Source organism: Ictidomys tridecemlineatus, chromosome 2 (assembly GCF_052094955.1).
Source record: "Ictidomys tridecemlineatus isolate mIctTri1 chromosome 2, mIctTri1.hap1, whole genome shotgun sequence".
Classification (NCBI taxonomy): Eukaryota; Metazoa; Chordata; class Mammalia; order Rodentia; family Sciuridae; genus Ictidomys; species Ictidomys tridecemlineatus.
Genome location: NC_135478.1, coordinates 39,255,686 through 39,544,043, shown reverse-complemented (window position 1 = coordinate 39,544,043; position 288,358 = coordinate 39,255,686). Strand labels below are relative to the sequence as shown.

Sequence of the window (288,358 nt, the reverse complement as noted above, 5' to 3'; positions counted from 1 at the left end):
GTGATATAAACATCCTAATATTGTAGTGCAATATATTACTCATGTATTATTTGTAGTAGCAAACAAAGTACTACACTGCCAATGTAAGTATAGCACAAACAATTATGTGTGGTACAAAATACTTGATAATGACAATTAATTTGTATATTACGTTATTATTTCAGAATATAATTCCCTCTACTTATAGAAAAAAAAATAACTATAAAAAGCCCCAGACAGTTTCTTCAGAAGATATTCCAGAAGATATTGTCATCATAGGAGACCACAGCTCCATGTGTTTTATTGCCCCTGAAAAATTTCTGGTGGGACAACAATGGTAGAAAGTAGAGGACAGCAATATTGATGATCTTGACATTGTGTAGGCCTAAGCTAGTGTGTGTGTGTGTGTGTGTGTGTGTGTGTGTGTGTGTGTGTGTGTATGTGTGTGTGTTTTCTAGTTCTGGGAATTAAACCCAGGTGCTATTTACCACTGAACTATATCCCCATTCCTTTTTCTTATTTTTTAGTACATTATCATTATAAATAATAGTGGGATTCATTCTGACATGTTCATAAATGCATACAACATAGTGTTCTCCATTTCAATCCCCAGTTTACCCGCTTCTCTCTCCTCCTCCAGATCCCCTTGCTGCACTTTTACTAGTCTTCCTTTTATTTGTTTTTTTAATTGATACATGATAGTTGTATATAAAATTGGGATGCATCGCAGTATGTTCATAAATGCACTTAGTATTTCATTAGTACTTCACTTTTCCCTCCCCTCCTCCCACCCCCTTGGTATTATTCTACTGATAGCCCTTATATTCTCACCAGATTCATCTTTTTTATTGCCTTTTTCTCTTTAGCTTCTGTACAAACCTTGTTCGTCTAACTCTGGCTTATTTCACTTAGTATGATGTTCTCCAGTTCTATCCATTTATCAGCAAATGACAATGTTATTCGTCATCATGGCTGAATAGAACTCCATTGTGTATATGTACCACATTTCCTTTTATCTATCTGTTTATCGATGGGCACCATGGTTGGTTCCATAACTTGGCTATTGTGTATTGTGCTACTATGAACATGAGTATGCATGTATTACTACAGCATGATGAATTTATTTCTTAAGAATAAATACTGAGAGTGTTATAGTCTTTTGAGGAATGTCCATACTGATTCCAAAGTGGTTGTACAAATTTACAGTCCCACCAACAACATGTAAGTGTCTCTTTTTCCCCACATTCTCAAAAGCAATTATCATTATTTGTATTCTTAATGATAGATGATCTAACTGGAATGAGATAAAATTACAGTGTAGTTTTGATTGCAACTCCCCGATTTTGCAAAGAATGTTGAACATTTTTTCACATTTTGTTGGCCATTTGTATTTCCTTTGAGAAATAACTATACCTTTTACCCATTTATTGAGGGGGTTATTCATTTTTTTGCTGCTAGTTTTTGTTTTTTGTGGTTTTTTTTTAGTTTTTAGTTTTTATATAATCTGGTTATTCTGATGTCAGAAGAGTCACTGGCAAAGATTTTCTCCCATTCTGGAGGCTCCCTCTTAATGCTCTTGTTTCTTTTGTTATGCAGCTTTTAATACCATCCCATTTATTAATTCTTGATTATATTTCCTGAGATTTTGGGGTCTTATTGAGAAATGCAGTATCTGAGCCAATGTATTAGAGTGTGGCCTTTGTTTTCTTCTAGTATTTTCACTGTTTCTTCTAGGTCTTTGATCCACTATGACTTGATTTTTGTGCAGGTTTCGAGGCAGGGATTTAGTTTCATTCATTTACATATAGATATTCAGTTTTCCAGCACCATTTGTTTAAAAGGCTGGCTTTTCTCCAATATATGTCTTTGGCACCTTTGTCAGGGATCAAATGACTGTATTGAATATATTTATATATGTTTGTATCTTCTAGTCTATTACATTGTCTTCATTTCTATTTTTATGCCAATACCATCCCATCTCCCTGCTCCTTGTCTTCCCCCCCCACCCCCTCTTTGAGGCAGAGTCTAAGTTGCCCAGCTTGATCTGCAACTTGTGGTCCTCCGTCTTCCAAGTCACTGGATTATGGGTTTGTGTCACCATGTCCAGCTTCAATGTATGTGGTTTTGTGCCAGAGTTTTAACAAAACAGTTTTAGAAGTTAAAATGTGTGTGTGTGTGTGTGTGTTAAAAATGCAAAAAAAAAAGTTTATAGAATAAGGATATAAAGAAAATATTTCTGGATAGCTGTGCATTGTGTTTATGTTTTAAGCTAAGGGTTATTACAAAAAAAAGTCAAAAAGCTAAAAAAAATTTAAAAGTTTATAAGGTAAAAGTGTTTCAATAAGATGAGGTTAGTTCATTATTGGAGAAAGAAAAATATTTTTATAAATTTAGTGTAATCCAAGTGTGCAGTGTTTAAAACTAAGCAGCAGGGTACAGTGGTGCCTTAGGCCTCCACATTCCCCTGCGGCTAACTCACTGGTTCACCCATGCAAGCTCTGTTCATGGTGCACCATTTTTTTTTTATCTTTTATACCATATTTTTACTGTAACACTTATATCTCCACATAGATTTAAATACATAAGTACTTAACCACTGTGTTACAGTTGCCTACAATATCAGTTTATTAACATGCTGTTCAGGTCTGTGGCCTAGGAGCAAAAGGCTGTGGCATATAGCCTATGTATATGTTTGTGCAGGTCTGTTCTAGAATATTCACACAATGGCAAAAGTACCACGGTGCATTTCTCAAAACATACCCCAGTGATTAAGTGATACATAACTAAACTATACATTGTATAATTCCATTATGGAAAAATCAAAAGTATAAACAATAAAATATCAGTTGTTGCTTGGGGTTGGAAGGAAAAGGATTAAATGGTTGAAACACAGGGGAATTTTAGGATACTAATCCTATTCTAATGATACTATAGAAGTAGATACGTTATACTATACATTTTTCAAAATTCATAGAACTTTGCAACACTAAAAGTAAACTTTGATCTAGGCAAATTTAAAAGAAAAAACATTTTTGCATGTCAGGGTAACTCAGGGAGAAATGCAAACTGTAGTAGAGAATCTGAACAAATTACAAAATCAATAAAACAAGCCCTTTGAAGTGGGTGGTAGGAAAAGTGCTACCTAAGAAATTTAAAGATGATTGGAATATATAAGGCAAAAAAAAACACCTATATATAAGCATTGCACTGTAGTTGATAAATTTATTTTCAACAGAGATTACACTAACAGTTCAATACCAGTATACTTGTATATTGGAATTAAACAATTAAATAAATAGATGGCAGATAGAAGGAGTCAAAATTCACATTATTCAGTAAGAGTCTATAGATAAGCAAAGGGAGAAGGTCGGAATGATCCATGCGGTAATAAATTAAATTCAGGGACATCAATATAAATTCATGCTTTGCTTAATGTAGATATGTATGTTGGCACATAGAAATTTGTAGATATATGTGTTTATACAAGTTAATATACACATATATTTCCTAGCTCTGTCAGCTGAGTGGGCCTAGATCCAATGATATCACAGTGAGCAATTGACACAATTTAATGCCTACAAAATGGTTTTTTATATCATTCTCCAATAAGAGGACTACCTTGGGGAAATGACTAATGGGGAGAGGTAAGCAAAATGAACCTGAAGCTGTATATATTATATATACCAGGGACACTTAACCACTGAGCCACATCCCCAGCCCTTTTGTTGTTGTTGTTGTTGTTGTTTTAAAGTCTTTTTATTTTTATTTTTTTAATTAATTTTTTTATTCATATATGACAGTGGAATGCATTTCAATTCTTATTCACACATAGAGCACAATTCTTCATATCTCTGGTTGTATAAAAAGTATATTCACACCAATTCATGTCTTCATACATGTGCTTCAGATAATAACCCAGCCCTTTTTATATTTTATTTAGAGAGAGGGTCTCTCTTGAGTTGCTATGGCCTTGATAAGTTGCTGAGGCTGGCTTTGAACTCACAATCCTCCTGCCTCAACTTCCCAAGTGTGCACCACCTTGCCCAGGCGTGTACCACCTTTCCCAGTCTGAAGCATCTAATAGAGGCAATAATAAAGGAAGTTGGGGGGGGGGCGCGGGGGGGGACACAGCGATTGAATACATGAAAGGCACACAACAACCAACTTAAAAAGCACCCGATGGCCAAAGCTGGAAAATTTTGAACAACAAAATTAAGTAAGTATGAAATTATAATCCAAAATATAAAATAAATATCTGTCATGGATATATAATTAAAATGGAGAAGTGGGTAGAAAAGTCAAGTCTTCTATGCAAAAGAACTTCAGATAATGTGTGTAGTTATTCTACCCTCAAGGAAAGGGACCATGACTTCCTGCTTCTCCTCCTTAATCCATTCTGGCTGATAACAAAATACAATAAACTGGGTGGCTTAGAAACAACAAAAACATTTCTCATAGTTCTGGAAGCTGAGAAGTTCAAGACCAAGATACCAATGGGTCCAATGTCTAGGGAAGGCCTGTTTCCTGGCCTTCATAGATGCTGCCTTCCTGCTGATTCCTGCACGGTGAAAGGGCAAGGCAGGTCTGGGGTCTTTTTTATAGGAGCACTAATCCCACTCATGAGGGGTCTACCTGAATGACCTAATAACTCCCCAATAGCCCCACCTCCTGATTCTAACCTTGGGGTTAGAATTTCAACATGTGCATATGGGGCAAAACAAATATTTTTAACCACAGCACTACTTCTTAAGTGTAGGCTGAAAAATAGCTGTACAGTGGAGAAAACTGACAAACACTACCTCAGCCAGGTGATCAAGGTCAACACCAACAGCAATAGTTAGGTTATGATACAGATGTTCCTTAACCTACAATGGGATCCATAATATGTTGAAAATGGTCTTAAGTCAAAAATGCAGCTAAGGGTTCTGTGGTTGTGGCTCAGTGGTAGAGCACTTGCCTAGCAGGTGTGAGGCACTGGTTCAATTCTCAGTACTGAATATAAATAAATGAATAAAATAAAGGTCCATCAACAACTAAAAAAAATATATTTTTTTTAAAAAATGCAGTTAAGGGCTGGGGATATAGCTCAGTTGATAGAGTGCTTGCCTTGCATGCACAAAGCCCTGGTTTCAATCCCCAGCACCAAAAAAAAAAAAAAAAAATGCGATTAATACAACCAACCCATAGAACATAATAGCTTAGCAACGCAGCATACTACAGGCTGACTGAGAGTTGCAGCTTGCTACCACTGACCAATGTCTCATGAGATAATATCTTACTACCTATCACTAGCCTGGGAAAGATCAAAATTCAAAAACAAAAGCACAGTTTCTACTGAAAGTGTACCACTTTGGCACCATTGTAAAGTCAATAGATTTAAGCAAACCATGATTAGTCAGGGACCATGTCTCTAATAGAATGTGTTGAAAATGGCAATTTATCTCATAGTCTTCCTGCACACAAAAAAATTTGGTGTCAACATACCTTATATACAAGCAGAGAGATGATAAATGGTGGTATAAGGGTGTATTAAGAATTGTATGCAAAAAAAATAGGAGAGCTCATGTATAATGGCATAATTTGGTATGAACATACTCTATATACAGGGTTACAAAAAATTGGGCTGTGAATGGATAATTATGAATGTAATGCACTCCACTATTGTCATGTAGGTAAGGAATAAATAAAAAATAAACTAAAATAAAATGGGGAAAAAATCCAACCATAAGAAAGACATGAGACAAATCCCAGTTGAGAACGGTTCTACAAAATGCTTAACCAGTATTCTTCAAAACTGTCAAGGTCATCAAAAACAAGGAAAGCCTGAGTGTCTGTCATATCTGAGAGAAGCCCAAGAGGACAAGACAACAAAACTGTTGTTATGGATAGGAAATATGTTATGGATAGGAACTTGGAACAGAAAAAGGACACCAGGTAAAAATGAAGAAAATGTGAATAAAATATGAACTTCGGCTAATAATATATCAACCTTGTTTCACTAATTGTAACCAATGAATCTGACTACCATATAAGCTCAATTTAGGGGAACCTGGGTGTGGAGGATTATCTTCATCATTTTTTTGTAAATCTGAAACCATTTTAGAATAAAAAGGTTTTTGTTGTTGTTGTTGTTGTTTTGTTTGAGGTACACAGGATTAAACCCTAGGTCATGTGCATGCTAGACAAGTACTCTGCCACTAAGATACATCCCTGGCCCTTAAAAAGGTTATTTTTAAACAGAAACACTACCTAAAGAACATGCATGCATAACAATAAAAATGAATAAACCATCTATATATGTTAGAAGCATGAACAACAGTGAGCTGATCTTTATGAAGCACAAAGAAAGCTTTGTGGTTCAAAGTGAGATTGCTAACCTGTAGCATGTCATCTGGAAGCTTTTGAAATGCACAATCAGGCCCCACACTGTACCTACTGGATCAGAATCTGCATGTTAACAAGATCTACAGATAATGTATAGGCACTTGAGTTATGGTTTAGATGTGGTGTCCCCCAAAATCTTACGTGTGAGACAATGCAAGAAGGTTTTGGAGGAGAAACGGCTGAGCCATGACCTTAACCTAATCAGTGAATTGATCCCTGATGGGATTAACTGGGGGTAACTGGAGGCACATGGGGTGTGGCTGGAGGAAGTGATTCATTGGGAGCGTGCCTATTGGGTATATATTTGTAGGTGGAGAATGAAGTCGGTCTCTGCTTTCTGATCACCTTGTGAGATGTTTCCCTTTGCCACACTGTTCCACCATGATGTCCTGCCTCACCTTAAGCCCCAAGGAATGGAGCCTGCTGTCTCTGAATTGAGACTTCTAAAACCGTGAGCCCCTAAATAAACCTTTCCTCCCCCTTATTGTTCTGGTCAGGTCTTTTAGTTGCAGCAGCGAAAAAGCTGATGAAAAAAAAAAACATGAAAATGTAAAAGACACTAGCATGGAGGATATCCAACATCAAATGCCTGTTCATCACTGTCCCCCCCAACACCTACCTCCTCCCAGCAAAATTCTATCTATCCATCTGTTTTTCTGAGAGACATGTTTACTGCAAGAGCTTATGAGCTTACCATCAGCCAAAAATTCTAATCACGAAAATATTTCCAACAGGAAAAACTGTAGGCTAGGTCTCTACACAAAGAGCATTCTTGGTCTTAATCTAAAACATCCTCTAACCTAGAGAATAAGTATAGGGAATGCCTTAAAAAAAAAAAAAAGTATGTTGATGAGTTCAAGGTATTGACACAGTCTTTGAGTTCCACCAAGACAGAATGAAAAGTCTTTTCCTCTGCCCAGGTGGAAGTGCCTTCACCTCTGTCTGTGGAGGGGGAAATCAAGCAGAGTAATTACAGGTGGAATAAGAGCTATAAGCTCCAGATTACTCTCAGGAAACATTTCTTAGTCTAAATGCACTTTTTAATTAGCTCTTCCAATAGCATCATGCTAATTGGCTAATTTGGGAATGATATGAGACCCTGTGTGCTTTAAAGAAAATCTGTTTGTTGATATATTTATTTGCAACTGAGACTGTCTTATTGCTGGCAGGACAGATATTATTAAAACAGAATCACCTGCTTATTTTAACCAGGTTTTTTTTTTTAATGAACACACATGAATTGGATTATCCCTAGGGTTTCAGGAGGAAGTATTAGCATTTTGAATGATGGGAAATTGCCACTTAGCTGGGAAATAAATGAGCTTTAAATAGATCCCATTATTTTTTACAAGGTTATTATTGTAAATGTTTCATCATAGAAGAAATGCCCTTCTAGTCTATCCTCGTTGTTAGTTTATGATTGGGGTGTTAACCTCTAACTAGCCCAGCTCTTCATGTCAAGCCACAGAGAGTCTTCATAAGTGGTTATTACATAAAATAAAATTACCCTTTATTGGCTCACATAACATTTCCAAGAAGTTTCTTGGTTTGTTAGCTATGTTATGAATAAAATGTATTAAATTTATTTGACTGGGCTAGGAAACTGTTTTTTTAAAGTTTTATCGGTTTAATAGGCTCTCCTGAACACTGTAGAAACATAATCTAAGGGAGGATGTTTGGATATTTATTTATCTCTCACTAGACTATTTCATACTGCTTTACTTGCTTTACTAAGAGATGCCACTTCATGATCCAAACTTCCCCTCCATCTTACTATTTGAAATGTTTCCAATTACTGCCACTACGTAAGAAAAGTAGAAACTACCTGGATAGCCCTGGATTTTGCAAAGTACAGGGTAAACAGTCTCCTTCCTCCAGTTTAGTATTCTCTTTATATCAAAAAGTATTACTGAGCTGGCTGCAGCTATTCAGCACAGCCAAGTTCCATCATTAAGTTTGGAAATGCTAGGGTGCCCCCTACCGTTGAAAATTGGGAAACACCTTTCTTTGTCGCTCCATTCACAGAAGATTCTTTCAAAAAGAATATTTAACCAAAGCACAGATTAGTGATGATTAGTCACATTGATGCCTGCAGGGGAGATAAGGATATAGAGCAAAACTTCCTGTAAAAAAATTTTTAAATTTTGTAACTAATGCTACTTTAAGGGTCTAGAGGTCCATCCATGAGGTGATAATAAAGGTTGAATACTACATGATCAAAAGCATATATGTATATACATTTTCTAAAATGATAGTGTGTGTTGCTTTCATCATATTTCAAAGTAATAATTAACGGGGGTCTATACCTTTCTTCTGTGTGTGTGTGTGTGTGTGTGTTTGTGTAGGTGATCCATCTACTTAACAACAGATGTTTCACTTCTTGAATTCCTCTTTTTCAATAACCCTGTTCTCTACCTCACCTTCTTTAGTCACTTAGGCCCAATTTCTTATTTTATTTTAGGACAAAGTCTCACTAGGGTGCTGAGGCTGACTTCAAACTTGTGATCTTTCTGCCTCGGCCTCCTGAGTAGCTGGAATTACGGGCATGTGCCATCACACCTGGCCCCCAGATTATTTTCGACTAGAAAATAATTCTGGAAACGGTGTGGTAGAATTAGATCTTGAACTACTCCTGAAGGGATATATAGCATCTATAAATGTAGACAGTGGTGTAGGGAGGATGGAGGATTTCCAGTAAAAAAAAAAAAAATCAAAGTTAAGAGCACGGTGTGTAGCAGTCATGGGAACACCATGTAGTTCATGTAGTTCAGTTGTTTTCAGAAGCAAAGAATAAAATAAAAGGAGTGTTATGAAATGTGGTAAAAAAGGAACAGTAGTTGAAGAATATACAGGGCCTCAAATGCTAAGCTAATAATGTACACTTCACTAGCTACCAAATGAGCAAACTAATGAAAGTTTTTAGGTATACTAATAGAAAGTTGTATAGAATAGAATAAAAGGAGAAAAGACTAGAAGCTGGAATAATAATCAAAAGAACAGTTGAAACCCTATAAGGAGAATGCCAGTGAATGAAGAGGTATTCTTAGATTACAGATATTCCAGAAATTGAACATATACCATAAAGGAAGGAACATAGAATTGGTGGTTTGAAGCTGGGGTTAGAGCAAAGCTTATTATAGAATGTCAGTATCCCGACTGATAAATTTGATATGATCCCAACCAAAATCCAAGCAGAATTTCCAAGTAGAAATTGATAAACCGATTCTAAAATGGAGGGGAGAAAGCAAAATAACTAGAAATGTCCAATGAATTCTGAATTAAGAACAAAGTTGTAGGATGCACACTGATTCTAAGACTTAGTATAAAGCTATATTAATTTAAAAAGTCTGGTACAGGTGAAAGGATATACACCCAAGTCAATAGAATAGAATAGAGAGTCTATAGATAGACCCAATACAAAAATATTCAAATAAAGCCATGAGTGTGGCTGAGGTGCCAAGATAATTAATTCACTTTCAACATAGGCTTTTTTTAAATATAATGCTGAAACAATTCAATATCCATAGAAAAATCTTTGAAACTGTGAATTAGGCTAATCTTTCACAAAAAAGACATCAAAATCACAATCCATAAATGAAAATATTGATGTTAGACTTCATCAAAATTTAAGACTTCTGTTTTTAGAAAGACATTGTTGAATAAAAAGATGAGTTAAAGACAGGAGAAAAATATTTGCAAAATACATGTCTGATAAAAGAATTGTATCTGGAATGTATTTTGTATTTTTAAGTTTTAAGAAATGTATCTGTATTTTTAAGTTTTAAGTTTTGTTTAAAACTTAAAACTTAAAAATAGGAAAACCAATAAGCCAAAAATAAAAGAAGGCAAAATATTGGAACTGAAATTTACCCAAAAGAAGACCCATGCATGCATGGCACATTCCATGTAAAAATGCTCAACAAAATTAGTCATTACAGAAGTGCAGATCATAACCACACTGTGCTGTTACTGCACACTAGTTAGAATGGCTAAAAACAAAATTTTTTTTAATTGATGACACAGTATGCCAGCAAAGATTCCTGAATTGCTGGTGACAATGTAAAATGATGCAGCCATTTTGGAAAACAGACTTTTGGTTTCTTACAAAGTGAACTTTACATTTACGTATACATATACATAAACATATACAGCCAGAAATCCTACCCATAGATATTTTCTCAACAGAAATGAAAGTATATGTTCATACAAAACCCATACATGAACATTTATAGCAGCTTTATTCAGAATTTTTTTTAAAACTAGAAACAACTCAAGTGTCTTTACCCAGTAAATAGATAAACATAGTACTGAGCAATAAAAAGAAGGTAGTACTCATCCATGCAATAACATGGATGGATCTCAAAAACATTGTACTAAGGGAAAGAAGCCAGTCTCAAAAAGCTACCTATTCCATGATTCCAGTTATATGATATTTTGAAAATGGGAAAAGTGTAGGGACAGAAAAGAGATGAGTGGCTACGAAGGGTAGGAATGGCACAGGAAAGACGTTTACTATAAAGAGACACAAGATAATTTTGAGGAGGGCCAGAATAGTTTAGTATTGTGTTTGTAAGGGTAGTTACACAATGTATGTGTTTGTCAATATGCAGAGAGACACACTGACAAGGCTGCATTTTACTGTACATAGATGTTACTTCAAGAATCCTTTTGATGCCATTTTCCACAACACTAAAAACAATACCTAGAAATATTTGAAAAAAAAATTAATGGAAGATGTATAATATCTCAACGTGGAAAACAAAATCCATTACTAAGATAAATAAAAGCTAAATAAATACATGGCTATGCCATACTTATTGTTCAAAAGTCAAAAAATTTCAGCTCCCCCAAATGTATCTTTAGATTTAAAGCAATCACAGTAAAATTCCAAGCTGATTGTGTGTGTGTGCATGTTTTTTTAAAAAAATGGAATGAGGATCTGTGCTTAAAGCATAGAACAAGTAATAGATAATAAGTATTTCTGAATTACCAAGAGCAGTAAACCAGTAGGAACTGGTCAAATTTATTCAAGTCAACAGCAGACATCCAGTTAATAAAATAAGAATCACAGAGATGAAGAACCTAGAAGATACAAATATACTGGTTATATTAATAAACAGAGAACACAATGTTTCTTACAAATGAGATGAGCTAAGATCTGAATTAGGCCTTTTGATTAATATTTATTGAGCTAAAACTGTGCTAGGTGCTTACATAGGCTTTCTCTCTATAACCAACACAATTAGCTTACAAATTGAGAAGGCAGCCATTGTTATCTCCATCTTATAAATTAAGAAGCCACAGCTTTATAAGTTTAGATGTTTCACAAGGTCATCAATCCAGTGAATGACAGATTTGTTATTCACACCTATCACTACCAGTTTGCTGCTCAGGAGGAGTCTGATTGGTAAACCAAGATTGCTAAGTATAATAACACTTTGTGGTTCAGATGCATAGAGCAGTAGGCTGGGAGACGGTGTCATGCTGGGGACTATGATTTGCAACAAATGAAAATCAAGAAATCAGCAATTTGGTTTCTGATGCGATACAATTTGGGAAAGGGGTGGTCTTGTAACAAATAGTAGAGAAAAAACTAAATGATGAGTTAGAAAACATGGAAGGCATGAAGCTTGATTGAAATTACAGTTCATCATGCTTTATTAATATAGCCAAAGAAAAGTGTCACAAGATGTTCATATTCTGTGTGAAAAGAAAATTCCTAGCTTAGGTACCTTACATCCTCCAGAACATCATGTATAGCTACGTATGGCTGCTTTATTCCAGTAGTCCATGAGATAGAATTGGGCTGGTTTCATAGTAGGGCCATTGGTTTTTTGCTAAAACCTGGTCAAAGATGCCTGCAGTTCATACTAGTTGGGTTTACAAGTTAAAAACTGCTTCAGTGAAAAGACTGAATAGAAAAGACATCAAGCAAACAACAGAGATGCTGGTCTTAACTAAAGGTAAACTAGAGCTGGGCACAGGCGGTGCATAGCTGTAATTCCAGCTGCTCTGAAAGCTGAGGCAGGAGGATCGCAAGTTTGAGGCCAGCATGGGCAATTTAGGAGAACTTCCTTCAAAATAAGAAATAAAAAGGGTTGAAGGTGTAGCTCAGTGGTGTAGCACCTCTGGGTTCAATCCTCAGTACTGAAAAACATTTTTAATTAAAAAAATTAACTATAGATAGGGCTAGGGTTGTAGTTTAGTAGTGGAGCACTTGCCTCACATGTGTGAAGCACTGGGTTCAATCCTCACCACCACATATAAGTAAATAAATAAAGGTATTGTGTCTATCTACAACTAAAAATATTTTTTTTAATAAATAAACTATAAAGGCTCCAGCTGACTAGACAGTAAGCAAAACCTTTGTGTCCTAAGAAAGCCCTTGTGAAATTCTGGGCCAGACATTTGGCAGCTAACACTAGCTACTAGCCTACCACAGGAAGAGAAGGCCTCTGGATTCTGCCTGCTGCAAATAAACTGTAAATTTTTTGTTAAAACACTAGGTGTGCCCTATGATGGCAGTGACTGCATGTTGCAGAGATCTAAAAAGAAGCATCAGAGGCAAAAATCCAGTTCTTGAAAAAAGAGTATTTCCATGTACATAAACCTAGATATTAGAAGGTGAAACTTTGAAATGACAATTCAACTACCTGATGCTACAGAGCACACAGCGAGGCTGAAACTTTTAAACAGGGCTTGCCCATGAAGTCTATCACCCCAAAGTCATCCTGCATTCTGATCATGGAACAAACTGTCATTTGGCTTAATTTATGTGATTCAAGGATTGTCCCCCATCACTCATGCCACTTTAGAAATTCACAGGAGAAAGCAAGCTTCAGAAGAAGTAGGTTTCTGAATCCTAGGCAATTTCAAAGCAAGAAGCAATGAAAATAGCCCCTGGACACAGGATTGAAGGTGCCAACTCACAAGAGAATATTGACAGCAGGCTTCTAGATAGATAGGCACTCAACAGAAATTTAAAGGAAAATAAAAATTTAGAGACATTGAATAGGCTGAGTGGGAAAGACAGGCATTTCAGAATAGACAGCTATGACCACATTGCTATTGCAAATTTCTAAACACTGTAAGAAGGAAATAATGCCTCAAAGGCCATTCTCCAAAAAAACAAAAAGGAATCAGTCTACATAAACTTATTTTTAGCCCAGATATATAGTAAATGCATAATACCAAGATTAACCTCATTTTTTCCACATTCATTTAAATCCATATGTCATGGACTCTGACTAACTCAAACATGCTGATGGGCATCCTGAGGAGGCTGAGTGATTTTCTCTATCTCCCTCCTTCAGATAAAGGATCTGTCCTATGACTTTGGTGACATATGCACTGGGTTCTGGAAACAGTTTTCACTGGGTAACTGCTCTCAGAGTTGAGGATTGACTTATCTCCTAAATATGGTGGGTGGTGAGAAATCTTTTATGTCATATTACACCTTGGCCTTCTAAAATGGAAGTTCACCAGAGACCTAGAGTTAAGGGAATATGACTTTGGAAGTTGGATGGAACAAAGGTCATCCCAGTAAGAAGTCAGCCAGGATGCAGCTGCGACAGAGACCACACCTCTCCCAGGTCCTCAAAGCTCCTGGATAGAGACTTGAGATGCAGAAAGGGGAAGATTATTTCTTTGAATGTCCTAGCTCACTGGGCATTGAATTTTATTTTATTTTCAAATTCCTTTGAGTTCAACCTTCAGATCTAAATGGGCGAGAAGATTTAATATGTGGGCATTAATATCTCCCTGTGAATTTGATATCAAGAAGTTTATTCAAATTTTGAGCATCTCTATATTGACGTTTTATTACTAGAATATTCTTAATGCTATCACTTATTCTCACTGCAGAGTCCTTAATACACTGTTGAACAATGTGACTAGGCATAATTGAGGATGAGAAATAGAATAGAAAGTTAATTATTTTTTCATTTATTTGGGTTTTGCTTTTATTCTGCCTCTGGGGATTGAACTTGAGGCCTCACACATGCTGGCAAGCAGGCTAACACCAAACTACACCCTCCAGTCCTAATTTTCGGGCTTGTAAGCAGTTACCTTCAAGTTGAAAATGTAGAGTTCTGACCCATCTTACATCCAACCAGGGACAAAATCTAGATGGCCTACCAGTGATACAAGGAGGAAACACAAAGGAACAGAGATTGAGACTGGAGGGAGTTGATGTTTTTTTAAGTGGGTTAGGACCATCATGAAAGATGGCTTATCCCTTTCCTATAAAGGCCAAGACCACATGGTTGCTTGGCTATAGGCTGACTGTGTAAGCCTAGTTGGGTCAAGAGAACACAAATTTGGAAAACATTTGTGAGAGAATGATTACTCTCCAATCCTAATGTTTTCTTACATATAAAAAGAACTCCATTAAGAGGAAAAGAAAGATGGGAGGGATGCTCATGAAAATTGAAGGGAGGTCAGTAGAAGAGAGAAAGGGACCAGGGGGAGGAAGAAGGGAAGGGAAAGGGGAATTACCGCAGAGTGACATCGGCCAAATTACATTGTTCTATTGTGTGCATGTACAAATATGTAACAATAAATCCCACCATTAGGTACAACTATAATGGATAATTTTCTAAAATGAGGGGGAAAAAGAGTTCCATTAGCTATAATTCTCATTTATTCCTTCATATCAATAAATTTTAATGATAAATAACTTTTTAATGAAAAAGAAGAAATGTTAAAAAGTCAAGATCCTGTTTTTCTAGAAAAAAAAAATACTGATAGAACACACATTACTGACCAGTTGATCAATTAAGTTATTACTGAAAAAGCTTCAATTGTGGATTCAACCCACACTGGTACCTATTTGACATGATATCACAACATCACCATCTCTACTCCATCTTGGCTTGGGCATCAAATTTGTATGACCAAAAGCCTAGACATGAGGGAATGGTTCAGCACAGTTTGCTACTAAAACCCTTTAAAGCTATATCTAATGGTTGGTGAGCTATACCCTCTTTAGATACATCAAGGACAACATGTTTCTCTCCTCACAGAAAGATATCAAGAACAAATAGCCATTATGTAATTGTTTGGAACCTGAGTTTGTGCTATCTAAATTCTGCTCCTTACAAGTTTGTTTTCCTCAGATGCTAATAAAGGCTAAAAGTCTGCTCAGATTCTTTTCATAATAAATCTTAATGAGAATAATAAAATAAATAATTTATTTATTTAATAATAAATTAACATTTATTATTAAATGTTCTCATTAAGATTTATTATGGGCTGGGGATGTGGCTCAAGCGGTAGCGCGCTCGCCTGGCATGCGTGCGGGCCCGGGTTCGATCCTCAGCATCACATACCAACAAAGATGTTGTGTCCGCCGAGAGCTGGGGAATAAATATTAAAAATTCTCTCTCTCTCTCTCTCTCTCTCTCTCTCTCTCTCTCTCTCTCTCTCTCTCTCTCCTCTCTCACTCTCTCTTAAAAAAAAAAAGAATAATGAAATGTTGGAGGCAAAATTTTATGAACATAGTATCAAAAACCAGACCAAATTTCAACCTTTACTTAATGTATGGAATATTTAGGCCTCCTAAATATTATGTAATGTCTAATATCATTCTGAACTATGCCTTTGGTGAAGCTGAAGGTTAACTCTTTAAGCACTTGTCAAGTTGTAAAGTTCTTGGATGCTTTATAGAAAGCAACAAATTTTAAATTCCCAAATCTCATTTATTAGTAAGACACATGAAGGCATATGAGTCCTATTAGAGTGATTGCTGAATTCTCTCAAAAATCAGCATGAGTCAAATATTTTAGATGAACTCAGATTTAACTATTCTTTTGTTTAAATTCATAAACTCCAAAATTATCATGAGGTTGTTTTACACTTGCTTCGGTCTGCATGCTGTAGCTCATCCAGAACATTTCTGATGTTCTCCACGCACACTTCACCTCTGTGATGTTTTTTTGATGCAAGAGTCCATACATTTTCAAATTCTTCTTCAGAAAGATTCACACCAATGTTACATAATATCTCTGCAATCTAGAAAAAAAAGTATTTTAAGACCACACCAAGATTTATGTGTTTTAAATTTCGTATTTAAAATCTTTTATAATATCTTAGACTATGGATATTTGTACCGAAAAAAAGTGTGTGTGTATGTGTGTAGGTATGTGTGTGTGTGCGTGTGTGTGTGTGTGTATGTTTGTAAATTTTTAAGAGGTCAACACTTCATCTGAAATCTCAAAAAGACATCCTCTGTCTCTTCCTATCAATTCTAGCTCTGAACATAATGAAAAGAGGCAGTTACTCCCTGGATTCCACCCTGTCCATGCCTGGCATTGGTGCCTAAGTGGCTATTGTGATCCAGCTGGTGGATCTCACTTTATAACTCCTCTAGGCAAAGGATCACTTGTGCTACAGGGGCCACATTTTCTGAGGCGGGGGGAAAAAGATACATGGTCTGATATATGGTGTGGCAATAGTATATAATATTTTAAATCAGTGATTACCTCAGATCATCTGGGACATATGATAGCAGTAGACAGGAAGGGTGGAAGAGTGGCCCTTCTTGTGCCTACATTTTGGTGTTAGAAGCCCAAGGTCATAAGGATACTTCCACAAGAAGAGACAGATCTTTCCTTTTCCCAACTAAGAACAGTATTTAACTACTGAACGGTATTCTGAATTGTACTAGAATGTCAAAACCAAATTGGACATTATTCATCAAAAATCCTATAATCAGGGATACTCTAGACTTTTATGATATAAGAGCTATACTTTTGAAAATAATAGTCACTGATAAGCAAACATTTCCATATTTGTTATCTATGAAATCGTCATTTCTTTCAAAGGGATGGCTGTACCTCTTCTTTTGATCTGGTCTTGAAGAAGTCTCTCTCAAACACTCCTTTCTGGGAAAAGATGGTAGGATAGAGTAACGAATAAGCATTTCCCTCTTCTCCATAATTAGTTCTATCACTGACACGACGAATTCGAGGGGCAGGAATATCACATCGAACAGTTGGAACACCAAAGATGGGGTAACCTAGGTAATCCATGAGGGAGGAAAACGGACATTAGGCACAGCCGTATGTGGCTACTGAGCACTTGAAATGTGACTATTCTGAATTGCAGGGTGTTATAAAAGTAAAATTCAAACACTCTAGTACAAAAAGAAAAAAGGCAGCCAGGTGTGGTGTGCACACCTGTAGTCCCAGAACCGAGGAAGCTGAGGTGGAAGGGGACTTTGAATCCAGGAATTCAAGACCAGCCTGGGCAACATAGTAAGACTCTGCCTCAAAAAAGAAAAGAAAAAATGCAAAATATTTAATAGTTTGGTGAATTTAATAATTTAGGGAGTTGGTTTTCATTTGGGAGGAGTACTGGAGATTGAACCCAAAAACCTAATGCATACCAGGAAAGCACTCTATGATGGAACTACATTCCCCAGTCCTTTATTTTATTTTATTCTGCGACAGGGTCTCACTCTACTGCCTAAGCTTGACTTGAACTTTTTGACCTCCTACTCATCCTCCTGAGTAGCTAGGATTACCAGTGTCTACCACCACACCCCTGTCTATTATCTTTCTTAATGTGGCTTTTTTTTAATGTACTAGAAAATTTTAAACGCATACATGACTCCAATTACTTTTTTTTTTGTACCAGTGGTTGAACCCAGGGGTGCTCAACCACTGAGCCACATCCCCAGCCATTTTTTTTTTAATTTTATTTTGAGACAGGGGTCTCACCAAGTTGCTGAAGCTAACTTTGAACTTGCAATCCTCCTGCCTCAGCCTCCAGAGCCACTAGGATTACAGGTATCACTTATATTTCTATTGGAAAGCACCATTCTAAAGGATGTGGCATGATTTTGTACACGAAAATATACAGCACATCTACAAAAACAAATGAGAAAAATATATAAATCCTTCATCTTGTCCTTCATTCAAGAAAGTGATCTGGACCAATAGACTTTCTAAAAAATCAATATTCATGCTCAATTGAAATATGGGTGTCATGGTTTGAATCTTTCTCTCCCAAAATCCATGTGTCAAAGTTCCAACACCCAGAACCTTAGAATATAATAACCATATTTGGAAATAAAATCATTTCAGATGCAGCTAAGTTGAGTTAGTACTGGAGTGTGACAGGTCCCTAATTCAATAGGAAAAGCTTGGACAGAGACATACATACAGGAAGAACACCATGTGAAGAGGAAGGCAGAAATCAGGGTGATGTAGCAAAAGCCAAGACATGCCTAAGACTGCCAGCAAACCACCAGAAGCTAGAGGAGAGGCATGGGACAGATTCTCCTGCAGAAGGAGCCAAACTTGCCAATATCTTGATCTCAGACTTCTAGCGTCTGAAACTGTGAGAAAATAAAAATCTGCTGCTGAAGCCACCCAGTTTGTGGTGTTTTGTTACAGCAGCCCTAGCAAACTAATACATAGGGTTTTAATATGTAGAGAAATGTCTTGAAAAAACTTTTAACTATTTTAAGGCAAAGAATCACATGGTTTGAAAGTGTTAAAATACATGGTTAAGCCTGAATTACTACAATGTATAACATTCAATGTTCTGATCTAAGAGGGTTTCAATTTCATTAATATATAAAGAATCTTTTCACTTGAGTTATCATTAGCAATTCAGCCAACATCTATACGTGAGAGTTCCTAAGGGTTTAGAATATGGAGTCAAATGTAAGGTCCAAGGCTTCAAGAAATTTATTATCTAATACAGAGGGAGTCTGGGGACAACGAAAAGACACAAAAGAATACTTCTGATCCTCATGAAACTTGCCAAATAATGTAACATACTTACAGATAGATGGGACAGCTCCTACAACTGCATTGATCTCAGAAGAAGTTGTCTTATAGTAGCTAGAAACTTTATCACTTGGTCTCAGAAGTGTCCGGACAATCTTTTTTGAGCTCCCTGGTTCTTTTAAGACAATATCCTCAGGTTTTATCAGGAGAGTTGGTTCAGATTCTTTCAAGTTAGTCTCAGCAGGATTTGCACAATCTGGTTTTTTACCTTTAAGAAAAACAAGGGGGGGAAAGTACAGGAATACAGGAATATGTTACTACTTGGTTCTTGCTGCTCTGCAACAAGATGAGTTTCTTGTTCAGTTTCTTCCTGGTAATGGAAAGTAAGCAGATATGAACCCAGTACTGATGCCAACACCCAATGTCCTACACCAGATAATCTGAACATGGCTCAGTGTTTCCTCTCACAATTCCATTTACTTTATTTTAGAATAAAGCTTTCAAATTTGATAGATCAAAAGTAATTTTTCTCTTATTTATTTATTATTAGAGCTTAGGAGTGGGGCATAGCTCAGTGTCGGAGCATTTGCCTAGATGGGAGAGGCCCTAAGTTTGATCCCCACCACTGAAAAAAAAAAATAGAGAAAGAGAGGGTGGGAAAGAAAATGAGAGAGAGAGAGAAAACACACAAGTAAGCACTTGTTCTCATATTAACTTGGGTTGTTCTAGTCTACTGGAGTTGTTTCTAGAACTGTGTCATAGGGAGAGGTAGAAGATATATTTGGAGTTAAATATTCAATGCATACTTGATTGAAGGATCAGGAAATACGTATTACAACATCCAGAGAGGTGGTGAGAACCCACTATGAGCTCAGGAACTGATTATATAACTAGCCTCTATAAATCAGTGTATAAAAGAAAAGCCGAGATGAGTGTGTAATTTAGTGGTAGCCTGTATACTTAGCATGTGCAATGCCATGAGTTAAATCCCCAGCACCGAAGGAAAAAACAAATCTGATGTAGAACTGAAGTTGTAAGACAATATACTCTTTTACAGATTTGCTTTGGTAAGTCAATTCTCAAATTTAAGGAGTAAATTTATGAGATATCCTTTCCAAAGATCCGGTTACTCCACACATACCACTAGAGGGTACTGTGGTGTTTCAATCACCAAAGGACTCAACAGGTTCAGAGACACACAAGAGTAGCAGAGGTGAGTGGTGCATCATTATCAAAGTCAGGTGGAAACGGGAAAAACAGAAAGAACACATCCCCTTAAAGTGCGCCTAATCCATGCCACCAAAGCATTCCGGTCCAGAGTTCCAGATTCTCTAAGCCATTCCTATACCTAACAAAAAGCAGAAATCTGGACAGTGCAAAATTTGTTCCTCAGAACACTGCCTTTGGGTACCCACCCCTTTCCTTGAAAAGTCAGCAGTAAGACAGAATTTAACATACGAAAATTTCTGGCAAAACATTTCTGGGATCCTTCTGGGCCTACTGGCCCCTAACTTGCAGGTTCCCCCCTAAAATTTTAGAAGATAAAATCCTCAAGAACATCATTGACATTAGCTAATGAAGTTGGAATCCAAAAACAGGAACAACTTGGAGAACCATCTAGTTTGAAAATAGGCTCTTGCTCTCCACCACTACTTCCTGAGTTGTGCCAAGAAGGAAAAAAAATGTCATCCGCCTCTTTATTTCTGAGAGGATTGGGGTAGAGTTGTTTTCTACAAAATAAAAACTTAATTGGGTAAAGAAGATTCTACTGCTTTCTGAATAGATAGAAACAAAGGCTGCACCAGACACACTGTGTAAGGGCTCACTCATGTCCTCAGTAGAAACCAAAATTTGGTTTTGGCCTTGCAGAAAGGTATGGTCCAGGAATAAAGGTAGAGCAGGGTGTGGCTCAGAACCTTAGTTCTTTTTGTTTCTTTTCCCCAAATGCTGGTATAGTCACTTTTTAGAGAATAGACAGACATTCCAAGGGGAAATAAAATTGTAAACAACCTTTTTAAAAAGTTAATCCTCTCTACTAATAATCAAGTTACAAAAATTAAAGCAAATGAGGTATCATTATATATACCAACTAAATTATAATAATGTTTGAAGGTTGGAGTAAAACCTTCTCACAGCCTTGGCTGATAAAATTGCAAATTGGTAGAATCATTTAGAAAAGCAGAATGAAAATAAAGATAAGTTACTTCTGGGACAGACAATAATAACATTCATAAGAAATTAGATATAATTAGAAACAGAAAGCTTTTCCAGAGATGATAATCACAGCATTACCCATATTGCTTTTAAAATATCTGGAAACAACTTAGAGTAAAAAAATGGTTTAGTAAATCATAACACATAAGCATGAGGGAACTGAAAATGGAGCTTGCAGAAACCATAAAAGTATCTCTTCATTCCACAGAAATTTAAAAGCTAAATTTTAAAAGTCAAATAAAAATGGTATGTTCATTGTTATTACAGAAATGTTTAAAATATACATGCATATCTATGTATATGGTTAGTGATATAAAAAGATAACATGTAAACTTGAAAACATTTGAATCAAAAAGTAATAATTATGTTTTTTTTTCCTTTTTGTGTAGAATTTTAAAAATTAATCTTCTTTCATGAAATTCTATATCACTACTGAGTTTTCCTGGGTAAGGAGAGCTAATTACTCTTAAGACAATGGTTTTCAAACAGCTTTGTGAGGAACTATCAAATTTTGAGTTCCTACAAAGCTTTTTTTTTTTTTTTTTGCTTTTAATTTTTCTTGATGAATAATACCTGGTTCCAAACTCAAAAAAACAAACATTTTAAAAAAGTTTTTCTCAGATGATAGCACAATTTCAGCAACTGGAGCTGCTGAGGCAGGAGAATTGTAACTCAGAGGCTGGCCTCAGCAATTATCGAGACCCTGTCTCAAAATAAAAGTCATATATAGTATGTAGTTCAATAGTAAAATACCTGGGGTTCAAGTCCTCATACAAAAAAAAAAAAGTATGGGGGGTGGAGTCTCAAGTTGGATATATGGCTCAGCAGTAGAACACTGCTATAATATGCATCAGCCACCCAGTTCCTTCTTACTGGAAATAATACACATTTTCAAATTCTTTCCTATCCTTCCACAGACATTCTATGTGTAAACAAGCAAATAAATTAAAATGTGTGTATTTTTTCCCTTTTATATAATATTCAAGTCGGTAAGGTCTGAGCACCTAAAAAATGAAAATGTAAAATTCCAGTTAAAAATTCAGCGAATCTTCACAACTTAAATACCTTTAATGATGACCCTCTCTTCATAATCTTTGAGAACCATTGTGTCTTTCCAGTTAAGAAAATTTGCAAATTCTAGGAAGTTAATCAGGCCATCATTATCCACATCACAGTAGTCAAACAATTGGTCCAGGAGATTCTCATCTAAATGCAAGTTGGCCTGGTTACAAGCTTCCTGAAGCTCTGCTTTATCTATCATCCCATCTCTCTTCTGTTAGACAAAAAGAAAAAAAATAATAATAACAAGATGAGCACTGTCTTCAAGAGCAGAATGACCTGATAAGAACAATTAGGGGAGGAAAAGTTTATTTGGGGGCTCAAAAGTTTATTTGGCTCTCAGAAATCTCAATCCATAGATGGCTAACTCTGTTGCTCTGGGTCTAAAGTGAAGCAGAACATTATGGTGGAGGAGTGAGGGCGGGGGAGTGGCTCAGGGCATGGCCACCAGAAAGTAGAAAGACAGAAGTCCCCTCAACACAGACAAAATCTACCCTAAAGGCACACCCCCATCAACCCACGTCCTCCAGCCATACCCTACAAGCCTACGGTTACCCCACTTAATCCATATCAGAGAATTAATGAGCTGATTACATTAAGGTTCTCATAACCCCATCATTTCACCTCCAAACTTTCTCTCATTGTCTCACACATGAGCTTTGGGGGGATACTTGTATCTAAACAATAGCAATTATTTAGCTTAATAAAAAATAAATAGCTCTATCCCATAAATTCAAGAGTCTTAATTTTAACATAAGAGGTGGTATATACTAAGCAAGATTGATCCTCATTGAGACAATGTCATATACACATACAGTAACTTCAAACCTTGGTTGGAACAAGCAGGGTATGGCTCAGAACCTTAGTTTTGTTGTTGTTGTTGTTTGTTTGTTTTGTTGTTGTTATTGTTGTTGTTTTGTTTTTTGGGGTTTTTTCCCATTTGTTTAATTTTTAGGTGCTGGTGATTGAAGCCAGAGCCTCCCAAGTGCTCAGAGTATGCTCTTTCACTAAGCTATATACACTCCCAGTCCCCATTCTATTTTAATCATGTTCTTTAAATCATGCTGTTTACACTAGGACTGAGCTGGAATAACCATGATATATGCTTGACATTTCATTTGACCAATGTTGTGTACAACATCTAGACAATTTTCCTTGCTTCAAGGTTTTTAATACCTTCCAAGTTTCAATTGGGCAATAAATAGTCCTTCATTGCATTGCTTATTAATGAGAAATTGAAAAGGTAGTTGCAAGACAAAGAACAGGGAGATCGATTCAAAGACCAGGTTTTCTTGGCTAAAACTCTGATGGGCAAGAGGAGATGCTACCCATCCATCAAGCCCCTATTGTAACAATGACCATTAAATTTCATTCTGGCAGGGAAAAGGGAGGAATGTTTCCTTTCAGATAAGAGTTAAAGACAAAAGTACTTGCATAAGTATGAAGGGAGGGGGCTTTATGAGGGCTCTGAGCAAAAATTTTGGACGATTTCTGGGGAGAAGAAGCAGAGAATATAATGCCTGTTAAGGAAGAATGACAACAGCCAGGGCATCTTACCACTTGGCCCCTCCTGCAGTCTATCAAGCCGATCTTAAAGCCATTCAGAGATGATGGTAAAGATCTGAGCTCTTCATTTTTGTGGTGTGTGTGTGTGTGTGTGTGTGTGTGTGTGTGTGTGTGTGTGTTTGGCAGTGGATTCTGGCTGCTATAAGAGATTTTTGGCTCCTTCAGAGAGATTTCCCTGAAAGGGAAAAACTCCCAAGGGAAATCATGAATGAATCACTGAGTAGTAGTATTCAGGTTCAAACTACCCAGGCTTGGATTTACCATGCTGATGGAGGTGATCCCCTGAAGAAAAAGAAATGACTCAATGAGACAGACCCAATAAATTCCAGATAATTATTGCAGTCAGACCTGCAGCCCTGGGAAAGATCCCTAAGTCTTATGTTGAAACAAAATGTGAACTTAAAACACATTATCTTGACAATGGAGTTATAAATGTCCTAGATTAATGTAGACTACTTTATAAAAATTTCTACTGCAAGCCCAAGTTAACCAAAAATATAAACCCCATATCTGTGGCTGAAAAGTAATGGGGGAAGGAGTGCTGTTGAATCAAGAAGTCCACAAAAATAAAATAGATGCGCTAATAATAATAGCTTTGCTGACTAATACAGGAATTTGTCTAGACTGAAAAAAAAAATGTTGGTTTGTTTCATTGAGCTGTGTACAACCGCAATACCACTCAAAACTCAAGATAAATACTTCTTATTTCCTAGTTCAGAGACAGTCTATCTCTGTGCAGCCTTGATCCTCTCTTTTCCTGTACCCTAATTACAGCTCCTTTATGGAGAAAAGTGACCAGGGGAATGGGACCAAGGTCTTCTGGTCACCAAGAGGTCAAAGGCCACATTTGTCCAAGTATGCTGTAGAACTTCAAAGTTGGGAAGGGGTAGTGAGGACTCAAATTTTTATGCCTTTGAATACATACAGGCACCAAAGTCTGTATTCAATTCAATACTTTGTTCCAGGGTGGGGAGAAAGTGATACTGGATTTAGCTAGTAGAATTGGATAGGGTTCACAGAGAAGAACAAAAGCCAACTACAGGGCTGAGGGTGTAGTTCAGTGATAGAGTGCTCGCCCTGATTTCAATCCCCAGCGCGCACACTCACAAATTAAGCCAACAGTGAATGATTATTGATGAATATGTAATTGGTATTGATGTTCTCCATGCCTGGATTGTGATGTCTCATAAGTGCCAGAGATTGCCCTGATTAAGAAAAGTTGCATGTAGAAAACTGCAGTACATTTAGAGCCCCATAACTCTACTGACCCTTTAAGCTATAAGTCTCTGTTACAGGTCATTTTGCCAATTAGAAGCTCTGGAAAGTAAAGACAATCTTCACTTAGAGGTGCACCTTAAGGTTTAAGACACATTGTCTCCTGCTACTTTTTGAAAAGCAGCTAAGCCTATTACTGGGCTCTTGTTGGAACTGACACTAGACCCCTGGCAGCCTTGTGAGTCTCCAGCCTGGTAATCATTTTGAAGTGGGTCAACTTGGACTCAATGACGTACAAAGTGGAAAGGACCCAACAAGCCTCATTTGTCAGGTGGAAGTGGCATGTTCAAGAATGATATAGGAGCTGGGGATGGAACTCAGTGGTACAACATTTGCCTGAAGCATGTTGAGACCCTTGATTCAATCCCCTGCCCAGCTAAAAAAAGAAAGAAAAAGGAAAAAAAATGCAGACATCCTTGCCCCAATAACACATGAGCTTTATATGAAAAAGGATAGTAATCTTTAGGAAATCTTTTATTTGCCATTCTGCCACTAAAGAAAAGCCACTGGTTCAAAAGGGCCTTGAGCTGGACATAGTGGCACATGTCTATAATCCCACAGCTCGGGAGACTGAGGCAGGAGGATCACAAATTCAAAGCCAGCCTCAGCAAAGGCAAGGTGCTAAGCAACTTAGTGAGACCCTGTCTCTAAATAAAATACAAAATAGGTCTGGGGATATGGCTCAGTAATTGAGTGTCCCTGAGTTCAATCCCTGGTCTCCCCTCAAAAAAAAAATGGGGGGGGAGGACTTGAATTCACAGAGGCTCCTCTGAATGCCTGAGCTTCTCTGATTATTTGCTTAAGCTGAAACTTGGTGGCCTTCACTGGGCTTCTGTGGCTTTCAAAACCAAAGTTAGCATACAAAGGACCAAAACTGGATGTAGGCACAACTCAGCAATAAGATCTAAAAGCCATTCTCATAGCTTGGGCCATAATAAAATATGTTACATCATTACTGAGTTGGGCCATTGCCAGAGGTCCAACTGTTTGGTTTGCTACTTGAAAGCTACGTACTCCCAGATTCGAGACACACTTCTTTTAGTTGCTAACTAACTGAACCATCTGAATGATTCAATTTGATATTCACAATAAGAATTTATTCTCTGAGGAAATGATTAGAATTAAATTGTTAATCAAGCCTGAACCATTCAGATTGCTACCCTTGCTGCCTGGACCCATAGTTGTGCCAGTCCTGACATCACACATGTTATTACAATAGAACACAAGATAAAGGACTGTATATTGTGAATGCAGAAACTTCCACTACAAGCAACAACAACAACAAAAAAAAAACTCCTGCCCAAAAAATGCCCCATCTATCTCATGGTCAGAGAGAACACACTGCACACAGATGTGGCCCCCATGCTCACAACCGACAATATTGAGCTTTGACCTCCTCTCAGAATATCAGTGGTGTGTCTACCAAAGTTGACACGTTTTCAAGTTATAGTAATGCTGTTCCAATATAATCAGCTGGCTCCAGTCACAATAGTGAGGCCATTGAAATTAATCTGAGGCTTTTTTTTTTTTTTTTTTTGCTTTCTGGACCATTTTTAATACAACAATGGTCCATCTCATAGCACAAAAGCTGTTAATCAAGGTATTCAATAAACCTTTCTTCCTCTTTACCATCCACTGCCATCTAGTATTATTGAGCATTAGAATGGCATTCTCAAAAATTATTTACCTTTTTTATCAGCTCTTGGTAACTTTTACCTTAGTGAAAAGTAGTTTAGCTGTTCCCAGAAAGGAATTATCTTATCTCAACTGCTTCCACAATAAAAGGGGTGTGGGTTATAAAGGCCTATTTTGAAAGTGCAGGGTTCTGTCATAACCATTACTGATCATTGTACATCTTTTTTCCCCCATTAGCAACCTCAGGCCAATCTTGTGGATCCCCCTCCTTGTAGCAACCAGGCATAAAAAGGATTCTAATGGTTGGAGACACAGTTCAGTGGTAGAGTATGCTTAGCAAGCACAAGGGTCTGGGTTAAATCCTCAGCACCACACACACACACACACACACATACTCACAAAAAAAATATTCTGGAGATACAAACTTAATTTCATCTCAGCATTTCAGCCACCTGATACTTTGTTGGGTTAACATAGTCCTAGTCAAAAAGAGTAACAATGCCTTGACTGAGCACATTGCTCACCCAGTCTTTCTATAGAGGCCAAAACAGGGAATGAAATGGGTGTCTGGAACTTTTCCAAAATCTCCTCATCCTTCTTATAACTGACCTTTCCAGACCAAAGGTCTAGGTGGAAATAGGGAATGAATGGAGAAATGTGAAGTTTACAGTTGCTGCAATGAGACGCATGGACCTTATGGTGATGGAAGGAAAATAGCAATCGGGCCCTTAGAGAAAGAACGCCTTAGACCTGGAATGTTCAGGGGAGTGAAAGACATTATTTAATCTTTCAGACCACCCCAGGGAGGCTTCATGTGAAGAAAAATGCTGTGGAGTAGCTCTCTCAAACTGTTAGAAGCACCATAAGTTTAAATGACAGCCAAGAATTTCTATCCATAATTTGAATGCCATTCTCCTCCATCTTACTGAGAATTCTATTGGAAACAACAGAGAATAACCTTAGTGACTGTTCCCCCCTCATGGAACACCTTTGGAGATCTCTCTCAACCCCATATTCTTTCATTGCATGAAGTGACTGAATACCATCATTCCACAGGGTGAACCAATGTCATCAACTAGCAAATACCATTGGCTGGTGGCACAGACAAGTAGGAAGTTGAATGGATGGTCTACAAGCAGCGCCCCCCCACCCCCACCCCAGAAACAAGAACTGGATGCAATTATTGAATTTAGCTGAGAACCCTAAGGCCTACTAGTGAAATTTATTTTAGGAGATTATTTTAGTTTTAAGTTAATGATGTTTACATATTGGCAAAGAATGTATTCCTTAAGTAAGCACAAATTACTGAGTTCTACACATGCTTAATTAGACAATTAATTGAAAGAGAAAAATCGTCAACTGATTTCCATCATGAATTACATTGTCTGTGATATCCAAGAGCCAATATCCCTACTTGTAATTTTGAATTTATCATAGTGCTTGGCGCCGATTCTACCCTAGTGGTGTGCTCTATTTGTTTAACAACTGGCTGTTTGGAGGCTGTGGTGAAAAGAAGCCTTGATTTGTAGCAGTTGCTGCTGTCCGTGGTATAAATACTTTCATCAGGGCTAATTTCTAACTACCGCTGGGATGTCACATGGCTTGCAAACTTCCTGAAAATTTAACAATATGCTCTCTCAAAGCCAGCTCTAGCATTCCACTGGTACTCTAATTTATGATTAACTCCTTGAGATGTGAAGTTCCCTAAGTGGAAAGTCTATACATTATCCAGAATAAAGCTTGATGTATTATGGGTGTTCAATAAATAATAGAATTAATTTTATATGCCAAGAAGATTCACTTAGGAAATCATAGTTTATTTGCACTGTTCTACTTTTTTTTCCTACTAAATTAAATCTGGGCATCCAACAATATCAGATTCAAATAATCAAAAATTATCCTACAGCTGTACCAGAACTACAGCTTATTACCCTCTCAGTAAAAAGCTCCTTAAGGACACTGAGCACTACATTGTGCATATTAAAAGTTAACTGTTTAAAAGGTATACCAGCATTAAATAATTCTCAGTAATTTCCTCCCTGCTTAATTTAATTTTATCACAAGGAATATGCCTGGTGGTTTACTCAAATAATCAACAGCTATTAAGAAGATCGTATTTCCTATAATTGCATTGAAAATGAAGAATTTTTAAAAGCAACGTACTAGGTGTGAATGCAGGTTCTCTTATTCATGTCACTACTAGGTAAATTTCCTCTACCATGATATTTATGAGATATCTACATTTGAGTGAAAAGGAGCTGAGCCACAACTCAGTATTGGAATACATGTGGGAACCCTAGGCTTAATCTCCAGCACCATAGAAAGGGGGAAAAGTTATAACAGATTAGAAGTTGAAAGGTGCTGATTTTAGCTTACTTTTTAAAATTTTTTTTGAAATTATCTACTAATAGTAATTGGTTTCTATCAAAAGCCAACCAGTTGTATACTTGTGTTTTCTTTGAACACAGTTTTGTAGTAGTATTTTGGAAATAGGTGAGTACTTGTTTGTAAGTGTTTATTCCTACATGATTAGTACAATTTGGGGGGGTGGGGGAGGGACAGTACTGGGAATCAAAAACAAGGCCTCTGCTGAGCACAACAACACACACCTGTAATCCCAGCTACTAGGGAGGCTGAGGCAGAAGGATCACATGTTCAAGTCCAGCATGGGCAACTTAGTGAGACCCTGTCTCACAATAAAAAATAAAAGGAGTGAGGGTGTAGCTCAGTTGTAGAGCACTCCTGGATCCAAAATAAATAAATTAAATTAATTAAATAAAACGGAAAGCACACCCTGCTCCTCTAGGGAAAGACATTCTAAGCATGAGTTGGACCTAGATGAAGGCTCAATGTGAACGTGTTCAGATTAAGGTGTAGACTGTCAGATCTTCCCCAGGAATCTGGAGCTGTACCCTCCTCCTTGATCCTAACACACTACAGTTTAGTTATCTACAAAAAAAAAAAAAAAAATGGTTCTCAAACATGAATGTGCAACAGAATCACCTGGAATGCTTGTTAACATTGCTGAGCTCCATCCCAGAGTTCCTAATTCAGTTGATCTGGGGTAGGCCTTGGAATGTGCATTTCCAACAAGTTCCCAAGAATGCTGATAGTGAACCTCATTTTAACCACCAAATAATTACACCAGGGATCAGCAACATTTTTTGTAAAAGCCAAGTAATAAATATTAATCTCTGTTGTTAAAAGCCAAGTAATAAATATTAATCTCTGTTGTTAGTATTCAATTCTGCATATGTAAGACAAAATAAGCCACTGATGATACTTACAATAACACAGACACAGCTGTGTTTCAAATAAACTTTCTTTACAAAAACAAGGGGTGGAATTGGCGAAGTGTGCTGACCCCCATCTACACAAACCCTCTGGGATTTGTCCGCCCATGCGTGTACCAAAAGCTCTGCTCTACTACTAGCCTTGTCATAGTGCCTGAAGGCTTCCAGCAAACTGTCAAAGTTTTGGTAATTAAATTTCTTCAAGCGATGTCGAACTGCAGCAATCAGGGCTCGCACTCTGTCCTTCCCTCGAAGATATTCGCCTGGAGATCTATTATGGATCAGATCACCAACTCCTGTTGAAGAAGAAAAAAAAACCTTTTATGTGAATTTAAAGTCTGTGGATATTATTTTCATATTTAAACAGAGAGAGATCTAGCAACCTCTGTGAATGAAAAACTCATATTCAACACTGATGCTATTAAATGCAGCATGCCAGAAAATCCTTGTGTGTGAAAAAAAGCATATAAAGTAATTGATAAATATTTCTGTTGTATGTCACTTCTCTCTTCAAGAAAAAAAAAATCAAAAAAAAAAAACATGAAGTTTGTGGGGGCATCATCAGCCCCATTCAGCTATCAAGTCCTTCACTAAGATATTGAAGCCCTTGCTTGACTACCTCTTGGGCAACATTTGTCTACAATGTTGAAGATCTGAAAACTTGGATAGATTTTAAGTAGGAGCCACTTAGTGTACCTGGGTTTGGACCCTTATGAAAATTAAACTCAAATTCCCTATTGCCAACCAAATGCAGTGGTGCATGCCTATGATCCCAGCTACTAAAGAGGCTGAGGCAGAAGAATCACAAGTTCAAGGCCAGCCTGGGCAGCTTAGTGAGTCCTTGCCTCAAAAAAAAAAAAAAAAAACCTTAAATGACTAGAGATATACTTAATCAGTATAGCATTTGCCTACTATGCACAAGGGCCTGGGTTAAGTCTTCAATGGGAGAGGGAGAGAGAGAGAGAGAGAGAGAGAGAGAGAGAGAGAGAGAGAATATCACTATTCCCTCCTAGTTTCCAGGTGATGTATGGTCTGCATACCATGTTCCCATTTCTCAGTTCTGCTTCCCCCTGTACCCCTAGTGTCACTAGAGGCCTGTCCCCACCCATTGTTTGAGAGAGATGTAGAAAGACTTTGACAGTCAGGGCAAGATGGCAAGTGAGGAGGTTGGGGGCAGTGCCAAAACAAAGGATCATGAGGCAGTCTTCTGGAGAGGTCAACTTCCTGCTTGAGGAAAGTCCTCATGGACACCAGCAGGGGACCCAATCAGACAGAAACTTCTGTACTCATGTTCCTAAGCAGGGGACCCAATAGAAAAACTAAAAGAGACGCTTAGACAGAGGGGGCACCAATCAATAATAGTGGGGAGAGTGTGGACAGAAGAGAAGGAGGAAATTCCAGAGGCCATAAAAAGAACAGGCCAAAAGTCCTCCACTGGATACCCAGATTTGGAGCCCCTTCTCTCTGGAGAAGTCTTTCTCTGTTGCTTTTGCAATAAACCTCCTTCTTGGTTACTATCTCTGTCCAGTTCTTCAATTCTTTGCTGAAAAAGACAGTGAACCTAGCACCCCTAGATGGTAACAGCTCCATTAACTAAAAATCCTGACCCACAACATCAACTAGAGTTGACCTTGGTAAGTGTCACCAGAAAAGAAATTTCTGCCTGGCCTACACCTTTCTCCGATTCCTGCCAAGACAGTTTTTTTGAAACAAGGTCTTGCTGGCAGTTGACTGTGATGCCCTGAGTGAATTAATTAAAATTACAACATTCGTTGCAGTTACGAGTGATTAATATCTACACCTACTCCATGTAAGTCATAATGCTAGGCTCTGTCAGGGTCACTTTTAATAGGTACTCATAGCACCTGTAAATTACTTATTTATTATCAAATTGGGAATTAATTATGCACATTCTGGTAAAAGTCTTCTCTAAAAGACTTTTTCCCCCCCTCTGGAAAGGCCCTGAGTGTAGGTAAAAAGAAATCCCACAACTAATGCCGGATCCAGGAAGGGCAAGTGCCTCAGACCAAGGACATCTGACACAGGTCAGCTACCATCAGATCATCCTAAAGTGGGGGAAAAAAACACACACAAGAAATGCTCTTGGAATGAAATTCAAGACTTCTAGGAAAGCCAGGTGCAGTGGCATGCACTTATAGCCCCAGCTACTCAAGCGACTGAGGCAGGAGAATCCCTTGAGCTCAAAAGTTTGAGATCAGCATCTCAAAAAACAAACAAACAAACAAACAATAAATAAATAAATAAGTGGGAGGAAGAAGAGAAGGGATAGAAGAAGCAGAAAGAAAAGAGAACAAACTAACTTTTGTAACTTATTGATTTTTCAGATAGTCTGACCTTTCCTTCACACCCCTTCCTCAGATATAAACCCTTTCAGTGGCTATTTGTGTGATGAAGGTTCTTTCTATAAAATGGCTCCAAGTTGAGTATTTTTTATCTTCAGAAGCCTTTGCTTCCATTACCACCCAAGGATAATAATTTAAATAGTTATTTTTCAATTCTAGTTGTTTCCCCACCACACTCACTAGATTTAACTGCCTGGTGGGTAAGACCTATACAATTACCTTCTTTTGTTCTGATCCTGAAATAACATTTATGAAGCTGACATCAAATCATTTTCAAAGAACTGAAACCAGAAGTACAAGACCTGACCCTAAGAGAGAGACCCATGACCTATCTACCACACCATGTGGTCAGAAAAGCTAAACCAGCTCCTTTACTACTTGGCCCACAACCAACTCCCATGATGCACCACTGCCACCTGCCTTGATTCTCCTTCAGCTTGTCTCTGCCCTAGTACATTCTGGGAGCCAGGGAGACCTTGCACATTTCCCAAAGTCATCGTTTTTTGTTATTGTTGCTTTGTTTCTTTTCTTTTTCCAATGCAAGGCAAGCACTCTACCACTGAACTACATCCCCCAGCCCTTTTTATTTATTTGTTTTATTTTATGACAGGGTCTTGCTAAATTGCCCAAGCTGGCCTCAAACTTCAATCCTCCTGCCTCAACCTCCCAAGTACCAGACATTACAGGAGTACACCACCATGCTGGGTACCTAGAGTCATCTTAATATAAACAGTAACTCCAATAACATGAAGAATAACTTCACCCTAGGGACTGAAGCATTCTTTGTTAAAATAAGATTGACTTTATTTTCCTCAGTAAAGATAAAGGGTAAAGCCAGTCCCAATATGTCCCTGGTAGCAGGCAAACCCTGGAGCTTGCCACAGAAGAGATGTTACTAGTTAACACCAATAATAGTTACAAAAGGCCAGAGCTAGAGTAGAGTTATCTGTATCCATTTGTGAGTTAAAAAAAAAAAAATTCAGAAGGATTTTTTGCACTCTTTCAAAGTAATACAATATAACACCATGGCTGGTATTTATACTTACAAATTTTAAAATTATTAATTTTTCATTTTAAAAGATTTTATCATTAAATGTGTAATAATAGCATTAATCAATGAAGAAATTTGTTGGACTCTGAGTGTAGCTCAGTGGTAGAGTATTTGTCTCGCATTATGTGAGACAAATAAGTGAGGTCTGGGTTCAATACCCCCCACCACCAAAATTTAAAAAAAAAAAAATATTGATGTAAAATGGTAAACTGTGTACTGAATACATCAATTCATGCTATAAATATTGGTCAAAGATGTACCCATGTCTGGATCCTATGGTTCTAACAGATAGTAAGACCAACCACCCAGCAACATGAAACTTGCTCTCAAATAGGCAGAATTTACCATGATTAAATTTACTGGTTTTTAGGCTAATTGATGGATTTCTCAATTTTCCCTTACGCACTCCAAAAGACATTAAGAATCTCTGAGATGGACAGTCTTATGGTTTAGATCTGAAATGTCCCCCAAATGTCAAGTGAAGTCTGCCTTGACAGCCTATGGCACTGTTGTAAGTGGTAGAACCCTTAGGAGGTAGAGCCTAATGGAAAGTTAGCCCATTGGGGACATACCTTTGAAGGGAATATTGGGACCCTTACTCCTTATTCTCTTTTTTTCATTCCTGGTCACCATGAGCTGAATAGATCTCCTTCTGTCATGTGCTCCCCTCTCTTATGTTCTGCCCCACATTAGGCCCAGAGTGACAGGAAAAAGTAACTATAGACTGAAATCTCTGAAACAATGAGCCAAAATTAAACCTTTCATCCTGTTAAGTTGATTTATCCCAGGTATTCTACCACAGCAACAGAAAGCTAACACAGATAGGCATCCATTAAACATTTAAGAGTTCATCTAAAAAAAGAACCAAAATACAATTTCTTAATGTGATGATTAATGATGCTCCAAAATACTGTTTTAAATAAACTCAATAATTACTTGTTTTAATTCTCAGTGAGCAAACCTTCGCTAAAATATTTTCAATAGCAGTTTTTAAATTTAAGCATATAACTGGTTGTGGTGAGGCACACCTGTAATCCCAGCGACACTGGAGACTGAGGCAGCAGGATCACATGTTCAAGGTCAGCCTAGGAAACTTAGCAAGACCCTATCTCAAAACAAAATTTTCAAAAGGCCTGGGAATGCCAGGCATAGTGGCACAAACCAGTAATCCCAGCAACGGGGGAGGCTGAGGCAGGAGAATCACAAGTTCAAGGCCAGCGTCAGCAACATAATGAGGTCCTAAGCAACTTAGTGAGAACCTGCCTCAAAATTTGAAATATAAAAAGGCTGGGGACATGGCTCATGTGTAAAGTGTCCCCAGGTTCAATTCCTGATACTAAAAACAAAACCAAAAGAAATAAAAAACTACAGGGGGCTAGGGTTGTGGCTCAGTGCAGAGCACTCGCCCAGCATGTGTGAGGCACTGGGTTCGGGCCTTAGCACCGCATACAAAAATAAATAAAATAAAGGCAAGATGTTCATCTACAACTACCAAAAAAAAAAAAAGTTTTTTTTCAAAGCCTTAACTACACCTATGGTATTTGTTTCAAAGGCTTTAAACTGTTCCTATTTCAAAGAGTATGAACATTTTTTTTCTTATATTACATATTTTTTTCTCTAATTTTAATGCAAAATTTTAAGCCTTTACAAGTAGAAGCTTTTTTTGTTTGTTTTATTTTTTTGAGATGGGGTCTTGGTATGTTCCCAGGGCTGGACTTGAACTCTTCATCCTTCCTCTTTAGCTTCCCAAATAACTGGGATTACTGGTGTGCAACACCTCACCTGTAGAAGCTTTTAGAAGACATTAAGCTTTGCTGAATAACTTTATGGGGATTTTGAGATATTTGTTTCATTTTTTTGTTAAAGAGAAAGTTTGTATATTTACCATATTCCTCAGGATGGAGACAAGCTCCAAATGTGTAGCCTGGGGGAACGTTCATTGTTTCTGCAATGCTACCAAAGAAAACACATCCTTTAGTTCAAGTACCCACCATACAGCACGCCCAGAATTTTAAATATGTTTATCATATGTTCATAGTAGCCTATAATTTCTCTTCTAGGTAAACTGTGAAGATAAAACAAAAGTTCTCCAAAAGATCTTTTTTTAACATCTATTTGCATTAACAATGACTGAAGGCTTTCACTGTCTTTGACTAGCACAAACTTAAAACACACACACATTCAAAGCAAAATTATTCATATATACATATATATAGATAGATATGTATGTGTGTGTGTGTGTATATATATATATATATATATATATATATATATATATATACATATAGAGAGAGAGAGAGAGAGAGAGAGAGAGAGAGAAGACGGACAAGAATACAAACACAATGTTGAATTCCTGACATCACATATCACAGAAATTAAGCTTTATGAAAAATTATCCTTCCTTCCACCTTGGAGAAACACTAACATTTCCCTTGATAAACAACAAGGTAATGATTTTCTTATTTAATAGACAGAATCTAATGGAACACAAGCCAACATTTTCCAAAAAGTTCTTTTCAAATTCGAGGCAGAGACACTAATGATATAAAGTTAACTGTTAACTTACGGATCTAACACTTTTCCAAGTTTATGTTGAAACTTTTCTTTGAAATCATCCACTCTCTTGGATACAACCTTAGCTCCTCTTTTCCTACAAAATTGGAAAACTGTCAGATATTTTGTCAAATATTGTCAGATATTTCAGGTAATAGAAATTACCTAAGGATTCTAGGCTGCCAAATACATATGTAGTAAGGAATTCCATGTACCAATGAACAGATTTAGTTTCAAAAGAAATTCTATCCTAAAAAGAAGCTTTAAGTATTCACTTTTCTATCACTAAGTTACACTGTATTTTAAAAATACATTTTGATTAAAAATGAACATCTTTTTTTCTTTTTTTTTTTTTTTTTTGTGGTGCTGGGGATTGAACCAGGGTCTTGTGCATGTAAAGCAAGCACTCTACCAACTGAGCTATATCCCCAACCCTTGATTAAAAATGAAACAAGCAAAATTAAAAATACTTTCAACAAATTACAACAAAGTATTAATTATTTCTAAGTGTAACTTTTAAATTTCCAAAAGAAAATTAATTATCAAATAAATATAAGCAGCAGATAACTCATCCAGTAAGTAAACAGAGCAAAATTGTAATCCTCTTGTAATAAAATAAATGTGAAATAAAAAAACAACAAATGACCTTTTTTAAAAAAGGAGGGAGAGAATATTGAAACAATATACAGTCTGGGGCTGGGGCTGGGGTTAGAGCTTTCACCTAGCATATTTGAGCGCTAGGTTTGATCCTCAGCACCACATAAAAATAAATAAATAAATAAAAGGTATTGTGTCCACCTATGACCAAAAAAATTTTTTAAAAAGAATACACTCTGCATGAATTTTAAGCTCTGATTATGAACCATACACAGCAATATAAAATTGTTTTATGTTAAATGAAAAATCAGAATATAAAACAACATTACATTCTGGTGAAAACTATGCAAAAATCTATGTAAAAAGCCACGCTAGAAAGAAATACACACATTAAAATAATAATAGTTGAATTAAAGTGACAGGATTATGGGTGATTTTATTTTGCCATTCTCTGTAATATAATTTTGTTACTTTCACTGTTGTGATTAAATGAATAAAATTTCTTTTGAAAACTAGAATTACAATGCTACTATTTAATGACATTAAAATTAATAAACTCTCTATTGTTGTACTAAGACTAAAAACAATGAATGTTAAGTTCTTAAACTCCATTTGCTTTTAAAAATATTTTCTATACTATTGAAATTCCGAGCTGAATAAATTTCTGGAGAAGAGTGACACTCTGTGGAGAAACAAAAGAAGAAATGGAAAGTAATTCATCTCATTTCTTCATTTCCTTCCCATTTGTTGGGGGGGAAAAGCACATGAGTAAAGTCTGAATAAATCAATGATAGTTTAAGGGCCATAATTTGAACAAATAGATTGGACAATCTAAAAATCAGTTCCAAGGGGCTTAATTAGGAACATGCAGGGAAATAAGAATAAGAATTGTGAGGCGCAAAGCCTACTCTTTCTAGGCTAAAGGTGACTGGATTATGCTCCTGGGAGAATCAGGAAGTGTCTGTGAGTAGCCAGGCATGTCAGAATATCAAGAACTACAAAATCACTACCCAACCTCACAGTATTCACTAATGAATTCAGAAAAAGTTTTTGTGCACTGCTGGTGAACTTACACACACACACACACACACACACACTCCTACCATCTGATGATCAAACAGAGGTCATAAAAAGAATATAGAGATCATTTTACAGTGTAAATATACCCCTTAGAAGTTGAGAGTAAACCAATTTCACACTAAAATAGTGTATTTAAAATTAGATGCCTTAAAATGTAAACAAGTATGTTTGACTTCAAGTTTATAACCTAAATAACTGAAGAATGAAGTAGTGAGCTTTTCTTGAAATCTGACAAGCCAAAGGAATTAGGAATTCCTCTACAGCTTTAGCAATAATATTCCAATTCAGTTTCAAAATACAAAAAGTATGATCTAATAAAACGATGTTTTGCAAAACATGTTCCCTTGGGAATGAAGATAAGTTGGAAGGATGGATGTCCTGCATATTGTTATTGCTGCTCTATCTCTCTCTCTCACACACACACACACACATACACACAAAATATATATATATATATATATATATATATGTATATGATAAACCATGTTTGTCATCTTCCTTCAAGTACCAATTTCTACATTATATTTTATTATAACTCCTTATGTCCTTCTTCTGCAACTTGGTACCTGGGATTAAAAATAGGGGCACTATAACACTGAGCTACACACAGCTCCACTACTTTTTATTTTTTTATACTGAGATAGGGTCTTGCTAAACTTCCCAGGCTGGCCTCAAATTTGTGATCCTCCTGCCTCACCCTTCAGTGCAGCTAGGATTGTGGAATGCACCACGACACCCGATCAAGTTCTTAAATACCGAAATCATATCTTCATGCTTTCCTTTATTGCATGGTTTAATCATTTTAATAATGATAAAGTAATAGGTATGTTACATGAGTGCTTTTTCTATATCCTAAAGAAAAAATATCTAATACAAGTTTAATATTAGAAGAATTTATATTTTATTATTTATATTTTATTTATATTATATTTATATTTTATGTCTGGTATATTCCTTGTTTTTCATAATTCAAGTATCAGAAACTCACATAAGAAAGGAGTAAAAAAAGGAATATAAATCATAAACATGTGATAACAGTATCAAGTGCCTATAAACCTTGTGTAGTGATAAGGGCAGTCACTGGACCCACACTTCCTAGGTATGGATCCTACTGCCAGTACTCCTTAACTGCATGATCTTAGGCAAATTATTTGACCCCTATGTTCCTTGGGTTCTTCATCTATAAAATGGGAAGGATAAATCTAAAGTATACCTTCAACATAGAGTTCTTGGTAGGATGAAAATAAAAATATATGAAGTGTTTAGAATTTTGACTCTATAGTTGAGAGCTGTTGTTATCAGAGCAGGCAAAGATTTTAAAAAGTGAGGAAGTTGAGATCTATGGAAACGTAAACTTTGCAGGTAGGACCCATGAAAACCTAGAGGGCCAATGTTTCCTTTAAAGAGGGCAGAAGTGGAATGGATTCCTGACAAAACTAGACCCTTTATATTAGTTTTTTTTTATAAAGCTGATATATTTCATTTTATTATGCGGTTGCTATAACAAATTACCACAACCGGGCTTAAAACAACAGTAATGTCCTCTCACAGTTCTGGAGGCCCAAAGTCTGAAATCAAGGTGTCAGCAAGGTCACATTTCCTCCAAAGGGGAGAATACATTTTTTACTTCTCTCAAAATCTGATAGCTGTCAGCATTGATGGTGTTCTTGGTTTATAGCCACATCACTCCAATTTCTGCCTCTTTCTTCTATCACCTTCTCTATGTTTTCCTCTTCTGCCTCAATTCTCTCTCTGACCTTCTAAGAATACTTATCATTAGAGGTAGGGCCCACTTAGATAATCCAGAATAATCTCTTTCATATCCAGATTTTTAAGTTAATTACATCTACAAAGATCCTTTTTCTACATAAGGTAACATTCATAGTTCTAGGAATTAGGACACACCATGTCTTATTTGGGAAGAGGGGTACCTGTATTTACAATCTTCAACGCACTATATCAATATTATTTTTTAATCATAACAGGAAATCTATATTTTTAAGAACATAAAACATTTATGTGTTGGTCACATATAAAATATACAACAGGAAATGAAAAACTAAGTACCATATTTTAGCATTCCGGGAAAGTTGTCATATATAAATGAAGACATAAAAAGGTCAAAATTTGCAAAAGTTAATAGATAGATAGATGTTCAGGTAACCAAATAACTTAAAGTTGAATAATAAATATGAGATCAACTCTATGTGACATAATTAGCCTGGAAGAGATGTAAAAGTCCATTATCTTTAAGAATCATAAATATAGTTGACCCTTTAAGTTTATAACATGCATACATGTATTTGTATTTGCTTGTGAAGTCATGAAATAATTTTAGAATGATGCAAACAAGGCACACCTTTAGTCCCAGCTACTCCAGAGGCTGAAGCAGAAGATTATAAGTTCAAGGCCAGCAATTTAGCAAGACCCTGTCTCACAATAAAAACTAAAAAAAAAAAAAAAAAAGCTGGAGATGTAACTCAAAGTGATAAAGTATCTCTGGGTTCAACCCCTAATACCCAAAGGCCGGGGGGAAAAAATTAATGGTATGAACAACAAACAATATCATATTTGCCTCTGGATGAACTGAGCAGAATGGGTACCAAAATTATTTCACTGCATAATTTTTTCTAATTTTATGTTTGAATTTTGTCAATGTATTCTCTCTTTTAAAAAATATTAAAAATAAAAATTAAGTCTAAATGTCAAATATCTAACATTTGTTCCTGAACACAACACAATCAAACTTACATTTGTAGTTCATGGAGCCAATATAAACTTTTTGCCATGTTTCGTCCATCAGTAAAATGTGGTGTTGGAACTCCATACAAATTAAACCTATGGAAATTCGGGTTATACTTTCGGTTCTTTACTTCTCCTGTTGGAGGGGAGGAGGACAAGGGTGAGTGGGTGGGAGGAAGACTTCTGACTTAAACAACAAAAATAATAACCTTATCTTGCAAGAAGCACATTATGTTCTTATTAACATTGAAAATGAGAGTGGGACAAAGATTGAAACTGTTAACAGGGAATTATGCAGATTTGATACAGACAATAGAAGCATTCCCCCACATGACTTGGGAGACTGGTGAAATGCTATATACAAGAGTTCTTGTGTTTGGAAAGCTGTATGTAGAAAACTCCAAAGATTTCACCAAAAAACTGTTAGAACTAATTAACAAATTCAGAAATGTTGCAGGATACAAAAATCAACATAAAAAATCCATGGAATTTCTATATAAAATTATCTAAGGCTGGGGATGCAGCTCAGTGGCAAATCACTTGCCTAAAATAAACAAAGCCCCAAGTTTAATACCCAGCACTGCAAAAATAAAAATAAACTACCTGTTTAAACACACACCTGTAATCTTTGGAGGCTAAGGCTAGAGGATGGCAAGATGGAGACCATCAAGACCCTATCTCAAAATAAAACTTTTTGTTTTAAAAAAAAGGACTGGGGTCAGCTGGGGTTGTGGCTCAGTGGTAGAGTGCTTGCACGGCATGGGTGAGGCACTGGGTTTGATTCTTGGCACCATATATAAATATATAAAAGTCCATGGACAACTAAAAAAAAAATTTTTTTAAAAAAGGGCTGAGAATATAGCTCCATAGTAAAGCACCCCTGGGTTCAATTCCTAACAGAAAGAAACTACTTATCTAAAAGCCAAATCAAGAAAGCAGTCTTATAACAACTGCATCAGTCAATCAAATACTTAGGAATAAATTTTAGTGGTTTCTTTTGTTGTTATTGTTTTGTTTTTGACACAGGGTCTCACTATGTTTCCCAGGCTGGTCTCAAACAGCTAGACTCAAGCAATCCTCCTACCTCAGTCTTCTGAGTTGCTGGGTGCACACCACCATGCCTGGCACTAAGGAATAAATTTATTATAGACAGTAAAAATCTGTATAGTGAAAACTATAAAACACTGATGAAAGAGGGCACAGCTAAATGAAAAGGTATTTCATATTCATGGATTGGAAGAATTTATATGGCTAACATGTCCATAATGTTTCTTCTCTGGGAAACCAAATGGTGGATGATATAGGTATACAGCAGGAAGCCCTGAAGGCCCCCAAAAGGGAAGGCAGTGATGGCTTCCACAGAGGCCTGGACAGCAGCCTCTGAGGCCACAGTTAGGACCAGGACTGTGGCCATGTGGCTCCCAGAGGCAAAGCTCAGGACAAAGCATGGATCCCCAATACCAAGCTGGGCTGTCTGGACAAGGACTTGAGAACCAAGACTCTGGAATATATCTCTTTCCTCGCCCTGCCCACCAAGGAGTCTGAGAACACTGATTTTCACCTGGGGGCATCATAAAAGGATGAAATTTTGAAGAGCATGCCTGCCCAGAAACAGCTCAGACCAAGTTGGTCCTGGCCAGCAGACTGGTTCAAGGCATTTGTTACTATCAGGGACTACAATGCTTAAGTGGGTCCAAAGAGGCTCCAAAGAGGTAGCCACTGCTATTAGAGGAGCCATCATTCTGGCCAAGCTCTCCAATGTGTCTGTGCAGAAAGGCTACAATGGGAATAAGATTGGCAAGCCCCACGCTATCCCTTGCAAGGCAATAGGACACTGTGATTCTGTGCTGGTGTGCCTCATCCTTGCCCTCAGAGGCACTGCCATGGTCTTGTTCCCCACCACATCAGTGCCCACGAAGCTTCACATGAAGGCTGGTATTGATGACTGTTATACTCTGCTAGGGGCTGCATCTTGGGCAATTTCATCAAGGCCACCTTTGATGCCATCTCCAAGACATACAGCTACCTGACCCTCAATTTCTGGAAAAACATTGTGTTCACCAAGGTTCACTGTCAGGAATTCACCAACCCTCTTGTGAAAATCCACAACACAGTCTCTGTGCAGAGGACCCAGGCTTCAGCTGCGGCTACAATGCAGTGTTTTTATATAAGAAAAATAAAGTGAATGAAATCTAAGAAATAAATAAATAGATAGATAGATAAATATATAAATAAATAAATGATAAAATGTCCATACTACTCAAGGTAATATACAGATTCAACTCAATTCCTTTCAAAATTCCAAGAGCAAGTTTCACAGAAATAGAAAATTCACAAAAGAACCCAAACAGCCAAAGCAATCTTCAAAAAAAAAAATTTAGGGGAATCACACTTTCTTATCTAAAATTATATCACAAGAGCTGGAGAGAGAGATTAATGGTAGAGCATATGCTTAGCACTCACAAACTTCTGGGCTCAATCCTCAGCCCCCCAAAAATAATAAAAATAAAACAAAATAAAATTATATTACAAAGCTATAGTGATAGAAAAAAAGAATGGCATGGGGCTTGGAATGTGGCTCAAGTGGTAGTGCGCTCGCCTGGCATGCGGGGGGCACTGGGTTCAATCCTCAGCACCACATAAAAATAAAATAAAGATATTGTGTCCACCTAAAACTAAAAAATAAACCAAAAAAAAAAAAAAAAGATGGCACCAGGATAAAAACAGACATGTAAACTAGTGGCACAGAATAGAGAATCTAGAAATAAATCCAAACATATATATTCAACTAATTTTTAACAACGCCACCCAGAAAAAGATAAAATGGGGTAAAGGTAGTCTCAACAATAAATGGTGCTGGAAAACCAAATTTCCAACTGCAAAAAAAAAAAAAAAATTAAATTGAACCCTTATCCTATACCATACCCAAAAATTAACTCAATTCAATATTGAAAAAAAGACTTAAACTTAAGACCTGAAACCATAAAACTCCTAATAGAAAACAAACAGGGAAAGCTCCTTTACATTGGCCTTGGTATTTGATTTTTTAGATATCACATCAAAAATTCAGGCTACAAAAACATAAATAAATAAATAAATGGAACAACATCAAATTAAAAACTTAAACACATGCCTGTAATCCCAGCATTTGGGGAGGCTGAGGCAGGAGGATAGTGAGTTCAAAGCCAGTCTCAGCAACTTAGGGAGGTCTTAAGCAACTCAGTGAGACCCTGTCTCCAAACAAATTATAAAAAGAGTTGGGTGCTGAGAGCCAGAGCTAAGTAAGAATGACGCATGGCATGACCCAGGTCATTTGCAGTGACATTGCATGAAAGGTGACCTTGCTCAAGGACCAGGGCGGATCTGGGTTTAGGGCAGATCAGGGTTTAGGGTTTAGGTTCCAGGTTTAAGGTGGACCCTGCTGGGAATAGGGCGTATCCTGCTGCCTCAGACGCCCCCGCCCACTCCTTGAGTTCCTGTTGAGTTCTCCCAGGATTCAGAGAGTATTTTGGGATGCAGAGCCCAGTGGAAGTGTGAATTTTCCCAGAACATGTTTGTAGGGTGCCGGTGACAGTTCGAGAATAAAGAATTGCTGTTTGAATCTACAAGGTGTGTGGTGGCTCGTGATTTTGTGCCCAGCCAGACTGCGGCATTTGGTGGCCGGGACGGGGAACGTCTGAAACTTGGAGGTAAGTGAAATTGCTCGCCCCTGAGGGAAGGCGAGAGAATGGGTGACCAATTCAAAAAACAATGTGTTCTTGTTTTGATTTATTTTGTTTTTATTTCAAGTTGCCTGTTCCTAGAACTTTCTCAGGCAAACTGGGGAAAATGGTTGACTCAAGGTTTGAAGTTGTTTGCCCCCAAGAAAGAGAAATTGTTAGAGGAAGGAGGCACCCCAGTAAGACCAAGAACAGCTAGGGCATATGTTGATACAATACAAAAATGTAGCCCATGGCTTTTTAAAGAAGAGTTATTAAGTATATCAATGGGACCATCATGGTATCCTGTAGAAGGATTTTTCTTCAACAAGAAAGAGATGGTTAGTTCTGTTTACTACATTTGTCTAAGATCTTGGTTTTTACAGACATCTGATTAATTTACAAAGCTAAAGTGTTAAAATATCAACCACTAAATATAAAATCAAGTACTCTTTACTTATTAAGTTCCATAAGGTAATATATTTAAACATTATGTGTGTTTTCATAAATTGGTAAATGGAAAAAGAAGTTTAATATTGCTTTGGTCTGTGTCTTTTTTTTTTTTTTTTTTTTTTTTTTAGTTCTCGGTGGACACAACATCTTTGTTGGTATGTGGTGCTGAGGATCGAACCCGGGTTGCACGCATGTGAGGCGAGCGCGCTACCGCTTGAGCCACATCCCCAGCCCTTGGTCTGTGTCTTTGCTGAAACAAGGTTACTAAGTGTTAAGATTCTATCATGTGTAATTTATATACAAAGAGTATAAGAAGTTTCAGTTGGGTTTCAATTACAGTATTATAGTACCATAAAAAACATGAAAGTATTTCATCTTATTAAAGTGGAGTAATTTGTCTAAATCAGAAATTTTATAAGAGTTGTTTCAGAATGTGAATTTATAAAAAGGGTTAATGGTTAAAAAAAGAGATATAAAGAGATTCAAGATGTGGAAATATATTTTAATATAAAAGGTTAAAGGAAAAAGAAATGTTTCTAGATGAGATAATCTCTGTGTGGTAAAGTAAAAAGTTGTAAAATGCCATTTAAAAAGATTTTGAGGAAACTAGACTTACTTTAAAAGCTTGAGAAAGAAAAAAAGAAAAAGAAGGTATTTGTACATGGCAGATTGAGACAAAGCTTCTTAATGGAGTAAAAACAAAAAAGGCCTTTAGTTGAAGGGCAGCCATGTAAACTAACATTAAGCGATTTAAACAGAATCTAAGCCTCGTTTAAAAGAGTGAAGCTGTAGGTGGTGAAAAAGTACATTTAAAAGTACAGTATAGATGATAATTGAAAGGCTTTAAAAGGTTAAATTGAAGGTGGTTGATACCTTCATGGAGGAAAAAAGAAAAGAGATATAAAAAGATTCAAGATGTGGAAATATATTTTAATATGGAAGGTTAAAAGAAAAAGAAATGTTTCTAGATGAGATAATCTTTGTGTGGTAAAGTAAAAAGTTGTAAAATGTCTAAGTAAGTTGCAAAAGGTTTCAAAAGGTTAAATTGAAGATGGTTAAGATGCCTTCATGATGGAGGAAAGATTGCATCATTCAAAGCCTAGTTAATCTTAAAAGCATTACTTAAAAAAAAAACATGAAAATGGGAAGATAATAGGATAAAAGATACTTAGATAAAAAAGATTAAAAATTTGGAGTGAAAAACTTTAAAGACAGAAGTACAGAAAGGTAAAAAAAAGAGAAAGAGAAGATGTAGAAAGATAAAAAAGATATAGGAAGATAGAGAAGATGTAGGAAGACAAGAATTTTAAACCCACAAAATAGGAAACAAAAGAAATATAGGAGGACAAAAAAGCAACTAAAGGTGTATGTACAAACCTTAAAAGAAAACTAGAAGATAGAAACAAGATAAAAATGGTTAAAAATGTCAGATAAAGGTATTTCAGATAAAAAATACAAAAAGCTAAGACAACTATTAGATACAGACATTCAAGATAGAAAAAGGTACAAGAGAGAAGTTTAAAGTCAAATATTGGATAAAATAGAAGAACAAGGAGATTGTTAGTAATTTTTCCAAAAGCCCATCAACTTTAATTTCTGGTGGTGCAGATATTAGAAGTCTCAGATGAAGGTGTTAAAATTTACAGATAAGAGCCAATTTAGAAAACATTAAACTAGAAGGAAATTGGTTTAAAACCACATCAAAAAATTAAAAGGACTAAAGTAATTCTAAAAACTAAGGCAAAATGCTTTTGAAAGACTTAAATTTAAAAGGATCGTTAAGGGGTATATATCCCCCAAAGATAAACTTAATATAACTTAATTTTACTCTAAACTTTTTAAATTTGGATTCATCAGGACTTAGTGCTGCGGAAAGACATATGTATCCAAAAAATGTACATAAGCCTAAGGTACTTTGGAAAGATATTCTGACAGGACAATGGAAAGGTCCTGACCCAGTGATTGTCTGGAGTTGGGGTTCTGTTTGTGTGTTTCCACAGGGAGAACAGCAACCGATTTGGATTCCAGAGACACTAACCAAAGCAATTTCTACAGACCAAAAAGATGATTTGACTCAAATCCATAACAGCTGATATCCAGAGCTCCAGCTTGGCTATTCCTACATCTGTGATAGTGATTAACCAGGATGCTTTTTTCAATATCTATTTTATTATTGCCTTTTCCCACATCATAAAGTTCTGTTTTATTTTTTGAGCACATACAAACCTAGGTTAATGTTTTTCTGATCAGTTTTATTTTTTGACTGTGGAGTGTTTAAACATTGCAATGGAGATTTCACCTAGGTAAAGCTACAAGGCCTTTAGTATTATCTTATGTGTTGTACGTTTGTGTGCACTCTTGTGTTTTGTGTTGTATGTCTGTATGTGCGTATGTCCATATTTCATATATGAGGAGGGCTCATGAAAAAATGGATCCGAATTTTTTTTTATTCACGTGATTTAAATGGTTTAATTTAAATTAGGTAAACAGCTGTTAAGGATTGTTTTTAAAGGAGGTTAACAGATCTGTTTGTTTACTTTCACCTTTCCTTTTCATTATATTTAATAATTCTGTTCAGGATAATGTCTCTTTAGCATCATTGCCAGAATTCCTATCTTCATCCCAGTGCCAGTGAAGACAAAGATAAAACCAAACTACAGCTTCTATGATAGCTATCACAGTAAACTGTAAAAACTGATGCATCAATGAATATAACTCAACAAGTAATGCTCAATCAAGGAGTCGACTTACTTTGGGAGGAAATGGACATATTGATAAACTCCTCCGCTTTGAACTGCTTGCAGAACTTGCCTGGACTATGTGTCACTTGTATACATTGTGAACTATCGTTTGGTGCAGCGAATTGTGGTAGTGCTGGCATATCTTTGCTGATGGTGTCACCAGTGATGCAATTTTTCCAAAGGAGCCGTCAATTGGCTTGGTGTCGTGGCATTTCTGTATCCTCCTCCCTTCTGCTAGTGATGGTCTAAAATTTGGGGGCAACAGAGGTGAGGCAAAGAACCTCACCCCCCCACACTGGCACCAAGGCCAAATTTGGGGGCCAACAGAGGTGAGGCAAGAACCTCACCCCCCCACTGGTGCATAGGCCTATCCACAAGTACGGCTGTATGCTGGACCGGTAGTCAGTGACGGGTATTATCCAATTGCAGTGGTATCAACCTAAAACAGGAGGCTGACGCCTAGAGGTCAGTTTTTCCCATGACGGGTAAGAACCATATGTTGAATTTGACAACCTACCAGGCACGGTCCTTAAGCCACATTGCTTGCTGTTTAATTAATCAGAAGGGGGGAGATGCTGAGAGCCATAGCTAAGTAAGAATGACGCATGGCATGACCCAGGTCATTTGCAGTGACATTGCATGAAAGGTGACCTTGCTGAAGGACCAGGGCGGATCCAGGTTTAGGGCAGATCAGGGTTTAGGGTTTAGGTTCCAGGTTTAAGGTGGACCCTGCTGGGAATAGGGCATATCCTAATGCCTCAGGTGCCCCGCCCACTCCTTGAGTTCCTGTTGAGTTCTCGCGGGATTCAGTATTTTGGGATGCAGAGCCCAGTGGAAGTATGAATTTTCCCAGAACGTGCTTGTAGGGTGCCGGTGACAGTTCAAGAATAAAGAATTGCTGTTTGAATCTACAAGGTGTGTGGTGGCTCATGATTTTGTGCCCAGCCAGACTGTGGCAGTTGGGGATGTGGTTCAGGGTTCAGTCCCCAGTACTAAAGGGGGGGAAAAATAATATAAGCACAGCAAAGGAAACAATCAACAAAAATAAAAAGCTAACCTACATGTTGGGAAAAATATTTACAGACTTCCAGACCCGGGGGCTTAAACATGGATGTGCACCTGAGGAACCTCCGAATCCGTGGGCCTAAACATGGACACCTGAGGAACTTCTGGATGCTATGGCCTAAACATGGATGTGCACCCGAGGAATTTCTGGATCCGGGAGCCTAAACATGGACATGCACCTTTGAAACTTCTGGATCCAGATCCAGGGGTCTAAACACGGATGTCTGAGGAACTTCCGGATCTGGGGGCCTAAATATGGACGCTTGAGGCACTTCCAAATCCGAGGGCCTAACCATGGACCTGTTCTTGGAACTTCTGGGTCCTTGTGCCTATAAAGGGCAGGGCGTGACTCTCAGAAGGGTCATGGCCCATGAAGGGGAGCTGAGTATGGGGCCTGTTGGTGGGCAGACTGAGCTGTCGCACCCTGAACTTGAATGTGACAGTGGCCTCACTTCCCGGCCTTCCCCTGGGTGTCACTTCCTCCCCTTCCAGGCAGTGCCAGGAAGGAAGTGAGACCAGGCACAGGGGCCAGGCCCTGAAGAGGGACACTGTTATCTCCTTACTTAGCCAAGCGCCCAGCCTGGCTGGGGATGGGGACATCTTAAGACACTAGCTGCCTCCTGCATCCCTGCCCCAGGACCTCAGGGCCCATAGGCAGGGAGTCGTTGACATGATTCTCCCCTGGCCGTTTACCCTCAGCCCCGGGGTCTGCCCAGGGAGAGCTCTGTCTCCCAGAGGGTCTTGGGGCCCCTGTGACCTGCTGCTCCTTACCCACCGTCATTCTGGGCAAGCACAGGTCAGGACACCAGATGCTATTGAGAGTGACATCTCCTGGATGGGCAGCTGGGGACTTTACCTCTATCCCCAGGCCTCAGACACCAGATGATCCCCCCCCAGAGACAGAAAATAACCCCACACTGCCCAAGACTTATTTTTAAGCTTTGGATTCTGTAATTTTCCTGCTTCCACCTTCTTTGTGAAGCCAGTTTTTCAACAGAGACAATATTGGGGGAGGGGGGGGGACACAACATGGAGTCAATCAAACCAAGCTGACACATCTGGTCCTCCAAGAGAAATCTGGATTAGAGGGAGAACAGCCATTCTCAACTAGAAATAGTGAAGTTCCCTTGTCCTTATTTTGTGTAAGCAAAATAAATAATCTGATGTTAACTCATCAAATTTTTTTTGAGGAGTGCTTGGCTCATAGGAAAACTGATTCTGTTTTATGGAATGAAGTGTTACCTGATTTTAAAATCAAAAATGAAGCCAGTTAGGATTGTTAAATTACACTGTCATAATTCTGTTCTTTGATATCAGAAATAAATAAACATTTTTTAAAAAAAGAAAAATATTTACAAATAACATATATAAGAAGTTACTATCCAAAATTTATAAAGAACTCATACAAATCAATAGCAAGAAAACATAACCTAATTTTAAAATAGGCAATGGGGCTGGTCATGAGGGGGCTTATTTTATAATCCCAGTTACTTGAGACGCTAAAGCAGGAGATAGAAAGTTGGAGGCCAGCCTGAGCAACTTAGCTCCCCCCATTTCAAAATGTAATTTTAAAAAAAGACTAAAATAAATTAGGCACCAGATCTTAATATTTGGGAAGTGAGTAGAGAAATGATGTGAGACAGACAGGTTTTAATGATTAAAACACACAGGCCCCACCACTGTTACACAAATCCTGAACTGGGGAGGTACTACAATGTTTTGGGGATCAGCAAGACTTTCCCCATGCTGATTTGAGAGGTTGGTGTTTTGTATTTGTTCTCACTGAGATTTGGTGAGATTATCAGAACACTGCAACCCTCATATTTCATTGTAATCATTTATCTTACATTAGAAACATTCATAAGTTGAACCTAAGAACACAATAGGAAGATTTTTTTTAAAAGATTTATCACCCCGAATGTTTTCTCTGATATAAGGGAGATGACTCAAAGTGGGGTAGGGAGGGAGGACATGGGTGGAAAATTACCTCTAGAGAGAGAATAGGGGTGAAAGGGAAAGGGAGGAAGAAGGGGAAGAGCAAGGATAGTGGAAGGAGACGGTCATCATTATACAAAATACATGTATGAAGATGTGAATTTGGTGTCAACATGACTTATATACAGAGATATGATAAATTGTGGTATAAAGGTGTATTAAGAATTGTAATGCAAAAAAAATAAGAAAGCTCATGTATAATGGCATGAACATACTCTATATTCAGAGTTATGAAAAATTGTGCTGTGAATGGATAATTATGAATGTAATGCACTCCACTATTATCATGTATATAAGAAATAAATTTTTTTAAAAAAGATTTATCACTGTACTTTTTTCCTTTTCAAGTCTTGATAGTTTTCTATTTGTAAATAAGAAAGTAGAACTGGAACTAGAGAACAACAAAAAGGGTAAGAAATGTTAGAGAAAATATATTCCACCTTTTTAGTGAACCAAATAATGTAAATAAAAATAGTAACAAGAAATCATAATTGTCTCTAGTTAAACAAGAATAAACTTTGGGGCAATGAAAAATTTTCTTTGGTGGGGGGGCTGAGGGATACTCAGGATTGAACCTGGGGCCCTTAACCACAGAGCCATATCCCCAGTCCTTTTTATTTTTTATTTAGAGAAGGAGTCTTTCTGAGTTGCTTAGGGCTTTGCTAATTTGCTCGGGCTAGTTTTAAACTTGCAATCCTCCTGCCTCAGCTTCCCAAACAGCTGAGATTACAGGAATGCACCACCACACCCAGCTTGGAAATTCTCATGTATGTAAGGGCAAACATGAGCGGTTACTCAAGATTTGGCTCTGAAGAGTGAAACTTCAAAAGCCCAGATATCAAGGAACATGATCTGAGGAAACAGCATATCATATTCACTAAGGTATATGAACAATATATTTATATAATAGTAAAGGAAACAACATGAAAAGAAATTCCAAAGTATTTCATAGATAAGAAAAACAAAGGAGCCAGATAGGGTTACACACATCTGTTACACCAGCTAATCATGAGGATGAGGCAGGAGAATTGCAAGTTTGAGGACAGTCTTGGCAACATAGTAAGACTATCTCAAAATAAAAAATAAAAAAAAGATCTGAGGATGTAGCTCAGTGGAAGAGCACCCCTAGGTTTAATCACCCATTCTAGAAAAAAAAAGAAAGCAGCAAATTGTAAAGTGGGTGTGGGAGAAAAACGCATATGTATTGTAGATTAAAATATAGACATATACATATATACAAATATACAAAAAAATTTACAAAAGAATCATGTGGAAGATTGGAAATTGAGGGAGATGTTCTTTATATATTATGTATTTCTATATAGCTTGCATTTTATAAAAGAAATATCTATCACTTCCGTAATCATTAAAATTAAATGTTATTTTAAAGATGTTACCAATATATATATATTGCTATTTGATGCTGTCCCTGACTTAATTTAAGTTAAAAAAATTAAAATGCAAATAGCAGATTCCCCAAAAGCAGAGAGTATTATCCCATATATCTAAAAATAGATTATTCAATGAATGGGGTTACAAAATATTCAATTATCAATTGTATTTATCTCTGGCTAATGGGAATTCAAGATTACATTTGTTTTTTCTTCACTTTTAAATATTTAAATTCTCTACAATTATTGTGTATTTGTATAATAAAAATAAGTGCACTTTCTATATGAGAAAAAGTAAGGACAGTGTTTAAAAAAATCAAACTCTAACTTTTAAGAGGCTAATAGAACTTTCATAAAAAATCAGCAACTGAGCCAGGTGTGGTAGCATATTTCTGTAGTACCAGCAACTCGGGAGGCTGAGGAAGGAGAATCACAAGTTCAGGGCCAGTCTGGACAAATTAGCAAGTGAGACCATCTCAAAATAAAAAAGGGTTGAAAATATAGCTCAGTGGCAAAGTGCTCCTGTGTACATTCTATCCCATTTCAGTTCTGTTATGGTCCATTAGAACTATTCTAAATATAAAAATCCTACTGTAATTTTCCTCAGACTGTTAAATGCTAATAAGATGTCTCATTATAGGAGTATGAAGCAGAAGGAATACAAGTTCAAGGACAGCCTCAACCATTGATTGAGACCCTGCCTCATAATACAAAATAAGAACTGGGAATGTAGCTCAGTGGTAGAGCACTCTTTGGTTTAATCCCAATACTGCAAGAAGAAAAAAAAATAGATTTTTCATTATAGATTGTGTATGTATGTATGTGTGTGTGTACTAATGTCACTTATTCACTGACACAGTTCTTTTTGAAACAAGACATTGTATTAGACTGTACAATAGATGCTATGATTTTTCAAAACAGGAATCAAGCATTTTCACAAGAGATGGAGGGAGGGAAAGAAGGAGGAAAGAAGGGTGTAAAGAGGGACAAGTGTGGGAGGCCAACCTTACGGGTCACTGAGTTACACTCCCCAGCTGGGAGCTGAGGCGCTCAGTCACAGAAATGGGTGTGTCTTGCTACAGCCCCATGGGTGAAGCTACCCTCACCTGTTCCTTTGTGATATAACCCCTTGCCCTGTTTAGGATAGAATCTTCCATGGAAGTGCCTTGTGTGTGTCCCCTCCTCTTACTGTGCCCTTGGATGTGGCCTACCCAGGTGTCAGTCAACCTGCTGACAGTGGACATCATGAAGATAGACTCAGCCCCCTGAAACCTGACCCCTTGCCTCATTTGAATACCTTCTCCTCAATAAAACGGGTCAGCACGTGCTCTCGCTCCCTCTCTTTCTGCAGACCCTTAAGGTCAGAGGAGCCATCACAGCAACCCCAAAGAAAAAGGTATTTGTATATCTTATGAGGTTATTTCATGCAGCCCAGTTAGCCCAGTTTAACTAGAGCGACCCCTGAGCCTTTTAGTCACGAGAACAGAAACCCAGCAGACAAGGAAGCAGAAGAGGTAGAGATATAGAGAGGAGTTAGGGCATGAGAAGGAATATGGTGTCCAAGTGGGTAGGAACAATGGCCATTTGAATGGGAGGTGGAGACTATCTTGGGACTAAGAACACATTAAGGAGTGCAGGGAATGCAGGGAAACAACAGAGATTAGCTATGAAAGAAGAGACTGGCAGCTATGAAGAAAACTTTTGAGAGAAAACACAGAAAAGCAGTATAGTGTTAGGGAGCAGTGGAGGAAAGAAAGTAAAATAAATAAGAAATAAGGGGCGAGGGTTGATGCTCAGTGGTAAAGCACTCACCTAGCATGTGTGAGCCACTGAGTTCAATCCTCAGCACCACATAAAATTAAGGTATTGTGTCCATCTTTAACTACTTAAATTTAAAAAAAAAAAAATAAGATATAAGAAAGCAGGAGCAAGGCAGAAAACAATTTTTTAAAAGTATTATTCATTGAATATCTGTTATATGCCATACATTTAACTTTATAAACATTATCTCCTTTATGCCTCTTCACAAACTTGAGTGTCCCATATCCTCAGGCGATTTTGCACTGGAGGAGACTTACCTGGATAGTAATCATTGTGAGACACAACGTACAAATCATGTCCTTTTTCTCCTTCTTTAAATACTTCTTCAAATGATTTTGGTGGATTCACTACATCTCTACCACAGAATTCTGAAAGAAGAATCAATGAAATCAGTTTAAAGGTATTTTTTCATCTATTTATAATATAATAAGTGACAATTGAGGTACATGCTGTTTGCATAAGCTACTTAGACAACCCAGGAGATTACAAAGCCAAAATAAAACGAAGACTGATCAATCAAGATACAACATTGTCTAGGTGTCACTTTGCTAGAGAACCTACTTGACTTGGCTCATTCCCTAGAATTCTGAAGAATATTAGAACCCTGTATCAGTTAACCATTGAGGTTGTCCTGAGCCATATTCCAAGCTCAGTTAAATTCCTGATTCTAAGATGCTCTAGACAACTTTGATTTCAGTTTGTTCCTGGCTTCTTAAAATGATCTCAGCAAATCTGAATTCCAAGTTAGAAATCCTCATGACCTGTTGTGACAGCTGTAGACTGAAGCATACACCCTGCCTGAGTCTGCTCTAGTCTGAATCTATCCACAATGTATCCAGAGATGTTAGGAAAATCACTAACATCAGATAGAAATTCCTTTCCTACTGGTCTCAAATCTAGACAAGATGTTTAATAGCTGCTTTCTTATGACTGGTCATTCCCAGTTTTGTGTGACATGAATTATTCTGTTTTCATTATTTTGTGTGATGATTTTTAAATGTAACTTCATTTTTATTATTTCATTGTTCCCTTTCAACCTAACAACATAAATCAAGATGTTTCCTTTCTTTTGGCTTTTCTGCCAAAAATTAAGCTCTGATATCTAATAAAGTTAAGGATACTGTAAGGTGATCCCACTCAAAATAATTCTATAAAATAGCAAATTTTTTGATATGTGAATCATTACACCAGTTAATACACACACAGTGTTTTTGAAACATTGCTTGTTTTATATAGTTAAATGAGGTATATCAAGGGAGAACTTTTCACATTAAATGAACTACTCTTAGATAGCAATTGTTATATAATTACTGCAATGCCATGTCTACTAACTGTTCATATAAGTAGGATTTTTAAATCCTATTAAAAAGAAAAAGAGAAGATATTTTATCTGTTCTAAAATACATTTTTTTCATGTTTCAAACTTTAATAGATTTTTAACTTTAGATCTGAAGCAATAAATTTCAACTTCAAATATTGCATTCAAAAGCATAATTTATTTGTAATGTGGATTTCACTGCCTTAATAAGAAAAATACTCTAATTGGCTTTTTGGTGAACAAAGATAAGTCTGCTGAAGCAGAGCCAAAATGGGTACAGAAAGACAATGAGAAACTGAATTTCTCTGTAGTATAAAGATAGAATTAGAGGTTTTCTGGTCAGACCTGTTGGTTGTAAAATATATAAATAAAAAAGAGTCTATATATTTTAGCAACCAATGAGCAACATTAGGAAGGAGAGGGCAAGAGATCAGAGAAGGATTGTAGGAAAGAAATGTGAGAAAGGTATTTAAGAAAAAAGATACCCAATAAAAATGGCACGAAGCAGGGCTCTTTAGAAAGAAGTGCCTGTGACCAATTCCAATAGAAATTGTTATTTGTGAAAGATATGCTTTACTTCCTCTCAAAATTATTGTGAAAGTTGACTACACACTCTGCCCTAGGTTTGCTTAACATGCTGGTATAAGTTATGAATCTGCACTAATGGAGTACAGTATGCAGCACTCACCAAACTTATTTGTTTCATGAAACTGCTTCATAGATTGTTAAAATTCATAAACACATTAAGGCATTAGTGGAAATAAAGTACACAAATGGATGTCCAGGGAAAAGATTGCAGTCCCAGAGCTAAGCTTTCTTTCTTTCTTTCTTCCTTTCTTTCTTTCCTTCTTTCTTTCTTTCTTTCTTTCTTTCTTTCTTTCTTTCTTTCATTTTTTTTCTTACATGATACAGATTCATTAAGGAAAGCAGGTACACATTCAAGGGGAGGTGGGGGGACTGTGTGGGCAATCTCAAGGGAAAAACTTCTTTGGGGGTAAAATAATAAATATGCATTCAAAGGAGACTATGGGCCATCCTGATAGTGAAAAGCTCTTGGGATAAAGCAAGAAAATACACATTCGAGAGAGAACATGGGGCTTCTCTACTGAGAGAGACAGCAACCTGTTAATCTGGCACATTAACATTTGTAGAGGGATGGTACCTAGAGGTAGACTAGTGGAGGAGTCAGGATAGAGATATACAATTTCCTGGTGCCATAGAATGCCAACTTTTCTGAGCCTTTTTCCTATTATTGTATCATATACACCATGCTCACTACATCTCCACTCCAAAACCTGAATTCTTAACACCTTGGCACACACATATAAACTATAAGGATTTGAGTTTAGAGAATAACTTCCTCAGTACGATATCATCTTCCATTCTTGAGTAATCATTTATATTACTTCCAACACAATACCAGTTTTATAGCTAATCCAATTTCCAAGATTTTTTTATCACCCCCTTTCACCCCTTATTTTCTACTACCTCTGATGACTGCTGTCCCAAATGTTCTATTCCTCAAATCCAGTCCTTCAGGCAATCCTGGTGTTTGATCATGGGATTTTCCTAATGGTGCTCGTTGGTTGCTAAAATATATAGACTCTTTTTTATCTTTCATTTTCTGCTGAAATGTGGTCATAGGCTGTGGGTTTATCAATGATTTTGCCTAAAGAAATAATACAACATAGAGATGTGTCAATGAATCTGATTCAAAGGAGTTAAAAGATTTTAATGGTACTAAAAGGCTCACGAAAGTTACTTGACTCATATATTGAAGAAAAATAGGGAAGACAAGCACAAGAATCATGTGATTTCCGCAAGTTCTCTCAAGGTGTATGTAGAGGAGGTCTTTGAAATTAGACTACCCATTCAATCAATAGCAGATAACATTCTGACCATCTCCCCTCAATATCTGTATAAACCCTCTGTAAACATCTGTAAACATCTCTAGGCAAGAGTCAACAAGGCTGTCCTCTCCATTCTCTAACAAAGCCTGGTGGCATTTTTCTTTCCCGGGAGAAAATGGAGTACAATCTGCCTTTTATCCTCTCAGGGGAAAATAAATAGCTTGTGGCCTGAACCATTAATTTTTTCACATTCTTGGCTCCTGCTTGGATGTTTTTCATTGCCTGAGATTAATGCATCTAGAAGACAGAATAAGAGCTCGTAAAAACGCAGGTAGAAAGAAGACTGAAATCCTCATTTGTGCATTTTCATCTTGGCTAATTAATAATGTACAAGCTTAGCAGGGTCTTTCTTGAAATTGTCCTTCACCTCCCTGTCCCTTTGGCCCTTCCACCCCTCCTTAATCCTTTGGCTGAAGTGAAGCCCAAACTTGATGTTAACTGCTATACGTTTCTGAAAACAGAAGGCCTTCCTTAGTAACTGGCCTCAGGAGGTGCCAAACAATTTTGACTCTTTGGAGAAGACACACACCAATGAAGAAGAACCCACCAAGTGTACAACCCACTACCTCCTCCCCTTCCCATAAACACCCTTTGCCCCTGAGCCCAGGAAAATAGGGTTTTGAGGAGTTATCCCCCTCTATTTTCTTCAGGTTCACCCTTGAATGAACCTGATTTCTTCCTATCAACTCTTGTGTCCTGAATACAGGGACTTCAAGCAGTGGGTAGCCCAGATGTTTGATTCTGTTAGTAAAAGGCAAAAAAAAAATAAAAAATAAAAAAAAGTTACCGATCCTGAAGTTTTAGTTCTTATTCCATGTGTCAAATAAGGTGCAATTGCGGGATCATTTGCTCTGCCATAAAAGATTCTTTCTGCTCCAGGGGATGGATATCTGTAGTTGAAAAACTTTTTTGTCTCAGGTGGAGTAATTGGCTGAAAAACACAAGAAAATAGAATTATTAAGCACAATTTTAAAAATATTAACAGAATTCATCTATACCAATCAATAAACACTCTAAATTTCATGAATAAGTACATGGGAAACTACAGTCCAAATAATAAAATTTTCCCTAAAATTTATTACTTTTGTATGGAAATAGCATATTTTAAAAGTTATGTTTAGAAAACCATCAGAAATTGTCCAGATTAGAAATTATACCATTATTCCTATGAAATAAATTGAATCTCTTTTGGTTTTTATAAAGCTAAAAAATATAAACTTGCAATTTTTACTTTATTGGGCAAAATCAAGAGGAAAGCCTCAAAAATATAGTAAAACTTTCAAATTGACCACATTAAATTTATACAACTTTCATAAGCAATGTTGAGAATTGTCTAATTTTTAATGTTACCAGAGTCCTAGGCCAGAGGCCCAACTCTGGGGATCCCAACACGTCAGTCCTAGCCATGTATTCAAAAAAGAAAAGTAATATTAAAAGCAGGAAAGGAACTTTAATCAGTATAGCTATACTGGGAAGACAAGCAGGACCAGTGTTTGCAGCACTATCCTCGGTGTACTGACCAAAGCTCCCAGATGATATAGATAAGGGAGGTCAGATGTGTATGCACAGGCAAGCAGTCTTGGTCAAACTGTGGTCTGATTGGTCATTATCTCAGATAGTCAGGCAGGGTCATGCTGCCATGATAAGAAAGTTGCTGTTACCTGGGAGTTGACTTTGACTTATCACAGATATTTTTCAATCAGATCTGCTGTTCCTGGAATCCAGAATGAATGACTCAGAACAAAGGAGACAGATGTAAGATGGAGGCAGAAATGCCAAGATTTTATACATATGCAGGCCCAAGTGAAAAGTTCTAAGTATAAACCACCTCTAAATCCTTGTTACATTAATACTCATTTGCAAGGTAAAAATAGACACAAAAAGACATATTCAAAGTACTCACCCTAGGAAGTTTCTCAGTCAAGGAGGTTGCAACTCTGTATCCAATTGGAATAACTTTCCCTGCCTAAGTGGGGTGATGTGGAGACAAAAATTGATCATTTGTCAGCATGGAAGAGAATATTTTGAAGAAAGGAAATTATTTTGAAGTTGGTCTTTGCTACAGAGTTACATAAAACCTAGGAAAAGCAACTTTTATCACTCACCTGGGAAGGATAGTCAACCAAGATGATTCTGCATAAACAGATCTTACTAAAATAGCTCTTAGCTTTTCTATTAGTTACCCTAGTGTTTCCTAATCATTTCTCCACAATTTATCACCCCAGGAAGCCCAAGTTCTCTTTCTTTTGTAAAAGGAGTATGTAAGACACCCTAAGCCTAACCACTTCACTCAAATTCACTTATTTTCTGTGAACCTAGGTGCATGCAAATACGAATAAAAATAGTGTGCCTTTTTTCCTGATGATCTGTCTTTTGCTAGTTTAATTCAAAAGCCCCAAGTTAATCAACTATAGAGGGTAAAGGGAAAACTTTTCCTCTCCAACAGTTCAATAAAAACATAATATCATAAAGCTAAAGAACATGAAGATACCCAGACAACTATAATCTGATAAGAGAGAGAAAAAGCCTGGATTGATGAGTGGATAGACAAATCCTTGGCCTGATAGATCATTTTATTCACCCCTGGTCTGCTTCCTATGAAGCGTTTGACTACACTTACTATTATTATTATTCTACATATCCACCATTGCAAGCATTATATCTACACTTTATTATTATTTTTATTCTACATTTCCACCATTGCAAGCATTCTATCAGCCAATATAGAGTTGTCCACCTGAAAAGTGGTTTGATTGCAAATCAGAAATTGTGATTAGGTTTCTATGCTTTTGTGCCTTTTGATTGGTGACACAAAAAAGTCATTTGTGTCTATTTTCACTTGTCAGTGTCTTAATATGCTTAACAAGTCTCCCCACCCCTACCTAAATCATGGATTTCTCTTTGATTTTTATATTTCTATCTTCTGGGTTTTTGCTTGTTTGTTTGTTTGTTTTTTGTTTTTTATTTTTTGTTTTTGTTTTTGTTTTGTACTGAGGATTGAACTCAGAGGCACTTTCCCATGGAGCCACACCCCCAGCCCTTTTTATTTTTTGCTTTGGGACAGGGAGATCTGAGCTAGGCACCTCCACCGTCACCTCATACACAGCATTTTTTCCTGTGTTGCTTTTTTTTTTCCTTTAATCTAAAAGTTTTAAATTTTTCCTTGTCTTTTGTGACCTTGACATTGTTGGAAGAGTAGAGGCCAGTTATTTTGTAAATTAACTGTCCCTCAACTTGGGTTTGACTGATATATCCTCATGATTAGATTCAAGTTATATGTTCTTGGAAGAGATATCACAGAAAGTTTATGTTCTATCAGGGAGCATATACTCTCAATTTGTACCATTAATGTTATTGTTCATTTTAATCTCTAAATTAAGGCAATGACTGCTAGATTTCTCCATCACAAAGTTATTTTTTTCCCTTATAATTAACAATTATTCTGGGTAAATATCCAGTTCCTCAACAAACTTTCACCTACTGGTTTAATATCTACTGATGATTCTTTGGGTAGGTGGGGTTGGGGGGGACTTACTAGGGGCTGAACCCAGCAAGTTATGCTTGCTGAGTGTGTCTTCTACCACTGAGCTACACCCAGGACCCTCTACTGAAGATTAATTTTTTTCCCATATGTTTTATTGTTGTACACTATGTGGGATTCATTGTTATGCATTTGTACATGCACATAACATAATAATATAATTTGGCCAATATTTCCCCAGTATTTTCCTTTTCCTTTCCCTTCTCCCTGCCCTTGATCCCTGTCCTCTGGTCTAATGATTTCTCATGAATTTTCATGAGATCCCTGCTGCCCCACACCCACACCTTTCTTTTTTTTTTTCCTCTCTAGCTTCCACAAATGAGAGAAAATATATGAGCCTTGACCTTCTGAGTCTGGCTGATTTCACTTAACATAATGTTCTCAAGTTCCATCCATTTTCCTGCAAATTACATAATTTCATTTTTCATTATGGCCGAATAAAACTACATTATGTAGTTTTATCCATTCATCCCTTGATGGACACCTAGGCTGGCTCCATAGTTTGGCTACTGTGAATTGTGCTACTATGAACATGTGTATGCATGGATCACTATACTATGACGGCTTTAATTTTTCAGGATAAATACTGAGGAGTGGTGTAGCTGGGTCACATAGTGTTCCATTCCTAGTACTTTGAGGAACCTCCATGCCTATTTTCATTGTGGTTGTACTAATTTACAATCCCACCAATACTGTAAAAGAGTTCCTTTTTCTTCACATCCTCTCCAGTATTTATTATGATTTGTATTCTTAATGATTGCTATTCTGATTGTTATGAGGTAAAATCTCAGAGTAGTTTTGATTTGTGTTTCCTTTGCTAATGATGTTGAACATTTTTTTTCACATATTTGTTGATAATTTGTATTTCTTCTTTTGAGAAATGTCTGTTTGATTCATTTGTCCATTTAGTAGGGACTGCTGTAGCTCAGTGGCAGAGTACTTGTGTGAGGCACTGGGTTTGGTCCTCAGCACCACATGAAAATAAATAAAATAAAGGCATGCTCTCCATCTACACCACATGAAAATAAATAAAATAAAGGCATGCTGTCCATCTACAACTCCAAAAATTTTTTTAAACAAGATAAGACTAAGTGTGATAGCACACACCTGTAATCCCAACTACTTGGGAGGCTGAGGTAGGTTGTGCTAGTGTACAAGTTCTAAGCAAGTATGGGAAGCACAGGGAGAGCCCTCGTGGGGGAAAAATAATTTTTTTTTATACACTCATTGCCACTACAGAAACATTGCTTCTAGGTCTTCTAAGAGGATAGAATCAGGAAATGTGTGTATGTACCCATACTCCCACATGATTGAATCTATATTAATTCTGAAATATTCTATCTAGTTAAACGATCGTAGATGGAGTCCATAAACACATATCTGATTTGGATACAGATATAGATATATCATGAGTTTCTACCTATATAGACAATTACAATCCAGCAAAATAAGATACCTTCTCCTCTTCTCCTCTCCATGCTTATAATGCTTTTCTCCATCAGTGAGAAACATTGCACCTACTATCCTATATTACTTATCATCTCATGTTTTCTGTAACAAAACTCCCAACCATACCAACCACCTGCTTTCTCAGTCTCTAACCACATCCCGTGTTACCTGGCTTGGTAAGTTTCTCGCTCAGGCCCCAGTGTTATTACAGTTATTAATGTCCAAATATCTTTTTATTTCTCAAACAATTGGTTCCCAAGATGCAGGTCAACCCAGAAAGGTTGACTCGAGCTTACCTTCAGCTACTGAAGACCATAGACCCACAATCATTATGCTACTCTCCACTATACAAACTCAGTAGGAATAACTGTCCAATCTCTGGGGCTTTGTTTGTTTGTTGTTGTTGTTGTTGTTGTTACTCTTTTTATTTTTTTTATTTTGATATTTATGGTTATACCTAAGAGTTTGGGTTATCCTAACAAACTCATACATGCATGAAAATTGATCTCAGTTCATGTTACTCCCTTTTCCCTCCCATCCTCCTCCTCATCCGTCCCCTTCTCCTTCCTTTATTCCTATCTCTTTTTTAATCAGGGATTCCCAATTCTGAATATTTCTGAGAGAGTTAGGAGTGATAGTCTCAATTCCTTTCAGCTCAGAATACAGCATACATTATGCAAATGAAACCACTTACTTCCCAAAATCCTGCAGAAAATGGATTTGCAAATTCAGACACAAAGAATCTTTGCACCTTTTTCTTCAGTCTCAGGGCTTGCATGACCAAAAAGTTCCCACTGATTTATTAGATTTACTTATTTCTACCCATTCTTAAAACAGCTACCAAGTTCTCTTAGTATAGAACAGGAAAAAAAATAAGGCACCCCTTTGCATGACATTTATCATATTATAAGATAATTTGTCACATAGTGGAGAGATTTTTGGAGTATCCTTCAAGAAGAAGAAAGGTTCTGGTAAGAAAGAAAGAAAGAAAGAAAGAAAGAAAGAAAGAAAGAAAGAAAGAAAGAAAGAAAGAAAGAAAGAAAGAAAGAAAGAAAGAAAGAAAGAAAGAAAGAAAGAAAGAAAGAAAGAAAGAAAGAAAGAAAGAAAGAAAGAAAGAAAGAAAGAAAGAAAGAAAGAAAGAAAGAAAGAAAGAAAGAAAGAAAGAAAGAAAGAAAGAAAGAAAGAAAGAAAGAAAGAAAGAAAGAAAGAAAGAAAGAAAGAAAGAAAGAAAGAAAGAAAGAAAGAAAGAAAGAAAGAAAGAAAGAAAGAAAGAAAGAAAGAAAGAAAGAAAGAAAGAAAGAAAGAAAGAAAGAAGAAGAAAAAGAAGCCTTTTCAACCAGGTACAGCAGCCCACACCTGTAACCCCAGCTACTCAGTAGACTAAGGCAGGAAAATTGCAAATTTGAGGCCAGCCTAGACAATGTTAGTGAGACCCTGTCTCAAAATAAAATAAAAAGGACTGGGGGTATAGCTCAGCATTAGAGCACTTTTCCGGCATGTGCAAGGCCCTGGGTTCAATATCTAGAACCACACACACGCAAAAAAAATTAGGTTTCAAAAATTAAATAATTTGTGGCTCAAGCGGTAGCGTGCTCGCCTGGCATGCGTGCCACCCGGGTTCTATCCTCAGCACCACTTACAAACAAAGATGCTGTGTCCACCGAAAAACTAAAAATAAATAAATAAATATTAAAATATTTTCTCTCTCTCTCTCTCTCTCTCTCTCTCTCTCTCTCTTTAGAAAAAAAAATTAAATAATTTGCCTACTGGTCTCAAATCTCTAAATTCTAAGTTACTTGAAAGCAGGTACTGTACAATTTTCCATCTATGTAGCCCCATTGGATAAAAGTCTGTCCAATTATTATAGATATTACAATGATTTTTTTTATTTTTTTGCAGTGCTGGGGATTGAACCCAGGGCACTTTACCACTGAGCTACATCCCCAGCCCTTTTTTATTTTTTATTTTGAGACAGGGTCTCACTAAGTTACTTATTCAGATACTGTCTCAATAAGATTGCCCAGTCTGACTTTGAAGTTGTGATCTTCCTGCCATGGCCTCCTGAGTAGCTGGGATTACAGGTGTGAGCTACACCCCACCTAGCTAAAGAAGACTTCTTTTTCACCAGAAACTTTCTGGTTCTTGGTTGTGTTTTTGTTTTTGTTTTTGTTTTTCATTTGAAAATTTTATAATTTTTTTTAATTTAAATGATTTTATTTTTTAAAATACATGCAGTGAAATGCATTACAATTCTTATTACACATATAGAGCACATTTTTTCATGTCTTTGTATACAATATGCTCTCAAACTTGAGATCCTTCTTCCTCAGTCACTAATATTACAGGTGTTTGCCACCACACTCACAAAATACTATCATTTAAAAAAAAAAAAAAAAACATAAAAACTTCCTTTGGACATTTCCTTCTTCCTCTTTCTACTCCAGGGCAAGTATGATTGTCAATGCACTTCATACAGTTTACTTGCTTTGTTTTAATAACCCAGGGTGTTTGCAATAATCAGTGCACTATTGGATATTAAGGGACCGTCATAGGGAAATTATCATCATGGAGATTTTGATATCTGCTAGAGTACATTCCAACATCCAAGTGTCCTTTCAAGGGCTACTGAGCTCCAAACAGAAAATGCTTCCTCTTTTTTTTTTTTTCTTTTTCTTTCCTTTTTCAGAACTGGTGAAAGAAGAATCCCTTTTATATAATAGAGGTTCACTGCATGCTTTAAATATAAACCTTGCTGTTTAACAACTGGTGGCTCATTTTAAAACTGTCATGTTTCTCTCTCACTCTCCTCCTCCTCCTCGTCCTCGTCCTCCTCCTTCTTCTTTCCCTCCCCCCCCCCCTCTCTCTCTCTCTCTCTCTCTCTCTCTCTTCCCCTCCATAAACACAGGGGAAGCAAGATTAACCTTCTTCTTGCCCTAGGCTGGGTTTATTGTGTCCTTTGGATCATTGAACACAGAAATGAAGAAATCCAAACTTTGGAGCTGGTACCAGCATATCTAAGAAATGGCTCCCAGGGCTACCATCTGGATGTGAATTATGTCTCCTCATAGCACACCCAGAGCCTATCCCTTATATTCCCCTTTTAAAAGCCCTCTATTCCCACTAGTAGTTAGAATTGCAGCCTTTGAGACCTTAGTCCACTAATTTTCTCATTTACTAGCAAATCAATACAACTTTTTTTTTTCCTTTTCTCAAAACTTTTTCCTCTTTATTAGATTGGCACCAGGGACAAGAACTGAGTTTTCATTATCATTGGACATTGAACCCAGGACCTTGTACATGCTAGGAAAGCACTTCATCAATACGTCCTTAGTTCCTTTTAAATTATAATTTTAAAATTAGTAATTTTAAATTATTTTTGAGATACTGTCTCAATAAAATTGCCCAGTCTGACTTTGAACTTGTGATCCTCCTGCCATGGCCTCCTGAGTAGCTGGGATAACAGGTGTGAGCTACACCCCACCTAGCTGAGAAGACTTCTTTTCACCAGAAGCTTTCCAGTTCTTGAAAATTCAAAAACCTTTCCTCAGGTTACTATTTCTTGGAAACTTTTCTCTGCTGAACTGGTTTGATACCAACAGTTATCTTCCTAGAGGGACCTCACACATTTAAAGCATTTACTTTTCCACTGAACTATATCTATATCCCCAGATCCTGTTTTTGTTTTATATTGAAAATAAATATTTTAACATTTAAAAAATCATTTAGGGTCTGAGAGTGTGACTTAGTGGTAGAATGCATGGTTAGCATGTGCAAAGCCCTGGGCTCAATCCCTAGGACCCCCAAAAAATATTATTAAAAGAAGTTTTTTTCCTAATTGAGGGTAATGCATCCTCTTGACTATGATTCTAATTTCATTCCCTCTACTTATCTAGAATCTGGTTCCATCCATTTTCTCCTTTATCTCAAAACTCCTTTACTGATTCACTAAATAAATAAAAAGGGATTTCTAAACTGCATTCTTTACACCCTTCTCTTTACTATAACACTTTTTAAGGAAAAAAAAAACTCACAATAGCTTTCTTTTTCCAATTCTAAGATCTGAATTTGCTGTCCTGTATATTGCAGTTGGAATTTTCCCTCTATTACACCATTCTATTAATGCTGCTGATTTCCTTAATGTCCAAAACTAATCTTAATTCTATTTGCTGTATGGGAGATGTTTTAACACTGCTAGTCACTTTCTCTTTGACACTCTCTTTCCTGTCCTGCCACATTTAGAAAGGAAGGTGTGACAAGTGGGAAGAAGCAGAGGTTTTTAGAATTGCCCGTGTTGGAAACCAGAAGCAGGAGTCTGTATGTCCATAAAATCAGAGCAGAAGCCACCAACTACAAAATCTGTCCAGAAACAGGAAGCGGGCATGGTTGAGTAAAAAGGCAGTGTGGCTAGGGAAATTCAGTGAGAAAACCAGAAAGCAAAGTGGGTCAAAGACAAAAGAACACCCTGAGTCCCAAGGGAAACAAAAGTCCCAAGACCCAGACAAAATTCTGCAGAAGCCACGTGACCTCCTTAGCGAGTTGTAGTCTTTAAATTTCAGTGTGGGAATCTTTCATTCCCAGAGTGCCTCAAAGATGCTTCCTTAATGGCACTTCAATACCTTCGATTCCTTTATGTTCCTCAATACTATACTTTCAGACCTGCCTCTGCTCTTTTACCTCTCCCATTTAATCATCCAGCCCCCCTTTTACTTACCAAAAAATAAATTTCCTGCCAGGTGGGATGCTGCATACCTGTAATCCTAGTAACTCAAGAGACTGAGGCAAGGGGATCATAAGTTTGAAGCCAAACTCAGAAACTTAGGCCCTAAGTAACTTTGTGAGACCCTGTCTCAAAATTAAAAAAATAAAAAGGACTGGAGATGTAGTTCAGTGGTTAAGCACCCCTGGTGACCTGGGTGTGGTGGTGCATGCCTATAATCCCAGCCACCTGAGAGGCTGAGTTAGGAGGATCCCTAGTCCCAGGCCAGTCTCAGCAACTTGATGAGACCATGTGTCACAAAATAAAAAGGACTGGGGATGTAGCTCAGTGGTGTAGCACCCCTGAGTTCAGTCTCTGGTACCAATAAATAAATAAATAAATAAATAAATAAATAAATAAATAAGTAAATCTAAGTAACCAAAACTCCTTTACTGATTTTACTAAAGAAAATTTCTAAACTGCATTCTTTACTCCCTTCTCTGTACTACCACACTTAAGAAAAAAAAAATCACAGTAACTTTCTTCAATTCTAAGATCGCCTCCAAACAGAATTTTAAAATTTTCTTATTGAGTTCCATGCTTAAGAATACATTTCTATGAAGGAAGAATCATAATTGTTGTCTATTTATTTAGACACGAATATATTCATTTAGTTATCTGTCTCCATTACTGGAGTGAGCATAAACCTAGAGGACAGAGAGCCCATACTTTTTATATTGCCTTGTATCCAGCACAATGACCATTACAACTCTTTGCTGAAAGAATAAATAACTCAGAAAATAAATAATGAGTGGAAAAAGAAAAGCATTCTTTTTTCATTCATAATACGAATATTAGGACACAACAGGAGTCTCAAAATGTGAGAGGGTCGAGAAAATAAAGAGTGGGGAATGAAATGAAGGTCAAATTAGGAAAGAGGAAGGATCAACAGTGTGTACAGAAAAAGCTGACATCTAGGAAGGGAGGCAGAGAATCAGAGGAAATTAGACAAAGTAACATGTGAAAGGAGTCCAGTGGGATAGGGGACATTAGAAATCTTTGTGATTTGTCTTCAAAACCCCCAACAAGTCTCACCACTTTAGCATCTCAATAAAGGCATGGTTATACACAGTTCCTAGGGAAAGTATTAGTAAAGAAAAAAAAAAACTTACACTTGGCCAGCAAGGCATCCGATCAAAAAATTTCCCAGCATATATAGGTCTGATGTGATCTGGAGGTTCCACTCCTGGTTCGAGGTTTCTAGTCTCCTTCTTCTCTTCAGGTTGTTGGATAAACTGGTCCTGGTGAGGTTCTATCACCAAGCCCATCTGGGGCACTATATTCTTAGTTTCATCTGGCTCCTTTGTTAGTGGTAACCCAATGTCCACCTCCACAGGCGGCTGCATCTCCGTGCTGGGTTTCATCACAACACAGGTAGACTCTTCATCCTGTTCCTGTGTGGCTTGGATACCTAAAGTGGGCTGTTTTCCCACTAGAGCCTCTCTTCCTTCAGAGCCTCTAGCCGCAGGACCTCTCTGGCTCCCTACAGGCTGTGAATTTGGACACACCATGCCCAAGGGAGGCTTCATTGTCCTTCCATGAGAACATCTTGCTGGAAAACACTCTTTTTCTAATCCCACTCTTACTGGTAACATACACGGACCAGGTTTTCCCATTGAAGCAGAGACTCTGTTGACTCCTAAAGAACCTCTCTCCATGGGGGTCCTAGAGATGATTTGACTTCCTAATCCCTTCTCAAGCCCCTTGCCCACTGGGAATGCCAGCATTTCCTTATATTTATTATCCAAGGGGCTCTTCTTCCACAGGGACTCTTCTTTTCCTAATCCTACTCGAAGCCCCAACTCCATGGAAGGTGTTGTTCCGGTAAACATCCTCCTGTCTCCTAAATCATCCTTTCTTTCTTGGGTGAATCTGACTTCTGGGTTCGGGGGAAATTTCTTCTCAGACACCTTCATTCCACTAGGAGCACTCAGCTCAGAAGGGAAAGCTGTACCTGGATCGAGGGAAGTTTCCAATACCTTGGGGGACCCCACTCTCACGAAAGAGCACATCCTCACTCGTACTCCCTGCCCACAGCTTCCTGCCTGCCTCTTAACACTTAACACTTCTGCTAAGTGTTCTAAACACTTAGCAGAGTTCACAGGGAGGGGGGAAAGAGAAGGAGTCTGTTTACTCGGTTACCTGGGAAACAGACGGCACCAGGCGGGGCTTAGCGCGCAATTCTCCTCTGCAGGTCTCCCTCCCACCTCTTTCTCGCCCTGTTTCTTTCCTTATTCGATTTGGAAGGCAAGAAAACTTGAGTGTTGTGGCTTTAGGCACAAAGCAAATGTTCACTAACTTCCCTTTGGTTTTCAAAGCAACATGGTCCTAATAAGATGGTTTCAGCCATTGCCTTTTTCCTGGGCACTGACCCTTTAATTTTCCTACTGATCTGGAAATAAATAACATTCTAATGATGGCCACTTTTTTGAGATCTTTCCTTGCCCAAGTACCTCCACACCGGGACCTCACTGCATGCTAGGCAAGAGCCCTGCCACTGAGCTACATCCCCAGACAAGGAACTATTTCAAACTCTGGAATGTTATTATATTTGACAATTGTGGTCTTTAAGTACACTTAAACTTTAATAACTAAGCTTTAAGTCATATTTAAACTGAATATATTAAAATTTGAGATAGGGGGCTGGGAGTGTAATTCAGTAGTAACATGTTCAAGTCCCTGGGTGTGATCCCCAGAACCAAAAAATAAATAAATGAGTTTGAGATATTATATAACAAAGCAGATTGTATTTTTAAAATACTATGTCAAGGGGCTGGGGATGTGGCTCAAGCGGTAGCGCGCTCGCCTGGCATGCACGCAGCCCGGTTCGATCCTCAGCACCACATACCAACAAAGATGTTGTGTCCTCCGAGAACTAAAAAATAAATATTAAAAATTCTCTCTCTCTCTCTCTCTCTCTCTCTCTCTCTCTCTCTCTCTCTCTCTCTCCTCTCTCACTCTCTCTTTAGAAAATAAAATACTATGTCAAGCTCAAATTTCATTGTTTTTAAGTATATATAGAATTTTCTTTAAATTGGGGGTTATATTTTTGACATTTTTTTGTTTGTTTTTGTGGTGCTGGGGATTGAACCCAGAGTCTTGTGCATTCGAGGTAAGCACTCTACCAACAGAGCTATAACCCCAGCCTTTTTGTCAGGTTTTAATGCAAGTGTATTTGGTGAATATTTGTCATTTTCTACATATGTGGGGCCAAAGAACACCTAACATATAATTTGAGCAGAATTTGTAGGATTCCAGTCTGCATAAAAAACTTGTAAAATCCAAAATTTTTTTAAAAAGTGAATAGGGAATACTATTTCATATTTTTTAACTGCTATCATTTTCTAGATCATTAATATGAATGTTCATCTGCCCCTGAGATCTTTAAATGATTTGATAGTGTGTAAATCAAGGTATATTTGTACAAGGGCTTATCTAATTCATTCATTCTACAAATAAGTATTGAGTCCCAATTTTGTCAGTACCGGAAATAAAGTTGAATATTAACCAATCCCTGTCTCATAGAATTTATATTCCCGTAGAAATAGATAACCATCAAGTGAATGCATAAATAAAATCATTTTATTTCAGATAATGATAGGGGTTATGAAGAAAACAGGATGCTTTGACATGGAGGAAAACACTTCAGAATTTGAGCTGGGGCCTGAACAATGTCCTCCAAAGACATGGACTTTTTTTCCCCCAGTAGTTGGAAATAAACCAAGATCCTCAAGAATACCTGGCAAGTACTACTTAGATCCTCATCCCCTTTTTAATTTTGAGACAGGGTCTTCCTAAGTTGTCCAGGCAAACTTTGAACCTAGGATTTTCCTGCATCAGTCTCCCAAGTTGAGTTTATAAATGTTTGAAACCATGCCCATATCAGACTCTTTGGTGTGTGCGTTTGGGGGAATGTGGAGGATTAAACTGAGGGGCAGTTGATCACTAAGCCATATCCCCAGCCCTATTTTGTATTTTTTTAGAGACAGGCTCTCACAGAGTTACTCGGTGCCTCGCTATTTTGCTGAGGCTGGCTTTGAACTCGAAATCCTCCTGCCTCAGCCTCTGAGCTATTGGGATTACAGGCATGACCCACTGCTCCTGGCCAGACTTTTTACTTATTTTTTTGATATTGGTGATTGATCCCAGAGCCACACGCTAAGTAAGCACATGCTGTACCACTAAACTACACCTCAAGCCTCATACACAAGCATTTTAAACATGACCAGTTCAGGTTTCCATGGCCTTTTTCTCCATGTCTTAACATCATGACTTATATTAGAACTACCATTTGGTTTTTCCCAAGAAAAAAAAAAATTAAATAGTCTCAATTAATGTAAATGTAAAGGACCAGTGCAGTGGTGCACGTATGTAATTCCAGTGACTAGGGAAGCTGAGGCAGGAAGACTGAAAGTTTGAGGCCAGTCTCAGCAACTTAGAAAAGCCATAAGCCTAATGAGACTATGTCAAAATTTTATAAAGCGTGTGTGGGGAGTGGGAACCCTGAGCTCAATCCCCAGTAGCAAAAAAAAAAAAAAAAAAAAAGTAAATGTAAAGGGTAAATGTAATTCAGTGGTAAAGGAACTGCCTAGCATGCCTGAAGCCCTGGGTTCAGTCCCCAGCCCTGCAAAAAAAAAAAAAAAAAAAGAGTAAATATAAAGCCAGGCTCAGTGGCACACCTGTAATCCCAGCTACTCTGGAGGCTGAGGCAGGAGGATTGCAAATTTGAGGCCAACCTGACCTCAAACTCAACTTGACCCTGTCTTAAAAAATAAAAAGAGCTGGGGATGTAGCTCAGTGGTAGATCATCTGCCTAGCATGCAGGAAGCCATGAGTTCCATCCCTAGTACTACAAATAAAAAAAAAAAAAGAAAAAAAAAGGAATATGAATATAAGTATTTACTTATACAAAAATTTGTTCTTCAGGTACACAAGGGAAGAAAGATTTCCTGAAGAGAAGGTAGAAGCTATGTGGTGCTACGCAGTGTGAGAAAAGCCAGGTACTGGGAATTTGTGATTTAGTGTTTGGAGATTTGAGGGTGAGAAGAGGCAGTGTTCAAATTTATATGACTTGATTTAGGTCCATCCATTTTGTAGCTTGCTTAACAAATTCTATCATCTATAAGAGCTCACATTTGACATTAAATGTATACAATTATCAGTCCTCTTCAATCTTTTCAGGTTAGGAAAAAGAAATACACAGGCATATTGTGAGTGGCCATAATAACCAAGCCTCTTACTATGTGGCATTTTAATTTCTTCAAAATTACCAGTAAATACAGCACATGGTAAGTAGGCTTGGGAATAAACAACCAATCAATAAAACAAAACTATTGCTAGATCTTTAGAGGTGCTAGCCACCAGGTCAGCACCACCCAAACATAATTAAACTGTAAAATAATGTAGAATGTATTTTATTTATTTATTTATTTTGGTACCAGGGATTGAACCCAGGGGCCTAACCACTAAGCCACTTCCCTAGCCCTTTTTATTTTTTATTTTGAAAAATGGTCTCACTAAGTTGCTTAGGGCCTTGCTGAGTTGTTGAGGCTGGCTTCTATTGAGATCCTCTTGCCTTAGCCTCCTGAGTCACTGGAATTACAGGTGTGTGCCACTATATCTGGTTTGGAATCTATTTATGAAGAAGTGAATTAAAAGACAAAATCTGTAGACAGAAATGAATGCAAAAACAATATTCTAGCATGTTCAGATAGGGAGTTTCTAGCAATTCATAAATTTCAGTATCTGACATTGTGAGGTTTTCTGAAGTTTAATATTTATCATTCTAAATGTAATTAAGTTCACAAATACTTTAGAGGACCCTAATAAATCAACCAGAGTTCTGTGAGGAAATGATGAATAGCTGATGGTCCTGATCCTTAAAAATTTATAATCCTAAAGAAATAAAAAGCTAAATATAAAATAAGGCCAATTTTGGAAGCATTAAAACTCTTTAGAAGCAGTAAAACTCTTCCATAGTGTGAAACTACAGAAATAAGGTAATTAAATCCAATACAAGAAGACTTAAATGCTATCTAGAGTTTAGAGGAACTGGTATTCTGGCCAAAGTAAGTCTAGCCATTATGGACAGTAATGGCGTTTCAGGTAGAGAAAAAAGTGACCAAAGATGCCAAGATGGGAACACATAAGCAATATTCAGGGGACACAGGATACATACTAGTGGTCAGAAGACAATGCCACAATTTGGGGAGAGTAAAGCTAAAGAAATAGAAGAGTTATCAAATAAGGAAATGACATTGAACATTTCTGAGTAGGAAAATGACAGGCTTAAGTGTAAAGAAAGGATTGACGAAGCAGGAGTATGCATTAATTTCAGTTCATATGAATCCTTCTCATGGCCCACACATTGGGATTAGACCTCAAATTCGGGGATTAGAGAATTTTTAGTGATAAGAATGAATGATGATGTATGAGTGTAACAAGGAGGAGTTGAAAATGATGCTGTAATTCCAAGTCTGAGTGACTGGGAAGCAGTTAATGTTAGTCACTAAGCAGAAGCAGGTGTGAATCAGAATAGGTTTGGTTTGGGACATGTTGTTGACATGACAAAACTGATGTGACATAACCTATTTCCTGATTCTTCCTGGGACTGAGCATAAGCTATTACCATGACTAGTATATCACATTGGAATAACCCCTTGGGGATAGAGTGCCACAGATACCATTTCCATATGACGCATTCTGTTCTTCTGGTGATTGGAGAGTTGATTTTTGAGACTGTTGAAAGGTTCAAATCATCTTGATTGCGCAATGCTGAATGAGCACCCACAGAATACCATAGCCGAGGTGTACTTCAATAATATTTATGTCCTCACAAGAGGGCTACAAATTATAAACTGCAAACTGAAAAGTAGCCTTTATTCTGAGGAAAAATCAATTTAACATTCTTCTATCAAATTGCTTTTGTTTGTTTGTGTTTCAAATACCCCACTAGAGACTGACTATGGTGCAAAAATTAACCCAAAAAGCCTGTTTTAAGTAGGTCTGCTGTTGAAGGTAATGAACACCTTGGGCTGTCTTTCACTAGAATCCTGTTTAAGAACTCACATTCTGGAGCTAGCCCCCAGGTTGGAATCCAGCTTCATCACAAATAGGCAGGTATCTTGGTCAAGTTACTCAATCTCTTCTACTTCAAATTCTTTTACCTGTAAAGCAGGCACGCCTCATTCATTAATTCCACAACCATGATCCAGGTTTCCTGCTGCCAGGTACTGTGTTAAAAACATGGGTTTACAGCGGTGAGGATGACTTTTGAGGTTAAATGCAGGGAGATGGGCGAGGAGCTGGTTTCCGAATGAAAGAATCGCAGTGTTAAGAATCAAATGGGATAATTTTTGTAGAGCTTTTGGTACAGTAACTCTCTAAGGGAAACTTAATAAAAGCGAGCTATTGGTTTAGGATTTGCCCCTTCCTACTCTCTACCAAAATAAATACCCCCTCCAAAAAAAAGCTCGTTATTATTCTCATATTTCACCATCTCTACATATAGTTTTGGGGATGGGAAGGTCCTATTCTCCCCAGAATGGTTAACACAATTCACTGCTCTTTCCAGATCCACTGATCCCTTGGGACGTATTGAGGGGAGGTACCTCTCCTACTAGATAAGATCTCAAAAAAGCCCCTTTGCTGAGTTGCCAGGACAGAGATGTTATGAGGTGGGGTGAGGTGGGGAGGGGGGGTCTGTGAGCAAATATTCAGGGATCATCTCGCCGTCCCACAGAGGCTGAGCGCAACAAACACAAAGGCTTTGGGTCTTCTCCAAAAGCAGAACAACGTGGGAGATACTCCGTCCTGCCGCCGGGACCCAAACCCAGCGATCCCCGCCCAGATAACAATGGCGCTGGCAAGGGCGGGGACGCGCGCCGGGGTGTCGGAGGCGGAGGCGGAGACAGACAGCCGATCCCTCCCGGGCGGCTCGGTGGCTTCACGTGACAGTCGCCCCGCCCTGCCCCGCCCCCAGGCCCTGGCGGAGAGGGATCGGAAAGGGCGGCTGTGCGGGCAACTAAGCGACGGCGGAAGTGACGAAGTGGCGTAGCTCGCTGCGTGCAGCGACGTGGCGGCGGGGTCGGTGCTGGGCGGCGGAAGTGGCTCCAGCGCCGGGACCTGAGTGTTTGTGTTTTGGTTTGTGAAGGAGCCGGCGGCCGGCCTGAGGGGAGGAGGCGGAGGAGGGAGGAGGAGGAAGAATCAGTCGGAACTCGAGCGCCGGCAGCGGTGGCGGAGGAGGAGGAGAAAGGAAGGAGGAAGGCGGAGCGGAGAGAGGCGGAGACGGAGCCCGACAGGGGCGGCACCACGGCTCCAGCTCCTCACCGTCCAGTGTGAGGGGAGCGGCGCGAGGAGGAGACGCCGCCGCAGCCACAGCCTCATTCGTCCTTCGGGCCACGCCTGGGCCTTAACACCAGGAAGCTGCGGCCCCGCGGCTTCGCGTGGCGCGGTCTCAGGTAACCAAGCCGCCCCTCCCCCTGCGCAGAGCGGCCCGGGACCCCAGGTTATCCGCGGTCTCCAGCCTGTCCGCGGCCCTGCGCGCTCTGAGCCTCCAGCCCCTCCTCCCTCTCGCGCATCATCCCTCTGGACCAGAGAGCTATTGAACCCGGCGCCTTGTCCTGCCAGTTCTGGTGACTCATCCCTCAAGGAGCTCCAAAGACAGAGATTTGGGGACTAGCTCAGGGAGCGACGGGTGTCACCCTCTTCCCTTCTCAAGATGGCGCCGTGGAAAGAGTCCTGGAGGCCGCGGTTCCGCCGGGCCCCTGCCTTGGCAGTCCGAAGGGTCGCAGTGAAAGCTAGGTCAGGGGAGGATAGAAAGGCCACCGAAGGGGCTGGTGCGTGTCGTTCGCGCCAGCCAGCCGGGCTTGGCTCTCAGCTACTCAGGTGGTCTCCAGACGGGAGCCGGGGCCTACAGCAGGTGTGGATTTGGGGAGCTCCGCCTACCTGCGACTTCCAAAGACGGGTAATGGAAGCGATGGGAGGCTGGTCAAAATAAACTGGTCCGAGACTTTTTTCGTATCTTAGGGGAGTTGGTGAACCGCGGCTTTAAGGAAATTCAAGACAATTGGGCCTCTGAACTCCCTCAGCGGGCAGAAACCATGAAACTTGCTCTAATATTCTCTTCTCTGGAAGCAGGTTACCTCCCTGAGACTTCCAGGCCTTTTAAACTCTGAACGTCATAGTTCACATACTTAGTTTTTGTCTCGCTGAAATGGAATCAGCTTGCCTTTTACCTAATACGAAAAAGCTACCCAAGTGTATTTGGGAATACTCAGGACCTTCCAGAATCTCTATTCTTAACGTAAAATAGAGATAATTTGAACTGGCAGGATTGTTGCAAGAGAAGTACATAGAACAGTCTCTGCACAAATTAAATGCCCACAAAGTATTGGATTGAAGAACACCTAAAAGGACTTTTAAGTACAGAATACACGTTGGTTTTTAAAAAATTGAAATACATATTATGCAGAATCCTCCTTTTGAAGAACAAAAGTTTCAGTAGTGAGTACAAGTGATTTGATTGATTGCACATAATTTTGTGTGTGTGGTGCTGGGGATTGAAGCCAGGGCCTCCTGTGTGCTAAGCAGGCACTCCATGGAGTTAACAACTCCAGCCCTTGAATGTAATTTTTAACCTTAATGTTACAGTAACTATATAATTAAATATAGTTTGTTTTCTGCTTCAGATCCTTAGGAGTACTCGTTATTCCATAGCATTTTATTTTAAAAAGCAAAGCTAAATGAGAATTTTTTTTTATTTTTCTCTGGGAATCTCCTATTTTCCCTGAATTTTGGAAGTGTCATAGAAATTTGGAGCATGTTGTCCTTGATAAGTTTTTTACTGTTTTGTAGATTAAATTTGCAAGTGTTTAAATTGATAATATGTGTGTCTTGAGAGTTGGGTATATTTTTGCTCTGCATGACAATATTGATGTATGGGCATTGTTTTATCAAAGGGCTACTTTTAATTGCCAATTTCATAAACTGCTATATAGTAGGCAGTGTATTAGAGGTTATTTACATATATTGTCTCCTTCCGTTCTCATAACAGCTTTGCAAGTTGGGTATTATGGAAATAGAGCCTTGGAAATTTAAAAAAGTAAAAATTGGTATAGCCAAGATTTGACTCCCAAATCTGTTATATTTTTGAGGGTGAAGTGAATTGGTAGTTTTATTAATATCCTATTGGTTGGGAGCAACTTAAGCATCATATCATTTCAACTGTAAATATGTCAGCATGTATGGTAAAAGATAAGGATTCTTCAGCGCTAGCATTTGAGTATAGGTGATTTTGCTGTCTTAAGAACCAAAATCTCATGGATATTTTAATGATGAATTCATATTAAGGGTGTTTCTTATATAAAATATTTTGTGAGGAACGCAAATTTATTAGGTGGCTAAATGAAATATAGCAAGGATTTTAGGAGGGAATCATTAACTTAATGTATTTTATTAGTAAGAATATAATTAGATATGTTTATGTACACACACACACACACACACACTGGGGATTGAACCCAGGGGTGCTTATCCCTGAGCCACAATCCCCAGTCCTTTTTTTATTTTTTGAGACAGGGTCTTGCTAAGGTGCTGAGACTGGCTGTGAGCTTGGGATCCTCCTATATTAGCCTCCCAAATAACTTGAGAGTTGCTGGGCTTGTGCCACACGCCCGGCTATATTTAGATTTTCGTTAAAGGTGGGAGTGAACTATTGATTTGTGGGTAAACTGAAAGAGAATACTTCAAATATTCACTGATTTCTTTGAGATTGAAAATTAGCATTATTAGATAGAATCTGTTATTCAGGCTAGTTTTATCAACTAGGCACATAAACTTGGGAGCTTTAAAATATTTGTTGCCCTAAAATTATCATCAACTTAAGATATTTAACAGAGACCTTCCAATACTGAATTCTAAGTTGTATTGCAGAAGTTTTCCATTTATAATTTTAACCCATGTAGTCTCGCTTTAAAAACTGAACTCTTGAGTTACCTGTCAGGTTGCCTGGGTTTGAAACTCAGCTCTGTCTCACTTCTGTCATAGTTACTGTATGACCTCAGCCAAGTTACTTAACTTTTCTGTACCTTAGTTTCCTCATTTATAAGTATTGTACTTTATATTGTTCAGTGGATATGTTCTTCTAGGAAAGTTAACTTTAGAAAAAATAAAGCACTGAAAATTACAAAGTGATTTTACAAATTACAAAGTGATCAAGGTACTTGAATCTTATGCCTTTAAATTATTTATTTAAAAAGTAGTAAAATAAAGTAAATGGCATTGAATGTCCAGTTGAAGTTGTGATTATATAACAATGTGCTATGGGTAAAACTTATTAAAGTCATGAGTACTAGGCTTGCTTTGTTTCACTGATTCATATATTTAATTTATATTTGTTTCTTCACAGGTTTCTTGACCTCCAGAAAGAAAAAAAAATTGACACTTTGCATCCTGGAAGTGCATTTAGAAGTCTGAAATTAGAAACTTCTTTCAAATTTGGACATGGCTAATCGAGGAGCAACAAGACCAAATGGGCCAAACACTGGAAATAAAATATGCCAGTTCAAACTAGTACTTCTGGGAGAGTCTGCTGTTGGCAAATCAAGTCTAGTCCTTCGTTTCGTGAAAGGCCAGTTTCATGAATTTCAAGAGAGTACTATTGGGGGTGAGAGCCTCTTTTTTCCTTGCATCATTTAATTTAATCGTGCATTGACAAAAAGTATTTTGTGTTCCAAATGGGTGATTATGAATACCTAAATAGATTATTCAGGAAAGAAAAGAGCTGTTCCAGCAGACTCAGTGCTTTAAAACCAATCTTGATTTTTGCTAAGATGGCATCTTTTTATATTTTGGGTTCCTGGTTAATTACCAACATGGTTGTATTGTAGCTAAAATACAGGTATAAAAATGAGTAGAATCAAATCCCAAGTTATAATGATTGGAAGGTTTTTCAAACTAGTACTAATGCATGCTCAATTACATTGTTTTTAGAATGAATAGTAAAAGAATTAACCTTGAATTCTATGTAACAAGTATTTTTTATTTATACTAATTTATAAAATTAATTAAGTTTAAAAGCTGCTAGGATATGCATGTAAGAATCCTCTTTAAAGTGATAATAGAAGGTGAGTAATTAATGGACGGGGACATGAGAGGGAAATGGGACCTGGAAAAAAAGATGGGAGAGGAGGAAAAGGTAGAATAATCATAGTGATTGTGGTGAGGGAAATGCAAGATGCAGGACCAAAAGGAGACCAATAGAGAACAGAAGTTAATCAAACCCATAATTGTATATCAGTGAAATAAAACAGCCTTTTTTAGACCTGTTTCATCTGTGAAACAAAGCTTTAGAATCGGATGATGTCAGAGGAAATCATATGGCTATAAGATTCAAAATGTTTTACTATCCTGTATTTTTTAAACTTGTTTGTGAATATAGTTTAACCCCATTTAAGAAAGTGTTTTAGAAATACACAAAACACATATGCCCAGTGATATGAAGTAAATTCTTAGAACTTTATACGGTACTTTTAGTGGATGTTCATGAGCAAATACACTTGAGAATTTTATTCATAATATCAGACCCTTGTAGTGGGATAAATTATTGAATTTACCTCGAAAACTTTATTACACAAAGGAAACATACTAGGTAAATTGTATATCCAGTTTAAGAGATTCAGTATAATGGTGATTGTCAGCCTCTTACTTCTGTATATCCTGTGATATGCATCTGTATATGTCGTTGTAAGGTTTTATTTTTATAATTACTGAGCATCAGCAGTGTAATTCTTATCAGGAAGCTTTTATCTTGAGTTTGAAAACTTTGGCTTTTAAAGAATTTTGATACATAATATATTACATATCCTTTGCAGTATCTCTGTCTTAATAATGAAATATTATCTCTTGTGAAGGTTTAGCAGATACAACTATAGCCAGAGGAACCTGACCCATCTAATAAAAGACTTTTAAATTTAAAGACTGCTGGGTCATGTCCACCCACCCTAAACCATTTGATGTTCAGTGGTTTCCCAGAATACATAGGTGTTCTGGGTTAAACACCCTGGCTTCAGAAAGGTTGGGACTTTTTATAAACTATTCTCCCCACCTTTCACAGTGCACATGAAAAAATAAAGACTTCAATGTACATACCGAAATATATAATTGAATACCTGGGAAGTTGAAGGGCCCAAGGTGAGGTTTTTTGTTTTGTTTTAATCAAATAATCTTCTAAGTTTTTTTTTTTTCCTAATAAAGATTCAAGAAGACTATTTAAAAGAAAAATTTAACCCCATATCAGTGCATCATTAATATGTATTATCTTATGTATCTATGTTAAATTTCCATTTAATACCAATTAGATTGTGTATATTTTGTTAATGAATTTTTTATAAAGTTTAATTTCTATGTATAAAGTTTCCTTAATGTTTTCTACTATATGGATCAAGTCTGGGTATTTAAAAATAACCTCAAAAGGAATTTGCATCCAAATGTCTATTATTGGTTATTGTATTCTTTTTCAGTATGCTGATTACATATTAATTTCTTCAGGATTTGAGATAGTATCACTGTGATTACAGCTGTGGACACTAGTTTTTATGCTTTTCTTAACACTCTTTGTCCTTAGGAATTGTGGAAGATCCTAAGCATTTAAGTAATCAAAGGTTTGAACTATTTTATAATCAACCCCAAAGGCCCCAGACTTATAAGTAGTGTATATTTTTGTTTGGGCTAATGTATGGGGAAATTACTTACAAATACTTAACAAAGAGCCTAGTCAACTGTTTTGAATTTAACTGGTTTTTATTTATATATTTATTTTGTTACTTGACTACTTATCTCTAGTAATGTTAGTTCTCAAGTGTTCAAATTTTTATCTGTGTTGTGTTCTATGCTGCACTCTTGAATTTGTGGTTTCCAGATCCTTCTGTAAATTTTAAGATTCTCCTTAAAAATAACTTGAATTCTTGTTGCCTCACCATACCCTACACTCCCCTGATCTTGTAACACTTTTGATAAGGTTAGGTAGGTGGGTAGTATATATAGCAATTTAGGAAGTTCATAAGAGTTTAAAATCTGCATGATATATATGTCCTTACTGTCTGTCTAAAACTAGCCCAGAGGTTAATAAATAACATTAATGTTCCCTATTTCACAAGCATCAGCATTACCTAGGAAATTACTGAGTATAAATTCCCAAATACTGAAGGGGGTCAGCAATCCAGGTTTTAACAAGTCCTCCAGATGATTGTGATGCATGCTAAAGTTTGAGAAATTTTGCTTTATGTGTTCTGAGTAATCAGCTTTACATTTATACTAAAGTTGGTTCTTCCATAAATGGAATAATTGACTGGCCTTCCTGCCTGCCTTCTGCCTTCCCTCTTCCTGTTAAACTACGATTTTTACAGGATTTTTAAAAATTCTGTTCATGCAAATACTCTATTTTGTAAATTACAAGTATTGTATTCTGCTCACATCCCATTATCCAATATCATTTTCTGTGAAAACTCCTTCCTTCTTACCTATTTTCACTAGTCATCCATTCTTTGCTCTGTTTAGGGAATTGCATTATTTTCAGTAATCTGTACCAATGATGCTTTTTCTTTATTGCCATGAGGATTCAGTGACTGATTATATGTAAAATTAAAGGAGTTAAGTGCCTTCTTTTTAAGCTACTTACCAACAGTTAAAACCCCTGGGTAAAGTGCTGCAATTTCTACATTTAATATCCATCTAATTTCCTAAGGTCAGCATGACATGTTTTGTGTTTGTATTTTGTGGCATAGGGATTGGCATAATAGGCTAGCACTTTCCAATGAGCTACATCCCCAGCCCTTTCTATTTTATTTTGCGACAGGATCTTTCTTACTAAGTTCCCAGACTGACCTTGAATTTAGCCATCTTCCTGCCTTAGCCTTCTGAGTAGCTGGGATTTCAAGCATGTGTTCCTGCACTTCCCCAAGTTATTTTTCTTTCTTTTTTATTATTGATACCAGAGATTGAATACAAGGGTGCTTAACCACTGATCAACAGCCCCTAGTCCTCTTCTTTTTTGAGGGTTGGGGTACTAAGGATTGAACTCGGGACACTCGACCACCAAGTCACATCCCCAGCCCTATTTTATATTTTATTTAGAGACAAGGTCTCACTGAGTTGCTTATCATCTCACTTTTGCTGAGGCTGGCTTTGAACTCGAGATCCCTCTTCCTCAGCCTTCTTGGCCATTAGGATTACAGGCATGCACCACAGTGCCCAGCTTCCAGCCCTTTTTTAAAAATATTAAGAAATGGGGTCTTGGGCTGGGGATATAGCCCAGTTGATAGAGTACTTGCCTCATATGCACAAGGCCCTGGGTTCAATCCCCAGCACCAAATGGTAAGTATATGAGGTAGTAAATATGTTAATTCACTTAATTAAATTTATTTTTAACTGGTACACAATGCAATGTAATTAGCTTGATTTGAGCATTTCATAATATATGCACATATCAAAACATCCTATTATATGTCAAGTAAATATAGTTTTTGTCAATTATATCTTAATAAAGCTGGGAGGAGAGGTTTCTTTCTAAACAGAAATAAAAGCCAGCCAGAAATTTAAATTTTAGAAAGTCATGTTTTTTTCCAATAACAGAAAGCTTTCTGTTGCCTTCTCTTGTTAGTATTCAGAAAGACTTCATTTGTATATGGTATCTTTTTGCATCTGTACATTGTTAAATATTTTTGAAGCTAGGCACAGTGGTGCACGCCTATAATGCCAGCTCTTGAGAGGCTAAAGCAAGAGGATCACAAGTTTGAAGCCAGCCTCAGTAACTTAACAAGACCCCTTCTTTTTCTTTTTCCTTTTTTTTTTTTTAAATTATTTTTGTAGTTGTTGATAGACCTTTATTTTATTTATTCAAACGTGGTGCTGAGAATCGAACCTGTGGTCTCATACATGCCAGGCAAGTGCGATACTGCTGAGCCCCAGCTGCAGCCCCACAAGACCCTTTCTTAAAACTAAAAATGATTGGGATATGGCTCAGTGGTAAAGTACTTGCTATCATGAGGTTCTATGTTTGATCTAGGGAGGGAAAAAAAGGGGGTACATTTTGAGAAAGGACAGAAGACCCATAAACCAATTGCCATCATATGGGTTTTTGATCATGAGAAAAATGTTTTTAGAAAAACGTACTGTGCCTTATACACTGAGTTAAAATTTAAGAAAGTTAGTCATTTGTTCTCAAGTAAAAGAATAGTGTCTTGATTGCATGATATTTTCTTCTAGAAAGTGTATAGCTGGGATTTGATAGATTGTGTTATTTAGAGAAATTGGCAGAGTTGGTATTTCATATCAATTTGTACTACTTAATCTCCTAAAAATGGCCTTTTAAAATTTTTTTAATATTTATTTTTTAGTTTGTCGGTAGACACATCTTTATTTTTTATGTGGTGCTGAGGATTGAACCCAGCGCCCCATGCATGCCAGGCGAGAGCACTACCACTTACAAGTTCAAGGCCAGACTGTTTCAAAAATAAAAGGTTTGAAATGTGGCTCAGGGGTAGAACAGATATTCTTCTAAATTAATATTTTTCCTCCATATTAAATAATACCATCAATATATTTTAACCTTTTTTCCTCTTAAAATTTATTTCATGGAAATCAAGAATATTTTTTATTTTAATTAAATTTTTTTTTTTTTTTTTTTTTTTTTTTTTTAGTTTTAGGTGGACACAATATCTTGATTTTATTTTTATGTGGTGCTGAGGATCGAACCCAGTGCCTCATGCATGCCATGCGAGCGTGCTACCGCTTGAGCCACATAACCCAGCCCTCATGAATTATTTATAAGCATCAGTTTTTGCCCTTTGTTAATTTTGTTGGTGCTTTCTAGTGCAGTTGAATTATTCAAAGCTATTTGGTAGACTGCTTTTACCAAATAGCTCTAACTTAGTGAACTGCCTCTATTGATTCACCAATTTACTGTTTTTATTTTGTTGTATCCTGGAAAGTAATATTAGGTTGTCTAAAATATATTTTATTCAAATTTACTGAGTATTAGAAATCAAAGATGACCTTTTAGTTTCATACGAGTGACTGATTGAATAAATGTTTTAATTAGTACTATATATGAATGTGTGTATATATTAAAGCAAGTCTATATAAAAGTGACATTTTGTTATCACTTTTTATAGTAAGCCTAAATCTCCAACTGATGTTATGATAGATGTATGAGTGCATATATATTCAAAAGAGGATATACTTAAAAAGAAAGTGTATACTATCAGTTAGTTACATTCTGAAGAAACGTAAATTTGCATAACCTTTAGTGCATGGACTTGGCCTATCTATTCTGGCTATATTCAGTCCAATTTTGCTAGCTTTGTGGTTCTCTGTTCTGAGTATTTATGGTTTCTGGGTGAATGACCTTGTAGATGCAGTGAGAGAAACAGAAAAGACAGTTGGTTTGGATTAATGGTGAATGCTATGGAGAGGGAAGCTTTTTAAAAATTTGCTTTTTTAGTGGAGTAAATAAGAATTCTGGGCTGCAGGTGTAGTTCAGTGGGAGAGCACTTGTCTGACCTATGGGAAGGCTTGGGTTCCATCCCCAGCACCACAAGGGGGACAAAATTCTGACTTGATAAAACCATGAGAAATTTTGAAAAGTGTTATCCTTCCCGCTTTTAGGTTGTGTATCATAATAATCTGATTTTGCATGTACCTAACTTACTTATGAGGCATTCTGAGTGACTTTATAATAGAATAATTTCATCATTTGGGATCATCATTGAGAGCCTTGTCAAAAGGCCTCTTTGTAGAAAACATAAGTATCTAAGATAAAAGCATCAAGAGTAAGTTTTTTAAATCATTGACTTATCTTTTTTATAAGGGCAGAGATTGAATCCAGGGATATTTACCTCTTGAGCCACATCCCAAGCTCTTTTTATTTTTTATTTTGAGACAGGGTCTTGCTAAAGTTGCTTAGGGCCTTGCTTGGTTGACAAGACTGACTTGGAACTTGCAGTCCTCCTGCCTCAGCCTCCCAATGTGCACTGGGTATTTTGTGGAGTGGCTATCCTAGGGATTGGAACCAGGGCCTTGCATTAGCTAGGCAAGTATGCTCTACCACTGAACTATATCCCCAGCCCTCTTTATTTTTTCAGACTGGGTTTAAGTTACCAGTTAAGTTGGCCTCGAATTTGTGATCCTTCTACCTCAGCCTCCCAAATAGCTGAGATTACATATGCTTCACCTGGCTATCATTGACTCTTTTGCCATAAATATAAACTCTAGCTACTTAATTTCTAAACCCTTCAAGGTGAGAGAGTATTAACTGAAGTCTGCACTTCGAAAATAAGTAAATCTTTAGTGCTTTACAAATATTGCAAAACAAAATATTCACAGTGTTGCTCAACAGCATTTACCTTCTTTTTAAGATAACATAAGTGAAAAGAAACAGAATGAGGAATCAGTCACTTTGGATTTTTAACCTCTGTTTTGATAGTTGAAGATAGCAGATACTCTTTGAACTCCACTCAAGAGGGTGATCTCATTTGTAGTTACTACATAATTACTGACACTTTTCAACTTTTCTCAGTCAAAAAATAGGTCTTTATCTCTGTAAAACTAAAGCCAGAATTTGTTCCCCTTTGTAGGAATGAGTTCATGTTACCATTCAAATATGAATAGAATTCTTTTTCTTGCTCTCTTGCATTCATAAATTATTTGCAAGTTTTAGAAAAATGTGACTTTAAAGAAATATCGGGAAATAAAATAGTATATTTAAAATGGCTAGATGCATTTGTAAAACTCACAATATTTTCACGAGTATCATCTGTAGTTTACCATGGCTATAAGTAAATACTAATTTTATAGATAAGAAAACTGAGGCAGTAGTTTAAGTAGTTTGCCTAGTGTTTTGCAACTGACAAATGAGATTCAAGATGGATCTTCAGTGCAACCCTTGTTCTGTAATTCTGAGAGAGAGAGAGAGAGAATATGTGAGTATTTTCCTTTTTTATTTATTTATTTATTTTTCAGTTTTTGGTGAACACAGCATCGTTATTTTATTTTTATGTGGTGCTGAGGATCAAACCCAGCCTGCGCATGCCAGGAGAACATGTTACCGCTTGAGCCACATCCCCAGCCCGTGTATATTCTTTTTGTGTGTGTGTTTGTTTTCCAGGGATCCTTTTTATTTATGTGTCACTTAAGGAAAATATTGTGAAAGTAAAGAACTTTAGATAAAGAATATTAGGATATTATCATGTTCCTAAATTAATATCACTGTTTTCATATAATGCATCCACATAAAGGACTGGGGGATATAGCTCAGCAGGAGAGCATTTGCCTAGCATGTACACTACTCTGGGTTCAATCCCCAATAACAAAAAAAAATTTTTTTTTTTGTATAGGTTTACTGTGATGTCTTCCTTATCTGCTTGCCCATTTAGTTATTTTCACCAGAGATGTCACTTTGTAGCATATCATTCAAGATTAATATTACTCATAGATTGTTGTTCTTGTTTTACAAATTTTGAAACACATCAGATATATGTAGTTTATATTTTTTTACTTTAATACTGTTATTCATTGTTGAGAAACAAATGACCCCAAAACTCAGAAACTTACTTTTGTACTGTGGATTGAACCCAAGGGTGTTTTACCACTGAGCATTATTCATCACTTTTTTCCCTTAGAGCACTCCCAATTTCTTTGAAGAGTTGCCTGTCATAGATAATTAGGTTCTGGGATTACAGGTTTCTTGTAACTGTTTGGTTTCCCTCTCTTCCCCACACCCCCCAGTAACTATTAATCTGAGGTTTAAAGTCTTCCCCTTTCTCCTCTCCCTCTACCAACCTTTTCTATTCCTATGTTGTAAAATTTTCAACTATCAGAACTTTTAAATTCACTTTGCAGGTAGATTTATTGCTAAGCATGAACGAGTCACTTTGAAGTCTAGTCATGTCTTTAAAGTTCTGGAAGATTCCTTTGAAGGCAGGAAACATCATGAAAGATGACCAGGAGGTGAGGGAAAGAATCCTCCTTTGCAAAATATCGGGATGCTGGCTTCCTACCTTAAAGGAGTTTTTAATGGATTTTAAAGTACTGTTGAACTATTTAATGAAGTGTCTATTCTCTATAGATAAAGTGTCTTCATAGACATTTTTATTTATAGCTATCTATATTTTTTAAAACTAAGTTAACGTCATTAACTTTTTCTGTGCTATTTGTTTGGTAACCTTTGCCTAATACTTGTAATAAATTGTAGTAACATTTTCCCCTTCTCTTAATTTTTTTCTTTTTTACTTTCCTCTTTGTAATGTATATATTTATTCTACTTTCCAGTTCCATATTTTGGAATATAGCCCAGTCTAGATTTATATTCCTATTAAATACGTTTATATTATATTAATTTATACTATGTGTATGTTCCTGTTGAAAAATTGTTCAGTCCTGTGAGCAAAGGAATCTTGCAGATATAACCACAGGCTGTCAGCCCTGAAAGTTTGGGAGTTTTTTGTTTTGTTTTTTTCTTTTTGGAACAAGGAATTAAATCCAGGGTACTTTATGACTAAGCTACATCCTCAGTCCTTTTTCTTTTCAGACAGTGTCTTGATAAGTTGTTGAGGCTGGCCTCAAACTCGGCAATCCTCCAGCCTTATTCTTCCTATTAGCTGGGATTACAGGTGTGTACCACTGTAATCTGTGCCTGGCTACAGTATTTTCTGTTTGAATTTAGTCAGTGTGTATGCTTTATTTCTGCCCTGCTCTATTTTTGACCCCTTTCTTCTCTTCCCTATATTAGCTGAAAGGTGACTTTTCCCTGGCTATACATGAGCATCTCTCCTGTCATCCCCTACCAGGTACTTTTCTCTACATACATGCAGTTTTATAGGAAATAAAAATGATCTCTATTTTATTTTGCTTATAATCTTCTCTAGACCATCCATATATTCTTCTCTGTGTATAGTTTTAATCTTCTGAAGTAAGTGCTTATGTCTGAGAAACTCTATTAAGAATATTGCTATTAGTACTCATTTCCCCAGCAAATCAGTTTGTTTTTACAATTTTGGTACCTGGGTCTTGATGCAACTTCTTATTATTCATCTCGATTATTGGATGTTCATCTAAATGTTTGATCCAGATCCATTGAACTCATTTATTTAATTCTTTGGTTGATTCTAAAAACCTTTGCTTTCCTTACACATCAATTTCATTTAAAAAAAATTTGATTTTATGATCACAGTCTTCCTTTCTACTTCTGAGATCTTGAACAGGGCCCTTCCCTCTTTTTAGTTAATATATCCTAGAGTTTTAACAGAACCCTAAATATAATTTCTAAAAGTTCTACAAAGGATAATCCATTGTGATCTATCTTACGGGGACACTACTGTTTTAGTTGTTTTTTTTTTTTTTTAATGCTTTTCTGTTCATATTTTTATAAGTATACCCTCCCTATTCCTGCCAGAAATTTAGATATATGTATATATACACATGTATAATGTGTATTTCTTCTTCAGATAGATCATCTTAAAACTAGATTTAACATAATTTAATTGCTATTTAATACTTACCAATCACTAGTGATTTTCATTTATATATTTATGTTGATTTTGTTAAATATTAAATTCTTTCTGCATAAAGGTTTATTTCTGTACTTTTTATCCCTATATAATCTTTTATAGATTCCATGAAATTATTAGATTAACAAATATTAGCATTTTATGGCATAATTCTTTCCAAACTAGGCTCCTGTAATCCCTATGGCTCGGGATAGGATGCTAAGGCAGTAGGATCATGAGTTCAAAGCAAAAGCAAGGTACTGAGCAACTCAGACCCTGTCTAAATAAAATACAGAATAGGACTGGGGATGTAGTTCAGTGGTCAAGTGTACCTGAATTCAATTCCCAGTAACCTCCCCAAAAAGAATTATTTCAAAAACAGCCAGGTATTGGGGCTGAGAATGTGGCTCAAGCAGTAGGGCGCTCGCCTGGCATGCGTGTGGCCCGGGTTCGATCCTCAGCACCACATACAAACAAAGATGCTGTGTCCGCCGAAAACTAAAAAATAAATTAAAAAATTAAAAAAAAAAAAAACAGCCAGGTGCTATGGAATTTGCCTTAATCCTAGCTCCTCTGAAAGCTGAGGCAGGAGGATCACAAGTTTGAGGCCAGGCTGGGCAATTTAGCAAGACCCTGTCTCAAATACAAAACATGGGTTTTTGCCATATACTACTCTTTGTTTCATGTTGCTGGTTCAGAAGATAAGAATTGATTTTGCTGTATGGATAGTTTTGTTCATTACTAGTAATGTTGACTACTTTTCTGCTGTATTCTTTTTGTGAATTGTCTTTACACAATTATTGTTGAGGCATTTAAGATTCATTAGATTCATTAGAGCTTTCTACATATTAAAATATTAAATCCCTGTGTTTTGGATGTATGACTCACCTTTGCAAACTTGAAGTCTCAAATTTTTGTATAATCAAACCTGATTGTCATATCTGACATTTTTTCACAATTCCAAAAAATAATTCTTTTCTATTAAAGTTGATACATAATAACTTGGAGAGCTGGGGATGTAGGTCAGTGGTAGAGTGCTTTCCTGGTGTGAATAAGGCCATGGGTTTGATTCCTGGCACTGTAATAATTGTGACCTGCGGTGGGAATGGTATGTTTTTCAGTTTTTATAGGATCATATTAGATGTAGGGGAGCTTATCTATAGGTTTCACAAATCTTTGGGTTAACAGTAGTAATTCAAATATTTTTTCATTTGCCCAGAGTATTTTAGTGTCTCTTCCTTGCTCATTATATAGGGTCTCACATACTATGGGCCTTTGGTATTTGCAGATTTATATATATGGTTTTAGCCATTCTCCATCGACTATGATATAGTAATTTGTAGTTTTGCTGAGGAAGAAATGTTACTTGGCTTGCCTACCAAACTTGCTAATTCATCATGTAGCTCAAAGAGGGAGTCTATTAGATAGGCCAGCACCTGCATCTCAACGCAGCTTTGTTTTTCTCTACTTGTCATCGAGTATACAGTAACTCTCGAAGTGATAAAAGCTGTTTCTTTGTGAAATATGGGCCTGAAAAGAAAACCAACTGCTAGTGCTGGTGATGGAAGTCAAGAGAAAATGAAGAGGTCTAAGAAAGTGATGGTTCTTAGCCAGAAAATAATCATTTTGGATAAATTAAAGTGGTTTTTCAGATTCAGGTAAGTTTGTGGTTGGTTTATGTTGCTACGGTATTGATGTAGTAGTCAATATTTCTAGTGGCAGAATTTATTTTTATAATTATAAATGACTAGTAAAGCTTTTTTTTTTTTAGGAGCAATAAGGATTTGAAGATGTCACTTAAATTTTAGTTATACTGCACTGAATTTTAGAGAAGCTGAACACTGTAGTTGTATTTGAATACTTGAGAACTCTGGGGTGTCATTAAGGTGTGTGTGTGTGTGTGTGTGTGTGTGTGTGTGTGTACACAACAGTTTGTGTTCTAGGCTGTTCTGCTCCAGTAATATTTCTGTCCTGTTCGTGCCATAGCACTTGACTATTTTTGATACATTATAATAACTACCTGGACCTCTAATTAGTCTTTTTCTCCTTCCCAAAATTATGATGGTTTTCATATATGAACAATGTTAGCAAGTTAAAAATATCTTGAATGGTGTTTTTTGTTTGAGATCATGTTTAGTTATATGGGTTATAAGTGTTCCTTATCCAGAATGCTTCAGATCAAGCCAGGAATGGTGACACACACCTGTAATTCCTGCTACTCAGGAGGCTGGGTCAGGAGGACCCACCTGTTTGAGACCAACCTGGGCAATTATAGGAAGACTCTATAGTCTTATAGATATCACCTTATCTATAAGATTCATTCATATATATATATATATGACACAGTACCTTTATTTCATTTATTTTTATGTGGTGCTGAGGATTGAACCCAGCCCCTTGTTTGTAGTAGGCGAGTGCTCTAACAACTGCAGCCCAAGATTCATATCTTATAGAATATTTTAAATAATTTTATGCATAAAACAATTTGATAGAATATTTTAAATAATTTTTTTAAAAAGCAGAGTTTTATAGTGTGGAATTTTCTACTGTGGTATCATGTCAGTGCTCAGTTTTTTAATTTTGGGAATATTTCAGATTTGGGGATTAGAGATACTCAACCTTATAATAATAACTTGAAATATCTATTCCCAGTTGGAAACTTTTAATTTAGATCTTATCTAAAATAGCCCATAAATGGTTCCACATATCAGTTTTTGAACTACTACTTTTTGTTGTTGTTTTGATGTTGTGGATGGACACAATACCTTTATTTTATTTATTTTTATGTGGTCCTGAGGATTGAAACCCAGTGCCTCACACATGCCAGGCAGGCGCTCTACCCCTGAGCCACAACCCCAGCGACATGAACTTTATTCTTTGAACAAAGTTTTCAATGACTCTATGAATGAGGATTTATATTAAATGCTAGAGAGGAGCTATAGTCATTTCTCAGGGAACTCTAATTATAAAAAATGTGAAACATCATTACGCAAGGAACTAAGAGCACAAAAGAGATAATAACTATGGTGGGATGAAGAATCATTTCTAAGTGGATTTAAGGAATGATTATTTGTGTTCTTTGTTAAACTGAGATCCTTTCACTTTCTCACATGTTTTCATTTGGTTATTGCCAGTGTATTGTAATGGTGTTGACTTCAATTTGTTCCAGCCAAATTTAAGAAATCATCTGTTTTCATGGCAATCCTGCTTCTCTCAAATAATATATCTTTTTAATAATTTATTTTATTATAAGAATATATGAAATAATATTAAATTATGGTGATATTGGATGTCCTTGTTTTATGATTTAGAGAGAATGCCTAAGAGCTTAGCTGTTAAATATAATCTGATTTTAGCTTGAAGGATAAGACATTTGCTAAATTCTGAGGAAGAATCCTATGTATGTATTTGGACTGGATATCAACACAGATGCCTTATTAATGTTAAAAAATTTTAAATAATTTTAAAATTTTTTTAATAAAAATACTTTAGGGGCTGGGGATGTGGCTCAAGCGGTAGCACGCTCGCCTGGCATGCATGCGGCCTGGGTTCGATCCTCAGCACCACATACAAACAAAGATGTTGTGTCCGCCAGTAACTAAAAAATAAATATTAAAAAATTTAAAAAAAATACTTTAAGTTTTCTTTTAGTCTTAGTATAATAGCTTTGAATTTCTGAAAGTGTCTCTGTTTGCTCATGGGCCATTGTTCTTTTAATGTATATTTCTTTGCCTGTATTTTATGTGGCATTTTTGTACATGTTTTAAAGAAGATTGGTGATCTTTGTGGTAGTTTTAACTGGTTTGAGTATTAGACTGTATTTTCTTTGAAGCAGCAAAGTTTTGTTTCCCTGAGCCTAGAGTTGATTTACAGAATTTTAAATGAATATTTTTATTACTAATGTGCTTTGTGGTCATTGTATGTCTAAAAGAGAAAACAAAATCTGCTGAGTTTGCATCAAACTGTTCTTGATTTCAGCTGTTAAGAAATATTTTTTATTCTATAAGAGTTGTTTTCATGACAGTCTGTGTATCCTTGAAACAAATACAGGATTTGAGAAAAGACTTATGTTTGGCAAAAGAAGTTTGAGCTGAAATAGAATATATCTTAAATAAGACTATTTGAGAACTCATAAAACAGTGCATTAGAATCTAGTTCACCAGACATTTGTAATTAAGTTTGCAAAATTCATAAGATTATAGTTGCTGGTACTAAAACCAGCAACCAGTTGACCAACTAAAAAACACCATGAGAAACAAATAGTCAATCTAATATTAAAGAAATGCATTTAATTAGACTTGTCACACTTAATATTATTTAGCCAATCTTATGAAAAATAGATGTATTGTTAAAATACAGATGCATCACATTCTTTTGGATGATATAGCAGTTTTAGAAAATTTCGTAATTCAAATTTAGGAAGAGATTTGATGAGCTGAAACTAAGAGGGAGGGAGGAACACAGCAATTACAATGAGTGACAGGGCAGAGGTAGGGATCTAAGTATCAAAGTTAATGGAGGAGAGGAATTGTAAGGTATGGTGGCTATTAATCAGCAAGCTGCTGAAGTAGTCTATGTGTGTGTGGTTTTTTGGGGGGAGGAGTTTTGCTGGTGATTGATGGGTTTCAGACATGCCACCCAACTATATTCCCAGCCCTTATGTGTGGATCTTCTAATTAAACAATAAAATATCATTTTATGATGGTACTTTCTTAGTAAAGTTGCAATCAGAAGAGCACAGACAAAAAAGTACAAATCCAAAAATTCTTAGAGCAAAGGACAAAAGAGGTAGTAGTGAATATTAAATATATGTAACAAATTAAATCTACACTGAAGTAATGATGTGTTATAATGTGCCAATAAAAAACAGGAAAATGGAACAAGGCATATTGTTACCAATGCAGGTGTTGTTTGTAAATATACAGTCCTTTGTAAGTATCTGTGGGGCATTGTTTCTAGATCATACATACCAAAACCATCCCCACAGGTACCAAAATCTGCTCTGCTCGGGTTCTTTATAAAGTACATATAACCTATCTCTGTTTTCCCATATACTTCAAATCATTTAGATTACTTATAATATGTAATACAGTGTAAATATTGTGTGTATAGTTGCTATACTGTAATGTTTAGGGAATAATGACAAGAAAGAAAATCTGTATGTGTTCAGGTTTTTGGGTACTAGGAATTGAACCCAGGAACACTCAATCCCTGAGCCATATCCCCAACCCCTTTTTTTATTTTGAGACACAATCTCACTAAATTGCTTAGGGCCTCACAGAATTGCTGAAGCTAGCTTCAAACTTGGGATCCTCCTGACTCAGCCTCCCAAGCCACTGGGATTATGGGCATGTGCCACCATACCTAGCAGAGAGATGCTTTTTTGTGAATATTTTCTTTTTTTTTTTTTTTTTTTTTAAAGAGAGAGTGAGAGAGGGGAGAGAGAGAGAGAGAGAGAGAGAGAGAATTTTTTAATATTTATTTCTTAGTTCTCGGCGGACACAACATTTTTGTTGGTATGTGGTGCTGAGGATCGAACCCGGGCCGCACGCATGCCAGACGAGCGCGCTACCGCCTGAGCCACATTCCCAGCCCCTTTTGTGAATATTTTCAATCCACACTTGGTTGAATTCATAGATGCAGAGGATAGCTGTTTTTTCTCCACGTTGGTCAAGAATATTAATTTGCATATACTTAAATTGCTTTGCAATTTAGAAACACATTCTTAAAACTTTTAAAAATTATAACAAAATGTTTATTTTTGCAGTTCTGGAGATAAATCCTAAGGCCTGGTGTGTGCTGAGCAGGTGATCTCCCACTGAGCTACACCTACAACCCCACAACAAAATTTTTATAAAATTTTTATTAAACCTTTTCAGTATGTAATTTCACTACAGAGGTCTCATGTAGACATCTATAAAATCTAGTTTTGAAGTACAGAGTTTGCAACTACTTTAAGTTTGTATTAACTACAGGTATGCTATGATCACATTTTCCAAGTATTTTTTATATTATGAAGGCATTTGCAAGAAAATGATGAACTTAGTGATATATTTTTTTTTCAGCTGCTTTTCTGACCCAAACTGTGTGTCTTGATGACACAACGGTAAAGTTTGAAATATGGGATACAGCTGGTCAAGAACGGTACCACAGCTTAGCACCAATGTACTACAGAGGAGCACAAGCAGCCATAGTTGTATATGATATCACAAATGAGGTAAGTACAAATGCCTTCAAACATTGAAACTAGATTGAATATCTGTTTTGGGTATTCAGAATTTTGATGAGAGAGATTTTGAAAATCCTTTGATAGAACCTTTCTGCTCAAGCTTTTTGATTAAAAAAGAAAAAATGTCACAAATAATAAAACAGTCAAAAAAAAATTTCCTTCCCGTAGAGTCACCTTTTAAAGCCTTATCTCATAAAGATGCTTCCTTACCATTTTTTGAGCTGTGCCAAATAGCTGTTCCTCTGTTTAACAGGAATCCTTTGCAAGAGCCAAAAACTGGGTTAAAGAACTTCAGAGGCAAGCAAGTCCCAACATTGTAATAGCTTTATCAGGAAACAAGGCTGATCTAGCAAATAAAAGAGCTGTAGATTTCCAGGTATGTTGAATTTAACTTTCACTTGAAGGCACTTTTTTTTTTTTTTTGGCAAATTATTTTAAAATCATGCAAATAATAGAAAAATAAAAGATTTATAAAACAAATGTGCTATGCATGTTAAAATGTAACTCTAAATGGGGCTGAAGGATATAGCTTAGTGGTAGAACATTTGCCTAACATGCATAATCCCTGGATCTTTTCCCCAGAATTGCACATGTGCACATAACACACAGTTTTTTTTTTCTCCTGATAAATCTGAATTTTTAAACCATATATTATTGTAATATATATATATACACTGTTTCAAAGATTTTGTCAACCTAAACAATTTAAAAAAATTGTTCACAACCTGGCACAGTGTCCAATGGCCTGTAATCCCAGTGGCTCAGGAGGCTGAGGCAGGAGGATCATAAATTCTGTGTCAGCCTCAGCAAAAGTGAGCACTAAGCAACTCAGTGAGACCCTGTCTCTAAATAAAATAAAATACAAAACAGGGCTGGGGATGTGGCTTAGTGGCTGGGTGCTCCTGAGTTCAATCTTTGAGTACCACCCCCCAAGAAAAAAATTGCTCATGAACAGTGAAGAAATACATAAGCAAAAGTGATAGCTTGCCTGATACAATAATACAGCCCTGTAATCGCAGCTACTTGGGAGGCCGAGGTGGGAGGATTGGAAGTTCAAGGCCAATCTGAGTAATTTAATGAGACGCTGTCTCAAAAATAAGGTCTAGGGATAGAGCCTAGTGATAGAGCATCCCTGGGTTCAATCCTAGTACCAAAGAAGAAAAAACACTTAAGATCTAGTTTGTATATTATTTGTGACAGCTAATTCAAAATTATAAATGAATTTTTGCTTTATTATGTAGATTTCCAGGTATGTTGAATTTAACTTGAAGGCACTTTTTTGAAAGGGGGGCAAATGATTTTAAAACCATGAAAATAACAGATTTATAAAATCTGTTTTATAAATCAGATGTATAAAATGTTCATTAAAATATAACTCTAGATGGGGATAGGAGGTATAACTCAGTGGTAGAGCATTTGCGTAGCATGTGCATAATCCCTGGATCTTGTCCTCAGAATTGCACATGCGGGCACACACACATACACAATTTTTTTTACAAAGCAAGTGTTAATCATTTGAAATCCTCTAATTAAACCCTTTTAAAATTATTGGGGTTTGTTTGCTCCTTAGCTTGTCTACCAGAAAGGTCTGGTTGTGTTCAAATATCAGGGATGGAATAATGTTCATTTTTTTATTACAGCATTATAGTTATACACAGTGGTTTAGTTCATTTTGACAAATCATTTATGCAAGGAATTTGATTTCAATTCCCATTCCCCCCTCCTCCATTGTCTTTCCTCTACTCTACTGATATTCCTTTTACCCCTCCTTCTCTTCCTTCCTCCTTTCCTTCTTTCCTGTTGGTGGAGGGCTCGCCTCACATGCACAAGGTCCTGGGTTCCTTCATTCTTTTTTTGTGTGTGGTATTGGGGATTGAACCCAGGGTTTTGTGAATGCAAGGCAAGCACTCCACCAACTGAGCTATATCCCCAGTCCTATTTATTTGTTTATTTATCTATTTATTTATTTATTTATGGTGTCGGGGATTGTACTCAGAGGCACTCAACCACTGAGCCATATACCCAGCCCTATTTTGTATTTTATAGAGAACAGGGTCTTACTGAGTTGCTTAGTACCTCACTTTTTGCCAAGGCTGCCTTTGAACTCATGATTCTTCTTGCCTCAGCCTCCCAAACCACTGGGATTACAGATATGCACCACATGCCCGGCTCCTCTTTATTTGTGTCTGATTAGTGCTTTCTACATATTACATAAAGGTGAAATTCCCTTTGGTATTTATATATGCATATATCATGGTTTTGTTAAATTAATTCAATATTTCCTCCCCTGCCCTCCCTCCCTCTTGTTCTCCACCTTCTAGTCCACTAATCTTCCCTGTATATTTGTTATCTGATCCCACTCCAACCACTATCTCTTCCCTGTTTTCTATCTTTCTTTTTCGATGGTGATAGATGGAATGCATGCACTGATCAAAAGCAAACTATTTCTTGCATCATTAGGTATTAAGCTGAGCATATTACAAGCATAGTTTTCATTCAGTTCTTGTACCAACTGTGTGAGGTGTAGTAACATCTATTATTCTTTCCTAGACAGTTACTTCCCCATTATAGAATAATATAGAGAGCACTAAATTATAGTCAAAAGTGGCCCTATCATATTAAAGTTAAAAGGAACCTCAGTTGTTTGTCAAATGGGACAGATAATTGGTTGTTACTCAGAACAGCTATGAGGATAAAAAGCAATAATATGTGTAAACTGTAAAGTATGACAAAAATGTGAGGCGGCAGTGTAATTTTGAAAGGAATGATTCATGAGATGTTCAAAATTGTGTTACTATAGAAGTCATTAAAAATTAAACATGAGGATGTCATTCAGTGATTGAAGTCAGTTTTAGACATTTGATTTCTCTTAGTCTTCATTACAGTTAATATAAGCATAAGTAAAAATCATCACCTGCCCCAAACTCATTATTAAAAAGCAGATTTAATATTAGACCAGATGATTAAGGGAAGATAGTATAAGAAGTTAAGGTGAAATATATATGTATATTACATGGTAAAATTATCCCCAGATAGTGCTTCTATCTTTGTTATAGCATATTACATAGTTATTGATTATAGATAACCAAGTTGGAGTGTGGATAAGAAGCCTCATTTTTTCTGCAACAGAAATAAAGCAGTTATAGTATATGTCCAAGGAATGTATCTCATTTCTTTTTCTGTAAACAGGAAGCACAGTCCTATGCAGATGACAACAGTTTATTATTCATGGAGACATCAGCTAAAACATCAATGAATGTAAATGAAATATTCATGGCAATAGGTAAGGTTAATAATACTTTTTTTTTCAAATGATAGACAAAACAAGTATGGAATATATTTGATTTATCTGAATTAAACATTCTTTGCTTTTTAAAAATTATACTACTTTTCAAGGTTCCTTCTGCTAAGCAACACTGTTAATAATACCGTTAGACTTGAAAAGTCACTACCTATTAGGTTGTTATGCTTCAGTTTAGGCAAATTTCTTCCAGTTAAGCTTGGGAGTGGATTGATAGTTAAACAGATTTTCCCAAAGCTTTCACTGAAAAGTTTGGGTAAATACATATTTTTCTATTATGGTATACTTTTTATACCAAATAATTCCTCATCTATGGGAAGTACATTCCAAGACCTTCAGCAGATAGCTAAAACCTTGGATAATATTGAACTCTTATTTCATCTTTTAACTATGTATCACATACTGTGGGCATAACTTTTGCAGTTTGAGGTGAAACAACAAAACTAGCACAGATTTCTCTTTCCATCACAATTTCACAGATTATTTTCTCTTTAATTGATGCTGGGGATTGAACCTAGGGCCTCAAAAGTCTTGAGTTCCATCTTCAACCCCAGGTATTTGTTTTTATTCAGATCCTAGCAGCATTAGTATCAGATTTTTTTAATCCATAACTTTTACCTTTTCACTTGAAGAAAGCACTTAATGGTTTTTATTTGGCAACTATAGACTGCCAGCATCTATCATCTTGCATTTCAGAGCCTTTATTAAGCAAAATATGGGTTACTTGAACAAAATACTACAATACTGAAACAGTAAATCTGATAACTGAGATGGCTACTAAGAAGTATTGGGAGCAGGGTACAGTGGCACATGTCTGTAATCCTGGTGATTTGGAAAGCTGAGAAAGGAAAATCTCAAGTTTAATATCAGCCTCAGCCACTTATCGAGGCCCTAAGCAACTTAGCAAGACCCTGTCTCAAAATAAAAAATAAAAAAGGTTGGGAATATAGCTAGTAGTAGAAGGGGGGAGGGGAGCAGTGGGAGCGTGATAATGGGCAAGTAGCATATACATGTGGATATACTAGACAAAGAGATGATTCATGTCCCAGGTTGGACAGAGCAGGATGGTACAAAATTTCATCCTTTGAATCAGAACAGCATGCAGATTAAAACTTATCAATTATTTCTGGGATTTTCCATTTAATATTTTCTGACCTTACTCATTTGTGGTAACTGAAACCACAGATACAAATAGACTCCTAAAACAAGACAAAAACTCAGCAATATTTAGATATAATATTTCTTTTTTAGCTGATCAATAGTTTGGTTTCTCCTTTGCTCCGAATAGAGCACTACTTCTGTTTTTCAAGTTTTTTGAAGTATTAATGAATATAACTCAGAAAAGTACATGATACATAAGTATAAAGATTGACTAATCGATTATTTTAGGTGGTTTGGTTTGCTTTGATTTGGTTTGTGGTGGGGGGTGATGTTTTTGTTTTGTTGTTGGTGGTGTAGTGCTGGGGATTGAATCCAGGGCCTCATGCTTGCTAGGTGAGCATTCTACCACTGAACTACATTCCCAGCCCCCAAAATTATTTTAATGTGGGCTGGGGATATGGCTCAAGCAGTAGCGCGCTCGCCTGGCATGCGTGCGACCCGGGTTCGATCCTCAGCACCACATACCAACAAAGATGTTGTGTCCGCCGAGAACTAAAAAATAAATATTAAAAAAAAAATTCCCTCTCTCTCTCCTCTCTCTCTTTAAAAAAAAAAATTAATTTTAATGTAAACATTGTAGAAGATTTCAGACATGAAGGCACAAGGGTAAAGAAAGAAGGCAAAACAATATCTTTGCTTTTAGCATGGTAATTGCTATTTCAGTTTTTGATGATAGGTAATAAAGTTTGAGTAGTATTCAGCCTTTTTTTAACTGTTGATAGACCTTTAATTATTTAATTATTGTGGTGCTGAGATTGAATCCAGGGCCTCACACATGTGAGGCAAGTGCTCTGCCACTGAGCCACAACCCCAGCCCAGTATCAAGCCTTTAAAAAATAATAATAATAATAACAAAAACAAAAGATATTTCTGTTAACCTACTTCCAGTGATTTTTAGGTATGCAGAGTCTGCCTGAAGGGGGTCTAGTTTGGTAGTTATCAAGAGTTTACTGCCTCCATAGTTTTCTTTTTTTTTTTTTTTTTTAATATTTATTTTTTAGTTTTCGGCGGACACAACATCTTTGTTTGTATGTGGTGCTGAGGATCGAACCTGGGCCGCACGCATGCCAGGCGAGCACGCTACCCCTTGAGCCACATCCCCAGCCCCCTCCATAGTTTTCTTGACCCTGGCATTATTCTCATCCCAGCGATTCTTAACTAGGGTATGCACAATTCTGACCCTCCAAAAGAAACATTCTTATATTGAACTTAACAAATTAACCAATTAATAACTGCATCAAAGGCTAAAGAAAACCCGGTAAAAGCATCCAAGGACTCATAATTTGCACTAGGTGATCAAGCTTAATGATGGATTATTTGAAATTGGGGGGGGGGAGGGAAACTTGCGTGTTTGTTGTGTAAGATGTTTTCCTGAAAAACTTAAGCAATTTGCTGAGGAAATACTAGTACCATTTGAAAGATTATATATGACAACATGCTGTTCTTACAAATGGGACAAGTTATGCACATAATCACATTTAAAAAGTTAATAACAGGAAATAAGGAGATAATAGGTTGCTCAAATCAGCCTGGATTTTCAAGTTTTCCATGGTATTAAGACTTCACTGGGTTGAAGTTGTAGCTCAGTAGTAGAGCACTTGTTGTCTTAACATTCCTGAGGCCCTGAGTTCAGTCCCCATACTGCAGAAAAAGAAAGATCATAGGGTGGGCTATCATTTGTACCTTTTATTCAGATATGTTATATAAGGTCACTTTTCATTATAAAGTAGCCTACAGATTAGTGTCCTCCATCCCTCCCGCCCCAGTGAGAATGTATGTTTGTTTGTTGTTTTAGGGTTTTTTTGTTTTGTTTTTGTTTTTGGTTCTGGTAATCAAACCCAGGGCCTCATGTATACTAGGCAAGCACTTTGCCACTGAATTACATCCGCAATGCAGAATGTTTCCCTGCTTGAAAGAAATTCGAAATATAAATGGAATTGTGCTCTTCTCATCACAAGATTAGTACCTTAAATCACACAGTAGTGCACTAAACAATTTTAATCAGTTCAAGGACTTAAAAACTCATTCCAGTTTATTTCCTTCAACCTCCTAATCTTATTCAGATGTAATTTCTGAGAGCCCTGAAACAAGTAAGCTAAAGAGAGAAATGCTTACTCATTCCAAAACCTAACTTGGTGTTAATTATAGTACAGTTTATAATGCTAACTTATTCTACCTCTGGTATTAGTGTTCAGCACCTACAAGGCATTGTTTACAAATAAATTTAACTAGAAATTTAACATTATATTACCATTTATGCTATCATCTTGTAGAGCCATTCCTAGAGCTGTACCTAGAACCCAAACTTCAGTGCTCCTTTATATCTCCTGGATCCATTTCCCAAACCAGCATCTAGAATTCTAAAGATAATTAGTGCTGATGTGGAACATACAGAATAAATAAAGTATAAAAGATCCAAAATGCAACTAAGCAATCAGATTTTAAAGTAGAACATATTCAGCTTCCTGAGTAACCTGAATCAAGGCTATGGTAAAATTAGTCTTCCCATGGTATTGTATCTCCAAGATTGATAAATATCAGTGTCCAAACACCCTTACAATAAGAAATCTAGACATATAATGTTAATAACCTCTCCCCTCAAAAAGTGAATCCAGCAACTTCAAGGACCTTAGTAATTAAACATTTTTCATACTCTAGAAAATATCCATTAGCTGGCAGAACTCAGCAAAATTAAAGCCATAAATGTTGGTTCAGGGGCTTTGTCCAAATTTGATCAGCCACACTCATCTTAACTTAAAGCAGAATTGGGATCTAGTTTTTGGAGATAGACCTTTTAGAATCAGTTATAATTAGATACAACTTGGGCTGGGGATGTGGCTCAAGCCGTAGCGCGCTCGCCTGGCATGCGTGCGATCTGGGTTCGATCCTCAGCACCACATACCAACAAAGATGTTGTGTCCGCCGAGAACTAAAAAATAAATATTAAAAATTCTCTCTCTCTCCTCTCTCACGCTCTCTTTAAAAAAATAAATAAATAGATAGATACAACTACTGGTGAATCAGATGAAGATTCTTTATCAGCACATAAGGGAAAAAAAGGACCTGGGAGTATAACTTAATGGTGGAGCACTTGCCTAGTATATTGAAGGCTCTTGTTCACTGGGGAAAGGGCAGGGCAGTTTTCTAAGGGAAGAAAAGGTAGATGGTTGAAGACTGTAGAAGCCAAGAAAGAAAAAGGAGATGTGATCTTCATATTTCTGGGTGATAATTAAGTTGCACTGGGGAGGACAAACATTGTTGGTATTATTAAGCATATATAAAGAATTACATACAACTCTAGTCAAATTTAAGTCTTGATTATGTTTCTACAACTGGTAGTCATCTACCCCTTCCCAAACATATACTCCCTTAGAACAACTATCAGTGGGGTTTTTGGCATTGAGTAGATACTCATTTTATTCAAATAAATATTTGCAGTGAATGACCATCATATAACCATAACTAGAAAGAAATTATAAATAAGCAGATAAAAGTAATTTTAATATGAATATTCTAATTTTATTTATTTTAATAATTTGTCTCTCAGCTAAAAAGTTGCCAAAGAATGAACCACAGAATCCAGGAGCAAATTCTACTAGAGGAAGAGGAGTAGACCTTACTGAACCTACACAACCAACCAGGAGTCAATGTTGTAGTAACTAAACCTCCAGTTTGAACTAGCTGGAATATTCTGCTTCCTAAATGTTAACAGCGGGATTGGAGCATTTAACCGGCCCAGTATGACTTCCAAAAAGAAGAGACTTACGATAGAGTCGAGTTTCTAATACAGAATTATTTTATGTGTTTTGAACTTAATTTTTAATAACATGCATGTATCCCTCTAACTAATGTTACAGCAATAGAAAGGGAAGATGGGAACTATGTGTATTCTTGTTTCATTGGAAGGTTACGAGGGAATCATTTGTCATCATTAGAGATAAAGATAAATGACTGGATCCACAGCTAACCATCCAGTTTCTCCAAACTGGAGCAGTAGTCATCTATGGAAAAGATTTAGAAATTATTAATTTGGACTTTTGAAAAACATTTTTAGGATTCTCCAGATGTTTATGCTTAGCCGCAGTATTCAGGCAAATGATAATTTCTTTTATCTAAAGTGTACATTCCACATTTTAATAATAAATTAACCATAAGAATACCGTCCCACATCTCCAGGAAGAAAAAGGAAATTAGTGGCATCAAAATTATAGCCAGTCCCATTATTTTTTTAAATGGGGTAAAAAAGCAAATGTAGCCCCATCTTGTTTTAAGAGTATAAAAACAGATGAATGCAATTTAATAAATAGTGTTCTCTTCATGTGAGCTCTTCAACAAAAATGAAACAAACCAGGTGTCTGTGATTTATATTTAATCACTGCTGGCCATTATATAGGTCTTGTTTGGGGATAGGGAAGGGGCTTTTGTTCCCTTTGAACATAAATATAGTCAGTGCACTAACAATTATGTACATTCAAACTTGATTACTTTAAATTTGATTTCCATCTGTACTGTAAATAGGGTACTGCATTGTCTCCATATGTTTATTATTTTTCTGTAATATTTAAGAATTGCTTAAAGTATACAAAATGTACAGTTACTAAAACTGCTAATTATTTCTTCCTCCTTTGAAAGGAAGGGGCTTCAGTTGTTCCTCATAACTAGAACCATAATAAACAATGTATCTGTAATTTGTAACATAAATATTGCATTGTTAGTAACAATCTTGCAGCCTTGTTTTTGAAAGTCCATTTTATTTTGATCAGTTCAGTATATTGCACTAATTATTTTAGGTCTTTTCATTATATGAAATCTACCATGTGTCAGAGATGATTTAATCTATTTAAGTGTTGAACTGCTAGCAGAACTTGTACATTTTACAGTAATTCAGAATTAGTAAGGAAAACAGTTCACCAGTGTTTAGTTTTATATTGAGGTGCTCAGGTTGGAATAAAGTGGTATAAAAAGCAAGTACTGGTTTTTCTCTTTTTTGGCATAAAATGGTGAACATATGTAAATTATATTATGTAACCTAAAATCTACTTTTATATTTACTACTTTCTTAAAATTATTTACATGGTATTGATGTATCATCCTAACGTCTGCTTCATAAACGAATTGCTTTGTGGCATTATATTTTGGTTCTCTGGATAATTAGAACTTTATATTTTATGGCAGCAAGTGATATTCACTTCCACTGAGAAATATTACCATAACTGTAATGTTGTCTCTGGATCCAGCCTCTAAAGCAGCATTTACAAGTTTATGGCTAATATACTCAGCTGCACCTTCATAGAAATTTTTAGTGCCTAATTTTTTTATACTTGTTTGCTCATCATCTGCACTTTCAATTTCATTCTCATGACTAGTTGTTGGTGAAGATAATTCTTCATTTTTCGGGTCATCAAAACTATAGTCAGACGAGTTTTTTGAATTTGTGGTTGACACATATTCTTCAGATTCAGATTCACACTGAAACAATATGTGGATATCACTTTCGAATTCATTATTACTTTTGTCACTGTTTGGAAGAAGCGGAGGCCCTGTAGATGGTAGAGCTTCTAACTGTGTGATTGAGGTGTATGTTTCTTTATACATATGAAACATTGTTATTACCATTGCAGTGACTTCCTTTTTATCCAAAACTTCCCAGAGTCCATTAGTAGCTAAGATAAGGAATTGACATAAGTCATCCATAGGAATAGAAATAGTTTGAGGTGCTGAGATAATGGATTTTTTCAGTTTGAGATTTCCATGAAATCCAAGTCCTCTTGTGGTTTTTATTTGCCCTTCTAGGAGCCCATACGGTTCGTTTGAACTGATTACTGCTCCAGTCTGAAGTACTCTTCTTCTTTCTTTGATGTTTCGAGTAGTATGTTCTTTGGTTAGGCAAAAACCTTTCCCATTTCTGCATAAGACTGCTTGTACATTACCTAAAAGATAATTTAAAAATACAAAAAATTTTGTCCTACAGATTTAATAACCAGTTGTGTCAAAGTATACTGATAGCTTTACTAATTCTGTGATTTCGATGCTAAACAGAAAGAAGGCCATGTAAAAATATTTTTTTAAACATGTATACTGAATGATTTATGATAAGTTAGGTTTCAAACTGAGAAACAAGTTTTACTTTTTAAAATTCTGGGTTTGGTATTAAAATAACTAAAACCACCAATAATTAAAAATAATTCCTAAATCAAAGTTTTTTTTTATGAAACAGCTTCCAAATATTATTTATTTTAGAGTCGAGTTGAACTTTTTAATAATCAACATATATTTCATACAACCGGGTTTTATTTTTAAAATGTTTAAATAAATGCTTCTTTAATTAAAAACACCTTTGATTTTTTTTTTTAAGAATAGAGTCTGACAGTTGTGTAACTGATTGAAGTTAAAATCTGAATGTACAGTGGCATTCTAACTTTTTCATACCACTATTAATTTCAGTCTTACTAAGTTCCTTCAATGTGTGCAAAAAATATGTATCATTAATGTATTAAATGGATAACAGGCACCCACAACATTGAAATTAAACCCTTCATTTGAAAACTGAAATGTTAAAAAGTTTGATGGTAGTTTGTTCATACTTCAAATGAATTCATGTGTGTGCTTCATTGCAATCTTAAAGTCTAAACATGCTCTAAACAGATTAAAGGATGATAATATTACTAAAACTGTAGTTTCTTTAAAAGTCAGTTTTGTTTCTTAGAAAAAAGTATTGAGTTCTTAGGGATGTAATTGTTTTTGGTACAGAGTCATGATTTATAAAAAATTGTTCTGAGATGGGGTTAGTCATTTGAATATTATATCCTTAGAATTCAAATTTCCTAGATTAGGATGCCAAATTTACTTTAGATAGAATATTCTGATTTTTAAATACAATGCTACACCTAGGATCAGAATTTTGTCTCTTACAGAGGTTCATTTCTAAACACTCTTTTCTGTGGTGCTTGATTAAACCCAGGGTCTCAACTCATGCTAGGCAAGTTTTCTAGCACTGAGTAACATATTCAGCCCTCTTAAATTTTATTTTGAGGCTGGGACTCAGTAAGTTGCCCAGGTTGACCTTGGATTTTCAATCCTCCTGCATCAGCCTCCTATATAGCTGGGATAAAAGTAGTGCACCATGAGCTTGACTTAAGTCATCCATTTTATTTAGGTAAAAGAATTTAGGCTTAGAAGATCTGGAAATGCAGTTAGAGTGCTTTGCCTAGCATGTGTGAGGCCATGGATACTAAAGGAAAAAAACTGGTTCATGCAAGTGATGGGACAGAAAGCGTAACTTGATGGAGTATTAGTGTAGGGTATACATTAATAACATTGGCCCATTTACATAATGTGAAATGTTGATATCTGTGTGTGTGGATTGGGACCAAAAGGTGATATAGCTGTGCATGTACACCTGTAATCCCAGAGCTTGCTTGGGAGGCTGAGGCAGGAAGATTGTGTTTCAAACCAGACTCAGCAATTTAGCACTAGGCCATAAGCAACACTGTGAGACTCTCTCTCTAAATAAAACAACAAAGGGCTGGGGATGTGGCTTGGTTAAGCACCCCTGGTTTCAATCCCTGATACCAAAAAAATGAGAATTTTTTTTTTAAAAGAGAATTTTTTAATATTTATTTTTTAGTTTTCAGTGGACACAACATCTTTCTTTGTATGTGGTACTGAGGATCGAACCCGGGCCGAACGCATGCCAGGCGAGCACGCTACCACTTGAGCCATATCCCCAGCCTGAGAATTTTTTAAAAAGATGATATATATATATATATATATATATATATATATATATATATATATTGGAAAGATGAGAGGTATGTAAATGATAGTTCTAAAAATAGGCTTCTCATTTCTGTATAGTTTGGTTATTAAAGTTTTGTATTTGTCTTTAATGTTGATCATTCTAGTTATGTTTTGCACAAGGTAAATTGGTAAAATAATTCTTGACTTTTGGTAAGTTGTAAATTATTAGTGTTAATCAGCAAAGCATCGTGGAAATGGTACTCAACATACTGGTTGATTAAATAGAACATTAGGATGTATGATTCAGTACCTCTTTGACGTTAGAAAAAAAATATGTGTTTAATGTGAATAGTGCTATGAAAATGGGACAGAATCTGGTTCAAAATAGTCAAGACCATTCACTTCCTAAATGTTCACTTGCATGTGGCAAGCCAAAGTTCACTCAGTAAAAAGAAAAAACACATTTCCCTGCCACTTAACTTGACTTGAAAAGAATTCAGTACAGCCGCGTGCAGTGGCAGATGCCTATAAATAATCCCAGCTCCTAGGAGGCTGAGACAGGAGGATTGCAAGCTTTTTTGTTGTTTTTAGTACCAGGGATTGAACTCAGGGGCATTGAGCCACATCCCCAGCCCTATTTTTTTTTTTTTTAATAATTTATTTAGAGACAGGGTCTCACTGAGTTGCCTAGCTCCTCGCTTTTGCTGAGGCTGACTTTGAACTCACAATCCTCCTACCTCAGCCTTCCCAGCCTGCTGGGATTACAGGCGTGTGCAATCTTGCTAGTCTAGGCGATTTAGCAAGACCCTGTCTTGAAACAAAAAGGATTGGGGATGTAGCTCAGAGGTAGAGCACCCCTGGGTTCAGTCCCCAGCATCATGAAAACAACACAATTTTAGTATGAATATGAACTTAAAATGGTAATATGGTCAATAACTTTTGATTGAACCCAGGGACACTTAAATAAGCCACATCCTCAGCCCTTTTATTTTTTGAGACAGGGTCTTACTAAATTGTCAATGCTGGTCTCATGTTTGGTGAACCTTCTGCCACTACCCCCAACTGATAAACAGCTAATTTGGTTTTGGTTTTGTCTCTGAGAGTTTGATAAATTTTAGCCTTATGCACTGTCTGCTCTCTCAGTGATTCATGCCTGTAATCCCAGTGACTTTGAGAAGCTGAGGCAGAAGGAGTTTGAGGCTTGCCTGCCTCAGCAATTTAGCAAAACCCTAAGCAATTTAGTGAGACCCTGTCTCAAAAAAAAAAAAAAAAAGTGAAGGTGCAGCTTATTGGTAAAGCACCTGTGGGTTCAATCCCTACTACAAAAAAATAAAATAAATAAAGGAAGAAATGTTCCTGTACCATCTGTTTAGGGAAAATATGAATGCCTAACCAAGTGGTGAACTGTGTGATTAAAAACTATTACACAAGTTCTATTTTTTTTGTGGAGAAGGAAACAGTAAGGGTTGAACCCAGGACCTCACACGTAATAGGCAAGCACTCTACTGTTATATCCCCAACCTGTTTTACTTTAAGATAAGGTCAGAGTGGCCTTGAACTCCTACCACATTCTCCCAAGTAGTTTAGGAGTACAGGCTTGTGCCACCTCACTCAGCCATTGCACAAAAAATTTTAATCTGAGCTTAAAGAGTTCAAATTCCTAATGTAAAGTTTCTAGCTTTTGAGAATTGGAGATACTGTGCTTTTCAGAATATGTTGCCAGAACAAAAATATAACCGTCACTGGAAAAACAACAACATATTTGGGGACAATAATTTGGGGTTAAAAAGAGCTGCTTTATGAGGCTGGGGATATAGCTCAGTTGGTAGGGTGCTTTCCTTGTATGTGCAAGGTCCTGGGTTCAATCCTCAGCACCAAAAAAAAAAAGTTAAAAGAACTGCTTTGAGGGCTGGGGTTGTGGCTGGGGTTGTGGCTGGGTGGTGGAGCACTTGCCTTTGATCCTCAGCACCACATAAAAATAAATAAAATCAAGATATTGTGTCCATCTACAACTAAAAAAAAATTGAAAAGAGCTGCTTTGTGATGATGGCTTTTTAAGGTAAAATGTATAGTCAAATGTTTTTTTGTTTTTGTAGTGGTGATGGCAGTACTGGGAATTGAACCCAGGGGCACTCTTCCACTAAACTACATCCTCAGCCCTTTTTATTTCTTTATTTTAAAACAGTCTTACTAATTTGCCCATATTTGTTCCAGGCTTAATCTTGCTACCTCTGCCTCAATTGGATAACAAGCATATGCCACAATGGGGGGCTTCAGAGTGTTTCTTATGCAGAAGGCAATAATGTAACTGCTTTCTAAAATCACTGGGTTATCTCCAACTTTTGTAAGGAAAAAAGGAGTCTAGTATATTACAGGGTGAGCTCTGGAGATGAAAACAACAATGTCTAAAATAAAAAACACTACAAGATGTGATTAATGGCAGATTAGATATTACTGAAGAAAAATTTAGTGAAATTGAAAATATAGCAATAGAAACTACAAAACAAAGCATAGAGAGAAAAAAGTTTCAAAATCAAAGAGCATTAATGATCCAGGGACAATTTCAAGTAGCCTCAAGTACAAAATTTGTGTGCTTTAGGGAGAGAAATGAGGAGAAAATAATTGGCATACATCATAAATTGCTTAAAATCAAAGAAAATCTAAACCAGCCACAAGGGGGAAACCATATTATGTACAGAGGAACACAGAAAGTGGTGACAGCAATGCAAGCAAGAAGACAGTGAAGTAATATTTTTAACATACTGAAAGGAAAAATCTGTCAACCTGAAGTTATGTCCATGTACAACTTTTAAAAAGTTAAAAACAATAGACCAAATGAATATTTCTTTTAAAAGCAGAGGTACAAATAAAGTCTCATCATCCCAAAACCCATATTACTCGTATACATATCATTTTAATTGAAAAATATGTAAAAGATAATTGAATGTTTAACAGGAAAAGTGATAGAGAATATGTACTACATTATATATATATATATATAAGTCTAGGAGGGAATAAACAAAAGTGTACTATAATAAGAATTTTATTCTACCTACAAAGTGCTATAATATCACTTAAATGTAGATTGGAGAAATTGAAGATGTATAATACAAGGGCTGGGTTGTAACTCAGTTGTAGAGCACTTGCCTAGCACACATGAGGCACTGGGTTTGATCCTCAGCACCACATAAAAATAAATGAAGATATTGTGTCCATATACAACTTTAAAAAAGTTAAAAACAATATTGGAAAATGTATAAAACGCAAAACTATTAAGTGTCAGAGTTATAGCTGGCTGTAGAGTGATGCATGCCTGTAATCCCAGCAATTTAGTGAGACCTTGTCTGAAAATAAAGAATATGGTGGCATCCATAACCCCATCGACTGTGGGTTATAGATGGAGGTGGAGACAGGATCGAAAGTTCAATACCAAATTTGACAACGAGGTGAGACCCTGTCTCAAAAGAAAAAAACAAAATGGACTGGGATGTAGCTCAGATGGTAAGGCGCCACCCTGTCCAATCCCCACTGCAAGAATGGATGGAAGGACTGTCAGACTGGGGATGTAGGGCACCCCAGCACAAAAAAAAAAAAAAAATACAGCTAATAATATGTCAAAGGAGATTTAATACAATAATAAACTAATTCTAAAGAAGCCAGTAAGCGAAGTGCGGAGGCACATACCTATAATTGCAAGATAGAAGGTAGCCTGGCCAATTTGAGGAAGCTCTGTCTCAAGAACAGGATAAAAAGGACTGCGGATGTAGATTATTGGTACACTGTGCCTAGTACGTGCAGAACCCTGGGTTCCATCCCCAGTTCAGCAAAAAAAAAAAAAAAAAAAAAAAAGGATTAAAGACTAGATGGAACATATTTTACCATACTAACAATAGAATAAACACCCAATTAAAAGGAAGAGACTCAGCAACAGCGAGGCGCTAAGCATCTCAGTGAGACCCTGTCTCTAAATAAAATACAAAATAGGGCTGGGGATGTGGCTCAGTGGTCGAGTGCCCCTGAGTTCAATCCCCAGTACCAAAAAAAAAAAAAAGACCTATTGAACAAGCAAATATTAGCATTCCTAAACATATATCTAATAGTTCTCAAAATTCTGAAAGCAAAATCAACAATTATAGTCAGTTTCAGTTGAACTCTCAAATAACGGATAGACTGTGAAGTCAATATAAAATCAGTAAGAACACTGAGGACTTGAAAAATAATGCCAAGGACTTGGCCTAATTGATATTTAAAAATCACTCAATCATAGGAGGTACACACAAAACATTTAACAAGATAGACCATACTCTGAGTCATAAAACAAGTCTCAATAAATTAAAAATGTAAATCATAATGTATATTCTGTGACTATGATTGTAATTAAATGAGTTTTTAGGAAAATAGAATTTTCTAACAGGGCAGGCAAGGTGGTTCACACCTGTAATCCCAGTAGTTGGGGAGGCTGAGGCAGGAAGATATCAAGTATAAAGCCAGCCTCATCAACTTAAAAAAGAGGCCCTATCTCAAAAAATAAAAAAGCCTGGGGATGTACTCAGTGGTAAATTGTCCCTGAGTTCTTGGTTAAATCCATAATACCAACAACAACAACAAAAGTGAAATCAAACACCAGAACAAAAAGCTAGCAGAAATCATATAGCAGAAACAGATACAAAGATACTGAGCACTAGAATTAGCAGACAAAAAATATTAAGTGAATGTGTAATAAGTTTAAGAATAAGACCAATTTAAAAATATATGGAAGGAGTTAGGGTTGTGGCTCAGAGATAAAGCGCTTGCCTAGCATGCGTGAGACACTGGGTTTGATCCTTGGCACCACATAAAAATAAAAGTATTGTGTCCACCTACAACTAAACATTAAATGTTAATTTTTTTTTTTTTTTAGTTTTTTGGAAGTGTGGTGGCTCACCCTGTAATCCCAGAAACTCAGGAGGCTGAGCCAGGAGAATTGTGACTTCAAAAAGCCAGCCTCAACAACTTGATGAGGCCCTAAGCAATTTAAGAAGAACTTATCTCTAAATAAAATAATTTTTGAAAGGGACTGAGGATGTGGCTCAGGGATAAATGCCCCTGCGTTCAATCCCTGTTACAAAAAAAAATATTTATATATATGTATATTTGTATACGTATACACACACACACACACATATATATATGAAGAAAGAGAGAGAGGAGCTGGGCATGTGGGGCACACCTGTAGTCTCAGCTACTTGGGAATCTACAGAAGGATCACTTGAACTCAGGTCTAGACAACTTAGTAATCCTATCTCAGAAAGAAGAATAAAAAATTTATTCATATGAAAGAAACGAGTAATGATAAGAATAACCAAGGTTATTTAAGAAAAAAAGAACCAAAAACAAAAAACAGTAAAAAAAAAAAATCAACTAAAATATTAGGAAAATGGAAGTGCTTGAATTTATGAATAGAGAGAAATTGTTCAAACTACCACACAAAAACAGAAAAATTAGTTGAGCTCAGTAATGTCTCAGAAATGACATTAGTGATAGAGAAAGACATTCTAATATAAGTTTAATTATAGCTTCAGAATGGAAAAAATGAAACAGAGGCAAAATTTGAAAAGATAGCATTAGATGTCAATTCACAAAGTCAAGAAGCCAAAATATCCCACATTTACAATTTTTTAAAAATCTACTTATAAATAATCTTAGTGAAATTAGGCTCCATCAAAGACCAAAATATATTTAAAGCAGGAAAAAAAAATCAATTACCTTCAATAGACGGCTTTTTATCAGCAACAATAGAAAACAGAAAGGGGGAATAATTTCTTTGAAATGCTAAGAGAAAACAACCTGCCAAACTAGAATTTTTATTCAACAAAAATATCTTTCAAGAAAAAGAAACAGGCTGGGGTTATGGCTCAGTGGTAGAGCGTTCGCCTCGCACGTGTGAGACCCTGGGTTCGATCCTCAGTACCACATAAAAATAAATAAAGAAAATAAAGATATTGTGCCTATGTATAAATAAACAAATATTTTTAAAAAGAATAACAAAAACCTTAAAAAAAAAAAAAAAAAGAATATCACACAGAGTCTGTATTTGGGGGAGGGGGCATGGGGCAGGAAAGATGGTGGAATGAGACGGACATCATTACTCTAGATACATATATGATTTCACAAATGGTGTGACTGTATATCATGTACAACCCGAGAATTGAAATGTTTTGCTCTATTTGTGTACAATGAATTACAATGCATTCTGCTGTCGTGTATAACTAAGTAGAAAAACAACAACAAAAGTCTATATTTGCCACCAATGAACCCTAATAGAAATTCTAGTGGATATACTTCAGACAGAAGAGAAAACATTACAGATGAAAAAGGAAAGTTTGTGAAGAATACTAAAAATTTGGAAAAATAATTAGATTTAAAAAATGCATAAGCCAAAAATAATGTCTTGTGGTTGTTGTGTTTTGTTTTGTTGTTTTCTTTAGTACCAGGGATTGAACTCAAAGGCACTTAACTACTGAGCCACCCCCAGTCCTTTTTTTTGTTTTATTTAGAGATGGGGTTCTCAATGAGTTGCTTAGTGCCTGGCTAAGTTGCTGAAGCTGGCTTTGAATTCCTGATCCTCCCACCTCAGCCTCCCAAGCTGCTGGGATTACACGCGTGCATCACTGTGTCAGGCTGTTTTTTGTTTTTGTGGTGTTTTTTTGTTTGTTTGTTTATTTTGTTTTGTTTTTGGTGCTGGGCATCAGATCAAATCTAGGTCCTGGCACATGCTACACAAGAACTCTATCACTGAACTTTATCTCTACCACGCTGTAAGGATTTTCTTATGAAATTAAAATATACAGCAAAATATAGGTAAGGAGGGAGTGAATAGAATTAAAGTGTTCCGGGGTAACTATAGTGCTTGAAATAAAGTTAAAGTGGTCATTAGCCAGCACAGTGATGCACACCTGCAATTCCAGGAACTAGGGAAGCTAAAGCAGAAGGTTTCCAAGTTTGAGGCCAGCCTGGGCAATGTAGCAAGACCCTGTCTCAAAAAATAAAAAAAATAAAATGAAAAGAGCGGGGAATGTATTTCAATGGGAGAGAACCCATGGGCTCAATTCCCAGAACTGCAAAATTTTTAAAAAATTTAAAAATGATCAATACTGGTATATGATGAGTCAAGGTTGCCTCTGTGACAAAAGGTGAAAAGGGCACCCAAATCTTTTTTTTTTTTTTTTTTTTAAAGAGAGAGGAGAGAGAGAGAGAGAGGGGATTTTTAATGTTTATTTTTTAGTTCTCGGCGGACACAACATCTTTGTTGGTATGTGGTGCTGAGGATCGAACCCGGGCCGCACGCATGCCAGGCGAGCCCGCTACCGCTTGAGCCACATCCCCAGGCCACACCCAAATCTTTTTGAAAAAAAATTAATGTAGGGGATCAGGCAGGGTAAACACGTAAAAATCTTTTCAGCAAAAGCAATGAGAAAGAACGCTGGAAAAGATCGTGGAAATCAACTTTCTAGAAATTAACCTACATCTTTCAAAAATCTGAAATGTATTTTCCAAGAGAAACAACTACAGGTGGTGAGAACAATGGGATTTTTAGCCTTTAAACTTGACCTGCTTCAAACAGCTCTCGGCTCTCTGCAGTGGTATTAAAAAAGCAGCAACCTCATAATAATGGTTGCTGTGAAACTGAACAACCTAGCTCTCTGCAGAAGATAGGATAGCTTTGGACTTCCCTTTAAAACAAAATCCCCAAAGAATTGTCACTATTTGAACTGTCTTGAAACTCTGAAAAAAAAAAAAAAAAAAAAAAAAAAAAGCTCCATTGTGAGATCTTGTCATTATTTGACCTGACTCAGCATTTACTCTGTGCAAACAACTCTATTCCCAAGGTGTTTGTCAAAAACAAACAGCAGCAATTATTTAAAATCACAGCTGCCTGAAAGCATTTGGCAGTGAAAGCATTTAGACTTAAGAGGAGGCTTACTTTAAAAATTGCCAGAACTACTGGGCTCATGATGCACCTCTGTAACCCCAGTTACTCAGAAGTCTGAGTCAGGAGGATCACAAGCTCAAGACCAGCCTCAGTAACTGAGCATGCCATGGTTTTATAAAGCGCAACGCATTTCTGAGAAAATAGAACATGCACATATTCAGCCTTTACACATGCACAGGACCTGAATTCTCATGAACCACCGACCTTGAGGCTTCACCCACCCAAAGAGGAAGTGAAAGCTAATACAAAGTCTTAAAGTGCCTGCCATTTTATTAAAGATAGACCCAACAAAACACAGACCCTCTCAGTCCCAACAATGACTGCAAGATGTATATTGGTTCAAGGGAGGCATTGAAGGGAATCTCAGCCTAAATATTAGCTGACTCCTAAACTGACCGAGCACCGCCATTATGGCTACACACAAGCATGGAGATTTGACAGTTCAGGAAAGTCACTTAAGTGGGGGGGGGGGGGAGAACAATCTGTTTCTTAAAATATCCAATTTTTTTTTTTTATTTTTTTTTTTTTTAATTTTAACATTTATTTATTTTTTCTTAGTTCTCGGCGGACACAACATCTTTGTTGGTATGTGGTGCTGCTGAGGATTGAACCCGGGCCGCACGCATGCTAGGCGAGCGCGCTACCTCTTGAGCCACATCCCCAGCCCCCTATCCAATTTTAAAAACAACAAAAATTATAAGACAAAGAAACAAAAGTATAGCTCATTCAAAGGCGGGGAAATGGGATAATAAGAATGGAGGAAGCCCGAACATTGGATTTTATCAGATAAAGAGCTAAAGGAAGGTATGGCTACAAAAGGAAAGCATGATGGTCCACCAAATAGAGAATATCAATAAAAAGAGGGGCTGGGGTGACAGAGCACTTGCCTAGCGTGTACCATGCCCTGGGTTTAATCCCCAGAACCAGAAAATATATAGATATACATTTAGATATCTATATATCTATAGATGAATGGATAAAATCCTTAACCTAGATACATAGATGAAAAACTCCTTCACAAAATACTAGCAAACCACTCCAACACTATGTAAAAAAATTATAGGCCTTGATTAAGCAGGATTTATTCTAGGAAGACAAGAAGGCCCACACCTGTAATCCCAGCTACTCAGGAGGCTGAGACAGGAAGATCTCAAGTTCAAGGCCAGCCTCAACAATTTAGAGAGATCCCATCTCAAAATAAAAAATAAAAAAGGAGGGAGGATGTAGTTCTGATAGAGTGCCCTGAGTGTTTAATCCACCATATCATCATAAAAAAAAAAAAAAAAAGATTTGAATAGCATTTTTGTGGATATTCAAATGGCTAATAAGCACTTGATACCCAATATCATCAGGGAAATGGAAATCAAAATTACAATGAGATGTCACCTTATGCCCAATAAGATATCTAAAATTAGAGTGACAGACAACTGTAATCCCAGTTACTGGGGAGACTGAGACAGGAACATCTCAAATTCAAAGTCAGCCTGGGCAATTTATCCAGACCCTGCCTTAAAAGAAAACTTGAAAGGGCCTGAGGAGGTTGTTCAGTGGTAGAATACTTGCCTGGCATGTGTGAAGCACTTGGTTCAATCCTCAGAACTGGGGGTGGAGATGGGGGGAGATGTAAAATTGGTGGAGTTTTTGATGCTAGGAAAAAATTTAATTGTGATATACATACACACAAACATATACATATATATTTAGTTAGGTTAGTGTTAGGAAATAAAAATCATCAAGAGAATATATAAAATGCAATAAAAATGGGAATGATAAGAAAACAATTAAGAATGTTATTTTGGAATTTTTTACACATGCACAAATTCAATATTTATTCAAGGGTTTCATCATTATACTCACTTTTTTAATATTTATTTTTTAGTTGTGGTTGGACACAATACCTTTATTTCACTTATTTTTTTTAATGTGGTGCTGAGGATCAAACCCGGGGTCCCACATGTGCGAAGCAAGCACTCTACCACTGAGCCACAACCCTAGCCCTACACTCATGTTTTATTATAAGGTAAATATATTTTTTAAATTCTAGAGCTGTACACAAACCTAATTTTTTTTTAGGAATTTTATATTTTATGAATTCAAACAAGAGAACAAATTTCCTTGCTCTAATTATATCTGTTTCTTGTTTCTTCTTTGGGCTTTTTTGTTCTGTTTTGTTTTTTGACAGAGGTTCTTCCTGTATTTCTGAGACTGGCCTCAATTTTGTGATCCTTCCTTACCTCAGCCTCATGAGTCACTGGAATTACAATGTGCACCTCTACATCTGGCTAATTATTTTACAAAATACAAAATGTACCTGGATATGGTGGTACATGCCTATGAGCCTAGTAACACAGGCGGATGAAGCAGAAGGATTGCAAATTTGAGCCCCCCGCCCCTTCACCAAATTAGCCAGACCTGTCTCAAAGTAAAAAAAAAAAAAAAAAATTAAATGCCTGGGAATGTTACTCAGTGGTTAAGTGCCTCCCTCTGGATCCAGTGGCAGTGGGGAATAACCACAGTTTTATAACTCAGAAGTAGAGCACTTGCCTAGCATGTGCAAGGCTCTGGGTTCAATCCCCAGCACTGCAAAAATGAAAAAGTTGCTTAGGGCCTTGCTAGGTTTCTGGGGCTGGCCTCAAAGTTGCCATCCTCTTGCCTCAGCCTCCCACATCACTGAGATTACAGGCATACACCACCATGCCCAGCTACATTTTAATAGACAGACATAATGTGAAAAAAAAATGCATTCTGCAATACAGTCATGATTTTTGCCACAAAAGTGCTCCTGTAAGAAAGCATTCTAGATACTTTTCAGTCATTTTGAAAACTAAATTTCTGTGAAGATATAAAAACAGACATGGTGGCATACACCATTACTCCCATCCACTGTGGAGGCTGAGGCAGGATGGCAAGTTCAAGACCCAATTTGGCAACTTAGTGAGACCCTGTCTCAAAGTAAAAAATAAAACGGACTGGGAATGTAACTTAGTAAGCTTAGTGGCAAAGCACCTCTGGGTTTAATCCCTAGAACTAAAAAAAAAAAAAAGAAAAGAAAAAAGCAGGCTGTCTAAATGAAATAATTTAACAGAATTACCTGAAAATTAAATGCAAATAAATATTTGACCTGACCAAATAGAAAAGAGTCTAGAAATAATGAATCATGGTATACAAGACATTTAAAATTATGTCTAGTTATTGAATATTGAATATTTCATCATTTCTCGTTTAATTTATAAGAATCCTGTGTCAAATGATATTTTCTGATAGATGTCAAAATTCACAAAATACGGGGTCAGTTCCTAGGTTGGCCTGAAATCTGAAAAACATCAGTCCTTGAAGTAGGCCTGGTCTGAAGTTGTTTGGAACCTCAATGTAGACACAAAAATGACAAAGACTCTGAGGCACTTGGCATTGCACTTGGTTTCCTGATATTGGTTAATCTGGAGTCCTCCAAATTTGGGGCTGTGGAGTAGAGCTGTATTAGAAATAGCTAACTGGGGCTGGGGATGTGGCTCAAGCGGTAGCGCGCTCGCCTTGCATGCGTGCAGCCCAGGTTCGATCCTCAGCACCACATACCAACAAAGATGTTGTGTCCGCCGAGAACTAAAAAATAAATATTAAAAATTCTCTCTCTCTCTCTCTCTCTCTCCTCTCTCACTCTCTCTTAAAAAAAAAAAAAAAAAAAAAAAAAGAAATAGCTAACTGTCAAGGGCCTTGGCCTTGCAATGGATTTTGTAACTATGTGGCCCTTGAAATGCCGTGTCTGCCCAAAACCATGCACTGGGGCCCAGCCTAGTGATCTCTGAGGCAAACTCCTTGAGAGGTAGAGCAGGACATCATGAAAGGATTTCCAGGTCCAGTCCTCATTACCTCTGAAACCTGGAACAAATCATCTGACCTTTCTGAGTTTCCATTTCTCCTCTGAAATACTGAGTTAGTGACACCAAGAAATAATTAGATATTTGTATTTTTGTAAGACTAAATGAGAAAAAAATTGCTCTGCATCCAGTATTCAGTAAGCAGACACTAACACAAATTATAATTTTTTTTGTACGGAAAGGGCCATGGAACACTATTATCAAAGCAATTCTCATGAAACTCAGGTTAATTTTTCTAAGACTCTTTACCTCTGGATTTTCCATTTTGGCAAACTCCTAAGCTAAGATTTTAAGAACTAAAGGTCAGAGGGGCACAGGGGCACACACCTGTGATCTCAACAGTAATCGAAGGCTAAAAGCAGGAGGATCACAATTCAAGGTCAGTCTTATTTAAAAAGATTCTGTCTTAAGATAAAAAGCGTCAAAACTCCTCTGGGTTCAAATCCCCAGTACTGATAAATAAATAAAAACTTTAAAGGTCAGAAGAATTACTTCCTAAACATAAATATCAAAGAATGCAAGCTGGATACATATAGGTACATGCCTATAATCCCAGTCACTTGGGACTTTTAAGACAGGAGCATGACAAGTTCAAGGCCAGAGTCAGCAACTTATTGAGAACTTCAGTAATTTAGGGAGACTCTGTCTCAAAAAAAAAAAACCATAAAAGATTTGGAAATGTATCTCAGTAGTAAAGAACCGCTGAGTTTAATCCCCAGTATCGGAAAAGAGAGAGAGAGAGAGAGAGAGAATGTACACATGCACACATATAGAATTGCAGCATGAACTATTAATCTTTCTGAGATTAAACTAGTGTTCCATGGCCCCTGAGCATGAGGAGGGTCTATTAATTTTTGTATTAATTATCAGAATAATTGACCATTTTGAGCAACCACACTAAGAATAATTAAACAACTTTCTATTGTTATGAACAAAGTAAATGTGTACAGTGTTTTTTTGTTTGTTTGGATCTAAGTTGTTATGGTTTGGATCTGGAAGTTTCCCCCAGAAGCTCACAGGCAATGCAACAATGTTTAGAACCTTTAAGAAAAAAAACAAAACCAATGTTTAGAAGTGAAATTATTGGATTATGAGGGCTTTCTCTTGGAAAAATATTTGCAACTAGTTTTCTGGGGTTATTCTTTTTTTTTAATTTTTATTATTTATTTATTTATTTTGAATTGGGGATTGAACAGGGGTGTTTTACCACTGAGTACATCTCCAGCACTTTTTCTTTTTGGATACAGAGAACTGAACTCAGGGGCACTCAACCTCTGAGCCATATCCCCAGCCCTATTTTGTATTTTATTTAGAGAGAGGGGTCTCACTGAGTTGCTTAACACCTCGAAGTTGCTGAGGCTGGCTTTGAACTCGTGATCCTCTTGTCTCAGCCTCCCAGACTGCTGGGATTACAGGCGTGCACCACCATGCCCAGCATCCCTAGCACTTTTTATTTTTATTTTTTGAATTTGAGATGGGAAATCATGGCATTTGCAGGTAAATGGATGGCACTGGAGAAGATAATGCTAAGTGAAGTCAGCCAATTCCCCCCCCCCAAAAAAATGCCAAATGTTTTCTCCGATATAAGGGGGGTGACTCATAGTGGGGTAGGGAGGGAGAACATGGGAGGATTAGATTAATTCTAGATAGGGAAGAGGGGTGGGAGGGAAAGGAAGGGGGAAGGGGATTAGCAAGGATGGTGGGATGTGATGGTCATCATTATACAAAGTACATGTATGAAGACTTGAATTGGGTGTCAATACACCTTATATACAAACAGAGATATGAAAAAATGTGGTATATATGTGTATTAAGAATTGTAATGGGGGCTGGGATGTGGCTCAAGCGGTAGCGCGCTCGCCTAGCATGCGTGCGGCCCGGGTTCGATCCTCAGCAGCACCACATACCAACAAAGATGTGTCCTCCGAGAACTAAGAAAAAATAAATAAATGTTAAAATTCTCTCTCTCTCTCTGTCCCCCTCTCTCACTTTCTCTAAAAAAAAAAAAAAAAAAAAAAAAAAAAGAATTGTAATGCAAAAAAAGTACATGCATAATGGCATAAATTGATATGAACATACTTTATATAGAGAGATATGAAAAATTGTGCTTCATATGTGTAATAGGGATTGTAATGCATTCCACTGTTGTCGTGTATTTAAAAAAAATAACAAAATCAATTTTAAAAATTTGAGATGGGATCTAACCAGGTTGCTTAGGGCCACACTAAGTTGCTGAGGCTAGCCTCAAACTTGGGATCCTCCTCCCTCAGACTTCCAAATCACTAGGATTATAGGCATTTACCACCACACCCAGCTTGGTTATTATTTCTTAAAATGATCAGTGTGATTCTAGGCATAATAAGTAACTAAATAATAATATTAATATTCTGGGAGCATGAATTTTACTGCCGGGAATCAAAAATGTTAAGGTTTTATCTTTTGCTATAAGATATACATACCAGCATTTGCAATGTGTAATACTCCTGAAATTATTTGTGGCATCATCTGGGAAGGGTTGTTCTTAGATAATCCATCCCAGTTATTGGTTCCTTTCCAATTCTTATTAACATGAGGATTTTTAATGCTGCCTTCCAATATACAAGTAACTGCAGAACAGCCACTCCATCGGACCCTGGAAACTTCATTCCTTCCAAGACGTAAAAGCCTATCCATTCTCCAAAACGCTTTTGCAAATGCTTTGTGTGTGTCCTCGTACTCATACTTCAATGCTCTTGGCTTTTTGTATATGGAGGAGAAGAGATCTTCTATTGCCGTGTATTCTTCTCTAAACACAGTGTGGAAGGAATTGATGATTTCTTGCTGTTCAGTCGTCATTTGGTAGGAAGGATCAAATTTGGAAAGTTGATGGAGAAGTAAAATCGGTAGCTCTGCTGATGCCAAGTCTGCTGCTGCGGCACCGTGGTGTCCGTCAAACAAACCAAAAAAACACACATTGGGTTTATTGCCAAAATTATTCATGACAGTGAATTTATCATTCATGTCTACTTTCCATGCAGCATTTCTGTCTCTGCAGATGGCTACACCTTTAATTAATAGGTGAGGTATATGTTGAGAAGACACGGAACTCCCATCAATGTAATCAATAATCTTATAGTATAATGGGATTTGTTTTTTCTCAAGTAGTTCAAAAGCATTATTAATGTTTTGCAGGATTTTTTCATTGAACTCAAAAGATGACAATAGTTGGGAAATTATAAATTGTCTCTGAGCATCCAGGACTGAAAATGGGGGTTTCCTACCACCCATCCATGGGAAATCCAATGTAGCCAGAACTGCATGTTGCTTCTTGTGGAAGAAAATGCCAGTCGTGACAATTTCCTGCTTGCATAAGGAACAGGGGAATGTGATCTCTCGTTTAGCTTCCTGAAGCTCTTCACTCTGTTTTCTAGATTTCAAAAGTTTGGCCTTCTTAAATTGCTTTTTTCTGCGTGGGACATTCTCATCCGATTCAAATTTCAATGTTTTTTCATTCCATTTTCTTGTTTTCCAAAACACTCTGCAAACAAGAAGAAACATATATACAATCTAGGAAAATGCAATGAAATTCTTGAAACTCTTCAAGCCAGTTGTAGTGAAGCATGCCTGTCCTCCCCGCTACTGGGGAGGCTGAGGCAGGAAGATGGCAAATATGCAGGTCAGTAGGGACAGTGTAGTAAGACTCTCTTGCAAAAAAAAAGAAAAGGAGAAATAAAAGAATGTAGAGTTCCTGAGTTCTATCCTCAGTACTGAAAAACTAAAACAAAAAACTAACCAAAATCAAGTAGACTAATAAAAGGAATGATAGTAAAAATGGATTTTTTAAAAAAAACTACAGTGAAGAGGTATGAGTTGAGGGCAGGAAAGAAAACAGGTGATTTGGAAAATTTAGGCAAAGGATCACAAGTTTGAAGTCAGCTTCAACAAAGGAGTGAGACTCTCAGCAAATTAGTGAGAATTTGTCTCAAAGAAAAAAAAATTAAAAGTTCTGGGGACATAGTTCAGCAGTAAAGTACCTCTCTAGTACCAAAAAGGGAAAGAGGTGGATCTGCTGGATCATACATATACTCAGGACTGAACCCAGAGGTTGCTTAAGCCCTAAGCCATATCCCCCACCATTTTTATTTTTTACAGGGTCTCAGATGGTTGCTTACAGCCTCGCTAAATGGCTGAGGCTGGGTTCGAACCTATGATTTCCCTGCCTCAACCTCCAGAGCCGCTGGGATTATAGGTGTGCACCACCATGACCGGCAACACCCTTTCCTATACTCCTTCCCATCAGAATATCTAAAACAGTGCTCAGCACATGGGCCATTTTTATTCATTTTATAGACAACTTCTAGGGCCTCAGATCTTTCCAAGTACCTGTGGAAAATAAAAAAAACCTGAAAACAATAACAAAGGTTTAGATTATGAAATAATTTAAACTCTGAAAAAAATAAACAGCGATTTTAAATGTTTATGAAATGTGACTTTTGAAAACTAGTTCATCTTCAATTAATATGTAAAGTGTCTTTGCTACAAGTATATTTAACATTTGTGTTCTATATGGGATTTGGGGGTGTCTACCACACTAATCCCTAGATCCTCTAAGAACATCCAGGTAAACCAGGTATGCTGATGCACACCTATAATCCCAGCTACTCAGAAGGCTAAGGAAGGAGGATTATACATTCGAGACCAGTCTAAGCAATTTAGCAAGAACTTTTCTCAAAATGGTAATATTAAAAAAGGGTTGGGGATGAAGCTCCGTGCCTACCATGTCTTGGGTTTTTATCCACAGAATAAGACCAAAAAAAAAAAAAGAATGAATAAATAAATAAATGTCTCTACAATGCTTCCAAATTAGCAAGACTTCTTAGCTTTGCTTCAACAACAAATTTTGGGGAATTTCAATAAAATGAAGTTTTTATTTTTGTTTTGTGGTACTAGGGATTGAACCTAGGGACACTCTAACACTGAGCTATATTTCCAGTCCTTTTTATTCCTGTTGAGATAGGGTCTGGCTAAATTGCATGTGCCACTGAACCTGGAGAAAATGTTTTTCAACTACTCAAAAAGTAGCTGGTTGTGGTCCCCATGCCTATAATCATAGGTACTACAGAGTCTGAGGTAGAGGATCCCAAATTGGAAACCAACCTGGGCAACTTAATGAGATTCTGTCTCAAAATAAATGCTATGGATGCAACTCACTGATAGAGTATCCCTAGTTCAATTCCCAGTACAAATAAATAAATAAATAAATAACTCCAAGAGTAGAGAGAAGAATAAAATAAACCCCTCTCTGACCATCACCTGCTTTAACTGTTATCAACAATTTTTTATTCTTGTTTTATCTGTGTCACCAACATTTTTTTATTCTTGTTTTATCTGTGTCACCAACAATTTTTTATTCTTGTTTTATCTGTGTCACCATCCACTTTACTTATTTATCTAGTGATATGAGGAATTAATCCTAGGAACATTTGGTCTCTGAGCTACATACCCAGAATTTGTGTGTGTGTGTGTGTGTGTACCTGGGATTGAACCCAGGGGCGCTTAACCACTATACCACCACACCCTATTTTAAAGCCAATGTTCATATCATATTACATATTAATTTTTAAATCAATGCCATCCATATATATATATATATATATATATATATATATATATCCATATACTATATTATATATATAGTTTTTTTTTTTAACTAGGAATCGAATCTAGGGACACTTAAGCATTGAGTCACATCCCCAGACTGTTATATTTTTGATTTTGAGACTCACTAAATTACTTTGGATTTGCAATCCTCCAGCCTCAGCCTCCTGAGCTGCTGGGATTACAGGTGTGAGCAACCTTGCTGAGCTAATGTCATCCATATTTCAGTCTCATCAACAAATTCGTTTAGCATCCAATTACTTCAATCAGCTACTATGGAAGGTGCTAAGATTCCCAAATGAATAAGGCTTTCGTCCTTCCTTTGAGACTAGGAGAAAAGATCACAGTGCTTCCATGTGCTAATCCAGGTCATTAATAAGAGTCTTAAACAAGTCACATGCAGTGGAGGTCAGAGCCCTATTTTTGCTCCCAACCACGGACTCTTCTACCTGAGAATAGCATTATAAACCCTGAAAGAGTGACCTAAAAAAATTCAGTTAAACTGAGTGCGGTGGCATACGCCAGTAATTCCAGGAAGCTGAGGCAAAAAGTTTGAGAGTTCAAAGTCAGCCCCAGCAACTTAGTGAGACCCTGTCTTTTTTTTTTTTTTTTTTTTTGGTACTGGGGATTGAACTCAGGGCACTTGACAACTGAGTCACATCTGCAGCCCCTTTTTTTTTTTTTTTTGTATTTTATTTGGAAACAGGGTCTTACTGAGTTGCTTATCACCTTTCTTTTTGCTGAGGCTGGCTTTGAACTTGCCATCCTCCTGCCTCAGCCTCTAGAGCTGCTAGGATTCCAGGCATGAGCCACCATGCTGGCTGACCCTGTCTTAAAAAGAGCTATGAGGGGCTGGGATTGTGGCTTTGGGGTAAAGCGCTCACCTTAGCACTACATAAAAATAAATAAATAAAGATATTTTTAAAAAGGGAGGCTGGAAAATACAGCTCAGTGGTTAAGCAACCCTGGGTTCAATCTTGGCACTTAAAAAAAAAAAATAAGGAAGGAAGGAAGGAAAAAAGAATGTACTCACAGTCATTTTGTGCATATGCTCAATTTCAATTTCCAAGTGTTAAAGGTAGCCATATTTATTACACTTGAAGTCAGCTAGATTATAGACTGCATTAGTACTACAGAGTATTTCGTTTTGTTTTCTCAAAATTAGCTGAAGAAATAAAATGGCCTACAAATCTATATATGATTATAAAGCTAAGAAAAACTGAGGATGCACTTAGGACTTTTCAAAAAAGAGATTGAGAGAGAGACACCCTTTGGTGTTGCAGCTACTGTGATCCCAAAGCTCCACAGACCCAGGCAGGAGGTCAGTCTCAACAATTAGGAAGACCCTGTCTCAAAATAAAAAAAGGCTGGGGGGCTGGGGATGTGGCTCACACGGTAGCGCGCTTACCTGGCATGCGTGGGGTGCTGGGTTCGATACTCAGTAAGACATAAAAATAAAATAAAGATGTTGTGTCCTCCAAAAACTAAAAAAAATAAATATTAAAAAATTCTCTCTCAAAAAAAAAAAAAAAAAAGGCTGGGGCTAAATCTCAGTGGTGAAGCATCCCTCAGTTCAATCCCTAGTACCAAAAAGTAAAAAAGAAAGAGATATCAGCAAGGAGTTCAAGGCAAATCTAAAGGAATTACTAGTTATCGGACAAAAGGAGAAAAAAGACCCGGAAAAGAAATGGGCAGGCACACAGAGAAGTAGGGAGAACAGTTCTATCACTTTTTTTTAAGCTTTTTTGACCAAAATGTATATCAGATTTGTGATTGCTATTTCTTGGTAATTCCTGGAAAGAATGACATTTTTACAAGTTATAAATGACATTTGGGACAATGCACAAAGCACCATAATATTGATTTGCTTGGTAATTACTCTTGGATGTCAGAACTTCCTTTTTCTTTTCTTTTCTTTTTTTTTTGGGGGGGGTGTGGGGGGCGGGTGGAAGATACCAGGGATTGAACTCAGGGGCACTGCACCACTGAGTCACATCCCCAGCCCTATTTTGTATTTTATTTAGAGACAGGGTCTCACTGAGTTGCTAAGGGCCTGGATTTTGCTGAGGCTGACTTTGAACTTGCCATCCTCCTGCCTCAGCCTCATGAGCCAGTGGGATTATAGGCGTGACCTACTACGCTTGGCTCCAACTTCCTTTTTCTATATGTAGGGGACAACTTTGGCACAGCCCTCACAAACGTGAAGCCATTCATAGAACCTAATTTGTCACTCCATGTCCGTTCATTCACTCAGACATTCAAGGCACAGGTTGGGTGGCCCTTATCTGAAATATTTGAGACCAGAGGATGTTCTGGGTTTTGAATTTTTTCAGATTTTGTATGTTTTTCTGTACATAATGAAATATCCTGGAGATGAGACCCAAATCTAAATTAAAAACTCATTTGTGTTAAATACACACCTTATACATGTAGCCCAAAGGTAATTTTATATACAATAATTTTGTGCATGAAACAGTTTCATGGTGTTGAATTTTCTGTATCATCATGGTGCTCAGAAAGCTTTGGATTTTGGAGTATTTCAGATTTCAGAATTTTGGATTTAGGGATACACAACCTGTAATAAATTAATTATAAATATAGCTGGTCAATTAAAATAAGAATATTTTGGGCTGGGGATGTGGCTCAAGCAGCAGCGTGCTCGCCTGGCATGTGTTCGGCCGGGGTTCGATCCTCAGAACCACATCCAAACAAAGATGTTGTGTCCGCCGAAAAAACTAAAAAATATTAAAATTCTCTCTCTCTCTCTCTCTCTCTCTCTCTCTCTCTCTCTCTCTCTCTCTCTCTCTCTCTCAAAAAAAAAAAATATAATAATAAAATGAGAATATTTTTAAATATTAAAATAAATATGCAGGTGCAGTGGCACATACCTGTAATCCTAACAACTGGGAAGCCAGATATGAGGGTCACAAGTTTGAAGTTATTCTCAGCTACTCACTGAGGCCCTAAACATCTTAGTGAGACTAGTGAGACCCTGTCTTAAAAAGGGCTGTGGATATAGCTCAGTGACAAAGTGCCTCTAGGTTAAATCCCTAGTACAAATAAAATAAAATAAAAAGGTGACCGATTAAGAGCATAGAGTAGAGCTATGTGTAATAACACATATCTATAATCCTAGTAACTCAGGAGGCTGAGGCAGGAGGATTGCAAGTTTGAGACTAGGCTTGGCAATTTGACAAGACCCTGTCTCAAAATAAAAAAAAATCAAAAGGGCTGGGGATGTGGCTCAGTGGTTAAAGGCCCCAAGGTTCAATCCCTGGTACCAAAAAAAAAAAAAGAAGAAGAAAGAAAAAAAAAATACTGTGCATGTAATTATTCATTAACTACATTTTTTTTGTTGTTGTTGTTACTAGGGATTGAACTCACGGGTGCTTTATCACTGAGTTACATCCCAGTCCTTTTTTATTCTTTGAGACAGGCTCTGTATGTTGCTGAGATTGGCCTTGAATGTGGGATCCTCCTGACTCAGCCCCCCAAATTGCTGAAATTAAAGGCGTATACTGCTACCTCTGGATAAATAGGGGAATTTTGAAAAACTCAACAAATTAGTTGTGAAAGGCAGTAACAAGGTGTAAAGGACAATGGAAACAAGCCCAAACAACTGTGTAGCGGCCAATCTCAGAGAAGGGAGGACGGGAGAAGAGAGGGGGAGAGAGAGAGGAGGAGGAAGAGAGAGAGAGGTGGGGAAAGAGAGAGAGAGGAGGGGAAAGAGAGAGAGAGGAGGGGAAAGAGATACATTTGTTATCCAACAACAAAAAAATTAAATACCTTAACGCACTATTCATTTCCATATCCTGATCCATTTTTATTTCTATTTGCTTGTGGAATTGTTCTCTCTTTGCCCTTATTTTTCCCCGCTTTGTGGAACCTCTGTTTCTTCAACTTGAATAGTGATAGAGGTGGTGGAGATAAAACTGGTGGCGATTCCTGAGGCAGAGGTAGTGAAGATGGTGGTACCATCCATGGAGGAGGCTTTCCTGACCTGATGTTAGAGCTTCCAGTGTGGAATGTTTACTGCATCACTGGAACCTCAGTCACAGCTCACTTTGTGATTCAGAAGGACGGTGAAGCAATAGATCACAAATTATACTTACAAACTTGCCTTTGGAATTTCTAAAGGAAGGAGCATTCATTAAATGTACTGTCTCATGCTAGGCATAGTGGTGCACACTGTATCCCAGCAACTTGGGAGGCTGAGGCAGGAAGATCGCCGGCTGGAAGCCAGCCTCAGCAACTTAGTGAGGCTCTAAGCAACTAAGCAAGACCCTGTCTCAAAATCATATATATATATATATATATATATATATAAAACAAAAAAGGCTGGGATGTGGCTCAGTAATTAGGTGCCCCTGAGTTCAATCCCTGATACCTAAATAAATAAATAAATAAATAAATAAATAAATAAATAAATAAATAGAAAAAGAAAACAGAAAAGAAGGACTAGGGATATAGCTCAGTTGGTAGAGTGCTTACCTCACATGCACAAGGCCCTGTGTTCAATCCCTAGCTCCACAAAAATTTAAAAAAAAAAAAAAAAAAAAAAGGAGCTTGCTAACATGCTATCACTTCCTCCAGAATCTTCTATCATCACCTGTGTTAGCTAGAAATTATGTTTCCCAGGAATCCCTCTTTCTCTGTGGTTCCAGGTTAGAATCCTTCAAGGAAAGAATCCATATGAGATTTTGGGGGACATCATATCTGAATGCTGTCATCGTCTTATGCGTTTACTCATAGATACAGTAGTGTCTGGCAGGTTTCAGCTTGTCCTCTGCTCCCCATTACCCTGCCTCTGGCTTTCCTCCAAACTGCAGACGTTGCTAATCAACAGCACCCCAGGCCTATCAGCCAGCAACTGCCTGTGGACCCACAGAGGCAAACTCTTCCTCTAGATTTCACCGTTAGCCACTCCTTCCTGATCCTAGCAGAAGCTAGACACCCCTGGCTTTTCAGCCTGACTGGGTTAAGGAGTTCTCTGATCCTCCAAGCCTTCTTTCCAGATATTCAATAGCCCGGTTTTCCCCACTAAACGTATATGGTCTGATTTTAAAAATAAATCCTTTATTCCATGACCAAGAGAGTTCTGCCGTGTGGATGGAACCCTAGCTGATACAGGTACCACCCCCACCCTGCCCCCGCCCAATTCTTCCTCTCAGGATATACACAGTCACCAAACCTGTCAGACCTCTCTCTGTAACATCCCTCTACTCATCCATTCTCACCATCCCAGGCACTGAAATAGCCTTCTCAGATTGCCACGCTGCCTTCCACTTCTCTGCCCACCTCCAGTCTGGTTCCCCTCTCTAGAGCAATGGGAAGTGATCCCCTAAGGCCCATTACTGGCCTCCTCTTCTTTTTGTATAAAAGTGATGTTTGACAAAGCTCTGCCTCTTTCGGCTTCTGCTAGCTTCTCCAGCTTCTTGGCTTCAATGTTCTCTCCATCCATGCCCATGTGTAGTCAAATCTTGGCCAGTTTGAAAGGATGTGGCATTGGGCTATTTTAAACTCTTCTTATTCACTGAGGTTTGAGTCCCCCCCCAGATATTCAGTTTCTGCATATTTATTTCTAGCAACTGCCTCATCCCGAGGCCACAGTATGCATGGTGCTGAGACTTGAAGGCTTTAGCTCCTAGGGTGGGTCAGGTGACTCAAAGGCCAGTTGCAGTCCTCATATCTCACCTCCACATGCAGCTCCCCGGCCAGATGGTGATTGGAGTAGAATGAGAATCTCTTATAGAAGTTAACTTATCACTCAATGCTAAATTCTCCCTGCAAAGACAAAAATAGAGAACAAGTAGTCCTGAAATACTTCCCAAGAACCAGGGTAGGTTATCTCTATGTGAAATCCCAATAGCTTATTTTCTTTCAGAATTGTATTTATTGCATGTAAATTTTGTCTACCCACTAAGTGATTATTTTATTTGTGTTATTCATTTTATTGAAAATTAAGCCCGGGCTGGGGATGTGGCTCAAGCGGTAGCGCGCTCACCTGGCATGTGTGCGGCCCGGGTTCGATACTTAGCACCACATACAAACAAAGATGTTGTGTCCGCCGAAAACTGAAAAATAATATTAAAAAAGAAAAGAAAAGAAACTTTAAAAAAAAAAAAAAAGAAAAGAAAATTAAGCCCGGGGATGGGGCATGGGATGAATGGAGGAATTTTGGATTGGGCAAGGGGTGGAGGAGCATGGGAGTAGGAAAGATGGTGGAACGAGCCAGACATCATTACCCTAGGTACATGTATGATTGCACACAGGGTGTGCAACTAGAAAAGTGAAAAATGGTGCTCCATTTGTATACAATGAATCAAAGTGCATTCTGCTGTCATGTATATAATTAGAACAAATTTAAAAAAAAAAAAAAGTAAGCTGGGCTTGTTGGGGCACACCTGTAATCCCAGCAACTGGGGAGGCTGAGGCAGGAGGACCACCTAGCCATAGGCGATCCTTCTCTCAAAACAAACAGACAATCAAAACACCTGATGAGGGGTTGGGGATATAGCTCAGTTGGTAGAGTGCTTGCCTAGGATTCACAAGGCCCTGGTTTCAATCCCCATTACCATTAAAAACAAACAAACAAAACACCTGACAGATCTGGTGCCGTAGGCCTATAATCCCAGTTACTGGGGAGGCTAAGGCAGGAGGATCCAAATTCGAGGCCAGTCTGAGCAATTTAGTAAGACCTTGTCTCAATAGAAAATAATTAAAAGGGCTGGGGATATATCACAGCGGTAAAGTGCTTGCCTAGCATGTGCAAAACCCTGAATTTGAGCCCCAGCACTACAAACAAACAAATATACAAAAAGTTTGAAAAAAAATAATGCATGTAAAAAAATACAAAACTCTACCAAGAAGATTTAAAAACATTCATCTGTTCTTTGATTTAATAAGGATAAATGTTACCATAAAAGAGGCCAAAGAAAATCATTTACAAGGAGGGAGCTGGGGATATAGCTCAGTTGGTAGACTACTTGCCTTACATGCACAAGGCCATGGGTTCAATCCCTAGCAGCACCAAAGGAAAAAAAAAAAGAAAGTCATCCCCAAGAAGATGTTTTCAATTCATATCATTAACAAAGCTTTTGAATCCAGAATATGTAAAGTCATAAATACTTTGTACAAATTAATAATAATAATTAAAAAATTCCCTTCTTCCCCAAGGGCAGAAGACTTGAAACCTCACAAGAGTAAATGATTAATCAATAAACATGACAAATTACTCTATCTCAATAAGAATCAGGAGATGCAGATTTAAATCATAATGAAATATTGTTTCACATCTACCACATTGGCACAATGCACCTTGAGTCTAACCATTCAAATGTAGGTGAAGATGTGAAAGCCATGAGAATTCTTATGCAGCACATTACTGATGGGGTTAGTACAGTCCCACCAGAAATTAGTACAGTCCCACCAGAAAACAACATAAACATTGCCCCATCTTGTAAATTGAAGATGCTCCTATCTCAAAGATCTGCAAATTATGGCCCCTGGGGCAGTATGTCCCATCTCTTGTTTTATTTTTTATTTTACTGTGAGATGGAGTCTTATTAAGTGTCCTGGGCTGCCCTCAAACTTGGGATCCTCCTGCCTTAGCCTCCTAAGTAGCTGGGATCACAGTTATGCACTACCACACTGGATTCCACTACCTATTTTCTTTTGCTTTTATTTTCTACCATTTATTTTTATACAGCCTGCAAGCTAAGAATAACTCTTAGATTTTAATTTTTATTTATTTATTTTGCAGTACTCCTGATTGAACCCTGGTGTATGCTACCACTGACAATATTCCCAGCTGTTTTTATTTTGAAACATTAAGTTGCCCAGGTGAGTCTTGAACTTGTGATCCTCCTGCCTCCAACACCCAAGAACCTGGGGTTAAAAGCATGTGCTTTCATGCCCAGCAATTTGTAGATTTTTAAATAGTGGGAACAAATCAGAATTATGATAACCTATGATAGGACTGGTTATAAATTTTTTAAATTTATTTTTTAGTTGTGGTTGAACACAATATCTTTATTTTATTTATTTATTTTATGTGGTGCTAAGGATCAAACCCAGGGCCTCGCACATGCCAGGCAAGAGCTCTACTACTGAGCCACAACCCCAGTCCCCTGGTTATAAAATTTTATTGGAAAAAAATTTATTTGACCCAGGCATGCTGGCACACACTTGTAATCCCAGCAGCTTGGGAGGCTGAGATGGAGGATTGTGAGTTCAAAGCCAGCCTCAGCAAAGGGAGGTGCTAAGCAACTCCCATGAGACCCTGTCTCTAAATAAAATACAATGTAGGGCTGGGGATGTGGCTCAGTGGTCTAGTGTCCCTGAGTTCAATCCCAGGTACTAAAAAAAAAAAAAAAAAAAAAAAAAAAAATTGTTGTAACAACAATCACACTCATTCATATATGTATAATCTGTGGCTGATTTTTTAGTGTAACAGAACCGTGGATCAAGAGGCTGAAGCAGAGATTGCAAGTTTTAGGCCAGCTTTAGCAACTTAGTCAGATTCTGTCTCAAAATAAAAAAATAAGAAGGGCTGGGGATGGGGCTGGGGTTGTGGCTCAGAGGCAGAATGCTCACCTAGCACATGTGAGGCCCTGGGTTTGATCCTCAGCACCACATAAAAATAAATAAAATAAAGGTATTATGTCCAACTACAATTAAAAAAAAAAAAAAAATATATATATATATATATATATATATATATATATATATATATATATTTTTTTTTTTTTTTTTAAAGGGCTGGGGATATAGTTCAGTCAGTAGAGTGCTTGCCTTGCATGCACAAGACCCTGGGTTCAATCCCCAGTAACACACACACACACACACAAAAAAAAAAAAACATACATATATGTGTGTGTGTGTGTGTGTGTGTGTGTGTATAAAAGGTGGCCAGACTAAAAAAATATTGAACACCAACCTCCCCAGTGTTGAACACCAACCTCCTCAGTAAGCTGTCCTTGATCTGCTTGAAACCACCTGTTAAATTCAAATTTCCTAGATGTTCCACAAGTATGATTATAAAAGCTGAGGCTGCAGGCACCAGCCTATGTGGAAGAGAGTTATATTTAGTATTACTTCAGGAGCTTGTCTCTTTGGACATCACCAAGACTCTAGTACAGAATGTTACTGTTTGAGATCTTCTGGGCCCATGGCAGAAAAAAGGGTGTGGGTGGTTTTCTGACAGTTCTTATAAATACCCCAGTATTTACTTAATGGCAGAAACACACAGAGAGAACACACAAGAGTGTTACAGCAGAGAACACAGTTTAGCTCCATTCATCCCTGGGCCTAGGACCAAGCACTTCTAGTCTGTTCTGAGGGACTGTCTCTGAGGCCAGCTGCAGCAGCTCTGTGTGTGAGAGAGTCACCTGCCTGCCTGGTGAAGGAGGAAGGAAGGAAGGAAGGAACAGGGAACAATGAGGCCTTTGTAAAAGGCCAAGTTTCTCTGTTTTGTTTTGTTTTTGAGTTTATTTTCCAATCAGGTCATTCTGCAGAAAACCTTTCAAGATCTATCCACTGCTTTTAGGTACAAGACAAAGGTCTTGATATTGATCATCCAGGACCTGTAGGGCCTGGTCAAAGCCTGATCCTTCAGCTTCAGCTCTCTCCACTGTGCCCTTCTGGAAAGTTCCTCAAATTTGGGCACCCTCTGCCCAGCTCAGGACCGCCCATGCTATCCCTCCACCTCAAAGGCTTTGCCCTCTGCTGGCACCGGGAAATTCTAGCTCATTCTTCGTTTCTCATGAACTGAGCTTTGGCATCAACAGAAATGAGTTTTCCTGATTCCTAATGCAAATCCTCTACCCTTTGTCAAATGCTCCCATAACTCCCGAGACTCTGTCTTTGTTTGAGTCTTTCATGGTGTATTTGTGTGATTATTGAACTGATGTCGGTTTTTCCTGCTTGCCTCGCTTGCCATTTTAATCTGAGGCAATGTAGAGACTTAAGACAGATATGCCTGCCCTGCAGTAAAATTTCCATAAATATTTGTAAAATAGATTTTTTAAAAAGTAAATTTAAATGCGTTTGAGCACTTAAATATTTAGTTTTCCATGGGTGGGGTGCACTCCTGTAATCCCAGTGATTTGAGAAGCTGAGGCAAGAGGATCACAAGTTTCAGGCCAGCCTCAGCAATTTAGCAAGACCCTCAGCGACTTAGTGAGACTTGTCTCAAAATTAAAAATACAGGGCTAAGGATGTAGCTCAGTGGTAAAGTGCCCTTAAACTCAATCCTCAGTACCAAAATGAATAAACAGATGAATAAAAAAATAAAATAAAAATAGCTAAGGGGGCTGGGGATGTGGCTCAAGCGGCAGCGCGCTCGCCTGGCATGCGTGCGACCCGGGTTCGATCCTCAGCACCACATACCAACAAAGATGTTGTGTCCGCCGAGAACTAAAAAATAAATATTAAAAATTCTCTCTCTCTCTCTCTCTCTCTCTCTCTCTCTCTCTCTCTCTCTCTCTCTCTCTCTCCCCTCTCTCACTCTCTCTTTAAAAAAAAAAAAATAGCTAAGGATATGACTTAGTAGTAGAGGCTTTCTGGTTTCAAGCCCCAGTACCACAATTAATAAACAAACAAATTAAATTAAAATACATTTTTAAAAGCTGAGGGTACACACCTGTAATCCCAGTGATTGTGGAAGCTGAGACAGGAGGATTGCAAGTTCAAGATCAGCCTGGACAATTTATCATGACCCTGTCTCAAAGTAAAAAATAAAAAGGACTGAGAATGCAGCTCAGTGGTTAAAGTGCCCCTGGGTCTAAGCTCCAGTATAGCAAACAAACAAACAAACAAACAAAAAAACCCACAAAATATCAGGAGGGGCAATAGAAACACTGCATCCATTACTATTATTTTCTCTATTTACATGTATATAATTATAGGTGCTGATCTAAAGTTTCTTTATCTGTAAATGGAGTTCCTAAATGCTCCCAACTAGGGTTGTTATGAAGATAAAAATATTTGCAACCCATGTTCAGACCCTGGCTCTCAATAAATGATAACCACAATTGTTATTGGCTAAAATTAAAGTGCTGAGAGCAGCAGCAGAAATGGTGTAAGCTCCTTATCTCTCTGAACTGTAACGTACTTATCTCTAAAATAAAAATAATAGGTTTTTTTTTTTCCATCCTGGTAAAGACTGATACCTCATTTTGCAAAAAAGTAGCACACAAACTGTTAGTACTTTTTTTTTTCTTTTTTTTTTTTTTTGAGTCAGAGTCTCATTAAATAGCCCAGGTTGGCCTTAAACTTATGATCCTCCTGCTTCCAAAGTCCCCAGGAACACAGTCCTGTCCCACCATATTTGGCCTGTTAGCTCTTTGTATTTTCTGTTTTCTTTTCTTTCTTTTTTTCTTTTTTTAATATGTCTTTAGTTGTTGATGGACCTTTATTTTATTCATTTATTTATATGCAGTGCTGAGAATCGAACCCAGTGCCTAACACATACTAGGCAAGTGCTCTACCACTGAGCCACAACCCCAGCCCCTGTATCTATCTTTTTCTTTCTTTCTTTCTTTCTTTCTTTCTTTCTTTCTTTCTTTCTTTCTTTCTTTCTTTCTTTCTTTCTTTCTTTCTCTCTCTCTCTCTCTCTCTCTCTCTTTCTTTCTCTTTCTTTCTTTTTTTCTTTCTTTCCTTCCTTCCTTCCTTCCGTCCTTCCTTCCTTCCTTCCTTCCTTGTACTGGAAATTGAACTCAGGAGCACTCAACCACTGAGCCACATCCTCAGCCCTATTTTGTATTTTATTTAAAGACAGGGTCTCACTGAGTTGCTTAGTGCCTCAATAAATTGCTGACGCTGGCTTTGAACTCTCAATTCTCCTGTCTCAGCCTCTGAGCAGCTGGGATTACAGGTGTGCGCTCCCTCTCCCACCCCCTTTATTTTGTTATTGGTGGGTACTATAGCAAAGTTTAGTTTCTCACAAAGCACCTCAGAAAATGGATTCCAGCTATGAAAATATGCCAGGTGTATTTGAAGATGTATAAATGTTAGCCCGCAGTACCAACAATCCTGAAGCTTTCATTTGTTTTTGTTTTGTTGTTGTTGCTGTTGTTTTGCAGTATTGGGGATGGAATGCAGGTCTCTCACAACTAGACAAGCACTGAGCTACATCCCCAGCCCTTTTAAATTTCATTTTGAAACAGTCTTACTTCACTGCCCAGGCTGGCCTCAAATTTACAATCCTCCTGCCTCATGCTTCCAAACAACTGGAATAACAGGTGTGTACCACCACACCTGGCTTTACCTATTAATATCTCCGTTCAGCTTTGCTGGCTTTCGTATCTTCCATATTTTAGACCTGTTTTCATAAAGCAACCACATCCTAATAAGACATGTATGTTTTGCATGTGGAAGGTGGAAGGTGGGGAATGAAGGAGGGGAAATAGAATTTAATCTGATGTCAAATTAAAACAGAATATTGGGGGAAGGAGAAGAGGACCCTTATATTTACAGAATACCCACCATTGTCACACATCGATCCCAGTACTTCTACTATTTATTTTTTATTCATTTTGATTTTTTTAGGATTTTCTTTTTTTCAAAATTATTATTATTATTTTCTGCTTTTTTATTTTTTTATTTTTTATTTTGTTGCTATTGAGATGGTGTCTCAATATATTGCCCAGGCTCATCTCAAACTCCTGGGTTCAATTTATTCTCCTGCCTCAGCCTGTAATCCCAGCAGTTCAGGAGGCTGAGGCAGGAGGTTTGTGAGTTCAAAGCCAGCCTCAGCAAAAGCAAGGTACTAAGCAACTCAGTGAGACCCTGTCTCTAAATAAAGTATAAAATAGGGCTGGGAATGTGGCTCAGTGGTTGAGTGCCCCTGAGTTCAATCCCTGGTACAAAAAAAAAAAAAGAAAAAAAGGGAAAAAAAAAAACACCCCAAAACAACCACTGAACATCTTATTAGCTTTTTAGAAAATGTAAGGGTCTTCTTAAATAGTTTTACCAAATTTGCCAATGAAAGAATTCATGTTGTGCTATCCATGTGTAATGTTTAGATCTCTATGCACACAAATTTAAGGGTAAAATAGGGGCTGGGGATGTGGCTCAAGCGGTAGCGCGCTCGCCTGGCATGCGTGCGGCCAGGGTTGGATCCTCAGCACCACATACAAACAAAGATGTTGTGTCCGCCAAATACTAAAAAATAAATATTAAAAATATTCTCTCTCTCTCTAAAAAAAAAAAAAAAAACAAAAACAAAAAACAAATTTAAGGGTAAAATGAATTCATATTACAAAATGTTCCTCAGACACTCTGCAAAATTTCTGAACACTGCTAATTTATGAGGATCTTCAGAACCATGAATTGGAACACAAAGAGAAGCAAGAAATGGCTGCTTGGCACTCTGGGAAACAATACTTTGTTATGCAAGAATCCTTTGCATTCATGCTAAGAAGGAGGATTTGACAAGTTAATTAATTTGTCTTTTCTCTTACCTAAGCACTTCTGCCACTCAAACCCTTTCTGCACTCCAAAGCCCAGCCTCTCTCCTAGAAAAATCCAGCATTCCATCGTGGGTGCCTTTTGTTTTGAAGATCTAGGGCAAAAGATGTGAGGAAGTGTGTCTCCCTGGGGCTTTCAGACTGCTAAGCAGAAGGGTGACTGTCTAGGTTTACAGGGTTGCCCTGTCTGGTACTCATACTAAGTGACAGCCACCCCCACACCGACCTATTTTTGAATGTTTGTGACATGAGGAACTCCCTAAACTATGTGTCCCGGAGTTGGGGCTCCTCTTGCTTGAGCTTAAGAGAAATGCTACTTTAAAAACTAATTGAAGAATATACACTATTTAGCCAAGCATGGTGGTGCACACCTGTAATTCCAGCAATTTAGCAGACTGAGGCAGGAATTTGAGGCCAGCCTCAATAATTTAGTGAATCCCTAAGCAATTTAGCAAAACCCTATGTCAAAAAAAAAAAAATAAAAAGTGCTGAGAATGTGGCTTAGTGGTTAAGTACCCCTGGATTTAGTCCCTAATACCAAGAGGGGCAGGAGGGGGATATGCTTGGCAAATATAGATACTACATCACTTTACTTTTCTATATTTTTAAAATATTTCATAACAATATAAAATTATGGTTTAGAAGAATATCCCATTACATATCGAATACTTCATTCTTTATAGTTGCTGATATATAACCAGTTTCATAGGTTGGCACATAGTTATCTGTATTTTACTGACATAAAGGGCCAGCATTGGTATGCTCAGCCAATAAGGAATTTTAAAAAATGAAACCAGTTTTCTCCAGTAATTGGACCCTAAACTACATATCTGTTGTGAGAAATTTTACCCCCTAATTTGTGAAATTATATATATATATATACACACACACACACACACACACACACACACACACACACACATTTTTACAGTAGAGAATGAGAATCCCTCATAAATTTATTTTAAACAATTATCTGGCATTAAGGAGAATAAAATTCATGATATTCAGATCATTCTGGAAAATCTAGGTCATACCAAATTTTGGTTCTTTGGAAATTTAATTTGCATATATAATTTCCAGTTGCTTAAAGCAATAGATAATTATATATGGCTTTAGAAAAGCAGCATGTCATTTTGCTTGAATTTAGAGGGGGAAAAAAAGAAACAGGTTTCATTTCTCTTATTTACTTGTACTTTCTTTGCAAATGGTAGGTAAACTGGCAGTGCAAGTATGTATTAGTAATTAAAATAGAAAGCAGATCTGGGAGTATAGCTCCAGGTAGAGTACTTGCATAGCATGCTCCAGGCCTAAGTTAGATTCTCAGCACTGTAGAGTAAATAAATAAATAAATCAGAAGGCCAAGAAAAATAAAACTCTCCTTAATTCTTATTTTATTGTACTGGAGATTTAACCCAGGGATGCTTAATCACTAAGTCACATCTTTTTTTTTTTTTTTTTTTTTTTTTTTAAAGAGAGAGAGAGAGGAGAGAGAGAATTTCAATATTTATTTTTCAGTTATCGGCAGACACAACATCTTTGTATGTGGTGCTGAGGATCGAACCCGGGCCGCATGCACACCAGGCAAGCGAGCTACTGCTTGAGCCACATCCCCAGCCTCACTAAGTCACATCTTTAGCCCTTTTTATTTTTATTTTGAGATAGGGTCTTGCTAAGCTGCTTAGCTACCTCCCTAAATTGCTGAGGCTGACCTCAAAGTTTTGATCTTCCTGCCTCTGCCTTCTGAGTCCCTGGGATTACAAACAGGTTCCACAATGTCTGGAAAAACTTGCTTTTCTAAGTTGGGAAGGCATCTCTGAGCACTGGATACTGTATAAGTAGGGTCTAGCCACATTGTGTCCACACCAGATAGTAAAAGCAGAATAAGTTAGGATAGTAAATAGGCCCGGATTAAAGTTTTTTTTTTTTTTTTAAGTGTAAAGACCACTCCAGGAAAATAATCAAACATTCCAAACATCCTAGCCAAGCTTTCGTGTGTGTGTGTGTGTGTGTGTGTGTGTGTGTGTGTGTGTGTAGGGGGGGTGGGGGGAGTGGGGGGATGGAATTGGGGTGGACCTGAATGGAGGTTACTGGAAAGTTCCTAAACTTTTTCTTTCAATATATTTTATTTTGAGACAGGGTTTTACTAAGGGCATAGCCAACTAGAAGATCCCAGTTAATTTCATTCTTCAGATTCATGAGATAAGACCTGGAAAAGAAATTGGTGGTGAGCTTCTGGGGTCTGCAGTGATACTAGAGGGCAAGAGCTGCGCATGACTGGGCATATGGCACATGCTTATAATCCCAGTGGCTCAGGAGGCTGAGACAAGAGGATCACAGGTTCAAAGCCAGTCTCAGCAAGTCAGTAAGGCCCTAAGCAACTTATGAAGACCCTGTCTCTAAATAAAATATAAAAAGGGCAGGAGATATGGCTCAGTGGTTCAGTGCCCCTGGGTTCAATCCTTGGTACTTAAAAAAAAAAAAAAAAAAAAAAAAAAAAAAAGCTCCCGCATGCCTTTCACTGCTCCTTAGTAGTAGAAAAGAATGGCTTTGGGCTGGGGGTTGTGGCTTAGTGGTAGAGCACTTGCCTAGCATGTGTGAGGCACTAGATTTGATCCTCAGCACCGCATATAAATAAATAAAATAAAGGTTCATTGACAACTAAAAAGTATTAAAAAGAAATACTGATTTAAAAAAAAAAAAAAAAGAATATGGCTTTGCTAGCTGGGACACTCAGGGGACTGTAGCAGGCATCCCCTGCTGTGATTAGTTCCTAAATAGGCTTTCTCAGCGGCAGAAGCCTGCAGTTTACACAGATCCCACCTGCCATTGGAAGCAGATAATTGAGTTTCATCTCAAACTGGGGGGGGGGGGGGGAGGTTTCAATAGGAAAGAACTTCCTGAGTTTGGCTGAAGAATAAAGATGCTTCCTGACTTGTAGTAGGTTTATGTCCCAATAAATCATCATAAATTGAAAACATTACAAGTGGAAAATGCATGTAATACATAACCTACCAACATCATAGCTAAATCTAGCCTACCCTAAGCATGCTCAGAATACATTAACCTACAGTTGGGTAATATTATTTAACACCGAAGCCTATTTTATTTTCCCGAAGCCTACTTTATAATAAAGTGTTGACTATTTCATGTAACTTATCCAAAGCTCTAATAAAAGTGAAAAGTAGAACGAGTGTATGGGTATGGTTTTGCACCATAGTAAACTGGAAGATTTATAGGTCAAACCATCACAAATTGAAGACCATCTGCGCTGCCCACAGGGAGTAGTAGGCTTTGCCAACACCACATTATTTAATATCATGAAGTCAAGACTGTGCTTTAAGTATTAGGAGCTGGGTATGGTGGTACACACCTGTAATCCCAACAATTTAGGAGGCTGACACAGGAAGATGGAAAGTTTGAGAACAGCCTGGGCAATTTATTGAGACCCTATCTCAAAATTAGAAAAAAAAAAAAAAAGGAGAATCATTGGAAGGTTTTAAGCAGGGAATTGTGTCATCAGCATCAGGTTTGCAATTACAATTTTAAAACTCTCTTCTGTGGAGAGAAAATTAGGGTTAAAGCAGAGAAATCAGTTAGGAAGTTGTGGCATGGTGGTGCATGCCTATAATCCCAGTGACTTGAGAGGTTGAAGCCAGGAAGATTGCAAGTTCAAAACCAGCCTCAGCAATTTGGTAAGGCCCTAAGTAACTTAGTAAGATTACCCTGTCTCAAAATCAAATATTTTAAAAGAAAAGCGGGGTAGGCAGGGCTGGGGATGTAGCTCAGTGATAAAGTGCTCCTGAGTTTAATCCCTTGTATCAAAGCTGGGGGTGGTGGTAGAGTTAAGTTTTCTCACAAGGTTGCCCTGTAAAAGGCAACTAATTTTAAGAGATTTCTGTGTATATTTTTAAATCTTTCTCTTATGTTTGCCCCCACAACCCCCAATTAGGGATTGGACGCAGTAGGGTGCTCTACCCCTGGGCTTCAACTCCAGACCTTTTTTATTTTTATTTTTTATTTCAAGACAGAGTCTTGCTGACAGAGGCTGGTCTGGAACTTGCAAACCTCCTGTCTCAGCCTCTGGAATCTCTGGAATTACAGGCATGTGCCACCACTGTGCCTGGCAGAAAGTGGCAAATACTTAGTAAACTAGGACACTGCCTTTTATCTTCTTGGTGTTCCCTTCTTAAAAGTGCACTGTGCATCGGAAGAGCTTATTAAATGCTTTCAACAGCCCGATGAGGAGGAGGCAGCAAGCTCCCTGAATCCTTTGCCATGGAGAATTCTCTGCCTGGTGCTTATAACACACTTTAAATAGGCCTGGAAACTGTGGGCCTTTAGCCTAAGGCAGTATAGATGCTGGGGGTGGGGGGGTCGGGCAGCAGGGAGAATAATGAAAAATAATGTTTCCTAGATGTCAGAAGCCATTCACCATTCAGACACTGATGGTTTTCAGGGAGGATTAAAATGAGGTTGGCTACTTCTGATTCAAAACATCCTGCAAAAAGCCTGCCTCCTGAATTCTGAGGGTGGCTTTGTTACCAGAAAAAGTCTGGGCTGCCGGCTTCTCCAAAGCCAACACTTGTTTTTTGTTGTTGTTGTTGTTTTTTGTTTTTATTTTTGGTACCAGGGATGGAACCCAAGAGTGCTCTATTACTGAGCTTCTCTTTTTGAGACAGGATCTCCGTTATTTGTTTAGGGCCTTCCTAAATTGCTGAAGCTGGTCACTGGGATTACAAGTGTGTGCCATAACCCCTGGCTCAAAGGCCAACACTTGGGAGAGAAGAGTTGGTGGAAAGGAGTCAGGTTTATTCAAGGGCTGGACCTGAAGAAAATGGATCTTGGGGGATAGGGTGAGGTGGGGGGATGAGTTGTACAAAGGTGTTTTTTTTTTTTAATTTAAAAATATATTTTGAATTTTCTTTTTTAAAATTTGTTTATTTGTTCTAATTAGGTATATGACAGCAGAATGCATTTCTGTTCATTGTACACAAATGGAACACAACTTTTCATTTTTCTGATTGTACACAACGTAGAATCACACCATAAGTGCAGTCTTACATGTACCTGGGGTAATGATGTCCATCTTACAAAGGATTTTTATAAGAATGGAAAAGAGAAGCAGGGCAGGAAGACTATGTGCTGAGTGGGGTCTTTGTCAATCTTTTCCTTCATTTTTAATTTTTTTTACTTTTCGCATTGGGGATTGAACCCAAGGGTGCTTTGCCACTGAACTACATAGCTACACCCCTAATCCTTCAGTTTTTAAAAATATTTAGTTTTTTTTTTAGTTATTGATAGAACTTGAACTTTATTTATATGTGGTGCTGAGATTCGAACCCAGGGCCTCACACATGTTAGACAAGCGCTCCATCACTGAGCTACAACCCTAGCAGTCCTTTTTTTTTTTTTTTTTTTTTTTTTTAGTTTGAAACAGGTTCTTGTTAATTTATGGAAAGGCTCAGTATATTGCTGAGGCTGGCCTCAAATTTGCATCCTTTTGCCTCAGACTCCTGGGGTTGCTGGACTCTCTTCTTTTTTTCTTCTTCTCTAGAACAAAGGCAATGGACCTCTACTCCCTGGGGCTAGTTCCTGGATTCTTTTTAGATAGACAGATTACTTTTTTATTTTTGTGGTGCTAGGGATTGAACCCATGTGAGTTCAAACCCATGTGAGTCAAGCACTCTACCAAGTGAGCTATATCCCCAGCCCCAGACAGGTTACTTTACAGTAATTTACAGAACTAAAGAATAAGGAGGGAAATTAGAAAATTTGGGACCTGTAAATCTAAAGATTATTTGGAACCATATAGATGAGGTGCCCCTTTAGAATTTAGGTTGCTGGGCAAAGGGAACAGGACATAAACCTTGCAAAATGATTAGGAATTATGGAGAGCCAGGAGACTATACAACGGGAGAAACAAGATAATTCCAAAGGAGTAGCTCTATTACAATTTAGGAGGGGGATCCTGGTTATGGAGGGTTAATAATAAATCTGAGTTTTCCCAACATTCTCAAACATATAGAGAACTGGAAAGAATGATACAGTGAACAACCTACCTCGATTTTAGCGTTACATTTTGTTCTACTTGCTGTATCACAGCTCCATTGTTCGTCTACCCATTTCCCTAGGCATCATCTTACTTTCTGATGCATCTCTCCTTGTGGCTTTGAAACTTACATGTTTTTTTTTTTTTCTTTTTCCCAACCTTCTTCTCTCTAACCTTTTCCTCCCTGATCTTCTTTTCCATAAACTTCTTCCTGATCTCCCTGATCTTCACCTTCCTGATCTCTCCTCCCTAATCTCATTTTCCCTGAATCACCTCTCTTTTTTTAAAAAAAGCCTGCTGTTTCTGCAGATGGGCCGAATCAGAGCCTTTGAGATAGGATTCCCCTGTGTTTCTCCTTTGCTAGCAAAGCAATAAACCTTTTTCCTTTTTCTCAAAACCATATATTTGTTATTGGGTTGGCATTGGGGACAAGGACCTAGCTTGTGGCAACAAAAGTACACAGCATGTGGCTCAAGCAGTAGCGCGCTCGCCTGGCATGCGTGCGACCCGGGTTCGATCCTCAGCACCACATACCAACAAAGATGTTGTGTCTGCTGATAACTAAAAAATAAATAAATAGATAGATAAATAAATATTTAAAAAAAAAAAAGAAATTGCATGGGAAGACATTTGTTTTAGTAGGTTTTTTTTTTTTGATGTGTGTGTGTGTGTGTGTGTGTGTGTGTCACTGTGACCAAAACATCTATTAAGAATGATTTTAGAGGAGGAAAAGTTTATTTGGTGTTCAGAGGTCTCAGTCCTTAGATGCCTATGTGCTCCATTGCTCTGGGTCCAAGATGAGGTAGAGCATCAAGGCAGAAAGTTATGGTAGATGAAAACCAGCTCACACATGGCAGCAAGGAAGCAGAGAGAGATCTGCTCACCAGGGACAAAATATAAACCACACCCACCTGCCTGCAGTTACCACCCAGTTAATCACTATCAGTGGATCAATCTACTGATTAGGTTACAACTCTCATATTCTGATCATTTCACCTCTGAATGTTCTTGCATCCCCTCACACATGAGCTTTTAGGGGACACCTCATAGGTAAACCATAACAACACTGCACCCTCAAAATTTCAGAATGAGCACCACTAAGTAGGGTCCAGGCCCCTTCAGCACTAGAGATCGAACCCAAGGGTACTCTACCACTGAGCTACACTCCCAATCCTTTTTATTTTTCAAGTTCAAGACAGAGTCTGGCTAAGTTGCCCAGGCTGGCCTTGTGCTTGTGATCCTCCCACCTTCAGCCTCCTGAGTGCTGGGGGTTATAGGTGTGTGCCACCATGTCTGGCTTTAAAAAAAAAAAATTTGTAGTTGTAGACGGACAGCATGCCTTTATTTTATTTTTATGTGGTGCTGAGGATTGAACCCAATGCCTCACGCTCTGCCACTGAGCTACAGCCCCAGTCCTAAAAAATTCTGGGGGGAAACATTTACACCCAGTGAAATGTACAAAATATCAGCTAGATCATTCCATCAGCTTGAAAAAAAGCTTACAAAATGGCATCCAAACCTCTATATCAGTATCTGTTAACATCATAGTGTAAAAACTTTAGGCAGGTATGGCATGTTAGAATCCCAGAAACTTCTAAAACTCAAGTAGAGAATCCCAAGTTCAAGTTTAGCCTGAACAACTTCTTTTTTGGGGGGGGGGATATGGGGGGGTACTGGGGATTGAACCCAGGGGTGCTTAACCACTGAGTCACATCCCCAGCTCTTTTTATTTTGAGACAGGGTCTCCCTATGTTGCTTAAGGACTTGCTAAATTGCTGAGGCTGGCTTTGAATTTGCAATCCTCCTGCCTCAGTCTGCTGGGTTGCTGGGGTTAAGAGTGTGCCCCACATACACTTAGCCAGCCTAGATAACTTTTTTTTTAAAGAGAGAGTGAGAGGAGAGGAGAGAGAGAGAGAGAGAGAGAGAGAGAGAGAGAGAGAGAATTTCCAACATTTTTTATTTTTTAGTTCTCGGTGGACACAACATCTTTGTTGGTATGTGGTGCTGAGGATCGAACCCAGGCCGCACGCATGCCAGGCGAGCGCGCTACCGCTTGAGCCACATCCCCAGCCCAGCCTAGATAACTTTTGAGACCCTGTCTCAAAATGAAATGAAAATGACTGGGGACATAGCTCAGTGGTAGAGCACTAGATTAGCATGTGTTAGGCCCTGGGTTCAATCACCAGTACTTTTTTTTTTTTTTTTTTTAAAGGGTGACTTTTTTTTTTTTTAAGAGAGAGAGAGAGAATTTTTTAATATTTATTTTTTAGTTCTCTGCAGACATAACATCTTTGTTTGTATGTGGTGCTGAGGATCGAACCCGGGCCGCACGCACACCAGGCGAGCACGCTACCGCTTGAGCCACATCCCCAGCCCACCAGTACTTTAAAAAAAAAAAAAAAAAAAAAAAGAATAAAATTTGATCTAACAATCACAGTCACTAGATAGTTGGGGGAAAACAACAACAAACAAACAAACAGACAAACAAACAAAGATAGTTGGGGCTCTCACTTGGAAATTTAGGAAGAATCTGTCTTAAAAAATAAAAAAAGAGCTGGGGATGAAATTCAATCCCCAGTACCCCCCCACCTCGCCAGAAAATAAACAAACAAACAAAAAAACCCTGCAGAACATCTCAGTAGAGAAAGAGAATAACAATGGTAAGACAAAGCACCTTAAGCTGAGAAAGGAAACCTGAAGTTAATTGTCCTGATCCTTCTGATGGAACCTAATTAAGGCTCTGCCATTCCAGATCTTCAGACTGGGATCAAGCTGGGAAGGGATATTTCTTTTTGCCCTGCATAACATCGCCATTCAGATCTACAAACTTTTCTAACCTTTTAAACACATCACTCTGCATTAAGAGTTAAAAGAACAAAGAATCTGGAAAAAGGATAGAGGAAATTAACTGTAATAAACAGGATGGTAAGGGGAATGTGTCCAAGGAAAACCACAACCTTTAAGGAATCTGTGGCTAGAACTGGACAAGAATTATAAAGCGTGCATAGAATCTAATCATAAGCACATTTTGACCCATATTACATTTGATAACACTCGCTCTGCAAAAGTAGGGCAGTTGTAAATGGTCCGAAGAAATAGTGCTGGGCTTTTAAAACCTGCTTTAGAAAAGTCGACCAATGGTGTACAATTTTCAAATACAAAAGTGAAATGTGTGCTCCACAGTAGTGAACACCGTCCTCATTGTCATCAGCAACAATAAAAACAATGGTTTTCAAGTTTCAGCAACAGTTGAAACACTGAGTGTGTGTGTGTGTGTGTGTGTGGTGTGTGGTTAAGTTTGAAGCCAAAATCAATATTCATTTGGATGTTGTCTGATTTTTTTCTCTCTGGCTAATATGCATTGTGGTATCAATTTTGAAACTATTTCTTACGAAAAGAGCAGATTATAATCCTACCAATCCGAGACGAACCCTGTTCAACTTGCTGTGTTCAAACTTTCCACTGCGCGTAGTTTTTATTTTGACAATGCTTTTAGACAGTCGTTCTGTTAGCAACCGACACTTTCAAACAAAAATTACAGAATATATTCTGAGTCCTTCTCCTCTTTTGACAGATTTGATCCAGAACTTGTTACGGAAAGAAAGCGTTCTTAAATAATAACAATAAAAAAAAAAGTTGGACAGAAAAGTATTTAAAAAGAGACCAGGAAAACATTACGCCTTTATTTTGGTGAATTAGCAACAAAGAAAAGGATTAGCATGGACGGGTATTTTTCAAAAATATTTTTTTCCTCGGGCTCCCGCTAGGGTGGAGGAAGTTGTCTCTGCTCGGAGAGAGGGTGGAACCGAGTGGCAGGACGAGTGACTGGGAGGTCCTCCCTCCCCAGGGCTTGCGAGTGCGGGTCCGCTGAGGGAGGGGGCGCAAGGGGGGGGGGAGGAGACCAGCAGGTGTCTGGGCTCCAGCCCCTACCCCCACCCTCATCTTCACTCTCACCCACACCCGGGGATTGGCCTCGCCCCCTGGCGGGCGAGCGCTAGGTGTAGGGACTCCCGGGCTGGGGGCGCACACCCGCGGGCGGCGGAAAAGAGGCGGCTGGGGCCTCCCCGCCCGGCGCACACTCGGAGGCCGGCACTCGCCCGTGCGCACCGCCGGTCCGCAGCCCCGAGGAACATGTCCGCGGCCAGGGCGCGGAGCAGAGCCCCGGGGAGGAGAACCGGGGGAGGACGTGTGCAGTGGCGGCGGCGGCCGCGGAGCCGCTAGTCCCCTCCCTCCTCGGGGAGCAGCTGCCGCCGCCGCCGCCGCCGCCGCCACCCTCAGCGCGCGGGCCGCGGCCGGAGCGGGCGGGCGGGCGGGCGAGCGGCGCGCGGGGGCGGGCGGGGGCGGGGAGGGGGGTGGGCGCAGGGGGCGGGAGGGCGTGGGGGAGGGTCTCGCGCTCCCGACGACCAAAGCCCGAGCGGGAGACCCTGGCGGCGGCGGCGCCTGACACTCGCGCCTCCTGCCGTGCTCTGGGGCGGCATGTCCGAGGCTGGCGGGGCCGGGCCGGGCGGCTGCGGGGCGGGAGTCGGGGCAGGGGCCGGGGCCGGGGCGCTGCCCCCTCCGCCCGCAGCGCTGCCGCCCGCGCCGCCGCAGGGCTCCCCCTGTGCCGCCGCCGCCGCCGCCGGGGGCTCGGGCGCCTGCGGTCCGGCGACAGCAGTGGCTGCGGCGGGCACGGCCGAAGGACCGGGAGGCGGTGGCTCGGCCCGGATCGCGGTGAAGAAGGCTCAGCTGCGCTCCGCCCCGCGGGCCAAGAAACTGGAGAAACTCGGAGTGTACTCCGCCTGCAAGGTACCCGCTCGGCGCTCCCAGACCGCAGTTGGGGGCCAGGGGCCCGGCCCGCGGGACCCCCGCCCCTCCCCCCGCCCCCACCTCTGCCTCCCGCCTCCAGTCTCCCGCCTCCCGCCTGGGGCCGCTGCACCGCGGAAGTGCTGCTGTCGCCCGCGCGCAATTAGCTGCTTCTCGGATAAGAGAGTCTCGTTGGGTTGGAAGAAGGGGATTCACCCAGAAGGAGAGAGCTTCATTTCAACCCCGTGCAAAGAGTAGCCTCGGGTAGTCCAGTTCCCGGGCTACCCTGGGGCTTTGTTGCTTTGTAGGAGCTCGCCGGAGCCACTTTCACGGGAGTGGAGCCGTATTTGGTGTGGCGTACTAACCAAAGCTGGGATAACATCTTTTGGGGGGATCTGAGCGGTCCTCTCTACGCTCGACCTCTAGCCTTACTCCTACTGGGAGGAGCTGGGTTCTAGGAGTGAGGGCGGAGAAGGTCTTGGACTTCGGAGCATTGGGAAAGCGAAAGGGAGGAACACGCTGTTGGGTAGGTGGGCATGGCCTGAGGCGAGGGTCCTGTGGCGCCTGGAGGCCTCGGCGCGCGGTGACAGCCCTGTCATTATTGTATTATTACTTGTTTAGTTAAAGCGCCGTCCCAGCTGCTCGGGGTGTAAACAGGATTTGGCAAGGTGACAGCCTAGCGTGGCGAGCGCTACTGCTCAGTTTGAGGACACATTTCTTGCCATCTCCTCTCCATGCCAGTTCTAGGCACCCTGTGGCCCCCAGCTGCAGATCCAGTTGTGAGGGCTTTTTCTCCTGAGATAGGAGATTGCCCGAGGCCGCGGGGTGGACTGGCCCTGCGCTGTCAGCAGCGGCTTTGTTTTGACAGGGTGACAGCTGAGGGGGGCGGGGACTTGGCCTTGTCAGCTCCTGCGGCCTGTGGCTGAGGCAGGGAAGACACACACACACACACACACACACACACACACACACACGTCCCATCTATTCTTCCCGCCTGCTGCAAACAGGGTCAAGTTCATACATTTCATATTCCCAAAACTGTGCTGCAGTGGCACTTTGGAATTTTGGTGTGCCGATAGTCCTGCTAGAATGTCTCCCTGGTGGGGATGCTTTTGGTATTTACAGGAACTCTTAATGGTAGCTGAATGCTTGTGCTTACCCTTTTCCCACAGCATTGCCTAATGTTGTTGAGCTTTTACTTTGTCCTCCTATCTTTGCTCATTTAACCTTTGTGGAGTGAATAGAGGATCTAGCCCAGGGCTTCTCAAACTAATATGCATGAGAATCAGCTGGGAAGCCGGTCCTAATGCTGACTTTGTATCTGAAAGTCTGGGGTGGGGCTGATAATCTGCATTTCTAATAAACTCCCAGGTGAAACTTTGCTAGTTCTCTGACGCCTTCTGTGTAGCAAGATCTTTATTCATACCTGGACAATATATTACTAGTTCCTTCTGAATTCAGCTGAGAAATTGGGAACTGTGAAATAATGATGCCACACAGTTGGTATTTCTGAAGAAGGAATGCAAAAAAGATCAAGTAGGGAGTATCTTCTCAAAGAAGGTGGAAGCCCAGGAGTTGGTTATAAAAGGCATTAGATTAATGAAAAGAGGACCCGAAAGTGTAACAGGCAGAAGGGAAAACTCTGTGTAGAATCAAGAGTGCATTCAATTACTTGATGGCCACAGTGGGCTAGTGTAAGAACTGAGTCAGCTCAGTGTTTCTGCCTTTGCTTTATTTTTAAATTAATTTATTGATTTCCTATCACCTGCACCTCTTCTTCCTGCTGCCTGCTGTTACCTTAATTTCTGAGAACTTTCCTGAAGTTTTGGGTGTATCTAAAACCATGCATATATTTGATCTTCATTGAGGCAGGGAAGAGACACACACATTCACACACCTTCCATGTATTAAGATTTCCATGAGGGGCTGGGGATGTGGCTCAAGCGGTAGCGCGCTCGCCTGGCATGCGTGTGGCCCGGGTTCGATCCTCAGCACCACATACCAACAAAGATGTTGTGTCCGCCGAGAACTAAAAAATAAATATTAAAAAAATTCTCTCTCTCTCTCTCTCCTCTCTCACTCTCTCTTTAAAAAAAAAAAAAAAAAAAGATTTCCATGAGTGAGATGAAGCATTTCTTCTAAAGTTTTTGACTTGAATTTCCTGTTCACATTCTCAACTCAATTCACAGAAGGGAAAACCTCTCTTATTAATGGCCTCTCTGCTGCTGAGCAATTGAATGGGTCAATTTTTACTAGCTGATTTATTCAACAAATATTTTGAGGGGTCTCAACTGGTTGCCAGGCATTGTGCTTGGTGTGTGGTTGGCCTGTGACACTCAGGATCTGTTATGGAGATGCTTGTGTAGATGTGTGTGTTGAAGTTCTAGGGAGGAAGACAGTGGACCAATTACAATGAAGTTTAGAAAAAACTTAATTGAGCTGGGGATATAGCTCAGTTGGTAGAGCCTGCCTTGCATGCACAAAACCCTGGGTTCAATCCCCAGCACTGCCAAAAAAAAAAAAAAAGAAAAGAAAGAAATGAAAAAACTTACTTGAGCCTATTGTGGTGGTCACACTTGTAATCCCCGCTTGGTTGGTGAGTTCAAAGCCAGCCTCAGTAAAAGTAAAGCGCCAAGCGACTGAGTGACACTCTGTCTCTAAATAAAAGACAAACCAGGGCTGAGGATGTGGCTCAGTGGTTGAGTGCCCCTGAGTTCAAACCGTAGTATCAAAAAAAAAAAAAAAAAAAAAAAAACCTTTCTTAAAGTGGTGTAAGGACTCTGAGCAGGGCAGCTCATATTTTAGAGGCATGGGTAGTATAGGAATGACTTCCTAGAGGAAGTGTCATTTGCTGCTGAGGACTCTTGGCAGTGCAGGGTGGGTGGGGTAAAACTTCTTGTAGTGAAGAAACTGAAAGCAGATCTGTAAGCTTGGAGCTGGGCCAACCCAAGCCAGGCCTCCATTGCCAGGAGTCCCTGGTTTGGGAGGGCTGTTGTGTGGCCAAGTGGGTGCTGGGGAATCAAAGACTCTTAAATTGAGGAGTGACATCTCAGATTTTTTTTTTTTTTTTTTTTGTGGTACTGGGGGGTTGAACCCAGGGCTGCTCTACCATGGAGCTACACCCCTCTGCCCCTTCTACAATTTATTTTAAGTCAATGTCTCACTAAGTTGATCAACCCGATGTTGAACTTGTGATCCTTCTACCTCTGGACTTGTTGGGATTGCAGGTGTGGGCCCAACATTTTTTTTTTTTTTAATTGGGCTTGATTGGGTATGATGAGTCTCTGAGAGTGCAGAATCTGGGGTTCTTTCTCAGCCTGTCACCACACTTGCTATAGCAGGCCCCAGATGACAGAGTGTTATACAGTTTGCCATAGCCCCTTGGCAAGTTGGAAAGAGAGTAGAGAGGTTAAAGGTGGGATCTGGAAAGAGATGTAGTTTACTAGGGGTTATTGGAAGGAAAACAAGTACCAGACCTGATCAAAGATATGGCCTTTAAACTTCACAGACAAAACAAAAAAGAAGGGAGCTAGTTCACAGCCAGGGTGGAATGCCACGCCCCAGAAAGAGGGGGAGGGGGGACAAAAAAGAAAGAAAGAAATGAGAAAAACAAACAAACAAACTTGTTTTGCAGGATCCAGAGTAGAGTTCTTTGAACTGTGTCCTGGCAAAGGTTGCCTCAGAGGGTCATTTTTGCTTGTGTGTGACACAATGCTGGTCTGACAATCTTGTCTCTTCGTCAGATCCTTGAGATTGTTTCCTGGGGTCCACCAGGCCCTGTACGGCCACTGCTCTCCCTGGCCCTTTTTCAGGGCCTGGAGTCCATGGTTCCCTTTCATCTCGGCGCCTTTGCACACATTGTTCACGGGCACTGCAAACTCATCTCACCTCACTTTAAAAGGAACTCCTGGGGCTAGGAGTGCAGCTTGGTGATAGATCACATGCCTAGCATGTGCAGAGCCCCGGGGTTCAGTCACCAGCAACAAAACAAGGACAACAACCAAACCCCCCAATCCAAATCAGAGTTAACTCCCCACTGACTCTTCTGCACATGTCTGATTCCTTGCCTTCTCTGTTTACCCCCCTGGTCAGCCTTTCCATTAGAAATTACTCAGACTGCTCTGTACTCTTCCTTCCTGGTGGTTTTATGGTGATTTGTAAGTAAGTTTGATTATTTGATATGTGTTTATTAGAACCTCTGAATAGACTCTATGTGATGTGGTTATTGGCCAAGTGACTGGACTAGAGAACAGAAAATGGAGGAAATAATTAACTGTTAGGGGATAGATGTGAAATTTTGGTGTGACTACTTGTTGACAATTGGTTGAAGGAGATTTTTCACGGAGGACAATTCTGGGTATCCTGTATGTGTTGGTGGGACCATTTTTTTTTTGGTACTGGGGATTGAACCCATGGACACTTTACCACTAAGCTACATATCCAACCTGTTGTTATTATTATATTAACTGCAGATTGAACCCAGGGGCACTTTATCACTGAGCTACATCCCTAACTTTTTTTTTTTTTTTTTTTTTTTTAGACAGGGTCTCCTCAAGTTGTCCAGGCTGGCCTCAAACTTGAAGTCTTCCTGTCCCTTCCTGGCCTCAAACTTGAGCCTCCAGTTTTTGGGATTATAGGCATACTTTGGGATTATGTTTTGAATGTTTTAGAAGAAACATCACTGGGTGTGGTGGCTGTCATGAATCCCCTCAGGGGAGGTTGAGGCAGAAAGATCACAAATTCAAGGCCAGCCTTACAATTTAGGGAGGTCTTAAGCAGTTTAAAAAGAGCCTGTCTCGGGGCTGGGGATGTGGCTCAAGGGGTAGCTGCTCACCTGGCATGGGTGCGGCCCGGGTTCCATCCTCGATCCTCAGCACCACATGCAAACAAAGATGTTGTGTCCGCCAAAAATTAAAAAATAAATATTAAAATTCTCACTCTCTCTCTCCTTCTCTCTCTCTCACTCTGTCTTTAAAAAAAAAAAAGTCTCAAAGATTAAAAAAAAAGGGCCTGTGGATTTGGCTCCCTAGTAAAGAACCTCTGTGTTCAATCCCTGGTAACAAAACAAAACAAAAATTTAAAAGAAACTTCAAGTGATTATATGAAAACCCTAAATCCAAATCTCCTTGAATTAAATGTAAGTAACCTATTAACTTAAAAAAACAAACCCATTGATTGACCCTTCCCAAAGGAATAGGTCATACACTGGGGTGGGGGTGGGGTGGGGGTGCAACAGGGGTATAGTAGCTAAAAATATGGGTTTAAAGTTACTTCATACTAATCTGAGTTAACAATTTTAGTATATCCAGCAGTGTGATCTTGGACAAGGACTTCACCTCAGCCTGCGTTTCCTTGTCTGTGAAGTAGGAATGATGCTCTCCGTCTCATGACATAACTGAGGATTTAAAGAGGGCTGTCCAGAGCTGGGTGCAATGGCATACACCTATGATCCTAGCAGCTTGGGAGGATGAGGCAGGAGGCTCACAAGTTCAAGCCCTGTCTCAGCAATTCAGTGAGGCGCTAAGCAACTTAGTGAGACCCTGTCTCAAAATAAGAAATACAGGACCTGGGCTGGGATTGTGGCTCAGTGGTAGAGTGCTCGCCTAGCATGCATGAGTCACTGGGTTTGATCCTAAGCACTGCATCAAAATAAATAAATGTATTGTGTCCACCTACAACTAAAAAAAAAAATTAATATATATTAAAATATGTATAATATAATATATATAAAATAATATATATTAAAATATGTTTATATATTTAATATATATATTAAAAAAATACAGGGACTGTGGTTGTAGCTCAGTGGCAAAGTGTGAGGCACTAGCATGTGTGAGGCACTGGGTTCCATCCTTAGCACCACATAAAAATTAATAAAGGCATGCTATCCATCTACAACTACAAAACAAAGGTTTAGGGATGCGGCTCAGTGGTTAAGTGCCTCTGGAAAAAAGTTTCCAAACATCCCAGGACATAAAGATACTGTGTTCATAGTGACAAACTGCTTGATACCTTATGTGTATCAGTCTGTGGTCACCAAGCATTTGTGGAGAGTCTGCTTGCTTAGATACTAGGCTGAGTGCAACACTAGAGAGTTACAGGGGCACAAAACTATGAAATTAGTCTTCACTTAAAAAATAACAATTTAGGCTGGGACATAGCTCAGTGATAAAGCATTTACCTGGGTTCAATCCCAGTAAAGGTTTTGATCTAAAAAAGTAATGTGGACTATAGAATCTGCAGGATAGAATCTCTCTGGAGGCAGAGGCCCACAGCAGCCTTAAATTTGTGATCCTTCAGCCTCAGGCTTCTGAGTAGTTAAAATTATAGGTGTGAGCCTCCACACCTTGCTCCCAGTCCCTTGCTAAAAACTTTTCCATTCCCCCTAAAAGTATCGTCCTGTCAAATTTCCCCCTTTTTCTTTCTTCTTCTATCTCCTTCTCTCCCCTTCTCCTTTCTTTATACCCCACTCCTTTTTCTTTTTTGGTACTGGGGATTGAACCCAGAGGTGATTCACTTAAGCCACATCCCCTGAAGTATCTTTCTTATTTTTTTATTTTGAGACAGCATCTTGCTAAATTGCTTGGGGCTTTGCCAAGTTGCAGAGTCTGGCTTTGAACTTGTGATCCTCCTGCTTTAGCCTCCCTTCCCCCTTCTGCTACTGTTTCCCTCTTTCTTTTCTCTTTCCAGTGCTGGGAGTGGGGCACAGGGCCTCAGGCTACTAGGTAAGCACTTTAACTCTGGGTTACATTCCAGCCTCCTCCAGCCAGCTTTTTAAGGTGATATTTTGTATCAGTTGATTATTGATTTGCAGACAGAAAGCAAATTAAAAATATCTTTTTGGAGACTCTTTATACAGCTAGTATTGTTACAGCAAGATACAAACCAGAGTGAGGTAGATAAAATGTTGTTTTAAAAGATCAGCCTGTAACTACAGAAATCTATAGCGTACAATTATTTCATGCTGTGACTTCTCTAAAAGGCTCTAAGTATCATAGAGCCCAGCATGCACAGAAAAATGTTTCACTGGGCAGGCACAATACAAAAGGCCTGAGATATAAAACTATCATGAATCAAAATTGTTAATGTGACAGCCCTAATCATGTGGGGAAGAAACTGAATATAAAGCAAACATATCTGGAGGAGTGAGTGGAGGCTGGGGCAGGAGGATGTCAAACTTGAGGCCAGCCTGGGCAACTTAGCAAGACCCTGACTCAATAAAAAATAATAAATGGTTGGAGGGGCTGAGGTTGTGGCTCAGTGTTAGAGCATTTGCCTAGTATGTGTGAGGCACTGGGTTGAATCCTCAGCAGCACATAAAAATAAATAAATACAAGTATTGTATCCATCTACAACTTAAAAAAAAGTTGGGGATGTAGTTCAAAGGTAGAGTGCCTCTGGGTTCAATTCCTGGTAAAGGAGTGGTGTTGGTGGCGGGATAAGGCTGGATGGGTGGGGGAGGCCTGAGAGAAAGAGATCCATAATTAATTGTGTCGTCTTACAACATTTCAAGGAAGATTAAAATTCAAGCCTGATAAAGCTTTCAGGTGGCAATCTGTAGTTTTATGTACCTGAGAAATTAGTTTACAGGGCACAGCAGAACAAAATCTGAAGACTGTTTCATTTTAGGAAGCATGTGCTTGCAAATAGCAACTTGTGATGTAGCACCCTTTAAGGTTTTTTGTTTGTTTGTTTTTAAAACTACCTGGCAGATTTAAACTCAGTTGCTTGATCACATTGTAATTCAAATAAATCAATAGTCTGACTTCTTCAGTTCTTCTTTTTTTCCTCCCTCCCCACCTTCCGCCTCCTTTCTTTTCTCCCTCCCCCCTTCTTTTTCTTATTTTTCTCTGTACTTGGGATTGAACTCAGGAGTGCTCAACCACAACTCTTTTTCAAGTACACCCCCCCCCAAAAAAAAATTATGTTGAGACAGGCTCTTGCTGACTTGTGAGGTTGGTTTAGAACTTGTGGTCCTCCTGCCTCAGCTGGGATTACAGATGTGCACCACCGTGCCTGAAGAGGCACACACTTTTTTTTTTTTTTTAAAGAAAGAGTGAGAGAGTGAGAAAGAGGGAGAGACAGAGAGAATTTTAATATTTATTTTTCAGTATTTGGCGGACACAGCATCTTTGTCTGTATGTGGTGCTGAGGATCGAACCCGGGCCGCACTCATGCCAGGCGAGCGCGCTACCACTTGAGCCACATCCCCAGCCCAGAGGCACACACTTTTAAGTGAGCAATATTGGAAGAGTTATCATATTTGCTTTTCAGAAGAAAGATCTGAATACTCACTTCAGTGCCTCTAAAACTTGGATATTCAGTGCTCTGTGGATTCTGATTTAGTTGCTTTCTCCTTGTGAGAAAGGTGGCTATTTAGAAAGACTTGTCAAGTTCCCTACTCTTGGAGCTCTGTGCCTTTTTGCTGTGGACATCTAATTTAAACAGAAGAATCTAGTGAAGAACTCCAGGGAATCTTTCTGCCAGCCCCCTACCCCTCATGCTGGACACCTTGGGTGGTCACTTAACTGCCCTATTTCAGTTCCCTCTTTGGTGAAGTGGGAGTCAAGGAGCAAGCTTATTGACTATTTTGAAGATTAAATAGTCTAGCATATGTGAAAGTTCTGGGAACCTGAGCATTCCACAAACATCTCTTTCATTTTTAAAAGTGTTCCATTGGTATCAACAGTTCATCTTTTGCAAAGTGTTGTATCTCAGGTCATTTGATTCTTCTATCTGGGGTAAGAGGAAGGTAAGGCAGGTCGTTTTACTAGCAGTGAACTGACACCCAGAGAGGTTAGTGACTTCCTCAGGCTTCAGTGTTTGCTCAGGAGACCACTGACCCACATACGTTCCCTTTCTAAAGTGCACCATTTTTCCTCTTCCTTCAGAACTTCCTAATGGGGTGGGGGTGGGGGGATTTGTTTTCCTAATGATTTCCGGAGAGAATTTCATTTACTTCAGTCTTTGTGTCCTTTAACATTTATTGTCTTCCTATTGAAAAGTATGTTCAAAGGCTTTTCTAGGCCACTGATACTTTATGGCCTGCACAGTAAGCATTCTGTAGTACCAACCCAGGACAGTCATATGCATGCTCTTGATTGTTTTAAAGCTGACAATCAAGACTGATTACTGGCATGGCCCAATAGAATTCCCTGTTGAGCGAAAGATGAAAGAGATACCTACTCAGGCTGCAGAAGGTGTCAATTGTGTCAGGAAGGTAAAGAATTGACTATCCTGAAGCTTTAGAGATCCCCAAATAGCTCTATTTAGGACTCTATGCACAGCAGCATCAAAAGGAAAGTCATTAAAAAAAAAAACTTTCAAGTTTATTATGCATACAATAAAGTACTCAAGTCCTAGGTTAATAGCTCATAGAATTGTTACAAATGTGGACATCTGCACCACTGGCGCCAGATAAAGCCATATTTATGGGACATTTCCAGAACCTCAGAGGGTTCCCTTGTGCCCCCTCCTTATCCCTGGTAACCCTTATTCTGACTTCTGTTACTAGAGATGAGCTTCATTTGTTCTTACATGTCACATAAATGGAATCATATGGTATGAATGCATTGTGTCTGGTTTCTTTCAACCTTATGCCTGTGAGATGCAGCCATGCTGTTGTGTGTAGCAGTAGTTTGCAAAGACACGAGTTTTCAAATTAAAAAAACAAGTTAAAAACGGCCAGCTATTGTCGACGATGGGAGTCGACGGCTGTGAAGGATGTAATACAATAGATTTTAGTTAAACTTTTGAAAGAAAGAATGGGAATTTGGAACTTAGGTATGCTGGGAAGAGCCCACATAGGCAGGAATGTGGACAAGAAATCAGTGTGGAGTTGGCCAAACAGATGTAAATAAAGAATGGAATGACAGCCAGGCAGAAGGAGGGGAGGTGGGGGCAGGCGGTGATGATGTCACAGTTGGTGGAATGTTCAGCCTGCACAGTTCCTTCTCCCTGGAGTCTGTATTGGTGAGTCCCCAAATGGTAAATATCATGTCCTACTACCAGTGCCCTTGTTCTGGAAGATGACTAGGATTGTTACACATTGTATTCTGCAGGCTGTGTGGATCCATATGTTAGGAACATATGGATATGTTTAGGTTTCCTAAATGGCTGGCCAGAACCTAGTCCACAGAGGTCCAGGGCTAGTGACACTTCTGTGATATTGGTCTAGTGGATGGAGAAATTGGAAAGAGAACAGTCATCTCCATCTTCTCCAGAGCTGTCTTGGAGGCCACTTAATGCCACCTTATCCCCAGAAATGGCAGTGAGAAGCAGATTATTGTTCATCTCCTCTCAGTTTTTTGGTAGCATCTGCATCCCAGGAAACTAGTATTGAATATATAAAGACAAGCTTTTTATTTAACAGAGTCCTGTGAACCATCCACCTGTAAATCAGTCTTTTCTGTAATTGATATATTTAGCCAAATGGGATTTTCATCTCTGAATTGAAAGCGTGTATAAGCCTGGGGTATTATACCTATTTGCCCTTTATTTATTCTTTTAACATTTCATTCTATAGTAGAGGCCACTTTAGAAGATTTCTGCTTAGGTAGCTCCTGTTTAGACTTATGGTTTTCAGTACTGGGAATTGAATCCAAGGAAACTCTGTCATTGAGCTATATATCTCCAGCCCTTTTTATTTTTCATTTTAAGGCAGGGTCTCTAACTTGCCCAGGCTGGCCTGGGCATTGCAATCCTCTTGCCTCAGTCTCCCGAGTCACTGGGATTACAGGCATGTACCCCTATGCCCGGCTCTAATCAAACTTCTTATGGAAATTTATCCCTCAGTTTTAATAGAAATAGAATTGAATTCTTTGTCATTTAAATTTTTTTTTTTTTTTTTTTTTTTTAGTTGTAGGTGGACACCACACCTTTATTTATGTGGTGCTGAGGATCAAACCTACTGCCTCACACGTGTGAGGCAAGTCCTCTACCACTAAGCCTCAGTCCCAGCCCCTCCTTTGTCATTCTGAGCAAACTTTTGTCTGTGATACCTGCTTCGCACATTTTTCTCCTCTGAATACTTCTGTGTTTTCTTGTCAAACATTTTTCTGGTCTGTTTTCAAAGTCCAGTTTCTCAGAGAATCACTCCTGTTCCCCTCTTCCACCTCTATCTCAAATAGCAGCACCCTTTCCATCAATTTGAAATCATTTTATTTTCCTTTACTGAATTTATCAATAGTTGGAAATCATATATATGTGTGCTGGGATTGAATACAGGACTTTGTGCATGCGAGGTAAACACTCTACCAACTGAGCTATATCCCCAGCCCTGAAAATCATATACTTTTAAAATGATTTCTACTTCCCTTATGAGAGTAGAAGCCTCCCACAAAGTAGGGTATTGGGTTTACTTCATATTTTATGTGGTCTACACCTTGCATATAGAAGGCACTCAGTTTTTGTTGAATAAAAAGTTCATTTTGCATTCAGAGGCTTTGTGGGACTGGAGGAAAGGAAATCATGTCTTAAAGATGAGAAAACGGGCTCCGAGAGGTTTAGACACTAGCCATGTGATCCAGAGCAGAGTAGAGCAGTTGCCAGCTAAGGCTGGCATGACAACTACTCATAGCTAACTGTGGTTCTCAGTAGCTCATAAAGATCTGGTGACAACCACACTTGTCTGACTGCCTGAACTGCTGTTACAAGACCAAGCAAGGAGAAGTCAGGCCTACATTTTAGTCCTTCTCTGTATGTATGATGTGAACTTCTGTGACCACTGTTTCCTCTTCTGTAAATTAGAATGGAATTCTCACAGAGGTACTGTGAGATCTGCAAGTTGAAACCCACAAAGTGAGAAAAGGTCTTATGCTATGTTTTTTCTTTCTTTCCCATAGATACATACAGATTTATTTAGGAAAGCAGATATACATTCAAGGGGAGGGATACAGGCTATTTTAAGACAGAGAATTGTTTGGGGAGTTAAGTAAGAAATACACATTCTCCCTTGAATGTGTATTTCTTAGAGGAGGGATAGGCAGCTTAATCCTATATTCTAAAAGTTTGTATTTTATTAGTGAACTAGTAAAAAAAATCAACCTTGTATTAAAGTGTGTTTTCTAAATATTTATATTTTTTTTTGTTATTTTTCTGTTCATTTTAACTAAAGACTACAATAGAATTTGTTTAATTTGGGCTCATAATTTTACATCAGAAGATGAACTTAGTTATTTTTGGGAAAACTGTGCATAATCTCTCTAATGATCCACTTGGAATGGTATACTGTCTAATCTCAGGAGGACATTTAATTTCTTCAGTAACCTCAGGGCAAGATGTTTAGGGATGCATCTATTAAATTCCACACCATCGTAATCAGTCCCCATTCATTGCTCTCATCTTGTGTAGCCCTCTGGGAAGCTTGTGTGGTATGCAGCAGGTTCCAGAAGTACAGGGACAAGAACCAAGTCATATCACAGTGACTGAAGGTGGCAGCGCTAATTTGCATCAGCTTTAACAAGCTGGTGTTGAAATTGGATGGCAGAATGCCAAGGAAGCCAAGGTCAGCACACTTTGAAATAACAAAGTGAGTCATGTAACCCAGGATTTGCACATACCCACAGGACTACCTGAGTCAACCTCACCTCCAAGGGAACACATACATCTGGGTTAGGTGCCTGGGCCCAGCTCTGTGCTATGTGTGTAGAAGAAAATGAAAGCCACGAGGAGCTCCTTGTATTACTGGGAAGACAGATATGCAAGAAAAGAAAAATTAAAGTGAATTACTAAACATAAAGTCTGTGACACAGAAACCCCATCACAAACCCCATCACAGGTAGAAGTGTAGACAGAGGTCCCGCTCAGGTGCAGTGAACAGAAAAAACCAAGCAAAGAAGCAAAACCAAAGGGAAGGAAGACCTCAGAGTGGTTTAGAACATAGGTTTGAGCTGCGTGCAGTGGTACGTACTTGGAATCCCAGTGCTCTGGAAGCTGAGGCAGGAGGATCACAAATTGGAGGTCAGCCTAGAAGCCTTGAGAGGCCCAAAGTAACTTAGTAATACTCTGTCTTAAAATAAAAAAAAAGGGCTAGGGGGCTGGGGTTGTAGCTCAGTGGTACAGCAGTTGCCTAACAAGGGTCAGGCACTGGGTTCAATCCTCAGCACCACATAAAACAAATTAAAAAAAAATATCCTTTTTTTGGGGTGGGGGTATCAGGGATCGAAATCAAGGGCACCTGACCAGTGAGCCAGGCACATCTTCAGCCCCATTTTATATTTTTTTAGAGACAGGGTCTCACTGAGTTGCTTAGTACCTCACTTTGCTGAAGCTGGCTTTGAACTCGCCATCCTCCTGCCTCTGCCTCCCAAGCTGCTGGGATTATAGGCGTGTGCCGTAGCACCCGGTCCACAAATAAAAAATAAAGGTTAAATAATTATTATGTTTTGATACTGAGGATTGAACCCAGGGGTGCTCAATCACTGAGCCACATCCCAGCCCTATTTTGGTATTTTTTTTTTTTTTTATTTAGAAACAAGGTCTCACTGAGCTGCTAAGTGCCTCACTAAGTTGCTGAGGCTGGCTTTGAACTTGTGATCCTCCTGCCTCAGGCTCCCTAGCTGCTGGGATTATAGGCCCAGCTAAGGTTAAATTCCTTTAAAAAAAAAAAAGGGGGGGGGGCGGGGAGAGCTGGGGATATGACTCAGTGGTAAAGAACCCCCGAGTTAAATCTCCAGTAACCCCTTTCCTCAAAAGAACATAGATCTGTGTTCTGGCTGTGTGACCACGGTGGGCTCCTCACCCTTTATGGGGCTCAGGTTTCATAGCTGCAAATTGAAAATAGTGACGATATGAACTTTTTCTGTTCATTCAACAAATTGTTATTTTAATGTGCCAGGCGTTGATTTCGGCACTGGGGATGCAGTGACAGATGGGCCCTTACTCTTGCAGAGTTTGCTTTCTGGGAGCAGAAGCAGACAATAAACAAAATGACAGAATGTGGTAAGTGCCACACAGAGAATGAAAACAGAGAATTAAATGAGAATGCCGGGGGAATTCCTCCAGACATGTGCCCAGAGAGGTCTCTCTGCTGAGGGGACACCATGAGGCCTGAATGACAACACAGTGAGGGATAAGGGTGCCAGGTGGGGAATGCAAAGTCTCTGGGGCCAGAAAGGGCTTGGCGTGTTGAAGGGCTGCCAGGAGGCCACTGTTGCTGGGTGGAGGAGGGCAGCCGGGTGAGTGGAGGAGTGGAGGTGGGGAAGGCAACTGCAGACCAGGTTGCTGAAGTATGATTTTTCACACAGTGAAACGCCCAGATCTTCAGTATGATCAGTTTTGATAAATGGGTGTCAAGAAGTAGAACATTTCTGTTATAATAGATAAACTATTTTCTGCTCCTTGCTGTTCAGCTTTTTCTCCCTCTGTTGGGGGATGGAAGCCCGGGCCTCATGCATGCCAGGCAGCCACTTTACCACTGAGCATGCAGGTCCCTTCTCCTTCAGGAAAACCACTGATCTTGAGTGTAGGTTAGTTTTCATATAAATGGCACTTGCACGTATAGACTCTTCTTTCATTCAGTGGATTATTTTTTAAATTCATCCGTGTTGTTGCATTCATCACCGGTTCATTTTCTTTTTATTGCTGAGCAGTATTCTGTTGTACAAAAGCGCCGTAATTTGTTCATCTCTTTGCCTATAGTGGACGTCAGGGCTGTTTCCCATAGTTTAAATATAGATTAGAAATTTTTTTCTCCCCTGGTACTGGGGATTGGACTCAGTGGCTCACATGTTGCTAGTCAAGGCCTCTACCAACTGAGCTACATCCCCAGGACTTTTAAAAGTTTTAAAATTTTGTGTGAACGGCTTGCTAAGTTGGCTAGCCTGGGCTTGAACTTGTGACCCTCCTGCCTCAGCACCCCCTAGATAGCTGGGATTACAGTTCTGTGATGCCAACTCTAGCTTCCAGATTTGCATTTTAATACAAACCATGTGGTGACTCCCCGAAGAATAAAGTGTATGGGAGAAAGTAGAAAAATCGGAAGTTATTGTAGTCTAGGTATTGATAGTGTCCTGGAGGGAGGGTAGTAGCAGTGGAGGGGGTGAGAAGTAGTCACTTAGGGGCCATATTATGTGAGTAGATGCAACAAGACTCCCCTTATCCCCCAAGTACTGGGAATGGAACCCAGGCTCTCGTGCATTGCTAGGCAAGTGCATTACTACTTACTCCACATCCCCAGCCCAAGGAACAAGACCTAGTTGGTTGTGGCACTACCAGATTAGGAAAACACAGAAATGAGGGATAACGTGTGAAGGGTTGTCTAGATCAACTGAAATGATGGTAGTTCCACTTACCCATGTGGGGGAAGGCCATGGGAAAAGCAGGTTTGAGATGAGTGTGAATCAAGAGTCCTTTCTTTTTTTTTTTTTTTTTCAAAGAGAGAGTGAGAGAGGGGGACAGAGAGAGAGAGAGAATTTTAACATTTATTTATTTTTTCTTAGTTCTCGGCGGACACAACATCTTTGTTGGTATGTGGTGCTGCTGAGGATCAAACCCGGGCCGCACGCATGCTAGGCGAGCGCGCTACCGCTTGAGCCACATCCCCAGCCCCCAAGAGTCCTTTCTTACGGCTGTGTGCAGTGTAATTCTAGTGCCTGGAAGATAAGGCAGGCAATTGTAAGTTCAAGGCCAGCCTCAGCACCTTAAGCAAAAGGCCCTACGCAAGTTGGCATGACCCTGTCTCAAAAAATGAAATGGGCTGGGGATGTAGCTCAGTGGTAAAGCACCCCTGGGTTCAATCCCCAATCCCTCCTGCCCCTAAAAGTGTCTTTGCACTTAATGAAAGAGGAAGCACACTGTATTTGAAGAGTGCTAGACAGGATTTTAGGTGTTGGTCTTGGTCCCTTGCTCTTTGCCAGCTGGGTGAACTCAGGCAAGCCACACCCCTTCACTAAGCATTGAATTACTTTTCCTACTAGACTGCTGGGAGGGAAAAAGAAGATTACTTAGTTTACAGTTGCCTTGAAAAGAATCAAACACAAATGCTCCACATTATTGACTTTTTTCCCTTTTTTTTTAAAATTATTTTTTATTCCAATTTGTTAGCAGAATGCATTACAATTCATATTACACATATAGAGCACAAGTTTTCATATCTCTGGTTGTATACAAAGTATATTCACACCATTCGTGTCTTCATACATGTACTTGGGGTAATGAAGTCCATCTCATTCCACCATCTTTTCCACCCCCTCCCTTCCCCTCCACATTATTAAGTGAGATTTTGAGTAGAGTGATGTGAGAGGGTGTCAAGTGGAGTGTTGGGAGTGGGAATATTGGGAGAGGAGAGGAAGTGTTTCTTCAAATTGGCAGATAGAGCCTGAAGGAGGGTCCTCCCTGGCGGTTCGAATGAAGAAGGTGTAAGTCTGAAACTCTGAAGGAAGACTCAGATGGCTTTTTGTGAGGCGTTGAATACCCCTGTGTTGAGCCTCAGCAGCTGGGGAAGCGTAATACCAGGGAGTGGGTACAGGGTGGTTGAAAGGGGGGGGTGTTGGAGTTGAGGGCAAGCCTTGGTGAAGCACTTTCTGGGCAGAGATGCCAGAGGTAGGCAGTTGGGAATGTGGGCTGCAAGTTCTGCTTTGCAGGTTGGGCTGGTTAGGTGGACTGGAGAGTCATCAGCCCAGATAATGACTGATACCACAAGAATAGGAGCTGTCCTAGGAAGCAAACATGTAAGGCATTATTTTGCTCATCCCACTTGACTTGGTGCCAAAACAACAGGCTGAGGAGTGAAACATTCTGTCAGTCAGCTGGTTGAGTTAACTTGATGCCAACAGAGCAGATTTGATAAATCTTTTTCCACTGTGTTGAAGACTGAGCTGACTGCTTTGGCATCTCCAAAGATTAAACAAAAAGTCTGAGATGGTGTGTGCTAAATAAACTTGAGGGCACCAGTGTATAGGCCCTGGTTTCTCTCAGGACTTCCTGAGACTCTTTCAGGAGTGGAGCTTGTTGGGTTTGGTCCTGGAGAGCTGACTCCCACGTAATGAAGTATCTGGCCAACTCCCAGGCCATTGGTAGCTACTGGCGTCATTCCAACCCCTGAGATATTGCCCGAGGGTTCTGGGCCTTTGATTCAACCAGACTTCTTTTTTCTTTTTCCTCCTAGTACTGGAGATCAAACCCAGGATCTCACACTTGCTAGGCAAGCCTTTACACCACTGAGCTACACCCATAGCCCCAGACCTAATTATTTAGCACAAGGAAGGTAGTAGTTTCTTATTCAGCTTTAGCACAGGCAAAAGAACTTCCAGATGTAATAAAGATTTTTCTCTTGATTTGATATTGGAATAAGCTAGGAGAACATGAATGAAAATCATTTGAATGACCAGGGCTGGGTCATTTTCTCATTATATGATTTCCATTCTCCTGGATCCTTGAACACATTCCTCATATTTGTTTTTGTGGTTCTCCGTGGCTTTTCAGATCAAAATGACACTATTAATTAAGGTCTTCAGAGATGCTACTGCTAGTCAATTAGCTCACTGGTGATTGTTTTCCTTCCTTCCTCTTGTGTTTCTGATATCAATTCCAGGCAACATTGCTCCCCCTGAGGACCCCTCTCCCCTACGCTTTGTTTTTTTTAACTAGGATCACAAGTCCCCCCAGTTTCCCCCATGTTAGTAAGGATTGAACCCAGGGTTGCTCTACCACTAAGCTACATCCTCAGCTACTTTCATTTTTTAATTTTGAGACAGGGTCTCACTCAGTTGCCGGGGTTGGCCTCTATGTTTTGATCCTCCTGCCTCAGCTTCTCAAATTGCTGGTACTGTGGGCATGCATCACTGCACCAGGCAAGTCCCCAGATTATTTATTTATTTATTTATTGCAGCACTGGGATTGAACCAGGACTTGGTTGGTTTATGCTTGGCAAGCGCTCTGCCACTGAGCTACATTCTCCACCCAGTCCCCGGATTTATTTTATTTTTTTGGTATCAGGGATTGAACTCAGGGGCACATGACCACTGAACCACATCCCCAGCCCTATTTTTGTATTTCATTTAGATACAGGGTCTCACTGAATTGCTTAGTGCCTCGCAATTGCTGAGGCTAGCTTTGAACTCGTTATTTTCTGGACTCAGCCTCTGGAGTTGCTGAGATTACAGGCCTGCACCACCGCACCAGACCTCAGATTTGTAAAATCTGTTTTAAGTCATAGTTTTATGGTGTTTGTTGGTCTTCCACCTACCACAGTGTGAACTGGAAAGATTGTCACACTGTAGAAAAGTGAGTTTATGTCTCAGAAAGGATCACTTAGCCATTTAAACTTAATTTGCATATGAAAAGCTTAAATTAATCCTAAAGGGAGAGACATGTTGCATCCATCAAACCATCTGTATCCTTTTAGATCTTTGCTTCTCCAAGAAGTGGCTTTTCATCAAGAAGCCGTTTTAGAAACACAGGATCTCAGGTTCTACCCCAGACTAAGGGAATCTGAATCTGCATTGTGACCTCCAGGTAATTCCTGTGAAGATTGAAGTTTGAAGTTCCAAATCACATCAGTGCTATTTTAAACTACTCACTTCCAACAAGATTTTTGCTTCATTTGCAGCTACGTACAATTCACTTAAAATATTGTTGCTTTAAAATAGGATTAAAAGATCATTTTCAAAATACTTGTAGAGGTGGGTGTGGTGGTGCATGCCTGTAATCCCAGCTGCTGGGGAGGCTGAGACAGGAGTGAAAGTTCAAGACTAGTGTCAGCAGTGTAGCAAGACCCTGTCTCAGAATAAAAAAAAAAAAAAAAAAAAAGGCTGGAGATATAGCTCAGAGGTAAAGTGCCCCTGGGTTTAATCCCCAGCACTCTCCCCGACAAAAATAATAACAACACTTGTAAACAGTTAAGGTGAAAATTCAAACCGTTCATGAGATAGGAAACCCACTCACCCCAGTTCACGAGGTTGTAACCCACTCATCCCCAGCCGCACCCTTTCTTTTTAACCATTTCTTTTCTTTTTTTTTTTTTTTTTTTTTTTAATACAACCATTTCCAGAGTGGTTGTATTAATTTTTTTTTTTAAAGAGTGAGTGAGAGAGAGGGAGACAGAGAGAGAGAGAGAGAGAATTTTAACATTTATTTATTTTTTCTTAGTTCTCGGCGGACACAACATCTTTGTTGGTATGTGGTGCTGCTGAGGATCGAACCCGGGCCACACGCATGCTAGGCGAGTGCGCTACCGCTTGAGCCACATCCCCAGCCCCTTAACCATTTCTTTTCTAGGGGCTTTTTCTCCCCTCCCTCACCCTCTTGAGGCTGTGTCTTCCATTTTATTCTGCAATTCCAGGAATGGAACCAGATTCATTATCCAGAAATTCAAGCCAAATGGGAACATTTGGCTTGAATGATGAAAAGACCAGAAAGTTGTATGTCAGCAAGCCAAAGGCGTTTGGTAGGAGACCAAAATGAACACTAGAGATACTGGTCTTTATAATTAGCAAGTTTTAATTGTTTCGAACTCTCCACTAATGTTAAAAACAGGGCAACCTACTTAATGACTCACTCATTCCTGTCATTTGCTGTTTCTCTTTTGCCCAGACAAATTCACACAGTGGAGGTGCAGCCACCTAGACACTAGCTTCTTTTGCTCTTTTAGATCAGCAAAGGACTGGGTTTTGCATGAGAAGACCTCCATGCCCCTGCTCCCCATTCGGATCATGATAGCTTATTAAGTTTCCTTAATTTATGCAGAGAAAATAATCCTCAAGTCTGAGATGTATTTTGGGGAATCTTTGCAAAACACCTGATCCCCTTTTTCCTTTTGTTTTTCTCGTTTTAAAAAAAACATTTTAAATTTATTTATTTTAGTTGTAGATGGACACAATACCTTCATTTTATTTATTTATTAAGTTAAAAAAATTTTTTTTGTAGTTGTAGATGGACAGAATGCCTTTATTTGTTTATTTTTACGTGGTGCTGAGGATCGAACCCAGTGCCTCACACATGCTAGGCAAATGCTCTACCACTGAGCTGTAACCACAGCCCCTTTCTTTTGTTTGTGTGGTACTGGGACTGAATCCAGGGTCACTGTATCACTGAGCTGCATCTCCAGCCCTTTTTATTTTGCACTTTGAGTAAGTTGCCCAGGAATTTATGGTGCTCCTGCCTCAGCCTCTGCAGTATCTGGAATTACAAGCGTGCACCTCCTGTGGGCTCAATCCCATCTTTGAAGTGATAATTTGTCCCTAGTGTAGCCAAATGTGATGGATACTCATCTCCATGAGTGGAAAGCCAAGTAGCAGAACCTAAAGAAAAAAGAATGGAGAAAGATTTGTTGCCTGCAGCCGGTAAGGAGAGCACTGGAGTTATTTCCAAAGCAGTGCCCTCTTCAAGGAAAGGAAGCCAGGGAATTTTATTCTGGAAGCTTATACATATTCAAACAGGAAAGCTCATTGGGGGCAGGCACGTGAATGAGCATCCTCAGTTTTAAGACACACATTCCCGAGCTTGCTCTGGTTAAGGTCATAGTTAAAGAAGGAGAGATGTGGGCACATTTTCGGGAAGGCTCAGCTGAAGGATATAGAGTTGGATGATCAAGAAGGGAAGATGGTGGACACCAACACTTATGGGCATGATTTGGTTCAGTATTATAAAGTGCCAAGTTTACTCTCGGTTGCCTAAAAGAATGAGTCAGAAGGGCTTGGTGACCTTGGCTGGTTTTCTGCAACTTTTTTCAGAGTCTTAGCTGAAACAGAAAGGATAGCTGTGAAGGTGCCTTAATGAAGGATTTTGCCCCAACAGTTGCCTTCTTCCTTTATCTGCTAAAATTAGCAGTTACTTGTGGTTTTTTTTTTTTTTAAAGCAATTTCATTGAGGTCTGTATGATTTAAATATAAAATTCTCTGGTTTTAAATGTAAACATCAGTACTTTTTAGGAAATTTAGTTGTATACCCATCACTGTAATCTCCTTTTAGGTTTTTTATCAACTCAAAAAGATCATTGTGTGCATTTGCAGTTGACACTATTCCTCCTCCAGTTCCAGATGACTCTACTTTCTGTCTTTATAAATTTGCCTTTTTTGGCTATCCATATAAATGGGATTATTATACAGTATATGGTCTTTTTTTTTTTTTTTAACTTGGTATTGGAAATTGAACCCAGGACCTTAACCATTGTAGATAAGGACTCTACCATTAAGCAACATCTCCCAGTCATTTTTATTTTGAGACTGGGTCTCCAGCAATTGCCTAGGCTGTCCTTGAACTTGTAATCTTCCTGCTTCAATCTTCTGAGTAGCTGGGAATTAACAGGCCTGTGCCACTGTGGCCTTCAATAAGTGCTCTTTTTTTTTTTTTCTGACTGGCATATTATGCTGAGTATAATGTGTTTGAGATTCATGCAAGTTCTATCATGTATTAGCACTTCATTCATTTTTTTTAAAGCACTTCATTCTTTATTATTGCCAAGTAATATTCCATTATGGATAAATAACATTTTTGTTCATGCATCAAGCAACTGATGGGCATTTGGTTTTTTTCCACTTGGTGGTGGTTATGAATAATGTTGCTAATATCTGTCTTTGGTGTGGATGTTTTCATTTCTCTTGTGTGGACACCTAGGAGTAGATTTGCTGGGTCATGCTTGGAAAAATTTAACCTTTTTTAAAAATATTTTTTTAGATGTTGATGGACCATTACTTTATTCATTTATTTATATGTGGTGCTGAGAATCAAACCCACTGCCTCACACGTGTTAGGCAAGTGCTCTACCACTGAGCCACAACCCCAGCCCTTAACTTTTTTTTTTTTTGGTGATACTGGGGATTGAATCCAAGGGTGTCCTCCTGCCTCAGCCTCCTAAATTGTTGGGATTACAGGTTTGTGTCATCACCATGACTGCCTGACTCTTATTATACACTTAGGTTCCATAATGTTTATCTTTGGAGAAATTTCTATTCAAGTCCTTTGGCTGTATTTTAATTGGCTTTTTTTTTTTTTTTTTTTAAGTACTGGGGATTGAACTCAGGGGCACTCCATCACTGAGCCAATCCCTAGCCCTATGTTATATTTTATTAAGAGACAGGGTCTCACTGAGTTGCTTAGGGCCTTGCTTTTGCTGAGGCTGGCTTTGAACCCACGATCCTTCTGTCTCAGTCTCCTGAGTTGCTGGGATTACAGGTGTGTGCCACCATGCCTTGTGGGTTATTTGTTTTCGTTGTTGAATTCTTTGTATATTCTGGATGTTAACTCCTTGCAAATATGTCATTTGTAGATATGTTCTTCCCTTCTGTGGGATGCCTGTCCACTCTGTTGACTATGTCCTTTGATGCACAGAGTTTTAAATTTTTGATTAATTTCATATTATCTGTTTCATTTCAGCATTTTGTATCATATCCAGGACATTATTGTCAAATCCAATGACATAAAGCTTTCCCCTGTGTTTTCTTCTAAGAGAGTTGAAGTTGGCAGTCTTATGTCATGGAGTTTGATCCATTTTGAGTTAATGGATCATTCTTTTACATATTGTTATCCAGTTTTACCCAGCTCTCTTTGTTGAAAAGATGTTTCTTTCTCCATTGATTGGTCTTGGCACCCTTGTCAAAATCACCTGACCACATATATGGGTGTTTATTTTGGGGCTCTTTTTTTTAAAAAAATATTTATTTTCTAGTTTTAGGTGGACACAGTATCTTTATTTTACATTTATGTGGTTCTGAGGATTGAACCCAGTGCCTCAGGCATGCCAGGCGAGCACTCCACCCCAGAGTCACAACCCCAGCCCCTATTTTGAGGCTGTTTATCAGATTTCATTGGCTGTGTTTTGATTTTTTTCCCCCAGTACTGAGAATTGAGCCCAGGTACCTACATTCGCAGTCCTATGTTTAACTTTTAAAGAAGTTTTCCAATGTGGGTTTATCATTTATACCTGCACCAACAATTTTACAGACTCTCCTTTTCTACATCTTTGATGATTTGTTACCATCTACCCTTTTCCTTTTTTTTTTTTTTTTTTTTTTTGGTGGTATTGGGGATTAAACTCAGGACTGTGTTCATATTAGGCAAGCACTCTACCACTGAGCTGTGTTCTCAGCGTTGAGAAAAATTTATTTTTGTCTGGGTATGGTATTGCACTCATGTAATACCAGCAATTGGGGAGGCTAAGGCAGGAGAATCGAAAGTTCCAAGACCAGCCTAGGGGACTTAGTAAACCTTGTCTAAAAATAAAAAAATTATTTTTAATTAAAAATTTTTTCCCCAGTACTGGGGATTGAACCCAAGGCCTTGCACAAACTAGGGAAGTGTTCTACCACTCAGCTACATTCCCAACCCTTTTTATTTTTTTAAATTTTGAAGCAGTTTAAGTCTGGCCTCAAACTTAGTGATGCCCTTGCTTTGGCCTCCTGAGTAGCTGGTATTGTATGTGTATGCTACTGTGCCTGGTGTCTTCTGCCCTTTGATCATAGCTATCTGATTATAGCTATCTGGATATGAAATTATGGGTTTGGTTCTTGACTTAAAAAATTTTTTTTTTAGTTGTAGATGGTCACATATCTTTATTTGTATGTGATGCTAAGGATCAAACCCAGTGCCTCACACATGCAAAGCAAGCGCTCTACCACTGAGCTACAAACCTAGCCCTTGACTTTTTTTTTTTTTTTTTTTAATATTTTTTAGTTGTTGATGGACCTTTTATTTTATTTATTTATATGTGGTGCTGAGAATCAGACCCAGTACCTCACAAATGCTAGATGAGTGCTCTACCACTGACCTACAACCCCAGCTCTGGTTCTTGACTTTTAAACTAATCCTATGTTTTTTGTTCAACTTGGAGCCAAGAGATAGAGGATGGAGTGAGGACCTCTCCACTCATAGCAGGGCCACTTATCTACCTGTACATGCTCTGTGCTTCTGCAGGGTGGACTGAGTAATCTCAAGCAAGTCACAGCCTCAGCTTTTTCTCTGAATAGTGGCAATAATTAATGCCTTTCCCACAGACCGTATGATAAGAATACTTATGAATACTTTTCTTAGGGTAAGTGTTACTAAATGTTGGATTCACAGCTTGTTTTTTGTTGTGTGACTTTTGCTATCACTGACTTTCCACTGTCCAGCAATCGTGACCAATATTTTAGGCATGACAGAATTCTGCTGGACAGCCTGGCTGTGTATCTTCTGTTCCTCTGGATGTCACCCAGAGATCCTCACACCCGTCTCACGCATTAACGCTGAGTGAACTTGTGAGTCCCCTTGATCATCTGTAATCTGGGTTGTGACCACTTGTTTATCCAGTTTCCTTTCCTCCTTATCATCCATCATAGTTTCTACTTACTATAACAAAGGCTTGTTTCATTCTCTTGACCTCTAACCCTGGGCCCTATTGGGACAAAAACGTTTTCATCCTTAGCCTGTGGAAAGCGGTGCTGTATTCTTTGCTTCCTTCTTGGTTGTGCTACATCTGCACGGACTTGCTCTTGGGGGAGATGAAGTCATCTGGGCAGCCTTCCCCTCCTCGTGCACAGGTTGCTAGCTGCTGCAGTAATTGGCTTGGCAGCGCACTCCCTAAAAGGTTGTCCTTCAGCTGATACTTTTTTTAAAGCTGCAAGACTTGCCCTCTTGGGAGTGCCCTGAGACAGCAGCTGTCATGCTTAATTAAGGAGAGAGATGGGAAAGGTGTTTTGAAGGGAGACCTGTTATCTCAAAGAACAGTGGCCAAGCTGGAGCACTTGGAAAGGGCAGATGGCGGCCAAGATGGAGGGCATGGTAGAAATAGGTTGGAACGCTGGGCAGAGAATGCTTTGCTGGCAGTCAAGGAGAATGGTTTTGAATTTTTTTTTAAAAAATATTTACTTTTTTAGTTGTAGTTGGACACAATACCTTTATTTTACTTATTTATTTTTATGTGGTGCTGAGGATCGAACCCAGGGCCTTGCATGTGCTAGGCGAGCACTCCACCGCTGAGCCCCAGCCTCAGCCCCAGCCCCAGCCCCAGCCCCTTGAATGTTTTTTAAAAGACTTATTTACCCTCTTTAGTAAATCGGATAAGTCCCACACATATTAAAAAAATTTTAGTGTATTTGGGTTGCTAGGAGTCGGTGGTACATGCATATAATGTAGAAAGTACATACTTTTCATATCCTACTCCCCTGCACCAAAAAAAAAAAAAAAAAAAAAAAAAAAAAAAAAAAGAAATTCCTGAACAAAACTCAAGGGAGTCCCAGATATCTCAGTGGGGTATATACTTAACCACTTAGGAATTGAAACTACTACTGTGTGCCTAAACTGTTAGGGCCCATAGTGAAGGCTTGGGGTGTGGGAGTGGATTCCCTTTAAATTCTAGTACAGTCATATCTGATAGAATTATAATGTGAGTCACACATGTAATTTTATATTTTCTAGTAGCCCATGTGTTAGCTTGTTAGAGCTACCATAACAAATTACCATAAAATCAGTAGTTTAAAACCACAGTTTCTTTGTTCACTGCTTTGGAGGCCAGAAGTGGGACATCTAAGTTATCCTCAGTATCCTGCTCCTTCTGAAGGCTCTGGGAGAAAATCCTTCCTGCCTCCTCCCAGCATCTGGCATCTCTTGGAAGTCCTTGGCACTCTCTGGCTGGTAGTGCGTCACTTGAGTCTCTGCTTCCGTCTTTGCTTTCTTCCCTGTTTGTGTCTCTGTGACAGATGTATGAATTTTGACGGATGCTGCTCAACCCACTGTCCAGGTTACATAAGTAAGAGGGACTGTGGTGTGGTTCAGGGGGCAGAGCACCCGCCTAGCATTGTGAGGTCCTGGGTTGATGTCCAGCTCTGCAAAATGGAAAACAAATGAACAAAATATAAATTAAGCCAGAACACAACTACCAAAAAATAAAAAAAAAATTAAAGAAAAGAGAACAGCCCAAATTTAAATTTGATTAATACCTAATATTAATTAAAGTTGGTTAATTTTAATGTTTTATTTTATCTAATACTCAAATATTATCATTATAGTAGGTAATCAACATAAAGGAATTTTTATTAATTTTTTTTTTTGTAGTACTGGAGATTGAACTCAGGGATCCTATAGCATTGAGCTACATCCCCCAGCCCTACTTATTTTTCTTTTATTTTCACTTTGAGACAGGGTCTTAGTAAGTTGTCCAGACTTTCCTCAAACTTGCCATCCTCCTGCCTCAGCCTTCTGAGTTGCTGCATTTACAGGTGTGCACCACCACATTAGATAGAAAGAATTCTTTTTGGGACTGGGGACTGAATTCAGGGGCACTCAATCACTGAGCCACATCCCCAGCCTTTTTATTTTAGAGGCGGGGTCTCACTGAGTTGCTTAGAGCCTTGCTCAAAAAGAATTTTATTATTTTTAATTTTATATATTTTTAGTTGTAGATCGACATATCACTTATGTGGTGCTGAGGATTAACCCAGTACCTCACACATGCTAGGCAAGCATTCTACTACTGAGCTACAATCCCAGCCCCTCCAAAAGAATTCCTTTTTTTTCTTGGTACTAGGTATTGAACTCAGGGGCACTCAACTGCTGAGCCACAACCCCAGTCTCCAAAAGAATTCTTAATGAGATATTTTAATATTCCTTGTTTTGCATTAGGTCCTTAAAATCCAGTGTGTATTTTATACTTACAACATCTCAATTTGGACTGACACTTGCAAGTACTCCTGGCTGCTGTACACTGGAGAGCATAATTGGGGAGTGCTGTGGGGCTGACAGAGGGTTACAGTTCTCAGTCTTTTGCCCCATGTTTTCTCCCTCTCTTTGTCCTCCTTTGTTGTTGGAATTTTCTTTTTTCTTTCTTTTTTTGAAAAAGTCTCAGTCATTCTGAACAAAAGAAATAAAATTTTGTAAGAATTACTGGAAATCCAAAGATTCAATGTGGAAAGCAAATTAGCCAGTTTTGCAAGAAAAGACCTTTATTGAGATCCCCTACCCATTTTTCCCCTTGCCCCACCCAGTTCTGGGGATGGAACCCAGGAATTCAGTTCCATTTCTAAGTGTCTGTGTTTATTATGTGGTAGAATTCATTAAACATTGTTATAGTAACTTAAAGAAGTGTGGTTAAAATTTTGGATTTTATTTTTATACTGAGGAGGAGAAATATGAGCTTTTAAATTATTCTAAATCTCCCTGCCATGAGATTTGTGACTCACCCATTTAGGATCCCCCCAATGATCATGGCTATTATTCTCTTGTCATGTTAAGACAAGAAGGGGCTTAAATTTTTCTTTCTGGGCTGGTTGCACTAAGTCTGTTGCAATAATGAAGTTATGATCTGTATCTCTAAAAGTCAGTATTGTCTTCTCCAAGATTTAAAGGCTTATTGTTAGTTTGAATTTCAGTAAGGAGGACGTCCTTTATAAACAACCCCACAGGGAGAACAGTTGTGAATCCTTCAGTTTTTTTCCCCCCTTTGGTACTGGGGATTGAAAGCTTTACCACTGAACTTTATTCCCAGTCCTTTTATTTTTGAAACTGTACCTCATTAAGTTGCTGAGGCTGGCCTGGAACTTGTGATCCTCCTGCCTCAGTTTCCCAAGTAGCTGGGATTACCAGACTTGCTCTCGGCTGTATCCTTGAATTCTTAAATGTGGTTGTGTGATAAGGATTTTTCTCTCCCTCTGTCTGTAAGTGGAATTACAAATGTTGGCTATGGTTGATTTTTATTCTGGTCCATACGTATTTCCTGCCAGTTTTACTCCCTGCCTTAAATAACCCACCATGGAAAACAACTTAGGCTGCGGTTGCTAATGTGCCCAGATGCAAAAATCCACTGTGCTTGTCACAAGTGAAAAGTGGTTACCTAGGTGAATGAGGAAAGAAATCCCTTGGAGTTTTGAACTTTCAGTTATTACCCCCCTGACCCCTAATCCTAAAGCAGAAATCTTGCATCTTAATCAGTAATGAACCTTGACTAGTTCACTTGTTTGTCTTTGTGAGTATTGTGGGGGAATCCAGTGTTCTCTTGAGACCTTGGTTAAGGTATTGATGGTGCTTTTCATCTCAGTATCAGAGAGATTTATAAATTTGGGGCTGTATTCATCCTGTTGTGCGTTTCCCTGTGTAGTTGTTTCTGGTCTGGAAGTTGAAAGAAAAAGAAAATAGGATGATTTCATCATGTTAATTAGTTACCCAAAGGAAATGGATTTTTTTTTTCTTTCTTTTTTAAAACCTCAGTGACTACTATCAAAGAAGAAAGTGGTGATGCTTACCTCTGTGACTGTAGGAAAAAGCAAAGGAAGGAAGGAAGGGATTTTGGAGACACCCTGTCCCTGTCCTCCAGTTCTCCTCCTTCCCCAGTTCAAGCCCTTGTGGATCCTGTCTGAGAGGGAGAGGGTAGATTCAGTAACCAAGCGTAGGCGGCTCACAGGATTCCTCCCACCCCTTTATCTTACTATCTGCAACTCTGTACCTTACAGTGCTCCAGCCTCCCTGGCCTTTGCTCTTTGTTGAGCAAGCCAGATAATCTTTTATCTTTTCCTGGCTGTTTCATCTTTTACTGGAACCCCCCCCAGCCCCACCCCCATATTGGGGATTGAACCCAAGGGTGATTTACCACGAGCACTATCATTTTCTAATACACTATCATTTATTTATTTTTCTTGCTCCATCCTCCACCACCCCAATATAAGTACCATGAGAAAAGGATCTTAGTTTCCCATTGTTAGAAATACTGGGGGATGCTCTAAGGAATCAAACATGCATGGAAGTAGCTCTGCAAGGCAAACTTGGGTGGGCAGTCTGCCTGTTTTAATGCCAAAAGCAGCACTGCCCCTTGCTCTATAGGAGGAGCTTGGTGTTACAATCTACTCAATTGGAAAATTTTAAAATTGGGTGGGCAAAGGGAAGGGCTACAGTTAAAATGGCTATGATTGGATCTTAATATCCCAGTTTAGGATAAATATCGTGTTCTGAAAATAGACTACTGAACTTTCTATTTCTCACACCATCTAGCAAAAGCACCTGGTACATAGTAGGCCTTCAATAAATATTGTGGAATGAATCAGTAACACATCATGGTTCTTTGGCTAGAAATGTAGTTATTCAAACCTGAAGGTTTTTGGCAAGGACTGTATTTTCTATTCCTTCTAGATTTGACCAGCCATACTTAACTACTTTTGGGGAACTATGTTGTCATGACTTTTCTTTCTATCTTTTTCTTTTCTATTTGGTAATGGTGGTTGAACCTGGTACCCTTTTTATTTTCTATTTTTAGACAGGGTCTTGCTAAGTTGCTTAGGGTCTCGTGAAGTTGCCCAGGCTAGCCTTGAACTTGTGATCCTTCTGCCTCAGCCTCTTGAGCTCCTGGGATTACCGGCCTGCACCATCGCACCTGGGCATGTTACCAATTTTTGACCTCACAATTGGATCCTTGTTCCCTCGTGGGATTGTGGAACCAAGGAAGGTTTATTCTTGGCCAAAGAGTTAACTAAGTCAGCATCTTGACCCTGGGGGTCTGGGAGATTATAGGTGTAGGTTAAAAGAAATGAGGGGGAGGGGTACGTCAATAAAGGGGAGGAACAGTCGGGTATTTTCTGAAATGGGTGGAGATTTTCTGAGAATTTGAGTGCCACCTCTTTTTTGCTCCTTTCATGGTTTTCATTGGTTGTTCTCAAGACAGTTGTCAACTGTCATCGTGCTGGGAGGTACACCATCTAGCAGGCCGATGGGATTGTAATGAAGTTAGAGGCTGACAGTTGCTCTGGCAGCCATCTTAGATCCAGTTGGTTTTAGCTAGCCTACCTGAAGAGGGGCATCAGCCATCCTGTCCTCAAAGATAAGCAAGAGGACTGGGGTTGTGGCTCAGTGGTAGAGTGCTTGTGTGAGGCACTGGGTTCAATCCCTGGCACCACATAAAAATAAACATATAAAATAAAGGTATTGTGTTTATCTACAACTAAAAAAATATAAAAAGACAAAGGTGCCCTGGCACATGCCCTGTAATCCTGTTGGCTCGGGAGGCTGAGGCAGGAGGATCCACGAGGTCAAGCTAGCCTCAGCAAAAGCAAGGTGCCTAAGCAATTCTGTGAGATGACCCTGTCAATAAAATACAAAATAGTGTTGAGGATGTGAATCAGGGTCGAGTGCCCCTGAGTTCTCTCCTGAATACCCGGAAAAAAAAAAAATAAGCAAGACTCAGTGGGGGCAGAAATTCAGTTACGTCATGTAGGCAACATGGAGAAACTAAGGGTAAATGAGGGCTGGTTTTACTAAGGTTTATTGTGCAGATTCCTCTGGTGCCATCTCTGGGCTGATAAGAATTGTCTGATTAACTTCCTGTCCTTCCTACTTATGTCCTGCTGGTGGGGAAATAGGGGGAAGGCAGAGAGCTATTTTTTGTTATGTATAACCTTTATACCAAAGTGGCACATTCTGCACTCACTCCCCCTATGCTGGGCATTGAACCCAGGTTTGCTCTACCACGGAGGTGCATCCCCAGTCTTTTTTTTTTTTTTTTTTTTAAATTGTATTTTAGATGTTGATGGACCATTATTTTATTTGTTTATTTATATGTGGTGTTGAGGATCGAACCCAGTGACTCACACATACTAGTCAAGTGCTCTACCACTGAGCCACAACCCTAGCCTTTCCCCCCGTCCCTTTTTATTTTGAGATAGGGTCTCACTAATTTGCCAAGGCTGGTCTTGAACTTGTGATCCGCCTGCCTCAGACTCCCAAATAGCTCAGATTACGGACGTATACCACCATGCCTGGCAAACCTTCCCTTCTCTTGAAGTTCTCACATGAATGTTCCCCCAAGACCCTTGACTCTGGGACCTTTATAATCTCTGAAGGGGTTTGTGGCTTATTGCAGAGAATTTCAAGTCTGAGCTCAGCTTGGTAAAATAGCAGTAGAGATACGAGTTAGATCCTTCTTGATGCCCTGCCGAAAGAGGGGCCCTTGGTATTCACTGGGTCTGTAATTATGGGGCTTGCTGACATAAAGTCCTTCTAGCTGTGCCATATTCATTCTCATCATGTTAAAATGGAAGAAGAGGTCAAGTTGCATGTGCTGATTTCACAAGGTCCACTGGGCCTACTGTAAATAATTCATATTCAAGGTGGATTTTTCTTTCCACATTTCAAAACAAACTTTTCATCTTCTACATTGACCCCTCTTAACCTTGCCAGTAACTAATTCCTTCTCTCCCTCTTCTCCTGTACCACACACACTTCAGACACTGTCTCCATCTTGGGAAATACTATGGATAAGATCAAGGTAGCTGTCACTTAGAAAATTTCTAAAAATTAGATTTTTTTTATTAACTTCAGCCACCTGGTACCTGGGGTGAGGGCGAGGAAACAACATGGAGAGCAAAAAACTCTGAGAGAACCAAAGATTGAACCCAAAGACCAATCAAAAATATCTATACACATTGTTTCATAGAATAGTACAGTAGAATGTGAATGTGACAAGTTAAGTGTTCTGGAAATGACATTTAAAAATGTAAAAAGAAAAAAAATAAAAGGTTAAATTATCTTTAATGATCTTTTTAATTTAATCCTGTATGTCTAAAATAGTACCATTTCAGTGTGCAATCAATATGAAAATTAATAGCTAGGGTGTAGTGGTACATGCCTGTTATCTTAGTTTCTCAGCTACTCTGGAGTTTAGAAAGACTAAGGGCAAGAGGATTATAAATTCAAGGCCAGCCTAGGCCACTTAGTGAGCCTGTATCTTAAAATAAGCTGGGCCTGATGGCACACATCTGTAATCCCAGCTATTTGGGAGGTTGAGGCAGGAGGATCACAATTCAAGGCTAGCCTCAGCAATTTAGTGAGGCCCTAAGCAGTTTAGCAAGACCCTGTCTCAAAATAAAAAGTGTGTGTGGGGGGGAAGGGCTGGGAATGTAACTCAGTGGTAAAGTGCCCCAAGTTCAATCCCTAGTACATATATAAATGTATACATACAAATATATATAAAAGGCTGGGATATAGCAGTGGTATAGTGTCCCTGGGTTCAATTCCCAGTACTGGAAAAAATGTTTCACATTTTTCTTTCTGCACCACTCTTCAGAAGTAGTATGTATTTTCCTTCTACAGTACATTTCAATTTGGACTAGACACATTTCAAGTGCTTAGTAGGCACATATGGCTTAGTGGCTACCTTTTTGGACACTTTGAAGGCTTTGGCCTAGAATGAATCTGAGTATTTCATTATTTGAACAATTTATTTTCTGTTTTCCCAGCCACAGAAATGTTTTAATTATTATTATTATTATTTTTATTATTATTTTCTTTTTTACAAAGAGAAGTATGAAAAGTATGTGGACAAAGTTAAAGATTTCTATCAAGTATTACTGAAATAATATCATGTTCTAGTACAGGGACTCTGGGAAGTACACATAGATAGAAACCTCAGACTACATGATGTCCTCTCCATTTCCACACCTGGGAGCCTGTAAAAAGGTTTGGGGTGCGTGGGGCTTCAGCTAGGTGTACCCCATCGCATCTCACTGGGATTACAACTTCTGTAGGTCTGTGAGTTTCTCTTCTGGTCTGTGGAGTCGATTTGGAGCAGGAGCCTTGGAGCTGGCAAAGCTCAGTCTTGCTCAGATCCTAGCTGTGTTTATTGTTATCTGAGGAGTGTGGCTTGTTATTTTGGTTAGTTTTTTTTTTTTTTTAAGGTGCTAGAGATTGAACCCAAGACCTCACACATGCCAGGCAACTAGTCCAGCCCTGTTTTATAAAACTTTAGTGAAGGATTCTCTTGGAACTGTGACCCCTCAAGAGGGACACTCACTGAGGCAAGGGTGGCACAGTGTGTGGGGTCAGCCGTCTGAGCTGCAGCATGTAGATTCCAGCCAGCAACAAAACAAAACAAAACCCAGAATGCCCAAAGCAAATACTCCCTTTGCCTTTTTTATGAGTTTGTTTCTCTTTCCTAGGTAGAAAATGACAAAGTTGAGGGTGAGTTGTGTGGGGGGGTAGCTGTCATATAACCAGTGTGCATTGTTCTCATGGAAGAAAAAAAAAAAAATCAGTCCATGGCTGCCTGTGACGGAATTTTTGTTTCTCTCTTTCTTCTTCTTCTAGGCCGAGGAATCCTGTAAATGTAATGGCTGGAAAAACCCCAACCCCTCTCCCACTCCCCCCAGAGCCGATCTGCAGCAGATCATTGTCAGTCTCACGGAATCCTGCCGGAGTTGTAGCCATGCCCTAGGTGAGTTCCAAAATCTTCTAGGTTTGAAACCAGCAATTTCATTGTTGCCTGACTGTTCCCGATTTTTAATGAATTCCGTGGATTAACCCAACTTGAATGCTGTTTACTTCTATATGAGGCCAACAACAAAAGAGTCTCTCTAGTTTCCTGAGTTGGTTTCATGGGAGAGACAGTCCACGCACTCACTGTTGGCATCGATTCATTATTTGTCTCTTTTCGCCTTTCAGCATGAGCTGAGTTGGACTGAAGGATTGCCAGATAGCATGAAACACAGCAACTGAGCTATTTAGAATAAATAATGTGTAACATGTCCTGATTCGTTCTGATAGAGGGGCCTGAGGGTCTTTGAGCCTAGGGTGGAAACCTCAACTAACTGGTTATTTGTTGTTATTTTCTGAATCTCTGAACTTTCTTGGAGGGTGCTTCATTTTATCTGCATGTTCCTTTGTTTCTTGTATTTGCCAGTACTTTCTTTATTGGGGTTGCCCTCCATTGTGTTTCTTGAATGTTTACTTGTCTTTTCCTTTTCAACTTTTTTATCCATCTCTGTAAGATAATCATTGTCAGGGTGGCAAGATAAGGCTTTGCTGCAGTTATTCAACAGGACTGAGATAATCTGGTACTCTGCATCTTAATAGAGTGTCAGGGTAATTCTTCTGGGGAGGAGTGCTGGGGGTTGAACCCAGCATTTCTCATATGCTAAGAACATACTATGGTGAGGTACATCCCCAGCTGTAGGATTAAAAAAAAAAAATATTTTAACCATGCAATGTCTTCTGTTATGTATAGTTTTAAAAAATATTTCCTCAATATCTCCACACACAGGCAGACATAAGCATGCTGTTTAACATATTGGAAATTCAAATATAATTCTTGCCTAAAGAAGGGAAACTTATTCTCCAATTCCTGCTTAACTGAGAGGCCATTTTATCTGCTGACCTCCAAAAACATGGAGATGAACGTGGTAGACAGACTGTCCCCTCTGCACCTTCATTTACCACCATTTAATAACCCTTCTTTGGTCCTTGACCAGCAGCACATTTCTTGCCACCAGTCATTAAATGTCCATGAAGAATTTTATCCACTTCTTCTACTGCAGAAATCTGGACTATATGTGAGATTTTAATTTGTATTCAGTTGGAGTACAAAAAAATGTGTTGGTGCTTGAGGGGAAATGTCATGGAAAACAAGACACTGGCCATCCTCAAAAATGAATTTGGCTCAGATTTCCTTGCGAATGATCTTTCTGAAGATGCTGTTGTCGCCAGGCTGGGTGACCTGAGCTTTGGTGATCTCATCCTTCCCATGCTGCTAAAAACTGCTTTGACATTGTATTTTGTTTGAGTTGGTAACGTTTGCAGTTGTGGGGGATTGAACCCCGCTCTTCACATATGCCAGGCACTGTTCTACTGCTGCAGTGGTACACCCCCAGCCCAAGTAGAAAAAAAAAAATAATGGGCACTTAGATTATTCTGGTTATTTAAATTCCAGTTTACAGAGGATCTTGGGACATTATTATTATTATTTTTTTCTACCTTCAGTTATCCATTCTCCCAAGTAATGTAAGTCCAGCTTCCTGTATTACAAGGACATAGCTCTGGGCAGAACATGTACACTAAGGTCCTTGTTCCTTCCATCTGGCTATTTATAAGTAGGTAGCTTCTTTTGTCATCCTCATTATCTGAAGAGCTTCCTGCTGATCTAAATGGTGCAGTGCCAGCCCCCAAGGAGAGCATGGTGTCAGGTTGAGTCTGAGGTTTTATGTTGTCTTCAGTTGAAGTGTATTTCAGTATTTGTAGAGCAAAAAAGTAGGTAGCTTGATCTTCTCAGGAAGTCATGGCACTGGGGTAACTCCTGGAGAAGGAAATAGAACATAGAGCTCACAAAAGAAATTAAACACTAATAATCACATCATTGTGTTGAGTGTGCTGCTGTCAAAATGTAAGCCATGATTTCTTTTTTAAAATCTCCCTTTCTCTCTCCCTCTGCCCTTCTCTCTCTCCCCGCTTTCCTCCCTACCTTTTTTTCCATAGAGTCTTGCTGTGTTGCCCAGGCTGGCCTCAAACTCCTGGGTTTAAGCAATCCTCCTGCCTCAGCCTCCTACCTCCTTTGCCCCCCAGTAGCTCTAGTCCCAGCTCTAAACAGTTTGGTCCTAGCTGTAATTTTTTTTTAAAAAGTAGCAAGTATGAAAGGAAGACCTAAAAGTTATAGAACTGTCTTATCATTTACCGTTTTTACAATCTGTCCATGAGTGAATGATATTTGGTATCGTCTCAGGAAATATGATGCAATAAAAATAACTGGGCTCAAGAAATCCTTAAGCCCTGAGCTTGAACTGTATTTGGTATTGATTGGGAAATCCTATTATCTCCCATCAATTAACATTTAAAAACAAGATCTTCTTTTCTTTTGTAGCTGAGCAGATTGTCTCCCTTCTGTGCTTTGTAAACACACATGAATGCCGGAAGGCAGAAACAGTGTGTCACAAAAAAACAGCCAACTTTGTTTCCTTTTATATTCTTAACCAGCTTTGAAAACAAATGTCTGGTATTTGCCAATATATAATCAAGAATGAAGAATTAAAAAAAAAAATTAAGAGGTACATGTCCTTTGACTTGGCAAGTCCGTGCTTGAAATTTAACCTACATATAGATTAAGATGTGCCCTCAGTGGGGCTGGGGATGTGGCTCAAGAGGCAGTGCACTCGCCGGGCATGCATGCGGCCCGGGTTCGATCCTCAGCACCACATACAAACAAAGATGTTGTGTCCGCCGAAAACTAAAAAATAAATATTAAAAAAAAAAGATGTGCCCTCAAAATAAGTGAAAAGCAGTTATTGCTTTATTTATGGTATTAAAATGCTATGAATAACCTAAATATCCCACCGTAGAAGATAATTGGTTGCATTTTGGAAATCGATATTATAAAATTTAATATGGGGAATTTTTTTTTAAAAAGTATTTTCCAATGTGGAAAGACGTTCTTATTATTAGTAAAAATTCGGGCCATGGGGCTTGGGGAATAGCTCACTAGTAAAGGGCTTTCCAGCATAGGCAAGGCTTTGGATTGCTTTCCTCAGCACCATAGACAAAACAAACAGCAAACAAAACAAATCATAAAGCAGTCTGATTAGAGGTTTCATAATCTAAGACAAATTATAGGATATTCCAGCCTGAGTTAAACTTCTGGCTGTTCAACCAATAGCTCTGAGAAAGGGCGCATGACTTAATCTGCCTGGATCCCAGTATTTTCAGTGTGAAATGGGTTAATAATCATACTTACCTCAGAGGATCAATTTGTGGATTAAATGATGTAAATCTTTTACATATTTTTTGCTTCTAGGGATTGAACCCAGGGACACTTAACCATTGGACCATGTCCCCAGCCCTTTTTGAGACAGGATCTCACCAAGTTGCTTAGAGCCTTGCTAAGATTGCTGAGGCTGTCCTTGAATTTGCCATCCTCTTGCTTTGGCCTCCTGAGTCACTGGGATTATAGGCATGTGCCACTGTACCTGGCCACATGTAAAACTTTTAGAAGAGTACCTGGCACACAAACATATGATTATTAGTTACTATTGTCCGTAGTACATTGCAACACCATGGGGGGGAGGGTTCTTTTACTTCAAACAGCAGATGTAAGCATTGTCTAGTTTAAATAAGAAAAGTTTCTTTTTTGGTACCAGGGATTGAACCCAGGGGCACTTAACTACTGAGCCACATCCCCAGCCCTTTTTTATATTTTATTTGGAGACAGGTCTCAGTGAGTTGCTTAGGGCCTTGTTAAGTTGCTGGGGCTGGCTTTGAACACAGTCTTTCTACCTTGGCCTCCCAAATTGCTGGTATTACCAACATATGCCACTGTGCCTGGCTAGCAAGTGGTTTTTGTAAGAAGGGTAGTTACTGGTAGCTCTCAGAAGCCAAAAACAATAGGCAAATCAGTTTCTCTTTGGTTAAGGGAGAGTGCCTGTCATATGCCCAACTAGAATCCCTCAGAATTAACTACAGAATTAACTACCCACAGAATTAACTACATGGAAGGTGGTCTTTTCCCAAATTGCAGGGTGCTTCTTCAAGAATAGCTCTGATTTCTTCATGAGGATGATCTTATTAGTTTAGAAAATAGAGCATTTTAAAGGAAATATTGAGCTTTTAATTTTTTAAAAAAATTTGTTTTATTTTTAGTGTACCACTGCACCCGGTTTTATATAGTATTTTGACAATTATTTTTATCCCAGCATCTGTGTCCTGCCATAATTTGATACTCCTCTGTGTCTGGTGGACAGAAAACACAGGAGTGAGAGAGTCTGATCTAGTGGAAAGGAATTTCAATTGGCAGTTAAGAAATAAGAATTTGGGGTCTGGCCCCACAGTTTGCCATATCACTTCACCTTTTTGCAATTTAGTATCATCTACAGAATGAAATGGTTGATCAAGATTTGCTTGTATAATACAATACCCTTTAACTACCTGGGGTTAATAATTGTCATCTGTAGAATAGACTACTGGCATTACAGCCTTTTCTACCTTATTCTCTGAAATTATTTGATATTTTCAGGTAGATACATTCAGTTTACAAAAATTTGACAAAGCACTTCTAACAAAGCATTTCAATTGAGTCCAATGTTTCTCCTCATTTTAATATTAATAAAAATTCCAAGCTGGGAACAGTGGTGCATTCCTGTAGTCCTAGTGATTTGGGAGGCTGAGGCAGGAGGATTCCAAGTTTGAAGTCAGCTCTAGCAACTTAGGAAGATGCTGTCTTAAAAAAAAAAAACAAAATGACTGGGGATGAGGCTCAGTGGTAAAGTGCCTTGGGTTCAGTCTTCAATACCAAAAATCCAACCGATTGACCAACCAGCCATCTAGCCAACCAACAAAACCCTCCTTATTTGGCATTGCTTATTTAAAAAGTAACCTGTTTTTATGACCAAGAAAGCAGGAAACAAACCATGTGATCAAAATACCATTGGAATTTCTGTTGTTATTTTTGGATTCCATTGTAATGAACTGAACCAGAACAAACTGGTGATTAAATTCAACCAGTGATAATTTTTAAAGGTTTTTTTTATTCCCTCACGGTGCTGGGATGGAACCTGGGGCCTTTTAAGTACCAGGCAAATGCTTACCACTGAGCTACTCCCTCCTAAATTTTATACAGCTTTTATGTATAACTTTTTCTACTTTTTTTTTTTTTTTTTGCACCTGCAATTGAACCCTAGGGCCCTTAACCACTGAGCCATGTCCCCAGCCCCCCTCCTTTTTTCTTTTCTTTTTTTTTTCTTTTAGAGACAGGGCCTTGCTAAGTCCTTAGGGCCTCACTAAGTTGCTGAGATTCATCTTGAACTTGGAATCCTCCCTCCTCATCCTGTGGAGTGGCTGGGATTACTAGTGTGCACCACTGTGTCTGGCTTCTGTAGAACTCTTTTTCTTTTTTCAGAGCTGTTACCTTCATTGTGGGAATTAATCCTTGTTATTATAGTTATCTCTTTTTTTTTTTCTGCTTGTTTACAGTTATAACTTTCTATGGAAAGTAAGGAATCGGCTCTAATGATTAAACACGTATCTTATTTCTTCTGCAATAAAAGAGAATGCCAGTATTTTACTCACGGACTATTTCAAATATTTACGTGATTTAAGAAGATTATTTGACTCGACACATTTTCTTTTCTTTTCTTGGGGAGTGGGGGGGGGAGTACAACTGGGATTGAATCCAAGACACTGTACCACTGAACTACATCCCCAGCTCTTTTTACTTTTTGTTTTGAGACTGGGTCTTGCTAAATTTGTCCAGGCTGACCTCAAACTTGTGATCCTTCTACTTCAACCTTGCTTCTCTTGCCTCAGAGTTGCTGGCATTGCAGACATGAGCCCCACCACATCCCACAACTCAACGCTTTTTCTTTGGCCACACCACATTTGCGTAGACCTCCAGCCCTTGATCCCTCTCAGTTCCCGTTTATACATGTGTGGTGCTGATGACAAATGGCATACCTCTGGAGCTCAGCTGGCACACTGACAGAGCTACCTGAAGGAGGTCGGCATTTTCCTCTTGGCTGAGTGTCCTCGGTTGGCTAATGCAGACTTGCAGATGCAGGTTTCTAACCTCATGGGGAGTTGTGGGAACAGAACAGCAGGATCTAAGGGCAGAACATGGAGAACATTGTCCTACTCACCTGATAGCTTACTTCTCTCTTCCTCTGGCTATGTAGTCCTGGTTTAGTCTCCCTCCAAAATCCCTTCAGCATTTCCTGAATTCAGCCTTTTCCTTATGATTCCTTGGCCCTGTCTGCTGCAGCTCCTGTTCTTATTTCTATTCCTGCACACCCAGCATTCCTAGGAAGAAGTGATTGAATTTGGTCACACTCTCCTGTTTACGGCTCTGGGTTGCCTATTATCCTCAGAGTGGAGTTCAGCAGATACTTCATGTTCCCATACCTTCCAGGCTTTTCCCCACCGTCTGCATTGCGTTTTGGCTCCCAGGCTTGGAGGTTCTTTAAACTTTCCCTATCTATGTTTTGGATCTGGAGGCTCACATGCCCTGTAATTCCTTTCTTTCATTTTTTGGTCAGGGAATCCCCTTTTTCTCTAAGGCTTGACTCTCTAGGTCTTTGTAGAGGGAACAAGGTCCTCGGAGCTGTTGTAATGTTTCGTCTTATGTCATTATAATTGTACACACCTGTTGGTTTGCTGAACTGTGGTTAAGGGCCGACTTTTATAATCAGCATATATTTAATACATTTGACGTGATTTGGTTTATTCCCTTTATTGATAAGTCATTGAAGTCACTGTACTGAAAAGGGGGCACTGGTTGCATTTATTGCAGACAAGCTTTCTTGGTGCATCATCTGTACTTGCCCTGTCCGACAGAGCAGCTGCAAGGCCATTTGTGGCTTACTTGGATTGTGATTAGTTTGAATCGAAATGAGCTTCAAGTGTATAATGCACACCAATTTGGAAGACTAAGTATGAAAAAAAAAAAGGTGGAAAATGGTAATATTAATAACGTTTTTACCTGACAGAATGATAATATATTAGTAAAGTACGTTTTTTATTGATTTCTTTTGAGTGTGTGTGTGTGTGTGTGTGTGTGTGTGTGTGTGTTTGCATGTTGGGGATTGACCCCAGGGATTTATGTATGCTAAGCAAATGAAATGCTCTGCCACTGAGCTATCCCCCAAGGTTTTTGGTTCTTTTTTTTTTTTTTGGTACTGGGGATTGAACTCAGGGGCACTCAACCACTGAGCCACATCCCCAGCCCTATTTTGTATTTTATTTAGAAACAGGGTCTCATTGAGTTGCTTAGTGCCTCGATGTTGTTAAGGTTGGCTTTGAACTCGTGATCCTCCTGCCTCAGCCTACTGAGCCGCTGGGATTACAGATGTACACCACCACACCTGGCCCCCAAGTTTTTCTTTTAGCTTTTTTTTTTTCATAGCTAGTGGGATATTTAAACTTCTAGATGTGGCTCTCATTATATTTCTGTTGGATTTCTGTTCTTACTTTTAGACTGTTCTTTTTTCCATTCCATATCTATGATTTCAAAAATGAAACAAGTTTTTTTTTTTTTTTGGTACCAGGGAATGAATCCAGGGGGTGCTTAACAATGGAGCCATATCCCTACCCCTTTTTTAAATTTTTAAACAGAGTATCGCTAAATCGCTTAGGGCCTTGCCAAGTTGCTGAGGATGACTTTGAACTTTCGATCCTCCTGCCTCAGCCTCCCTGGTTGCTGGGATTACAGGCATGTACCACTCAGCCCAGTGAGGAAACACTTTTAATTGATTAGCCTTTTGCAGTTCATTCAGTAGGTTTATTGTAGTCATTAATTTTACCTCTTCTAGCCTTGATCCCATGTTCCCATGAACAAAACATGTTTTTGACCGGCTTTCAAATCCTGTAGACAGGATGCCATTTGCTTCTGGTCCAAAAAAGCGGGGACATGTTAGTTTCCTGCTCAGCTGCTGCCCATGCACAATGCAGGGCATGTGAGGACTGGCAGGCTGTCCTCATGAGAAGTGCAGGTCAGTGATACATGGAGCCAGAGCTTAGTAAGGGTCATAGCACACAGTGACAGTGTGCTTCCTGTTCTCAGCAAGGCAACAGCTGCACTGTGATTCTTGGCAGCAGACACACGATGGGTCACCCTGTGGTACCCTGGGTGTTTGCAAGTCTAACATAATACAAAGATGGGCCAACATGCACTCTCCTGGAGAGATGTAAAATAAGCAAAATCTCCTCCATTCCTCTGATTTACACCTTCCCTTCCCTTCTGGCCCTCCACATATAAGGGACACTGGGGGAACTGAGTCCTGCTGGGAGGAATGAGCCTTTCCCATAAGTCACGGATTGGCCAGTTCTTGAGTAATCATACTGATGATTTGTAACAGGCTCTTGGAAGGCCATTTGAAATAAAAGCTGGATTATCAAATTCAGATGGAAGAAAGATTTTTGAAAACATTTTTATTTGGAAATAATTGGAAGCTTACATAATAATTACAAGGATAGAAATGAGGAATTTCCCATATATCCTTTCTATAGATTTAGCTATTGGTAACATTTTATCCAGTTTGCTCTGCCGTTTGTTCTTATTTATATGCAGATATAACACAATATGATAGCTTTCCCTATATTATATAAGTTGCATTTATACCATAGCCCTTTTCCTCTCAATATTTTAATCTGTGTTTTCTAGAATTAAAGGTATTATTTTATATAACATCAGTTCCGTTACCAATTGTGGTAATTTTAACATTAATGTAATGCTTGTGTCTAATTTATGGCTTGTATTCTAATTTTATCAGTCGATCCAAAAATGTCCTTCGTATTTTTTTTTCTGTATCAAACATCCAGTCTAGAATTACATATGCGTTTAGTTGTCTTGTCTCTATATTCTTTAATCTGGAATCGTTTCTCAGCTTTAATTTTTTAATTTTTTAAAAATTTTGAGATGTTGACATTTTCATGGAGCTTTTTTTAAAAAACTCATTAAAATGCTAGGTGAAATTCATTTTTGTTATCTTTTGGTTAGTAGGAAAATTGTTTGCAGGGCCTTAAATGCCAAACATAGATTTTTGACTTTCTACAAAATTAAAAGTTTGTATCCAGCCAAACCAAATCAATGAAACGCAAATCTCAACAAAATCCATAAGCATTTGCAATGAATAGAACAGACCAAAGGTTAGTACCAAAAGTTCTTTTTAAGGCAATAATAAAAAGAGCAGCATACTAAAAAGACCAAACCCAGGATCTGGACAGTGCTCAGGAGAACAAATAATAATAGCCTATAATATAAAAAACTCCTAGGCCATTCCAGGGAATGCAGATCAAAGCTTTGGGGCCTTCATTAATTTTCAAAAGATTGATTAAATTATTGGTAGGGATTCTCCGCTGTAGGCAAGAGTGTAGGGGAAGGGTTATTCTCTAATCTTGCTGAGACATTGTACATCAATGCAAACTTTATGAGGGAGTATTAAATTAGGAAGCATACGTCAAAGCTTAAAATAGCAGTGACCTCCGAGTCATGACTTCTGTCTCAGGTTAATTGTGAGGGAATTGTGCATTATAGTTGAGAGATTTTTATTATAGTTCCCCCCACACCTCTCCCTGGTACTAGGGATCCAACTCAAGGCTTTGTTTGTGCTAGGCAAGCTCTACCACTGAGCTATATCCCCAGCTCTTTTTATTTTATTTTATTTTACTCATTCACTTCTAAAAGGAGGGAAGACTTGTTTTGACTCGTGGTTTCAGAGATTTCAGGGCATGGTCACTTGGTTCCATTGTTTCCAGGACCAGTGGTGAGGTTCACCATGGCAGAACAAAAGTGCTCACCTCATGGAGGCCAGAAAGCAAAGAGAGAATTCTTTTTATTTTATTTTGGAACTGGGTCTTGCTAAATTGCCCAGGGTGACCTTGAACTTGTGATCCTCCTGCCTTGGCCTACTGAGATGCTGGGATTATATCGAGACTGGGATTATAGCCAGAGGCTGTGCCACCATGCCCAGGAGGGCATGTCTTTTTAAGAAAGCATGCATTTTAGTGCTAGGTTACAGCTCAGTGGTAGAGCACTTGCCTAGCATACATGAGGTCCTATATTTGATTCCTAGCACCACAAAACAAAACGACAAAACATGCTTTTTAGATAGTGGAAGAGTACCTACTTGTATCAAAAATGGTTAAGATTAAAGAAATGTTTCTTTTAATAAGGACCGACCCTTTTTTGGTTTAATGTGAGTTGATTTTCAGTATAGTAAATCGTTCAGTTTTACAGTTAGAAGGAGGTACATCTGGGTGTTGGCCCAGGACGGGGTTGAGTACAGTAATAAGTTCAACAAGTCTGATGTTGGTCAACAGCCCCAAAGGGTGAGGAGTAGTCTTTGAATTTGGTAGAGATGGGATTGTTTGAGGGGAAAAAAATGCTATTTAGAGACTACCCTGGCACCAGGAAGAACAGGGTGAGGGCTATTTTCTCAGTGGAAGTTTGAGATCCCAGTGGCTACAAAGGCAGTAAGGGGAAATGCCGAATGACTCTGAGAGAAGGTGAGGAAGCTCAGCTGAATCTGGTGGCTGACTGTGTGTGGAGGATAAAGGACACTGGAAGAGTCAATCACCGGCTCCTCAGCAGAAGTGTAACTGGCTGGAAGGAGCTGTCATTTTGAGAGTGTTGTGAGGAGATGGGTCTCAGAGTCTGGTTTGCTATGATGATGATGATGATGGTGGTAGTATGTGTATGTATTGTTGTAATGATGAGGCTCTAGGTGATTTTTTGGGGAAGACTGGTGTTTGAGAAGAGTTTTGCTGGTGATGTGGATTTCGTGAGAACCAAAGCTGAGGATCGGATGCTTAGAAACTGAGTTGGGTGAGGACTGAAAAGGAGCCTTGGTCAAAAGGGGTCCATCAGTGGCCTCCTTGGAGAGGGGAGCATTAGAGAGTCTGAGAACTCTGTGCAACTGGACAACGAAGGATACTAGAGCACGGTTACAGTTGTCCTTGTGTGACTTTTTAGTTACACTCCAGCCCTTTTTGTTTTTTATTTTGAGGCAGGATCTTGCTGAATTGCTGAGACTGTCCTTGAATTTTACAGTCCTCCCTCAGCCTCCCAAGTTGCTGGGATTGCAGGTGCTCACCACTGTGCCTGGCTTACTTGTGTGACCTTCTTTTCAAGAGAAGCTACTCTTTCGTTGTAACGTGTCCAGGCTTTCTTTTGCCACTTTCCAAGCCATTTGTCCACAGCTTCTATCTTCATCTATTAGTCCCCTACCCTATTATCGTAGGATGCGTAACCCATCTCACTCATTATCCTTCTCCTGCCTCAGCATTCCCCTTTCCACCCCACATCTACCTTTCCTTTGTCACAGGAAGAAAGATACTCTTTTGCTATAAAAGTTATTCATTTCTCCAGGAAAGCTTCTCCCTTCCTTCCTTCTAGCAAACTCCCACAGGTTCATTTATATCTGCCCCCATCTCCACCTCCCTGTTCCTTTCCACTTTGGGCTACAGACTGAGGTTTGAGGAAATATCAGAGATTTCATTACGGGCAGAGTCAGAGGGAATTTAGGACTCATTCTCTGAAGGATTAGTCAGCTTTCTGGTTGCTTTGACAAAATACCTGAGCTAAATCAACTTAAATGAGGAAAGGTTTATTTTGGCTTATGGCTTCAGTCCATGGTCACTTGCCGTATTGTTTCTGGGCCTGTGGTGAGGCAGGACATCAGAGGAGGGAGTGTGTGGCGGAGGTGAAGCTGCTTACCCCATGGCATCTGGGAAGCAGAGAGAGAGGAAGTGCCTGTGTACCCTTCCAGGGCATGTCACGAGTGACCTACTTCCTCCATGTAGGCGCCCCCCCCCCCCCCTCAATAGCTAGGAGCTGGAGAACCAAGCCTTTACAGGATCCTTTTGGGGACATTCCAGTTTCACGCTGACATTAAGCATTTAAATTTTTACCCAGGCTAGTTTTCAAAATAAGCAAGAAGATAAGCAGTAGTTTTACACTAAGCAGTAGTTTTCAACTGGTGGAATCCCAAGGGAAAGGAACGGCCCTTCTGTTTGAACCAAAGCAGCTCTTTCCAATTCAGAGTCAGAATCCATTTGGGTCAAGTGTTTTGTAGTCTTAAGAAAAGTGAGTCTTTGCTCAAACTAGCCAAATTTTTCCTCTTTGGTGTCCATTTCCTCAAAACTAAAGTAAGGAAAAGGCCTCTAAGCAAAATTTTCTTTCTTAGGAGGATGACAGAATTTTGTATTCCTGTTGATTTTTTAAAAAAATTTTTATACCGAGAATTGAATTCAGGGACGCTCGATTACCGAGCCATATCCTGAGCCATATTTTGTATTTTACTTAGAGACAGGGTCTCACTGAGATGCTTAGTGCTGAGTCTGACTTTGAACTTGTGATCCTCCCGCGTCAGTCTCCCAAGCTGCTGGAATTATAGTCTTGTACCACAGCGCTGGCTATTAGTTTTCTTATATTATTATGAGAATGAAATGTGTCAGCACTTCAATAACTGGTGTGTTGATTTCTACTTAGAATAGTATATTAAAAGCTGGAGTATAATAGTGGCAGAGTACTTGCCTTTCATGTACCAGGCCCTAGATTTGATTCCTAGAACTGTGAAAGAAAAAAAAAAAGTGCATTAAAATCAAGATGGCCCATCACACTTTGGAATAAATGATCATATTTTTAGCTAAGGAAAAAGAAAGGTGATTCATCGGCTTTAAAATCAAGCATGGCATCCATTTCCATGAGTTCTCCACTGAATGTTAACACCTCAATTAAGAGTGTTTTATATTATATGGTGAAGACTCTGAAGGGATTAATACAATTCCTTTCATAGTTTGCCACTAAAAAGAGATTAAAACTTTTTTACAGGGCAAAAATAATCTTAAATAAAATTATTTCTGCAAATAACTGACACAAAATTTTTGACCTAGTTGTTTTCAGAATGAGGCCTGTCCCCCAAAGGCTTCAGACTGACCTTCAGGAAAATTTTACATAGTCTCCAGGAACAAAATGACCTGGCAAACATTCTACCGAAGGAGAATTCTAATTTTGGGGTATGTTTTAGAAAGTGATGAAGCTAAGTATTGTGTAGTCAAAAGTAAAATAATAAATTTGTACATTAACTTTTTCTAATTTAATTTTATGCATTTTAATTTTGCTCTGTTTTTCGTTTTTTGAACATTCATTTTGTTTTTGCATACATGTACTTTTTTGATGTATATTATTTATGTTCTTAGAAACAGTTTAAGCAATTTATACATGATACGGTGTTGTCGGTTTTTCAGTTTAGATGGATCCATTAGATTATTTAGGGAGGCATATTATAAGAGTCTTTCTCTTTTGAAAATGAGTCTTATTTTGTCTTATATATATAAAAAATATATATTTTTATATATGTCTTATTATGTATATGTAGCAGCCTCCTGAGCCACTGGGATTACATGCATGCGCCACCGCGCCTGGCTGGAGTACATATCTTTTATGAATTCCTTTGTTTCTTCAATAAAAAATTGTTACAAAATGGAGGGATTATAAAAAACATTGTGAGGAGTGGGAGTGAGGCTCAATGGCAGAGTGCCTGCCTAGTATGAGACAGGCTGTGGGTTCAATCACCAGCACACAGATACACAAATTGTGTATATTTATGCTGTACAATATGATGTTTTGACGTATGTATGTTAATCAGCTTACTCTAAGGGAAAAGTTTATTTTGGCTCATGGATTCAGAGATTGATATCCACGATCTCTTGGCCATGTTGCTTTGGGCTTGTGGCAGCATAGTTCATCGTGGTGGTTGTACGTGATAGAGTAGGCCTGTTCGCCTCGTGGCAGCTGGGAGTTGAAAGAAAAGAGACAGGAAGAGACCAGGGTCCCAGTGTACCCTTCAAGGGCATGCCCCAATGACCTAACTTCCTTTCACTAGATCCTACCTCCTAAAGGTTCTATCACCTCCCAAAACCACCACCGGCTGGTTGACCAAGTCTTTGACACATGAGCCTTTGGGGGACACTTACCAAGCCTATTGTGAATAGATTAAATCAAGCTCATACATCCATCACCTCACATGCTTATCATTTTGTTGTATTGAGAATATTTAAAATCAGTTCTTGGTAGTTTCCAAGTATATATTATTATTAAGTGTACTTACCCCATACTTTATGATAAATCTTCAGAACATATTTTTTCCTGTGTAACTTTGTAACCTTTAACCAATATCACCACCCATCCTTCTTTTTTTAATTAGTTCTTTTTAAAAAATATTTGTTTTGTAGTTATAGATGAATGCAATATTTTTATTTTATTTTTTATGTGGTGCTGAGGATTGAACCCCGTGCCTCATGCATGCTAGGTGAGTGCTCTACCTCTGAGCCACAACCCCAGCCCCTCCACCCATCCTTCTAACCTGCATCCTAAGTCCTTGGTAACTATCATTCTACTCTCTGCTTTTTTGGAGAGTTTGCTACTTTTATGCTATTTTATTTATTTTATTTTTTGGTCCTGGGTATTAAACTCAGGGGTGCTTTACCACTAAATCCGAAGTCAGCAAAGTAGTTGAGGCTGGCCTTGAACTTGAGATCCTCTTGCCTCAGCTTTCTGAGTTGCTAGAATTATAGGTATGTACCACATGCCAAGCTGGGGTTTCTTTTCTTCTTTTCTTTTCTTTTTTTTTTTGGTGTTGAGATTTGAACCCAGGGCTTCATTCATGTTAGGCAAGTGCTCTGTCATTGAGCTGCATCTCCAGCCTGTTTAATTTAATTTGAGGTCTGTTCTCTCTAAATGCTCAGGCTGGCCTGAACTTTCCATCCTCTTGCCTCAGCCTCATGAGTAGCTAGAATTCCAGGCCTGTGCAAGCTTTGTCCATTCCATTTCTCACTTTTGAGAAATCTTTATGATGGTTACCATAATGGCTGCGCTAATTTATATTCCCGCCAACAGTGGACAAGGTTTCCCTTTTCTCCAAGTCCTGGACACCACTTAATCTTTCCTTTTATTTATAATAGGCCACCCAAACAGCTGTGAGGTGATGTCTAATTTTAGTTTTGATGATTGGTGATGTTGAACTTTTTTAAAATTTATGTATCTGTTTGCTTTTTTCATGCCTTTTGAAAAATGTTTATTCAGGTTGATTACCCATTTTTAATTGGATTATTATTTATTGATTTCCTTCTATATTCCTTAAATTCTTTGTCACATTTATAGTTTGCAAATGTTTTCTCCTATTATGTAGATTGTTTCTTCATTGTGTTGATTTTTCCCCTTTCTGTGCCCAGAGCTTCTCAGGTTGGTGCAATCCCGTTTGTCTCTGTTGTGTTGCTTGTGCTTTTGGGTTCAATCCAAAAAAACTTTGCCAAGACCAATGTTGAGAAGCTTTCCCCTTGCTGGGTGTGGTGGCATACGCCAGTAATCACAGTGACTGGGGAGGCTGAGGCAGGAAGATTGCAAGTTCAAGGCCAGCCTCAGCAACTTAGTGAGACCCTGTTTCAAAATAAAAATAAAAAGGAATGGGAATTTGGTTCAGTGTTAAAGCACTCCTGAGTTTAATCCCCAGTAGAAAACCAAACCAAACCAAAACAACAACAACAACAAAAGGAAGCTTTCCCTTATGTTTCCTTCTAGTAATATTTTTACAATCTCGGGTCATTTGTTTTAATTTATTTGAGCTGATTTTTTTTTTGTACATACTGTGAGATAAATGTCTAATTTCATTCTTCTGCATTTGGAAATTTAGTTGTTCCAACACCATTTATTGAAGAAACTGTCTTTTCCCCATTGTGTGTTCTTGGCATCTTTGTTGAAAATCAGTCAAGTGTAAATGCATGGATTTATTTCCAGGTTCTCACTTTCCTTCTTTTTATTTCCTTCCCCACCCCACCTCACCCCACCCCCCTTTTTCTTTTGTGGTGGTAGGGATCTCACATACTCTAAGCTAATGCTTTTACCACTGAACTCCAGTCCCAGTCCCCATTTCTAGGTTCCCTATTGGTCTGTGTGTTTGTATCAAGTCATTTTGATTAACTTGGAAGTGGATTGCTTTGTGGTTTCTTTTTTTAGGGTGCTGGAGATGAAACCTCAGGGAATTGGGTATGGTAGACAAACTCTGTGCCACTGAGCTAAAGTTCAGCCCCTGATGTAGATTTTTAAATCGGGAAGTATGTGATGCCTTCAATTTTTTCTCTCTTTTTTTTTTTTGCTCAAGGTTGTTATTACTATTTACATCTTTTATTTCTGTATCAATTTTAGAATTGCTCTTTCTATTTGTGTGAAGAATGTCTTTGAAATTTTGGTAATGATTACCTTGAATCTGTAATTCACTTATTTTTTTTTTTGGTGATATCAGAGATTGAACCCAGAGCCTTGTGCATGCAAGGCAAGCACTCTACCAACTGAGCTATGTCCCCAGCCCCCATTTTAATGATATCAATTCTTCCAATATTTGAACACAAGCTATCCTTTTTTAAAATTTTATTTCTTTTAGTTGTACACAATACCTTTGTTTTATTTATTTATTTTATGTGGTGCTGAGGATCGCACCCAGGGCCTCGCATGCTCTAGGGCTCTACCGCTGAGCCACACCTCCAGCCCACAAGATATTCTTTTATTGATTGATTTCTTCTTCACTTTCATAAATGTTTTATAGTTTTCCATATACATATCTTTTATCTCCTCAGTTAAGTTTTCCCTTGTTATTTCTTTTTATCCATTGGTTGTTGAAGGACATGTTGTTTAATTTTTACATATCCAAACTTTCTCCTGTTATTGGTTTCTAGTTTTATATCATTGTGGTGGGAAAAGACCCTTGGAATGATTTCATCCTTTCTGAATTTGTTAAGGTTTGCTTTGTATCCTAATATGTGATCTCTCCCGGAGAAAATTCCACCTGTGCTTGAGAAGAATCTGTATTCTGTTGCTGTTTGATGTGATACTGTGTCTATGTGTGTTGGTTCCATTTGGTCGAAAATGTAGTTCAAGTCCAGTGTTTTCTCATTGATTTTTCTGTCTAGATGATCTATCCATCATTGAAAGTGTAGTATTGAAACTCTTATTGTTGTGCTGTGATCTGTAATCTTTCTACCCTTTCAGATCTGTTGCTTGTTTTATGTATCTATGTGCTTCAATGTTGAGCACATATATTTATAATTGTTATATCCTGATAAATTGACCCTTATCATTATATTAATGCCTTTTTGTTCTCTTTATAGTTTTTGTCATAAAGTCTACTTTGTCTGGAATGGGGTACAGCTACGCCTGCTTTTTAAGCACATTTGGAAGCTCCCCATTCTTTGGCATTTAACCCTCTTACTTCCTTGAGAATTATTCTTTTTATGTAGTGCTGGGGCATTGGGTCGTTGGGCATGCCAGCCAAGTATTCCATCACTGAGCTATAGCTGAGGTCTCTGTTACCCCTGTTCAAAAAATTTGGAAAGTTGTCCAGGCTGGACTTAGATATGATCCTCCTGCCCCAGCAGCCCAAGGAGCTGGGATTTAGGTGGATTTCACTGCACCCAGTTCTGAAAATGCTTTTGTTTAGGTATCTGAGGTTAAGCTCCCCAGAAGCCAACTCTGAGACAAAGATTTAGTATAGGTAGTTTATTTGAGCTGAAAGTAGAGGAGTTGGAAAGTAAGACAGAGGAAACCTGTACAATAAACGTGGTTAATTACTAAGCCAGATTTCACTGTGGGCAATGACAATTAGTTATATGAGGGGGATATACTAACTTCTTCAGGTTTGGTAGAGTGCTTACCTTGCAGGCAAAGGCCCTTGGTTTGATTCCCCAGCACCACCGCGCCCCCACCGCTGCCCCCCAAATCACAACAAAACAAATATTCTTTTGTTTCATCTCCCTTTAAAACAGGTAAGGATCTGGCATGATGGCGCACACCTGAAATCCCAGTAACTTGGGAGGCTAAGACGGGAGGATCACTTGTGAGGGGTACATAGGTGGCAGAGTAAGTTACAGTGAGAGGAAAAGCCTTTAGGTAGAGAAATGGAGCCACTGGCCAGGAGCTGTGGTACACAGAGAATGCAGGTGGTACTACCAGTATCCTGAACCCCAGGATTCCAATTGAGCATGGTTTGATGACAGGAGCACTGTGTTCTTCAGGGTAGATTGACCTGTGCCCACCACCTAGAAGAGATTTCTTAATAATCTTTAGTTCTAGCCAGGCATCGTGGTATATGCCTGTAATCCCAGTGACTCGGCAGGCTGAGGAGACCCTGTCTCAAAATAAAACGGGCTGGGGATGTGACTCAGTGGTTAAGCCCGCCAGGTTTAATTCCTGGTACTGAAACCAAAGCAAACCAAACCCAACCAAGACAAAACAAATAATCTGGGCTGGGGATATAGCTCAGTTGGTAGAGTGCTTACCTTGCATGCAAAGGCCCTAGGTTTGATTTCCCCCGCCCCATCCCCCCAATCACGAAAACACAAATAATCTTTTGTTCCATCTCCCTTTAAAACAGGTGAGGAGCTGGCATGGTGGCACACACCTGTAATCCCAGTGACTTGGGAGGCTAAGACAGGGGATCACAAATTCCAGGCCAGCCTATCAGTAATTTAGAGAGGCCCTAAGCAAATTAGTGAGACCCTATCTCAAAATTAAAAATAAAAAGGGCTGGGGATGTGGCTCAGTCGCCAAGTACCTCTGGGTTCAATCCCCAGTATCAAGAAAAAGAAAAAAAAAGAAATATGAAATATATACTTGTAGGTGCTTTAGAATTTGAGTCAATCATTCTTGACTTTTGAACCCTTGGCTCTGCCTTGTTGGATGAGTGAAGTTTAATGAAACAGTATTTAATCTCTCTAAGTCTTGGTTTCCTTATCTGTAAAATGGGATTACAAATTAATACTTTTATGGGATTGTTTGAGGATTAAATGAGATAATTTTGAGAGATGGACAAAATTTGGGTAGAGAAGATAACAAGATGGTGGGAGAGGGTAAGGTCAATGGTAGTTCACTAAAATTGAAGTAAGACAACAGAACAAAGGTAGGAAAGTATGTTTGGGGGCTAAATCGTGGAGGACATTAACTGAATCCCGAGCTAAAAACAGTCTTGGGACTGCTGCAGAAACAATGAGATTTTGGTGTGTCTCAGGCTGAGGGAATGGACCTCAGTCTTTACACTGTAATGATATTTGTGGCCAACTGAGCATTCCATAGGACTTAGAACTAAATCTTGAGGGAATGTGGTTTTCCATACCTCTGAACCACAGATCTACAAATCCTAGATCAATGTCTAGGACTGTAGAGAATAGAGAACTCTCTTGGTATGGTGGAGAATTTTTTTTTTTTTTAAAGAGAGAGAGAGAGAAAGAATGCATTTTAATATTTATTTTTTAACTTTCGGCAGACACAACAACTTTGTGTGTCTGCGGCCCAGGATCGAACCTGGGCCGCACGCATGCCAGGCGAGCGCGCTACGGCTTGAGCCACATCCCGAGCCCATGATGGAGAATTTGTTAATGTGGAAACATAAGAACTTGACCCTCTCATTAGCAGACTTGTTGCTACAAATTTCTGTTTTTTGTTTTTTTTAAAGTTTCAGTTCTTCAAATACACATTATTTGAATACATTAGCTCCTTGCCCACTTTTAGTGTTGGATAGGAAGGCTAATTACAAGTATGAGAAAACATCCATCCTAAAGGGTTCAGAAATTCCCTTTTGAGGATTCATTAGGCAACCTAAGGGATTGAAGGGAGGTTTTGTGAGAGAGAACCTTCTGTTTTCTAGTGGGGAGTGCTTGTGGTTTTCCAACTGAATTCTTACACATACATGTTGTTCCTTTGGTCTCGTCTTAAGCTGCTCATGTTTCCCACCTGGAGAATGTGTCAGAGGAAGAAATGAACAGACTCCTGGGAATAGTGTTGGATGTGGAATATCTCTTTACCTGCGTCCACAAGGAGGAAGATGCAGATACCAAACAAGTTTATTTCTATCTATTCAAGGTGAGATCTCAACATTTTAAATGGCTTTTCTTCTCCCTTCTTTTCCACACATGCTCAGTCTCCACATGCCAGGCTGTGGGTGTGGAGACTCTCAGCTTATGGTATATTTTTCCCTCGGGGCTTGCACAGCATGCCGTGGATTCTCTCAAATGACCTGCCATGCCTTGGATGCATCACTCTCCTTGAGCTTCTTCATGCTTCTAGGCAAAATTACGCATCTTGATTTGCATAGGCTTATAGATTTCTTTCCGTCCACCCAACACATATTTATTGCACACCTGCTCTGTGCCTGGCACCAGTGTAGCATGAGGGATAGATCCGTGGTGGAGACTGTGTCCTTATGGAGGTTATTCAGCAGGGGAGGCAGACTGTTGAGGAGTCAATAATGTATTTTCCGGTGGTGCTAAGTGCTGCGAAGAGAAACAAAATATAGGGTAAGTGAAATCAGAATGGAAAGAACGGTGGTGGGCAGGGGGCCTGCCAGCGAGGAAGGCAGTTAGGAAATCCTCTCTGAGGAGATGGCATCTGAGTAGAAATGGAGCAGGAGTGAGGAGCCACTGGTGCCAGGGCGAGAGCTCCCGGGCAGAAAGGAGAGTAGACATCTGCCCACTGGGTGAGAGTGTTGTGGTGTAGGAACAGCACGGAGGCCACTTGGGGAGAGAAGGAAATGGGAGGGGCCCCAAGTCTGTTTCTTAGGCTTCAAGGGAAGGAATCAAGACTTTCCAAATGGGCCTTGGCACCTTCCCACTGTGACATGTGTCTTGATGACGCTAGTCACCCATCACAGCCGCCGCTCCCCATAGTTGCCTCTCCCTGGTCCTTCCTCAGCTCCACTTGGTTACAGCCATTCCCATCCCACAGATGGAGGTCTCCTCAGGCTGCTTCTCGGAGTCAGGACTTACAGGTGTGGGAGGGAAACTGGTGGCAAGATGGGTAGAAAGACTTCAGGGTGCTGAAAATAGATTTATAAAGGAGGTCGCCAGAAGGATAATTAAAACAACACACCTGCTGTAGAGGGTATTGTAGTCTAGATTATCTTATGTAACCCTTAGGAGAATGTTAAAAAAATAGCATCCAGAATTTACCGTCTGGAAAAGTTTGCCTCTCTTTTCGATCTATCTATCTATCTATCTATCTATCTATCTATCTATCTATCTATCTATCTATCTATCTATCTATCTATGGTGCTGGGGCTCCAACCCAGCACCTCTCATTTGTCAGGCAAGCTCTCTGAGCTGCATTGGCAGCACTCTATATTTATATAAGGATAATTAAATTTTCTAATAAGTTTCTTCTTTTGCCTTGGCTGCTAGGAATCCCAGTACAATTTCTTTACCCAATTCTTACAGCTTTTTTTTCTTTGAACTTATTTGCTCATAATTTTCCTGTCTCTTGTTAACTTTTATTTTTTATTGTACTAATGGAATTTTTTGGGGGGGCGGGTGGTAAGACAGCAGAAGGTGTTAAAGGGAAAGCTATATTGCGAGTTGGGATTTAACTCCAGAGTTGAGAGAATGAACTGAATTCCCACAGCTTTAGCAGGCACTAGGCCACTCCAGGTGACAGTTTGTTGACATGGTCATGAGGCCTGAGTCATCTAGATTGAACCTTGGCAGCTTCTTACTATTTAGAGCTTCTTTGGAAAAAGATCTTAGTGGAAGGAAAGCAAGGTCTGCATGACGGCAGCTATGATTTGTCTTGGAACTCAGCTCCCTGGCAGCTCCCCGCTGCCCTGCTGGAAGAGAAGGTGGTGTCAGGGTTCCATTCTGTCAGCCTCCTGGGTTTATAACCAACACAACGAGCCAGAAACATTGTTCGGCTTTGAAGTTATTTTTTTCCCCTTCCGTCTTTCAATAATAGTGCACATATAATTGCCTGTAGAAATTCAATCCAAAATAATCCCCATCTCTATGTTTTTTAATAACTTTATTTATTTATTTATTTTTATGTGGTGCTGAGGATTGAACCCAGGGCCTTGCATGTGCGAGGCGTGTGCTCTACTGCTGAGCCATAACCCACCCCCTCCGTCTCTATTTACAGGGGGATATGACTCAGTGCCCCAGTGTCCCCGAGTTCAATCCCTGGTACCCTACACCCCCTCCCCCCAAAAATCAGCACCCACTCTAATGCAGTCATTGTTTGGACAGAGGAGTTAGAAATGATCCATTCCTTAACTTTTGAAAGGCAGTTTCTGTGTCTCATGTGTCAATAATTCAGTTAAAATGTCTTGTATGTTTTAGCAGCATTTAAAAACTTCAATTTTAGATGCTGAAAATAAACTCAATGGATAGCTGTGTCCTACAACTGAAGCATGCCTCCATGCCTGTAGATGTTGTTCTGGGGACCTGGGTATTAAAAAAAACCCTTGCTCCTTCAGTGTAATGACAGAATAACCTTGATGTTATTCTGCTTTGGTTTCCTCATCTGTAAATACAGATAACAGGATCACCTACCTCAAAAGGTATTATGAAATCATGGGCGGTGGCATGTGCCTGTAATGTCGGTTACTCTGGAGGTTGAAGCAGGAGGATTGCTTTATTCCAGGAGGTTCAAGGCCAGCCAGTCCGGGTGATAGAGAATCTCACAAACAAAACCAAAACCAAAACCACCTCTGGAGTTTCTGGCAAAAGACAGAATGCAAATGCTTGCTGCATTAATAATATTGATTTATTTAGTGCTGGGGATCAAACCCAGGAACTTGTATTAGCTAGAGGAACACTGTGCCACTGAACTTGGCACCAATAGAAACTTTTATATGCTTGTGTCTCAGCCCCATCACTTTGTAAATGACAAAACTGAGGCTCAACACCAGTTTACCTCTAAATGGAAAACCCCAGTGGGCCAAGATTTCTTAGGAGAAAAAAAGGTAGGAAACTAGAATTCTTTGTACTTAAATTTTATTATTAATCTTTATGTATCCTTAGAAGCACAGATAATACTTACCTGTATTGGAAATTTATTTTTTTAAAGATGGGCATAGTGCATTCAGAGGACCAACAAATACTCCATACTCAACATATATGAGGTCTTTGTAAGATATAGCTCCGTGGTGACACATGGCCATCTTTAACTTTAGTAGTTTGTCAATTTCCAGTAACCACTGGGAGAATGGTTGCCATGTTTTATTTCTATAGAAAAGGCAATAAATGGAGAAAAGAAGTAAAAATGTAACTTAAATCAATGCAGGACCATAGCATACCCAGCTCACATGTAAAGTTTACAGAAAATTAAAGGTTGAAGGTAAAGAATTTAAATTAAAAAAAAAAAAGATTTCAATTTCAATTCAACTTTCTTCTTGGTAAATGCCTTTGTTTTTTTTTCTATTTGCTCTTTGAGGGTTTTCGATTCCAGAGGCAGGAATTACGGGCAGTATTTTTGTTCTGTGGGCATTCAGATGCCAGAACCATTGGCCTACATGCTGCAGATGGAAGGGAAGTGAAAGGAGACCGCAACAGTGAAAGTTGCCAGTTGAGAGCCTTGCAGAATTTTTTCCCCGAAAAATTTACCCTAGACTGTGCATAGGACCTCCATCCAGCTGGCTCCTCTTAGACAGCTCCTCTTCCTGGCCTCATTTGTGCAGAATAGGTCCTAGCCTTTCATGCATTTAAGTAAGATGCTCCCGAGCTTCAGGACACATCCAGTGGCCTGAACTGGAATGTGCAAAGTCTTCTTGGTGTGTAGGAAGCCAGAACCAGAGAGAGGGAGAAGGTGGGAGGGATAGTGGTGTCTGGTGGTCCTAGGTAGTTTAGGCTGCTCAGACATGAAAGGTGTGTAGTTTCTCATAGTCCTGGTTATGGATATGAAGGCAAATTTTTGTTACCTGATATAGTTTACCTGTTTGATTTAAGAATTTGTTTACATATAGTTAAGAGAAATAGAATACAGTAACTTCCCTTAAAGGCTGTCTGTAAGATAGAAAAATTAAAAAAAAAATTATTTCTTTGCAGCTCTTGAGAAAATCTATTTTACAAAGAGGAAAACCTGTGGTTGAAGGCTCTTTGGAGAAGAAGCCTCCATTTGAAAAACCTAGTATTGAGCAGGTAAAAAAAATAAAAACAAGCTCGTTCTTTATTGGTTTTAAGTTGAAAAAATGCCCCCCCCCACCCCGTGCTGGGGGGTAGAACCCAGGACCTTGAACATACATGCTAGGCATATACCACTGAGTCTCATCCTTAGCCTGATGACACCTTTCAATTTTCCTTCTACATCTCTATTCACATCTTCCTTCCATCTTCCATCCCTGGCTCTGAAATATTCACCAAGGTCTGTGAAAATTATCGGGATTACAAGTTTGAGGCCAGGCCCAGCAATTTAGTGAGACCCTGTCTTAAATTATAAAAATAAAAGGGCTAGGGGTGTGGCTCAGTGGTAAAACATCCTGGGTTAAATCCTGAGCCCCCTTAACCCCCAATGCTGTGGGGTTGAGGGGACTATGGACACACTAATGGTGCTTTTCCCTGTTGTTGATGTTGTAAACATAAGTCTTTGTCCTTTTGATTGGCACTGTTTGGAAAAGCCTATTTATTGAGCTGAGGGAATTCGCTTGTAATGTGAAAAACATTGACTTCTGGCTACAGTACAATTCCTGGGAAGAAGCTGTTTTACTCAGAGAATCTGTTAAAATGTATAGACTTTGTCTGCAAGGTTATTTTTCACGGACATCAATTTTTAGCCCTTCATTGTTTGGCTATATCAAAGTCAAGCTCTCTGGACTGAATTTCTTGATGAAAATCTGACTAGAGAAGATGGAATACCAGAGTCCTTACAAATGTACTTTTATCAGTGGGTTTTCAGGAGAACAAGTTAGGTTTTGATTTCAAACTATTAAATAAGAATCTATTGTTCTTTTATGTGAAATTAGATGAGATGGGAGTGTTTTGCACAAAGGTTAAAGGAATCCAGAGCTTTTTGAAAAAGCACATAATTTTGACTGTTTTTTTGGTTTTAGCAAGTTTATCAGGAAAAAAACAGAGTGAGACAGTAAAGACTTAAAGATTATTAGTTTAGTTCAGTGGACAAGACTTAAATTCTAATGTTTAGTAATATGAAAGATATGCTGGCAATAGTTTTTTTTTGTTTTGCTACCGAATTATGTATTTTATTTTTAGCAATAGTTTTGATTAAAAATTTTGCAGAGCCTGGTGCTGTGGCGCACACCTGTAATCCCAGTAGTTTGGGAAGATGAGGCAGGATGATCACAAGTTCAAAGCCAGCCTCAGCAATTTAGTGAGGCCCTAAGCAATTCAGCAAGACCGTGTCTGTAAATAAAATACAAAAAGGGCTGGGGCTATGGCTCAGTGTTTGAGTGCCTCTGGGTTCAATCCCCAGTACAAAAAAAAAAAAAAATGTTTTTCTCTGGAATTTTTTTTTTATCTAAGAACCACATTTTATATGAGCTTATATGCTAATAGTGAAGCCAGAGTTATTTTGCAAAACAGTCATATTTTACTGTTTAAGGGGTTTTGATCTCTTTGGTCCATGGTTTTGATTTTCTCTGAACTGCTTCAGGATTGAAGCAGGCATAGAGCCACAGCTCACAGCCCTTCTATCTTGTTACTTTTCATCCACTGTGACCTGTGGCAGGTTTCTCTGTGGGCCCTGTTGTTTTCTTTTAAAGAAAAGGAAGAAATGGGCTGGGGATATAGCTCAGTTGGTAGAATGCTTGCCTTGCATGCACAAGGCCCTGGGCTCAATCCCCAGCACCACACACACACACACACACACACACACACACACACACACACACACACGATTTTTGAGAATTGAGAAGTGTGTGTTTGTTTTTGCTCATCACCAATAGTGCTGGTTGTGTGGGTGTGAAGAATTAATAAGATCACATATTTGCATGAATAAATTTTCTTCCCTTCTTTTAAGGGTGTGAATAACTTTGTACAGTACAAATTTAGTCACCTACCATCAAAAGAAAGGCAAACAATTGTTGAGTTGGCCAAAATGTTCCTAAACCGCATCAACTATTGGCATCTGGAGGCTCCATCTCAACGTCGACTGCGATCTCCCAACGATGATATTTCTGGATACAAAGAGAACTACACAAGGTAATAAGATGATAAATCCTTCTCTTTGGGCCCCACGGAGCATGTTAGAGACATGAAATTACTGTTGGTTTCTGTAGGCAGACAGTTGCCCCGTTATTATGATGACTCCATCAATTCCCAGAGAAAGACTATGTAATTTCCTGTGCAAACTTCTACTTTTCCTTAACGTCACAGTGTTTTAGGGGATGAGAGATCCAAAAATCTAGACCTGTGTTATCCAGTTTGATAGTCTCCAGCTAACGTGGCCATTGAGCACTTGAAATGTTGCTAGTCTGAATTGAGATTTCTAAGATTGTACAAAAAAAATAATTTTCAAATAGCTCACGAATGGTTTCTTTCTTCTCCTTCTCCTGTTGTTTGGTAGTCCTGGGGATCAAACCAGAGCCTTGCACATGCTAGGCAATCACTGTACCACAGAGATATACCCACAATCCCAATAGTTGTTTTTGCTTCATTTTAAAAATATTGATAATATGCAGAAACGACAGTATTTTGGATATATCGGATTAAATAAAAATCTTAAAGTTAATTTCACCTGTTTATTTTGACTTTTTCAAAATGACTGCTAGCAAATTTAAAATACATGTATGGCTTGCATTTTAATTCTATTGAACGTCATTGATTAGACAACAGTAAGTTGTCGTTAAGTTACACTTAACTCTGTAATTTTATGGAGCCCTCATCAAAACCCAAATGCAATGATCATTAATATGAAGGAGTTAAAGGATTTTTTTTTAAAGGAAAGATTATTCTAGCACCACGATAGAACTAATATCCTTAAAGGTATTATTCTCCAGTATTTATTCCTTTAAACTTTTTATGTTAGTTCAATGAAAGAAAATGTAGAATTTTATATTTCCCCCGCCCCCTGCATCATATCAGGTTTTTTATGAATTACATTATAGCCCATTGAGTTGATGTAACATAATTTACCTAACTGTTTCTCTATTGCTGGGCATTCCAATTTTGCAAATATTCTTGGGTTACACATTTTTTTCTAAAGTGGTAATTTATTTTACTGTTTATGAACTGCTGGATGATGGGATTGGCTTTACAAAGTCTAAAACATGGACCATTCAAAAATAATAACTTACATTTATTTTCATTTAAGTTAAAGTAACCTTGATTTTCCATTCTATTCTCTATTTTTGCATCTTTTCCATATTTATATTTTAGAGGCACATCAAACATGTTTCAGGGACCATTACAGAGCTTCAGTGTATCTTTTTCTTCTTCATTTAAAGCAGGCACTGTCTTTTAATAGGCTTTTCAAGACCGCGTATGCCCAGGTTATTTTCTGAAATAGCAGTTAACTTGGAGAATTGGATATGATTTAAAATATGCTTTGCTCTCCGTCACTGACTTTTTTAAAAAAAAATCAGTAATATCCCTTTTATTTTACCTTCTCCCTCCTTGTTCCCTATATGCAATTTATAAAATATTTCCCCTTAGTAATTTATACTTATAGGAATTATAGATTTCTTCAAAATCAGTTTTTATTAGATCTTCATTTCTGTACCATCTATTTCAGAGTTTTATATTAATAGTGTAGTTCTTTATTTTTGTAATTATTGTTTAAAATAAGAGTTGGAATAGTAAATCTTAGAAATATGTCTTTCAATCTCATCTGAAAAATTGACAAAGCTTTTTTTTTTTTTTTTTTTTTGGTACCAGGGATTGAACCCAGGGATGTGATTCAGCTTAGCCACTGAATCACATCCCCAGCCCTTTTTATTTTTTAATTAAAGACAGGGTCTTGCTGAGTTGCTCAGGGCCTTGCTAAATTGCTGAGACTGGCTTTGAACTTGCAGTCCCATGTTGAGAGCCACAGCCGAAGGGGCCCCAGCAAACTTCCAGCTGCCAGCTGATGATTGACTCACAGCGGCCCCAGCAACTTCTAGCTGCCAACTGATTGGCTCCTCTGTGGTGATGCTCATTGGGCTGTTTCCCTGCCCTTTCAGACCACGGAGCTGCTCATTGGGGGACTTTTTTACCACAAGTTTATCTTGGAATCAATTCTAGAGGACTGATACCTAACCATATTTGGCAGTCCCAGCCTCCCAAACTGCTGGGATTACAGGTGTGTGCCACCATACTGGGCTAATGCTGAATATTTCTTAAGCTAAAACCTGATATATTTGTAACTTTTTTTTTTTTTTTAAATTTTGTACCAGGGATTGAACCCAGGGGTGCTTAACCATTGAGCCACACCTCAGCCTTTTTTATTTTTTATTTTGACACAGGGTTTCACTAGGTTGCTTAGGGCCTTGCTAAATTGCTGAGGCTGGCTTCGAACTTTCGCACTTCCTACTTCAGCCTCCCAACCTGCTGGAATGCACCACCATGCCTGACTTGGGTATTTGTAACTCTTAACAGAAAGTAATTAGCACATCAAGAAAAAGGAGAATTAAATGTGAAGTAGCACTGGAGACATACTTGTATTTTAGGAAAAAAAGAAAAATGCAAGGCCTCATTCGGGAATTACCAAGAAACTGGTGGCACTTATAAATGCTTAAGGAGTAGCAAAAATAGAAATTGGGGTTTGAAGGAGCACTGTTTCATTTGTGTTTTCATCTTTCTCCGCTCTGTGTCTCTTCACCAGTCTCTTCACCTCCCTGACCTTCAGTTTCTTCCTCTGTCAAGTATCTTGAGTGTCGTGAGTCATCCATAGGAGGTTTGTACATGGTGTCTGGCACAGGATGGGGACTATGAAGGTGCTTGTCATCGTTTTGCTCCCACACACGTTGTTCTTTAAAACCCAGTCACTGCCAATGTGGGGCTTTTAAGCTGGAGCCTGAAATGGACAGTTGAATGAGAGTATAATTATTTGAATATCACTTTAGAAACTAAGATAATGGGGAATAGAAAGACGGCAGCAGAGCCCTTTATAGCTCAGCATCCTAAGCCAGCAGCTGAAAGTGGAAGAGTGGAGCCAGACAATGGTGAAGAGAAACCTGCTGGGAGAAGCTGAAATGAATATGCCCTCATGAGTTGTGAAACCTGCTGATTTGTAGGTGGAATGTAGACCTGGAGCCCCTGTCCACAATAAATAAGGAAATGAAGGTAGACAGCACCCCACCCCTTTCCCCTCTGTGGCTTGGTATTGATAAAGAAAGGGAAACTGAGAAGAACAACTTCTGAAAATGAGGAGAATCAGTCAGCGATTCAGAATAAAACCTCACTGCTGTGACCACATTTGGGAATTTAAAGAACCACTCAAGACCGCAGCACGGTGTCTCACTGATGCTATTCGTCAACAGAAATGTGCAGTATCCTAGGCGGCAGGCATCACTAGCGGGCTTCCAACCTCCCTACCTCGGTGCAGGTTGGGTTTATAATTTATAGCAATTAGAACAAAGAGGCTGAAGACTTCTGGAGCACAACATTAGCATGAAAATAGGGTGAAATTGGATTCTCTGTGGAAAAGAGTAGACTTGGAAAAGGATTGCTTTCATTACAGAACTAACCTGCCAAGCTTTATCCAATTAAAAAAAAAAAAATCAAAAGCAGGTTGAACAGTAGGGCTGCTTAAATCATTTACTCACTGTTATAAATAAAACAAAAAGATCAATCTTTTAAGTGTAAATCAACTATATATTATATGTACATTCCCAGAAATCACTGTGGCTTTAGAGAAAAAATTCTGATCAACTATTTTGAAGTCGCCTGAATTTCAAGTTGGTACACTCATGTTATGTTTTCATATAATTCCACGAGGAAATAACATGAAGAGATACTGTCAGGGGAATGTGTTTTCTCACAATACATCTGACCAACAGAATCTGCTATAGGAAAGAGGCAAACAATTGTTGTTTGACTTTGGGTTGTACAGAAATTCTGGAAGTTGGAGATTGTCCCCACATTGGGGAGATGATTTATGAAAATACAGAGCAAGTTAGGACTAGGATGTAGCTCAGTGGTAGAGCACTTGTTGAGCATAAATGAGGCCCAGGATTCCATCCCTACCACTGCAAACAAACAAACCATAGAGCAGGTTAGATACAGTTAACTTGATATTGGGAAATAGTTTCATGTAGTCATTGTTTTGTGAAGTAGAGCTCATCACCATGCATACTGACTATTCTTGATTAGACTTGTACGTCTAGAATAGTAATTATCAGTAAGAAGATCAGCAGCTCAGGAGGCAGGAGATCTAGCTCCTAGTCTGGACTACAGTTCACATTCAGTATCCTTTATCCAAAAGTTTTTGGAACCAGAAATATTTCAGATTGGGAATTTAAAATTTTTGAAATATTTGCACAGACTTTTCTGATTGAGCAGCCCTAATTTGAAAACTTAATAGGTTTCAGATTTCAAAGCATTTTGGATTTGGGATGCTACATCTGTAGTAATTATCCTTTATTTCCAGTGAACCAGTTGAGTTCAGTTAATTCCTGAAAATTGGATTTTTAGTTCAGCAAGCATAGGAACAAAATGGTCTCTGTGTTCAAATTTTCCAATTCTATTTGCATTTTAAAGAAAGTGTTGTTGTAAAACATCAGTAGGATGTAAAAAATCTGACAGTTATTTGAAAAATGAGTAAACAGTATATAGATACTAGGGATTGAACTCAGGGGGTACTCAACCAGTGAGCCATGTTCCCAGCTCTATTTTGTATTTTATTTAGAGACAGGGTCTCACTGAGTTGCTTAGTGCCTCACCATTGCTGAGGCTGGCTTTGAACTCGCGATTCTCCTGCCTCAGCCTCCCAAGTTGCTGGGATTATAGGCGTGCACCATCATGCCCCATTTAAATGCCCTCTTTGTTAGATGTAGAAAATGAAGGAAATAGGTTACTTCTGAGGAGAGCTGGTTTTAGCCATTTAGGTAAAATCTTTTCCTGCTGTTGAGCCTTTGGAGGAGGACCTGTGGCCATGCCAGCCCATTTCCTCCTTTCTCACTGTATGCAGTGACCATGTCAGTTAATTAAAACACCACCGATCCTCCCCACCACCGCATGCATTGACCCAGCATCCTTGTCCTAGGTACTGTGCACTTTACAAGTATAAAATAAGATTAATCTTGGAATTAAAGACAAAACTGGAAAGCATAAATCGAGGTCTGCAAAACGGCTCTCAGAGGAAATGAATGGGCACCTATTATTTGAAAAATTTTAGTAGATAATCATAATCTCTACAGTCTTCCTTTAAACCCTGGGAAGATTGAATGACCTGTTAAGCACTTTTGGATAAAATTTTATGATAATATTTATGACCTGTCATCTCTGCAGCAGAAATACCATCAGTCTTGGAGACAGAACAAATCTTTCGGCCATGAGGTTTCCTCCACAGATGGAAAAGCTCTTAGATTTTTTTTTTCTTTCCTGTTTTGGAAGTGCTTGGGATTGAACCCAGAGCCTTGCATTTGCCAGGTAGGCCTACCACCGAACCACACCCCTCAGTGTGCTCTAGGTTCTAACCCAGCATTGTCCAGGAGATAAATAATGTAAGCTGCACTGTAATTTTTACGTTTCCTGGTCGCTATATTAAAAAGAATTAATATATAGGAAATTAATTTTTTTTAAAGAGGAGAGAGAGAGAGAGAGAATTTTTTAATATTTATTATTTTTTAGTTCTCGGCGGACACAACATCTTTGTTAGTATGCGGTGCTGAGGATCGAACCCGGGCCGCACGCATGCCAGGCAAGCGCGCTACAGCTTGAGCCACATCCCCAGCCCATAGGAAATTAATTTTAATGTTTTGTTTTGCTCAACATATGAAAAATATCATCATCTATCTCTATAATCAGTGAAAAATTATCAAGAATGTATTTTTACTTTCTTGGTACTGAATGTTTTAAATTTGGTGTATATTTTGTGCTTATAATATATCTTCATTTAATTCAGTCACTAAATTTTAAACCATTAAAACAAAATGGAGTACTACTGAAACAATAAAGTTGTGTTTAGTGAAAAAATATTTTACACTGTTTCTATTTAAAAATAAAATTGAAGTCAATGAGAGAAGATTAATACTTAAGCCCCTCAGTTGTACTAGCTACATTTGAAGTGATAGTTCCAGTTGTGGATGACTATTGTATTAGCATAGATATATGCTAATATAGGATTAGAATATTTTCATCATTGTTGAAAGCTTTATTGAATAGCCCTGGTCTAAGTAGCAGAAGATGGTACACAATTTGTTATACTGTTATGTCTTAAAATAGTCTTGGAGTAACCAGAGTCTCATGAAGCTGAGCTTCTGGTTATTAAGTTTGTCACCTCTTACTTTCATCGTTTCATAATTGGTTACTTGGGATCTGGTCTCCCCTCAGCCCTAAACAATTTGTTAACTTTATCAAGTGTTAACATTCAGTAAGGCTTGGTTTGTGAGCATGATGAATTTCTCTATAAAGTATCTTATGATTTACAAAATAAATGCTCTTTCTAGTTTTTTTTCTGCTACTACACTCACTGCTTTCAGTTTGACATGACACAGTATAACACATAGGAGCCCATTTCAGTATTGTAAAATGACATTTGGGTATAAATTACAAAGAGAAAACTTGAGAGGAGTAATAGAAAGAGTAGCAGGATTTTAAGATTAAATGTGAATCTGTGCTGTGCAGATGAGCTAACACAGACGAAAGTTTTCATCTATAAAGGCGAAGCACCACCACCTCCATCACCAACTTATGGGGTAAATATGTGATCCACAGGAAAAGGACTCTGGCATGAGTGGATCAGTATTATTCCATTCTAAAGGGCTTGGGGTTCATGGAGCACTTCCTGTGGCAGTTCGGGCACATTAGAAAGCTTCTCCTAATTTAAATAGGAACAGGAAAAGCACACGGGGAGGAAAGCTTTTAAGTTTTGAAAAGCAGCCCTATCGTAGAAGAGGATGATTTGGATCTGCTACCAAGAAATAAGGATCTGTGAAATGACTCTTTTGACCAGATTTCCCTGGTTTGGTACCATCCTCTGTGACTCCCATTGTTGCATCCCTTTTGCTGGGTCCTGGGAATTTCATACCTTGCATCTCTAGGAGACTTCCGTGACACCCCTCTGCCCCAAATGACCACAGTTTTGAAAGGTCTTTCATTCTCTAGCTTTCTACATTAAACACCATCAAGTGCCAGCATACCCAGAACTGAAGTCAGATCTCAAGAAAACCCCACATTTCCCTCTGGTCTGAGCTCTCCTGCAGCCTCTTGCAACACTGAAGCGCATTTTCAACTTTGAGTCATTGCAAAGTGTACCTGGTGACAGATGGTGGAAGCTTACTACTTCCTGTATTTTGAGAGAGTTTTGAACAGTTTTGAAGATCCTATCTTCCAGAGGGAGCAGGGGAGTTGCACAGAAGATGGAAGGAGAACCTCCTTGTTATACAGAATACATATATGATGTTGTACTGAGAAAAAGGAAAAAGAAAAAAAGTGTGTCACATTAGTTTGGATAGAAAGGATGGGAGAGGAGGGGAGGAGTAGGGAGGATAGGAAGGACAGCAGAATAGAATAGACAATATGATTGATGTATGTACATTCCATGTATGTATTATATATCAAAATGCACTCTACTGTCATGTATGACTAAAAAATAAGTAAAAATTAAAAAAAAAAGAAATGAAAAAAAAACTTGGGACATGACAGTCAAGTTCAGTCTCTCACTTGAAAATATAGGATTAGAGAAAGAAATTTTCTTGCAAAGGGCCTCACAACTAACCAACAGCAGAAATAATTTTCAAGTATTTGAACATGGTCATACTTATTTGGGATAGGAACAGTGTTACCTTCTATTTACATTCTCATTCCCTTGGAAGAGTTATCAAGCTATCTAAATATTTCTTTAGCATAATACTCATAAATGACTTTTATTATACTGCATTAGAACTGTTTATACTCTTTATTTTCATAGCTTCTAAGCCACTGACAATACATGCTATCTTAATAAAATGACATTGAAGAGAACAAAACAAAACAAAACAAAACAAAAAAACCCTATTTTCCCACTGTAGCTTTAGTAATATCTGAGTTCTGCTTGGGCATTTTAAAGAAATCTTAAACTCCACTCAGGACTAGTCTGCTGGATTCTGATTATTTCATCAGTGGGACTTTCTCAGCTTCTCTTTTTACCTGTTTCTTTTATTTAAACTATTGTTAATTTATGTGCCAGAAACTTGAATTACACAATGCGTCTTATACGTGTTATTTCATTTAATATTCAAATAACTGAATGAATTTGCTATAATTGTTGTCCCTATTTTATAGGTAAGGAAGTATAGACTGAATAACATAAAACTTCCAAAGTTACAAAAAGCCAGTTATGTAGCAAAGCAAGGATTTGATTCCAGGGCTGTTTGACTCTATGACTTAGTGTATGATGTAGCAGAATAGGATGATTCTAACAGAACTGGACCCACACAGTGGTTTAAGGGAAATCTATTCTAATTCTCAAGTTCTACTGGCTGGTCATTATGTTCTTGCTTATCATTGCAGGCTTAGTTTCTTGGTGGGTAATTGTAATTGAGTCACCATAATAGGATATTTTGCATGAGACACTAAGGGTTCTTGTCTCCTCGTTGCAGGTGGCTGTGTTACTGCAATGTGCCACAGTTCTGTGACAGTCTACCTCGGTATGAAACCACCCAGGTGTTCGGGAGAACATTGCTTCGCTCAGTCTTCACTGTCATGAGGCGACAGCTCCTGGAACAAGCAAGACAGGAAAAAGACAAACTGCCTCTTGAGAAACGAACTCTAATCCTCACCCATTTCCCAAAGTAAGGGAGAACTCTTGCTCTTGCAGAACTTCAGGTTGCTAATACATGTCGAAGCCTGCATAGATAACAAAATCTGGAATGATAAACAAGCATCCTTGGGAAGAAAGTCCCTCAATTTCTTTTGTCCGTCTTCTTGGGTGTGTTCCAGTTTTTATTAGCTTGATAACTGCAACCATTGTCCCTTACAAGTTCCATTCACCTTCCACCATCTGGGCCATTGTCTCGGGGTCTCCTATAGTGGGCCAGCACTTTGTTGAAACTAAAGGATGATGGGGGAGGATGCATATCCACAGGTTCCATCCACTCAGGTGGTATAAAAGAACTCAAGTGGCTGTTTTTGTTTTTCATTCCTATTCTCCACCCATCTCTAAGTACTGGTGAACTACCTGCCTCTATCTCTGTTCCACATGCTTTGGAAACTGGACTGTAAGAGCAGAACTGGGTGCGGTGGCACATGCCTGTAATCCCAGTTGCTTGAGAGGCAGAGGCTGGAGGATCAGAAGTTCTAGGCTAGCCTGGACAACTTAGTGAAGCCCTGTCTTTCTTAAAAACAAAAAGGAGGGCTGGCCGAGAGTAGAGGCTTCCTTTAGCATGACCTTTGTATCTCTGCACTCAATTTCTTATAGAATATACATATTCTGGTGCCTCTTACTCTACCAGAGCTCTGAGACATTATCTTTTCAATATCTTTAAATGAAGAGAATGTGTCAAAGCAGAAGAACATTGAAGGGCTGCGCTGTTGGCCTTGGAAATGCATTTTCAATGCTAAGAAGCAAAAATTTAAACCAAAGAATTTGGCTGCTAGTAAGAGGGACTGAGGGCACAATTGATAACATTGTGGAGCAGAGAGAGTAAGACATGAATGAAACAGTTCACTTTACTGCCTGATCCGTACTTGGTGGGGGAGGGAGAGGGTGTAATTTCAAAAGGCTCTCTATCTAGGTATGATATAGCCTCACCCTCTTGAGAACTGCTGATTTAGAGAATAGAGTGTGAGAGGAGGTATTATCTTTTTTGACCAGAGGTAATTGAATTGAAATCTGTTTTATTTGAGAAATTAGATTTTTATTACTAAGATGATATTATTGGAGTATCCAATTTTGTGTCTCAGGAAACACGGTTTTAATTGTTAAAAATATAAGTCTGGTCCAAATACCAATGATGAAAATGCTTCTCTGATAGAAAATGAAAATTCCTTGGCAGTTTAATCCAAAGCCTAAAACTTTGATGGAGGATGTCTTGGATAATGCTGACAGACTCTTCACCTGAACAACAGATATTTTCACATATTTCCTAGCATCCTGATTGTCAGATTGATTTATCCCCAGGAAACCAGCAGATGAGACAAGGCACTTAAACTGCAATTTAAATGTTAACCTCTCAAATGAGTTAAAATTTTTGGGTATGCTCATGCCTTTCAGTGGCTATATTAACTGGTCTAAGCTTTTTTCCTTAGATATTGAAGCAGTTCATACTTATTTCTCTATTTGCCTCATAAGTGACATCTTCTATATTATGATGATAGTTGCCATTCTGTCTCTAAGCCAAGGAACAAGGGACAAAGAGTGACCACCCTCTCCCAACACACACACACACACACACACACACACACACACACACACACCTGTTATGCTGCTCAAAGATAAATTTTAATTACTTTGCATAGTGACATTTTTTCCCCCCATAGCAAATTCATTTTCTTCTTGCAGATATTTGCTAATTATAGTGTGTTTTGTTCTATCAGCCCTCAGTTCTGGCACGCTTATGCTGTTGAGTTAAAAAATCAACGCTGCTTTCTTCTCTGTTACTAATAGTAGGGTAACACTACCACCCACTTCTGCTTTTAAATCCCCTTTCACTGAATATGACAACATTCTAGGCTGTTGGGGATTCAACCTACAGTTTTGAAAGCAGAATCAACACATTTTGAGGTCTGAGGCGCTATTTGAGTCTTGGGATATCTCAGAGTGAGAGCTGGGATCAGCTTGCCAGCATCCATTGAGGACGCTGGCTCTCAGATGCATGGTCAGGGCTTTTATCCTTATCTTTTCTGTCCTCATATGCTGTTTTTTTTGTGCTGCTTGGCTTTAACTTGTGCCTTTCTTCCCCTTATTTTCTATTATTTGCCAGTTTTCTTTAAAAACTTAATGCCTGTATTTCACTCTAAAAGTAATAAATGTACATGTTGCAGAAAAGTACATGGTTTAGAGAAGTAAAAAGAAGAAAAAGATCACCTATGGCCTTACTACGGTGAACTACTTTTAGTGCTTTTAGGTATTTCTATTTAAAAAAAAAAAGTTATTTTTATTCTCCATATGATAGGAAACTCCAGGAGATTATTGTGGGCTTCCAAAACCTGAGATGCTTTTGGTTATAAGATGATGGGAAGTTAGCTTAGTAATTAAACACTGGTTCCAATCCTGGCCTTGCCGTTTTGCAGTTATGGGAACTTGGACCAGTTATTTAATCTCGCAGTGCGTTAGTTTTTGCATCTGTAAAATGGGTTTAGTAAGTGATTCTATCTCATGGTATCAACATGAAGATCAAGTGAATTAGTAACCCTCACCCGCTGATAATACTACCTATCTCATAGTGAGAACTACATGTAACCATGTGGTAAATAAAATATATAATACTGTAAGTCTCAGGAGGATTAAGTAAGAAGTTCTTGGAGCAATTCAGGCACGAGGCAAACATTCAGTCAACATTAGCAACTTTTGTGGTGGTAATGACAGTGACAGTGACAGCCACATGGAGAGCTGAAATTGTGTGCTGAGTCTCACTAGGGAAGACTAATGCATTTCCACGGTGTAATGTTCTGTGTATTTTATGTTGCATGTAGCTGTATAAGGTCAACAGAGAATAGTTTGTAGAAATGCATTTCTGTATTTAAATATGTTAGGGCTGCCCAAATAAGTCGTCATTTCAGTCTTGATTCCCTAGTGTATTATGAGTTGAAGGTGAGACTCAGAGGTTAGGGTGATTGCCATAGATGATTAGGGCTTTTGTCCCTCTAATAACACGTTAATTTTTTTTCACTCTTTTTATCTTACTATTATTTTTACTCTTGTGTTTAGGTTTTTGTCCATGTTAGAGGAAGAAGTTTATAGTCAAAACTCTCCTATCTGGGATCAGGATTTTCTATCAGCCTCTTCCAGAACCAGCCAGCTAGGAATCCAAACAGGTAAATTTCTTTTAACATTAATTAACCATCAGGAAGGCCAACTTGAAGTGTTCCTTGTAGCTCATTCTGCATGTCATCAGGAAATTAAAGATTAGAGCCAGCAAAAAAGCAAGCACTTTGGTGAATCTTGCATCTGTATCCTATTAATGAGGAGAAAGTGGGTACAAACCAGAGCCTTGTAACTGTGTCTGTCAGTGAGGAGTGCAGGTGCACACCGAGTAGTTAGAACAACAGTAACTGCAGGAAGCCTTAGCTTGCACATTGCAATTTTATGGGAGGTGTAACATACCCGTTGTTCAGCTCTGTAGTCAGCTGCTGGCTTTATTCAGAGATACTTATAATCTCAGTCAATGGCTAAATAGGCGCAGGAATCAAGTCTCAGTCTGGCTTCTTACTCTGTGGTGTCTGTTTTATACATCCACTTACTACCCAGGATAATGGTGGGTTAGTGAGTGGAAGAGAGTGATAATCTGTTTCAGGATGTGAAATACTTTTCAGTAGGGCAGGGCATCTCTTTCATTTCCTTAGGTCAGCTGGTGGCATCAGTTGGCATTTTGTGAGGAAGGGAGAGAGATGTGTTTTGTAGTCACAGTGATCCCAGGAAAAGGATCTGAATTCCAGCCTTTGACACTTGGAAGACAGAAGTTTGCGCCACCCCCCCCCCCAAAAAAAAAAGTGCTGAAGCAACAATTTATGCCTGGCGGTGGGGAAAGACAGAATGTTGAATTTTCCACGTCCAAAGTTTTTCATAGAGCTCTAGCTCATGTTCGTATGGGGGCTTGTGAGTGTTGCCCTCAGCAAAGGTTATTTTATTTTTGCTTTAAAAAAATTCAAGTAGAGCCAGGCACGGTGGCACATGCTTGTAATTCCAGTGGCTCCAGAGGCTGAGGCAGGAGGATTGTGAGTTCAAAGCCAGCCTCAGCAAAAGTGAGGTGCTAAAGCAACTCAGTGAGATCCTGTCTCTAAATAAAATACAAAAAAAAAAAAAAAAAAAAAAAAAAAAGGGCTGGGGATGTGGCTCGGTGGTTGAGTGCTCCTGAGTTCAACCTCTAGTACTCCCCCTTTCTCCCCCCAAATCAAGAGGCTGAGTGTGATGGCACATGCAGATTCCAGCTACTTGGGAGGTTAAGGCAGTAGGATCCCAAGATGGAGGCCAACCTGGGCAACTTAGCAAGAATCTCTCTCAACATAAAAAATAAAATGACAGGGGAATGTAACTCAGTGGTAAAACAACCCTAGGTTCAATCCCTAGTATCCCCTCCAAAAAAATTTTGAGATATAATTTGCATACAGTAATGTTCACCCTTTTCAGTGTACTGTGAGTTTTGACAAATACATTTAGTTGATTAACCGTCATTATCATCAAAAGATGGAAGTATCACATCACTCCAGACGGATGCGCTTGAGTACCTTCATAGTCCATTCATTGTTATACTGCAGCCCTGGCAACCACTGCTCAGTTTTTTTGTTCCTATAGTTTTGCCTTTTATAGAGTATCATCTGGAAGGAATCATATAGTATATGCTTTTTTGAGTCTAATGACTTCCAATCAGCAAAATGCATCTGAGGAGTCATTTATGAGCTTTTAAAAACCTAAAACCCAAGCATGAATGCAAATATAAATTTAAATATAAATTAAAAAAAAATTTTTTTTTCTGTGGGGATACTGGAGATTGAATCCAGGGGTGCTCTACCATTGAGCTACATCCCTAGTTCTTTTTATTTTATTTTATTTTTAAAATTTTGAGATAGGGTCTTGCTAAGTTGTTGAGGCTAGCTGATCAAAACCTTTTTTTTAAAAAAAAAAAACTCTCGCTACCAAAAACATGTCAAAGACACCTTTGTGACCTTTTAGTTTCACCTTAGGTCATAATTTCATGTTTGGTTGAAAACCTACAGTGCTACAAGGCCTACCCATTCATATTATACACTCTCTGTAGACTTGAGCTGTCAGTCTGGACACAGTGTTTACTGGACACATTCTCTGTTAATTACTGGCCATTGTTCTTTGAACTTGTGCTATTTGTTTTATCTTTTTTTTCTCTCCCTTCTCTTCTTTCTCCCTCTTCTCCTTCCTCCTCCTCCTCACACTTCAGCCTCCTCCTCACACTTTAGCCGCTGCCTCCTCCTGCCTCAGCCTCCTGAGTTGCAGGGATTGTAGGCATGTGGTATGGCACCCAGCTCATTTGATCTTTGTCCTGATCCTACTTAGTTTCCAAATGTCATCTCTCCCACAAACTCTTTCCTAATTCCTCCCATGCACCCTTGCCAGGACTGTATCTCCTTTCTTCCAGACTTTCTTAGAACCTTGACTGTATCCTATTCTTGATTCTCAAACGTGTCTGCACGGTGAAACCACCCATGGAGATTTGAAATGTTCTGAATTGTGAGTGCCACGCCAAGAGAGTGGGATGTTATTGGCCTGGGGTGCGTGACCTACACGTTGGGACTTTTAAAAGCTCCTAGGTGAAATTCTAATGTGCAGTATTTGAGAATGACTGTGTCTTATAGGACTCACCCCATGGTATCCTTGCCCTGTTTTTTTTTTTCTATGTATTTTTTTTCTCTTCTATGATCAGTTCTTTGATGATCAGAGACCCAGGTTTTCAGTAATAATAATACAATAATAATACTTTTATTAATTGCTTGCCTGTGAAGCTTGAGGCCTGCTTTATGTCTTTAAGCCTTTTCAAAGACCTTGGGAACCTGGAATGATCATCTCTTTTGCGTGGTTGAGGACATGGAAGTTCAGAGTTGAGCAACAAGTTGCCCCAGATCACAGCTTATAAGGCATGGAGCTGGGTTTCATACCTGGGGCTAATTTCTAACTCCTACTCCACCTCAGGAGCCGGAGCTCTACCTGCCCATCGCACTCTCTTGGCGTGCACGGCAGCTGTGGCCTTCAGGCTTGCAGAAGGAATGAGTGAAGAGCGTCATTTCCTCCTTCGGGCAGGGGGACACCAAAGTGATTCAGCTGGATCAACTTAGCTTTCTTTTGGAGGGACTCTGGGGAGGATTTTTCCATTTGTGAAAGACCTTTGACCCTTGTCTTCCCCAAATCCTCCCAATCTGCTCAAGTTCTGACCACATGTTATCTGTCAGAGAACAGGATGAAGAAAGCCGAGGTTCTTTGACTCAGTGAGAATTTTGTGTTTAATTCTGTGGCTAAGGTCGTCCCCAGTTGAGTGGGATTATACACTTTTTAGTATATAATCCCTTTAGTATTACATGAAGCTGTCAGCAGCATAGTGCTGTAATTGCAGTGTGTTCTTTTTAGGGGAAAGATGAGTGTGATCATTTACCTAATTGGCAGGTCTGTGCACGGATGCAACTATAATAAGTGACATTTGTAATGATGGCTCTGAAGTTTTGCAAGACACTTAAGATGTCCTTTGAATCATTAGAGCTTCCTCTTGGTATAGAGTCACTGCAGGGTGCTTTGAAATTCAGATGGCCTGCATGCTGGAAGAAGAAACATAACAGCCTATATATATATTAGTTAGCTCTCTGTTGTGTGAGAAAATACCTGAGAAAAACAACTTAAAGGAGGAAAGATGTATGTTGGCTCAGTGTTTTAGAGGTTGGAGTCCATGGTCAGTTGGCTTCATTGCTTTGGGTCCGAGGCAAGGCAGAACATCAGGGTGACAGGGCATGAAGAGGAAAACTGCTCATTTCACGGCCGCTAGGAAGGAGAAGGGAGAGATGGGAGAAGACATAACTTTCAAGGACATGCCCCCAGTGACCCACCTCCTCCAACCAGGTTCTACTTGCAAGTTCTACCACCTCCCAATGGCTCATTCAATTATGCATCGTTGAGGCTCAAGCCTTTACCACATAAACCTCTGGGGAATATTTCTGACCTAAACTGTTACAGTTTGGTATTTCAGTGTATTTTGATTTTTTTTTTTTTTTTTTTTTTTGGGGAGATGGGGGCTATTTGTGTTGCCCAGTCTGACCTCAAACCCTTAGGCTCAAGCCATCTTCCTACCTCAGCCTTCCCAATAGCTGGGACTTCAAGTGCATACCACTACCCCTGGTTTTATTTTGATTTGTTGAATATCAATTACTATTCAGTTAGAAGTAGGTGGGGTTGGGCTCACTATTGCTTGGCTTCCTTATTCCATCACTTTCTTGATCGATGAGAATGTTGTTCTCTGCACAAAGAGCTTTGACTGCATTAAAAGTTGGGTGAACTTTCTTTCTGGGTATCTGATCTGCCATCCTATGACCAGTGTCACTGAGAATGTCTATACCCCTCATTATTTTTCACCTTTTCAGCTATGGATAAGCAGCACAGCTAGCAAAGGAGCATCCTCTTTGTACAATAGCAAAACAAACATACACCAACAGCAAAACTTGTTTAGAAGTACTTTCAGATTTACAGAAGAGTTACAAGAATAGGAAAAAGATGGTCTAGATTCACCAGTTATGAACATTTTTCTATATTTTCTTTATTGTCATCTAATCTGTAGACTCTCTTCAGTTTTGTCTCTTGTCTTAACAATGTAGTCTATAGCAGCTTTCCCATCACCTCGGGAAACTTGTGATTGCCAACTTGTACCATGGTTGCTTGCATTGGGTTTGATCGCTTGGTGAAGTTGGTGTTCGCTGGCTTTCTCCATCATAGCATCCCCACTTTTCCTTTTGTAATTGAAAAATACTTTTGTGAGGAGATACTCTAGACTTATGCAAATATTCTGTCTTCATCAAAATTATACTCATAAAGTTTAGTCTGCATACATGATCTTTCCCGAATGAGTTATTGTATGATGGCTGCCAAATAGTGATTTTTTTTTTTTTAAAATTTTAAACTACCTTCCATCAGTCTTTCCTTATTTATTTGTTGGCATTTGTATAGAAGAACTTTGCTTCCTCGTCATTCATTCATTCATTCATGTGTTTCAATATGGATTCAGAAACTTATTTTATTCAATGAGTTATACTAATACTGTCTTTATTATCTTGATGTCCATGTTTTTTATTTTAAAAATGACTTTTCTTGTGAGGTATTTGGTAATAATAGAAATGGTCTTTTATTGTCTTGGTTTCTTGTTGCCTGAAAAGAAGAGTCATTTAATACCTTCTTTTTCTTTTGTTGGGGCAGTTATCAATCCACCTCCTGTGGCTGGGACAGTTTCATACAATTCAAACTCATCTTCTCTTGAGCAGCCAAATGGAGGGAGCACCAGTCCTGCTTGCAAAGCCTCTTCTGGGCTTGAGGCAAACCCAGGTAAGCTCTTCAGAGGAGATGAGAGGGCTGTGACTTGCCCTGGGAACTCCAATGTCTGCAGAGCACCAAAAGTAAACAAAACAAAACAAAACCCAATTACAAATTGTGCATGACCAGATTTTAATGTCTAGAAATCACTTTGGTTTAGGATTTGGACTATGTTTGTAGGTTATTGCTATGTACTAAACTAATCCAGAATACAGTCTTAAGATCTGTAATGACTAATTAGCGTAGCTCACTCATTTGGTGTATTGTCTGGTAGTTGGCAGAACTTAGCTAGTCTCGGGATCTTGGTGAGGTGGACTTAAAAGTCTATTCGTTGACTGGGGCCTGTATTCTGGGCTTTACTTGGCTATAGCAATTACATGAGAGAAACTCTGTTCTGTATATCTCTCATCATCCTTCTGGGACCTTGGGCTGTGCAGAAATGTCCTTTTTGTGACAGTGGCAGAAGCACCAGAGAGCAAGAAAACATATGCAGTGTCTTGAAGCCTTGACTTGGAACTGTTACTCTATCACTTCTGCCTCATTTTGTCATTGAAAGCAAGTCACACATTTGAATTCAGAGTCAAAGGGGTAGAGAAAGGGAGAAATGTTGCCTATTCTTTTTGTTGGAAAAGCTGCAGTCACATGGCAAAGCATGTGGATGATAGCAGGGTAAAGAATTTGGTCATTAAAGTAATCTGCCACATGGGCACAAGCATCTTTTAATCGTAGAAATATTTTATAATCATAGAATTTTTATTTTTATTTTATTTTTTGTTGCACTATAGGGTTGAGCCTCAGGCTTCTAGTGCTTTCCTAGCATGCTATATCCTCTGAGCTATATCCCCAGCCACAAAGAATGTTTTAAGGGTTCCTTTCTGTCCACAGATTGGACTTAAAACTGTCTATTCAAACAAATTATGGATAGGATTAAACTTTGAAATAAAAGAAGTGCTAGGAAAAGGGAGAGAAGAGGCTCTTATATGAAGTATATTTAGCATGTATGCTATTCTCTCTACCAATGAGTTGGAATGCAGCTGAAATGCTTTCTTATAATAATACTGTCAGTCTTTCAGATTTCAGCCACGACAGGTGTAAACCTCATCTACAAAACATATAGTTTGCAACATTTCCCTTGGTCACTCATAGAATTTGAAGATTTATTGGTCAGATATCTGAAAATATTCTTTTCTCTAAAAACAGCAATGTAAGAGTTATATACAGCTATTTATTAAGTAATATATAATATGGAAGCATCTTCTCTAGACCAGAAACTTGGTATCACTCTGTTCCTTTTTAACTAAAGAGAGTGAAAACACTATGTGGCAGTGTGCTTGATGGGGTTCACATCTGAGGAATAAATTAGATTCAAACATGTAAAAGTTGAAAAAAATTAATTTTAAAAATGAATACATTTTATGAAAGTAAAAACCTGGAAAAACAAAACTTGACCATCATAAGGGGAAAAGCGATTATGTAGTCTCCTGGAAAGTAGGAAAATGTTCTCTCTGCTTTTGCATGGCCTTCTCAGCATGTGACATGTTAATTGCACCTACATTATAGGCCAGGGGCACTTTGTGAGGTTTTAAGGCCCTCTCCTCCCACTAATAAAAAGCCAGGTGTATGGCACACGTTTGTAATCCCAGCAATTTGGGATGCTGAGGTAGGAGGATCACAAGTTCGAGGCTAGCCTGGGTAACTTAGTGAGACCTTGTCTCTAAAAAAATAAAATAAATAATAAAAAGTTCAATGGTATTCCCTACCCCTACCCCTGGTCCAAAGTGCAGAAATGGGGAAAAGTTAATTATAAAGTCAGTCATTTTATAATAAAATAAATTATTTGTCTAGAAGAAAACAATTCATATACCATATGTGTATACATATATATACTCGTAGGCTTGAGTATGTGTATTTCTCCTTGAGCTACCAGAAGAAATAATAGTTTAAAGTTTCAATACACAACCCTGAGTAATTCATCAATGAAGCAGGCAAATGTATCAATAAAGATGTAGAAGCCTTAAAAACATGATAAACATGCTTAAGCTAATGGATGTTAGAGATCATTACTCCTCAGAACTGGAAAATTCATATTCTTTCCATGAAGACGCTGCACATTTATTTTCAAAAAATTGGTTTTATTTTAGGCCATAAAACGGCTGTCAAACTTTTTTTTTTTTTTTTTTTTGTATTTTGGTGTCATATGGACCCTATCCTCTTACTACAAAGAGACTATATTAGGATTACTAACCAATAATGACTAGAACATTCCTTTATATTTTGCAAATGAAGAAACATTTGCTTTAATAACTCATAGATCAAGTTAAAAATTATCATAGCAAATAGGAAATATTCCAGATGGATCGGGGTTGGAAATCACTGTGACCTGCTCCCTTTTTTCCTACTCCTTCTGCCACCTTTTCTCCTGATGAAGTGAGAGTCGACCTCCGCACCCATCAACGTTATTAGAACAGTAGTTGGATAGTTGGCATATATTTTCTGTTTTATGTTTAAAACCACCCATTGTTTGTCTTTTATTGTGATTATCATAGGAGAAAAGAGGAAAATGAATGACTCTCACGTTCTGGAGGAGGCCAAGAGACCCCGAGTTATGGGGGATATTCCTATGGAATTGATCAATGAGGTCATGTCTACCATCACAGACCCTGCAGCGATGCTTGGACCAGAGGTCAGCAGGGTAAACTGGGCAGCCAGCTGACAGACCCCCTATGGTCTCCTGGCCACTCCAGCTCTCAGAAATGGGGGTGGCAATGCTTAGAGTTCACATGCCACCCTAATCTGCATTCGAGCTGGTGGTCACGGTGGGGAGGGTAGCAATTGCTGATCAAAAGGTGACCAATTCTCCTTGATGAATATCACATCCCAGGGTCACATACCAGTGATTTCACATAGTTGAGAAAGTTTTGTCTTGAAGAATTTTGAACCCTCATAAATGTTGCAAAAATCCTGCAATAAAAAATCCATAGCCCTTGGTCTAGATTCAGCAGTGTGTTAACATTACACCACATCTGACTTTCCTGTCTCTCCCTTTCTCTCTTCTGTGAATCATTTAGAACCACTTTAGACTAAAAAACAATGTTGTAATACTTAACCCCTAACCGTTTTTGCTTGTATTTCATGAGAATAAGACTAACACAGGGCTGGTAAACTACAACTTATGAGCCAGGTGTGGCCCACTTAGTTTTTAGAAATATCTATGGCTGGTTGGCCATACAACAACAGATTTGAATAATTAAAAAAGGGGATATGTGGCTCACAAAACATAAAATATTTATATCTAGTCCTTTACTGAGACGTTTGTTGACCCCTGGCCTAGGGTACAACCCATACCCCAGTTCTCCATTCATCTCAATTTCATCCTTCCATTGTTGAGGGATCAGTTAGGGATTATGCATTGCATCTAGTTGTTATTACTTCATTCTTTAGTCTCCTTTAATCTAAAACAATTCTTCAGCTTTTTGTCTTTTGCAATGTTGACATTGTTGATTAGTCTTGGTCAATTGCTTTGCATAATGTCCCTCTCTTTGGGTTTGTCTGATTGTTAACCAGTGGTTTGATTGATTCAAGCAAAGCATTTTTGGTAAAAGTACTGCTGTCTTTTCATTGCTTTGCACCCCAGGGGCGGGGTTACTTAAGAGATTTTTTATACTGCTTCCAAGAAATGAAAAGATGGCTTGGACATCATTTTATAAACAATTTTATGGCTTTTTAGTGTGGCTCTGGTAAATTCAAGTATTAATTTTTACTTTGCTGTATTCCTTGGATATTTGCTTTATGGTATTGAGGATAATTCGAAAAACTGGAATATCAGAGTAAAAAGATCTCATCATAAAATTACTCCTTCCATTTTCTTCTAGAGATTCAGTCTGTGGAGACTTAAAAAACTCTAGTTCCTTTTCTATACTTGTATTTTAGAGTATTAGTAACTTCACAGATTAGCTTAGTTTTTTTTTTTTCCAGCTATGAAGTGGGGATTCAGTCAACCATTTCAGAATTTATTGTGTGGATTTAGTATTATACCAGAGCTGGCTTGTACTGGCATGAAAAAGAGAATTGTTAAATTGTTAAGCTGGTTATTAAACATCTTAGTAGCTTGAAAGTGGCTCTAGTAGCACCTGGTTACCTGGACAGCCAGCTGTAGGCTAATGAAATGAGCAAGTGATGCCAGTTAGGACTTTTCTTCTCTGAAGAGCTGTTTGTTGAACATTTGCCTGCATACCACCTGGTGAGTTATGTAAGATGGGAACACACAGTGCAAGCAAAGGTTGTACTGCCAGCTGTGGTTAGTGTGGTTCAACACATACTCCTCTGGGAAGAAAACTGTCCTCCAAAAAGAGATGCAAGAATGTAAGTGTGACTGCCACTTTTGGGCCTATTCTGAGAATTTTGAGATGTGTCATTTCAAGAGTCTTGAAAACTCAGCTGAATGAGATTCCTTAGGGGTTGGCAAACTATAGTTCAGAGGCCAAATCTAATCTGTTTTTTTTTTTTTTCAAGTAAAAATTTATTGGCACACTATTACACCTGTTCTTATATTCTATAACTGGCTTTTTTTTTTTTTTCGGTGGGGGGTGTCCTGGGGACTGTACCTGCTTTCGCACTTCAGTAGCAGTTGAGTAGAAAGATAGAAGATACCCTATGACTCAAAGTGTCTAAAATATTTTCTATCTAGCCCTTTATAGAAAAGTTTGCTGATACCTAATTTTATACCACATACCACCCTTATATATAGGTAGTACTCAGCTTTCTTACAGTACAATCTTTACCAAACTTTTCTGTCTTCCTAACTCGTGGTGTGTATGTGTATGTATGTGCATGTGCATGCATATGCATGTTTTCTCACCTGTGCATGTGTTTAGGACCCTGAAAAATCACAAATATGTATCTTAACAGAATAAAGAAGAGAAGAACTTTTTTTTTTTTTTTTGGTATAGTACTAGGGATTGAAACCAGAGCCTTGCCTATGCTAGGCAAGCACTTTTTATAATTTATAATTTTTTTATAATCTTTTTTAGAGAGAATCTTTTTTTTGTAGATGGACACAACACAATGCCTTTATTTTTATGTGGTGCTGAGCATCGAACCTGGGTACCGCCTGTGCTAGGCAAGTGCTCTACCGCTGAGCCACAATCCCAGCCCAAGCACTTTTTAATCTCTGACTCAGTGTCTAACTCCTTTTTGTTTTAAGTTGTCCCACCTGGCCTCAAACTTGGGATCCTCCTGTCTCAACCTCCTAAGTAGCTGGGATTACGGGTGTGCTCCATTACACCCAGTTTAGAAGACAAGTTTTGATATGTTCCAGCTTCACTATCTTATGACAATAACTCTTTTTTTTTTCCTCCTGCCTCTTGCATCTCAGACCAATTTTTTGTCAGCACATTCGGCTAGGGACGAGGCAGCAAGGCTGGAAGAACGGAGAGGTGTAATCGAGTTTCATGTGATCGGCAATTCCCTGAACCAGAAACCAAACAAGAAGATCCTGATGTGGCTGGTTGGCCTACAGAATGTGTTCTCCCATCAGCTGCCCCGAATGCCAAAAGAATACATCACACGGCTTGTCTTTGACCCGTAAGCTGAGCTTTGCTCTTTCTTTTTCTTTAATTCCTTTTAAAGTGAAAGAGTAGTTCCTCTTAGATAGTGAAAGTCAGCCCTTACCACCCACTGAATCCTCTTGCCTCATGTCACACCGTGGGTATAGGTTACATCAAGTTAATCTTCACATCGAAAAGCACTATGATTAATTTTTCAACAATGTATAAAAGTTAACAATAATGGAGCTTTATATTTTAAATTGCTGGCGACTATCCTGTGCTTCATTCATTTTAGCAGTGAGAGAATATACACAATAAGAGGTCGCCTTTCTTTTTTCATCATCAAAGCATTTTGGTTTTGTTGATTTAAGTGGGTTCCATTGTTGCCAAGGTCAGCGAACACTGGGAAAATTATTGGTATATAAGACAGATTAACTTTGAAAATCCATTGCTTTCACACACACACACACACACACACACACACACTCTCTCTCTCTCTCTCTCTCACACTTCTCTAATTGGATGTGTTCTAGTACATATAGCCCAATAGCCCATATGAACTATAATATATACATGTGACAGTTCAGAGTGATGCTTTACAGAGAAGGTCTGATAAATTCTGTATACAGTTTCACCAATTGGATGTGTGGATTTTGTGTGTTTTTTCCATAATGTTTCTGTAATGTTTTTGAGTAAGAACAAACCCTTCAGAAATACATGCCATGTTTGGGCATGACATGAGCATTCCCTGACCCCCCACGGTGGGTCCCCTGGGAATTGGGTGCATCAGTTTCAGAGCACCTTCACACATTCTCCGTTTCGCATTTGTAGACTTCACACACTTCTTAGGCGAGTTGCCTCTGGTACTGAGGGGAACTCTGATGAAGTTTCGTGCTCTAAAAAGTCTAGGTGGAAGGATGGTCTAGTGAAGATAGTGGCTAGATGAAGGAAGTTCCCATAGAAACTCAAGGCGAGAACCCCCTTCTTGGTTATTAAAGAATGCCTCAAAAAGTATATTCCTATCACCAAGATAGGTAAAACTTTGACATAATCTTATTCTTTCAGGAAACACAAAACCCTTGCTTTAATTAAAGATGGCCGTGTTATTGGTGGTATCTGTTTCCGTATGTTCCCATCCCAAGGATTCACAGAGATTGTTTTCTGTGCTGTAACCTCAAATGAGCAAGTCAAGGTAAGGGAAACCCAAGGTCTTAGAAGAAAAGCAGAATGTGGGGCTTCTCACTAAAGCTGTGGATCTTGGGAGGAGGAGCTTTCTGTGCCATGGCCAGAGAAGGTTCAAAATGAAGTTCAGGACTTTTTGTGAAGAGTCCATTCACTGTGAGTGTATGTGTATGGGTATATGTGTGAGGAGAGCAAACTGTTCCATTTACCAACAAGTAGGGTTGTTCAAGGCTTTGTTGGACCTTGGGCCAAAGCACACTGCACAACCCAGTATTCAACTTAAGTGTAGCCTATAGCAAATGAAGAGAGAGGTGTTTGAAAGCAAATTTCAGTGTTTATTATTAACTTGACACACAACACGCACATGCCTGTGTGAATGTGCATACCCACACCTGTCAGTGCTGAAACACCAGAAAGGATGTGGTTTATCTGGATTAGGAAAACGATTTAAGCGGCTTATGCCTGAGAAAAATTCGTATGCCCTTTCCCCTAAAGGGGACAAGGACTAAAGAGATTCTAATACAGGAAGTCATGAAAAACTTGAGTACAGTATTCCTATTCATGTAGGGTTTGGAATGTTTTTGTTTTTGTTTCCCCCTAATTGTTTTGAGCATAGATTATCTCTTCCCTGGGAACTCTGGCTGTGTTTTATTGGTATTGTGGTTGGTCTGGTCAGAATGAACTAGATTCCCTTTGGGCAGGCACAAAGAGCTCTCCTCTGTACCCTGTCATGTGCAGCTCTGCTGTTCTTAGGAAAAAGGAAATCAGAAAATGTATCCTTAGAAGATTATTCAGTTGGTATTTAGGAAGCCCTAAAGAATATCATGGAAAACTATGGTGGTAGTGGAGAGATAAACAGCTCATATTTAGATAATTGCCAAGAAAACTTATTAGAAAGTCTCCAGTAATATTATCCAACAGAAGCATAACACAACCTGCAGATAGAAGCTATATATGTGTTTTAAGATAGTCTAGTGACTACATTTATAAAAAAAAGCAAGTGGAAACAGGTGAGATTAGTTTTTAAAACATTTTATTTTGCTTAGTATTGAATATCATGAATAATTGTTGAGACTATTTATATTATTTGACTTATATTAAGTCCTTGAAATCCAGTGTATGTTTTACTCTCCTCTCAGCTTGACCTAGTCACATATCAGGTGCTCAGGAGGCACATGTGGGGAGCGGTTCACAGATTTCATATGCAGATCTAGGGACATCCATTTCCAAAAACCAAAAATAAATCACTAGAAGAAATCATTCTTTGGTTGAGGGTTACAGTCACTTGTTGGTGCTTTTGCTTTTATTAACAGGTTTACTCTCTAGTTACAGTGCCAATTATAGTTGCTGTGATGTATCTAATCTCATGAAGCTCAAGTGGAGCCTTTTGTCTTTGACTCTAGTGCTAAGCATCAAAGGGCAAATGCGATTTGACTGTCTTAACATTCATCATTCTGACTGGGGAAGGTGAAGTCCTAAATGTGCTGGAAATTATTCTCTGGTGATTATTCAAGGAATTCTGACAGCACTTCTTTAGATGGCATTACTGCTATCTTTATCATTTTTACCCTTTGACAAAATGAGAAATGTCCAAATATCCATATATTTCCAAATGTCTAGAGTTTAGGACCTTACTTAAAAGAAAAATTTGACTTCCATAGAGAGAAGACCTAAAAAATATGCTTTTGGTTTTCCATTTCAGAAAGGTTGCATAATTTTTGTCTTTAAAGATAGCTATTTCTTGTTTGAAAAGGTTGATTAAGGTTGACTTGGACACACTTTTAGGAAGATCCCAGAGGAAAACTGAAGTTATTTAATATGAATTGGATGCTTTGTCATATTATTACTTCCCAGAAGGACAATTTATTTTTTTCCCCTCTAAACCATGTAATTTTCTAAAGACTTAAAGGAAAGTAGCCAAACATCACAAACTCAATAGAAAGAACTAGAGGGGAGTAAAAAAAAAAAACCAAAACAAACAAGCAAACAAAGAACCACTTCAATGACTTGGAAGTGCAGTTTTAGAAAATGATTAGTTTTTCAAAACTGAATGGAATAGATGAATAAAATTTCCCTCTCTATATATGAAAAAACATTAGGGACTTGCTTTTTAGTAGGAATAGGAATGGGAGAAGCAGTTCTTTCATTTGTTTTCTGGACTTTTCATTCTCCTGTGTCATTAGTTATGGGTTATTAAACAACTCCTGACACAGGTAGTATTCTTTTTTTTTTTAAATTATTTTAAAAAAAAAGAATACTATTTATTTGGACCTATTTATTTATTTATATGTGGTGCTGAGAATTGAACCCAGTGCCTCACAAATGCTAGGCAAGTGCTCTACCACTGAGCCACAACTCCAGCCCATAGGTAGTAAGTATTCTTAAGACTTCATGGGTCCCAGTGGCAGCAGCCTATATCTGTGAAAACAGCAAATGCATAAATACAGGTATTGGTTTTTTTTTTTTTTTCTTCTTGATACTGGAGATTACCTGCAGGGATTCCTAGGCACTGACTGCTTCCAGCTAGCTCTTTTTTATTTTTTACTTTGAGAAAGGGTCTTGCCAAGTTTCATAGGGACTTGCTAAGTTGACTGGGGTCTTGCTAAGTTCCTGAGACGTACCTTAAACCTGGGATCTTCCCAAGTGACTGGGATTACAGGTATATGGTTGTATAGATAGAAGTTTTAAATGTTTATTCACCATATTAAAGATCTTGGCTAAATGTTACTTTAAAAGTCTTCTTCAGTCATTTTGGAGAATCAGGTTTATATACCACATCCTATGAATACATTAAATAAGATCTGTATCTTGCCCAAAGCACACACAAAGGTAACATTTGAGAATTTATTTGCCCAAAGCACACACAAAGGTAACATTTGAGAATTTATTTGAAACTCCTCACCTGGCTTAGAATACCTTGTCATGTAAAAACTATTTGACTTTCTTATATGTAACTCAGAAATTATATTACTTCTAGAGTTGTTTACCACAATAAACATTTAAATAAGCTTTGAAGTTACCAAGTGGATTTGGAAAGGAATCCTTTTGGCGACAGTTTAAAATACAGGAATAAAAACAAGGAAATAGTTTTGGGGTTAATATCTAAACATTTGCTTATAATAGCTTTGTTTTCAGCATTATCTCTAACCGAGATGATGTTTACCTGTGAGTCATAATACTGGGCGCAGAGGAGGTTCATGTTGAAAAACACAGTCCCTCATCACAAGCAACTTGGAATGGGGAAAATTTCTTTGTAGAGGTGACAAACTAGTTGACTCTGATGACAGATATCTGATGCAGGTTGTGAGAAGCTACCAAAGAACCATCCTTAGTAAAATCAATTGAATTTTGGGGTAAAGAGGAGAAAATTTATAGTTTTATTAACTCTTCTTTTGTACCAGGGATTGAACCAGGGGCTACTTTACCACTGAGCCACATCCTCAGCCCTTTTTATACTTTAGAGACAGAGCCTCTCTAAGTTGCTGAGGTTGATTTTGAATTCACAATCCTACTGCCTCAGCTCTTAAACCACTGGGATTACAGGCATGTGCCACCTCACCCAGCTTTTATTAACCCTTTACAAGGTGGCACATATAACACAATCATAGCTCTCTTGCATCAACTACGTCTATAGTGACAGGAGCTTCGTTAGAGGAATAGTTTTTTTAATGAATTTCAAGACAACACTTTACCTATACATGGATTTCCCAGTGACTAAACAACCCTTCCCCTTTTCTCCAGTTTTTATCTTTAAAAATAATTTTTAGCTGGGTACAGTGGCACTTGCCTGTGATTCCAGTTGACACTGGAAGCTGAGGCAGGAGGATTGCAAGTTCGAGACCAGCTTAGCAACTTAGCAAGACCCTTAGGAACTTAGTGAAACCTTGTCTCAAAATAAAAATGAAAGGACGGGGGATATTTTCAGTGGGTAAAGCACTGAAAAAATATGATGATAATTTTTGTTATATTTTCATAGAAAGCAAAAGTCCTCCCCCCTAATTCACTATTGTGAACTTCGTATTTGTCCTTCCAGGTACTTCTCTTTTGATTTACATATGTTGGAATGTCCCTGGACATATCAGATGACAGTGTGTTTTGTTGTTTACGTAAATGAAATTTATACTGCATAGATTCTTCTTTTAAAATATTTATGTATTTTTTTTAGTTTAGGTGGACACATTATTATTATTATTATTATTATTATTATTATTATTATTATTATTATTAATGTGGTGCTGAGGATTGAACCCGGTGCCTCATGAATACTAGGCGAGCCCTCTACTACTGAGCCACAATCCCAGCCCTGCATAGATTCTTGTATTTATAAAATAATTTTAATGTTATGTTGTAGAGATCTTTCCACTTCATTGTATACGTTTGGTTATATAAATTTATACTTAGATTAATTAAGTTAATTTTATAATTTCATTCCTCAGTTACTCAAGTACACAGTAATCACCTGTGCTACCATATTGGATAGCATAAACAACATTTCCTGAATATATATATATATATATATATATTTTGCCATACTGGGAATTGAACTCAGGACATCACACATGTTAGGCAAGCACTTTATCACTGAGCCACATCCCTAGCTCATAAAGAACATTTCCATTATTGCAGAAATTTCTTTTCTTTTTTCTATATTTTTTTTTCATTGCAGAAGTTTCTACTAGTGATGATATAGAGCTGTTTTATTCTTTCTTTAATATTTTATAAGGCAGATACATCATAATTTAAGTAATAGAAGTTGAATTGCTGTATGAATGAATATGTCCAATCTAATTTCTAGATTGCTCTTTCAATGGGCCTCTGAATTTACATTTTTACCGGTGTTGTTGGAGAATATCATTTCTCCTTATCCTTACTGACAATTATTGTTGAAATATTTCATTTTATGGTGGAGCGTTCTGATTTCTATGCTGTTGGACATATTTGTTTCTTTATTGATAATATTTGTTATTTGTGCCTATCCTTTGACAATGTTTCATTTAGACTGCCCCCCCCATATTGATCCTATAGAAGATAATAATATATTCTTGTTAAGACTTAATAACATTTATATGTCATTTATGGTATCTTAAATTGCTTATGGTATCTTAACGAAGTTTAAAGATACAAAGTGGTAGTTTACTTAATATCAGTCTTTATACTTACGTATTTTATATTTTCTTGAAGAAGCCTTTATACCTTTATGTTATATAATTTCTTTATACACACACACACACATACATACACACACACACACACACACATTTTTCTTGCAATATGGCCTGCCACTGAGCTACACCCCACCCCAGCATGTTTTTTTTTTTGTGTTTGTTTTTGTGTATTGGGAATTGAACCCAGGATCTTGCTTGTGCTGGACAAACACTCTATCATCCAGACCTTTTTATTTTATTTTGAGATAAGGTCTCACTATATGGTCCAGCTGCCCTTGATCTCTTGAAAACTAATAGCCTCAGTCTCCTAAGTAGCTAGGATTATAAATCATGTGCCACAATGCCCCACCTTATGTCCTTTTGTAATACTTTTGTAAAGGTCTTTTTTACCTTACATTTAGATTTCAAATCCATCTCCTTCCCATGTCTTTCATTTGACAACCACTTTTAAGGCCTAGCTTAAACTTCTTATTTCCTTCCATCCCTTTTCACCCCCTTAATTATTATGTTTTTTTTTTTTATTGTTATAGGTACAAATACATCACTTTTTCAGAGCTGCACAATAGTTATATAACGTGAGACTCAAACCAGTCACATACATATTACAAAGAGTAAAAATAAATAGATGAAATTATTTTTGTACTATTTTATGGGGTGTGGGGGATGTGGGTTCCAGGGATTGAACTCAGGGGCACTCAACCACTGAGCCAGTTCCCAACCCTATTTTGTATTTTATTTAGAGATAGGGTTTCACTCAGTTGCTTAGCACCTCGCTAAGTTGCTGAGCCTGGCTTTGATTTGTGATCCTCCTGTCTCAGCCTCCTGAGCTGTTGGGATTACAGGCGTGTACCACCATGCCCAGCTGTACTACTTATTTAACCCACTTGTCCAAAATATTGCCATGTCAGCATGTAACAAGTAAAAAGTTTAATAATGACAATTTTCTTTCTGTATAGTTTATACTTCTAGCACATCTCAATTTGGATTAGTCACATTTAAATCACTCCATGGGGCTAGTTGCTCCCACATTGAACACTGCAACTGTCTATTTTAATCGTGTATTTATATATTTATCTTTCCCATTTTACTATCTTCTCCTTAAACAGAGGAATATTGTATTCATGTTTTTATTCAAAACTTACAGTGTTTCAGTACTGTGATATGTTCGTGAAAAGCTAAAATGTATTTGAATCACATCAGTGACAGAAAAGTTTCCAGAAGAGATATGACACTGTTCTCCTGTTTGTAGGACAGAGAATTACCTGGTCATCATTATGTCCAAGAATCCATGCTTTAGGGAAGGCATTGCTATATTGGAGAAAGTCCTGGAAAAAGTGATTAGGTTGATGAGGGGTCTTCGAGTCATCCCATAGAAAGAATGATGACTGTAGCTTTGATGATGCTTTGCTTGGGACTCGGGAGATGGAGATGGGCATGAATAGGACAGTATACACTTCAAGGGCTTGAAGAGCTAGCTGTTAAAAGCAGAAATGAGTCTGTAACTCAAAGAGTAGATCTAAGGTCCATGAGAAATAACAAGGGACCAGGGGCTGGGATTGTGGCTCAGAGGCAGAGCACTTGCCCTACACAGATGAGGCACTGGGTTCAATCCTGAGCATGACATAAAAACAAATAAATGTATTGTGTCCATCTACAACTACAAAAAAATATTAAAAAAATAAGAAAAAAACAAGGGGCCAGATAGATCTCTGGTGAACAGTAGGAAGGTCTTCATGCCTAAAAGTAAGTTGGTCCATCTCAGAACCAAAGCGTATCCTGCATTAAAGGTATTGCAGCAGATTACCTACCTTCTTATGATAAATGACAAAAGACTTCTAGTTTCACATGGAAAGAGGAATTAGACTCCATGATTTCCAAAGACCCTTCTGTCCTTGCAGTGCTATGGTTCTGTGAGATCATACCTGTGAGCATATTTGGGTCTTTTTATGTGAAGGTATTTGTCTGTGGATGCTTGGATTTACATTCATCTTTTCTTTTTTTTAAAGGAGGTTTTCCCAATAAATTTAACTAGTACTTGCTTACATTTTTCATATTTAAACCACTTATTTATTCAACGTTGTTCACTGTTTTTAGTTACTTCCTAATGTACTTTGGCCGTCTTAGAGATTCTGGGCTTCTTAGAACTTGTTTGGAAAGGTCTGATAAGATCAAGTTGAAAATCCTGTGCATTTGATGATACAGTGTTTTTAGATGAGTTGCTGATGTATGGTATACCACAGACACTTGGATTAATAAATATTCTAGTGAAGATCAGCACATTTCACTTACAAACCTCTTTTCATCCCAGGTTCTCAGGTACTTTAGAGAGTAGGCAGAAATTCATAACATTTACTCCCAAAACTTTGATATTAATATTCAAGTAAGTTTTAGAAATAAACTAGCAACTTGCAGCCTATGTTATTTTCTCCTCCCTCTCTCCCTCCCTTCTTTCACCTTTCCTTCTCCGTTCACACTGGGGATTGAACCCAGGGCCTCACACATTGTGCTAGGCACATGTTCCGCCACTGAGCTATACCCACAGCCTTTGGTTGTTAATTTTCAAAGAAGCAAAACGTTGTATTTTCAATTGCTGATATTTATCTCAAATAAGAGTTTTGAATTAAGTTTTATAGCTCCAAGTTCAGGAATGCAAGAAAGGGTCAATATTATATTTCTTTAAGGAAAGGCTCTATTTGGTAAAATATATCTCAAACTCCAAAATTTGCAACATTTCCTGATAACCTTGTAGGAATTTCTTTTCTCCAGAACCTAACATATTTGTTTGTATACTAACTTCCACACAGGGCTATGGAACACATCTGATGAATCATTTGAAAGAATATCATATAAAACATGACATCCTGAACTTCCTCACATATGCAGATGAATATGCAATCGGATACTTCAAGAAACAGGTGTGTTTCTCACTGCACAACATTGTTCTGTCTTTCGTTTTCTTAAAATGATTCAGGTAGCTCTCATCCAAATAAGTTTTTTTTTCCCCCTTTCAGTGTTTCTATTTATAAGAAGTATTTTTATTTTGTAAGCCATATGCTAGGAGTAAACTACATATTGGACTAGAGATTATAACAGACAAAGTACTACACAACTGCTTGTTGAGTGAATGAATAAATGGCATCTGTAAATGAAGCATCGTATTGTATCCTGACATTCTGAAATATGGTATCCCTAGACTAAGAGACACTCTCAGTCCTAAGTGTGTAGAGTTGTCCAGCCTCAGGAACTTGGCGAGGCCCTAGGCAACTTAGCACAACGGTGTCTCAAAACGTAAAATAAAATGAGCTGGGGATATGGTGGCTCAATAGTAAAGTGTCTCTGGGTTCAATCCCCAGTACCAAAAAAAAAAAAAAAAAAAAAAAAAAAAAGACTCTTCTGTGGTCCTCTTTGTGGATGATGGCAATAGTTACTTGGAATGTAAGTCTGCTGAGAGATGAGACAGAATATCACAGGTAATAGTTCTGAAGTCCAAGTTATTTTACGCAAATAGATACTTTGAGGAAAATTATGTTTGCATTATGTGGTATTATTTATAATATTTAATATATACCCTCAGTACTCTTGTTATTATAGCCTAAAGCATGTAGATGAATATATTGCAAACTATGAATATCACTGAATCAGCTATATATCATGGTGGTCTAGAAGTTAAAAACTTCTAGTTAAAGTTTCATTTCTTTAATATCAAGGTTCTTTTTAATTGCATTTTTTTTTTAATAGTTCTGGGGATTGAATCCAGGACCTCTCTCAAGCTAAACATATGCTCTACCATTGAGCTACATTCCCAGTTGTAATTGCTATCTTTTTTTGTTTGTTTGTTTGTTTTGGTACTGGAGATTAAACCTAGGGGTAGTTCTCTACTGAGACACATCCCCAGCCCTCTATTATTTAAAATAGGATTTTACTAAATTTCTTAGAGCCTCTCGCTAAATTGGTGAGGCTGGCCTTGAACTTGTGATCCTCCTGCCTCAGTCCCCTGAGCTGCCGGGGTTAAGCTGCACTAAGTCTAGCTAATTGCTGTAGTTTTTATCAAGCTTTTCAAATTTATATATTAATATTAGTTCCTGATTTTTTTTTCTTTAAAGAGAGAGAGAGAGAGAGGGGAGAGAGAGAGAGAGAGAAATTTTAATATTTTATTTTTTAGTTCTCGGCGGACACAACATCTTTGTTGGTATGTGGTGCTGGGGATCGAACCCGGGCCGCACGCATGCCAGGCGAGTGTGCTACTGCCTGAGCCACATCCCCAGCCCCCTGATTTTTTTTTTAAGAATCCTAGGCACCCCCTCACTACTTTGTGGGGGGTACTTTATAACAATCATATTTATATTGTAATTCAGTGCAAAATTAAACCTAATTTTTAGCTAATTCCATTTCCATTTCACACTTTTAAATTTGATTTATTAGGGTCATAGCTTTTATGTTGTCTAGCTTCCTGTGTGCACTGTTTGTTTTCTGATGTTTTTTGAACTTCATGGGTGGTTTTTAAGCTAAGCCTCTTCACAGTAGGGCAGTGGAACCTTGAAGAGAGCGCATCCTGGTTCCTCGCATAGGGCCTGGCACATAGTAAGCACTCAATAGATATTTAGTGCACAATGTCTCTATGAATGAATTTATTTACTTTGTAGGGTTTTTCCAAAGAAATTAAAATACCTAAAACCAAATACGTGGGCTACATCAAGGATTATGAAGGCGCCACTTTGATGGGATGTGAGCTAAATCCCCGAATTCCATACACAGAATTTTCTGTCATTATTAAAAAGCAGAAGGAGGTAAGTAGGTTGACCTGTATTCCTTCCAGCCAGCTAGCCTTCTTTGGGGTGGGTTCCTTTCATTGGGTTCTGTGTGTACGAGTGTACTGTATGCTGTACTCTCAGCTTGCTGTGGTCATTTGTCTCCTTTTTAGGCCACACTCCTAAGAGAATCAGTGCTGGTTCAATTGGTATAAAATACGATGGCATACTTTAATTTTGTCTTGCAAAGCCTTGTACTCTCTGCCCTCAGCCATCTATTTTTTTTTTAAATTTTTTTAGTTGTAGATGGACACAATGCCTTTATTTTTTAATGTGGTGCTGAGGATCGAACCCCATGCCCTCTGTATGCAAGGCGAGCACTTTTAACACTGAGCTACAACCCCAGCTCCCCCGTCAGCCATCCTTTTTAATCTTAACTCTTTGGTTTCATCTCAAATGAATTCTCTCAAGACCATTACTGATACTTTCACCTTCTTGCTGGGTGTCTTTCTCCATTACCCACGCCCTTCATCCACACACAACAAGCCATTTCCGCTTCTGTTCCAGTTTATCCTTTGAACCTATCCAGCACTGGTTTGCTCCACCTGTTTGGATTTTAATTATTCATCTTACATAGGCATTTATCGAAGCCTGTATTAAAAGCTCCTTTTCATTGCATGTTCCAAAGGAGTATCCTGCTAAGTATTAAGTGATTTATTATATGATGTTGGAATGACATCTTTTAAGAATTAAATGGAGCCATCAGGGGAAGGGCTGATAGATTTGAGCACATAATAATTTTCAATTTCTCTAAGGCAGAATAAGAAAAACAACATGAAAGGAGTGTAATTAGGAAGTACACAAAGGCCATTTATTAAATGAATGAACTTTGTGTGTTAAGTCCAGAACCATGTCCTTTTCTTTTTAAATTCATTTGCTTGTTCTAATTTGATATATATATGACAGCAGAATGCATTTTGTTTCGTAGTACACAAAGGAGCACAATTTTTCCTTTCTCTGGTTATACACAAAGTCGAGTCACATCATTTGTGTCTTCATACATGTACCTAGTGTCATGATGTCCGTCTCATTCCACCATCTTTTCTACCCCCATGCTCCCTCCCTTCCTCCAGATCCATGTCCTTGCTCCCCTCAGTTTGTTGGAGTTCAGACAATAGAGTTTGTGGCAGAGTCATCCCACATCCATTCCACTCAATACTTCTGTTATCCATTCTGGTGCACTCTAACAAATCACCAAAGAAAGACATCTGTCTTACACTCGTCTTCGTTTTCTGGTTGCTACTAACATGCTTACTCCCAATTCTTATTTATCTGTCAAGTGTTACCCATATTAGTAGAGCTCCTTACTCTGGTGCATGATAGTTATTCATTAATGTCCTCATTTTATTTAAGATGGCTCAAACTTATTCTTAGGTGATCTTTTTTTTTTTTTTTTTAATGAGAAAATAAAAACGACTCTTTGGCTTCTTGGTCAAAGATGTCAGTCTGATAGAGGCTTCTAGAAAGGGGCACTTGGAGGAGTTAATAAGGTGGCTGCAGGTTCCTCTTCCCCCTGCCTCTAAGGAGCTGGCTTTCCTCATTGTTCTCTTGGGGCCTAATGAGCAGGTTTGGATTCTGCAGCAGTGTGTTCCGCATTAGAGGCGGCTGGCCAACTCCAGCCCTCACTGCACGGTGGGCTGCGCTTTCCTCATTCCTCTTCCCCGTGGTACCAGTTCACCCCCCAGTGTCAGCTGAGAGCAGGATTCCCTTGGCAAGAGTCTGCGCCTTCATGCTGTACTCTGTTGGCCCTTCCCACCTCCAGGGACAGCCAGCTGCACAGAGCTATTTTAGATGGCCAACAAAGCACTCAAGCTTTTAGAAGGCAAGGCTGCCTCCCCCTTCTTTTTCTTCTCTCTTCTTGGCTCCCTTTTCCTCCCTCTTTGCCTTCAGCCTTTTCTCACACATACCATTGAAGTTGATGTTGGAGGTTGGAAAGCTGTTAACCTAGTTCTTTTTTTTTTACAAAAAAATCTGAATTCATTATAATAAAATAATTTATTTGGATGCACATACAGATGGAGTATCCCTTATCTAAGATTCTTGTGACTAGAAAGTGCATCAGATTTTGGATTCTTTCAGATGTTGGGATATATACATTGACTTTACCCATGGAGCATTCCTAGTCTGAAAACCCCCAAATCAGAAATGATCTAAAATCCAAAACTTTTTACAACGAAAAGTAAAAGTTGCTTGGTGGTCACAAACAAACTGTATATGCTGAGGACTCTGCTGCTTCTAAAAGAGTACAAGAGCAGAGTAAGTTGAAGTCATTAGTGGAGATGGAGAGAAAAATCCTCGCAGAGTTGACAGGCAGACCTAGAGTGGGGAGTTGAGTACTACTTCATGAGAGTTGACTCCATGGGCAAGATGGGATCCATTGGAGCCTCCCATCACATGAATTGGCTGTGTGGGTGATCATTTTGAACTAGAAATCCTGGTAATTGAGTCAGTATGAGCAAAGATTCAGGGTGCCCCATAAGTAGATTGATAGCTACATGACTAGGGAGGATCATTAGGTATATGGATGAAAAAAAAAGACACTATTTGAAAAATAGTCTATAAATGGGCAGAATGGGGTGAGCACATGCCTGTGCTTGTATGTGCAGGCAGATGAAATCTAAATCCACACGCGAGACTACAAGAGACTGGGTTTGGAGGAACGAAAGTAAGGATGGGGCAAATTAATGATATATAAAATATATTTTTTTAAGTAGGAAGGCATATTAGGACTTGGTGACATTAGAAATGGGGAATCTTTTCCTCAGTCTTGTTTGGGTGTGGCTGTGAAACTGATAGCAGTAGGATAGGATATAGGACTGAGATAGGATTTGAGAGAGGATAGGATTCGTTTCACTGGAACACATGTGAAATGCCTCTTGTCTCCTAAGTGATGCTTGGAGGCATAGAGATGTTAAGAATCCCCCGTTCCCACAAAGTTACTTTTGTTCAAAAGTTTACCATCTTCCAAGTGCCACATGAGGTGTATGGAAACCACTTGGTGAACACTTACTTTTGACAATTTCTTTTTTTTTTTAATGACCTTCTGAGGCCAGCTTTTTTCTTTTTTAATATTTATTTTTTATTTGTAGTTGGACCCAATCCCTTTATTTTACTTATTTACTTTTATGTGGTGCTGAGGATCAAACTCAGGGACTCACACGTGCTAGGCGAGCGCTCTACCGCTGAGCCTGAGCCCCAGCCCTAGCCCCAGCCCCTTGAGAATTTCTTTAAGAAAAGAAAAAATTTTAAGTTGAACCATAGTCCTCCACGTATTTCTGAAGGCATCCACTTAAGAGAGTGCCCTTGGGATTCTTCAACTTGTTTCTTTTTGCCTTTTGAAAAATTGCTGTCCAGAAGATTTTAAATTACAGGAGTGGTCACATTGTGTTTCTTATTGGACAACGATAATCTTGACTTACCAGGAATATACTTTTACTAGCCTCCTTCATTTTATGAAGTTGTTTGTTTAACTGTTAGGATTACATATTCATGCTTCAGTCATTACCAGCCATATGTTTGAAATAAAGCACTTAGGAACTAGAATTTTTTTTTTTGTTTTCCTTTGCGAATTCAGTTAGTGACTTTTAATGTGTTTTGTTTTCTTTTCCAACGTACAATTGTGATATGTTCAGGGTGATGGTTTTTGAGGTTTTTGTTTTTTAAAAGAAAATGGCAGTGCCTTGGAATTAGGTACCTGAGGATATTAAGAATTATTTTTATAGAATAAAACATCTCTCAGACTTCTGGAATCAGCCCTTGGTGGCTCATGTCATGGTTGTGTTGAATAACAGACAATATTTTAGAGCAGCTTTTTGGGAAGCAAACAGTATAGGTTGGGGTTCAACCTTGAGAAGTGTAAATAATAGTGGGGCTATAACTGTTCCAGGCTTTTGGGACTTTCTGAGGGCCTGTTCATCTCCTCCAGTCTCAAAAGAGCAGTTCCTTGCTGATGGATGTGAAGAGACCCTGCCACTTGACTGGGTAGTGAATGCCCAGGGCTGCTTTCCTATAACTCTGACAGAGCTCCTCAGAGAAGCCAAGCAAAATAATTGGTTCTTATGCTAAAGATGACAAGTAGGCCTTAGGGGCAGTGTGTTCTCTCAATATTGGCTTTTCTTGATGGCAGGGACAAGTCATTGGAAGATGGTTGTGTAAATGTCACTAAAGGACCATGATATAAAACAATGTTTTCGTTTCTTACCTGATAATAGCATTCATCCTTTCCTCCCATTTTGTTTCATAAAAAGTACTTTGTTAGGAAAACGTTTCGTTAGGCCTGTTGACTTGCACTGTATCATTACAGACTTCTTTCACTAACCACGTGTTCTTCCTGTGCTTTACAGATAATTAAAAAGCTGATAGAACGAAAACAGGCCCAGATTCGTAAAGTCTACCCTGGACTTTCCTGTTTTAAAGATGGAGTTCGACAGATTCCTATAGAAAGCATTCCTGGAATTAGTATGTATAGACCTTTTTTTAAAAGCATCATCTTTTGGTAACACCATGAATTGTTTAACACAAATTCAGAGTGCAGTAATTTGAAAAGCCTTTTGTTGCCCTTCTCTCTCCATGAAGACAGCAAAAGCTTTCCTGTGAATGTCTTTTCTTCTATCCCAATTCATAGAAACCAAACAGAGTGCCCTCTTGCTAGAGCTGTTTATATTCACCATTTGTTGAGAGCCTGCCATTTGTAGCACAATGCTTGGCACTACCCATATGCACCACTGATAGAAGGGAATTCTACTCTTAACCCTTGAGAAAATAGACTCCCAGAATGGTTATTTCATGTAACATTAAATGGCACATAATCAGATGGTTAGAATTAGATACAAGACAGTTCTGATCTCCTTCAAACAGCTTGCTGTTTGCACCAAGTCTTATTGGAATGGCAATTGAAACTGCATAGATATGTGCTTGAACACATTAGTTTCCTCAGAGTTTAAGATTATTTTCCATGTGTCATGGAAATCATATAATTGATTACAAGTCCCTTATTTTACATTAGTTTTCTTAAAAGGGTTCTTTTCTGTAGATTAGAGATGAGTTGTATTGGGTTTTTATAGATTAAAAGCCATTGATTATCATTGACTATCATTTGGTATTCTTGTTTAGTTCAAACCCATGTTCATGTAATATACTGAAGATGGGAAAAATAAAACAAAATATAGAATTCTCCAGAAAAATTAAGAATGTATTTGGGTAAGATTACTTCATCATATCTATCCTATAGAAAAATCTTACTATTACTGTTAAACCCAGAAATTCTACTTCCCTATATTGTCCCTGTTAATGGCATAATAGCTGCTTGTATCACAGATGCTTATTTGTTTCAAGCATTCATCTGTTTCCTTTTTTAAATCAGCTAATCTCAAAAGGGATAATCTCCTGATTCTTAGAGTTCTGATTTGATTTATATTTTGATAAACTCACGAGGCAAGATGTTAAGCAACATATTTAGGGTAAGTGAGTGTTTAGGAGAGAGCAGGAAATCAAATCCAGATCTGTGGGTCCCCAGGATGTCTGCAGTAAAACATCTCATATTACAAGCAGGGTCCTGGCCAAATACACTAGAAACCAGAGCAGGGTTTGTTCTCATCTAAAATAACAGCTTTCCCTTTTGACGTGGTGATTAGCAAATCATTTGATTTCCAATCCAAAAAAATACAGTACTAGATCATTTTTTTTTTTTTTTCTCCGTAAGAGGCTGGAGTTCCTGCTTTCAAAAACACAAATGTGCAGGATAAGGTTGTTGGATTGGGAATCGTTTGGTGTTGTGAGCTATGTAAGGAAGTAAATAAGTTCTGTTAATTTCTGTCTGTCCCCCAAAATAGACTTTTGTTGAGGCATGGCCGTCACTTAGTGTGCTTTTGATAAGTAGGAAGTATGTTATTCTCTTGACCAACAGCAGTTCTCATTTAGTGTTTGATTTTGTTGACATTTAGGAGAGACAGGCTGGAAACCAAGTGGAAAAGAGAAAAGGTAAGTAAGACGGGTGGATGATGTTAATAGAAGTGATCTTTTTCACCTCCCAGCAATTTAGAGAAAAAGGGAAAACTGATGATAATCAGTTATATCATAGTTGGTGGGTTTCACTTTTCATTAAACGTTCTAGAATGGTTCCGGTTTTTCCTTTCTTTTCTTTCTTTTTTTTTTTTTTTTAATGAGACCTAGCTGAATAGTAATCAGCTGGCAAAGAGGGTAAAAGCTAATCCTTGTTGTTTATTCTTTTCAAGTAAAGAGCCCAAAGATCCTGACCAACTGTACAGCACACTCAAGAGCATCCTCCAGCAGGTGAAGGTGGGTGTTCTCTTCGTTTGCCTCATGCAAGTATTTTGAAATGATTTCCCAACGTGGAATTTCCATATTAGATACCTTACTTTTTTCTTTACCCAAGAGCCATCAAAGCGCTTGGCCCTTCATGGAACCTGTGAAGAGAACAGAAGCTCCCGGATATTATGAAGTTATAAGGTTCCCCATGGGTAATACCATTAAAATTTTCTAAGTATCGATTTGAAACTCTCTGGATGGTGGTGTGGGGGACAAAGAGTGGCTGAGGTTGATTTGTAGTCCTCTGTGGTGTGGAGTAGGAAGTGTATGATGGGGGTGGGATTCTATTTACTTGTGGTGGGGGAACAGTCATGTCAGAGCAGGAGGACAAGAGCGAAGCGGGTGGGTCTGTTCAGTAGAGACAGCATGCAGCTGTCTTTGAGAGCCCCACACACTCGCCACACCAGATGCAGAAAGTCGAGGTGGAGGACTGAACTGCAGGTAGTACTGGACATGGAAACTGGCTGCTTGGACATAACCTTGTTATATTCTACCTGTTTGGTTGCAAATGGAAAAATAGCAGGTTTTGTCCTCTTGATATGCTTTAAGCCTGTCCTAATTGGCTATTCCTTATAAGAATTTTTCAAGGTAATATGAAAGAAGGTAGTTTAAGCCAATTGGCTACTGTACTTTCAGAGGGAGAAAGTATAGATAATGGAGTTCTTGATTGTCCACGATGTTGATAGTTACTGTTGTTGGTCAACGTATACTGTTTAAACTTTGTCCTCCTCCAAAAGCAACGAAAGACCCCTTAGAAATGGGAATTGTAGAATTTGGTGTTATGCTTTGTACTATGATAAAAGGAATGCTTAATTGAATCAGTTGAGAACCCCCAGGTTTTCTCTTTTGTCAGTACTGGGGATAAAACCCAGGGGAACTTTTATTACTGAGCTACATCCTCAACCCTTTTTAATTTTTAGACAGGTTCTCACCAAGTTGCTGAGGTTAGCCTCCAACTTGAGATCTTCCTGTCTTACTCTCCTGAGTAGCTGGGATTACAGGCGTGAACCACCATGCCCCTGCTGAGAACTCCCAATTTTAAATCATTTTGGCAGTGTGCAGATGACAGCTAGCTGAAGTGAGAGGCAGTTCCTTTTCTGTTCCAAGTGTTAACATGTGAAAGAAAGAAGGAAAGGGATCCACAAGGTCCTCCATGACTGAGAGTTATTTGCAGGTGTTTCCTATGGCACTGCTTTTTACATGAATGTTATTGATAGTTATAATGATTTGGGTGGCCTACAGTCATTATATCTCTATGTGTTTTTCTGTCTCTCATCTCTGCCTCGCTACTCTACATTTTAGTATAAGAAAATCAGAGGGAGAGTTGACTTAGTCTAGGACCCTAAATGTCAGGGTGGTTTGGGAATTGGTATTTTCCACCATGTGAAAAATTCGTTAGAATCCTTTAGTTTTCGTTTCCAGCCCTAAGCGAACTGGTTTTAGCATCCTCCGGACATCTCTTTTTTTGCTACCCCTGAGATATATATCTCTAGCCCCACCTCAACTGGTTTTGGGAAACTCTCTCATGAGAGTGTGAGTGTGGGGAGTAGTTCCCTCCACACTTGCAGTGTGAGGCCTCGTAATTCCCCCTTAATGTAACTTAAAGTCTGTTGTGTGGAAGTTTCTTGCTTGATCTATTCTGAGAAAGGTTTGAGCTTCTCTAGTTGGAAGCCACCTGTAGGCACACCCAAGAGCTCATGAGGAGAAAATTGACCCTGTTGAGCAATGCCAGTAATGGATGAGATGTGGACCAGGCAGATTTCATTGAAACAGAAATGGTGCTCCTTAGTGGAACAATAATTCTTTTCTTGAGATGCCTTTAGATGCTGAACAAAATGTGTAGTCCTGCCCCTAAGATGTTCATGTATTTGAAGATAAGACTGATGAAACAATAATTTTACATTTCCCCATTATTTCCTTTATGGGTTTTTTTGTTGTTTTTCTTTTGTTGGTACTGGGTATTGAACCCAGGGGTGCTTTACCCCCTGAACTATATTCCTAGTTCTTTTCATTTATTTATTTTTAAATTTTGAGACAGGATCTCAGTAAGTTGTTGAGGTGCTTGCTAACTTTTCTAAGACTGGCCTCAAAATTGTGATCCTCCTGCTTCGGCCTCCTGAGTTGCTGGGATTATAGGTGTATGTCACTGTGCCTGGCCTTCATAGATTTTTCTAGAATCATTTCTTCTTTTTTCCCTTGTGTTCTAAAAACTCCGTTGTCTCCTGGGATGGAGTCTCACATGTCATGTGGTGAGCTGTACATGGATTGGACTGTGTCAACATTTTGACTCGAGCCTGGTTCTTCCTACCCATGGATCCGTAGGCAGGGTTTTCCTGTTTACAATTCCCAGGTTGGGTAGGGAGGGGAATGAAAATAGAATAATTTATTGGTGTCATCACCTATATTTAGTCACCTATTTTAACCTGCACCATTTGGTCATTTGAGAGAATCGGAGAAAGCTAGGGATAGAAGATGCTATCTTAGAATAGAAGGGAAATAGAGGAAGTATTCAAAACACACCATATTATTCAGGAAGGTACAGACTCTAAAATTCTAGTTTTGTTTCTTTTACCTTTTATGCTCTCCCATTTCTGCTTACCCACTTCCCTCCAAAAAAAAAAAAAAAAAAGTTTGGAAAGCTTTTGAGCCAACTTTTTTGTGTCAAATTCTGTCCACCCCCGGTGTGCTTACTTGTATTTTCTTTTTTTTTTTTTTTCTCTATGATTTTTCCTTCTAAAACATTATATTGGACAGCAGAAGTTTAAGTGGCAGACAGCAAAGTGGTAGGAATGTAAACACCTAATTTTACTTAAGGAGGCATAATTTAGTTGTTCTTAAAGGAAAGAACATCTTGATCTGTTCAGTCACACTTAGGTGAGATATTTGGTGGAGAATTTGCGAAGTCTTTGTTTATCTTAACACTTTCAGGTTTTTTTTTTTCCCTCTCTCTCCAAACTGTTTCAGTTTAAGAAAGGAAAACTAAAAGTTGAGCTTCCAGAGGGATGACATACATTGTTGAGATTCTAGGCTTTAATCAGAAGAGATAAGCAGTACAAAACATTTCTCATTTTTTTTCCTTTGGTGTTTTGTGGCAGAATTAGAATTTTAATGCAAGTAAATTTTTTTTCCCATTTTGGGATGTAGTACATCAATTTACTAATCTTATTAAATGATAATGCCAATGTATTTACTTATAAATTTCTCTCCCTCTGGAAAATTTGATAATATAGTGGGACCTTGGGGTATTGGTAGTTAGAATGTTTTTTTTTTAAAGCCATTTTATCTTATTTTTCCATGTATAGTTACTACAATCATAACTTTTAATGATAGAACCAGACTTAACAACCAGGGGCCCATAAACAGACAAATGTTAGCGTCTTCTAATTTGCATGGAGTTCTTTAAATTGGTCCCAAGAGTGAGGATGGAGGAAATTGCATTGTAGTCTTGCAAGTTTAGATGAAGTACTGTTTTCACTTATAGACTAATACAATTTAAAGGAAGTAGATATATGGGGAAATTTTTTAAAAATATTTTTTTAGTTGTACATGGACACAACACCTTTATTATTTATTTACTTATTTTTATGTGGTGCTGAGGATCAAACCCTGTGCCTCACACATGCGAGGAAAGTGCTCTGCCACTGAACCACAATCCCAGCCCAATTGGGAAAATATTTTTTACAAGTCTTGCTAGGCTTACTTGCTTTGGAAACATAGATTACGAAGTAAAGTTTGTCATTTTTATAACATTCATGACACATGAGACCTCTGTTTGGTTTTTTTTTTTTTTTTACTATTTTATGTGCCAGTGATGTGTTTGCAGATGATTAATTTTTCTACTGTAGTCCTGTGTAGAACACCAAAACAACTGTGAATTTAGTGAAATAAACTCAGTCTGATTGTTTTCTGTAATTAAATGATTCAGTACAAAAGTTCCACCTGCTCTCTGCCATGAAGACAGAGCCTCTTCTGTTTAATTCTGAATGAATAGCTAACAGTAGTCAGTTCATCAAACTTATCGTTGCTAATCTACTTAACTTCCTTGTGCTCAATAGGGGATTAGACCAGATGACTGATAATGGTCCCTTTAATGTTAAAATGGCTGTGATTTTACATAAAAAAAAAAGTCAAAAAGAATGAACATAAGATTTAAGAATTATTTTCCTTGATCCTAAGAATTTATCTTAAACAACAGTATTGCGATGAGAAAAACGTAATTGAACCAACAACAGATTTCTTTCCCAGTGTCACTTTTATCAGGTGGTGTTTAAAAGGAGTCAAAGATTGCTAATATTTTTTTTTTCCTGTGCAGATCTGAAAACCATGAGTGAACGCCTCAAGAATAGGTACTACGTGTCTAAGAAATTATTCATGGCAGACTTACAGCGAGTTTTTACCAATTGCAAAGAGTACAACCCCCCTGAGAGTGAATACTACAAATGTGCCAATATCCTGGAGAAATTCTTCTTCAGTAAAATTAAGGAAGCTGGATTAATTGACAAGTGATTTCTTTTCCCTCTGCTTCTTAGAAACTCATTGAGCAGTGTGCCTAAAGCAAGGTGGTTTAGTTTTTTAAAGAATTGGATGATGTGTTGAAGAGACTTGTAAATGTAATAATTAGCACTTTTGAAAAACAAAAAAAACCTCCTTTTAGCTTTCAGATATGTATTTAAATTGAAGTCATAGAACATTTTTATTTTATGGAATAGATTTTAATCTATTTACTACTATTATGTAAATTTTCTATGGCATGTCCATTAGCCAACTATTCCATGATAGATGATCAGGGGTTTCCTCAAAACCTGTATATGAGGAAATTGCACATAGTACCATGATTTGGGGGAATCTAGAAAATTTTCAGACCGTGAATGTTTCCATTTTTTTCTAATGGAATGTGAGAGTTTATTTTTATTTTATTCTGAAGGACTTTAAGGAAGGGATACATGATAAAGAGCCCTGTAAAAGGTTAAATATGTGATGTTGAAGTCTCATTGTAGACTTTTTATATATATATTTTTAAAACACTCATCTAGATGAGGTGCTTTGAGCAGTTCTGAAAAATGCAGTTTCACAAAAGCAAACTGCTTTGATTCCTAAGGAACAAATTCTAAATAATGCAAACTTTTTATAAGTATCTGGGGTTTTGATAATTCTGTGTACCTACAACAAATTTGTGAGTGTATAACCACTATTTCTATAATTCTTTTCTCTACATAAAAATGTAATATCATGTTGACTTAGCTTATGCAGGCCATAAGTTCCAAAAGGTAATTTCCTAGGCCACAAAGGCATACACTTGAAAACACTTGAGATCAAATCAATGTGCTTTAATAGGAAAAGATGTGATAGTCAATACATCTATCAATCTGGTGAGTCTTTGCTCTAATAAATGAGGATTTTTTCCTCTTTTTGTGATACACACAACCCCACCAAATAATGACTATGTGAATCATTTTCTTTTTGGATCTCCAGATTATGTTTATTGTTTGAGGTGAATTAAGTTCCCACCAAGGTTTGCTGTCAGTATTTTAACACCTTCATCGCTGTATTGGTCCAGGGTTCTATCCCACTGAAATCCATCACACGGTCTTACTAACTAACCTGTCTTAAGATTCCAGCTTAGTGCTTGGTTTTATTTACTGATTACACTACATAGAAAAGTGGGACATCTGCCACCCCAACTCTGGGAAAACCAACTAATATACCACCATATAAATGAAGGCCATCTGGATGGTTTCGACACTAATTTTTATGATGCAAATTTATAAACTGATTTTGTAAAGGACGAGGTTTTAAAAATGTAATTTAACTTATGTTTTCTATCAGCCTAAATTAAAATGGGTCATCAGTAGTCATTAAAAACAGTTGTGAGAAATAATCTGTATGAAGGAAAAAAAACTTGCAAATGACTATTAAGTTGGAAGTATTGTTTTTGATGTATAAGGGATGTTCAGAATGCTCACATTTGAAAAACTCCTCAACTTTTTTTTTTTAGTATAAGAAACCACCTTGAGTGGTGCCTAGATTTCTAATGAAGAATGATGATACAGTTTGGAAAAGTATCTTGGACTGGTTTTAAACAGAGCTTTGTACCGGATTTGCCGAAGCATCTGTTCAGCTTGGTATCCTGTGAAAGTTTGTTATTTTCTGGGTAGACATTCTTATAGAGTATTGTCTTTAAAATCAGATTGTCTCTTCTATATTGAAAGCATTTTTATGTTTTCTAATTTAAAAATTAATATTTTCTTATAGATACTGTGCAATAAAGCTGAAGTAGAATGTGTGGTTTTTGCAAATGCTTTAACAGCTGATAAAATTTTACATTTGTAAAATTAATATATTGTACTGGTACAAAATAGTTTTAAATTATATTTTAAAAAGCTCCCAATCTGGTGGTGTGTTTTCTTCTTCTAGCAGCCTGAGGTCAATAAGAGAAATGTGTGATCTTGTTTGTCCATTGACTGTATCCTTAATCCTTGGCTCTTTGGCTTTTGCTGAAGGTGTTTGGAATTGCTGCATTTGTGGGCATTTTTGTTAAAAACCCATATTCCATTGGTGAGAGTTTTTTCAAGTGGAAAGACACTGTTGTTTGTGTCAACAACAGCAACAAAAGATCCATCCGTAAAAGAGTCTTATAAGTTAAAAGATGGTTTTAGCCAGGTGCATGGTACACAGCTGTAATGCCAAGCATCTTGAAGGCTGAAGCAGGTGCATGGCAAGTTCAAGGTCAGCCTGGGTAACTTAGTAAGAACCTGCCTTAAAATAATAAAAGGACTACAGGGATATAGCTCAGTGGTAGAGCACAACTGGGTTTGGTTCTCAGTGATCACCCCCTCCTCCAAAAAAAAAAAAAAGTGGTGATGGTGGGTGGGGGGTGTTTGTATTTATTCTTTTACTTTCCTTCTGTGAAGTACAGAAATACAGGAATGAGGAGAGACTTAAAAGTACAACAGATTTTTAAACATCATGAAAATGAGCAGCTAATGCTACTCAAAATGCTGTCTATAGGAAATAATATATCCTGCTAGGGTTTGAGAAGACCCAACAAAGAATCGGACAGCTCTTCCCTACTGAAATCTGAACCTGGAAGTTAAAAAAAAAAAAAAAAAAAAGTCACACACTGGCCAAAATATCACCTTTACTACTAACAAAAAGAGTCCTGGAGAATGTTGCCTCCTTATCGGAGGCAAATGGTTTTTGCAGTGGGGAACCCCAGAATGTGATCGACTCTTCCATCATCTGCAGCTCCACACCACTGTGGACTTCCGCCTCCATGGGCAAGGCTTTTACTATTAGACTCAGTGTATGGCCAAGAGCAATGGTGCTCTCTGAAGGCAGGCTACTTGAAAAGCATGGGTCAGAGAAGGACTTATCAATCTATGTCCAGCCTTCTTTGATAAGGGTGTTATTGCTTATTGCATAGTTAGGGTGAGTCTCAGGTGAGGAATGAATGATGGAGCAGGAGGAAGCCAGAAGATGGGTGTGCAAATGAAACTTGGAAATTATATGTGTAAGATTCAAAAAATTTTTTTTCCTTTTCTGATTATTCAACCAGTCATTTAAAAATGGCCATATTTATTAAAAGAAACTGGTGAAAAGGGGACTGTGAGTTCTATGTTTTAACCAGAAGTAAAGTTTATAATCATGGTGATTTAGAAACAAAAGATTATACTGAGGGACTGTGGGAAGGCTAGTATTTTGTCATTCTTAAGCTTCTGTTTTTCAGATTAGCTCTCAATGTTTATTTATTTAGGTACTAGGGATTGAACTCAGGGGCATTGTAATACGGAGCTACATCTCCAGTTCTTTTGGTTTTATATTTTGAGACAGGGTCTGACTAAGTTGCTGAAGCTAGCCTTGAACTTTTTGATCCTCCTGCCTTAGCTTCCCGAGTTGCTTGGATGACAGGGAGGGCACCACTTTTCCTGGCCCTCAGTGTTTCTTTAAAAAATTCTAAGTGCTGCACAAGGAAGGTTACTGGTGGCAGTCCTTGGCCTCTTCCACATTGTTCTGAGCTATTGTTAGTCCTTAACTACCCTTCTCTTTTTAACAAAGTAAAAATGCCAAAGAGATCATTTTACTTGGGAATATCAAAGATCATAATAATTACAAATTCTTAAGAGATAGTAGTTAGTATGACATTTTTTCTTTTTTGAAACATTTTTCAATTTCTTGACTATTTTTTCTGTGAGAAAAAAAAGGTAGAGGATGGGGAAGATGGGCAAGGAGGGTGGTGGCAGGGACTGAAATCAAGCTTGAATCTTAAGGCTTTTGTTAGTAACTACTTTCTCCTTTGGATGCAACAGTGCTGTAAATTGTGATGAAGATTACTAGGGCAGCCCAGTGCGGTGGTGCATGCCTGTAATCCCAGCTCTTGGGAGGCTGAGGCAGGAGGATCAAGAGTTCAAAAGCCAGCTTCAGCAATGGCAAGGTGCTAAGCAACTCAGCGAGACCCTGTCTCTAAATAAAATAAAAAATGGGGCTGGGGATGTGGCTTAGTGGTTGAGTGCCCCTGAGTTCAACCTGCAGTACCCTCCCCAACCCCCTTGCCCCCCCCCAAAAAAAACACCCAGATATCCCAGATAACCAGAGCAAATACAGTGTTACTATTGTCCCAGTTAAGTAAACAGATGAAAATGGATTTTAGGATGGGGAAAAATAAAAATGGCAAGAAACTTCCCAGTTGTACTTTGGAAGAAGATCTTCAGCAAAATATATAGAAGATGCTCAAAGGAGATGAGAGAATAACCACCATGAGCATCATGAAAAGCCACTTATGACAGCATTGTGGGGAAAGGAAGCTAACCAGGACAAAGCTGGACATTTTGTCAGGGTTTATTAAAACAGTGGGATTTCAACAAAGCAAACGAGTTAAGGTTTTAGCTCCCCCTTGCTGCTTTGGCAGTGTCAGCTGAAAAAGGGGAAAACCAAGTTACTTATGTGTATTTAGATATATGTGTGTGTGAGTTGAACTGAAGGTTACCAGTTTCAGCTTAACTAGGTTAGAAGTTCTTTAAAAGAAATCTTGGTGAATTTGTTGGAGGCCTAAGGGCCTCCTTAATGAACAAGATCACATTCCTTCACATTCTGGCATATCAGTTCCTGTGATTGTTGGACTCTCCTAAACTTCATGGGTGAACCCAGTTTAAGAAGTTTTGCTGTCAATCTTCCATCTTATGCATTTGGCAGGTGGATGTCTAGTTTCAGCTTAAATACATCTAAGAATAGGGAATTGCCTTTTTGTGTTTGTGCAATAGGACTGCCCAACAATGGAACAAAGTGCTATAACAAAGCTTTTGGGTTGGGTTGAATTTAGTTGTTTTAAAGACCCTTTAATTCAATACTGTTTGTGACCAAGCTATATTCACATCTTTTTTTTTTTCAGAATGCTATTAAATGTGCCAGCACTGTTTCTATCCCTAATACAACATAGCACACTTGTGTATTTGTAAACTGTAGGCACGATTCAACCTCCCTTCTAATTTTAAAATCACCATTCTTTTTTAATTTTTTAAAAAGGGCCGTAATTAACATGCAACAAAATGCATGGATTTTAAGTGTTTGGTTAGATGACTTTTGTCAGTTGTGGAGTATATCAACTACTCTAAAAAGAACATTTCCATCACCCAAGAAAAATTCCCTCCTGCCTCTTTCCAATAAATTCTTTCCTGCTCCAGGCAACCACTTCTGTCACCATTGATTAGTTCTGTCCTTTGATTTCATGTAAATTGAATCTTGCTATTTGTACTCTTGGGTGTGGTTCATCCATGTGGTGGCATGTTATCATTGCTTCAATCCTATGCAATTTAATTTTCTATTCAACTTCAGTGGACATTTGGGTAGTTTCCAGCTCTTAAAATAAAGCTGTTGCAATCATTTTTGTATAGGACTTTTTGTAAACATATGCTTCTATTTTGTGTAAATACCAGAGTGAAATTATTAAGTCACAATGTAGACATGGATTATTTTTTTCAATCTAGGGATTATACTTGGGGGGGGGGCACTCGACCACTGAGCCACATCCCAGTCCTATTTTGTATTTTATTTAGAGATAGGGTTTCACTGAGTTGCTAAGCACCTCGCCATTGCCCAGGCTGGCTTTGGACTTGCAATCCTCCTGTTTCAGCCTCCTGAGCTGCTGGTATTACAGGCGTGCACCACATGCTCAGCTTGGATTTTATTTTTTTTTGAATAGGGATTTCCTTACACATTTATTTGCATTGACCTGTGAAGCTTTTTTGATGGTAATTTCAGTATTTACTGTTACCCTCTTTATATGTTTATTTAAAATATAAATGTCCTCTTAGATCCATGTTATTATTAGTCCACCGCCTCATGGATTCAAGGTAAATATTGTATCATCAAGCTGCATTTTCAGCTGATGTCCATGTTATTGACAAAAACTAACAGTGAGGGGTCAAGACTGGAATTTTCCCATATGATGCTAAAGATCCAACTGCCTGAGAGTGATCATGCAGCTTTATGTGAACCCACCTAACAATCCCCATTTCTCCATCTTTTCTATAAATATGAAGCTGGAATAAATTTTAGATCTCTCTTTTTTAAAAAAATAATTAAATGTTCCTTCTTCCACAGTAGTTACTTTTCAATGCTCTATGCAGCAATGAAATATGACAGTTAAATGTCAGCTTTTAAGACTAAGATCCATTGGAGAAGAAACATAACCTTAGTGAATTCAGAGTTAAAAGATTAATGTGAAGCTGGAATGAAGGTTGATGTGTTGTCGGGTTTTATCCAGTTGGATGTGGTCATGAAATACCTTGCCAACGAACCTGAGAGCTACAGAATATTCACTGCAATACTAATTTGTAAACAATGAAAAAGTGGCAACAAACTCTCAAGAGGAACGGATAAGTCTGGTTTATTTATATAATTCTGTACAGTGATGAAAATAATCTGCATCGACCAACATGGGTAAGTCTCAAGAATAGTGTTAACAGTCAGAAAAGGGTATGTACAATATGTACAACATGGTTCATGTAAACTGTTACACAAAACAAAATAGGCAATGGACAAACGCGCTAGCAGCCAAGAAAGAATACAGAAACACTAAAAAATACAAAACTATGACATCATTTTAGGATAAATGTTGACTCTGGGTATGAAGGGATGGGGAGATAAGGATCAGAATTACAAAGTGTCAGGAGAGAATGACGTTTGAAGGGAAATTAAAGAATATTGATGCCCCCAAATTTCTTAATAAGACATCTATAGCACAAGAGTTAAAACCAAGAATCAACAAATGGGACGAATTCAAGCTAAAAAGTTTTTTCTCAGCAAGAGAAATAATATGCGAGGTGAATAGGGAGCCTACATCCTGGGAACAAACTTTTACCCCTCAAACATCAGATAGAGCTCTAATCTCTACAGGATACAAAGAACTCAAAAAGTTAAACAACAAAAAAGCAAATAACCCAATCAACAAATGGGCCAAGGACTTGAACGGAAACTTCTCAGAAGAGGATATACAATCAATTAACAAATACATGAAAAAATGCTCACCATCTCTAGCAATGAGAGAAATGCAAATTAAAACTACTCTAAGATACCATCTCACTCCAATAAGAATGTCAGCCATTAGGAAGTCAATAAGTGCTGGCCGAGGATGGGGGCGGGCGGGGGAGAAGGTACACTCATACATTGCTGGTGGGACTGCAAATTGGTGCAGCCAATTTGGAAAGCAGTATGGAGATTCCTTGGAAAGCTGTCTAAAAGGCCTTTGGTTAGAGTTTTCCTGTGATGTCCTTGGTATGAGAGGAGGAGCGCTAGGTGATTGGACAAGCACACCCAAAGGGTATTGATTGACAGGTCACTTGTGAGACATATAACAAGTCTCCATTTTTAGTTTTATCAAATTTAATGATGTACATGCAAAAATGGCATGCAGCCCAAAAGAGCATTAAGACATTGCTAATGATTTGATGAATAAAATGAGGATTTGAAATCATTTTGTCAGTTTGGCAAATTGAACTTCACAAGAGAAGATTAAGATGAAGCAACTCGGCAAGTCCCTGTCTCTAAATAAAATATTAAAAGGTGCTGGGGATGTGGCTCAGTAGTTGAATGCCCCTGAGTTCAATCCCCAGTGCCAAAAAAAAAAAAAAAAAAGACTAAAAGAACTTTTATTTAGGTGGAGATAAAGAAAATATAATTCCTTGGAAAGCTTGGAATGGAACCACCATTTGACCCAGCTATTCCCCTTCTCGGACTATACCCAAAAGACCTAAGAAGGGCATACTACAGGGACACAGCCACATCAATGTTTATAGCAGCACAATTCACAATAGCTAGAATGTGGAACCAACCTAGATGCCCTTCAATAGATGAATGGATTTAAAAAATGTGGCATTTATACACAATGAAATATTACTCGGCACTAAAAAATAATAAAATCATGGCATTTGCAGGCAAATGGATGGCATTAGAGCAAATTATGCTAAGTGAAGTTAGCCAATCCCTAAAAAACATGCTGAATGTCTTCTCTGATATAAGGGGGGTGACTCAAAATGGGATAGGGAGGAAGAGCATGAGAAGAAGACTACCACTAAATAGGGAAGAGAGGTGGGAGTTTCAGAGGAAGAAGGGAGTTACACACAAGATGGAAGGAGAACCTCATTGTTATACAGAGTACATATATGATGTTGTAATGAGAAAAATAAAAAAAGTGTGTCACATTAGATTGGATAGAGAGAAAGGATGGGAGAGGAGGGGAGGAGTAGGGAGGATAGGAAGGGCAGCAGAATAGAATAGACAATTTGATTGATGTATGTCATTCCATGTATGTATTATATGTCAACTCTACTGTCATGTATAACTAAAAATAAAAAATAAAAATGTTGCACACTCAAAAAAAAAAAAATATTGATGGTCTAGAGTCCACAGCAGGAATTGGCAAACTCTTGGTAAGTATCCTGAAGGTAAATTTTAGGATCTGTAGGCCAAAAGGCAAAGTTTGAGAATATTATACGGATAATTTATTGGGGTTTAAAGATAGTGTAACTTGTCATTGAAATTGGTTCCAAATATGTGAGTTTTTCAACTATTTCAAAGTATTAAAACTATTCTTAGCTTTCAGACTGTCCAAAAGCAGGGCATACTGTATTTGGCCCATAGGCTACAGTTTAGCCACTGTTGGTTGGGAAGAGCACTGTTTGAAAATTCCTGTGATGATGGTGATGTTCTGTATCTGCAACATCTACAGTACTGCAACAATTACTACTATACATGGCAATTGAGACCGAGAAACTGAATTTTTAGCACTTTTTATTTTCCATTATGTTGAGGACCAAACCCAGGATCTCACTCATGAGCACTTGGCCACTCTTACCATGGAGATATATCTCCAGCCTGAGAAACTGAATTTTAAGATGATAACTGTAGAGTGAGGTTTCATGAATTTAAAAAGGTATAAAGGGAATGGTTAACAAAACTGGAAAAATAGACTGATAGGACAATGGGATGTATGGATATGTGATTTTAGGGGAAAGAAATACTGTGGGTGATAAGCATTTTGAGTGTGACTGAAAGATAAGATATAGTAAGAAAATAATTTGAGATGAAGATTGAAAGGGTCATCTAGTAAAATTAGATTTTTTTTTTGGTAGTGCGTGGGATTAAACCCAGGGCCTTACACATGCTAGGCAAGTGCTCTACCACAGAACTACATCCCCAGCTCAAATTGAATTTTTTTTTTTAAAGAGAGAGTGAGAGACAGAGGGGGACAGAGAGAGAGAGAGAGAATTTTAACATTTATTTATTTTTTTCTTAGTTCTTGGCGGACACAACATCTTTGTTGGTATGTGGTGCTGCTGAGGATCGAACCCGGGCCACACGCATGCTAGGCGAGCGCGCTACCGCTTGAGCCACATCCCCAGACCTCAAATTGAATTTTTTGATAATGGACCCTGAGGTTGCACAATGAAAATGTGGAGGAGAGGGGCTGGGTTGTGGCTCAGTGGTAGAGTGCTTGCCTAGCATGCATAAGGCACTGGGTTTGATCCTCAGAACCACATAAATGTAAAATAAAGATATTAAAAAAAATGTGGAGGAGAGAGATGTCATGTTTGACTACAGAGAATGCTGAATGGGAGAGAAAAGGACATGTCCAAGGATAAGAATAGTGAAGGCTAGAAAGAAGACAATCAGATAGCTAATCTATCTGATGAAGAACAGAAGAAAACACATGTGCTATCTTACACAAATTTTATTGTTCTTTAAAAATGGACTACTATCAATGATTTCAAAGTTTAAAGGGATACATACAAGAGTAGATGTCAAACTTTTTGAACTCTCATTAGTTGATTAAAAATAGAGAAAAGCCCTTGGTATTCACACATTTAACATTTGAGATTCTTAATTAAATCATGGGGCACATGGGTTGAGGGGAGGGGGTGGTCCTGAAAGTCCATGACATAATTTGTGAGTCTGCGGAGGCATCACTTTGAATAGCATACACTTAAGGTTCATTATCAGACATTTAATCCATGAGCCTGAACAACCACAAATTCTCTAATCATGACCCCATATGTATTTTATGTGAAGAACCTAAGTACAACAGTGTTAAAAGGGGCCCACAAACAACAGGGTGTTTATCTTAATGTGAATGTGAAGGATTTATTTAACTCCAAAAATTAAGGATTTTCAAAAGGTCTTACCTTGTCTTAAAAAATTGTTCATTTTAGTATTCCCTGCTTTACAGGAAAAATAAAGATGCCAGAAAATTAAAATAATTTCAATAATCAGTAATTTCAAGATGTTGGTACCAGATTCATTTTAAGTAAAATTAAGGAGTTTAGGCAACTTAAGAAATCTAAACAATTATGAAGTGCAGTTTTGAAGAAATTATTATAATCTAGAGTCCCGTGAAGAGAATATTCTATGGGAATAATTCCATACATTTGTGTACAGTTTTAACAGATTCTCTACTGGAGCAATAGAAAAGGGTGAGATAAATTGCATTTGCTTATTACTGGTATTATTTTTTTTTAGAACATCTCACGTCCTTCTTCTGCTTGTAAATAGGAGAATTCAAAAAATGTAAATCTGTAAAAGGGTCCCCTCTTCTTAGTTTCCTGTAGAGGTAAAGAAAAATCTTAAGCATAATTATAAGTATCCCTTAATCTTCAGTACAAAATTATTATAAAAATGTTACTTTTAATGTTCCTACTTCAGTTTTTTTTTTTAAATCACATTTTTATATTTCAAATAAGACTCATCTTGAACAAAGATCCCTAACTTCACTCCTCCCACATTTACCACCACAAATGGGTTCCCACAAATACTTACGAAGTAAGTGTTGGCTCCTTATAGTTAATGTGGGTTGTGCACCTACGCTTGGGCAGAGATACTGCTGGACTTTCTGTGTTCTTTTTTGGAGAAAGAGAATATTTCTTTGTTTTCACTACAGAAGACATGGGAGTATTGGTGATATCCTTTAGGCTACAGCAAGGTGACTGGTGAGTCTCAGATGGCACACCTATAAGAACAACTGTTAAATTTAAAATGATTCCAAGAGGAAAAAAAAATCACTGGAATAAAATTGTACTTAATTATATATATTAACTGTACACAAAATCTGGTATTTTATAATATGGATTTTTAAAACTTTTAACTATTCTTTTTCTTTCAAGCCAGGTAATATTGAAATGTTAAATATGGTAGATATAATAGGGCATTTTACTAAAATTTAACATTCTTCTGTGATATCTTACTTGTAACGAGTTAATTATGAAATTTCATTTTAGTCACATCTTGCTGTTTAGAATCAGTAAGGCCTTTACCTTTGGCAGTACCAAAGTTCATCATTAAGTAGCTTCCTGTAGTCTTATAAAGTCCTTAAATTCATTCTAGTGAATAAAGAGAATTCTAAATCACAGTCTCTGTGAAATCCAAGATAAAATATGTTCCATCCAGTAAAGATAATAAAAGGTTACCAGTGTTTTTCCTATCAAAAACACCCAAGTTATTCTACTTGGGACCGAGCACGCAGTGAGGACACTGCAAGACAATCTTTTAAAATAACTTCAAAAAGCAAATTGGAGCTGGATATGATGGCACATGCCTGTAATCCCAGTGAATTGGGAGTCTGAGGCACAAGAATTGAAAATTACAGGTCAACCCCAGTAATTTAGTGAGGCTTTAAGTAATTTAGTGAGACACTATCTCAAAAAACAAAAAGGGCCAGGGATGTGGCTCAGTGGTAAAGTACTCCAGGTTCAATTCTTAGTACCAAAAAAAAAGCAAACTGTATCTGAAGAATAACAAAATTATAACTGAAGTGGTTTTATAGTAAGCAGTCATATACTGAAGGATTCTATGGATTTCAAACTTTGTCACCCCACAAACATTTTGAAAAATGTAACTAAGCAATAATATCTGATGAGTTTTCTATTCTGAAATATAATACTTTTCAAACTTTAATGTATTTATGAATTCATAGGGGAGATGCAAATTCTAATTTGAGGTATGGCTTATTTTTTTTTTTTTTTTGTACTGGGGAACTGAACTCAGGGGTGCTTTACCACTGAGCCACATCCCCAGCCCTTTTTATTTTGATACAGGGTCTTACTAAATTATTGCGGCCTCACCATTTTGCTGAAGCTGGAATGGTCTGGATTATAGGCGTATGCCACCATGCTCAGCATGATTTGGCATTTTTATTTTCATTTTTTTAGAGAGAGAGAGAGAGAAAGAGAGAGAGAATTTTTAATATTTATTTTTTAGTTCTCAGTGGACACAACATCTTTGTTTGTATGTGGTGCTGAGGATCGAACCTGGGCGGCACGCATGCCAGGGGAGCACGCTACCGCTTGAGCCACATCCCCAGCCCATGATTTGGCATTTTTAAAGTTAACAGGTAATGCTGATGCTAGTAGTCTGGGGACCAAACTATTTTGTGTCCATTTTTTTTTCTTTTCAAAATGCACTATTTATATTTTCAAAGGTATACCAAGATAGCTACAATAATTATTACCATCTTGCCAATCTTGTGTGTTTGTGTGTATTACTGAGGACTGAACCTAAAAGCATTCTACCTCTGAGGTACATCCCAGGCCTTTTTATTTTGAGACAGGGTCTTGCTAAATTGCTCAGGCTGGACTTGAACTTGCAATTCTCTTGCCTCAGCCTCCAAATAGCTGGGATTATTACTGGCATGTGCCATTGTGTCTGGTTGTTTGATTTATTCCATCATTACAGCAGATTTTTAAAAGACATTTACAAGCTACCAGTGCCTAGTTGACAGGAAAGTTAATTTGGCTCCTTATAAACAAACAAGCATGGTGACTCAGTTGTTTTGAGGAACAAATAAAATAATGTACCAATATTTTGAGAATGATAACAACTCTAGTGTGTATGTTAGTTCTACCACAATAAAATTTCCGATGAGCATCTGTGGGCAGGTGCAATCTGTATTACCAATATCTGAACTACGACTACTTTTGAGCTAATAAAAGCAAGATTTTCTGAGCCAGTTTTTCAGTTGTCTTACAAAAGAATACAATGCCTGTCAATTGAGGAAAACATTTCTTGGTCTCGTTAACTAGAAATTTATTTTAAATCATGGTTCCTGTCAGATTAAATATAAAGCCAAGTCATTAAGATGACAAATCACTAGATTCAAGTTTGATTTCATTTCCAAGAGTATGTTTCACATGAGTTTATAAAAGATTTTTTCATTTACTCTAATCTCACAAAAAAATCACCTCACCTCCTTGGGTGGCCTCATTTACTGAAAATAAAAACGCTGTCTCCATGACAAGTAATATTTATTGTTAAAGATTTAAAGTTTACTTGAAGTAGTGAGAGCAATACAACTGTGATTTCCACTCCCTTTCTCCCCCAATTTAATCCAACTGTAACTACCCTCAGAGAGACAGATGGTAAGTCTCTAACCTCCCCCAGAGACACAGATGGTAAGTATAAGTACATAAGCATCAGGAGTGATCATGTATCATAAACATTAAAAATGCAAGCAAACAAGTAGATCACTTACTTGGAGGAGTTTGTGTTGGCTTAGAATCCTCTCTCTCTCTTTCATTTGCATACTGCAGTGTTCTTTTAGATCGAGGCCTAGTGACTGGTCTCCCACCTGAGCTGGTGGCAAGATTTTGAGTGCACTTGTGAGAGGGCAGATAGAGGTCATCAAAATCATCTTCAGAACTGCTTGATTCACAGATGCTCCCTTCAGACTTATGGTTGTTTTCCTCTCTATTAGAATCAGCACTTGTTTTTTGTCGGAAAGGAGTGAGATGAATACGCTCTTCTAAATTAAAATTGTAAGCATCACTGGAACTGACAGATTTATCCAATTTACTGTTGAAAACATTTGTTTTATTTTCACTTTTGTTCCTTTTATGCTTTGATGTAGATTTTGATTTTTTACTTCTGTTAGCTTTTCTTTTCTCTTCTCTTTTTCTTCCTTTGGTATCTTTACATTTACTTTTAGTTTGTTCAGATTTAGATTCCAAAATAATTTCCTTTGTTTTAGTAAATTTTCTTGGGTGAATGAGCTTTGGTGATAAATTAATTTGGTCCTGATTCCACTGACAAACATTTTGTCCTACATTTTCAGGTACGTGTATGTTTACTCCTGGGTCTACATATTCAATTCTTTCCAATTCATAAGGCTGCCTTGCTAAATGACTGGATTCAAAGTCATTCCAAGTATTGAACAGACTTATATCATTAAAATCTTTCTTTAAACGTCGATGGAAAGATATTGTTCTAGGTAATACATAATCCGTAGACTTAGCTTCATCTGAATCAAGGTCACATCCTAGTGTGTCTTGAGTAGTAGTAGATATTTGTTCTGAGAATTTAAAAAATTAATGAGAAAAATAACAATTATTTTTCAGAATTTGTCAAAAATTTTAGAATTTAAAGTTTCAGAAGAGGCATTCTATAGTTTTCTTATATTTACTGTAAGTACATAAAAATTTGGAAAACAATTTCACCATCTATTTGCTTATCAATGATCAATAGCTTATATTTGATCTGTGAAAGACTCTTACTCTATATTTATAGGTAACATAGGATATTTATATAGTTTTGCTTATTGCAACACTATCCCTTCTTCAAAGGTTAGTACAAGTAGATAAGACTGATATTTGAGAACTGGGACACATCAACTTAAAAGTAGCAAGAAGGGCATGGCTTTGGAGCTCAGCCTTGAGTTTAAACCCTACCTCTTATCATCAGGATTAGTGCTTGTGAGATGCTTTACTTGAGTCTATATAAAATGGGATTGACTGTATCTATAGTCCCAGGCTGCTCTGAGAGTTATGACAATGTATATAAAAATGCCTAATACAGACCTAAACACATAGTAGGGCTTGGTAAAACGCAGTTATAGTTGTAACTAAGAATTCTGATTACAGATTTGGCACAGTAGATGGATGTACATAAACCTATATTATTCTATGTAAAATAAACAGATTTGTTTTGAGCAGAATTGCAGATAAACAGATTTAAAAAGTAAAAACAAAAAATTATGTTACTTGTTCTCAATGATCTTGCCCTTAATATTTTTAGATTTTTACTTAAATTACCTTCTATTTGCAATGATTCTCTGTGTCTTGGAAGGTCAGTTTCTTCAAGAGGAACTCGCCTTAGAAAATACCAATGAAAAATGTAAATTTATTTAGCAATTGTATAATAGAAACAAATTTTAATACTTTTCTAAATTATAAGAGTTTTTTCTTTTAGTACCACATAATTCCATTACAAATCAATACATCTGGTTCTGTATCAAAGGAAATCAAAAAAGTTTATGCTGATTACATGAAGACCAATTTGTTAGGATTGACATTCGACTCCCAGTGGAAGAACCAACATCAAGTTAGATTGCTCTGCCTGAAAACTTGCTATAACTCAATTTCATTTAACTGAAGAAAAAGGCAATTCAAGTTGACATGTTTTTAAAAATGCAATTTGGTCACTAAACTCTTAGAAGACTGCTTTATCATTAGCAGAGCTATGAGATGTGAGATAATATATGTTTTTATGGTGTCAATCATTGAACTCTTCTGAGTTGTTTAACAGTTCACTTTAGTTAAAACTCTCGTTCTTTGGTTCACGAAACAAACAATTTTCTTTATGCTCAAAATCTTTTTTCATTATAATTGCAATTTTTATTCTTGATTCTTTGTACAGAGATTTCTACCCTATATATGAACAATAAATAGAAGTTTAGAAGCTTTGGTAACCAATAAAAAAATTTGATTTATCTCATCTTTTGTCCATAACATGTTTTGTCAGATCTTAAAGTTAAAACAGCTTAAAAACTAATACTGATGGCTGGGGATGGAGTTCAGTGGTAGAGCCCTGGCTTACTTTGCTTAAGGCCCTGGGTTAGATCCCCAGCAACACACACACACACACACACACATACACACAGCCCAAAACAACAACAAAAAAACAAAAACAAAAAAACTCCTCCCAAAACACCAAAACAAAACTATCAATGATTAATCATCAATGGATCATAATGGGACAGACTTGAAAGTGATATAAGGGAGCTGTCAGTGGTAGTAATTCTCACCTTGGGAAAAGTATGTTTCCCTGGGGATATTTAGCAATATCTGAAATTATTTTTTACTTTTTACAATGGGGGGATGGGGTTGCTGAGGACATTGTGTGGATAGAGGCCCAAAATGCTACATTCTGTAGCCCATAGCCTTCAACAACACAGAAGTATTTGGCTTAAAATGTCAACAGTATCAAGATTAAGAAACCTTGTGCTAAAATGAGGGAAACACTCTGTATCTTAAGTAGGTTTTCTTTCCCCCCTATACTGGGGATTGAACCCAGGGCACTCTGCCACTGAGCTACTTTCTAGTCCTTTTTATTTTTTGAGAGAGGGTAAATTGCTAAATTGAAGAGGCTGGCCTTGAACTTGCAATCCTCCTGCCTCTGCCTTCCAAGTGGCTGGGATTATAGACATGTGTCAGCATGCTGGATTCAGGTTTTGATTTTACAGTGGATACAATAGTCAAACTCATTGAACTATGTAATTAAGATCTGTCCATTTTACTATATGATTAAATTTCAATAATTCATAAGCATGCATAAAGCATCCTTGATCCAAGAGAAGGAGAAGAGGGTATATAGGATCTGATGGAAAAAAAGAAATCGGATCAGTGAGATGGTGTGACAATAATGTTAACTATGATATTTTATTATATATATTTTTCCTAAACCAGACTATTTTTAGGACTGGTAAAATATTCTCATTTTAATTACAAATATTCTCAGAATAAAAACCTGATACAGGGAAAAATATGACTGAAGGAAATATTTTAAAAGTTCTTGTGAAGCTTCTTTATTTCTAGAAATAACTACATATAAGACAAAGAAAGCTCTAATTTGGCTATATATAATAGAATCTTCACATTAAATTTTCTTAAATATATTCTTAGTATGAGAGCATTAGACTCCAAATATGAGTCAATATCAAACCAATTTTTGTTTTTGTAAATAAATCACAAAATTAAATCTACCCTGGTATTGATACTCATAATAATAATATCATTACCCTGGTAATGATACTAACGGTGAATCCTTCACAAATAAATCGCTGGTGTTGTCACCCCTATTGGAGTCCATTTCAGAGGAACGTATTTCCTGGTTCTGTTAATGCATAAAGCAAAGGAAAACACTGTTAAAATTGACGTATTTATAAAAAGTGTTCATTTATTCAACAGTATACACTTATTGACAGTTTACTATGGTGTCATGTACTTTTAGGAATTGAGACTATGCCAACTAAATGATCAAATTCTACCCTATTAAAGCTTACATTCTAAAGTAGGAAGAGAAAAAGAAAGAAAAAAAAAAAGAAAGATACATAGATCATTTTAGATAGTGCTAAGTGCTATGAAGGAAATTCCAGAATGAAATGACAGGCAGTAATGAAAATTAAATTTAAGACAAAGTGAATTTGACCAACATGTGAAGATAGGAAAGGAATTAGCTACTGAAATAACAGGAAAACAGGAAGGAAAAAAGCAGTGGAAAGAGCAAATATAAAAGTCATAATGTTGCTGTGTTTTAGAAAAATAGTTCAATGTGGCTAGAACATAGTCATTGAGAACAGTAGGTGGTGTACATGGGAAAGCCAGATAATATAGGGCATTGGGAGCCATAGTTTGAAATTTAGTCTAAGTGTGATAGGAAGTGATTTAAATATTAAGCAGGGAAGTAAAATGATAAGCTTTAAAAAGATCATTGATGTACACTTGTAATTCTAGTGATTTGGGAGGCCCAGGTAAGAGGACTCCATGTTTAAGGCCAGGCTGGACAAGTTAGTGAGATTCAGGATCAAATGAAATAAAAAAGAGCTGGGAATGTAGTTCAGAGATAGGAAACTCCCCTTTACTTGAAAACGATCATGTCTTAGGTTTCTTGGCATCATATTCCCTTATATATGTATGTATGTATTTATTTTTTACATTCCTGATTGTTCCATGTCAGTCTCCTCTGTGTGGCAAAATGCAGAGGTCTTAATAGTTCAAGGAGAGTAAAGTAATGATTGTACAATCCCCATTACTAAGGGGAAAAAAAAGCCAGGGATGCAGCTCAGTAGTAGAGTGCTTGCCTAGCATGTGTGAGGCTCTGGGTTCAATCCCTGGTACTGCAACCAAACCAAACCTAACCAAACCATTAGTCTGACTCACTGTGTGAAGCATGGATTAAAAGGGGCCAAAGGTTGAAAGAGTTTGGTGGTGAATCCCATTGGAAGGTTCTGAGATAATAAATGCATAAAGATTGAATAGGGATATAGGTGAGGGCAGGTAGAAGGAAGCTCTTATGGTTTTGGCCTGATCAAAGAAGTAGGCTATTTTACAGAGATGAGCAAGAATTATTGAGGGAGATGGAAGCAAACAATAAATCTGGGAGAGGGAAAGCAAAGAGCTGTGCTTTGTAGAAAGCATGTTTTGAGATTCTAAATTTTGAAGTGGAGATATCTAGTAGCTCTGTATGTGTGTGTGTATGTGTTTTTAGGTCTTGAGCCATGAATTTGAAAGTCACCAGCAGATAGACAATATATAAAGCTATGGAAAGGATGAGTCAAGTCTAGACAATTGCATTTAAACATAAAGCATCAGCCAGTAAAGGAGATTGACATGCAACAGTATGAAAGGCAACAAGAAACCTAGTGGAGGATAATGTCAAGGAATCTAAGAACAACAAACTTTTCAAGTAAAGAACCACCTATGTTGCATATGATCGCTAGGTCAAGAAACAGAAGTGACCACTGAACTGGTTAAGGTGGAAGGTTTTGGTCATCTTGATACAGAGCAAAAATAGAATAGTAGGAATAGGGGCCAGATAAAAGTGGTTTGAAATGTGAATGAAAGGTGAGGAATTTAAGGCAGTGGATATATATATATTTTTTTTTTTTCTGGAAAAATTCTGCTGGGAAGGGAAGTAGAGACATGAGGAGAAAGAGAGATAGGTGACCAGGAGAGGTTTCATTTATTTTCCTTTTCCTCTAAAGACAAGAAATACTAAAGCACCTTTGTATGATGGCTAGATTGATCCAGTGGAGGCAGAACATGGGGAAGAAAGACCAAATTTCCAGGAGCACAATCCTAAACAAGGGGGGAGGAATGGAATTTGAGGCATTAGGCTTGGCTTTTAATTAGAGTCCCAGTCTGATTCCTAAGATATCATTCTAATTTAATTCAATTCAATTGATTTTTTAAATGTGAGTAACATATATTGACTTTTTACTTAAAAGGCTAAAACTATTCATTAGAAATTAATCCTTGTGAAAAATTTTCAATTTAATATCAAATAAATAATGTTTGAAAACAGTATTATTAATCAATATAAATAAAGGAGAAAGGAATATTTAACTATGCAGTAACATTAAGAAGATACATTATAAAACTTAGGAACAAAAGACTTGGAAATTTTTGTAGACTAACTACTTATAGGCAATTTTAAGTATTTTAAGTTTTTCTGTAACTGCTAAATTGACTTAAACACTGAAATACAAGTACAGATTGATGTTGAGAATGAGTGACAACATGTAATAAGTATATGATGGAAAATAAGCTTGGATATTTTAAATGCAAAGAATCCATCTGCTTAGCAACTAAAAACACATTTTAATGGTCAAAAATCATTGATAAATGTTAAAGGGCCTAAAAATGACAGAATTCTCTCTCCACTGTTTTTGCAATGATGTCACTGAGTATTCATTTTGTACTATTTCTGTGTGATTTCAGCAAAAACTTTGGAAAGGGAGGAGGAAGATTCATATGCCTTTAGAGGGATTTTTTTTCCCCTATTAGTTGACTAAAAAAGGAAAAGAAAAAAAAATTTAAGATTATATCCTGAAGAAAAAACTTTAAAAAATAGAATCTAACTCTACACAAAAGTGAAGAAATCATGTCTAATCCTTTAATTTTTTTTTTTTAGTTATAGATACCTTTATCTATTTATTTATTTTTTAAATGTGGTGCTGAGGATTGAACCCAGTGCCTCAAATGTGCTAGGTGAACGCTCTACCACTGAGCCACAACCTCAGTCCCATATCTAATCTTTATAGAGGCAATTTTCAACATTTATATGTATATTTCACATACATGTATGTATGTGTATATATATATATATATATATATATATATATTTACACATGTGTCTATGTCATATGTATTAAAATAAGGAATCATTCACTAACTTCTTCTGTCAACTGAGTGGTGATTTTAATTCTTTTTCTCAAATCATGCCCCCTATAGTCCTAACTCAACCACTGTAGTCTGACTTTCTTATCTGGCCCAAGTGCCAATGTGGCTGTCTTCACTCGACAGCAAATAGACAGCCACTGGAAAGAAAGTAAACTGACCTGTTAACACTTGACACTCACCACTGCTTTTCTCATTCTCTGCCTCATGTAATTTGCCTGGCAGTGGCTTCTGGACAAAGGGAAGGAGAAACTGGCTCATCATTATTCTTCTCAGGATTATCATACAATGAGACACAAAGAATATCCTAAAGCAAACTTTTTCCATGTCTATTATATTTTGGCTGGCAGAACCATATTTGAGTCCCTTCTTTACAACCTTGGACACAAACAGAATCAGATTAAAAATTTGCTCAGCAAAATATTCAGGATTTTTCTTGTCTAAGTGTTAAGGATAGCCTTCCTTATTTAGCCAACTAGTAGGTTGAAAATGATTCTCCAAAAAGCATTTAAATACTCCCCATGCCCTAAATAAAGGCAATTCTTATAAAACCCCACCAGATGGCAAAACTATATAGGAAAGATAAAACTCAAGTTAGCACTGATTTAAACTTTTGGACTAGTCCACTCAACTAGTACACTTTAGCTTTTAGCTTAGTTGCCCTTTTATTCACTTAGTTGAATATTGGAAGGGGATCAACAGTGTAAAGGCTAAATTATTCCTTCTGCAAGTTGCCTTGCTACCTGTTTCAAAACCGAGTTAGATAGGTACAACCTTCAATCACCTGTATGACTGAAGCTTTCTTAACTGGCCATACATAATACCTGTGCTGGAGCATGGAAAAGAAACAATTCACTAATAACAGAGATATCTGTAATTAATTTAAATAATAAACTGATCTAAACAAATTATTCATGTTTTCCCCCCTAAGAAATTCAGCCTTTGTAATAAAAATACCTGAGCAGCTTTTGTTTGTTGTGAAGCAAGTTTTTCTTTCAATGCATATAACTGACATGCAAGGTAGTAACACTCTCTTCTCAGCTGCAGGATGATATCTTGGGCTTCCCTCACTTTGGATTTTTCATTTTCCAAAGCTAAAACTAACATTTTGTTGTTTTGTTGGGTACTTTTCAGCAGTGTAGAAGTGAAGTCTAAAAGAGGATAAAATAAATGTATCAGTTATTAAATCTAAACTTAAAAAGTGGTGTAAAAGGATGACATAAAAATCTCTTACTGAGTACTTGGCCCGGTGCAGCTATGAAGGATTTGCGTTTGCCAAGCTCTGTCAAGTTTTTATTCCTTTTCTCTTTCATTCGCTTCTTTATGTCTTCAAGACTATCTTGAAAGGATTTTTTCTGGCACCTTTCCTTAGCCATCTTTTGCCTAAAAATTTAAAACAATAAAAAATATGTAATTTTTCCAGAGACAATAGTATCAATTATAAAATTTAAGACTGAAAATACAAGTTGTTCATAAGTAAGGGATTAAGTAGAGATTTAACTGTAGAATTAGCTCAAAGCAGGTAGCTGGTTAGATTTTACAGCTTTAAAATCTCATTAATGCAAGGTGCTACGGCCAATGCCTGTAATTCCAGCTGTTCATGAGGCTGAGGCATGGATGATCATGAGTTGAAGGCCAGCCTGGGCAACATATAAGCACTCTCCTATCAAAACACAAACTAAAAAATCAGATGTTAGAATCATCTTCATTATATGCACATAAAACTTTATAAAATCTCAATATTTTTGACATAATTCTTTCCTCTTCAGCCACTTTATATGAAAGCTTTATTGAATATTGATTTCCAATCCAAAGATTCCATAGTATTACTTATTCATTCTTGCCCAGGCTGGCCTCAATCTTATATTCTCCTGCTTAGCCTCCTCTCTAGTCGCTGGGATTACAGGTGTGTACCACTGTGTCTGACCCAATTTACTCATTCTTTACCAGATAATCATTGGAGACTTATTATATTATATGCACTATGTGAAATGCTTAAATAATATTTTGTTGGGTTTTCTTTTCTTTTTTTACTTTTTCCTTTTTATTTGGGGAATCAGTCTCCCTATGTTGTCTAGGCTGGTCTTGAACTCAGTGGGCTTAAGTGATCCTCCTGCCTCAGCCTCCCAAGTAGCTGGGACTATAGGCGTGTACCACCATATCTGGCTTATTATTAAATTTTGATGCCATTATTATTATTGTTTCTTACAATGCTGATGGTCAACTTTTAGTACTTAGGCTTGCAGCATTAGTTTAGAGGCAATTATATACATAGCTGGGTTTTGTTTTCTCTAATTATTCATTTATTAAATTAAGTCACTCAGTTACTTGTCTCTTTCCCACAGTTTTAACTGAGCATCATTTAAGATAGGTACACACAAGAAAGTCGTGGTGATCCTCAAAGATTTAAAGTATGTAGTACTATTTATAATTTTAGCAGGCTATAACAAAGACCTATAAAGAAAAGGAACTGGGACAGAGAAACATGCTAGTATTCTCATTTATTACTAAAACTCCAGAATGCTAAAACTTCCAGGAAGTTATGAACACAGTAAATGGGACATTAAATAATTGTTCTACACGCAGTTAAAAGTAGCACAACATGCAATGACAGTGTAATATGCTATTGAGGATTTTAAATGTGAGTGTAATAATCTTTCAGTGCTGCACACCAGACACTTCAGCATGCTAAACATTTTTATAGACAATTTTTATCCTAAAAAAAAGAAGTCTGGGTCTGGGGCTGTAGCTCAGTGGTAGAGCGCTTGCCTCACACAGGAGGCACTGGGTTCAATCCTCAGCACTACGTAAAAATAAATTATAAAGATATTTTTTTTTTAAAAAGTCTGGTTTCCAACAACAATCCACTCATACAATTTTCAAATTTATCATAAAGGATATCTTCATCTCTGTTAGTCAAATATTTTATTAAATCTTATATTTTCTTGCATGTTTTTTCCCCCAGGCCTTATTTTCCTTTATGCAGTATCTGAGGATTTGAATAGATATTATGGATCCTGACTAAACATTTTACTCTTACCAATGTAAATACAATATATCGGTTTCCAGAAGACAAAGAGCAAACTCTTAAGCACTAACAGTAAGTGGATTATATAAAACTTATCACAAAGAATTTTTTAAAGTTTGAACTGGACGTGTTTCAGAACCTTACAGATGAAGTAACTGAAGTTAGCTATGTTAAAAGCAAAAGCCTATGTAAAAAGCTTTCGTTAATATACCTAAGCAAACTAAAACAATAAATTCGCTGTAAGTTTTAATGATTGTCTACGAGGATGGTGGTTAACAGGGGGTTGTGGTAGGACAAATGAAAGTAGACACAAGTCACAGGTCTCAAGCCTGTCATACTGTCATGGTATTCGGAAAGGGTCTGTATTCAAAAGAACCTAGAATAGTTGCTGATTACCAGTCTTTTTCTAAAGGATGCTGCGGAGGCGCCAGCAAGGGCAGAAAACAAAATGCCTGGACAAGGAAAGGATGTCAATGGTTCCGCGCTACACACAGAATAGCTGCCAATTTTTCTACGTCCTTACGTTACGCCTAGCTTCTAAACTACCGTAAATGCTTTATTTGCACAATACTTAATCTATATAATCGACACAATTCTGCAAGCAGGACGTTCGGGTCCCCCTTTATTTAACAGAAGACAAAACGAAAACATCAGAAAGTGACGATCGCGAGGTCAAACGAAGCCGGGTCAGTATGACCCATAGTCTGGGCTTTAGGCCACTGAATTTATTAAGATATGGAGACCCTCAGGAAGAACAAACGAGCCGCTCGCCCTAGTTCCACACCTGAAAACCTGCAATCCGGTTCTTCGACGGACTTAGGAAGAGCTGAAGCGATGGGGGGTGGGGGTTGCCGGAAGTGGGCCGGGCGACCCGCCTCTCTCAGGAGCGTCCAAAATGGTACCTGGGCCACCACCACTGCTGAAGCTGTCGCCCTCCTTCGCACATCCCAAGGCTCCACAAAGCTGTCCCGCCACGCGCGAGGCCCGCGCTCCGGGCCCGGCAGGTCTGCGACTCGGTCTCCGATCACCTGCAACTACCGCCACCACATTCGAAATTCTCCGCTGGGCTCACCTATTGGCTGGCTGGAGGGTCACGTGACGCGACGACGCAGCTCCCACCCGCGACGCAGGGAGAGCCCCCCCCCCGCCCTGGAGGTATCACGTGATGCATTCGGCCGGCTCCACCCCTTCACCCACGGTCTAGGTGGCTGTTAGCCGGGACTTTTCGGCTCCGAGTCGCTGAATTTTTAGGGGCGGAGTCACTCCAAGACCTTTAAGGTGGGGTATTTTCCGTGGCTCAAAGCTTCCCACTTCTTCAGTCTAACAAAACGAAAGCTTCTCCGCTCCACCTTGCGCTCGAGGGCTCCCTCTAGTGAGAAACAGCCAGTCAGCATGTACACGGAGGTAGCTTTAAAGAAATTAAAAACCAAAGCTGAAAGCACATTGTCTATTGCAAAGATATTATTAGGGAAAGTGCAGACTTCTGAAATTTTGTGCTCCATGTTCTCTCCCTTGGCTGTTCCGCCTCTTTCTGTTTAACCCTCAGGGACTGGCAGGGGAGTTCCCACACGAGAGTGCTCCAAACTCTGGAGATGGGGCTGTTTGGCATTCCTAAGAGAGAAGCACAAAATGCCAGAGTCATCAGTCAAGAGCATTTACTAGGGGACTTTACAGAGGCCTGCAGCTTATCCTCAGGACGTATAGCCATAAAAAGGGATATTCTAAGTGTATCATCAGTGAGAGGGCAGGGTATGGAGTTTATGAGGGTTTAAGGAATTTTGGCTCAGGGTCAGTTTCTTTAAATGTTTTTGGGAAACAACCTAAACATCTTTTTTTTTTTTTTTTTTAAATGTAGACAGACACAATACCTTTATTTGTTTTTATGTGGTGCTGAGGATCTAACCCAGTGCCTCACACTACCACTGAGCCACAGGCACAGCCCCACAACCTAAACATCTTTATCAATTCCTGGGAATGCTCAAGGCCCTACCTGGGATCAAGCCTGCTGGGAAAACCCACAGCTGGCTGGGTCACAGAGCTGTCAAGGCATTTTTGAGATTTTTTTTTTTTTTGCTCAGGAAACAAAGAGAATGAGGGGCTGAGTGTGGGGGGACCCTACTCTGAGGAATTAATTAGAAGACAAGGAATTATTTAGTGACTTGCTTCCAAATTTTTTTCTCATTTGTGGCAGAGCTACTTTTGCTAAACCTAGAGGCAGCTTCACAATCTGAACAAAGCCCTTGAGACTGCAATTAATACCAATGAAATGAATAATTAGAGCTGACCTGTGAAATCACATTTATTTGCCCTAATTTCCCCACTTCTATAGGAAATATAATAGTTGTATATGTATGCAGAAATAGCTGGAGATGGTTTATTTCTATTGAATATGAATTTGTGTTCTTTAAAGGTGTTCATTTCACCTTAGAAATTACCCAGCTAGCAAATATAAATGTTCTGAGGTAAGTTGTTTCCCAGGATGCAACAGCAAGTCAAAAGCTGAACTTTACATCTGCTTTTTACTTAATTATGTCTGGCACATGGTAAGCAATAAATATCTATTGGAGTATTTGGTTGAATTGAATAAATAAAACTCATATTTCAGATGTGGTGATAAGCAAAATAAATGATAATTGTTAGTACTCTTGCCCACAATTCAACTTAATATTGTGCTTTTCAAACTAATGTATATAAGAATCAATTGGAGCCATGCATGGTTGACTTGTGTACCTGTAATACCAGCCACCCAGGAGATTGAGGCAAGAGGATCACAAGTTTGAGGGCAGCCTCAGCTTTTTAGTGAGGACCTGAGAAACTTGACAAGACTCTGTTTCAAAATAAGGTTAGGGATGTACCTCAGTAGTGTTTCCCCCTCCCCCATACATACCCAGGCTCAATCCCCAGAACAACAACAAAATCACTTGGGATGTGGATTTCAAGAATTGTATCCTAGGAGATTCTAATTCAGTTTGTCTGCTATATGATATAATTAGATGGCTTCTTTTTCAAACAAGTGATTCTGATGGTTGTAGTCCACTGATAAAACTTCCGAGCAGGTTGAATCAAGGAATAGCAGTTGCTTAAATTACACAATCAGGTACTGTTATAACAGATGCTGTGGAGAGTCTGGATATGCTTAAAGTGGGTAGATAGGCTGCAAGGAATAGATGCCACTTTATGTTGCTCTATGCTTGTATGTTCAATGTGTGTGTTTAAGAAATATGTTTTTTTCTTAACATTATGATTTATTATATGTCAGTATCTATGTCCTGTAGATTTATTTTAGGATATACCATTTCTTTTAACTTAGTGCCAGGCATGCTGACATTTAATTGAATTATAATGGTTAATATTAACAGAGGGTATGCTTTGTGTCAGGAAATGCTAGTGATTTGTATTTATTAACTCATTTTATCCTCATAATAAGCCTAGGAAGTTGACATTATTATTAAACCCATTTTTTTTCAGATGAAGAAACTGATGCTTAATGTGGTCAGTCTATTAAAGGTAGAGTTAGGTACAAGCTTTGTCTGAGTTTAGAGCCTGTGTATTTAATATTGATGTCATCTATTTTATTCATTTATTTTTTTTCGGGAGTACTGGGGATTCAACACAGGGGTACTCTATCATTGAGGAACACACCAGCCCTTTTTTAATTTTTATTTTGAGACAGTGCCCCTCATAAGTTGCTGAGTCTGGCCTCAAACTTGTAATCTTCCTTTTTCAGCTGCCCTAGTTACTGGGATTACAGACATGTATCACCATGCTCAGTGGTGCTATATATTTTAAATTAATTAGTGTTTATTCATGTTGCTTTGACATTTCATCAAACTATTAAGATACCATGTACAAGTGTGAGCAGAAATCTTTGTAAGTTTGTAAATAGCTAATGTGGTAGAAGTCTTTGGGGGAACTATGTAAATTTCTTGACATATTTTCTTTAGCTTTTAGGATGAGAACTATCTAAATCCTAAACCAGGTAAAGCAAAAAAGATTGCATCTTTCATACCATATTTTATGCATGGTAATTACTGTTTTAGTGTCTGTCTTTCCTAACACATGTAAGCTATATGAGTATAGGAGCTGTATCTATTTTGCTTTATATTAGATCCCCCCAAATAGCACAGAATTGGTATTTCCTCTCTTAGTAATTGTCTTAGATTGTAAATATGGTACTTCATCCAGGACTGAAGTAGATGGGTCTCATCTATTTGCTTTTCAAATAGCCCATCTTTTAAAAAATAATTTGCTAAACACAAAAAATATGATACATAAAAGGAATCACTGATAAACTAGATCTCATCAAAATTAAAAACTATGGCTCTTTGAAAGGTAGTGTTAAAAAAAAAGAAAGATAGTGTTAAAAAGATAAAAACATTATGATTGGGGGAAAAATAGTGTGCAGACTACCTATAGTAGATGGAGTAAATGTCTCCCTAAAAACATTGAGTCTCATTATCTAGAATTAAAAATGTTATTTTATTTGGAAATTTTAAAAATGTTTTTCTTAAATGTTGGCAGACATTATTTTATTCATTTATTTCTATGCAGTGCTGAGAATCGAACCCAGTACCTCATGTATGCTAGGCAAGCATTCTACCACTGAGCCACCACTGCAGCCCCTGGAAAAAGTTTTTATAGATTTGTAATTAACTAGGATTTTGAAATAAGAAGATTATTTTGGATTATCTGGGTGACTCCTAAATACCATCTCTAGTGATCTTGTAAAAATAAGGCAGAGGGAAGATTTGATACACAGGGAAGACAGTAATCTGAAGAAAGAGAGAAAGGAGTCATGATAACCCAGGCCAGACACACAGAGGTGATGGGAAGGCAGAATAGACAGAGATGGGACCACAAATCAATGGATGCCGATAGTCACCAGGAGCTAGAACAAGCAAGGAAAGGACTTTCTCCTAGAACCTTCTGAGGGAGCACAGCCCTGCTGACACCTTGATTTTTTTTTTTTAATTTCTGGCTTTCAGACCAGGTTATAAAGTCTTATTAGTTTCTTCATTAATTTAATAAATTCTGACATAAAAAAGAAAGTCTTTTAATAGATGGCTGCAGCATTCAAAAATAACCCACATAACCAGACATTTGGCAAGGCAGTCTTCTGAATTGGAAAGAATTAGATATGTAGACCCAGGAATAAACATGCACGTACCTGAAAATGTAGAACAAAAAGTTTGTCAGTGGAACAAGGATCAAATTAATTTATTACCAGAGGTCATTTACCTCGGAAAGTTTACTAAAACAAGAGAAGTTTACTTCTTCCTGTTCGGTCTATCTTCATATACCTTACATTCCCATGGTAAAGAGAGATGTTTATCAGATAATGTAGGATAAGTGTAAAATTACAGTAAGGATCAATGTGATGAAAAGAGGAGCTCAGTACTGTGAGCCTGTAACAGGATGACTGTACCTAGCTAGGGCAATCTGAGAAGACTTTGCTGAAGCAGTAACAAGTAGGCTGAAATTGGACAATAGATAGGGAAAAAAATTACTGATTAATGTAACATGGGACACAGTTGTCCCGTCATATGATGTCCTCCAGTAATGCTTGGCTGACAGGTTGTGGAAATGGAAAAACATAGTGCTTGGGTTGATCCAAGTCTGGGACAAGGTGCACAGGATGATATATATATATAGGGTGCTGGCCAGAATATTATTGAAAGGATGGTTCATGGAATCTAAGGTGGATAAGTAAAGAAGACAAACAAAAACACATGTAGATAGCTAGTACCCATGGCCTGGGTGGAACAGAGATATTCATAATCTTGAGTTCTGATGAAGATGTCAATACAAATTAGAAAGAAAGGCTGTTGATATAAGAATCTGTTTTTTTTTTTCAAAATAGATTATTTTGAGGAGGAGCAGTTAGGGGAAGTGAAAAGTTCAAGGAGTCACCAAGGGAATGGGTGGCTGGGGTGAAATGAAGGCTGTTGAAGACAAAGGCAACTTGGAGGTCATTTGTTAGATTGGTTGACTATGGACAGTAAGCCTTCTTCACCCTCAGCATTTATAGAAGAAGTTGGAGGTGAGTCAAGTGCCAAGTCACAGGTGAATTTGCAGAATCACGTGAAAGAGGACAAACAGAAGAATAGGCAAGTAGAGGAATTTTAAGAGAATAATGTGCTAGAGGGCTACAGGTCAGGAGTACTATGGGATAAGCCCAACCCCAGTTGGGTCCAGCTGACATTTTATTTTCCTATAAACTCCTTCTTGAGCTTGTCTTTATTAATTTTAAGGCAGATTATTTTTTTAATTAGTTTTTTTTGCTAGTTCTCAGTTGATTAGCTCTTTGTCTGACATGCACATTTCAAATAATTATCCTATTGCTTGATTGTCTTTCACATTGCTTGTGTTATTTTTGCCATGTAGCAGTTTTAAAAATGTACCAGATTTATCAGTCTTTCTTTTACAGGCTTTGGATTTGTGTTTTTAGGTTTATGCTCATTTATCCTCTAATACAAATAATTTCACTTATAATATATTCTAGAAGTTTTAGGAATTTTTATGTTAGCAGTCAAATTTTTGCTGTACCTGGAATTTAGGATAAGAAACAAGGAAGGAATTTAGCTTATTTTTTCCCTAGATATATGTTTAGTTATTCCAACACCATTTCCCTACTAATATGAAATCTTATCTTTGTTTTAAGATTCCAATATGTATTTGGGTCTGTTTTGTAAGACTAAAAGCTTGTGTGAGACTACATGGTATAATTGAGAGACATATAAACAGATTTTAAGTCCTCATGATAACACTTGCTGTTGTCCTTGGCCAAGGAGCTCAGCTTCTTTGGGATCCAGTAATAGCCTTAGAAGATTAGTGACAACATAGGAAATACATTAACCACTGTGGCTACAGCCAAGTGAGCAAGGAAGAGGATAATAGAAGAGAGGAACTGAACATCTGAGACTCTGTAGACCATTGTAAAAATTTTGTTTTCGTTTCTCTGAGTGAGATGAAAAGCCACTAATGATTTTATATAGAGAAGTGATGTACTTGAACTTAAAATTTAAAAGGCTTTTCTGTTGCAGGTATACTGTGGAAGTAAGCAGAGTAGAAACTAATTTTAGTTTTTAGCAGAGAGATGATGCTTCAGACCTTGGTGGGTAAGAAATGATAGGCATGTGGATAGAGTTGACATCAAATAGATGGGAAAAGACTTGTGGGTAGTGTAGGTTTGGAGGCAAGGATTGTCAGTTCAGATTGCATCTTGTTAAATGTGAGAAGTTTGCCACATATTTAAGCATAGGTGTCAGGAAGGGTAGTATACACATCTGGAGTTCAGGAAATAGATTTGAGCTGGAGAATATAAATCGTGACTTGTGAGCACGTAGATTGTATTTTGTGTATTTGAGGCCATGTGACTAATGAGATCACCAAGAGAGTGAGTATTGATAGAAAAAGTAAGAGATTTCGGGATGGATTCTGAGAAGAAATTAAAAATCAGTGAAGAAAGGTGAGGAGTGTCCAATAGGCAGGGAGAAAAAGAAAAAAAAAAAAGATGAGCTGTGATGTCTTAGAAGCCAAGTAAAAATGGGGGAGTTAAAACCTAATTGGAATGGGCCTAAGAGAAGATGGGAGGGGGGAGGAAAATTGAGTTCATAAAGTTCTTTTAGGTAAGTTGGATGATTTCATCAGCACATGGAACTTTATCCAAAAATTTTTTTAGCAGAGAGACGATGCTTCAGACCTTGGTGGGTAAGAAATGATAGGCATGTGGATAGAGTTGACATCAAATAGATGGGAAAAGACTTGTGGGTAGTGTAATATTAAAATAAAGCATGCACTAGGCCATGAAGCAAGTCTTTGCAAATTTTAAACAATTAAAATAATTTCTTGCATCTTTTCAGATCACAATGGACACCAGCAGCAAGAGGAGCTACAAAAATTATACAAACACACAGAGATTGAATGATACCTTTTTAAAAATTAGAAGTTTATAGTTATACACAGTAGTTGGGTTCACCCTGACAAACTCATACATGCAGAGATTTCAATTTCAGTTCAGGATCCCACGCTTTTCCCTACCGCTTTACCTTCCTGTCCTCCTTCTACTCTGCTAAACTTCCTCTACTCTGCTAAACTTGCTTTTGCTCGTCTATATTTATTATTATATAATAATCTATATTTGATTGTTCTTTACATATGTATAAAGATGAAGTTCCTTGTGATATATTTATATCTGCATATCACATGATTTTAAAAAAATAATTCATTTTGCATTGCTACCACCCCCTTTCCCATCTCTCCACTTTGCCTCTAAATCTCCTTCTACATTACTGATCTTCCCTGTATCCTTATGATATCTTTTTCTTATTTGTTGTTTTTGGATGTGCATGACAGTAGGGTGTGTTTTGACATATTATACATGCACAGGGTGCAAACCATAACAATTTTGATCCTCTTCTTGTGGTTTAACATGATGTGGAGTTACACTGGGCCTTTATTCATATATGAGCATAGGAAAGTTATGTCTGATTCATTCTATTATCTTCCTATTCCCATCCTCCTCCCTTCCCTCATTCTCCTTTGTTTAAACCAATGAACTTCTGTACTTCCTTTCCCTACCCTCCCTTGTTATGAGTTAGCATCCATGTTTCAGAGAACATTCGACCTTTGTTTTTTTGGGACCTGCTTATATTTAAAGCAGTACACGTAGTTTATAGACGCACAAATAATTTAAATTTAGGAAATACATACTTAGGGCACTCAAGTTCATTTGTAACTTTCATTCTTTCTCAACCTCCTGCCCTCCCTTTTTTTCCCCTTTTCTTTGTTCTCCCGCCCCCCCCTTTTCCCCCTCACTCCTCCTCCTTCTTCCTCTTCCTCTTCTCCTGCCACTGAGGATCAAATGCAAGGGTGCTCTGTCTCTGAGCTGCATCTCCACCTCATTTTTATTTTGAGTCAGTGTCTCACTAAATTGATCTTACTGATCTCGAACTTGTGATCCTCTTGCCTTAGCCTCCTGAATCATTGGGATTACAGGAGTGATCACCATACCTGGCTGTTTTCTTAACCTTCTCAGAGACCACCTCCCATCAATATTTATTGATTCTCTTTCTGACTGCTCATATCTTTTCTTCTCTGAATCCTATATGAAGACTTGGGACTGTGTTGCCACTTGTTTATATGTGTGTTTTATCTTTTTTTGTTGTTTTTTGAGTTTTCTTAAATTATCAAAATTTGTTCTTATTAGTTATACGTGATAGTAAAATGTATTTTCACACACACACACACACACACACACACATATTTCCATTCTTCTGGTTGTACATGAGGTAGAATTACACTGGTCATGTATTTATATATGCATAGGAAAGTAATGTCTGATTCATTCTACTGTCTTTCCTAAGTTTTATCTTTTCAACAAGATTTTCAGTCAGCTTCCACTTCCTCCCTCCTTAACACACACACACACACACACACACACACACACACACACACACACCCCTAACCTCTTTGGAAGTGCATATCCCACAGGACCTGCTGGAATCTTTGCAGTGTTGGGGTCTGGGGTCTGGAGGAAGGTATAAAAGATACACATGGACTAGAGCTAATAAGCTGGGACTTCAAACTGGGAGATCAAAGCAATTTCAGGCATACTGTCCAAAGATTTACCACAATTACAGAACCAGGTCAGATAACTGTCAGGATGAGAAGTCAGGCATGACAAGACATAACAGAAAGTGCTTCTAGGTAGCAGTCCATGTCCATGAATAACCAGGCAGGGGAATCTGCATACATTCAATCAGACCATCATTTAGCTGCTTGATTCCAGGAAAGAGATGTCCAGCCTCAGGAAGGAGGCCTTTCAGACCTAGGTAGGTATCTGAATCTCCCCTAATCACCCAGGAAGAGTGCTGGTTTCTAGAGGCTTATTTTATTGAAAAGGACTTGTCAGATTTGGATTTCAATCCTAGCTTCACCTAGTTCTGAGGTCTCAGTTTCTCACCTATAAAATGTGGACAATAATTCCAAATAATAATTAACTAGTTAATTAATTACATGTGATAAGAACCTAATATAATAATGAAGAGTACTGATTATAATACTTTGGATATTGATGTAGTTAAAAGAGAGCAGAGAATCCTAATAAAGAGACCACGGAGTGACTGAAAATGACTTTAGAAGTTACAAGCATAGTAACTTTAGTTATGGCCAATAATAGGATAAATACCATCATTGTCTTAATCAATGGTAGAATAAGCTGGTGATATAAATCAATGTTAATCATCAAACACCATGAAGTACCAATGTTATTTCTAATGTAAATAGGTCATATGGAATCCCAGATAAAAATCCCACCACTGTAATCAGAATTTTTTTTGGTGGGGGCCGTGTTCTGGGGATTGAACTCAGGGGCACTCAACCACTGAGCCATATCATCAGTCCTATTTTTTTTTTTTATTTTTAATGTTTATTTTTTAGTTGTTGTTGGACACAATACCTTTGTTTTATTTATTTATTTTATGTGATGCTGAGGATCAAACCCAGGGCCTCACATGTACTAGGCAAACGCTCTACTGCTGAGCCACAATGCCAGCCCCCTCAGCCCTATTTTTTATTTTATTTAGAGACAGGGTCTCATTGAGTTGCGTAGTGCCTCGATTTTGCTGAGGCTGGCTTTGAACTCACAATCTTCCTGTCTCAGCCTCCTGAGCCACTGGGATTACAGGTGTGTACTGCTGTGTCTGGCTATAATCAGAATTTTAGAGCACTTTGAGTGCGCTTTTTTTTTAAGTAATATGAAGAAAATGAAGAGGAATCAACTCATATGTTATTAAATATATTTGGCCATTTGTTTAGCAAATATGTATTGAATGCCTATACAATGAAGACACTATGCTAAGAAGGCCCAGAGGGATGGTGGTGAATAATACAGGGGCCAATCTCTATTTTATAGAAACAAATAAGCAGCTCCCACCTCAATTAATTATAATTGTAATACATGCTAGACATAATGCAGGTTGCTAGCAATGAATGTAACAAGGGGACCTGATTTAATTTAGAAGTGGTTGTCAGGATATTTATACTGAAATCTGGAAGTGGATAGAGAAGTTAGTTGGGTGAAGTAAGAAGGAGAAGAAACATAGGAAGAAAGAGCATGTGCTAATGCCCTGAGGTTGAAGAAGCAAGGATTTCCCAGAATTAAGAGGTGTTTAGTGTGTCTAGAAAAGGATCCATGTTGGAGAGTGTGACTGGTCATATGGACAAAGCCCAGAAAGGCAGGCCTTCTTAGTGATATTGAAAAGTTTGGAGTTTTCCTTTTACAAAACAGAGAAGCTAATGCACATATTAGTGAAATATCCTCAGTGATCATTCTGGCAGAATGGATAGGGAGAGACGAATCGTTCAGGAGCCACCATGGTACTCCAGATAAGAAATGGTAGGGGTTTACACTAACATAGTGACTGCAAATGGAACGATGCAGAACAATTTGACAGAAGTAAAATAGCTCCCTTGGGAACAGAGGCTACTTCTCAGAGGGAAGAAAAAGCCAAAATTTAAAGTTTTATTAGGAAGAGAAGAGTATATTTGCTAGTGTTCTATCTCCATAGAGAGGGAAAGAATAAAAACCATCTTGCAATTTAATGAGGGAGAATTTGAGATTTTTATTATAGATACAACCTGCCAATAGAAACTGTATAATTTTTATATGAGGAGCTTTTAAGATAGAGATATAAACCCTGGAGACAAGAAATGACCTCTTGAACAATTTTCTACTTAATGTCATATTATTGCTCAGTAAATTTGCTTAGAGCGTCATAATCTCTTATGAACACTGGGATATATTATATTTAAAAGTCCTTGTAATCTTGAGCACCGAGCATTCCCAGAAGTTTTGCAGAAGCACTTTCACATTTATCAGTGTGAGAAAGTTAATGCAGACCCTGATGGCTGGGCACGATGAGGCTGTGGTGTTCCATTGAATGCAACTGTCAGCACTGGCAAAGCCACACTGTGATCATGGTACATCAAGACGAAAACAAGACCACTCAGTAATCATGTTCAAACACAGATGAAAATATGAACTTTATTCAAAGCATAATAATGGTCAAATATTCCCATATTCTTGCTGATATGAATGACTACTTTTTTTTTTTAAAACCAATAACAGCTTTGGCTTTACTCCTCACCTTTTTGATAAGAATAATTAGGATATCTTGTCATAGAATTATGGTGTTATTCCACCATCTGATAAAAGCTCAATCCAGAGGAAAGCCCTGATTTCTGGAATTCTCCCCTAGTTCACCCAACACAAGCCCCAATCCTGTAATAAGTCCTTTTATACCTCTTAGTGAGATGCACCATGGTTCCTCTTGGAGTGTTTTCTATTATTGCAACAAGTAAAGAAAACCAGCTGCATTTGACTGTGGTGAATTTCTAGTGGCCTTTGGCTGTAGGTCATTGACAAATGTAGAGAATGGTCTGTGAGTTTTGTTCCTCTAATGCTATTAGAATAAAAACTTTTTTGAGTTTTATATGTCCTGCTATATCATATAGTTGTCTTTCTTCTAATTTCTAATGTGAATGTCTTTTTTTGCGGCCAGGGGGAGTGTGGGTACTGGGGAATGGACCTGGGGTGCTTAACTACTGAGCCGCATCCCCAGTCCCTTTTTAAAAAAATTATTTATTTATTCTAATTTGTTATAAATGACAGCAGAATGTATTTCAATTCACAGTATACACATAGAGCACATTTTTTCATGTCTCTGGTTGTACACAAAGTAGAGCCACATCATTTGTGTCTTCATACATTACTTGGGGTCATGATGTCCATCTTACTACACTATCTTTCCTATGCCCTGTTCCCTCCCTTCGCTTCCCTCCCCTTTTCCCTATATAAAGTTCTTCCATTCCTCCCATGCTTCCCAACCCCATCCCCACTATGGAGTAGCATCCTCATATTAGAGAAAACATTTGGCATTTTTTTGGGG

The 288,358-nt window shown here is 38.3% G+C and overlaps 5 protein-coding genes, 1 long non-coding RNA gene and 2 pseudogenes across 11 annotated transcripts; 3 read left to right on the top strand and 5 right to left on the bottom strand.

Annotated features, from left to right (window-relative positions):
* Positions 1-16,023: 16,023 nt before the first annotated feature.
* Positions 16,024-68,792, bottom strand: Efhb (EF-hand domain family member B). The gene is made up of 13 exons (XM_005317421.4): positions 67,779-68,792; positions 58,824-58,886; positions 57,708-57,851; positions 56,499-56,679; positions 53,950-54,060; positions 40,538-40,664; positions 36,123-36,206; positions 35,442-35,509; positions 30,284-30,438; positions 22,380-22,587; positions 19,156-19,368; positions 17,199-17,380; positions 16,024-16,374 (listed from the first exon to the last, which is right to left on the bottom strand). Exons 1-13 carry the CDS (start codon positions 68,676-68,678, stop codon positions 16,201-16,203), a joined length of 2,610 nt encoding a protein of 869 aa, XP_005317478.4. The 5' UTR covers positions 68,679-68,792; the 3' UTR covers positions 16,024-16,200.
* Positions 40,781-42,713, top strand: LOC144370483 (small ribosomal subunit protein uS5 pseudogene; annotated as a pseudogene).
* A 5,957-nt stretch (positions 68,793-74,749) lies between the features above and the next one.
* Positions 74,750-103,867, top strand: Rab5a (RAB5A, member RAS oncogene family). Of its 2 annotated transcripts, XM_005317255.5 has the most exons (6): positions 74,755-75,125; positions 78,074-78,331; positions 94,274-94,425; positions 94,691-94,813; positions 97,627-97,720; positions 102,447-103,867. In XM_005317255.5, the coding sequence occupies exons 2-6, from the start codon at positions 78,169-78,171 to the stop codon at positions 102,560-102,562; spliced, it is 648 nt and encodes a 215-aa protein (XP_005317312.1). In that variant the 5' UTR covers positions 74,755-75,125; positions 78,074-78,168; the 3' UTR covers positions 102,563-103,867. The 2 variants fall into 2 exon arrangements, with proteins under 2 accessions (XP_077894433.1, XP_005317312.1); XM_078038307.1 differs by lacking the exon at positions 94,691-94,813 and having other exon boundaries at positions 74,750-75,125.
* Pp2d1 (protein phosphatase 2C like domain containing 1) lies at positions 103,630-104,872 on the bottom strand (the record flags this gene model as incomplete). Its single annotated transcript, XM_005317422.4, has 1 exon — positions 103,630-104,872. A coding segment is annotated over one exon (807 nt), but the record flags the coding sequence as incomplete, so codon positions are not given.
* Positions 104,873-148,018: 43,146 nt separating this feature from the next.
* On the top strand, positions 148,019-254,055 carry Kat2b (lysine acetyltransferase 2B). 2 transcript variants are annotated; one of them, XM_078038305.1, is made up of 18 exons: positions 148,020-148,426; positions 181,400-181,526; positions 201,322-201,467; positions 205,415-205,507; positions 207,342-207,523; positions 216,046-216,237; positions 219,315-219,421; positions 224,526-224,651; positions 227,186-227,322; positions 230,014-230,222; positions 231,251-231,377; positions 239,337-239,447; positions 241,176-241,319; positions 245,684-245,798; positions 247,283-247,319; positions 247,574-247,637; positions 247,735-247,819; positions 251,980-254,055. In XM_078038305.1, exons 1-18 carry the CDS (start codon positions 148,118-148,120, stop codon positions 252,171-252,173), a joined length of 2,505 nt encoding a protein of 834 aa, XP_077894431.1. In that variant the 5' UTR covers positions 148,020-148,117; the 3' UTR covers positions 252,174-254,055. The 2 variants fall into 2 exon arrangements, with proteins under 2 accessions (XP_077894432.1, XP_077894431.1); XM_078038306.1 differs by lacking the exon at positions 247,735-247,819 and having other exon boundaries at positions 148,019-148,426; positions 251,980-252,158.
* LOC101960518 (adenosine 5'-monophosphoramidase HINT1 pseudogene) lies at positions 182,437-189,513 on the bottom strand (annotated as a pseudogene).
* LOC144375057 (uncharacterized) lies at positions 201,431-204,036 on the bottom strand. The gene is made up of 2 exons (XR_013434411.1): positions 203,921-204,036; positions 201,431-201,877 (listed from the first exon to the last, which is right to left on the bottom strand). It is a non-coding gene; the product is annotated as an uncharacterized LOC144375057 (long non-coding RNA).
* A 4,478-nt stretch (positions 254,056-258,533) lies between the features above and the next one.
* Positions 258,534-276,747, bottom strand: Sgo1 (shugoshin 1). Of its 4 annotated transcripts, none has more exons than XM_040289847.2 (9): positions 276,193-276,747; positions 273,615-273,763; positions 273,338-273,531; positions 271,205-271,279; positions 269,221-269,315; positions 267,236-267,294; positions 265,681-266,496; positions 262,974-263,175; positions 258,534-262,759 (listed from the first exon to the last, which is right to left on the bottom strand). In XM_040289847.2, exons 2-9 carry the CDS (start codon positions 273,754-273,756, stop codon positions 262,663-262,665), a joined length of 1,680 nt encoding a protein of 559 aa, XP_040145781.1. In that variant the 5' UTR covers positions 273,757-273,763; positions 276,193-276,747; the 3' UTR covers positions 258,534-262,662. The 4 variants fall into 4 exon arrangements, with proteins under 4 accessions (XP_040145781.1, XP_040145782.1, XP_040145783.1 ...); XM_040289848.2 differs by having other exon boundaries at positions 262,974-263,163; XM_040289849.2 differs by having other exon boundaries at positions 269,239-269,315.
* Between the last annotated feature and the right edge of the window lie 11,611 nt (positions 276,748-288,358).

Bases quoted from the DNA above. Each gene is read 5' to 3' on its own strand.
- Efhb (XM_005317421.4), bottom strand. From the start codon at position 68,678: ATGTGCTCTTTCGTGAGAGTGGGGTCCCCCAAGGTATTGGAAACTTCC. The intron at 22,588-30,283 runs GCTAGTAGTAGA...TTTGTCTAACAG, and splicing joins CCTTCAGGCACTATGACAAG to AAGAGAGATGGGATGATAGA. The intron at 19,369-22,379 runs GTATTTAAGTTG...TTTTTCTTAAAG, and splicing joins AGAGAGGGTCATCATTAAAG to GTAAAAAACCAGATTGTGCA.
- Sgo1 (XM_040289847.2), bottom strand. From the start codon at position 273,756: ATGGCTAAGGAAAGGTGCCAGAAAAAATCCTTTCAAGATAGTCTTGAA. The intron at 273,532-273,614 runs GTAAGAGATTTT...ATCCTCTTTTAG, and splicing joins TGCACCGGGCCAAGTACTCA to ACTTCACTTCTACACTGCTG. The intron at 263,176-265,680 runs GTAAGTGATCTA...TAAATTTAACAG, and splicing joins GCCAACACAAACTCCTCCAA to TTGTTCTTATAGGTGTGCCA.
- Rab5a (XM_005317255.5), top strand. From the start codon at position 78,169: ATGGCTAATCGAGGAGCAACAAGACCAAATGGGCCAAACACTGGAAAT. The intron at 94,426-94,690 runs GTAAGTACAAAT...TCTGTTTAACAG, and splicing joins TATATGATATCACAAATGAG to GAATCCTTTGCAAGAGCCAA. The intron at 94,814-97,626 runs GTATGTTGAATT...TTCTGTAAACAG, and splicing joins AAAGAGCTGTAGATTTCCAG to GAAGCACAGTCCTATGCAGA.
- Kat2b (XM_078038305.1), top strand. From the start codon at position 148,118: ATGTCCGAGGCTGGCGGGGCCGGGCCGGGCGGCTGCGGGGCGGGAGTC. The intron at 224,652-227,185 runs GTAAGCTCTTCA...TGATTATCATAG, and splicing joins TGGGCTTGAGGCAAACCCAG to GAGAAAAGAGGAAAATGAAT. The intron at 239,448-241,175 runs GTGTGTTTCTCA...TTTACTTTGTAG, and splicing joins TCGGATACTTCAAGAAACAG to GGTTTTTCCAAAGAAATTAA.